The 288,358-nt window shown below is 39.7% G+C and overlaps 9 protein-coding genes and 2 long non-coding RNA genes across 18 annotated transcripts in view; 4 read left to right on the forward strand and 7 right to left on the reverse strand.

Moving 5' to 3' along the window:
- LOC103469551 (uncharacterized) overlaps positions 1–3,542 on the forward strand; it is a 4,166-nt gene extending 624 nt beyond the window's left edge. The window contains exons 1-2 of the long non-coding RNA XR_014089170.1: positions 1–1,939; positions 2,519–3,542. The exon at positions 1–1,939 is cut by the window's left edge and continues 624 nt beyond it. This is a non-coding gene — a long non-coding RNA (uncharacterized LOC103469551). The remainder of the gene's footprint in view (positions 1,940–2,518) is intronic.
- An 11,823-nt stretch (positions 3,543–15,365) lies between these two features.
- On the forward strand, positions 15,366–33,720 carry adam28 (ADAM metallopeptidase domain 28). Of its 2 annotated transcripts, XM_008417299.3 has the most exons (22): positions 15,366–15,534; positions 18,786–18,874; positions 19,005–19,081; positions 19,619–19,697; positions 19,827–19,903; positions 20,671–20,854; positions 20,999–21,061; positions 21,734–21,805; positions 21,988–22,157; positions 23,570–23,651; positions 24,908–25,041; positions 25,927–26,104; positions 27,716–27,805; positions 28,630–28,825; positions 28,915–29,020; positions 29,508–29,667; positions 29,752–29,832; positions 30,584–30,677; positions 30,753–30,858; positions 30,934–31,027; positions 31,105–31,194; positions 33,127–33,720. In XM_008417299.3, the coding sequence occupies exons 1-22, from the start codon at positions 15,477–15,479 to the stop codon at positions 33,157–33,159; spliced, it is 2,313 nt and encodes a 770-aa protein (XP_008415521.1). In that variant the 5' UTR covers positions 15,366–15,476; the 3' UTR covers positions 33,160–33,720. The 2 variants fall into 2 exon arrangements, with proteins under 2 accessions (XP_008415521.1, XP_017161955.1); XM_017306466.2 differs by lacking the exon at positions 15,366–15,534 and having other exon boundaries at positions 18,710–18,874.
- An 8,286-nt stretch (positions 33,721–42,006) lies between these two features.
- ppp3cca (protein phosphatase 3, catalytic subunit, gamma isozyme, a) lies at positions 42,007–76,590 on the reverse strand. 4 transcript variants are annotated; one of them, XM_081611286.1, is made up of 15 exons: positions 76,025–76,590; positions 75,666–75,899; positions 66,776–66,973; positions 64,718–64,842; positions 60,627–60,738; positions 58,572–58,717; positions 58,354–58,493; positions 56,295–56,372; positions 54,889–54,983; positions 54,662–54,787; positions 54,205–54,282; positions 53,549–53,633; positions 52,578–52,675; positions 48,697–48,723; positions 42,007–46,062 (listed from the first exon to the last, which is right to left on the reverse strand). In XM_081611286.1, exons 2-15 carry the CDS (start codon positions 75,727–75,729, stop codon positions 45,905–45,907), a joined length of 1,530 nt encoding a protein of 509 aa, XP_081467412.1. In that variant the 5' UTR covers positions 75,730–75,899; positions 76,025–76,590; the 3' UTR covers positions 42,007–45,904. The 4 variants fall into 4 exon arrangements, with proteins under 4 accessions (XP_081467412.1, XP_008415518.1, XP_008415519.1 ...); XM_008417296.3 differs by having other exon boundaries at positions 75,666–76,590; XM_008417297.3 differs by having other exon boundaries at positions 42,007–46,053; positions 75,666–76,583.
- A 1,541-nt stretch (positions 76,591–78,131) lies between these two features.
- On the reverse strand, positions 78,132–96,639 carry vps37ba (VPS37B subunit of ESCRT-I a). 2 transcript variants are annotated; one of them, XM_008417293.3, is made up of 4 exons: positions 96,427–96,639; positions 90,435–90,606; positions 82,297–82,379; positions 78,132–81,152 (listed from the first exon to the last, which is right to left on the reverse strand). In XM_008417293.3, exons 1-4 carry the CDS (start codon positions 96,529–96,531, stop codon positions 80,658–80,660), a joined length of 855 nt encoding a protein of 284 aa, XP_008415515.1. In that variant the 5' UTR covers positions 96,532–96,639; the 3' UTR covers positions 78,132–80,657. The 2 variants fall into 2 exon arrangements, with proteins under 2 accessions (XP_008415515.1, XP_008415516.1); XM_008417294.3 differs by lacking the exon at positions 96,427–96,639 and adding an exon at positions 95,368–95,516.
- A 1,172-nt stretch (positions 96,640–97,811) lies between these two features.
- On the reverse strand, positions 97,812–115,476 carry abcb9 (ATP-binding cassette, sub-family B (MDR/TAP), member 9). 3 transcript variants are annotated; one of them, XM_081611285.1, is made up of 12 exons: positions 114,775–115,476; positions 113,588–114,186; positions 111,772–111,886; positions 106,561–106,691; positions 105,924–106,129; positions 105,629–105,826; positions 105,419–105,547; positions 104,116–104,304; positions 101,354–101,527; positions 99,904–100,063; positions 99,355–99,491; positions 97,812–99,270 (listed from the first exon to the last, which is right to left on the reverse strand). In XM_081611285.1, exons 2-12 carry the CDS (start codon positions 113,967–113,969, stop codon positions 98,956–98,958), a joined length of 2,136 nt encoding a protein of 711 aa, XP_081467411.1. In that variant the 5' UTR covers positions 113,970–114,186; positions 114,775–115,476; the 3' UTR covers positions 97,812–98,955. The 3 variants fall into 3 exon arrangements, with proteins under 3 accessions (XP_081467411.1, XP_008415514.1, XP_008415513.1); XM_008417292.3 differs by having other exon boundaries at positions 105,924–105,995; positions 106,092–106,129; positions 113,588–115,476; XM_008417291.3 differs by having other exon boundaries at positions 113,588–115,476.
- A 136-nt stretch (positions 115,477–115,612) lies between these two features.
- LOC145552999 (gypsy retrotransposon integrase-like protein 1) lies at positions 115,613–122,305 on the reverse strand. Its single transcript, XM_081611287.1, has 9 exons — positions 122,231–122,305; positions 120,689–120,833; positions 120,346–120,539; positions 120,144–120,255; positions 119,932–120,070; positions 119,302–119,356; positions 118,954–119,211; positions 118,254–118,364; positions 115,613–116,737 (listed from the first exon to the last, which is right to left on the reverse strand). Exons 1-9 carry the CDS (start codon positions 122,276–122,278, stop codon positions 116,465–116,467), a joined length of 1,335 nt encoding a protein of 444 aa, XP_081467413.1. The 5' UTR covers positions 122,279–122,305; the 3' UTR covers positions 115,613–116,464.
- ogfod2 (2-oxoglutarate and iron-dependent oxygenase domain containing 2) lies at positions 121,812–125,453 on the forward strand. The gene is made up of 7 exons (XM_008417289.3): positions 121,812–122,066; positions 122,178–122,234; positions 122,719–122,829; positions 122,904–123,003; positions 123,214–123,338; positions 123,877–124,134; positions 124,247–125,453. The coding sequence occupies exons 1-7, from the start codon at positions 121,932–121,934 to the stop codon at positions 124,511–124,513; spliced, it is 1,053 nt and encodes a 350-aa protein (XP_008415511.1). The 5' UTR covers positions 121,812–121,931; the 3' UTR covers positions 124,514–125,453.
- Positions 125,276–161,500, reverse strand: slc4a5a (solute carrier family 4 member 5a). The gene is made up of 26 exons (XM_008417290.3): positions 161,142–161,500; positions 155,271–155,329; positions 150,167–150,379; positions 147,076–147,205; positions 145,415–145,575; positions 144,199–144,351; positions 142,934–143,068; positions 142,265–142,320; positions 140,093–140,250; positions 139,913–140,000; positions 138,305–138,459; positions 137,926–138,054; positions 137,332–137,506; positions 136,490–136,623; positions 135,988–136,259; positions 134,596–134,630; positions 134,035–134,226; positions 133,823–133,936; positions 132,662–132,823; positions 132,395–132,573; positions 131,817–131,889; positions 131,332–131,400; positions 130,789–130,962; positions 129,599–129,772; positions 129,448–129,506; positions 125,276–126,327 (listed from the first exon to the last, which is right to left on the reverse strand). The coding sequence occupies exons 2-26, from the start codon at positions 155,326–155,328 to the stop codon at positions 126,162–126,164; spliced, it is 3,414 nt and encodes a 1,137-aa protein (XP_008415512.1). The 5' UTR covers position 155,329; positions 161,142–161,500; the 3' UTR covers positions 125,276–126,161.
- LOC145553000 (uncharacterized) lies at positions 154,027–155,260 on the reverse strand. Its single transcript, XR_014089171.1, has 2 exons — positions 155,031–155,260; positions 154,027–154,453 (listed from the first exon to the last, which is right to left on the reverse strand). It is a non-coding gene; the product is annotated as an uncharacterized LOC145553000 (long non-coding RNA).
- Positions 161,501–165,900: 4,400 nt separating the features above from the next.
- LOC103469543 (tetraspanin-15) lies at positions 165,901–184,169 on the reverse strand. The gene is made up of 8 exons (XM_008417288.3): positions 183,822–184,169; positions 180,341–180,526; positions 179,004–179,078; positions 178,765–178,860; positions 175,017–175,130; positions 170,810–170,860; positions 168,353–168,469; positions 165,901–167,076 (listed from the first exon to the last, which is right to left on the reverse strand). Exons 1-8 carry the CDS (start codon positions 183,906–183,908, stop codon positions 166,741–166,743), a joined length of 1,062 nt encoding a protein of 353 aa, XP_008415510.1. The 5' UTR covers positions 183,909–184,169; the 3' UTR covers positions 165,901–166,740.
- A 17,943-nt stretch (positions 184,170–202,112) lies between these two features.
- Positions 202,113–250,376, forward strand: tacr1a (tachykinin receptor 1a). The gene is made up of 6 exons (XM_008417286.2): positions 202,113–202,258; positions 203,988–204,460; positions 228,606–228,800; positions 243,306–243,456; positions 245,242–245,438; positions 249,423–250,376. Exons 2-6 carry the CDS (start codon positions 204,060–204,062, stop codon positions 249,766–249,768), a joined length of 1,290 nt encoding a protein of 429 aa, XP_008415508.1. The 5' UTR covers positions 202,113–202,258; positions 203,988–204,059; the 3' UTR covers positions 249,769–250,376.
- Positions 250,377–288,358: the final 37,982 nt, after the last annotated feature.

Below are 288,358 nucleotides of genomic sequence, written 5' to 3' on the forward strand. Positions count from 1 at the left end.
TGAATACATGGCTTATGTAAGAACAGCATAGAAAAGGATGGACATCCGGAGCAGGTGGGAGTCTCAGAAGACTGTGTGTCGGTGTGTGTGTGTGTGTGTTTGTGTTAAAAGTCCACTGTATTTCTCCAGAGGTAAACAGTAAGTTCTAGAAGATTTCAGAAAAAGTGAAACAAATAAAGAGGTTTATCTGACTGAGTGTGAGGGCCGTGCAAAGACAAAAAAAAGTTAATATAATAAACTCAATATTCTGAGAATAAAGTCACAGTATTACTACTTTACTCAATATTATGACTGTTCTGGTAATATTACGACTATTCCCAAATTATTTTGACTTTATTCTCATAATTTTATTTTTTTTTTATTTCTTACTATGGCCCTAAGAGTTTGGTTATAGTTAAACGTAAGACAAACAAAAAGCTTAAATTAATTCCTTCCATTTCAAAGTATACTGCACAAACCAAGAGATGGAACCAACAGGACAATAAATCTTTACACCGCTGTCCTAGAAAATATTTTATTATATTCAAAATATGAAACATAAATATGCTGGTTTAAATGAACTGAGCCATATTTGCAGAAACTCTAGAAATACGTCTCCTGTTTACTCTGTGGTCTGCTTTGTTTCAACATTTCCTGCAATGAGAATATGGACCACAGCAGACAATGTGATGAAACAGTTTAACACAGAGCCCAGTTCAGATTTCCTTCCCTCCCTCTATGGGCCGCCTGCTGCTCCCAGCTCAGATTAAATGACTGAACGCTGAGTCTCTGCGGACGCCCAGCCGCTGCAGAGCACCGTCTCTTAACCGGATCAATCTAGCCGGCTCTCCTTCACGGTTGACTGCACCGCGAGGGCCTATCAGGCCAAACCGAGCGTCCATCTGTCGATACGATGCTCTCCTACCAGGACGCTGAACTGTGCCTGTCCTTGCCCCCCAACCGGATCAGTTGCATCACTCTGCAGGGCGACTGTTGAAAGACTTCCATGACTTTTTAAACTGTCAGAAAAGAATTTTTGTCCTACTCGTTCTTTTTCTAAATGTTTTTACTTTATTTCATTAACGTTTGCAGTTCATACAACCACCACAAGTCTTAGGTTGATAAGTTTACTTCTTATTTCATTGTGCATGGCCAGATTTGGAATGAATTTTATCCTTTATAATACACAAAATTGACTTTCTTGAGCTTAATATGTTATTCCGTCATCAAAAACATACCTTGAGTGTTACTTTGATTCTTTCTTGCATATTTGAGGAACCGCTGAATTTCCCATGGCAACCATTCTAGGGTGCTACATGCTTACTCGTACAAATCATCGCCTGTTTACCCAAAGGCCCTCCTTGGAGCTGCCGTCTCCAGCTGAGCTTCTGCCTGACAGAAAACCACTCCCACACTCAACTCCTCCAGACTAGCGGCAGCAGCAACCATCAAACACCTTGTGGAACCTTGCGAGTCTGAAGATGATGTTTTCTCCTGGGAAACATTCCAAACAAACTACAAGCAAAAAGAGTCTAACACAGTCAATACCTTTACAATTTATTTAGGAACTTTTCCAACACAGAATGTTGTCATTTGTTTTTCCGTTTGTTCATTTTGCTACACATCTTTCTAGCTACAGAATTCTGGACTCGTTTTAAAGCAGTCTTTTCTAAGGTTACTGCTCACATCTCTCTCTTTCTTTGCAGAGTTCCAAAACAATCTGAGCTCCAAGCTCACAAGCAAAAATACAAACCATCTACTTTTACAGATAGGTTCAAACTTGCTGGTGATCAAGCAAGTTTGAATGGTAAAAGTGGACAAACTTTAAAAACTTCTCTTTGGAGGTTTTGCCCTAACCATTTCAACACTTCCTTGTTGACATAAATATGCCGTTTTTCTTTGAGAGTTTTTCTCCGTCATTTTAAAACTTGATGACGAGCAACAGTTCATAATTACAAAGGTGAGGAAATGCTGTTGAAAGTTTTCATGATATTTGTACGGCTGTTTGATAAAATTATTATTTTTGACGATTCAAAGGTTTAGTCTCACTGACTAGACTAAAGCTACAAAATCCTCACACACTGAAGTAATTTATGTTTACTGAGAAGACTCAGCAGAGTGCAGGGTAGATGGTAAATTGCTCTTCACATCTGCATGAGGATAAAATTATGTTGGCAGCTTAGCTGTCTCCATGGCGATACAGTAGAGGATAACAGTGTGAGTGGGTGGAGTGATGGAGGACTCTGGCTGTGTCACCATAACATTGCTCCACCAAACAAGCAGGTGACTCAGGGCATTTTAGCGACTCCAGAGTTGGGATAAATTAGAGGCAGTAACTGCTTGAGAGGAAACTGGATGAGTCTCATGGTCTCACCTACAATAAACCTGGAAATAGTAGATGGATAAGCATTGAAATATTTTACATTTTGATTCCGTTCCAAAGCACCGACGGATGTAACAGAGTAAAAATATCAGGTCATTGCCCTGTAGTAAGAGAACTGAACTTCCTGTTGTAATACCTGACTGTCTTATTTTTTAGCTAACAAGAATCACCAGAGGGAGCATCCCGGGTTCAAGTACCCACCGCTTTCTATGTCAGCCTCTTCTTCAGCGCTCGGAACGGACAGCTGCGCTGACTCTGTGATATAAGTGAAGCAAACTGACCCCATGAACCTGGTCTGGTGCCAGGTAAAGGAAAGTGCTGGAACAGGTTGACAGTGGGACCCATTGTTCATTGTGGTGGGAGGCCAAGGTCACCACAGACTGCGGAAGGACAGACACTTGGCCAAAGATCTGCCGCGAGACTAATGTGAGGAAACAAGCCCTTTGATATAAAGTGGCAGGATTGTGATTTAGTAATTCTCCCGAAAAAAAATTTGTTAAGGATATCTTGCGAATGAGGACTGTGTTTAATAAATACGTGAGATACCACTTTAACTTCCACATAATTATCCTTATACTCGGTTGAATCAGGTCAGTAGCTTTGAGGAGTGGGTGACGAGCTGCATTATATAACTTTATATATATATATATATATATATATATGTGTTATTTACATATTTCTTAAAACTGTCACCATGTCATGACAGTATAAAATGAGACAGATAATTGGTGAAAAGATCAATCTCCATCTCCTTTCTGAGCCGTCTGCCATCTGAAGAAATGCATCGCTGTTGGTCTAAAACAACCAATCAGAGCCAGGGGGCGGGTCTTAGCACTGTCAATCACAGTTGTGTATGTACTGCTCAGCTAGTGCTGGAGAAACATTTTAAAGTAGCAGGAAAACCATTTATCCGCCGTTATCAATGGTCATGCTAACTAGCCTTAACATTCTCTACTCCTGCTTGTTCACAAGGGTGATTGACAGCGTTAAGACCCACCTCCTGGCTCTGATTAGTGCTAACTAGAAAGAACCAGATTTTTTCAGATTACCCGTTTCTTACCATGCTGTCACACCAAACTTTTTTTTTTTTACAAAAAATATATGTAAAAAATACATTTATAAAAGTTACATACTTTACATATTATTTGACTGTGATATTAAAGTGAGTTGTTTTACCATGTTTTGTTAATCATGACTGATTTGTAAAAGGAAAAACAGGGTAAAGCATCCAAGGTGGTTGAACACGTTTCATAGGCACTAAGCTTTTTTTCTTTTTAAAACCAACATTAGATATTTATAAGATTTGAGTACTGTTTTTTCTTAGATTATGAAAATCTAAGAAAAGAGGGTCAAATATTTTTAGTGGATGTTTTCTATTATAACAGCCAAGAGACAAAGAGGCAATATACTTTATTGCAGACTGACGGGAAATCAATCAACTGGTTTCATAGGAAACGCTATGAGCTCAGAGAGGTTTAAAAGTGCTTAGTGAGTAAAGGTTGCATGTGGAACTGAGAGCCACGGCTAGTTTCAACTTCAGACTGGTCTGAACCGGTCTGTGGGAAGATTAGTCAGCCTTACAGTGAACTTCTGTCTCTACTGAAGAGTCTCCTGTATCTGAGGCAGATAAGAGACAGGGACATTGTTTGAGAGAGAAAAAAATACAGGCTCTTTTATTGGTGTCAACTCTGAAAATCATAAAATAAATTTAAGAAATAGAAAAGAGAGAAACATGAAGAAAACTTAACAGCAGAGGGAACAGTGAAGAAACTAGGTCGAGATTAGTGCGGTTCTATATGACATGTAGACTGACTTACTCAGGAATTAATGGAGTTATCTAGGATTCAACCAAATCGCTGTTTAGTGTGTGTTGCTGCAGAAAAACAGCTGGGAGAGGATCATCCCTCAGGCTTCTTGTTTTGTTTATGATGCGGCACGTGGCATCAGTAAAACCCTTCAGCCTGTCAGCACAGCGGCTCTGCAGAACACTGGAGGAGGGAAACCACACATGCCATGTGGATGACAATAATAATAATGGCTATTGTAGCAATTTGAGAGAATGCTTGACAATATTTAAGAAAACACAGAAATTCTCAGATGTTTTAGATGCGAGAGAAACATAATGGTTTACAGAGTAATGTTTCAGAACAAGGTGAAAGGAGACAGGGTGAACCTGCATGCAGCGTTTAGTCCTGGCTCATATTATCCATGGCATGGTGGCTCTTCACCAGAGCTGGGGTTTCATTTTCAAAGGCGTGTTGTTTTGAATACGCTTTGTTTATTTCAGACTGTTTTGCAGTGGTTTGAAAATGGCTCTGGGACAATTCATCCTCATCATGTGCTGGTATCAAAATAAACACCTCTGAACAACATGTGCATCCAGTAGTCTAAAGGTAGATGTTATGAAATTTATTGGGTTCACAGTGTAAGTTCCAAGGGTCAGTAATGAAACTAGGACATATGAATCATCCCAAGGATGAAGAATTTGTTACAAAGAGACCTGTACTCTAAAAGTATAATTTGCAAAAGTCTGAAATGAGGATAAACTTTACAAAACATCCATGCCTTTTACACAGTACTTTGTTTTAATGTCTGTGCTAATTGTGCCATGCTAAAGTCCATCAACTAGCCTTTACATTTCCAATTGGAGCCAAAGGTATGCTTCATAATTTATATAAAGTTTTAGAAAGTTCCACATTTTCCACCAAAAGCTTGTTTGACCTGGCATGGTTGAGAAGAAATGGTGATTTGCTGATGTGTCCTGGTTCCCAGATGTGCTAACCCATCCCACATAGCTTGCAAGTCACAAAATCAGGGTACAACTTTGTTGTGCTGCTTTAAGTCTGCTGCTGCCCTACAGCTGGATCTTCTCATATCCACCACACACACTGGTATTTATTACCAGTGTAATGAATAATGATAAATAACGACTTAGCATCACGTTCTCACACATCCAATTCAGTATTTGCTTATGCATCACCAGCAAACCAGACTGCTGAATAAATGTGGATGTGGCAAAAATGTTATAGCATGATTGTGTTCCACTGTTAGCAAACCCCATGCAAATGTGGCAGAAATCACCTGATAAGATTACTTTATTTCATGCTACATTGTGCAGACGCTCTGTTTGCACTGGTTCAGTCACAGACCTGCTGAAATGCTTAAAGTGACTCCAACTGATAGCAGCCTAATCTACTTTCTGATTACTTCATGTAATATATTTCAACCATTCGAAGGTACGTGCGAAAATGAATATATACATGCATACATACGTGTGTGTGTGTGTGCTTAGTCAAAAATAGACTAAGTGAATAAATGACATTATTAGCGTCTTTTTCTAGTAATGCAAATTTTCTTGAGGTTCTTGAGAATTACAATAATAAATAAAAAACATAATTTCTGATGCTAGCTCTGCTCTTTTTTGAACAGGCATGTGTCTGAACAGCCAGATTATCTGTCAGATCAGAGTATTGTTTGAAACTTGTTCGTGCCTCTCTGATGAGAAATGGATCTCAGCCGGAAGGGAAATTGGAAAATGTTGTGATTGTTGCGTTCATCCTGGCAGCGGGGAAGAGAATGGCATGTTCCTGGCAGGATCCCGACCCATCAGAACACACACTGTTATCACAGTCTGGTCCATAGAGCCGCATGTGTGTTTCCACAAAGGCCTTCAATGATCAGAGTGCAGCACTGCATGCACCATCAAGATAAGTAAAAGATGGGGTGTTAGGAAGTGTAAAATCATGTTATCTGCTCTGCAAACAACAGGATTTTACACTTTTTATTCCTGCATTCAGGAAACACAGGATTCCAGAATGCAGAACATCAGTTTGTCCCATTTACATATAAGACTGACAGCGGTAGTCTAGAGCCCCCTGCTGGTAGATCCGACACATTTCAGTTCAGATGTGGAAATATGACAATCCAGAGGCTGCCCTCTGCTGTGCAAACCACCAACTAAATTTAATTTCAAACTGGTGTTTTGTAAGCATTTCATTTTCTGAGCAACTTCTTGTGTCGCATTTTGTTTCTTTAGCCGATTAATCTTACTTTCCATTGTGATGGTTCTGTAAGGATCTCTGCTGCATGAATGCTGCCAGCTGTTGTACAGCGAACAGTAACAATTCTGTTTGGGCGTGAAAATAACCTCTTTTTTTCATAAAAATCTGTTTTTATGAAACTCAAACAATGGAAGGGAGAAAAGGTGAATAAAGTAGTAAAATATGATATCAAGAATATTTTAAGACTATTCTGATTTGGGGAAAAAAATTAAAAATTGAAAAACAAGAGCCTACCAGCAAGGGCAACATGTTGCCTGTTAACAGTAAAATGCGTAATGTATTATGAATTTCAGTCATAAGAATTCGACCAGAAGACAACATTGATTCAACAACATCTTTTCTTTTTTTAATTAAAAAGCTCAAATTCAAGTCCAGATAGAGGGTGTAACTCTAGAAAGTGCGTACGTTAAGTTTCTTGTGGTAATAATAGACGACAAAATCAGTTGAAAACCTCATATTGGAGATTTACAAAATAAACTATGTGGAAGCATGTCAGTCTTGGCTAAAGCCAGACATATTCTGAATAATAAATCACTTCATATTCTATACAACTCTCTGGTTTTGCCATATTTCACATATTGTTCAGAGGTGTGGGAAATTAATTACAAAAGTTCTTTACACCCATGGAGCATCCTACAGAAACAAACCATTAGAATCGTCCATAATGTCAGTTTTCATGAGCAGACAAACCTGTTATTCTTAAGATCTAGAAGTCTTAAATTTGAAGAGCTGGTGGAATTTAAAATGGCTCAAATTATGTTTAAGGATCTAAAACTACTACCTGAGCTCATTCAGAACATGTTTTTTGAAAGAAGGGGGATATAACTTCAGGGGTTACTCAAACTTAAGGATTTGTAGTTTATGCACATCAAAAGCTTTTGTATTTCAATTCATGAGGTAAAGTTATGGAACAAGTTAAATGAGGAGTAAAAGTCAAAATTTAATACAATTTAAAAGGAAATAGAAGGAGGTCATTTTCACAAGATATAGAAATATGGGTGAGAGATAACACTAATGTGTTACATCATAACGCATATGAGTGTGTGTGGGTATGGATATATTGATGCATACATTTATACATATGTGAACTTATTTACATATGTCTAAATATATGATTGAATCCCATAAGGTGTCACTGAAAACAAACAACCTGCCAAAATTTTCAGCTAATGAAAATTAATAAACCTATGTTTCTTTTATTTTATTTTTATTTAATAATGAGGGTCCATCTCAAAATATGGTACGAGTTTATGGGGTAGGAGTTCAGAAGGTTCTTGCTTCTTCCTGTGCTGTAACATTTTTGGACCTCGCATGATAAGATTATTGTAGTACAAAAATATGCGTCTTTTTCATTCCTTGTTCATGTGTGTGATTTTATACTGATATCATATTCGAAAAAATATATATAAATAAATAAATAAAAATCATCAGTTAATTGACAAGAATTGGATGATTGACTGATGGTTGATCCACCATCAAGCGTCGACCTAAACCAAAAAAATTTACCTTTTTGGCCATAATTCAACATTGAATTAACATTTTTTGCAGTCTGAGTAATTTGTCATATCAGGCATTCAGTCAAGGTCGGTTCTTCCAAGTCTGCAAATACTGAGGCCAAGACCAAACTCAAGAAATCCTGCAACACTTCATGGGTGCAACACAACAATCTCTGTTATGATTGGGCCCCATAAGGTGTCGCTGTTCAGTAGAGTTAAGGTAATATTGAAAAACAACAACCTGCCAAAATTTGCAGGGTTTTTGTGTTTGTGGTTGTGACTTAGAAATTTCACTTGTAGTAAGAGAAGCATAACATGTACCAACATGTACCAGAGGTGTATAAACTGCACAAATAACAATAAAGAATAAACTATCTGGCAGCTTTGAAACACAGAAGCTAAAAATTCTATTCCATTTCCTCAAAATTAATAAACAGAATTTATTAAGATACAAACTTGGTTTAAACTAAATAGATTAACATTAAATTTGAATAAGACGAATTATATGATATTTAGTAAAAGAAATAAAGCTATCGATCTTCCTTTTGAAGTCGATGATGTTGAGCTCTGTAGGGTCAATGAGGTTAAGTTCTTGGGTGTTATCATTGATGAAAAGCTGACATGGAAACCCCATGTAAATTATTTAAAAACAAAAATAGCCAAATCCATAGCTGTATTGTACAAAGTAAGGGATTTATTTCATGACAAAGCTTTATTTATGTTATATAATGCAATAATTGCTCCACACCTGACTTAATGTATTGAAGTCTGGGGGAAAGCATGTAAAACAATTACAAATCCCATTTATATTTTACAGAAACGAGCAATAAGATGTATTACCAGAAAACATTATAATCACCCGTCAAATGTTTTATTTTGTCAGTTGAAATTTTTGAAATTTTATGAGTTGGTTGATTACAATATCTTGCAGGTTATGTATAAAGCTCATAAAAGCTTATTACCTCTGAATATGCAATTATACTTCGTTAAGAGAATAAGTAATTACAATCTTAAGGGTATAGAAATGTTTGTAAAACCCAAGATTCGAACAAATTTGAAGGACCGATGTACATCAGTACAAGGTATAAGATTGTGGAATAATCTGGAAAGTGATTATACAAATGCTGGCTCGATAGATATATTTAAGAGAATGATAAAAGTTAAGTTGTTGAAGACATATACAATTGTATAATGTGCGATCATAATAATTGTTGTACAAGAAGGAGCTGATGTCTTTTTTTTTTCTTCTCTTTTTTGTTATGCTTTTTTGAAAACTATCATTGTTTGCATGTGTTTATTGGAAAAAAGGGGCAGATATTAATAAGAATTTTATTCTTCTTCTGCTACCTTTCATTTTATTTGTGTTTTGTACATTCTTTTTTGTATGTATAGCATCTGTTTTGTTTTAAATGAAATGAATAAATTAAAAAAAAATAAAAATAAAAATGTTTCCTTTTACAAACACCTCTACAAAATGTGCTTTCTGTTTTTGATTACATTTGCTTGTTTTCTGTTGCAGTTTAAGAAACTGTGAAGGAGAGATTAAGGTGGAATGAAGTGATAAACGACGGAAAACCAACTGCAGATCGACCATCCGTAGGTTTCAGATTAATCCCAGTTGATTTAAATACAACTCCAATCTGTTAACGTCTCAAACAGCACAGAAAAGTGCATCACTATTCCCTCAAACATCATTCCTGTTAACAATTTAGACATTCTGAACTAGACTGAACTGGGTTGCACTCTGATATCTTTGCCAAATCTCAAGAGTAGAGGCAGGTGTGCAGAAAGCTGAAGTTTAATAAAATTAATTATTCAAACATTCTTTACAAAAAAAAACCCAAGTAAAAATGATTGAGTTCATACATGAGTGGCAAAAACTGGCATTCAATGACGTGATAGTGAAAGAGTTGGTGAGTAAAATAAGAGAACAGCATGGCAGCTGTGGGGGTGGAGCGACTCAAGACAACAAACCACACAGGGAGAGCAAGTAGAACACAAAAGGAACTAAATCGACAGGAATCTGAAGACCAACACCAAAATAAAACAGCTAAACCAAAACCGGGGAAAGAGCCGGGAGTCTCTACAGAATCGGGATCCCAGTATGATAACCACAACCAAAACAATAACCACAATAAATCAGATTACTAAGCATCGTGATACGAATTCAAGTGTTTGACTTTTCTGTGCAGTTCCCTCAGATACATTATTAATCAGCAGCTGATTTAATGGGATTTTGTGAATAAAAGTCTGTACTGGTTCAGGAAAATGGTCCAAAAACATTTTTTTTATCATGTTGACCAGAAAATGGTTAACAGAGGTCCCACATTCATATTCAGAGGAAAAGATGCTAATTAAAATGTTAAATGAATCTGAAATTACAGGTTGGAGCTGTATATGTAATGATATATTAGAAATATTAGGAAGTTGTGCTTTTTTTCAGAATTTTATGTGGTCCCATTATGATGAAGAGTTGGTTTAGAGGGGGTTCGAACCAACAACCCACCAGTTCCAGGATGGACACCTAAACCTCCTGAGACACTTTTGTTTTTTCTAAAACCCTTTTGTCCATCAACCCAACTGGTTTTCTTGATGCTGATGGTGAGGGACCGCCAGCAAGCCAAATGACGCCAGTGTCCAGAGTTTACCAACACACACTGTGATCCTGCGCAGCCTTTTATAATTATGGAGGTCAATTTTGATTGGAATCAGTAGCTTCTATGGAAATAGAATAAAACCAAAGTGTTCTTTCAACTAATTTCAATCTATTTTTTCCCCCACACAAAAAAACCTAAGTAACATCAGCGACTCACAAAATCATGACTGTAAAACCAGCAGCTTTACAGTCAACATAACCTTCATGTTAACAGATTGATTAATCCAACATTACGTCCATAAATACTGCAGTTATGTTCAATAAGTTAGAATATACATCCTGAGGCTGGTTTGTCAGATTAAAAGTAGGAGCTTTTGAAAATAACATTTAGCAGGTATGAAACATATTTGTTTTTTTAAAAACTAAGTGGAAAATTATATTTAACAAAAGTAAACGATTTCAAACTTCCATCTGCTAATGGATGTTTGAATGAATCTATATAATGTGTTTAACTTGGTGATAAAGTTCCTCAAATAATTGGACTTTCTAACATTCTGATTTCTGTAAATGGGTCAGAAAGTCTTTTATCTAGAACAGAATCAGCTGCAGTAAAATGCATCTTTCCTGCTTGTTGAGGAACATGGTGATTTTCAGCTGTTCCAGGAAATGACTAAGGCTTTAAAAGGGGAACAGAATGATTGTGATGTGTGTGTGAGCAAGGCAGAGGCAAGTGTGTGTGTGTGTGTGTGTGTGTGTGTGAGCAAGGCAGAGGCAAGTGTGTGTGTGTGTGTGCGTGTGTGTGTTGATATATGGAGCTTTTTAATGGCCTTCATGACTTTTTAATGGAGCACATGAACAAACTGATATCATATCACAACAGATATCAAGCTGATCAAGCACAATGAGTTCCTGATATGCAGCAGCACTGAGGAACAACATTGTAATGCAGGAGGAAGCTCTACATCAAGTTAAAGGTCATCTGGCTCCAAAAGACCTTCTGATTATTAAACAAAACTTTCTGTTTATCTTTGAAACTCTGCAGAGCAACATTGTTCAGATTGGTTGGAGAGCCACTGTGATCACAAGCTTCCAAGTCTTGACATTATCCAAGTCTAGGCATGGACTTTGATTAGGACATTGGTACTGTATGCTCTAGGTCTCAGAATGGAATGGAAAGTCCAACTGGTTTCCTCCAGGATCGCCCATTAACTCTCACCAGCTGTCCTCCACCTGCTGAAGAAAGAAGCCCACAGCATGATGCTTCCCCTGCCAGGAGGACAGTGTGTTCAGAAGGATGTGCAGCATTAGTCATTTTTACATGCAAGGCCAAAAAGTTCTGTTGTGGTTTCATCTGACCAGAGTTAGTTTCTCCACTCACCGGCTTCATGGTTCTCAGGCTTTTTTCTTAATATTTCTCCGTAGACAGCCGGGTTTGTGGTGCACAGCTAACAGCTAACAGCGGTCATGTCAAAGCGTCATCCCACCCGAGCTGCTCTGTCACAATTTGCTTTAAGGTAACCAATATCAGCTCCTCAAGCACTTTGACATGCTAGGAAGCATTAGCAAAGCATCACAACCACTTGAATCAGTTAGTGGATAAATTACAAATTATCACGCAACATAACTTCCACCTCGTTAGATCACTTTATAATCAGTCTTTGAAAGTATTTGATCAGAAATCCCTGCAACAACATTAACCATATACTCCGACAACAGATAGTTTTTGGAATCCAGTCTGTGTTTCGTTCAGGAACAAAGAACATTTCCTGATAGTTTGATGAAGTGCTGCTTGTAAAGGTACACTGTAAAAAAAAAAAAAAAAGTAGCAGCAATATTTTGGTTTACTTTTCCTGTTGTAAAGAACAAAATGTGGGTATTCATGTTTTCACCATGTTATTCATATATTTACAAATGTCAAAGATCCCAGCTAAATATCTATTTCACCTGAATAAATTCAATATTCAGTTAGGAAGCTAAGTTTAGTTTTCAAACTTAAAATTTAAATAAATATTTAAACACCCATTTTCTTTCTCCGACAAGCTAAATAAACCAAATTTCTGCTGTTAATTTCACATACAGAAAACGTGCGAGGAGTTCCATTTACTGCTATAAGGGAAAAACTTATTAGTGTCAATATTAGGTAAAAGAATAGATGGAAAACAATCACACAAATAAATACACATCAAATTACATATTTAAATACCTCAGAAAAAAAAGAAAAAAATGTTTTTACAGTCTGACATTAAATCTGACCAAACCTTCCTGCTGTAGGTCAGTTAGAATCATTAAGTTTTTTTATTAGCTAGCTGAATATCAAAATGATTAGATGAAAGATTTTGAGTTTTTCAAATCAAAAGTTCACATGCACTTTAACTATGAAGATGTCATAGCATTGTAATTTCCTGATTCGCTAATTTACAAACTCTCAGGTGACTGGAGCCACACCTTAAAACACACACCGTCTCTGTGTGGTAAGTCAGCCAAGATATCAGGAAGAGAATCTCAGAGCTCAGCGAACTGGGTTCATTCTGGGCTGGAGTTTCCTGGTTCTGGTTCTGTGGGTTTTAAAATCCGTTTCAGAATCTCGTGGATCCAAAACCCAGTCTGGCTTTGTAAGCAAGTAACTGTAGTTCACAGAAAAAGGCCAGGAAATGGACAAAGCCGACCTTTTTACTGTTACTGCAAAATGTTTGCCACTTTTCATGTAGCAGAAATTTAGGCATTGTTCCAAATTTTGCACAATAAATGATAAAAAACTATATTACATGTGAAAAACAAGCAATGACTAGAACCGTTGTTTATAGTTTTAAATTGGTTTATTATGTTAAGACAAAGAACACATTCCAGGGAAACATTTGCACCTTTCTCTTTCTCTGCATGGGAGGGAAGGAGGCCGGGGGGGTGAAAAAAAATTTATGATCCCTAGGAGGCGATGACGGGAAATAATTGAAGAACACAGAGTTAAACAAAAGTATTTCATGATGATACTTGACAGAATTTTAATGAGATTCTATGTGAGCCAAGCAGCCTCAGAGCAGAAGAATGCAGACGTGTTTATACCAAAACTTCACGGCCAGTGCTCCCAAAACAACTGCTTTTTATTCCACATATTAAACGTGTTGCACAAAAGCGTAGTCTGGTTCCTTCATAAAGTTATGACTTTTACTTCCTCTTCATCTTGAGTAGTTTCCTTTCCTGGATGGATTCCGTTAGATTAATCAAACACTCCCAGCTCTGTTTGTGTTGGTGGGATTTATCCTGCATTACACTCTGATTGATGTTGATCAATGGATTTCTCTGGAAAAGAGTCTACCAGCAGTTTAAAGGTGAAGAAGACAGTGCAGACATTCTCCAGATAGAGGAGAAAATCTGGTAAAACAGACACACGGTGACTTCAGAGGTGAGGATTCAGTCTTGACTACAGGTGAAAAAGGCTTTTAAAGGTAAACAACGGCCCAGTACATCTCCGTTAGCCTCGGTTGGGTTATACATTAGATAAGCCAATTTGCTCTTCTTATTTCGGAACCATGGAATCAGGCTTGATTGAAACTTTTTCTTATAAAGACAAAACGTTATGGCTAAATTTTACACCAAATCCGTTCCCTTTAAAACCTGTGGGAACGTGTGTTATGACTTGAGGAGCAAACAGCTGGACGTTTTGGACTCCACAATATATGTTTGGTACAAATATACAAAAGAGCACCAAGTACAGAAATCATGGTGGTGACAGCATCATGCTCTAGGTTGTTCCTCTAGATATAACTAAAAGACAGTATGAAAAAGGTGAAATAAAGATAAGATCCTGAAAGAAAGACAACTTAAACTCAGCATTTCGACTGTTCTGCAGTTTTCTGGAAGTTTGTTCGAGATTTGTGGTGCATAGAAGCTGAATGCTGCTTCTCCAAGTTTGGTTCTAGTTCTGGGGATGCAAAGCAGAACCAGGACCAGAACCAGGAGACCTGAGAGGTTCTGGTTGATACAACAACAGCAGATCTTTAATGTATCGGGCTGCTAAGCCGTTCAGTGATTTATAAACTGACAGAAGCATTTTAAAGTGTTTGAATGATGTTGAATGACCATCATTCAACACTTTCATCAGTGACTTGCTTAACTTGAGTGTCAATGGTCTCGTTTCCTGAACATTTACAACGGTAGGTCACCAAGCAGAGACAAGGAGGAGGAAGTTTGCTTCATATGGCTCGTTGAAGATCAGAAAGACTGACACTCTTCTGCTGTAGAGACCTTACAGTGACACACATAATACATCCTGTGTCCTGAAACGTCCCCGTCAGCAGCGAGAGAGAGAGACAGAGAGAGAGAGAGAGAGAGACACACACATTAGCTGTATTGTCTTCAGACAATTTGTCTTTGCTGTGACTCCAGGCATGTGTTCAGTGGGTGAGGGTCCGACCCAGAAAGAAGGAAGAAGCATCTAACTGCATCAGACTGAGCCCACTCCAAGTATCTGCTGCATACATCACCGATGTTCTGATGACATTGAGAAAAATAATGTGTGGAAATGACCATATTAAGTAAGTAACACGACTGAGTCACAGTCACAACATAAAGCGAGTCAGACTTTTTATTTATGACCTCAATAGAAACCAAAAATGGGAAGAAACTAAGAAAAGAAAAAAGTGATTTATGATTAACGTCAGTAAATCATACTGACTAAAATCCAAAGAGCAGTGGTGTGAAAGACAGCTGACTGGAAGTTTGAATCCGCCCGCAACGCTCGAGCCGTTTCCTTCCTGAATCCTTGCCCGGAGTCAGCGGCAGGTTCAGGCCGGTCGCTTGAGGGTGTGGGGGGTGGAGGGGCGGCGTTCTTGTCAGTAAGGAGTCTGTGACAGGTCCGGGAGGCGGGCGAAGGCGTGGCCTTGCCAGTGCAAGCAGCACAACATGCAGGTAGATCACATAAAGCCTGATCAGAGCAAAGATCAGCAACAGTTTGGACTGCAACAATGACACGGACTCTTCTGTTGCTGATCGTCTTCCTGAACGTCTCGCTCAGATCCTCGGGTAAGTGACTGGATACTGTTACCTCTATTCAGCGGCAGGGCTAATTAATAACTAAAGCCTTGCCTTCCAGAATGCAGCTTTCTGAACCTGATAAACAAGTTGTGCTGTAAAGGTCTTGAAGAGACAGATGAGCTGACAAGAATCAAAGGCAGTGATAACAATGAGTCAGTCCATATGTTTGCACTTTTAGACAAGACCCAGAGGAGTTCAGGGCATGAGATTAAGTAACAATTACTCAACCAGACAGAGAGAGACCGACTCTGTTCCCTGAGGTGATATACTGCCTACCGCATGTCGAAACTTAGCAGTTGTTGGGTTTTAAGATGAACGTAGTAAACACACAGCAATGAAACGCTGTCGGCGGCAGACTTTGTGTGACAACAAAGCCTCTGCCCTCCCAGGTGCTAGCAGGTCCTCAGGTAACAGTGACACAGAGGAAGTTAGTGACTAACTTTACAGCTGCTCCCCGCTGATGGGAAGTACGGAATCTGGACCAGGAGTTTCCCTGGTTTCTGTGGCAAACTGCGTTTCCACCGCCGGTAACACTCAAGAGTTTGCTCTGGCCTCTTGTGAATTAACATCATTGGTACGTCACAGGAACAAAACTCATTTCCTTTTCAAATTTAGAAACTAGATAGAAAAAAATTTAAATACTACATCATCTTGAAAAGTTCCTGCACATACTGCACCTGATCAAATATGGTAAGCTCTTACCAGAACAGGCTTAGAGGTCAACGGTAAATTCGATCCAAATATTATGCCTGTGTCTAAAACCAAAAGCATAACATGTGGATCCAGTGGCGCAACTACACATTATTCAGGTGGATGCGAAAACATAGATCGGCGCCCCCCCACCCGAGGGAAGGAACGTCAGGGTGAAGGAGCGACGCTCACTCGTCCCCCCCCCCCAAATTTGTGTCACCTCGGGGGCCCCCGAGGCGACGATACGTGAAGGGTAAAACTCGCTACTTTTACCTCGTTATATGCGCGAGGTGAAGGAGCGCAAGGCGCGCTGAAGTGTACGGGGAATCATCATCGGTGCGCCGCCCCCTCCAGACGGGGTTTTATATGATTGTTTCCTGGTTTAATATTTAATAACGGAACAAAAACCAATATTTATGTGTAATTTCATCCAATTTTCTATTATTTTTATGAGCGAGTTTGGCCTTCTGATCACTTACCCATGGATTGCTTTACCAGTTTCATATTTTACACACATAGTAAATTAGTAATAATTTGTCAGTGATTTTTCAAAAGAGTCAATGGAGATCCTGTAATTACAGTTCAGGTTAGTGTCAGAGCTCAAGTCAGTAAACAGAAGCATTTTGTGCTAATCTGTACAAACCCTCCATTTGATCTGTGGTGTTACTTCAGTGTTTTGGTTGTTCTGTCTGCCGTAAGAGCAGCGATAAGCGTCAGTCTTCTTTACAGGAGCTCAGTCCTGAGCTTTCAACTAATAATCGCAACATACTTACCGATTAAGGAAACGTCTACCTCTTTAATATGATAGGCACCGTGTAGGTCAATGAGACAGTTCATTCTCAATAAAATGTATCATTTCCAAAGGAACTGGAAGGAAATTTGGAATACTCAACAACACTTTGATTTACTTAATGTATTAAGTAAATACATTAAGTAAATCAAAGATACATAGATAGACTTACGACTTACTAAGAGTATCTAGACTTGCGTTGCCTTATAAAGTTAGTGTCTGTTTGCAGCTGAAAGATTTGATAGATCATCAGCCCAGACAGAAGGGATGTAGAGATTCTTGTCAATTTGCCTCTCGGGAAATTGACAGTATATCAGATTAGTAGACAGTATTTATTTTAGCTGCACATGAATCCACAGGAACGCTGTTATTACATTTTAGGCAAAAACATTTTTATATTTTCTGTTTAAAAGTGTCAATTGATCATTTGCTTACTTATGTCTCAAAGTATTTCTATCCTTAAAAAGGATTAAGGGGTTTAATGGAAAATATGCCCATTTATTTAGCCAATTTATCATTAGAATAATTGATAGAATAATCGATAAGTAAAATAATCGTTAGTTGCAGCCCTGATAATTAATGGTTCAATACAAGATGATCGTCATGGAGAACAGGCTAAATATTAATGCTATTTAACAAGCTCATTTATGGCAGTCATCTAAAATGTGTTTGAGATCAACAGACAGATTAACAAACATTAATCCACTTTCTGTAGCTGTTGGTAGTTATGGGGTGGAGGTCTGTCTGGAGAGGTCATTTCACATGAGGACACTGTGGACAAAACGCCAGCCCAGGAAAAACACAGACAGCCACGGCTCTAACAAAAATGTAATAAAGTCTTAAAGGTAGATTATCTTTAACCTAGCAAGTTTGTATTTTGACTGTGGAAGGAGACCAAAGCTGCAAGGATACCATAACACTAATCTGTTGCTATGAAGACTGCAGCTAGCTGGCTAGTTTTTTTTTCGTTTTTTTCTCATGTTCTGTTCCATCCTTGTACGTGATCCCGACAGTACAAAATGCTGTGTGCGCTCAAACAATGAGGAAAATGGACAAGCGAAAGTGAAAAAAGGAAGTGAATGCAAAAAGCTGTCTTGAGTAGATAAACAAAACATGATTTAAATATTTAAAATAAATCTAGCAAAGACCTGCCAGAAAACCAGAAAAAAATTTCTCCTTACTGCAGTTCATCGTGTACTGTAAGCCAAGTTAAGGTTACCGCTCTTTGTGAATCACTGTCTGTGATAGAAAACTGAAGTGTCAAACTGAAGTGGTTACAGCCAAACACTGGGCTAGAGTCTCTACGTCATCGAGACATCAAACCCTGGCTTACAGATATCTTTCCTGTTCAAGCTGTGCAACTTTAACAAACAGCTTACGAGAAATCCATGACAGAGTTTGTCCTCATTCAGTACCGTCGTGTGGAAATATTTACAACATAATACATTCAAACAGCTAGGACAGAGATTTATGGTGCATTTAGCTGTGTAAAGCATTAGAGGCTGTAAGGGTGGCTCAGCCAACACAATGTTAGGAATTAGTGTATCTACTCCAAGTAGTATAACCATTTCTAAATGGAGACTTCTGTTCACACTCCCAGCATGTTGGACGATGTGTATTGTTGGGGAAAATGACTCCAGCATGGAGTCATTTTGGAGTTCTTGATTTACTTTTGATGGCTTGAGGAGAACCTTAAATATGATGGGAAGAGATTTGGATATTGTATATCCATCCACTGTCTCCTTTTGTGTGTTCACAGAAAGCCACAATCCAACCTTTGAAGTGGGGACAGACTATGAGGTGGTTCGACCTGTCAGACTTCATGCAGTAAGGAAAAGAAGCACAGAGGTAGATCTTCCTACTTCAATTTCATGTAGATTGATTCTTTGGTATACTTTTACAAGTTCTGAGCGTGGCTTTGAGAATGAAAAAAAAAACTTAACAGAAAGCATAATTTTCCTTTCTCTACCCCCTTCAGTACCTCAGACCAGAGACGATTAAATATGCAATGACTGTTGGAGGAAGAGACATTCAATTACAACTTGAGAAAAATAAGTATGTTCTCACTTCCCTGGCGTAGGAGTGCAAATCTTTTTTGTGTGCGTGCATGCACGTTTGTAATATCTTGTGGGGACCATTTTCCTGACATATACTACATTGTGGGGTCCCACTGCTCCTTGTGGAGACTGAAGCCTGATCCCCAAAAAGGGGAAACGCTGTTTTTGGGTCAGGGGTTAGATTTAGGACTAAGGTGTGAATTGAGTTTTGGTTAGGTATGTAAAGGTTGGGTTAGGATAAGGGTAAGGTTTAGGCTGTAGAAATGAATGGAAGTCAATGGAAAGTCCCCCACAACGATAGCCATGCAAACATGCATGTGTGTGTCTGTCTGTCTCTTTAAAACAAACAAAAACAAAAAAAAAACACCCACACAGTTGTACAAGTTTTTCTTCATAACTTCCTTGTAATGAACATCACATATCCTCAGAATCAAGGTTGAATTTAAGAAACCATTTCTTACATTTCATAAAAGGAACCATTTCAGTTCCTAATATAGAACAAAGATTATGCATATGATTTCATTTTTCTCATCAGTGAGTTACTAACCCGAGACTACTCAGAAACCTACTACCAAGAAGATGGAACTCGGGTCACCACGAGCCCACATGATGTCGTAAGTGTTTTTAAGAGAGTTTGAATTCTGTGTGCATAATTTTAGATGTATACGTATTTGGAAAATTAAAATAAAAAAATTGCCATTGATGATTTACATTCATCCCTGTTAATATTCTGTCTTGGTCAGGATCACTGTTACTACCATGGAAAGATTGTGAATGACAGCGAGTCATCTGCTAGCATCAGTACATGTGAGGGACTAAGGTAAGAGCCTCACATATCCATTCATCATGTTAAGTGTGTGAAATGCTGATTTACTATAGATAAAGTGGAACGGTTTCAGTTGAACAGCTACACTATTGCATGTTAAATTTTATAGCTTGTATAAAGCCTTGGACACACAATGGAATTAGAATGAAATTAGTTTCATTCTAGGAAATGAGACAGTTTTATCTCGAAAGATGAAACGGTAAAATAGGAGTTTATGCTTTGAAGAGACTTTTTTTTTTTACTTGTTTTCATTAAAAAAATTTCAAAATGTCAAAGATCATTAATTCCTTTGTAATTAATTGGTGGATTTGGGTTTTCAAATAAAAACTAAAACGGTTGACAATGTTAACATTATGTTAATACAGTCACATATTTCTTCCTACTGAAGAGTTGAACACCTTCAGGTAAACAAGAACTAAAATTAAGAAAATCAAAACGCAACAAGCAAATTTCTGCCTATTTTAAGTAAAGATTATAATTTCAAAATTGAGCTAGCTTGACCTGACTAAGCCATCTTGAATGCTACATACACACAAACTAATTCATGGCATGGGAAAATTTGAAATGGATTGGGGATTTTTTTATCCCAGTCAGAAAATTGTCATTTTGTACAGAATCAGAAAATAGTTGGACACAAAAGGTAAAGATGCTAACACAGTTAGCCTGGTTAGTTATCTTATTCCTTTCATTTGCTTGGTGGTGAACTGCAGTGAGTGTTTTACTGATACCTGCTCTCAAAAGAGGATAACTTCTGGGTTTAGGGGTTACTTCAGGACGTCTGAAAAGCGATACCTGATTGAGCCTCTCATTGGTGGCGACGAGGGCGACCACGCTGTGACGACCATAAACGACAGGAACTTGACGCCTGCAGTGTGTGGCGTTACAAACACTTCCTGGGAGGACGGCATGGAACCTCCAACAAGCCAGAGCCGCTCCAGATCTGGGGTTGGTACATGTTTACGTCTTGGTCTCGCTGTCGGAGGTTAAATGTGACTTTGGGTGGCGGGGATACAGTCAGAAAACGTCAGAAAAAGCTACGGTGATGTAAAGCTCTATGGGGAAACTGAAATGTGTTTGACTTTGTTTTAGGGTCTTCCTGTTCTACTGCAGCAGAAATACATTGAACTCGTTCTTGTAGCTGATAATCGAGCGGTAAGAATTTCAATTGCATTTCATTGTGATATTGATTCAACCATTCACTCATACAATACTTGGTGTACTACATACACACACACACACATGTGTGTGTGTGTGTGTATGTAGTACACACACATACATATGCGTGTGTAAAAACGTACATGCAGTTGAAGATCCTGACACTTTCAGATAAAGTAGATAAAATACATTAAATATAAATGCATTTATGAATCATTAGCAAAAAAAAACTACACTATTAGTAATTCGTACCTCTCCTTTTATTTGTACCTCAAGTTTGTCAGTTTAAATTTTCTCAAACTAAAATGAAACTGAGTTCCAAACTTATCTGCTGACTCTGCAAAATGGCTTCACCAATTGCGTTTCCTGTACAGAATTAGGATTGTGGACTTCATATCAGGCGTTTTTTTTGTTGTTTTTTTTTTATCTCGACTCTTTTAAAAGAGCTTTACAATTCTTCCTTCACCGTTTTAAATAGCAGCTCGGTTAATTAGCGTCGTCATTCAGTGTTTCCTGTCGGGCAGAGTGCTGAAACAGTTTTTAAAGTCATATACAGTCTTATATTGGTGGTCGAAACTACGGCTGCCTCTCATAATGTGTCTCATTGCGCATCAGCTGTTGGGAAACGGGATGTAACTTTTTTTCTTATGCAACCAAATATTGTTTCAGTACGCAAAGATGAACAAAGATCTGACCAAGCTGAGACAGAGGATATTTGAAATCGTCAACTTTGTCAACATGGTGAGTCAGTGCTGCTGCTGCCTTTCCTGGGCAAATTCCACAACAAATCATTTTATGGCTCAGCAGACAGCTACATCATCCAGATTGCTGCTTTTAATAATTTGCCTTTCGTTATATTGGAAAACCTCTGTAGGGCTTTGAATGGGAAACTGAATAGTTCACTTTGTTGTAATGACCTGCAGGCATACAAACCCCTGAAGACGTTTATCGGTCTGGTGGGTCTGGAGGTCTGGTCTAATGCCGACCTGATCTCTGTGACCAACCCCGCCAACGCCAACCTGGACGCTTTCAAGACCTGGAGAAACTCCGAGCTGGTGAAACGGATAAAACACGACAACGCACACCTCATCAGGTCTGACTAACCTCTATGAGTACAAGTCATTCTGTCTCTAGTCATCTTGAATGGAGCAACATCCCTTTCCAACTGTGCATGCGTTGTGCAACAGAAAGGATGTTGCATGAAGACAGGTGTATTATCAGATCAGAATGACCAAAATGTTCAGTTATTTCAGTAACTCTTGTATTTTATAGATTCACTATGTAATTTTGCAACAATTTTGCCAGAAACCCACCTCACCCTAATGCAAAAACCTTTTGACCAAAAAATGTGAATTATTTCAAAATTGGTGTGTTGCCAATAAGTGGATTTATAATGATAATTCCACTTTGGTCAATGGAAATGCAGCAATAGATTTTTAGCTTTTATTTCTGTTCATTTTGATAGTTGAAATGTTATGTTTATGAAGTCTACATAGTGATGGGTGATACGGCTAAAAAAATGCATCATGATACGAGTGTTTCTCATCAGTTGATAGATTTTTTTTTTTTTTTCAATTTCTGAAATATTACCAAACTGGTGACATATCCACAGTTTCCTCTCCAGCTCTTCTACTCATTTTCTGCCTCCACTCCAAGCCATTATTTATTTTAAAGCAGTTATGAGGTACAGTGGTGAAACCCGAAACTGCTGCTGCGCAAACAGGTTGTTGCTAGGTAATCAAACAGCGAATCAGCTGATGCAACCAACCTTCCTTAGCTGGCCTTTCCTCTGCCTACATTCCCCAGAATGCTGCTCAGCTCTGAATCAGAGTTCAGTGAAACTATTGAACAGTCTATTGAACGTATTTTCTATTGACATTTATTATGTGTATGTCGCGTCGTTGCCTAGCCCCGGGTCCAGCATTCATGCAGGAATTGATGCAAAAAAAAAAATGTTAAAATCATCTGAGATACTGCTTTTTGGGTTTTCATTAGCTTTAAATAATATTCAAAACTAATAAAAAATATTGACTTAAATTCATGCATTGTTCATACCTGTTACACCTGAGGCAGGGAACAGAGCTACTGAAATAGCCTGAAATCTGAATGTTCTAGATGTTTTTAGTTTCCAAACGACTCTTGTGCAACATGTTTCATCAATATGCCAAGATCTGCTGCAAAACAGCAGCGGTGTCATAATCTGGGCTCCTATGTTCACATCAGAGAATTTCTGAAAAAAAACATTGAAGGTATTTCCAAGAAAAAAACTGAATCCATCATAACATATCCATTTCCGTGAAGATATGTTAGAGATATGAATAAACGATGCAATAATATGACAAACTGTAAACCAGATGGCAGCCAAACAATGAGCATGAAATTTCATAGCCAAATTGTGCATTGGTGAAACCGGTTATTTTTCCTGTAGCTCTGTAAATGTTTACATGTATTCATATGAAGAAGATGGAATGCAGCCGTGATGAAAAGCCTCACTGTGTCTTTCAGCGGGATCGACTTTGAAGGAGCCACTGTGGGTCTGGCTTACATCGGGACTCTGTGCACTGACCACTCGGTCGGGGTTATACAGGTGAGCTGGAGCTAACTGCTCCTGGAACGGTTCAAGGGACACAAGTCCAGGTCTGCCCAACGGATCATTTGGATCTAAATTCTTTCCAGATTATTGAGACTGTGCTGCTGTGACTGACGGTTGGAAAAGAATGGAATATCATGACTGGAAAAATTTGGTATTTTGATATAAAAATGTTGCCAACCCAGTAATATGAATTCTCAAATACTTCACTTCAGTCCTGACTAAATGATTCAATTGATGATTTGATTTGAAACCAAACTGCTCTATTGTGGTTTGGTTAATATTTCAGCAAAGTCTTCACATGTGGATACAAGAACCTAACTTCGCACAGATGTTTCCTGGGGTTTGCTTTTTTTCTCTAACATTAGTGACTGAAAATTTCAACATGACCACCAAAATTGTCATGGGAAAAAAATTCTCTAAAATTGCCAATTTGATGCGTTTAGTGTCAAAACACAGCCTACATGTTTTGAACCTTAGCAAATGTATATTTTCTTGATGTTGCATTTCCCTTTTCTTGAGGCCATTTATTCAAAATGGCCGCCACAGATTTGATGGAGAACAAATGTTTGCATTAAATCTGCAGTAGTTATTGCCAGATTATCAGAAATTTAGGTTGTCTAACCACTAATTTGCTAAAAAAATATTTTTTACGCTAATGCTATACTGCTACTCACATAAAAAAATAAAATAAAAATCAGGGGAAGCTAATGCTAACCATTAAGGAGACTCACATCTTTATCTCCTTGCAAAGTCTTCAGTTTCAGCACATATTTCCTTAAAGTTTTATGGATAAGATTCCCGATTACCATTGTCAAAAACATGCGAGTCATAATGTTCACACAAGTCATGAAAATGGGTAACATTTGATCTCAAAAATGGCAGCCATTCTAAAAAATTGCCATCATTCTAAAAATGGCTAAATGGAAATGTGAAGAACATACAACCTGAGGGTGAGGATGCAAATTTTTATACTTATGTACACACTTGAAAGATTTTTACAATAATGCGGGGTGTACTAGTGGTAGATACATTTCTGTTGTCCTATGCAGTACATGATACCATATTCACCATCTCCTGAGTGTTACCAAGAGAATATTAACATTTTCAAGTGGAATCCGATCAAGAAGCTATGGAGGGAGCTAAAGATTAGGATTATGTCAACGAGGCCTTCCAACCTCAAGGTCTTGGAGGTTCTTCATTGAAGCTAGACTGCAGGTTCTGGGCTCAGCTGCGCCTCTATTCGTCTTTAGGATCACAACGCCCGAGCCATTGCTGTGGGAGCGACTCTGGCCCACGAGATGGGCCACAACCTGGGCATGAGTCACGACGACTCCAGTGGCTGCTCCTGTTCTGGGGACAGCTGCATCATGGCCGCAGCTCTCAGGTAAGGAACGGTGGCCGGCTGCCTCAAAGGGCGTGTTTGTTAAAGTAGGTCAGACACTGATGCTGTCAAAGATCGCCTTGTTTACGTACAGTTCTCTCACTGTGTGTGTGTGTGTGTGTGCGTGCGTGTGTGTGTGGGGGGGGGGAGGGGGGGGGTGTTGTGATGGAAAAATAAGCAGGAGAATGAAGAACATAGGATTTGCTGATGTGTAAACTATAATAAAACTGGAGTTTGGAACTTTTTCTTTCCTGATTTAGCGACAGGACTGTAAAGAAAAGGTCAGAGTGCTGCAGCTTTAACAGGCTAACACCGCAGCACCAATTTAAAGTAGATGTGACTTTAAACACATCTACTAACCTCACAGTAGATACGTCTTGGCTGTGTAAGCACCTGGAGAGACAAGTGTCAGACCAGAAGTATAGTGCTGTTTTAATATCTTACGGCACATTATAATTATTAATTAAATAATCAGTAATGTAAAAGTAAACTACTAGTAACTGAACCAAACTTTGATAAGAGATATTTAACATCATACATCATGAGGCTGTGGGACCAGGAGACCAGGCCTAACTGCCACTGGATCCTGAATATTGTGACAGATGAAGCAGAAAGCTGTAAGGACATGTCTCCATGTCTCTGTAGCTCAGAACTGGGATTCCTCAGGGATACGTGCTAAGCTCATTATTTTGTCAAACCCTGAGCACAACTGTAAAGCCAAATTAAGTATTTTTATATTTTAATAACATTTTTAATAATTTCTGGGTTTTTTGTTTTTTTTATTTAAACCAATTCTAATTTTGTCCGGGCAATCTTGAGGTCTGTTGATAATTGTGGTGTCTTACTTGGGAGCTAAAAAAACAACAACAAACTGTTTGTTCTTGGCAGCTATAACATTCCACGCACGTTCAGTAGCTGCAGTGTTGCCAACTATGAGAGGTACCTGACAACCCGCAACCCCAGCTGCATGTTCGACAAACCAGACGTCACCAGCATCGTGGCTCCAGGAGTCTGTGGGAACGGATTTTTGGAAAAGGGAGAGCAGTGCGACTGTGGCTCTGTGGAGGTACATAAAAACAGCCCTTTATATAAAATAGAAAAAAATTTAAATGGGCTTTCTTAAAACTGCTATGCAGCTTTTCACAATAAAGAGGACATTTCGGATTTTAGTTTAGTCATAATTTCCTTGAAAGGCTGATTTCCAAATAAGTCAATGCAATTTTAAAAAATAGATTTCAATTTCATTACTGAACTTTTTTTTGAATGCATTAAGAAATATACTCAAATCCAAAACCTCTGCCAGCAGACACCCACCTGAACCAAACTAAAAATGTTTTAATGCAAATTAAATACAAATTCATTCAAAACACAGAAAAATAAGCCTCTGTTTAACGTAGACATGACTCAGTCTTTATATATATATATCAGATGCATTCATTGCTTAAGACAACAGTCCAGGATATGAAGCTTAGAAATTATCTGTAGCCTGAAGCTGCAAAAAAATTCCTGGAAGAAAACCTGCTGAAGGGAGCAGCAGCAGTACAGACATCAATTCAAATGAAAATATGTTACGAGACATGAACACTGAACACTCTGCACGTTCAGGGCTCAGACAAGCTGCACAAAAACTGCACTTTTAATGGAAACAAGGGGTTGACTACACAAATAAAATATTTAATTAATAGAAAATTAGGAGCTGCAGTGATTGACAAATTAAAGGAAAAACCTTGTGACGGAAAAATGACCAGTTCCATTGTTTAGTTTATCATCTATTTTTAAAGGAAAAAGTCTTAAATTTCATATATGTATTCCATGTGTATGTCAAAAACAGATTGGAATTCGTTTATAGATTTGACGCAGCGGCACAGATTTGTCTCCATTCAGCATTTAAAATCAACGTTGAGGCATTTATCAATCTAACAGAGGTCCCAGTTGTCATTGAAGTTTCGTGATCTGGAATCTTCCTGACAAACCAAGACATGTTTCTGTTTTAAAGCCATTAACAAGCTGGTGATTCTAGGAAACAGCCAGCAGCACTCAGCTGGGCGTCTAACTCTCATACTGCTTGTTTTTTTCTCATCACTGTTTGGTCTTTATTTCTTCTAATTAGCACTACTGACTAGACTAGACTCTTATTCATTGTTATATTTAACTCCTCAGAACTCCCCTTCAGTTATTTTAAGGCTGCTGAAAGCCTTTGACACATCATGTTAAGGTTTCCTGTAACGCCATACAGTCGATTTCACAAAGCAGAGCATTCCTTTCAGAGTTCTGTTTTTACCTGTTGTCAGCTCTGATGATATTCACTGGCTGCATGTGCAGCATACCTCAGAATTACACATGGCTCTGGTCGGTAGCCTGTCGGAGCAGCATGCAGAGCAGAAGCCAACACTGCTACCATGAAGCCAGGTTTTAAGTGACTGACTGGACTGAGAGAGATTTCAGTGAGATTTGTTTCCAGCGTTGCCTTTGTTCTGTACACGACTGGAGTGAAAAGATCAACTTCGCCACGATTGAACGTTCCCCTAATCGCTCACCATGATGTACCACAAAAAATTAGCTACAAACTTTGCAAAAATACAACATTGATCGATACAGAATCTGATGGGATTTAATGCAAAGTTTCACATGTGAGAGATTCTCTGACGCTTCAAGTTAAACACGTTGCCGTTTACAGGAGTGCACCAACCCGTGCTGCAACGCCACCAGCTGCACCCTGAGCGCAGGTTCACAATGCGCTGAAGGCGAGTGCTGCGAGAACTGCAAGGTGAGTCGACATCATTCATCACCTCTCAGACCTAACAGCCCAGTGACGGCAACGCTCCTGCGGACATCAGCAACACAATTGTTTGGCGCACTACCGCCCTCTTGTGGACTTTTTGAGTTACAACAAAAAAATTTTTATGAAAAAGTACTTTTCTTGGGGGGTATTTTGCCGCTTATTTTTGTCACGCTTAAATGTTTCAGATCACATGTCAAACTCAATCCGACTCGCCGCAACCATGTATGTGGCCCTCAACCTTCAAGATAGCCGTTGTTTTATCAATCAAATCAAGGCATTTTTATCTGTATGAACTGTAAAATGCAAGAAAAATGTTCAACATTTCATTTTATGTACTTATTGAATTTTAAGTACAGCTATTCATTAATGTTTTAGCAGGTTATTGATGGACTTCACCAATAAATTCTGCTACAACCCACCTTTCAAAGACATTCATGATCTGGATCTGGCTGAAAATAAGTTTTTGATGTTCCCGTTTCAGATCATAAAACAAATTCCAATATGAGACAAAGACAATCTGAGTAATGGAGACATAAAAAACTGCAGTCACAACTTTTTCAAATCCATATAGAAAAATTATTTCCCTGATTAGAAATGAGCCACGCACTTCAACCATCAGATCTGAAATACAGAAGGCATTTCAAGATGCTGTCTTTTAATTACTTGCTGCACCATTATTCTACATTTTGATAAGGCTTGCATCACAAAACATACAGCTCTGCATCCAGCAAACGCCTGGATGCTTTAAATCCACCATCAGCACCAGAGACGTTCGCGTCATGTCTTGTAACGGGGTTTTCTCCACGCAGATCCAGCCTCGCTCCATCGAGTGCCGCAGGAAGCAGGACGACTGCGACCTGGCCGAGTACTGCGACGGGAAGAGCGCCACCTGTCCCGAGGACGTGTTCGCTGTGAACGGTCTCCCATGTGATAAGGGCCTGGGCTACTGCTACAACGGTCAGTGTCCACAGAGGGCAGCGCAGTGCAAGAAGGTCTACGGCAACGGTAAGTGACTCGGCTTTCAGGCGACGTTCAAAAGTGAGACGAACAACGACGAGGTCGGCTGTGAAACGGTTTGATTCTTGTCTGTCCAGCTGCCGATGAGGCTCCTTCGACCTGCTACAACTACAACACCAAAGGAAATAACTATGGTTACTGCAGACGCCTCTCCAACACCGACTTTATTCCCTGCCAAAAACAGTGAGTCTCAGAACAGTCCTTATAATTACCATTATGATTATCCCCATCTCTAGTGATGCACCAAACAAACCATCAGTAACTAACAGTCAACACAGTTGATGGTTCTGGCCGGTGACCGACAGGCCTGAAACAACCTGCTGTTCAGTAAATGCAACTAAACTGATCGGTGCCAATTCTACCACTTAATAACAAAATTAAGCTTAAAGGTGGCCTATTATACTACTAGGAAAAAAAAAGTTTTTTTCTACAAAATTTCTGAATTTAATCTTAAAAGTTCTGTTTTTTTGGCAGAAACTTCCCCAAATGTTTCCCCATCTACCATGGCCCCATTACAAAATCAAAATGAAACCTCAAAGGCATCTGAAAACTGGAGTTGACTACCAAGGTGCATTGGTGCATCTCTAATTGATCGAGATATTTCCCATTCAGCTCCCTCAGGTGACGTTCAGGGACAGACGTAAACATGAGCCTCTTGTTTTCTGTGCAGAGATGTTTTGTGTGGGAAGCTCTTCTGCCAGGGCGGCAATGCAAACCCAATCTACGGCCAAATGGTCACAATTTCTGTGGTCTGCAAGGCGACGTTCTTTACCGACTACACCAAAGACTACGGGCAGGTGGATGAAGGCATCATGTGTGGGGAGGGAAAGGTACTCGTTTTTCACGTTTTCCAGGTTTTTAGATTTATCATCCTGTGTTCGCAGCAGCTTCAAAGTGTGTCTGTGTGTTTCAAGGTGTGCAGCCAGAACCAGTGTATGGATCTCGAGAGTGCGTACAGAAACACAAACTGCTCGGCAAAATGCCCCGGCAACGCTGTGAGTACACCCCAGCATGACAGCTTTCCTAAACACCAACTGTGTCTAGATTGGAGCGATAAACATTCTGCAACCGGCACCAGCTGTTCATCCGGAGCCGTCACTTTCTGTCTTCTCAGAGGTCCAATTTAGAGCAACTCCACTACATTTTCTGTTAAGTGCTTTAAACAAAAATCACTAATAAAGCTTGACATGTCAATTTTAAAGAATAAAGTAAGGTTTACTTCTCTTAATAGTAAATGGTAAATAGAGTAGGGGGACGCAACAATCCACTTTTTCACTTCCGATATCTGAGGTTTAGTACTGATCCAAAAACAGATTAATTGATTTAAAATGTCTTTTTTAACGCAAACATAAAGGTATTAAATACAAATGTGCAATTAGGAGCAGAACAGCCAATGTGAAGAATAAAGAAACCGAAACGGACAAAAACAAACTGCAATAGTTTGTTTTTGTGCCATTAGGAATTAGAAAGTGCAATTAAGAGTTCTAAACATAATGTAAAATAAATACTAAAGCCTGATGTCACTCAGAGCATGAAGCATAGAGTTAGACTGAATAGATCTGCCCTCATGGATAAGGCAGATCATCACCGATACCCCCATCTGGAATTTTTTTTAATCCGATAGTGTGTGTGTTCAGGGTCCAGTGTGTGTGTTCAGGGTCCAGTGTGTGTGTTCAGGGTCCAGTGTGTGCGTTTGCTCATGGTCTAATGTGTGTGTTCATGATCTAATGTGTGTGTTTTCTGCAGGTGTGCAATCACAGAAGTGAGTGTCAGTGCCTGCCCGGCTGGTTGCCTCCTAACTGTGGAGCAAAGGATGAGGCTTTCAGTTCTCTGTCCACCGGTACGAACCGTCTCCAGGTGTTCATCAGTGCAAGTCCTGAATTCAGATCAACTCATGTCTGATTCATTCCTGCAGGAGCAAACATCGCCATCTCCCTGGCTGTCATTCTGGTGATCCTCGGCCTGTTTTTTGGGGTTGTGGGGTTCATGTGTAGGAAGAAACGCAGTCCAACCCTGCCAGTGTAAGCAACATTCACCCCACAGATGGTTTTATTGTTCCTGTTCATTGTGATGATGACCGAATTCCTTCCCAACAGTTCACAAGCGCAGAGAAAAGCCCCAGCAGTAAGCAGCTCTGCGCCTTACGTCAACCAGGAATACACCATCAGTCAGCCCAGGCTACTCAGACAGGTAACGGCACGGCATCGTGACGCAGGACTGTACATCAGCTGCTCAATATACTTACAACTATATGGCTTAACTTTTAGGAACCGAAGCCCAAAGGAGCTCCGCCTCCTCCACCTCCAGCAGGGAACCGACCCGAACCACCGAGCCAGAACTACACCGCTGCACGCCAGGTAAACACTTCCTCTGGGACAGCTGCCATGGTGTATTAAGGCAATTGTAGATAGAAAATAAAAGTAGTAAAAAAAAATTTCAAAGAATCAGACATTTTTTGAAATTTTTTATTTTCTGAAATTTTTTTAAGAAAAAAATAGTTGAATTTCTAAGTTTGTAAAGTCAAAAATTCTAAAAGTCAAAATTTTGCAGAGCTCAAATTTTGAGATCAAAATTAAACTTGGAAAATGACAACATTTCGAAAAATGTTCAAAAATTACTGAGATCAATCTAAAAATATCAGATTTTTTGGTTGAAATTGGGCTCTTTTTAAAAACATCTACAATGGCCGTAGTACGCCACCGTACACAGACTTTGGTCGATCGTATAGTGTCTCAGTCGCTCCGCCCACGCGGAAGTATACCTCAGGTAGAGCGAACCTCCAATAAACAAATAGTGGAGATAGTGAAGCTCACTGCTACCCGAGACTTTTTTGCCTCATCAAACACTAAGGCAAAGATGGCAGGCATTAACATTTTAAAAATAAAATAAATAGAACGAGCTATACATTAGGGTTATTTGCGGAAAACTACAGAGAAATTAATGTCAAAGCCCAGGGGGGGTCTGATCGTAAAGGATTACAGATATGGAGCGACAAATTGCTTGTGAAATGAATGAATGTGAAGGAACGTTCTGGGTCGACTCAGACATAATTGATCAAGCATGTTTTACAAAGAAACTTTACGCTTGTAGCCGCAGCACACAATCGAGCTTTATGCATTAATCTAAGATTTAACCCTTCAACATATAAGATGAAATTCTAACAAAAAAAAAAAGAGGGTGATTTATAAGCAGTTACCTTTATACAGACGAATGCGTGGAAGTTAGTACGGTTGTATGGTGCTGATGGTCGGCCGCAGACTCCGTTTGGGTTTTAGAAATCGAATAAAATATTCCGTGTTCTAAATTCTCTAGATAGAGCGTGTCGTAATTGCATATCCCCCACTGACTAACGACTAACAATTTTTCCGAATTATTTTTCACCAAACCTTGATGACCGCAGCACTCAACTTCATCGAAGGTTCAGTTCCTCCAGGTGTTTCACTTTAGAACAAATTGCGACCGCCGATTGGTCAGTTGCTGACAAACCCACTGGATTGATTGACAGGTGGTGCCATGTTAAAAAGAGGGAGATAAAAAAAAAAAACTAAGACGTCAATTATAGATGTAACGTTTCACCAGTAACAAAACTAAGATGTTATCAAACAGGTTGGTTTAGAAATGAAAAACTGGGTTAAAATCAAAACTGACCACTAGAGGGCAGCACAAACAGACATAAACACAACACTGGTTCTCATTAACAGCCCAGCTCCAGTTATAGCTAGCAGGTGGTGTAAATCTCACATTTCTTGCTTTTTTTCCCCTCCCTGTCTGTGCTGTCATTAATCTGGCAACAAGTAACACATCGCAAATAAATAAATAATCAGCTAAAGCCAAAGGAAAAAAAATCTAAAGTGTAAATTGAGAGAGCTGGTAGTTGCTGAGGATGATGGCTCTTTAAAAATTACTATTTTATTCATTAACTGAGTTGGAAGTCATCTAAACTAACCCAGCCCTATGTAAGTAATGATTTATACCCGTGTAAAATAATTTTACGTTTTTTAGTTCATTGTCACCAAACCTCATTACTGCCAGACTTGTAGAATCAATAAATCACTTAAATAACAGCTACCAGACAACATGACACGACATAAAACAGGCTCAGAGTTTGAAAAATAAAAGCCACATATAATGCCCATGTAACAGTGACCCAGCAGTGGCAACTATAGGGGTCTGCTGCCCAACCCCCAGGGAATCATGTTCAGTTTATACAAAGGCATAAAGGGTCATTTTCTTCAATCAAGACATAAATATAATATATATATATATATATATTTGTTTGTTTATCCCAGGCTCTGAGACCAGTACATCCCCCAAAGGTCTGATGTGCAGCCTGGTGCCAAGTGTTAGTGAACACTGACACCTTCCCTCTGGTCTTCAACTAGAGGCAGCTGGCAGGCCACAGGGACAGAGTCCTGTTTGCATCAACCCCAACAGGAACTACACCTGAACCCCAACAGGAAGTACAAACTGAACTTGTGTGGCACCCTACTATGGACTTCACAGGGATTCACTTCTGTTTTCTTATGGCACATTTGTGTACTGTACATTAAATTGGCCCTGACTGTAATTAATGTATATTATAACATTGTTGGGACAGAGCTGCTTTTAGCTGCAGTGTTTGTTTCTCGTGACTCCTGTGGAACCGGCCCGTTTGAAAGTCACGCGTTGGACTGCAGTTACTGCATGTTTGCATTTCATGTTCCATATCAAGCCATGTCTTTGTTCATAAGAAACTGTGAAATATGTTTTTATATTTATATTTTATTTACATTGTCAATGTAATGTGCAAGCAGCGTCATTGTAAAATAGTTTCTTAGCTCGTGTTTACATCAGAGTCGACAAATCATCCAATGTTTACTGGTGGTTTAACTTCATTTCCAGGATAATAATGTCATGTCGGTTTTAAGGTTGCGAACCCACATGCAAGAACACAGTCAGACAGAGCGAGTCAGAAACAATAATGTTTATTGAAGGATCAGGGAGCTGGTGGCGAAGCCGAATCGGCGGACCGGTTCTTCTACTGCCAACGGGAAAAAGCAGGGTTAGCGAGAACTCAGCGGAGTTTCTCCAGGAAATGACTGAGGTGAGCTTACTTGGCGTGGAGGTATTAGGGGCGAAGCGGAGCGCGAGCCGAGTGTCCGTTGACGAGCGATGCTTAGCTCTGATGTCGGGCACGGCCTGGAGCCTGATCCGTCCAGGCGGTCCTCCGGGAAGTTCGGGCGTGGGCCTCCTGGCCCGTAGCGTCCCGAAGGGGAAATCCCGGGGAGGGATCGACGAGGGGAGATCACGCACACACACACAGGGAGTGGCGTCTGACCGGGAACACCGGCAGCGTCGGGAAATCACACAGGAGGGAGGTGATCCACAGCGGGGAGACAGACTTACACGAATGCGGGGGCAGCTGGTTTCCGGGAAACAACTAGAAGACGGCGGGAGAATCTGGCGAGGGAGACAACAAGGGTTAGACGAGAGTAATCACAGAAGGCCTCTTTCTGGAACGCTGGTTACCGTGGTAGGCAAACACTCAGGCGGTGAGACGGAGTGTAGCTGCTGCTTATATCGCAGGTCCACGCCCTCTAAACCAGCTGCAGGTGTGTGTCCGGGTTGAACCAGGACACTTCTCAGGGGTGGAGCATGGGTGACATCTGCTGGATGTCTTGAGAAGTGGTGGTTCCAGGGACAGGTGGAAATAAAACTAAGGAAAACAAACTAAGAAACTAGGAAAAGGGGAGGACAAACAGACCCTGACAGTACCCCCCCCTCAACGGACGCCACCTGGCGGCCGAACAGAGGACGGGGTCTGGGAGTCCCTAAAGTCTCTAATAAGGGAGGGGTCTAAAATGAATGATCCCGGAACCCAGGAACGTTCCTCAGGACCATAACCCTCCCAGTCGACAAGGAACTGGTGACCCCGACCTCGTCGCCGAGTGGCGACAATCCGGCGGACGGAGAAGGCCGGATGGCCATCGATGACCCGGGCGGGTGGAGGGGGTTCGGCCGGAGGGCAAAGTTCACTGGAGAGCACTGGCTTAATTTGGGAAACGTGGAAGGTTGGGTGGACACGCAGAGACGGGGGAAGGCGGAGGCGTACAGCTGAGGGGCTAATGACTGCCAGCACTTCAAAGGGGCCAATGAACCTTGGAGACAACTTTCTAGACATAGACTTGAGGGGAATGTTGTGTGTGGACAACCATACCTTTTGTCCCACTATATAAGCAGGTGCAGGGGTTCTACGACGGTCAGCCAGGCGTTTATTGGTAGCGGAGGTGTTGTTGAGGGCAGTGATAGTGTCCTTCCAAATCTTATGGCTTCGTCGGATGTGGTGTTGTACCGACGTGATCGAGAGGTTCTCCTCGTCAGAGGGGAGGAGTGGTGGTTGGTAACCCAGGACCACTTCAAACGGAGAGAGACCTGTGGCTGCAGAAATGTGGCTGTTATGTGCATACTCGACCCATGGGAGGTATTGGGCCCAATCGTTGGGGTTCGTGGAGGTCAGGCATCGCAGAGTCGTCTCTAGCTCTTGGTTCATACGTTCTGTCTGGCCATTGGTTTGTGGATGGTAGCCAGAAGTGAGGGATACCTTAGCCCCCAGAGCCGAGCAGAACTGACGCCAGACCTGTGATATGAACTGGGGGCCGCGATCCGAGAGGATTTCCTGCGGGATGCCATGTAGTTTAAAGACATGTTTAATTAATAACAGGGCAGTCTGGGCAGCCGTGGGCAGCTTACGTAGGGGAACAAGGTGACATGCCTTGGAGAAACGGTCGACGATGGTGAGGATGGTGGTCATACCTTTACTGGTTGGGAGTCCGGTAACGAAATCTATGGCCACGTGGGACCAAGGGCGCTTAGGTATGGGTAGTGGTTGTAGGAGTCCTGCGGGGGGTTGATTGGATGACTTGTTCCGGGCACAGATTGGGCAGGCTGAAACAAACTCCTTGACATCCTTGTGTACGGAGGCCCACCAAAACCGTCTGTTTATTAGCCCAATCGTGCGGCTAACGCCGGGGTGACCTGAGAACTTAGAATTGTGTATCCACTGGAGAAAACGGGATCGGACAGAGGACGGAACATACACCTTACCCGGTGGGCAGGACTCTGGGGCTGGTTCTGTTTGCTGAGCTTGATGGACGATGTCTTCGATCTCCCAGGTGACCATTCCCACGGTGCAACTGGGAGGCAGGATGGGAGCTGGGACCACCTCAGCGTCATCTGGGGAATAGACTCGAGATAGAGCATCGGGTTTAACATTCCTTGAACCTGGGCGAAATGTGATAGATAGGTTAAATCGAGAAAAGAACAGAGACCAACGAGACTGGCGGGGATTGGATTTCTTGGCTGCTTGCAAGCATGTCAGGTTCTTGTGATCGGTCCAGACCAGTACGGGGTGTTCGGCGCCCTCCAGCCAGTGGCGCCACTCCTCCAAGGCGAGTTTAATCGCGAGAAGCTCTCTGTCGCCCACGTCATAATTCCTCTCAGCTGGTGAGAGTCTACGGGAAAAGAAGGCGCATGGATGGAGCTTATGGTCGTGGGTAGACATCTGGGAAAGAACCGCGCCGACCCCGGTGTCGGAGGCGTCAACTTCCAGAATGAATTGCTTCTTGGGGTCAGGCTGGACCAGAATGGGAGCGTGTGCAAACCGGGACTTGAGCTCCTCGAAGGCGGCCTCCGCTTGAGGGGTCCAGACGTATTCTCTCTTGCTGGAAGTGAGAGCGGTGAGGGGTGAAGCAGTCTGACTGTAATTGCGTATGAACCTCCTGTAGAAGTTTGCAAACCCCAAAAAGCGCTGTAGTTGTTTGCGGTTTTCGGGTTTAGGCCAGTCGAGTACTGCCTTGATCTTGTCCTCGGATGCTCTAACCTGTCCCCTTTCGAGGATGTACCCTAGGAAGGTTACTGAAGGGCGGTGAAACTCACACTTTTCCGCTTTTACATACAGCTTATTCTCCAGAAGGCGTTGGAGAACCAGACGGACATGTTGTTTGTGCTCCGCGAGGGATTTGGAATATATCAGGATATCATCCAGGTAGACGAACACAAAGACATTGATGAGATCCCTCAGGACGTCGTTCACCAGGGCCTGGAAGAAAGCAGGTGCGTTAGACAACCCAAACGGCATGACCAAATATTCATAGTGGCCCATGGGGGTTTTAAACGCCGTCTTCCACTCATCACCCTCCCTTATGCGAAGGAGGTGGTAAGCGTTCCTGAGATCTAGTTTTGTGAATATGGTTGCTTCTTGGACGGGCTCAAAGGCTGAGGATAATAATGGCAACGGGTACTTATTCTTGATGGTGATCTGGTTGAGTCCACGGTAGTCAATACAGGGCCGGAGAGAGCCATCCTTTTTCCCCACGAAGAAGAACCCTGCTCCGAGGGGAGAGGATGAGGTGCGGATAATCCCTGCAGCTAGAGACTTGTTTATGTACTCCTCCATGGTTTGCCTTTCTGCTCTAGAAATGTTATATAGCTTACTGTTGGGTAATGGGGCGCCAGGCAGTAGATCGATGGCACAGTCATACGGTCTGTGGGGTGGCAGAGACAGGGCTTTGTCCTTACTGAAAACAGGAGCTAGATCATGGTACTCACGGGGAATGGAGGAGACGTCAGATGGGTCGATCTCAGCTGGCTCTGTAGGCGTAGTGACGACTGGAAAGGCGGAATGAAGGCAGGTACTGTGACACTTTGTGGACCACGACTCAATCTTGGTCTCGGCCCAGTCTATGTGCGGGTTGTGCTTGTATAACCAGTCGAAACCAAGGATGATGGAGGCACTGGCGGCAGGAAACACGAGGAAAGTAATCTCTTCTGTGTGATTACCTGAAGTGAGTAGACGCACTGGCTTGGTTTGATGGGTGATCTGTGGCAGGTTCCCTCCGTCGAGGGCTGATACCCGGAGAGGAACTGGAAGCGGCTCGATTTCAATAGACAGTTGCTCGACGATGTCTGAATTAATGAGGTTCTGTTCACACCCTGAGTCAATAAGGGCTGATAAAGAATATGGTTCGTTAATGATTATGGAGACAGGGATGATTAAGCGAGATCTTACTGCTGTAGTCTCCGGCAGTCTCCCCGTCCTTACTGCCGGACCTGCGGGTTTAAACGTATTGGACAGTTAGCGATTACATGATTGGGTTCACCACAGTAAAGGCAAAGCCGGGAGCGCATCCTCCTCTGCCGCTCCTCTGGGGTTAGCTTAGCGTGTCCCAGTTGCATGGGTTCTGGTCCTGTAGATGAGGGAAAGGTGGGTGGAGGTTGGACAGTCGACTGGTTACTGACCTGTGCGGAGCACGGAAGGGCGGTGCGGCGGGATCGCTCACTCATCCTTGACCGAATCCGGTTGTCTAATCTTATGGCCAAGTTAATAAATTCATCCAGAGACTCTGGTTCATCTAGAGTAGCCAGTTGGTCCTTTATCTGCTCATTTAACCCATGAAAGAATGCGCTTTTAAGCGCAGCAGGGTTCCAGCCTGAAGCAGCGGCCAAGATTCTAAAATCGATGGCAAAGTCTGACACAGTCTTCTGGCCTTGCTTCAATCCGTGTAGTTCACGGGAGGCTGAAGTCTTCTCAGCCTCTTGACAAAACACCTGCTGTAACTCCTTCAAAAACTCGGGGAAGGTACACCCATAGTTAGAGGCTGAAGAAAACCGGGCTTCGGCCCACTCTAGGGCTCGGCCCGTCAACAGGGATAACACGTAGGAAATCTTAGCACTGTCATGCAAAAAACTCTGCGGTGAATGATTAAAGATGATATTGCATTGGAGAATAAACCCCTTGACCTTCCGGACGTCACCTGAAAATTTCTCTGGCGCTGAGGGTCGGACGTCCGAAAACATGGAGCGGGCTGGTGGATCCGGAGCCACTGTCGGGGAAGGTTGAGAGCTGGGAGCCTGCTGAACTGAATTCCGTAGGAAAGTGGTTAATTCTGTTAGTTTATCGTTAGTCTCGGCTTGACGACTAGCTAACTCCCGTAATGCGGAGTCATGTGACTGGACTAGCGCGTGTTGTTCGGACAGCGCCCGTCTGATAGCGTCTGCTGAGGTTCCGAACTGGCCTGAGTGTTCTGTCATGTCGGTTTTAAGGTTGCGAACCCACATGCAAGAACACAGTCAGACAGAGCGAGTCAGAAACAATAATGTTTATTGAAGGATCAGGGAGCTGGTGGCGAAGCCGAATCGGCGGACCGGTTCTTCTACTGCCAACGGGAAAAAGCAGGGTTAGCGAGAACTCAGCGGAGTTTCTCCAGGAAATGACTGAGGTGAGCTTACTTGGCGTGGAGGTATTAGGGGCGAAGCGGAGCGCGAGCCGAGTGTCCGTTGACGAGCGATGCTTAGCTCTGATGTCGGGCACGGCCTGGAGCCTGATCCGTCCAGGCGGTCCTCCGGGAAGTTCGGGCGTGGGCCTCCTGGCCCGTAGCGTCCCGAAGGGGAAATCCCGGGGAGGGATCGACGAGGGGAGATCACGCACACACACACAGGGAGTGGCGTCTGACCGGGAACACCGGCAGCGTCGGGAAATCACACAGGAGGGAGGTGATCCACAGCGGGGAGACAGACTTACACGAATGCGGGGGCAGCTGGTTTCCGGGAAACAACTAGAAGACGGCGGGAGAATCTGGCGAGGGAGACAACAAGGGTTAGACGAGAGTAATCACAGAAGGCCTCTTTCTGGAACGCTGGTTACCGTGGTAGGCAAACACTCAGGCGGTGAGACGGAGTGTAGCTGCTGCTTATATCGCAGGTCCACGCCCTCTAAACCAGCTGCAGGTGTGTGTCCGGGTTGAACCAGGACACTTCTCAGGGGTGGAGCATGGGTGACATCTGCTGGATGTCTTGAGAAGTGGTGGTTCCAGGGACAGGTGGAAATAAAACTAAGGAAAACAAACTAAGAAACTAGGAAAAGGGGAGGACAAACAGACCCTGACAAATAAACCATAATGTTGGCAGATTGAACTCAGAATACCCAATGAAAGTTGTAAATTTGTAATTATTTGACTTTTGTTTCATAATCAAACTGTGTTAAAATAGCAAAAATGACACAAACAGCATTTCAGATGGATGTAATTGTTAAAACTCAACAAATACAATGAAAGACAAACCGCCATGTGATTTTTATGTTGTAGTCTTGTGCTCCATAGGTCATAACCCTGGTGGGGTGAACTAAAGAAGAGTGGGGCTCACAATACAGAATTTTCAGCACTAAAATCTAAATAGATATGAAAACTCCTTTCAAGAAAACCATTTAACGTATAACAGACGTTTTTTCTCTTGTCGACTCTCCCCAAGAGTCACTCCAAAGGAAATGGAAATGTTGAAAAACTATACAGCTACACCAAGGAACATCGGAGTGCAAACACAAAAATTTGAGAGAGCATTGAGAATAACTTTAGCAGAAGAGATTAAATTCTGCTTTCTAATTAAAAACGTACAGTAAAATTCCCCCCACACACACACATAAATGGGTGTCTGGGAAATCAAATAGTTTTTTTTTTTTTTTGGTTCTTGCATTCTTACGGAAGCGCATTGCTATCACGCAGGAAAAAAAAAATTCGAGCGCTATCACGTTATAACGTGATACGTATCTTGTTAAAACGTGATACATATCACGTTATAACGTGATACTATCTTGTTAAAACGTGATACATATCTTGTTAAAACGTGATATGTATCTTGTTAAAACGTGATAAGTATCTTGTTAAAACGTGATAAGTATCTTGTTAAAACGTGATAGTTATCTTGTTAAAACGTGATACGTATCTTGTTAAAACGTGATACATATCTTGTTAAAACGTGATATGTATCTTGTTAAAACGTGATAAGTATCTTGTTAAAACGTGATATGTATCTTGTTAAAACGTGATAAGTATCTTGTTAAAACGTGATATGTATCTTGTTAAAACGTGTTACGTATCTTGTTAAAACGTGATATGTATCTTGTTAAAACGTGATATTTATCTTGTTAAAACGTGATACGTATCTTGTTAAAACGTGATACGTATCTTGTTAAAACGTGATATGTATCTTGTTAAAACGTGATATTTATCTTGTTAAAACGTGATACGTATCTTGTTAAAACGTGATAGTTATCTTGTTAAAACGTGATACGTATCTTGTTAAAACGTGATAATTCTATGTCCAGGAAGTGGCGGTATTATGCTAGGCTGGTACAGTGGCTGACATGAATTGGTCAGGTTTCCCTTCATGTTTGGTCTACACGGATATGGATGCTGTGGTTAAAACCATTAATAGCTACTCTGAGCAGGATCCTACACAGAACGGGGCTGCACAGAAGGAAACGTCAGTTTGGTTCTCTAGCTGTGGCGGCGTTCCTGACTGTCTGGATCGAAGCTGAAGTTGGCTTCCGTTTGTAGCTTCTGATTCGGGAAATGGCTTAAGAGCGATTAGAACGGAGGCTCAGATGTATTTGCTGAACATTTTCTGTAAAACATTTTTATTGAACAGTACAATAGGTGCATAACGGCAACGGCTGTTCGTAACCAAGCAACCAAAATAAACAGAAGGCTAGATAGTGGCAAAAGACAAAAAATTAGATCCTGTTAAGCATACTTCAAAATAAAAGACTTCCTCTCTCTTCCCTTTTGTGCAAATCACAAACCTAGTTTGTGATTTGTGAAACCTTTATCTGAATTGTGAAACTTCAAACATGAGAGATTTAAAAACCTTTTTGTATCTGGAATGCATTATGGAAATTTGAGAAAACTGTAAATATGGAGATTTAGCGCCACTGTCTGCCACAAATAATGCAACAATACATCAACGTACTTCCTTTGACATGATTCCCAATAGACATGGTCTTGTAGTTTATTAACTTCATATCTAAGGCGCAATTTAAAAGTAGTTCAAGCCATATAGCCGTGTAAAATAATTTTCTGTATTAATGTTTCTTTGCTTAATTTCTAACAGAAAGTCGTGACTGTTTTGAGGCAATCTGATTGGCTGATGTAGGTTTAAGATTTCTGCTATACTGCCCCCTATGGGTTTGGCATGTTTCAAACAACGTCAGGGGCAGATTTTTTTCAGAATTGTGTGGATGAAAACTTTACTGAAACCAATCTATGGTTGGACACTTGGATACATTAGATGAGGGAGAATGAATATGATGCTACAACGGAGAGGAAAAACAGCTGTGATAACATCACCAGTCAGTCAAATCAATGTTTAGAATTTATTTTATTTCCCCCCAAAAGATACACATACATAAACAAATTCATGGCCTTGCATGACATATACGATACTGTTCTTGACCCTTTATTACAGCTAACATAAGATTCTACTTTTCTTTTTTTCAAAACATTCTTAAAGATATGTTTAAGATCTGACAGGAGTCAGTACACTGTATGGCTCATCCTGGAAAGCCTTGAAAACAATTTTCAACATCACAGATATGAATGTAAACCAAAAAAAATACTTCAATTCCTGGGAGAAGTCCAGGAATCTAACAAGCCGCACTGCAAAAGATAACATGTTCAACAAATAACTCAAGTTGGAAGTCTTGTGTGACTACAAGCTTCCTCGCATACACAGGAGTCCTACACACTTTATGTGTAGAAGAAGAAAAAATAAGTAAAAACACTTTTCTACATCCATTTCAGTTTTCTAACTGAAATAAAAACATTCCCTGTAAATTTATGGCAGGTTTTTCTAATAAAAAATAAATTATGAAACCTGCAAATACCAGAAACTGACTGACTGACAGGTAGGAAAAGGAATGAAGGACACAAGAAGGGAAGAAATTGAAGGGTTTAAAGGAGGAAGAAAGGATAGAAAGAATGACAAAAAGGCAGAAGGGTAGGAAGAACACAAGGAAAAAGGGAAAGAGTGCAAAAAAAGGACAAGGAAGAAAAGAATCAGGCCCAGAATGGTGGAAGGTAACAAGGAGTAAAAAAAAAAATAGAGCTAGAAGGGTGGAAGAAAAGAACGTGAGAAACAAGGAAACAATGAAAGACAAGGTTAGGCTTAGCAATAACAAATGAATGACAAGACAGCAAGGAAGGAAGAGTTCCTTGCTGTCTGAGGGAGAGAAACAGGAAATAAAGGAAGGAAAGGAAGTGAAAAGGGAAGGATGCAAAAAAGAAAGGCGCAAGGAAGGTCAAAGGTCAGATATGAGGACACCAGAATGGATGGAAAAAAGCTAGGTAGGAAACAAAAAGGAGAGAAGGAAGAAAGAATGGAAGGAAACTAGTAACGAAGGACACTGAGGGGCAGAAGGATAGACTGACATTTGGATAGTTTTCTTTTTCCGTACTTGTTCTGACTAAATTCCAAAAAAAAAGACTGAGTGGAAACCCTGCTTGATGCCGCCCCTCGTTTTTGTACTGGTTTAAAAAAATTTTACAGGACAATACCAAATCTTAAAGCTTATTTGCACCTACCTTGTTAAAAAAAAGACAATGCAGTTACAGCCAGGTGTGTCGGAGCACCAGTTTCTTTAGCAAAAAACGGCTTTTAAAGGGCTGGGAGTGACTGAACAGATGAATGCCTCAAGAGAGTTAGATCACTGAGAAAAAGGGGGAAAAAAAACACACACACACACACACACACACACAGGGTGTCTCAGCAGGTGTCGATGGCCCCACCGAGTTAGAGTGGACGACGAGTCTTTAAAAATACTACATCTCTGAGTCAGCCGTGCTCGAGATGAGGAAAGTACGGTTAGGCCTGGAGTGCGGAGGCGCTCCCTTTTATAGCACCGTCCCCGCTGAGCACAGTGACTCAGTCCATTGTGTCTGGGTACGGCGCAGTCAAAGCCGTTTGGCGTTTCCAATCTTCCTCTTCTTGCGCCATGTTCACGGCTATGAGTTAAAAGGAACCGGCAACCTGTATAATCAACATGAGAACAGTGGAACAAAAGCAGAGCACGCCCCAGTTCTGTTTTTAGAGTCTTCAAATGGAACCAAGAGAGTCAAACTGCGGCGACGCCGTCAAACACATTTCCAAACGAAGCAGTTCTGTGGGGGGGGAGAACGGAGCTTGCCAGTGTCCACAGCTTCCGGAAATACTCCATAAATATGTTCTTTTTGTGTGAGAAAATAAAATTATTGGCCTTTTTTCTTTTTTCATTTTTTTTTTTTAATACTTAGAAGCTGGTTGTCTTAAACAGTCTCTTGATATTCAATCCCAATCCAACAGTAGCTGCGTCTCCACTGACCATGTTATTGCGCACTTTGACGATTTGAAAAGAAATTCGCTTAATGGAAGCATAGTAATTTTGAAAAAAAAAAGTTTTTCTATTAAAAGTTTTAGTGCTAGGATGACGGGTTGTTTTTTTTTGGCTGAATCGAAAAATTTTTTATTTTACAAAACTCAAATTTAAGCACATTTTCTGCATCATGAGTCACATCATTGACAACCGGATGTCGCAGACCACAAAGAAGACAGCAGGAAGTAGTTGGAAGATCATGACACGGCATGTTTCTTAATTACTTATTGTGTTAATTAATTTACTCATATGGCATTTTAATTGCGCTTCTTATTCAATAAAAACACTACAATTGCGAAATTGCAAAACATCAACAAAGTTTTGCAATTGCTAACGGAACCGCAGCTAGGTGTGACCAGAACAGGAAGCATGTTGTACGAGAACCAATGATGCTTCCAGCTGCCATCAAGGCAGCAGTGTATGCACCCGATGGCAACCGTGATTGAACACAAAGTGTCGGTACTTTGTTTTATTTTACCGACACATCCTTCATAAAAACGTAATTCCTGAGCACCTGAACCTGCTCATATGGATACAAACAGAAAATCATCTTTGGGAAAAAGACAAGGAGGATTTCAGTCTCAGAGCATTAAACGATCATTTACATTAAAATTACATTCAAATTCTGTGGTCAGTTTCTGAAGATTCAAGTCTTTTGATCGTCACAGACTCAAATTTCTCCTAAAGAACCATGGGATAAGTTTTTTTTTCCCCACCCGACCTCCTTATGGCAGTCTTTAATTATTTATAGTAGGAGCAGGTGTGATGTTAAGAGTAATATTACTAACATTTTAAAATGATGTGGAGTTGTTGTACAGGATTTAAAACATCTTTAACATCTAGCATCCTTCTATTTTTGTTGTAATTTCCCAGAATGCCCTGCATTTTATTTTCTATTTTTGGAGCAGTCTCCTGTCCGCTTAACATTCACATATGCATTCGAACCGCACCAGAGTTCACTCAAACCGAGCTGAGATCGAGGTCTGTAGGAGGACCAGAGTTCGCTTTTCTGGTCTACATCCAAGTTCGATTACACGTCCACACCTTCCCAAACGAACCGGACTTTCTAAAAGAAACGAGTTGGAGTTTGATTAAAGATGATTAAACTGGGCTGGTGTGAACTTTGTAACAACTTCCACTTTAAATAATAACGTTACAACAACCTGGTGAGCATAGTGCATTCACTGATCAGATTAAAGATCAGAATTTTTGAATTTCTGACTGATCAATAACTAGACAGGGAAGATCAAGTTGACCATCAGTCAAGTGAATCACAACAAGTAAACACCGTCTATACGGACCAGAACCGGAGTCCAGAGAGGCTGTTCAGGACAGTATTTCTACTTTTCCCTTATTAAAAACGCAGAACAATAATTAAAAAAAGCTAACATGAAGTGGCTGAAATGCCTAGATAACAAGAGCTCTATTTGAATCCATTTGTAAGATTCTCCTTTTAAAAAAAAAATTGTTTCACATAAGTTCAGTGTCAGTTTACATTTACACAACTGTCTTCAACCATTACTCACTATTAAATAAATCTAACATATATAAACTTCAATAAATAAGATCAGACTGCCCCGGCAGCTCATCATTCAGTACATCACGGGTATTTCTTCTTCTACTTCTCCTTCCCTTTGTTGTTGGATTTGTTTTCTCAGCACTATGGCCTCCATTGGTTTTTATCCACTGAAGCTGCCGTCTCTGTGCTCCACGTGAGCAAAAGGTGGACAGTTTCAGCAGAGGATACGGACAGACAGACAGACAGAGACGCACACAGAGCTTTTTTTGGGAGCTGGGAGTGGGGCGGTATGGGTTCTGTGAGGATACGGGAGGGCCTGCGGCTCCCTCTATCAGTCGGTGCCGTTCTTGCTGGGGGCGTTGGCGTTCACGGCCGTCCCGTCTGGCTGCTGGCCATCTTTGCGCGGCGGCATCCTCTCGTTTATCCTGTCCAGACCTCGGGCCTCTTCGAAGTTCCGAATCTTCCTCGTGGGAGAGAAACCTTGAATGGCTGGAGAAGAGACAGGAGGGGGCGGGGGAATAAAAATGGAACATGAAGAGAAGTTAGAAAGCCTTTAAGCGCACCGTATCTTGCAAGGAGAGGCTCAACTAAAAGTGGATCTCAGGAAAACAAAGGATGAAACATGGTCTCTGCCTAGCACAGTACACAGGTTCTGTGAACACAACACATGCATGGCTAAGAAAAGAAGAAAAAAAAACTACTAGATTTCAAACACCAGTTGGGACAAACCACGACAAAACACTCCACGTATTGTAAACTTACGGTCGTGTCCCAAGACGGCCGAGGAAATCAGAGAACATGTGCAAATGGAAAGCAAACCAGAGAGGAAATCTTCAGACACTTTCCACATGTGAAGCTCTAAACTTTAGGAAATAAAAGCTCAACTAAGTCCTTCAAAATATTCTTGATAATATCTGTGATGGCGACCTATTTGTTCTAAGCTCATTCTTCAGACTAACATAATTCCACAGTCTCAGCCGTCTTCCTCAATTTGAGTTAACTGGCAAGACCGCTAAGGGTCAATTCTGCACCATATATGGTACTCTAGTTAACATTAATTAATATTAAGTAAATAAACAACAAATTCATTCAAGAAATATGTTCCAATAGTTTTCAATAATAGATAACATAAGGTACATTTCTATTGAAAATGTGGTGAAAGGTGAAAACAAAACGTCACTGGACAAAACACTAAATATATCAAAACACATTTTTTGATATAAAATGAATCCCAATAAAGTAACCCAAGAGTTACAAAACAAATTAAGCAATAAAAAAAATTGAGTGCATGTTTCTGTTGATTTTAAGACTGGGGTCAAAACCGAACCCAAACACCATGGATAGGAACAGAAAGCTAACTCTACAGGAAGGTTAACTCAAGCTATGTGGCTAAGCAGTTTGAAACAGGAAGCTGCGTCTCAATGCTGGAGTGTAGCTTTAGATTATGACCCCAGTGTGCTCTGATGCTACACAGAGCCATCCTAACAATGTGTGCAGCTGACTTTGGTATGTAATGTGAAGCATCCCGAGCGGCAATTCTGTTCTGAATGGATTTGATCAAAGTGTTTCTCATGCAATGGCCGTCTCTACGGAGCTAATGAGGCGGTCGGCGTAGCAACAGCCAAATGGTGTAACGGGATTAGTTTCTTAAAATATCCCAGGCGGGGATGTCCCTGATCTTATCTTAGCCCCGTCTAAGCAGGCTTTTCTCAGTGTGGGGAGCCAAACTTGACCATAAAACATTTTATTCAAACAGCAAGAGACTCCTCAGCATCAAGGGGACAGGCAGGTCCCAAACTTCAATCTACAAACACCATCAGTCTGTGTTACTGAAGACCCCTCAGTAACACAGACTGCTTCTTTAGTTGGGTGGAGAACCAGAAATTCCTTCAGCTCCACGGTTTGCCCCAGAAAACTAGCTAAGCCCGGTCGTACGGGCTTAGCTAGTCCACCAGTTGCCCCACTGTTTTTGTGTTACTTTTTTTTTTAATAAGAATTAACAGAAACATTTGAAAATAAAACAAAGAAAATATTGCATTTCTGTAGCTTTTGAATGTAGAATCGCATGCCATTATCTTTTTGTAAATAAATAATTGTTTCGTTATATGTAAACCTGGCTTAACCTGTCTTTGTTGTCACTGTTACTAGTGTATTAAAATAAATTAACAAATAATGCTTAGCCTGGTGGGGGGGGAGGGGGTCAAGTGAAGCCTGGGGGCCCGCCAGGCTTATAATATCCTGAGAGAAACCCTGGGCTCCAGTGGTGAAAATATTTAGAGATGCACCAATCGAGCCGAGAAAACCAGAGATTTTAATTGCCTATCGTTCCCCATGATTATATATGATCTGTGATTTTATTTCTATTGACAAAAATGCATCAAAGCTAGAAAATATTTAAACCTAGAAATGAGTCAACTATCAGCATGCACTGCAATGCATTTTGTTTGGATTAGAAAAATCAGGTGGATATAGAATGCTTCAAAGGGGCAGTAAGAATATACTTTCCAACCACACATTTTGCCATTTTGTAGCAAAATCAAGTAACCATGTTCCTTTCAGCTGTTATTTTAAAAAATGCTGTACATGCCAAACATGACTTAAAATAAATTTGGCTTTGCAATTTGACACCTTAAAATTGGAGCTCTGTCACTTTAAGAAGCTCCTGCTCTTTCAGAGACTCCGCCTTCAGGAAGTCATTATGACAGCATTTTTCTGTTAAGCCATTTACAAACCTTTTTCAGAGCACTGAACTGAGAAACAGTCCCAACAAAATGGAACTTATTTTGCAGATACATAATTTGATGAAAATGTGATTCATTAATTATAGACTCAACTAAATCGTTTAATGGAGTCCCACTACTAGTTTTATCAGACCATCTTGACATTGTTTTCAAATGCTGGAATTTACTAGTCTTTTCACACCATGGTCTGGGTTATTTAACAGTGGAGGGACTATATTCAGTCAAGTATTTCTTACAGCAATATGATAACTAGTAATTATATTACAAAAAAAAAAGACACAAACAAGAAAGAAAAGTCCACATTTTGGGGTTGTTTCTATCTTTAAAGGGTGGAAACCACAAACACAAGACACAGACAAGGGATGCGAGTCACACTGCATACCTTTTGCTTTAGCTGCTTCAATGGTAGCTTTGTTATTGGCAGTTTGGGAAGGAGGGGAAAAAAATTGAGTCATCAAAGGTGGGCTAAAAACAATACATTCAACAGCAAAATCAAGTATCAAGCCTTTCTGAGACGACGAGGAGGGACAAGAGAGCAACGTGAGTCGTCTTCAAAATCTCTGAATAAAAAGTGTGAGAGGTCAGAGTGAAGACAACTGGGACAGTGTTGGTGTCACGAGGACTTATGTGAGGAGAGCTGAGGGGGGATTTACCTCAGCTCTAATAGTCGGACTGGGAGGAGATGTGTCATGATGACCAAGCAGGGCGACGCAGCGAGACGCTCGTATGTTAGCTCCTGTACAACAAATCTAATCAGATTTTTTTTTTCCTTTATAATTCTTCATGTTTTACTGAAAAAAAAAAAAATTGGAAAGAGACTATCCAACCAGATGAGGCATGACTGAATAAAAAAGCTGCTCCCAAAACTACTGTACAGCTGAGGTCACACAGCAGGTCTTGATGTTCAAGTCATTACACTCCATCCCAATGAGACTTCTGTGTGAAAGGTTTATGACACCAGTAAAAATGAACAATATTAAAGTTATTCAGCAATATGGAGCTGATAGTATCGCCACTAGATCATAGCAAGATGAAGGAAGCTAATAGAAAGAAATTGTAATTAATAGCAATAACTTTTTGTTGACTGCAGCTTCTGTAGTGAAGTCTGTCTGGATGAGCAGTCAGAGCTAGGAGTGGTGGGATAGCGGTGTGTTAATGGCTTCAGTGATGCAGACATCTTTCATAAGTTCATAATTATAATTTTCAGTCATTCTTTAGATCCAACTTCTTCTGATGCAGAATTATGTCACATGTCTGTGACTTCAAACCTGGATAAAATGAGATGTGGCTGTTCAGGCTGCAGACGCTTGTAGCTGGTGGCGTTTGCCTGCTGTCTCAACCTTATTTATTCCAAAGTCTGCTTTTCTTTGGCTCACAATAGCTGCGTTTCCATTAATCATAAAATTGTGCAGATTGAAATTATGAAAATAAATGTGTTTGATGGAAACATGGGAATTTAGAAAAAACATTTTTGATAAAAAGTTTTGTATCAGGATGAAGTTTTAGGATTTCTGTTTCAATACGGTTACCAGTCGTATTGAAACAGACGTATTTTGTAAAACTACAATAGAAACACTTTTTGACATGACACGAGTCACATGATCAACAGCTGGATGTTTGTACTGGTGAAAACCAAGAAGATGACAGGAAGTAGATGGAGGGAGATGGTTTGTCTTTGTTTTCTTCAGACAATCTGCAGCTGGCTCCACCAGAGCTCTCACAGCATCACAGGTCATAAAATTGTGAGGTCATAAAATTGTGCGTCATTCTACTGTGTGGAATCCATAACTATTCTGTAAAATCACCAACTACATTTACATAGATGCTCACAAGTAGGCGGGGCATTTTGCTCCAATGCCTGAATAAGTAACATCTGTTATTGCCATGATTTCTAATGAGTTATCACGTAAACAAGTTTAGGCAAATTGTGTTTTTCAACAATAGAATATTGACAAATACTTGGGTACATTTGTAATGGAAATTCTGCTAGTGACTCCTATTCAGCTGTTCTCATTAAATGCACATTCTTAGCAGATTTAACATTTAACATGTAGGTTTTGTTTTAAATGTGGCATTAAATGTGGTCTGCATAGTTGAAGCTGGACACAGGCTCATTCAATGAAGGAGAAAATCAGAGATGAGTAAAGAAATTCTCCCTAGTATTTCACTTAAGTGCACCAAGTTAGTATAAACTAAACATTTGAAACAAGAACCTGAGTATTAAGAGAAAACTGACAAATTCTGACGCTGAAGTGTCCTGGCTGATCTGAAGGCCGTGGCGAGCCGAGCTGACACGGACCGTGGCATTCTGTAAAAGGTCACAACATGTGGTTTCTCCTTCGATCGCTCGGCAGCTTCTGTAAGCCTCCAACATGGCCGATCGTGGCTCCCAGCGTGTCCTCTGGCGGCCCGCACCGGGCGCTGGCCTTTAGATCAAAGGGTCAGGAGCCACTTCCAGGTGACAGGCTGACCGGCCCACACACACACAACTCCAAAAAACCCTCCGCTGCATGGGGCTTGAAACAAAGTTTAGCCAGTGCTTCCTGTCATTGATGTGGAGCCGTTCAAAGAGGCGAGTGGGGGAAGGAAGCTGCCCTTCAACAAACAGCACGTCAAAATAAAACCCTTTATTTTCCTTTTTTGCTTCTTTTGTTAACGGGTTGATCTGGTGTAACTGAAAATCATACCTTTCCTGTCTTTAAGTCCAACTGGGATGGAAAACATTAAGGTGTTAGCAGCACCAGTATGGTTGGTAGAAATGGTATTAAAAACGTTCTGAAGTCATTTTAAAGGAGGTCTGGAATTAATAATGTCAGAAAAGTTTGCCAAGTATTTACGCCTCTTAGGATTTTTTCCGCCTTCAATCATTTTACAAACACAAACTGGTGAAGAATAATTAAATGGCAGTTTGGTTCAAGTCTAGACTTTGTGTGGACCATCCAAAAACGTGGATATACTTTCTGAACCTCCTGGTTCTTTGTTTAAATAATTCTCTCCTTTTTGGTCTACAGGTTCAGCTGGACGGCCATGTTTTCTGCCTCAGTCCCATTCGTTTTCCACCTCTAATTAGATCAGAGGTCTGCAACTCCAAAGAGCCATTTTTGCCTTCAGTCCAGCTCAATAAAACTCCCCTAGAGCTGCAAATGTTAAGCAAAAGTTCTGCATAAAATCACTTTTTATTTCTGATAAATATTTACTATGTAAAATGTGTTATTTTTGAAAAGCCACAAGTTTAAAGTTGAATTTAAATATGTTTAAAATTGACAAGAAATTTGAAAATATCACTAAGAAATGACGTGTTATTGGAAGACTTTGACAATACCTACGCACCAACTATAAAGTCTTAAAAAAGACAAACATAAAAAACTCAAATAAATAAACAAACCATGCTTAGCCTGATGCAGGCACAAGTAAAGTCTGCTGGCCCGTCTCCCATATGATACACTGGGGAAAACCTTGATCTATATTTTTAAACATTTCTTAGTTCTTAAAGGGAGCCAAACCCAAAAACACGCAACATTTAGAATGTAATTTCCAATTCTTAATCGCGTACTAAAATGTGTTTACAAAATGACATTAAAATACATGAACGTTTGTTGTTGTAATGTGACAAGATGAGGAAGAGCAAAGTTCTTCTGCACTCAGCAGTATAAAGAACACTAATCCTTTTGGTAGGAATACTACTCACATTTTTGTATTTACACTTATTTACTAAGTGACACTGCGAGTCGCAGCCAAGAAATATTCTGCCACATCTAACAGCAAACGACACTAGCTTTATTAGCACAAGTTGCATAAACAATATCACAGCTTGAGCCGTGCTGAAGTGGGCTTTGTTAAATCTGGACAAATGCAGACTTTTCCATTTTCCCCTATCCGTTTGGCTTACAAGGTTTAAAAAGTATTCACCCTCTTGGATATTTAACTCTTTTTACTGACATCACAGAAAAAAAAAAAAGAAAACTGTTAACAGTTTGTTCGTTTTTTTCAAAATCTCTCTTTTCTTACTGTTTATTCAATGTCAAATGCTGTTTTCTTTTAATTATGTAAAGCACTTTGAAATGCCTTGCTGTTGAAATGTGCTATACAAATAAAATTTGATTGATTTGATTGATTAACGACAAAGTGTAACTGATTTCACAGGTTTTCATCCACGGGAGTGAAAACTTCTTACATGTACTTGATATGAGATTTACCAATCTACCTTGAAGGGTACGTTTCTGTAGCCCAGCAGCTAGCTAGACTGAGTTAGAGTGAACTTACCATTCTGTAAAGTCTGCTTCCCCCCTGACAGCACTCCCATTGGAAGAGTTCCAGTAGGAGTGAGGCCTTTCAGTGTTAGCACACTCTCACTCTCCTCCCTAAAACAAAGCAAACAGACACAAAAAGGTAACTTTACAGCAAAGAAGGATGCAGAAAGACAGCAAAGACAGCAGACAGTCCTGAGGTCAAAGGTTAATCATCAGGGGTTACTGACCTCCTTCTCCTGAATTCATTTTTCCAGATAAATCCTAAAGCGCACATTTACTTGACTGTTCTGTAAGCTCGGGGTGTTGATTACTGACTGCTAAGAATTCAGGTTTATGTCCATGCTCTTATTTTGAACTGGGTGAAGACCGTTTACACTGCAGTTCCGTTTCCTCTGATCAAGCTCTCCGTTTTTACCTGAATAACTTTATTTCAAATAAGAAACACACAGGAACCAAATAAAATATGGACACAGACAATATCTAAACATAAAGACAAGACAGATGGAAATTAGGTTTTTGTTTCAGATGCTTGGAAGTAGAAATATATTTACCAAAAATAATAAAGAAGTATAATGTATTATAGCAATATAATATATATAAAAAAATCAAATAAACCTGAGACCATGAGTTAAAGCCCTGTTCCAATTACTTCCTGTTGTGCAATGACAAATTTGATCCCATTGAGGGCGCTATGCTATGTTTATAACACATGTCCTGGCACATAACGGCAGAAAGACAGCAGACAGTCTTGAAGTTAGCGCATTAGCATTAGCTTCTGCTAAATACCTCAGTGGTATAGTGCATTAGCGTAACAAATGTTTATGATTAATGCGTTACGTTTAGCACAACTAACCTTTTACCTAGCACTGCCACTGTCTACAGTGTATTGTAAAGAAACCACAGGACTGATTATGATCCACATCTAGATATAGCAGTGTAAAGTTTCAAACAAACAAAAGTAAAGCACTGATCAAAGAACCAGACCTGAGAACTGAGAAAACCCGCGCCATTTTTCCCACGGCACGAATCTTGTTCCGGATCACCTCCTTGCGCATCGCCGATGTGCCACCTGGAAACAGTGCAGACGGTGCAACGGTTATTTACTTCCCCCTCTAGACGTAAATAACCGTGAGAATATCTTGTGAGATGAAAACATAGGATAAAGAGATGAGCGGACATCTTTGAAGAACTTTCAAAGATGTCAGGTAAGGTTGTACCAAGTTTTTTTTTAATTTAATCACAGTTGTTGTTGTTTTTTTACCTCATTTAGTCCTGATAGATGGTTATTATCAGGGAGAAATAGTATTCAGAATGGGACTCCTGAAAGGTTTTCCAATAAAACCATCAACTCAGTGCTGACACTTTAAATTTAACTTTAAAAGGGTCAAGAATGATTTGGCATTAATGACAGAACGGCCTTGTCAGCAGCGCTACCAACAACTAAAAGTCTGACAGAACTAAAATAAGGGTTTAATAAGTTGTGACGACACCTAAATGGCTTCTATTGGGCAAATTTACTGAAGATTAACAACTGAAATATTAATGGTTTGTTTCCATTCAGGCCAATAGGGAACAAAATGGACAAATTTAGAGGAAATTGACAGTTTGTTCTGCCGAAAGTCATTTTTTTATTAGGTTACCTTCATACAGGTCGTCTCCTTCTAACATGAGCTCACCATCGGAGCAAATGTTTAATACATTCACCAGCATCTCGGTCACTGCACGAGAGAAAAGGCAAATTCAGATTTAAATGATTAAAGATCAATTTTCCAACTCTAAAATAATTTTTTTTTTAAATCAACAATGAAGCTGGAATATTTTCAGGCACATCAGTGTCGATACCCAAAAAGTAATAAAAACTGAAATGAATGTCTCAATGTAAAAACTTTTAAACACTTAGTTTTTCGCATTTACATGCATTTCTGTGTGTGGTGCTGACCCAACCTCTCTAAAGTTGGGTCAGTGAAAACAGACATATATTGTTTGAACTTTTCCTTGAACAAATGTAAACAACAACAAAAATAAAGTTCTCTCCATGCGTCTACTAAAAAGAAAAATATATTTTGTTGAAATTTTCCTCCTCATTTACAAACTCACCTTTCTCTCCAACAAAAGGCAAACTCCACGTGAAGACGTCCATGAAGTTGGGCAACCAGTAGGGGTGGGGGGAGCAGTTGAACTGTCGGATGTTCATCACATTGTTCTCATATTTTAATACAGCAGCTAAGATGAACATAAAATACAGGAGGAGTCAATGCAATGACTGGAAATGAAAAACCCAACAATAAACACAACAGGAAAAAGACAAAAAAAAAGGTTGAAACCTTTGTTGTTGTAGACGTCTAAATAATTTGGAGCTGAAAAGATTGTGATTAATGACGGGAAGCCCGTGGTCTGGCTTTTTCTGTACATTCTGTACCTGTTGGGGAAAAAACAAGAAAGTCAGATCATCAGTTTGCCAAACCGGAACATTTCACATACATGTGAAAAGATTACAGCAGTAACAAAAACAACTCAATGTTTTAATGAGATTTTATGTGATAATAAATAAAGGTAGTGCATTTTTTCTGCTTTAATGTAAAACTTATAAAAAAATTAAATAAAACAGCTTCTCTTAAAAAAAATGACAAACATCTTGAGATATTTATCAAAAATGGTGTTTTTGATAAATAAAAACACCATTTTAAAAGTTGTTTTTTTTTAAAGGTCACGTAACATTTGTGGCCCTAAACATACAGTGTTGGTGCGATGTTAGTGGATTGTAAAGGCTGCAGACCTCTGCTGCAGAATGACCCAGGTTGGGGAAGTCTGCTATCATGATGAAAGCTCAGTCTTTGGGAACTATTTTTTATCCGTTCCCAAAAAAATTGACCCGGACGGGAAAGTTATGTCTGAGGAAGAGCCAGCATCCTCAAAGTTATTTCTGAGAGGGTTGTCAGCTACTGCTAACATGTCAGCCTTCGCTGTAATTTCAACATGATTGGTATATTAACTATGTCTTCTGAAATGTTGAATGACAAACATTTGCTGCCCAAAACAAGAAATTATATGGGATAAATGTTTGCTATTGATGTGTTTAATATGCTTTTCTTGGGTTGCTATTTACTTTGGTGGCATTACTGAGTTGCAGACATGTGACGTGAATTTTGTAAACTTTTAACATTCAGAAAATGCTAAATCATGCAAATGAAAATGATTGAGATCTTTTTCAATTTATTATGTGATTGACTGATATATTGTGACAGGCCTGCTTACTACATAAATTCAGTAGTTAAAATGTATTAAAAAAAGTTTGATAATGTCATTTTCCCTCTCCATCTCCATGGAGACAATGAAAGCAGAAGTCTGCACCTCCTTTCAGCTAAATTTGTCCATCCATTATCAGTGTTTGGAATGTAACCTTTATTAAAGAAGAGTTGCAACAATTAGTTTGGTAATTGAGTATCCTAATGAATTATTCTGATGATTGAGTAATTTGATTGAAAATAAAAACGGCGTATTCTTCAGATTTTTTGTAATTTTTAATTAATAAATTAATTAATAAAATTCCTTTTAAATGTTTGACTTGCAAACAAGCTTGAAGACCTTTTTCTTTTTTTTTACAATAAATGCAGCACTTTGAACTGCTCTACCACATATAATCCCTTGCAACACTCTGAAGCTTGAGGTTAACTTGTGACAACAGGTAAAACGGTGTGAGCGCTTTTCAAAGGCACAGCATAGTACTCACCCTGCATCCTGCGCTTCATGGGCTCTTATTACTGAGAGCAAGTTATTATTTACCAAAAAGTCACAAACTGCTGCATAGCTGCAAAGGAAGAAAAAAGAGGAAAACAATGTCATAACATTAAAAAAAGGTCAAAGCTTTTCATGAATTTAAAAGCATTACAGGAAACAACATAAGACCGCTTGAGACCAATTACCTGACTGACTCTTTGTAGCTGCTAGCTGGAAAATTTATATCCGTATCTCTTGATTATTATATTATAAAAAGAACATAAACTGTTACTTTAGAGCTTCCGATAAAACAAACATATTTTATTCACCAAGATTTTTTTGTTCAAACTGGTGATTTATATCTCTGAAAGGGGCTGGTTATGTTTTCACCTAGAAAATGCCATAACTCCAGTCTGTGACTGACTATTACTGACCCATTTTCACCAAATATACAGAACAAAGTGCATCTGTTGACCTATTTGTGAAGCTATACTGAATGTGGGTACTTCATCTGGAAAAAAACCTTCTTAATAGGGGTGTGCAAAAAAAAAAAAAACTTTCATTCACATAAGAATTGTATGGAGCTCATAGAGGGACATTGAAGGAAAAAATGGATTGTAGTGAGCACTAGATACCTTATCGTGCTGGAAAAGGTTTATTTTTTTTCTTCAATGTCCCATAGAATCACAATTCTCACTTATTGATGTCCCAAAATTGATTTTAAAACAAAGAAATAAAACAAATTTGCTGTTTGTTGGCCTCCATTTTGTAACTATGTGGGAGCTGCTGATGTCGCCACGCAGACGGTACTGGAATGTATGCATTGCGCTGAAAGCGCCACAATAAACAGGAAGCTACAAAAAAGAGAGAGAGGGATTCATCCGGACTCGTCTTCGTTGAAGGCAAACCTTTTGATTCATTTTGTTTTTTACAGAATCTCCAGAAAGGCTGAGCTAGACATGAGCTTTACCTTGTTGAAGACTCGCAAAATGAACATTGAGCCCTTTGAGAACACTGCAAATGCTACAGCTGACCTGAGCTACACCATATTCTCAGTAGTGGGATGTAACGAAGTACTTTGTTACTGTATTTAAGTAAATTTTTCATGTATCTGTACTTTCCTTAAAATTTAGATTTAATCGTGGGTACTTTCGACTTTTACTCCACTACATTTTACAGTAAGTATCTGTACTTTCTACTTCACTACATTTCTATAAGGTGTTGCGTTACATCCAAGTCCAATCGCGCTTTGATAGTAATCACTGTCCACTGAACCCCTGCAAAGCCCCAGGATTTGTCGGACATCCAGGTAGTTTTAGTCAGGCTCTCCCTGTCCGTCCCGGATGATCCGTCCCGCTGTGTTTTTTTTAATGTCAAGGTAATATTTGCTGTAAATGACGTCAAGTTTCGCAACATGGAGACTAATAAGGACAGCGCAATAAACGTGAAAACAGCCATGAACAAACGTGGCCATAAGTTTGTACAACTATTTATTGATATACGCCTTCCACTATCCGATTTTTATATCTGCTGGCAACGTGAATGTGGAGCGTTTATCCAACGCAGAGACCATTTAAGTACATATTTTTTATTCTTGTCTAAATAGCTACATAGACTTTCAAAAGGCTAAAACCCATACCGTCTCTTCGTGACACTTCATTAAAGAAAAACTGAGCATGCAGGGAGTCATTCTACTCAAGCGTGGATTAATATTTAAAACTTAATAAATGTGAACAAGATATCTTAATGTCGCTATTTGTCATTCTGCCTTTCAAAGCAGACAAGGCTAGATCATGAGGGTACTTCACACTGCAAAAGATTAAAAGCAAATATCTTTATGAATAGTCATTTTGAATCAAAAATCGATTTTGAATCAAATCGTGACAACAAAAATTTTTAGCTTCTTTTTAATCAGTAAAACCAGTCTTCAGAAAGCACCTTTTGAAAGTTCATCAAAAAATGTATCTATTACAGTTTACACCTGGTCTTTTACTAGGTTTCATTTCTTAGAAAAAAGGGGTTGTTTATTTCACAAAAAAGCAGTTTATTGTGCAGGGAAAGGACCAAAATACCTGAAAAAGTACGAGCAGCCTCGGACAGAGTTGTGATTGAAGTGTTCGGATGTCTTTTCGCTGCCGTAGTCCTCACCGGGGTCGGCCCAGATCAGGTCACACATCGGCCCAAACGCCGGTGGCTCTTTAAATCTATCTAACTGTTGAACAAGCACATGGATAGACTTGATATATTGGTGGGACTTGGACTGATTAACAATGGATGCTAGACCACTTACTTTTCTTATGTCGTCTAAGCAGTTGATTTCTGGTGAGAGTCCCCCGTGAACACACAGGAACTGCTGGTTGAGCAGGGCAGCGAGTGGCAGGCAGTCGAAGGCTTCCATGCAGGCGTCATATACCCGCTCAGAGTATTTGATTTTACCTGGCAATTAAAAACATAACGACAAATTACAGATTACAGATTAGGTCAGGAGGCAGTCGGCCTTTTAGGAAGCAGCAGAGCCACAGCATTGCGATGTACATGATTAACACTGGAAGTGAAAAAAAACAATCTGAGTTTGGAAGTTTCATTTAGTAACTGATTGTATAACTTTAGGTAAACAGACTGACCACTGCTTTAAATTGAGCTATTTTATAATTTAAATTAGGGTTGAAACGATCCCTCGAGTGATTCGAGTACCTCGATTATTATAATTCCTCGAGGAAAATGTATCTGCCTCGAAGCTTCTCTAAGCTATATTTTATTATTTAATGCACAGTGTTCTGGCTGGGTTATTACTTGCGCTGCTCCTAAGTTATTGATAAAAGTTAAGTGTTAGTAGAATAACGTTCAATTTTCAAGTTCGGCCTGGGAGGATTTTATTGATTGATGATAATGTCCTGGTCTTTGTTGTTTTTCGACAGACCAACAACCATCCTTAAAATAACTGGCGCGATGTCTGGAGTACGGCAGCTGCTGCCTGGTGGCCGGTGTTCAGAGTGGGGAAGAGCACTGAAGGTGTATTTATACAGGTGAGCGGATAAACTGAACACTGCGGGCGGCTGTGCAGTAGATGATTAACGTTAAGTGAAGCTTTACCGACGAACCAGAAAATGTATTTCATCTCAACAAATGGGTGGCGAAACGCACCATGGCGGTACAGAGCTGTTAGATGTGTTTCTGTGTGTGACGGAGGAGCCTAATCCCGTCATTAACATGAACAGAAAAGCTATAAATGTCTGAGCAAGGTGAGAGTTCATCTATTAAAACTGATTGAAGATGAATACATGAACTAAAAGCTGCAGTGTAGACATTTTTATAAGCGTATTTGTGAGCCTGCCTCTTTATTATAGTAACACTGCTATTATGTTAGATTTACCAATGTTTTATTTTATCTCTCCCCGCCCCCCGATTAATCAATAGATTACTCGAATACTAAAATATTCATTTACAACAGAGCTAATTTAAATAAATTCTTCTGAAATGTAAGTGAAGTACTTGCCTCCCCTGTCGCAAAGAGCAATAAAGCAATCACAGGGTTTGTGCCGGTCATGGAAAACCTGGAAGGTCATGGGATTCATTTTTCATTTTCAAGTCATGAAATTTCATTTCTCTGGCGTACATACGGCAACACATCAGAGGCGTCTACGTATTCATGTCTATGGCGCAAACTAGCTACTTCGTCCTGCGTGTCAGATGTCTATAGCGTTTCTCAAAATGGCAGCTTTTCAAATGCTATTAAAGAGGAGCGTCTCTTTAACCCCTGGTGTCCAAATTACATTTTTTGCACTCAGTTTAATTTATCATGCGATTAATTGTTTATTGTGACAGACTTGCACATCAGCTTTAAGTACATGCAGACAAAACACACACATTCACACACACACAGCTGCTGCAGATTGAAGTCAGTAGGCGTGCAGCTCTATTGAAAAACATCAGCGTCATGCTTCGCTGCTTTTCATTCTCCAGCTACATGAAAAGGAAAGTTGCCTCTTCCTTTGGGACGCTCATGCTGATAATCTGTCATAACTTCAAAAATGTTTATTTAGTCCTTAGTTAACCAGGTGTGTTGCTTTGGAACAAATTCTCAGCTTCAACAACAACCCGATCAGAAGAAAATAAAAATATCACACAGCAGAAAAACAGAATTCAAACATGCTAGTCCTAGTTAAAGCTCGTTAGCTGATAGGTCACCGGGTGCCACGCCTATTTGTCCGGACTGGTGTGGCACCCAGTCCAGGCTAATCAGATAGTAGCTAATCAGACTGACTAGCTACTATCAAGTGGTACGAAGTGTATAAGAGCACACTAGATTGCCTAGCCTTGACATGGAGGAAAGTGGTGCACTTACATTCCTGTTTGAAGGTGAAGTACTCAGTGAGGTGCCGGCACTCGTGGTTCCCACGCAGGAGGAAGAGAGTAGTGGGGTGGTTGATCTTAAGCGACCAGAGGTAGAGAACGCACTGCAGAGAGACGACAGCAGAGAGACATGATGGGAAAGTGGAACAGGTGTATTTTGGGCGTCAAGTTCATTATTATGCTCTAAAGACTAAATACTCAAGACAGTCTTATTTGTCAGGAACCAGTGGTGAACAAAAATAAGTTGTACAATTTCTGCCACCAATAGCTGTGATTCCACTTACCACAGAGTTGAGGAAATTGAAAATAAATGTGTTCAATGGTAACGTTTTCGAACAAGCCGACGTTTTTCAATTAAAAAAAAAAAATTGCGCTAGGATAAGGTGGTTTTTCAGTTATGCCACAACAGATGTATTTCGCAAAACTGCATAGTCGCGTGATCTATATCCGGATGTTACTACTGGCAGAAATGACAAAGAAGGCGACGATGATGGTTTGTTTCTGGTTTTCTTTGGACCAATGTGTCCGAAAAGCTGGATCCACCAGAACTCTCACAGCATCGCACAGTTCAGAAAAAGTAGTGTCATTCCAACATGTTGTAACTATAATATCCCCAAAATGCCACATATGTAGTCGCCACCAACTATAAGGAGTGTGTCGCTTCAATGTCTGAATAAGACTTCGGTGTCTCCTCTGATTGGCTGACAAGATGATGAACAATGAATTGTGAACATATCTCATGCAAGTGTTTATGTCTGCCACTGCCATGATTTTTAATGACTTGTCGTGTGAACAAGCTTATTCACGTGTGATTTTAATTTAATTTCTTATTTAATGGAGACACCGTAAATGCGAAATTGTGTTATTTTACAAAATAGCGACAAAGATCTGTGCACATTGGTAATGGGAATGCATCTAATGCCCTTAATATTTTGGCATTAGGACAGCATGTTGTCCTCTACTATAACATTTCACAAGGTTGAGCACAGAAATGATTCTTCGACCATTCAATCTTGGCCAACCAGAGTCCTGGGTTCTTGTTTATCTTTGCTTCTCTTCAGCTCAGCTTACGGGTTTTCTATAGGAATTAGGTCTGGTGACAAAGAAGACAGTTTATTTTGAAAATCTCCCCATATTTCAAAAAGTTCCCGGATCTTGTCGGTAGAAACACAAGCCTACAGTCGTTCTTTTAACAAAAATAAAGTATGAAAAAATCTATTCAATTTATTTTAAAAGGGTGACCATTACTGCCATAATTAGCCATAACTGTATGTTGTTTATAGAAATACACAATTCTTTTATTTGTATTCAAGTTAATTGCAGGTATGTAATTAATTAATTGCAAATAATCATATTTTAATCAAAAAACTGCATACAAAGTAAGCAACATTTTCAATTCAAAAAACATTTTTGCTGCTGCATTATAGAACAAACATGCATGAGCTCATCAACAAAGATATTTATTGTTTTTAATCTGTTTATTTTGGTTATTCAACCTTCAGATTGGTGCAAAGTGCTGTTATACAAACCCAGCTTTTAAGTGTTACTGTGACTTCCTTGAAAAAAATCTATCTTTAGAAATGCCATTAGCAATGGGGGCGTCTGTACTGCTGCTACATGTTTAGCATTGAGATTCTATTTCAGTCTTGAATAACTCCCTTTAGCACAACTCGAACACAACAATAGTCTTTTCCAGCGTCCCATCCAATTGTTTTATTGAAGCAAAAAAGAACCCAATGGACCAAGAGAAGCAGCTTTATTATCCATCACTGTTTTTGGTGGATATTGCTTGTGCGTCAGATTTACAGGTGTACCAGAAATGTGCAACTAGAAAGTTTCCGGTGGAAACCTTTGAATTAATTCTGTAAAAAAAAAGAAAAAATTAAATGAAGAGCGTTAAAATTGACTAAATTAATTACTTGAAATTATCGCATTAAAAATCCCATCCTTATCTTTATAAAAAAGTTTTTTTTTCCCCACGTAAGGTTGGGTTTTTCTTAATTTTTCAAATTGAGTAGCATAAAAGGTGAATTTATCTTAAGCTTTCTTCACCTACAGTGTGAGAACTGATTCTGTGTTCTAATAAAACCAATTTATCATGGAAGAAACCGAAATATAATAAAGTCTTGGCAGCCACTACTAAAATAACAAACTTTAATAAATTAATTACAAGCAGTTTGAACTACCAACATGTGGAGGCAGGTCTGACCATACAAACAATGATTTGTTGTTCTGTCACCAACTCATTTCATATTAGAAGCAATAATATGTTTCCTCTGAACACACAAGAGGTCCCAATTAAAAAAAAGAAAGAAAGAAAGAGCAAAGCAACATTTACAATCCAAATGAGGCAGCTTTCTACTCCGAGCTCAGACAAGGCGCTGTTCAGTAGCTGCCACTTGTCACTCTCAGCCCACTCCTTTAACATGCACACCAACCAGAGCCTGCTATTAAAGTCGCTGGAACAAGATGCCAAGGAAACAAGAGCCAGCAGGTGTGGACTCACGTAACTGGCGATGCTCATAAAAAGGAGAGAGAGGCCTGGGGGGGCAGGGTACAACGAGCTTTTCTTTTCATGTCCATCATAAGAAAGGGAATTGGGAGGGGAAGTTTCTAGAAACGCGTTAAGGGGGCTGTGGGCGTGGAGGCATGTGCTTTAATGTGAGATTCTCTGTGTGTGATGCACATCAGCGTTATGTGCAGAGGCAGAGCTAAAAGCTAAAAGGAACTGACAAATTCTCAGAGGTTAAAGGGGAATTTCCTCAGTTAAGATAAGAAGAAAAAGACGGAAAAAAAAACAAAGCTCAACATATTCTAAATGTTAGACTTTTGGAAAGCTGCTGGCCTTCAGCGACAATGCAATGCTTGACGAGGCAACACTGACTCCTTGTTACCAAGGTAACTGTGTCCTGTAATGCTTCCCACTATATCCATCTTATTAGTGTTCATGTGATAGTGAAGAATACAGGCTTACAGTAAGGAGAAGTTCCCATCCTTCCTCCATTTTCGACCTCTCTCCTCTCCCTCAGCAGATATCAATGTTACTGCAACGAGTCCCTAATTAGAAGTCAGCTGACCTCGTCTGATGGCAGCATTATGCTGCTAAATGTAGGCCCAAGCAACCCTGATCATAATGCCATGGCAACAAGCTTGCTCAGTGGGCCAGTGATGACCTTATCACTGGTAAATGTGACCATAGAGCATAATACTTTTTTTCCAATCCCATTTCTAAAATGTTTCAGGCAGTCCTCGTTGCTAGCTTTAGAAAAACAAAGTTTTTATAAACAGCAAAAACTAAATCCACATTACAGAAAAAATTGACACCGTCTTATTTGAATTTCAATATCAATGTTTTTTTTTAACATAATGCTTAGTCTATTCATATTAAAGGGTTTAAGCAATTAATTGGATTAATTGTGATGACTTGATTATTGAAATAACTATTTAGTAATCCATTAATTGTTAACTGAAGTGTACAGATTTAAAAGAAATCCATTTGCTGAAGAGCTGTAATTCTTCCAAAATTGCACAAAAACATATACATTTTGCATTTAGATTGTTTTTTTTTTGTTTTTTTTTTTAAAAAAAGCACCTTTGTGTGTAAATGAGTCCTAGTCAAATCTCTGCAAGTGGCAGATTTAGCTTTACCTGGTTGAAATTATGGAACAAAATCTCTTACTAAGCACATTTTGCATCCAATTATGAATCAGTTATTCAAGGAGTAATGAACAGATCAGCCCTTCAATGTACTGATGTAAAGTCAAGCAGAAACAGATGAGTTTTTCATATGATAGAAGTTTGTTTTACTTTCAGATGCATCCTTTGCAACAAATGATGACGCGTTCACTAAAGGAATGCAGACAGAAGTTTCAACCAAGGTAATGGAAGAAGGACAGCCAATAGAACAGTGTGATTGACTAAGAATCCATTTAAATTTCATGTAATTTGGCAGACAAAAACTGCTTTGATTTGACTGATAAATAATATCAAAGCACACATCTTTTACCTTGAAGGTTCAGAAAAACTTATGGAGGGTCAGATGTGCTGTGACCCCTGATGAATTGTAATGTGATTCTCGCTTACCTCGATACTGAAGTATCCTCGATCCACGTAGTCGCCGAGGAACAGGTACCGCGTGTTACTGGGAGAGCCTCCAACTTCAAACAACTTCATAAGGTCAAAGAACTGTCCGTGGACATCGCCACACACTGGAAAGACAGAGCAGGCCTTCAGAACATGCTAAAAAGCTTTTTCTTTTTAGCATGTGCTGTCTGACAGTGAAGCAATCTGAATTGTTGTCTGAGGGCCAAGGAGAAACCCAACAGATTATCTTTCACAAGTGAAGCATTACGACTTTCACCGTAATGCTTCACCTGGTGCATATATTTTAGAAACTTTAAAAAAACTTTTTTTTCCCTTTAAAAATATGCATTATGTTGCTTTTTATATATGCAAAACTCTAATTTCTTTTTAAAACCTGCCTACTTTTTATAGATGTAAGCACATTTATTCAACACAATTTGGTGCGACATGTAGGTTTTTAAATGTGCCATTACCAATATATTACTTAAAAATAGTCTCAAAACAACAATATTACCATTTATCGCAAAAACGTCTGGAACAATACATCATCCAGTAAAAGTTATCATGACAGGCCCACTGATAAATAAGCTTCACAAATAATTATGTATTCCATATGCACAATTTCAGAAATTCTAATTGGAGCACCGATAAATTAGCTTTGCCAATGCTTTCCAACGATATTCTGCAAGATACCCATCTTCCTTCACAGTACCATCAGGCTTTCTCTAATTGACTGAGATTTCTCCCAACCACAAGCTCACGTCTGCACATGCTCAGTTAATATCAGTCATTCTACTGCGGCCAGCTTGTCAAATCCAGGGGCTTTTCACACACAAAAAACGCAAAACAAACAAAATCGGAACTGGCTAGTCAGACTTTTTAAACATCGGTGGTGAAACTGCAATTGCTGTTCAAGTTCTTGATAAATTATGTCAACTATCATACAGTGCAGAATAAAAGACAACAAAATCAATAAGTTCATAAATGACTGCATGTAAAACACTCTGAAAGTGCTGCTGGACTTAGAATCTGTCAGAATCTCTACAAGCTTTTCAGAGTTCGACACCATCAAACATAAAACCTGGTATTAAATGACCTTTTTATATCATTATAAATATTTATATTTAGAACACTTTTGTTTTGAGAATGAGGCTCTGTCTCAGTGAGATTACCAATATAGAAGAAGAAATAAACAGAAATTAATTTGATGCAGATTAACTTTTTCTTTAAACCACTCATCTTTTAGTCACACTTTTTGTGTTTTCTTCAATTTCATAGTAAATGAGACAACAAATGTTCACTGACTTGATCTCAAAAGCAGTCCCAAATCTGCATTTAGCTCTTTTATTAAACTTATTTAAATAGAGTGAATAAAGACAGTGACACAAATCCTCTTCCTGTTGCTGAGAATCCATAAGAAAATAAAACATAGTCGACTCCTCCCTCCGCATCAAAAGAAAGGGAAACTTTCTTTTTATGTGGGAAAATTTTAAAACCTTTTGTATGTTGTAAATCTATGACAATTTACAGCTTTCTTTCCCTCAAAAATTTAAACTTTATTAGCTTCACTAAAATATTTCATATGTAGTTTATTGTTGATCATATAAGTAAAAATATCATTAAATTTTGGGGAAAATTTAAAAAAGAAATTTGATCGGGTTTTTTTTGTCCTGTTTTCTTTTTTGTGTGTGTGGCCCCAAAAGCATTTGGGTCACATGGCCAAAAGTTTCAACTGATTTAGGTCAACCCATGTGTATATGCCAGAAGGGCCTAGTCAAAGTTCAGGACCAATTCTAGGGGAGGTTTGTGGCTGTGCCTCTTTTCATCCATGCAAAGCTGACAGAGACATACCTCCAAAAGATCTGAAGCTGATATCTGCATACATGCCACACTTTTCAGATTTATATTGTGTATATTGTGTGTATTTCCACTTCGCACAGTCCTTCCCTTCTGTATATAAAATTCTTGAGAAAAACTTCAGAAGGTGTGAATACTTTTACGGCTTTGTGTAAAGTTTACATCAACCACATGCAGCCTCTGCTCACTGCGCCGCCGTACCCGTTATGGGCGCCTCGACCTCCAGCATGCACTTCTCCTGGCGCAGGATGTTAGCCCCGTCGTTGATGATCTTCAGGGCCACGTCCTCCTCCACTCGGCCCTCTTTCACCAGGTGGTTGCGGAGCAGCTCGGCGTTGGGCTTCCCGTTTTCAAACAGTTCTTTCGCCGTCAGCTTATGCTGTGGCGGGTACGGCACAGCTGGAGGACAAACAAAGAAAACACGTTATTATAGTGAACATGTACAAGGAGACTGCTTTGAGCTCTGAAACAATCCGCAAATGCACAGAGAAATAATGAAGAGTGCATTCTGTTAAAAAAAGGAAAAAAAAGTTTTACGCCGCCTGTTCATCACTGGTAGTATTGCAGTATTAACTCCAGGGCTGCAGCTAGTCATTACTTTAGTAATCGATTATTCTGACAATTGATGGGATTCAAAAACAACTTGCCACATTCTGAAACTTTTTCATTGAAACACTTAAAGCACGTAAGCCATTTTTAAAACAATATTAGAAATGCATTAAAAGATGCACATAAATTATTTAATTCCAAATAGGAAAATAAACTTTTTATTGCCTAATATGCAAACGATGCATCTGCAGCTAAAAGGTCAACATGTGAAAAGCTCAGATCTTTCTGCTGGAATGAATATCTATACACTGCAGAGCTGATCTCATGATTCATTTTGGATTAATCAATCAATAGTTGATCATTGTTGAAATAGTTCTATACTACTTTTGGGCTGTATTAACACTATAGTTGCAACTAACGGTTATTTTAGTAAGATTATTCTATTAATCAATAGGTGATTAAGCAAAAGGTGCTTACTAGGAGACTAAATTAGTTAAGAATTATTTCAATAATCGATTAATCATGATGAATCCGATTAATTGTTTCAGCCCTAATTAACTCTACAAAATTTAGGTTAATTACAGATCGTAATCTGAACTTGATTAAGTTTGAAACTTGAACCAACAATTCAATCCATCAAATTTGTAAAAAAATCAAAACAAAAAAAACAAAACAAAAAAACAAAAACAGGCATATTGCCATCATAACCGTCCAAAAGTGGAGAGGCAAACATCTTCATGTTCAGGCCAGGTGAGGGATGTGAAAAGCATACACACACACACACATACGCGCACGCACACGCACACACGCACACTGACCCCCTCCCCCTGTAAGGTAAGCTGCTCCGCACCACCTACACAATCCTTTTACTGCCATCACAAAGGTCAGCGCCTTCGAAGCTCAGGCCCAAGTGTTTCATGATCAAAAAGCTGTTAAGTGCACAAGTAAAACTGAACAGCCTGACGGAGAAAATTCCAGCGTTGGGATGGCGGTGCACTTACAGCGTGGCCACATCTACCACATCTCCCGCAAACACAGCAGCTCTCTACTGCAGAGAGTCACTCGGTGCCTTCTGATAAGAGCTTGTTGGCAATTAGAAGGACATCGATTACCTAATGCTCACCCTCACATGGCAGCAGATAGAGGAACAAATGCTAAGTGTGTCGTTGTTAGAAGAATCCAACTCCTGGTTATAAAATAATAGCCACTCTGTGCTTCAACAATGACAGCAGCTTTGTCTGCAGATTATTCTGGACTCGCCCAAACGAATCAGGGAGAGAAAGAGTGAGAGTGATCCAGGCTCTCTCACTCCCACCACCAGAAACAGTTAAGAGGGATTATAGCGAGAGGCTAATAACAAACCAGGCAGCAAATGCATTATGCCACAGAGTCATGGCCTGAAGTGTGGATGTGGCACCGCCTTTAAAGCAGAAATGCAGCAATCCTAGAACTACAACAGCTATCAAAAATCTTTCATTTCTCTCATTCCTGCTGAGCGCTCATTAAAACTTTATGTTACAAGCAAGGGCGATGTCACACTGTGTGTGTAACATATCTATTTAGAAACAAGCAAAAAACAATAATGACATGTTCGATGTCCCAATGTGGAGGAGGGTTGGGTTTTTCCTTCATTGACACCTCGCAGCAGTTCAGTACATACTTTAGCACTGGAAGCGAAAATCATTTTAAAAAGCTACATTTATATGTAGGATTCAAATTTTAACTACATTCTCTCCAGTTAATTATAATATGTAATAATACGTTAGGACCATTAAAACATACTGAAAAAATATGTTTGATTCAACAACAAATTTTGCTGGACGATAAATTGTTCATGATTGATAAAAATGTAAATGATCAAGCTCATTTTAAATTGTCATTGATTAATTGATTAGTTGCTTAATGCCTCAGGCTTAAATATCTAAATTTCCAATTTAATTGAAATAATCACACATATCACTGTTAGGTTTCAACGGTGCCAAGAGTGTCATTTAGAACCGGCTCTAAGCAGGAAAAATTAAAAATCCAAAGTATGGAGCAGATAGGCGCATTCATGTTTTAAATGAAATGAAATGAAATGGATGGATGGATGGATGGATGGATGGATGGATGGATGGATGGATGGATGGATGGATGGATGGATGGATGGATGGATGGATGGATGGATGGATGGATGGATGGATGGATGGATGGATGGATGGATGGATGGATGGATGGATGGATGGATGGATATTAATTCATTCCCTCCTATTTACAGAATAGTAGATGGATGGATTGGATGGATGGATGGATATTAATTCATTCCCTCCTATTTACAGAATAGTAGGTGGTGGTGGTGCCATCTGAGATCCCAAGCAAGTGCAGAGCTGTTCCTGTCTGTGTGTACCGGCCCGCTTACCATAACCTAACTAAGATCCTGAAAAGTCTGCCAACATTTCCAAATCCAGCAAGTTCCATGACACAGATTTATAAAATTCAAAAGGATAAAACAGAGCAACCGTCCTGTAAAATGTTCATCCTTTCTGGGAAGTGTTGAACTCAAATCCGGGTTAATTTGCCCCGATTCAACGGAACCTGAAACTTTCATCATGTTGTGACAGTAAGAGACAGATAATCTGTGGACAGATCGAACTCCTTCACCTCCTCTCTGTGCTGCTATTGCCATCAGAAGAAATGCACCGTTCCCGACCAAAAGCAACCAATCAGAGCCAGGAGGAGGTTTTTGTGCTAAATTAGTACATTTAACTAATACGTAGCTAAATATTAGCTAACTCACCGTTCCAGGAAAACTGTTTATCTGCCGTCATTGGTAGCTACGCTAACTAGCCTTAGCATTCATAACGGGCTCTGCTGCGGGAGTACCATACACACACGCACGATTGGCAGCACTACGACCCTTTATTATCTATTGGCAGCATAGATAGCACACTTTACTTCAGGCAGTTCATAGAGACGTAAAAAACGGACGATATTTGCCATCACTGACGGTCAGACCCAACACTCCTGATAATCAAATCAATGTGAACGTCTGCGCAGAGGCCATCCCATGCTATCAAATGTGGCACATATTCTAATATCAGCCAGTGCAGATAAGGACTGCTCATGTGATAAAAGCTGTGCCAGAGAGGCAATGAACAAGAACAGGAAGGAGAGAAAGAGACACTAAGAATGTTATCACATCCTCAGAGGGCAAATCAAAGTGCAACTTGAAAGCAGCAGTAATGATTTTTTAGTGTGGGTGTTTGTCTATAATAATCAAAGCTGTGTATAAGTGTATAGTTGGCTGGATTCAAGGTCTCCTGTTTTCATAGTAAACAAAGTACATGACACATTGTCTTTACAGATGATCTAATAGAGTCACTAAACACAGGATTGGAGGTGGTGTTTGACTGAAAGTGAAGGATTATCGGTAACTGATGTTAGCTCGGCCACAGACAGCAGCAGCAGCATGGACCAGGCTCGACTCGCCTGGAGCTGAGGACAAGCTGTCATGTGTTGACCGGTGAGGTATAAATAAACAGTAAGTGCTCCCAGACCTACAAGGCATGGCCACGAAGAGAGCTGTAAGCTGAGGTACAAGCCTTAAGAACAGATTAGGTAAAGCCTCTATTAGCGAGGGCTTCCAGATCCAAGGGATGTTTACTTAAAAGCCTCGCCACACATAAGGGGAAACCTGAGCGCACACAAAGCAGGACCTGGAAGGACATGAAGAAAGAATGGGGGAACTCATCAGGACCGTAAAAAAAAAAAAACTCCGGCGGATGTTTTCAACAAAAAGTCACAAGCGGTCACTGGAAGTCATTACGCTCGCTGGACTGTAATAATGGGTCTCAACAGCGAAGAACTGAAAACGTAGTCCAACTAAGTAGACGTGGTCTTCCTGCTGTCCAATAGTAACATTCATGACGGGGTCACCCTGGACAGGTCGCCAGTCCATCACAGGGCATCCAATAATAATAATAATATTCTTAAATTCTGGGTTTATTTGCATGCAGGATCAAGACTTGAAGACATACCTGCAAAAGTATTCAAAATAGTTTACATGATGGCCAAATAAACCTTTATGTATGTGATAATTCACATCAAAGTAGTGAAGGGAAATGAGAGAAAAAAAATCTCATTTCACGATATAATAAACGATTTAACATATGGTTTATCATTTATCTTGAAAAATTTCTAGTTGTAATAAGAATTTTGATTTATCATTGTCATGGTAAATTTCAGTTATTTAAGGTAAAAAACAAAACAAAAAAAGACGACAGTACGGGAGCATTGATAAATATCAGTAAATTTGAAAATATGATTACATTCAGTTATCAAGTACATTTTAGTGATATAAATCACTGTTTTAAGGGAGTGGTGTCCTGAAGAAACCTGTGGAAAATTGAAAAGTTTTTCCAAGAACAATATTTGTGTCTGTGGCACGATGAATGCCGTGCCATCCAGTCACAACCATAAAAATACTTAAAAATAAGTAATAGTTTTTTTTATATCACAGCACATAACTCCACAAAATATCACAATAACATTCTAAGTCCATATCACCCACCTCTACCGACCCCTGAATAAAATCCGGTGAAACCAACTGCCTTCAGAAGTTACCATAACTAGTGAACAGAGTTCACCTGCTGTGTGTCATAATATATCTGTGTAAGAAAGGCTGTCAGAGTCAAGACCTAAATCCAAATGAAAATTTATAGCAGCGCATAAACCTGTTGCAATAGGGATTTAATCAATTAATCGCAAGATCAATTCAAATGAACTCTGATAGCTTGCATTCTGATTATTAATATTTTTTAAGGCTTGTTTCCAGAGACTTCATAATCAGTTGCATTTATTGTTTCGGATGCGTGTGGTTTTGTTTCCGTTTTATTTATTGTTTTCGGTTATGTGTTTTGTTGGATATTTAAAATATCTTCGAGTTCTTCACTTTTCTTCTTCTTTTTTTTTACAAAATTAAAGTTTATTGGTCTTTGAGAAGGCGAGCTTGCATAGTTATGCCATTAATAATATATGACCTTAATAAATGTGGTTTCAAAACAAAAATGTTATTATTGTTTATTGCAATAATTTCTGGAACCATTATCATCAAGTAAAATTAGTTATGGTGACAGGCCTAACAATACTTTAAAATACAGTTAAAAGACACTCTTCATCATGTCTGACTGAGCTTGAGCTATTTTGCCAAAAATGTCTTACATTGTGTAAATCTGGTTGAGGTATTTCACAAAGCACTTGTAATTGCAGCACACAAAGTGTTGACTCAAAACAAAAGTAAGCCACACATTTTACTTTTCGTCAGCAAAAAAGGTCTACGTATCCATACTGCTACAAATTTGGTCACTTTGTGCTAAGCTGTCACAGTCTGAAGTTAAATTCAAGGGGTATGAACTGTTTTTTATGGGGGGAAAAAGAAAAATATGCAGACACAGTGAACTAAACCACAACTTTCCTCCCTAACGCATAACCCAGAAAAAGCATAGTTAGCTAAAAACTAATGAACTAACAATATAATAATCAACTACCACCACCCTGACAATGGCTTCCTATTAAATCCTGCCTAGCCTAATTAGCATGAATGTTGGATGAACTCTTGAGAAGTGCAGACGCGCGCGGTGCTGCGCCGCGCGCCACGTCAACACCCCCCCCCCCCGGTCTGGCATGACAACAAACGACACGCGGCACAAAGAAAAGACCATACGCCGCGCGCTGCCCGTCCAGGATAATGTTTTTGACAGCGATATGAGCCAGCGTCTAGAATATGTTGGCTATTGTTTCAAAAATCGACACAATAGACCGGGCTTGAATTGCAAAGATGCGGCTGGGTGGAGATGAATGGAGCGGTACCGCAGCCGGATGAATCATGAAGTCCACTTCAGATTACTCTAATTATCGGTGTATGTATTAGCCTTGAAAGCTAAATCAGCCAACCTGGGGTGTATTTGCCATAGCAAGCTGTGCATTTCACTTATTATTATTATTATTATTATTATTATTATTATCATCATTATTATTTCAGATGTAAATAAACTTATTTTAAATTCACATTAGGACAGTTATGGTGTGCAAGATCGAAAGCAGAACTGCATGACCTGGGGTTTCCCAACAGCTTACAGTGCTATCTATTCTCTTCCCCTCTCCCTTCTCCACACTATGGCTGGGCATGTTGGGAACATTGCTCGGGAGATTCTTTCCACAATTAACTCACTCTCTCCTCACTGGCTCACGCTGCAGCATTCCAGTCCTCTGGCAGGACTTTCTCCCAGTGCCCTTGCAGACAGACCGGGATGTGGGCTGCTATGGCATCAAGTAGTCGTACTGGTGAAGGAGGGAGCGTCTGCAGGGGCTGGGTTATGTCCTCTCTCTCTCTTTCTCTCTCATTAGTTGCCCCTTACTTGCCTGACCCAAAAACAACAAATGATGGCATGTCTGTCTATAGTGCAACCACAAGCTCAGTGGGAAGGAACCTGATTTTTTTCCTAACTGTGATAAGATAGCAAAGACTGTCAAGTAGTTGGTTTGCTTGCTGGACTGGAGTGAGTGCGGGTGCGGGCGCGCGCGCGCGCGGTGTGTGTGTGTGTGTGTGTGTGTGTGTGTGTGTGTGTGTGTGTGTGTGTGTGTGTGTGTGTGTGTGTGTGTGTGTGTGTGTGTGTGCGTGCGTGTGTGTGTGTGTGTGTGTGTGTGTGCGTGCTTAGAGAAAAAGTTTATTGAGGCCATTGCAGATGGAACAAGAAAACAAAAGGAGTAAATTTCTATACAAAAAAAAGAAAAAACATGAAAATTTATGAGTTTGAAAAGTAAATAAAAAATGCTAGAAAAAACTCAATTTTTTGCAAAAATTAATTTGAGAAAAAATGTGGAAATTTCTGAGTTTAAAAGTAATAAATTTGCAACAAAAACATTCTTAACCCAAAATATTCTAACTCATTAAAGTTTAGCTATTTTTTTCTGAGATTAATCTAAAATATTCTGAGTTGCCTTCTTGCAGCTTTTCAAACTCAGAAGTTTCTGAGTTTTTTCTAGAAAATTTTCTGACATTAATCCAAAAAATTTCTCCGTTTTTTTAGTGGAAATTTACTGTACGTTTCCTTTTCTATCTATAGCCATAATGTGTCGTAGTATGGTCCTGCTAAGGAGTAGCAAGTGTCTAGTCCTCTTAATAACTTTGGCAAAAAAAGTGATAAAGAACTAAGTAATGTTTTTAAGAAGATTTTAGACATTTTCACTATCCCAGGTGCCCACATCCTTGTAAATCTGGCCCTGCGTATTATCACTGGCAAACCCAAAGAAACACAACAGCCAGCAGCATAAATTTACTGGCCATCCAAGCCGGATATATGTATAATATTTGTCACTAATATGAATCTATGAGAAGAATGCACATTTATCTTTGACTCATTGCTGGTTCTGCTCAGCCCCCTCCTCTCATCCCTCTCTAAATATCACAACAGCATAAGAAAACTCATCAGATTCTATTCTGGCCCTTGGTTTGGGGGTTTTCTGCCACAAGAGTTTTAGTGGGGCCCCTGGTGAGTAAATGAGTTTGCAGCTGCTACTAGTGCACCAATATATCATTTACCATCACACAATTTAGTTTCCAGGATTCCCGACAGTAATATAAAACAAACATACGTAAAATGTGTTGCCAATTTTTTTCACTCCCGCTAAAACAGGTACGTCGTAATATTGCTAACTTTTGAATACGACAAATTCATGTTAGGTTTTCCTGAAGGTGAGATTTGTTTTTAATCAACCAAATAGTCGGTTAATAATTTATCCCTTCATTTGACATGCATGCCTAAATAGGACTGGATTCCCTTAAGAATTTTAAGTGATTCATATCTTCATTTCAAAATTTTACAATTCATTTTGGAGGATAAAAGTAATTAAAAGTATTTTCATTTCATGGCAGAATGTTTATGTCCCCGTTTCAATCTTGAAAACATATTCAGATACAAATGTAACTCTTTGAATAAAAAGGTAGTAGAAATAATTAACCATTTATTATAGTCACTGTCAGGCAAAAACATATATCAAAGAATGTTAAACGTTCCATTTCAAACTACATATAAAATATATATTTTTTTTATTTTAAGCAGCCTTTTTGTGTTGTAGGTCACAATTTCTAAGAAGTTGAGATGAAAATTAAAGGACATAAATTTCCTCAGAATGTAACAGCCTTAAATCTACATCCACGATCACTTGAAAGCCGTTTTGATGCTTTAATGTTACATTAATTTTAGAATCTTGCCAAATATATTCTAACAACCTGTCCCTACTTCACCGACTGATAGATGCAGACCTCTGAGCCTTAACTTAATATTTATACAATTAATCAAATCAATGCCTCAGTGAACCATGGTTCTGAGTGTATTTAATATGCCACAGAAAGAAAGAAAAAAGTGTATCCAAACAACAGCAAGTAGGATACACATTTTTTTCCCCCAAACAAGAACAAAAATCTCTCATTCTCATTCGAACAAAGTGTAAAGTTTGTCCAAAAGCTACAGGTGGTTTCTCTCTCCATGCAATAGTGACTCACCTTTGATAAGCCGTTCTGTGGTGGACTGCTTCTCCTTGTCTTTGTCTTTATCCTTCCCTGACATCTCTGCTTCGGCTGGGGGCTGCCTTCCTTCAGCGGGGAGAGAGCTTCAGTTCTGGATCCAGCTATCCAGCGGAGAGGCTAGCGCATAAGTCCGCCCGTCCAGACTTTCGGCTGGGTCAGCGGTGCCACTTTAATGTTCGCGGTTCCACCTCCAGCTCCCTTCGTCTGCTGCTGTAATTTACCAATAGCCAGACTAGTTTACAATATTAACGTTAGCGAATAATTAAAGCTTAAAGTAGTGGCTCTTGACACAATTCTGGAGATGGAATGACCTAAAAACAACAATGAATACGCACGAGGAACATTGGAGGTGCAGTAATTGACAAGCTCGAGCAACGAATATGTTCCCCAGAGGAAGCAGGTAATCCGATTTAGTTACTCTTTTCCAGCTAGTTAGCCAGCTAATATCTTAACGCCTTGGCAAGTCAGCGGACAAGCAGAAAGAGCAACGAAGGACCGGCGGCTCATTTTGTACCCGCCCGTCGTGATTTGCAGGGAAAAAAAATAAAAAAGCAAAGTAACAGCAGGAACTAGAGACGCCTTTATTTTAGTGTGCACACACACACACATTTAAAAAAAAAAAAAAAAAAAAAAAAAAAAAAAAAAAACCTGGCGCGGCACGACTCCCTCCTAGATGCAGGCAGCGTCTTGATAGCGCGTCCTCCTCCTCCTCGGATTAAATTCTAATCTGACAGGGAGTGAGGAGCAGCCCAGGGGCGGATTTCATCCAACATGGTGGAGGCCAGCCGATGTGACGGGACTATGGAAACGTAACACGTGGGGTTAGGGGTGCGTTCAACAAAACAAACTCTGTCTTTTTAGAAAAGAAAAACAAAAAAAGGAATCTGAATACATGAAGACTGAAGAGGTATAGCAAACATTTATATTCTACTGCAGCCGCAGTGTTTATGTTAGGGAATAAAGGGTGCGAGTATTTTTGGACATGTTGCTTAACATTCTCCACATAATCTAGAAATGTTTCCCTTTCAGAGACAGAATAGAATAGAATGTATGGGCATCAAGTTAAAACTGCACTATGTGACTTTTATTTTTATTTTTTGTGTTTTTTTTTAAACATATTTGTTAAATCTGTCAGTATCTGATGACAGTATGGGACAGATAATCTGTGAAAAATAATTGTGCTCCTCTGCCTCCTCCTTGTGGTCCTACTGCCATCTGCAGAAATACCCTGCTAGATCAGACATAACCAATCAAGAGTTAGGAGGAGGGTCTTAGCCCTGCCAATAATGCCTCTGAATGCTGCTCATACCCTTCCCCCTTCTACAGCTATTGTTTGCTACAGCAGAGCCCGTTGTGAATGCTAACTCTAGCTAACATGGCCACCGATAATGCCGACTAAACATTTTTTGTAACAGTAAATTGTTCCTCCTCTACACTGAGCAGAGTGTACAGGAGCTGATTGACAGCACTAATACATTCCTCCTGGTTCTGATTGGTTGTTTCTGACTGGGCGTTCCTCCCAGAGAAATGGTCAGTTTCACATATCTCTTTATTCTGCACACGGCCTGGAGTCATATTTGGTCCAAGTCGTTTATTTTAAAAAGCAATCCTACCAAATACTAAGACAATGTATTTATATTGATGTAAATACATTTTCTTAGAGCCTTCTTATACAATACTACACAGACTTATATTTTCTAAAGGTAGCAACAGATTAAATCACTATCAAAATATATAATTTGTTGTACATTTAGATTATTTTCTTAACTGTGTTTTCATAGTTAATTTTTAGTTTATACACATTTGTAAACATTTTAATTGTTTTGCTTGTATGCAAAGGAAAGTCTTTAATTTCTTTTCTTTTTAAGCCATCTACTTCTAAAGCTTGATTATTCAAAGTTGCTATAAAAAGCACAGACGTTTATATTCTATAAGTTTTTCAGCTTTATTGAAAAGGGACTTGTTTTTATAATGAAGTGTTGCTTAAAGGTCCCCTTTGTGCATGAAGGTGATATATTTTAAACGGAGGCGACAAACGTTCAGACAAAAATCCAAGCTTTGAAAAATACTATTTCAGAGTGCGAGGCTGTATTTTAAAATAGACCACTAGGGGGCTCCCGTTTCCATTTTAGAAACCGCCACCTTTTACAGAAAACAGATGATGGAAAACGAGATTACAGCATTCTTTTTGTTTTGATGTTTCCTGCTGCATAATGGTTCCTAAAACTCTTAAGCCTGCGTTTCTATACGCCACACAGTTGGTAGGGAGTCTTTGCAAAAAGTCGTTCGAGTCTCATTAATGAAGCTTACTTTGCTACAGAGGAGCCTGATCTGCTGCACAGGTTGGGAACTGTTGGACTGGAGCTCCTGTCACTAAAAAAAGTCATCATTAAGTCACAAGTCATCCAGAATTGCTCAAAAAAATACTGAGGGAAAAACTGATAGAAAAAAATCTGATTTATTGAACTCAAAAATAGCATTAAATTCCACTTAAACATTCATTAAAAGTAAATAACTACATTACACTGAAATTATCACCAAGCACATTTAAAACCACCCACTGATGCAAAGGACCTGTTCAAAGAAAAAGAGCAGCAAATATTTAAAAGGAGTCATCCAAACAAAAACATCCTATGCAGAAAAAAAAAAAGTTTTTTAATCCTCGTGTTTTCAAATTTCTTAATTTTTACCAAATTCAAATTTTCAAGGCCTGTTATTTTATCGATACAAGTTAAATAAATAAAAAAAGACAAAAATCACATGCAAATAAATGTGGCTTCACTTCAGACAATGGAAGACAAGTACTAGCACCGCTTGGCACTTAGCCTGGGAAGCTGTCCCTTGTCTTTTTGGCATGTTTTAAAGGAATAGTTTGGAATTTTTGAAGTTTAGTTGTGGTAGCAGTCTAACTCTTGTTTCATCTTCACTTACTGTAAATCAAACAGAAGCAAATTAACATCTGAAATGTCCTCCAGTCTAAGAAACACTGCAACTATTGGTCCTAACAGTGAAGGGGTGTCCCGATCCGATATCGATATCGGTTCCATATCAGGATCAGATTATATCAGCCTGCATCTAAAATCTCTGATATAAAACCTCTGCTCCAGCACTGCGCTCCAGCATTTAGTCCGGCCCAGCATTTCTATCTAGCACCGCTCGTATCCCTCACCCAGACCCATTGGTTAATAATAATTGTTCTTATACAGATTGTTTTTTACTTTCTCCCCACCCCCGAGTAATATCACTTTATCAAGCCTCTTCTAATATTTCACTCTACAAAATAAGTATTAAAAGTACATACAAGTCATACCAATATCGTACTGGGTAAATATCGTATTGGATAATATCTAAAGCCTCAATATCGATATCGCATCAGGAAGTGAAAAAGTTGCATCTACCCAACAGAAATGAGTGTAAAAATGAACAAGAGTTCACTTAAGTCACTATGTTTTGGCTAACCAAGATATTAGACGCCAATAACCTTTAAACCAAAACTCGCTTCCAAAATCTCAAACCATTCCTTTAAGTATTGTTTTTCTGCTACTGGGGAGGTTCTCAGACTTAAAGACTTTCCTTAAATGTACTGGTAGAGGGAGAAAAAAAAAATGAAGGTACAGTAGCAGGTGCCAATCTCAAGAGCGGGGTAGGAGGATGGTTCTAACGTTTACAGCTGAGCGTAGATACGTAAAGTAATCAGCACAATGTCACTTTCAAGTGTAGGCACTCATGGCTCGTCAACAGTGCACAGCGAACAGCAGTCGGGTTGGTGGGGAAAAAATAATAATAGTTTCAGCAGAAATGAGAATTTCTCCCAAAGCCAGGTTGCTCTTCTTAAGGTCTTCTGGCTGTTGCATGATTACAAAAAGAGTGTTAAAGCCTCACAAACAAGATATGCTGGGAACAATGGAAGATAACTACTCTAAATGCTTCACTTACAAAAAACAAAACAAAAAAAACAAAGGCAAACGGGAAGTCTTTGGTGCTCAGTGTCCAAAGAACCGTTGGCATCGTTTCCCCATTGAGTTCCTACTGACGGCAGTAAAACAAAAGCAGACATCATAGATGGAGTGTTGTAGTACAACAGGAGCCCGTAAGGTACAGCATACTCCTGCAGCGTATTGTATGGCTGTTCAGAAGTCCTTCACTTTCAGCCGCTGGTCCCCATTTGGCCCTCACCCGCCCGGAAACGGACCAGGCAGGAGGCCAGACTCTCTAGATTCATCCACAAATTGGAGAAACCCGACCTAATCCCTCCTTTACATGTTAATCAGTATATCCTGACTATTATTATCATAACTCCATTAGTCTTAACTCTACAGATGATGCTCAAATTTAAATATTCCTAGGTACCTTTTTTTCATATTTTAAAAGAAAAAGAAAAAAAATCACAGCATAGATGCAGTTTTTGCCTGAATATATTCTGGAAAATTATTATTTTCATGAAAACTGCACAGTAATCTGGGTCTCTCATGGCTTGCATATACAGGTAAATTAGCATGCTGTGATGGAGATGATGAGTTTTAAACAATTTTCTGAAAAAAAAGGTTTAGTGTTCCATAAACGGAACATGTTTGTAGGAGGGGGTGGAGCACTGGAGACACAGAGCGCTGATCATCAAGTCTCGGCTTATCGACTGCAAGGCTGATGTTGATCGGCTCCCTTTTCTCTGCAGAGAGAGACCTGAGATGGTCCCAACAGTTCTTTTTTTTTTTGTTTCTTAACTTTCGATGGGAGTGCTGCTGATGAGAGCGAGTAGTAATCCACAGAGATTATAGGAGATATGCCTTATATGAACACACCCAGACCAATCCATGTGCATCTTCCTTTCTGGTGTTGAGATTGGGGCGTAATCCGAGAAGGCAGATGAGATAAGAAACATTGTTCTCTGAAGGAGTTCCAGTTGTTAAATGTTTGTAATAAACACTAGAACCTCTAAAGGGATGTTTTTTTTTTCTTTTTAATTTGAGTTTATTGAATGATGAACCCAGGCTGCGGGGCCAAGCGAGGTGGGGGCCTCTGAGGCAGAGCAGGAGGGTACTGAGAGATATAGGGGCTGGGATATCCGGTAGAGACGCTGGGGAAGGGCTGCCCTGTTCTGGGAGGGATGGGTGGGTACTGCGACGGCGGGCAGAAGAAAGGAGACGGGGGGGCAGCAGTTGGAGTTGGGCTTAGAACAGGAGGGGGCTGGAATGGAGGGGCGGGAGGTTTCCTTCTGGGCTGGGCAACCGGAGAGGAGTTGCTGCCGTTGCCGTCGGCGAGGAGGGACGACACGGCGGGTATGTCCTGAGGTCGGGAGGAGGGCGCGGCAGCAGCCTGTGGGAGGAGGTGCTGGCCCTTCTGCACCATCTCCTGCAGCTTCTCAATCTTCACTCGTCTCAGGTGGGCCAGCTTCCTCTTGTTCTGGTAGGAATCGACAAAGGCGTCCAGGGTCATGTCACCGTCCAGGAAAGAGTCAGCCATGTTCTGCAGACACAAATGGTAAATTAACTCTACTTGTATAGAGCTTTTCCAGTCATTCTAACCACCCAAAACACTTCACACATTCACCCATTCAAAGTCACAAATGCATTTACACACCGATAAATTGGTAGGCGACTTAGGGTTAAGTGCCTAAGTGATGACCTCAAACAACACTTAAAAAACCTGGTTTTCAAAACAACCAATCTGCTAACAGTGACAACAAAAGGATAGATTTCCTTTAATGATTTAAAACAAATAAAAGCAGGATAGTTTCAGTAAGTTAAAAAACAGCCGATTTCATACATGGCAAAGCTGGAGCACTTTTTAAAAATGGTAATAATACAGTAACATCCTGCTGAAATGACAACTGAGTTAATGTACACTTACAGTTCTCTGCCACTAGGTGGCTGTTTGTTTTTATGCCCCTCAAACTGTAAACTTTTAGAAACTAGCAACCTAATTGTCAACCACACTCCAAAGACTTTAGTCCATAGCAGATGACATGCACACTGCAAAAACACAAAATCTTAAGTGTTTTGGGTCTTGTTGCTAGTCCAAATACCTTGGTAAACTTGAAAGGAGAGAAAAAGTGATTTTTCATCATGAAATAGGAGCTACTTTTAAGTCAATAATTCCATAATATTTATTAAAAAGTACTAGTTCCACTGGCAGAATATTTTGCTTGTAACATGGGAAATGTCTTGCTATAAATTAAATTATCTGATGATGGAACTAGTACTTTTTCATCTATACAAAGGAATTGACTTGAAACGTTCTTATATCTTGCTGAAATGTTACTTGCAAGTTTGTCTTATTTCAAGTGTACTATGTTTGTATTAGTAAGTATGCAAAAATTACTCGAGTAGTGGGTTGAAATTCTCAACTGTTAACGAAAGCACAATTCACATTTCCAAGTAGTCAACTTCACAGCAGCGGGGGTTTTGAAAAGGAACTGTAGAAGTGTTACTGCAGCAGACTAAAGTGTGATTCTTGAGTTAGTAAAGTTTCACTGCTGCCCATCAAGGCTCTTAGATTTGAACAATGAAAATGTTCAAGACAGAGAAAAGAGAAACGAGCAGAGAGGAATGTATATGAATCACTGACTCGGGATGGATGAGGTCATCCATGGAGGGAGCAGAATGCTTACCTCTGTCTCTTCTTCTATTTTGGCTCCCTCTGCCTGCAGCAAGGCCAGCAGAATGTCCAGGGAGGTGGCTCCTGACTTGTGGTCTGTTAAGTGAGAGAGAAAAAAAAAACACATAATTATTAGGATTATGGGGAGGAGCAAAAAGAGCAAATTACTACAATCAGTCACATGTTTAACTAACTAATACCAAAATACTTACTGCAGTCAGTATCTTTTATAAACCGTTAGGGGGTTTTTTTTGTTGCATTTTTTTTTTTTTTTTTACACATTTGTTAAAACTGTCACCATGTCCCGACAGTATGATACTATTCTGTGAGTAGGAAAAAAGCTCCTCTGCCTTCTCCCTACAGTACTATTGCCATCTGCATATACACAAGGTTGATCGACAGCGCTAAGTCCCTCCTTCCGTCTCTGATTAGTTGTTTCTGACCGAGTGGGGGGTTTCTGCAGATTGCAGTAGAACCATACGGAGAAGGTATAGGAGCTGGATTTTTTCACAGATTGTCTCCTGTTATACTGTCAGGACACAGTGATAGTTTTAACAAATGTGTAAAAAATTGTTTATTAAAGTTGCATAACAATTTTAATGAACGCTTGATGGGTTTTATTGTGATAACGTGTTTAGCGGGAGTGAAACCAAGTCATGTTTTGCAGTTTTTTTCAACCAAGTCTAAAGTGAAGTCACAATGGATCAAAGTTGAGTCAAAAGTCAAGGCATGCGAACCCTGAGTCGAGTCCAAGTCCTAAGCTTTTAGTCTGCTGTCTGAAATAAGTCTATTGACAAAATTTCACTTAATGACAAAATTATTTGGAGATTTATTAATTCTTTTTTAAAATGTGTTTGCCAGAACAATGACACAAAAGGAACAGAACTTGAGAAAAAAAAAATTATAAAAAGTTTCTATACAAAACAAATCATCTCCATGTTAATCAAGTCACTGGCGTGAAAAATCAAATAAAGTCTTTTTTTGTGTGTAATTTTAATCAAGTGTGAAGGTCATTAAATTTGTTCCTGGAATCTGACTCGATTCCAGGTCCAATAACTCTAGTCCACACCTTTAGTAAACATCCCATTTCAGTCACAGTGTTCTTATTTAGGGTTTGCACATGCCGTACAGCAATTCCACACAGTAGACCAAATATGGTACAATTCCTCATCACCAAGCTGTTTCCAAAACTAAAAAGAAGCGTGTGAATGTTTTTACTTTATAAAATGAATTGGTGTTAACTAATCATGGTCCAGAGACCAGCCAGGCATGATGCCTTCCTGTTCGCTGTGACTTAAAGTCAAGTGAATCTCTGTCGGTGTCACAGTTGTCTCATTTCTGAAAACAGGACTGCAAGTCAAAACTAGATTCAATACACACACACACACACACACACAAATGAGGCAGTAATAACTAGTGATCTCCACAGCAGAGCAGTGAACTTGCAGACATTCCAACAAGTCTTGACTGAGCCTCGCTACAGTGGATCTCTAATTACAAAGTAGGCTCTAGTCAAACCTGATATGCTATTCTGGCAGTTCAGGCCTGCAAACCGAGTCACAAAGATGTAGTCTGATCCATTTGTGCACTAGAGCCAGACTAAGCTTGATTTTGTTAATAACATTGAATATTTGTAATAAGAGCTGCATCATATATTATGCCACAAATATTGATGTGAACATTATTTTCATAAAACTGACTCAGACTTTTGAATGCAGAAGAGGACACATTTTTCAGATGAGGCTGAACTACTGTCAAATTGTAATATATTTCTTTTGCTCTCAACTAGAAAACAAAAAAGATACAACCAAGAAGACTTGGTGCTGGTAATGTTACAATGACAAAAATAAAACAAATCCAAATTACAATTATAAACCGATTTTGTGTTGATCCGTCCAATTAAATACTCTGTGGAGTTTGTGGTTGTAAATAGGCCTGTCAACTGTCCCAGAAATGACTGTTATAAATGATAAAATAGTTGTTTGGAGACCATTTTCAAGTAATATATTGATAGCGGCAAGTTTGGCCTCTCAAAGACCAATAAAATAAAATTTTTGTAAAGAACACGCCACAGAACCGGGAGACATTTTAAAAACATGCAAAAATAAAACACAATAACCAAAACAATAAATGGAAATGGAAATAAAAGCCATTTACAACCGAATCCATAAGTAAAATGTTATGTTTAGCCAGTTGGACAGAGCCTCACAGTAACAGACACAGTAACACTGGACACAAATAACGTTACCCAAAATACTAAAGGTCACAGAGTGCTGGTAATAAAGAGAGGAAAGAAGAAAATTGTCATCACAATAGATGGAAGTGGAGATGTAAGGAGCCATTTAAAAAGACCATGTATTTTCTGTGACATGTCTAGATATGAGGTTGATGGGTGGAGCAAGACAATGCAGTACTGCAAAGTTACTTTATCCTTTTCCCTTTTTAATTCTGACCTGTGTTTATTTTGACACGTTGGATTTGGAAAATGGACATAAAGAATCATTAATAAGGCAAAGATCTGGAGAATGTGCATCAAAAACTTCTGTTTTTTGGCTAGCATAAAATGTCAACTCTAAAAAGTTAGCTAAAATGTTTTGCGGTGCCTGTCCTCTCACCACAGTGTGATGTCCCCTCTGCAACCAATATAACTAATCAAATAAAGCAGGAAGACTTCTTATATCTGCCTTTTCTTGTATCTAAAACAGAAAAAAAGGCCTTTTAAGGTTGATGCTTTACAAAATGTAAAGACTAAAAATTGGCCACAAAATTCCAATTTCTGTATCACTAGTGCAAACAAAGCTAAATATTACAAATGAAGTTTTTTCAGCTTTTCAATGTCTAATTTTTGGGGATTTCTAACATTTGTGAAAGTATTTTAATGTTTTTTTTTATTTTTTACCAATAAAGCCAATCAAAATATATTCATTACAAAGTTTACATTAGATTAAAAAGTAATTAATTTATTCTAAAGTCTACCTTTCATTTTTGAATATAACAGCAGCAAGGTGAAAAACCAAAACTTAAGGATCATTTAAGGAGTATTGTAGTCATTCTGCTAAATCAACACATTCGTCTTTGGATCCATGTAAAAACTGTCAGAATCAGAATTCCTTTTAATGTCACTATGCAAAGAAGAACACCACAATTAAAAAAAAAATAGAAACTCTCAAATAGAGTGCAAATAAATAAAAACATACATCTATTTCAATAAATATAAAAATATAGTAGAAATACTAAAAAATTATGTTCAGGGTTTGGATGAATTTGCGGCATTCAGGTCAACAACATCTCTTGTAGAAATTCTTCTTTAGTCCTCTCTCCTTTTAAGTGTTTTTGCACTTTCAGGCAAACAATATAAATATGAAATTGTCCTTAATGTTTTTCCTGGTGAAATAAAAAGTTCAACTAGCCAACCAATTAAACCCTTCCCATTCAAACAGGAATTTTGTGTGTTACATAAGCTCCCAGCTGCATGCACAAAGCATGCCAAGAGGTGTCACTACAGCTTAGCAAATTTATGAATTTAAGAAAAAGGCACAAATCATAAAGTACTGATCAAGTGCTCCAAAACAAACAAACAAAAAAATGGTGGCATCCTCCTCAGACACAATCTACAGGAAGCAAGCCTGTTTTCTGAACTGAAATGACACAGTGGAGGACTGTGCGTATTCAATCTGGCTGAACCGAGTTCTGTTTATTTCTAAATATAGAAATAACATGGTGTCAAACCTGTTAAAGACAAACAATGAAGTAGCGGCATAGCTGAATGTGTCACCCGCAGGTTAATGAGCCTGCAGAACTGGCTCGCACAGTGACTTAGCAAGATCACAAGACCAGTGGTGGAAAATAGAAGAGAAGCCGAGCGTTACTCATTAACTTCACGTTAAAGCAGGAGCACAACCAGCCGTGTGCTGTGTTACGAGAAAACACAAACTGCTTACTGGTTGGCTTTCAAATATGAGGAACGAAACAGTTTTTTAAAGAAGGAATCAAGAAGCAACACAGACTTCGACTCATACCTATGAACTGTCACCGTCAAGAACTCCATGCTTTCTTCATACAGGTTGAAGCTTTTAAGAGGCAGCCATCATTCCTTTATTGTCCAGAGAACAAACCTTTGTCTGAACAAAGAAAAAAAAAAAAAAAGAAAAAAAGTCTAGCTCGGAGATTACAAAAGGGACATTTTCGACGTGACTCCACATTAAACGGAGTTTTTGGTTCAACTCAGAAGTCTCCCACTCCCTTTCTCCACTCTTTCAAGTCTCCAGCCTGGCAGTCCCTCCATCCCCCCACAAAGCCTGCCTGGGAGGACAATGATACACTTAGGGGAATGCTACAGGACACTGAAGGGTGGAAAGGTCTTTGACAGCAGGACAGAAAGAGGCGAGGCTAAATGCCCGACTGTATGCAAACAGCAACACAACCGGCTACTGTACGCTGGACGCTTTTCTGGGTCAAACAGCTACTTTCCTTCAGCTCTATCCACATCTGCTCGACAGCAAATCCACAACTAGGACGGCTATTGCCCAGCAGGCGGTGGGTGGGAGGGAGGGGGAAGGGCAGAGGGACAGTGGGTAACCTACATTTTATGAAAGCCATCACTTGCCGTCATCTGACAGAAACAGTGCTGCATTAGTCTATTAAACATGCAGACCACCAGTTTTGAGAGATAATAATAAAGAAATGCTCGAGACTTAAAATGGCCGTCACATTTAGACATGCAAACTAGAAATCATATTACAGACTTCAGTAAGGTTTCAAAAGGTGGGATGGCTTAAAGCTGAAGAATGCAACTTTTATCAAAAATATGAATGTTTTTTTACATATTTTCTGAAACTGTCACCATGTTGTGACAGTCTGGTATGAGACAGAATCTGCAAATAAAAACAACATAAAAAAAAATCAAGTTCTGCCTTCTCCCATTGCCAACTAGAAACAACCAATCAGAGCCAGGAGGCGGTTCTTAGCGCTGCCAATCATGTTCATGTGCTGCTTGCTCTCTGCAGCTCCTCCCCATCAACAGAGCCTGTTGTGAATGCTAAGGTTAGCTAGCATCGCTGCCGATGGACAGATAAATGGTTTTCATGCTACAGTGAGTTACTTCTCCACGATTAGCACATTTATCAGCACGTACACAAGGTTGATTGACAGCGCTAAAACCCTCCTCCTGGCTCTGATTGGTTGTTTTTGACTGGGAACGGTGTATTTTGTCAGAAGGCAATAAGCAGCACTGGGAGAAGACAACATGTTGAACTGACAGTGACAGTTTCAACAAATATGAAAGAAAATTAAAATAACTTATACAAGCTGCATACTGCAGCTTTAAAGGAGATGAGATCCAGACTAGCAGTGAATAACAGAGATGGTATTTAAAGACAGCTACCTGGCAACCAGACTGTAAACAAGGTCACAAGTAACATCACCGCATCTTCTTCACCTACAAGGAAGTGCTAAGATGAGATAAAAAAAAAGCTGAGTGAGTTGCAGGAGCTTGTTTTGGTGCCACTGTGGATCTCTGAATGAGATCGACCAGAACTCACTTTGAGTTATGTGGCTGCAGGAGGCTTTTATAGGAAATGAGGGAACTGGTTAAACAGGTTCTGACTTATGCGTAATGTCAACATAATAAATTCAAAGAGGTTAAAAAAAAAAAAAGAACTGAAGTGCTTCTAGGTTCACCTACAGTTTTGGAAAAGTTCCCTTTTAAAGAACAACTGAAGATGATGTCATGCCAACACGTCTTACTGAACCAGTGAACACATCGTCTTTAAATGAGTAATTAGAGAACATGGGAAAAGAATACCGATTTTAATTGGCCGATTCTTTAATCATATGTTGCCCTAGCAAGAAAAACCTGAAACTTTCATGATCAGTTTTTTAACAACTGGTTAATAACGGTGGTAATATTTTTAGCTTCATTCCTACTTCCCTGACATGTCACTGCAGTTTTAAGGTACTAACTAAATGAGTGAAGCCAACAGACATGACAGAAGTTTGCCATTCACTCTGCTGGCTTAGAGGTCTTTGTGTGTGTAAATGAATTATACCTGAAATTGAATTTAATTCTGATGTCAGTGTCTCCTAATAAATAAATATTATAAATATAAGCGAAACCAGTGGAAATTAGTCAAAAAAGTTGCCTTTGACCAGAAATATCTGGGTTTATAGCTTCATCAGCCTGTTTCCTGTTTGGTTAATGGACTGTAAGAAAACATAACATTGCCTGAAAACAGTACACTAGTGTGGAAGTAGTTATTGTGGGAAGAATCTATGGCTGCGCTTTTATTGTCCTTAAGACTGCGAAAATTAGAGGCATGAAAATGTATTTGCTTAATGGAAACACACCAATTTTTGGGGAAAAAAAAAAGTCTAATTTTTTTAAATTGAAAGTTTTTGAGGAAGGATGAGGTGGTTTTTCAGCTGCATCAAAATCCGTGTATTTCACAAAACTGCAAAGGAAACACTTTTCACAACACACAAGTCACATGATCAACAACTGGATGTTTCTACTGATGGAAATGACAAGCAAGATAACAGGAAGTGGCAGGAGGATGTTCGTATAGTGTGTTTTTTAATGACTTATCGCGTGAACAAACTTATTCACGTACAATTCTTAATTTAGTTTCTTATTTAATGGAAACACTGCAATTACAAAACTGTGGGAGTTTTTGACATTGGCGGAATACTGGCGACGTTTTGCACACATTTGTAATGAAAACACAGCTAATGCTAGCCATTTCCAGTGTCACTAAGGAGTGTAAGACGGAATACAGAGGAAGCCCATTTAAGATAAAACCGTTTCCTTCATCAACAAGTTGGGACATGTCTGTGATTCATTGGGGCTGGGATAGAGCATGAGGCATTAGAAAATAATATAACACAAAAACTAAACGGCGTACAGCAGGGTTGTTTTATTTGACCTTTTTGAAGTTCACAATATTTCTCTGAATAGAACTTGCTGGAGTTTGAAATGTTAGCCAATTTTTATAAATATCAGAGTTAAGATAAGGATAAACATTCTCTAGAATACAAACTCAAAGTCTGCAAGCCAAATCCGACACACCATAGCTATTAGAAATAGAAATATAAGCCAACAGTTAAATATTTTATCAGTTAAATCAACTCACTTTTTAGTACTTCAATTATGCATAATTACATGTTGATGTTTAGTAATGGTAGGTCCACAGACTAATAGCATAGGCTGCTATAGTTAGTTATAGTTGCTATAGTTCCTTTTTAAAAATATCAGTAAAACTCGGTTTCACAGCAACTCCTCATCGTTCCTGCTCCAAACATAAAGAAGGACCACTCAGATCAGGAAGGCCATGAAAAGGAAAAACATTTAAATGCTGTTTCATAACCTCTTATAATATTGTAGTTCTTAAACAGAAAATATGTTGCAGCTATAAAATTTATCATCAGACAACATTTTGACCAGTGCGTTTCTAAAAGCAGCCACAGCTAAACCTTTCTTCAAACGTCATCAGATAACACGCTCACACCCAGATAAAACATCTACTTTTTAATTTTAATGGTTGAGGGAAAAGGTTGGCATGCTTTAAGATAAGCACTCTGGCCGTTTTTATTAACAGTTTTCAAAAGTGGTGGAAGTGGGTCAAGTAGTAGATTAACAAAAAGCAGAAAACTTTTCACCACAGCACAAGCTTTGAGTTTTATGATTAGAAAATCCAGCTGGCAAACACTGGTTGATTTAGCTCCTGATACCATAGATTCCAATCCACATTTAAACAAATAAACATCAAACTTTACTTAAAATAACTGGTTAAGCACTTAGAAAACCAAGTGTAAATCTCTCTAAACTGCAGTTGAAGGTTATTGCTGTAAGGTAGGAAAAGTTTTTTTTCTTTCAAATGAACATTGATCTAATAGCCCCGATAAACCCTGAGGATTAGAACAGACTCCATCGTGTTTCTAAACCCAGCCCATGACACTAAATGGACAAGGGAGATGGGAATAAAAGCTAAAGCCATGCTGCTTTAATGCATCGTTAAAGTATCCGTTTCCTATGACTTCATTTGTGAGTGTTCAAATGTCTAAAGAAGAGAGTAGCTTTAAAAATTCAAGTCCCCGGTATAAAACCAATCAATAAAGAATGGTTCCCAGTATTTTCTGCGCACGCAGCTACAATACCTAGCTTGGACTTGCGGAACTGATAGGACTCAAAGCTCTCCTGAAGGCAGCTGTAGCTCTTGGTGAGCTGCTCCTTCTTGTGCTCCAGCTGGGGCTGCAGGGTCAGGTTCTGTTCGGCCAGGGTTCGGTTATTGGCCAGGGTCTTCTCCTTGTTCTGCTGGACCTCCTGCACCTGCAACAGACACCAAACACATCAGACGATTACCTGGATACACAGGTGACTGATGCCGTTTGGCATCGACTAATACTGGCCTCACACATGCTGAAACCCCCAAAACGAGAATGAATGAAGCAACCTGAACGTTTCTTTTCTTTTTCCTACTAAAGGAGAACAAGTAGGCCTGTCACAATAACAAATTTTGCTGGACAATAAATTGTCCCAGAAATGATTGTGGTAAATGATGATAGTCACTTTGAGATCATTTTCAACAAATATGAAGATAATGGCATAATAATGGAAGTTTGCCTTCTCAAAAACCAATAAACTTTAATTTTGTACAGAACACAGTCCAAAATAAAAACGCACCCAAACAAAAAGGCATTGAACGATCATACATGCACAACCAAAACCATAAATAAAACTGTTTATAAAGGCTTTAAAAATAAAATTGCCTTTCAAAAAGTATTGATAATCAGAATTTTAATTTATCATGCGATAATTGATTAGGAACAGAAAGCATTTCTTGTCAAATTAAGAGCACATCTTTAACAAATTACTGTCTTAATAAATAGTCATTGGTATCCAAAAATGATGATTGCGAAACATGCACACAAAAAAATTTCAAAATACAGTTTGCTCTTTTGAGTTAGGTTTATACTTCCATTGATCTATACTTGATTTACCGCAGAAGTCAGTTGTGTGTTTTTTTTTATTTGACTGCTTCAAGTTGAGACTAAAATCTTTTGCAGTATTTCTAATCATTTAATGCTGTATCTGTAATATCTATTACAATGCATGAAATGTACAGTTGAATTCTTTATTTCTTTTGCAATCCCCGTTCACACACATTCTGTATTTTATTTTATTTTTTTAATTAAATAAACCCTGACAGCATGTTTTACCAGTTCAAAATCTGAAAACGTTTCTTTTTTTTTTTAAGAAAGTCATGAGTGGTGCAGAAAAGTTGTTTACCCTTCAGAGAGGCAATATTCTTTCAGACAGTTCCACTTATCTTCCACAACTTCCCAGAAATTCATATCCAATAATTTCTCATGACAACCCTCAAATAGAAATCAAGTAGATGTATTTATTAGTGTGTTAAAAACAATAATTTAACATTGATAAAAATATACTAGCTCCACTAGCAGATCATCTCACCCACAATATGGGAAAATGTCTTGTTATAAGTGAAATAATTTGCCAATGGAACAAGAGATTTTTTTTTCACTTTAATAAAGTTTTTTATATTTATATTTGTGCACATTTGTAATGGAATGGCAGCTAGTGCAACACTTCCACAGGGTCAAGGGTATCAAAGACAGAACTACAATGAAAACAGTTTCAGGGTCGATGCTTTTCAACGTCTTTATTGTTATGACTCGTATGAAATTCCCAACTAAATCACAATGTATAGCACCCTGCCTCCTGAATGGCACCTACACTCTGATGAAAGTTCTCCAGAAAGTCATATTCCGTCTTAAAGTGGTGACGAATGGAGCACATTGGTTTAATGAGAATTTAAACTGAAACTATCAAGACAAATTTGGCAAAGCAACGGTAATAACAGATTTTTTTTTTTTTAAACTATCACGCTTTTTATCAAATGACTCATTTCACACATTCACTCAGCTCATCAGATGAACAAATATAACCGGGACTGAGTAGGAAATCTGTTATATAGCGACACCCCGGCCCTTGTGAAGCCTTCCGAGACCGTCATGCAGGAAAAGCAGCTCAAAATGATTTTCTAACTTTACCCCAGCACATCCTGAGGCAACCCCTTCGCTTTCTCGCTGTACAATGAGTGGCAATTAAAAAAAACAAAACAAAAAACAGATCTTTAAGCCATCTGGAGCATTGAGGTTGCTCTGTCTGATTGTTTGCAGGGGGAAATTTTCTGTAAGGTTTCTTACCGTCTATAAAGTAAAACTATTCTGAGCACTTTCCTGTATCGACCACAGAGCTCCACTTGTGAGCGGTTGTGTAAGAGTCTGTTACTGATGTTCAGTGTAACAGGGTGGCACTCAGGCAACAATATGGCAGACAGAAGGGTGGGAACGTTTAAAAACTATCAGCGGCGCAAAAGCAAAACCTCCACAACAGTAAAGTTTACATGCACGGCATTCCTTGATCATACCAAAAAAGAAAAAAATAATAACTTGAGAACAAAACAAATTCATCAGATTATTGTGTGTTTACACGCACCAGGCTTCATACGTTAGTATCGAGCACAGTCATGTCAGTTTACCACTTTCTGAATGACATGAACACAAGTGTGAACATGCCTGCTGTTCGGATAACATTATTTCCGAAAGAACTGAATCCCATCGGATATTCTGATTGGAGCACTGACGTGACATGCTCCGGCAGAAGGTGAAGTCTTAGGGATTCAGCTTCTGCCTATTGATTACACAGCTTAGCTCCATTATCGTTTATTGTGTTTCAGATTAGTCAATCCCAGGGATGTGTTATCCATTTTCAAAAAACGACCCACGCAGCCGTTCCTAGAGCATTCTGGAATAATATTTAGTTTTCAAGATCCTTATTTCCAAACGACACCCACATTTGGTTTCGTCTTCATGCCTTCTGTACGACCACACACTGCCAAATAAAAATGCTTCTGTACAAACTGAACTGAGAAACCAAAATTATGAAGTGTGAAGCCCAAACAAATCAAATTGTCTCAGAAACAAACTAGTTGCCCTAACTTTATGAAAAGTGCAGCTGACCATCTGCAATGTCTCAGAGCTAAACAATGGAATGGAAATCTGCTGTAAACAATCACTACTGAGTTTTATCAGCAGTTCATTATATAATTTAAATAAATGGAAGCGATTAGATGATGGAAAAAGAGTATTATGTTAATATTTGGAGAATATATCGCAAGACTGTGGTGTTTAAGGACAGCCTGGGTGATGTTGTAAAGATTAATACACCTACTTTAACTTGAACTAGAGCAAATAAATGAGGCTGACATTACCAGGTTTTATAGCTTAGTATGTGTCAGCCAGTCAAAGTTCACCTCCAGAAGAAGTGGCACTGTACCTGCAACTTATGCAGTAACAGCAAAGCAGAGTTGCACAAGAACATAAAAAAATAAAGCTACAGTGAAACTAAACAAATTCACAAGATGTCGATTTGCATTATTCAAAGGGGAGCAAATGCTGGAGTCCGAGGATGTTTGAGTTCAGTTTATGAACTCTACTTCCCACCGATCTCAGGTTTCTGTCGTTGCCTTTTGACACCCGGCGTCTTTGTTCTGATCCGGAATACCGGTAAGATACCATCCTGTTCCCGGACAGCTCCACCTTTGACTCAGGCACCTCGCTAATCCTCTTCCATGATCGTATAAACTAACCTGAGTCAACAGGTGATGCGTCACTGCACAGAACAGTTCCCCCCCCTCCTCTTACCCCCCCGCCCTCACCTCACCTGCAACCTGTGGGATGAGGAAAACGAAACTATGGAGACAAACATGTTGGGTGTGGATGTTAAGCAGCAGGAGCGACAGGGGAAAAAAAAATAAAAATAAAAACCGCGTTCACTGGCGTTTCTAAAAGAAGATGCACCATGCTGTGATCCTATAAACTCCATCAGATCTACAAGCAGCTAAAGGAGCGGAAGCATGTTAGCATGTTTTCTGACAGCAAGTCTCCACCCCCCCACCATCACCACCTCCCTACAAAGTAAGATCAAATTAACAGTGCCAGGGAGAAACCCCGAGCTCCATGACAACAGACGAGTCAAATTCCTGTGCCCTGACGATGTGCGTTTGGTGAAGTTTAAGGGGGAAGTGAGTGGGGGAGAGGTTTTGGGGGGCAGACATGTTTAGGCTTCACTGGTAAACCCAACAAGAATTAGAGGCATTGCTGGACTGTTTTGTGAAACACTAGCAGCCTCCCTTCAGGCTGATGGTAAAGCCCAATATGGAATCAAACCATTTAGGAAACCAGACAGAACACTCAGATGCACAAATATGACAAAATTAAACTAAAAATAAATAAACTACTCCTTTTATTACAGTAAATATTTGCCTCAGGGTAGACCTTTCCGGTGGCTCCAGCTGTTAACGGCTTTGTGGATGGAAAAAACAAGGCGAGACTGTTGATACTGGGAAGCCAGGTAGACAATGAATGAGAGCATCTGATTTCAGAGTTGAGATATGAACCAAATAGCTGTGTGTATAAAGAGCCATAATCTGGAGGTGAACGTCGCTAAATAAATACAGGTGCAGGCTCATTTAGAGACAATTAGAAACAACAACAAGGAAAGTATACAGATATTTAAAATATTAAGCCATGCCAATATCAGAAATGCTTCATTAAATAAATACAGGTTGAAATTAATGCAGTCATTATACAACATTTTTAAATATTTCAAACTTTCTTCCATTTCTGTGCAACTGTCCATTTAAATATGGGAAACATATTCATGTAGAGGTTTATGGTTTCAACACTTTTTCTGCTTATTTGGTCTAAAGTTCTTTATACGTAGCTGACAATTTATCACAAACCTCAGCTTTTTCATTTTAGGTAAGGTTTTAGGCAGTTAGGTAATGTTAGCTACTTTTCACTTTAAAATTTTTCATAAATATTGCGATATTCTCAGTTATCACACTGTAAGAATCTCATAAGGTTTTAAGCGCATTGGCTTAAAACCATTTCAGGTTTTAAGGTCATTTAAACCTGATTGGCTGATCAGCACTGCTTACTTCAGGCTAACAGAGCCTATATGAGAGTTAACTACAGACTCTGTAATCTTAACTTTACTCACCATTAGGTCTGTACAATATATTCCAAGTATCTTGTTTTATATTGTTGTATTGATTTAAATATTTAGATTTTGCATTATTTAAAAACATATCTCACTACTAAAAAGTGAGATAAGTATGGTGAACCGCAGCACATGAGCTATACATAGAATATGCGAAACATCTTAAACATAGAAATAAAAATTATTCACTGTTGATATTCATTTCCTGATAAATTCCAGATTGAATTATACATTCCACATTTTTAAACAATTACATATTTATCCAGTTACATTCAAATTATCGCTTGTTGGTATCCGTTTAGTGGATTTTGGCCCTTTGTTTTTGTGTGAACAATAAGCCCTGAGGGGAGTCGACCCTCAGGGTCTGCTTATCGAACAGCAGAAATACATTTTGAGTTTCATTTTTCTTTAAACGGCACTTTAAAGTGAAAAGAGACAGTTGTGTTGTCAGGCCGTACTACAGTTCTGAGCACGCCGCCGATACGGATTAAAGGCTGCTCAGTCGTGTTTTCCCACAGTATCGGTGTACCTGCACACACACAAACAGCCTTTGATTGGCTCATTTGTGTCCGAAGTTAATCACGACGACGTGTAGCTGACACCAATTCGAAGCCATGCTAATCTTTTACCAGTTACCTTGATAAACACGAACTGGCCTGACCATTACTAAGAGAAAAAATATTTCTCATAAACATTACGTAGCTTCTTGGGAAGCTTTGCACAGTGAGAAGAGGGTTGTTTCAGGAAAACAATGAGGCAAACTGTGAATTATCACTGTTAAAACTTAAACAATGCTTCTCTTAGTCAGCACCAAGGGTAACAAATTCGCTACCCTTATTTTTTTTTTCTTAACTCAATAGACCTTTTTACACTAGTTACATATTTATACTTGGACTCAAACTGTAATTTCAAGCTATTTCCGTCACTGTACCGAGCGTATGTTGGAAAAAGGACAACAAAGGCTCGACAGGAAGGAGGAGGAAAAAAAACAGTGACCGAGACAAAAAAAGAATGAAGAGCTAACATTTCGGACTGCAACAACGAGTGGTTTTAACTAACCTCATCCATCTCCTGAACCATTTTTAAGAGTTTTTCGTCGTCCTCTAGAAATTCATTAAGCTGAGTCATCGTGTAGCCGCCGAACTTGGTGGAAAAGCTGGACATTTTGGCTCTTGTGTTTCTTCTCGCCTGTGCTCCCTCTTCTCGCCTCTCTCAGATTGTGACAGCTGACTGCGCTTCCTTAACAGGAAGTAGAGTGTACAGGCCCCGCGATGCCTTCACGTGCGCTCAGAAAAACGAGGAACAACCGGACTGAGAGCAGAGCTTGAAATTTCCCGAGCTGGGAAGGATGAATGAATGGCATTCTGATGTTGTACTTTTAATAATACATTTGAATGTTCTTTTTTTCAGGGTGGAAGGATTACACAACATACATCTTCGATTATTTTTGAAAACCAAAGAATTCGGTAACTTTAAGCATATATTACACACTAATCAAAATAAAAATTAGGCAAACGGCACCACTGAACTCCCGACCACTTTTTGGTAGAAATTCACAAGTCTGCCATTATTTTTGGCTGGATGTTTGACCACTCCTCTTCAAGCCAATCGTCTTATATTTTAGACCGAAAATGTTTTTTAAGTCTGATGGACCTATCAGAGCACCCGTGTGTTTCTGAGTTTCAATAGTCTTTATGTTGGTTTTAGATGAAGTTAATAGATTTGCATTTGTTGGCTAATATTCCAGCCATTACCACAAGCAGTAAAGCTAGCATAATATTGTCGTTTCCAACCCCACCATACAAACAATGTTCTTGTAATTGCGACCAAATTTCTGGATTTTAACATTTTTCAAGAAGCTATGTGGCATGTCTCTGTGGACAGCAGGGAATTTTAGTCAAGTCTTAACTCGTGTGATGGCAAATTCAGTGTAGTGTGTACTTGATGTGCGCGTGAGTGTGGCCTCTACGCACTGTGTGACCTGGGACCACAAGGCGGAGGCGTTGTTTTTAAAAATGAGCCTGAGGACCAGGATCAGTATTGTGAGCTACAGCTAACGTGTAGTGCAAAAAAAATGTAAGCCCCAATTGGGCTCCCACTGACTTCTGTGGACTATGTATTATATGCAAGGCACAGGGGCGCTGGGCTAGAGGGGGCGCCTGAAACTATGGTGTAAGATTATTTCTAGTCACCATTTTCTGTATTTAGTAGCTGTTTATGCATGTGTAAATGTTCTGATTTGCAACAGTGGCACGACCATGTTGTGTCTGCATACACCTCAGAAAGTACAAAGTTGCACCCCTGTGCAGCTACTTCCAATTCATAGCAAACATGAGCCTGGTATTTCCCCAAGTTGATCCTGAACACCTTAGTCACTGTCAATGAATCTGGAGATTATAGTTTGTTTTTGGTGACACATCCCAATAACATTTACATGTTTGAACTGATTTTTGTCATCTGAATTTGTTTATTTTATCATGTGTGGATTAGAGAAAATCCACCATAAATTAAAATTTCAGTTTAAAAACCATTGTAGTTGTATACTTTAGAATACACACACGCACTTAACATGACATTCATACCACAACTTTACAGAACTGGAATTACTAACGTAGTTGCCATGACAATATTTGCTGTAAATGAGTATGGCTCTATATCTGTGTTTTACAATTAAAACTTTCTTCAAAAACAAGGGGGAGATTAAAAATTTTTTATACATACTTAACAATCACACCTTTTTACCATTGTCATTAAATAAACAGAAGTTAAAATACAGCTAGACAGCTTCAAAGGAAATAACAGTTACAGTGACATATCGATGAGGTATTGCTAAAAAAAAAGTGCATTGACAGCAACACATCCCTTTTTTTAAGATGATAAAGCATTTAGTGAACATTCATTCAAGGCTTGTGGTGCATTAAAACATTGTATGAACAGATGCTCTCAAAATGTACAGGTCCAACACAGTTGAATTAATGGCTGAATTACTTTCTCATCATATTCTATATGTTCTCATAATAAACAGTTTAGTTTTATTCTGACACTGAAACAGAGAATAATCTAAAACATGCAGCACACCAGCTCTTGAGGATACAACTGGGTTATTGCACATGGTTAGTTTAGTCCGCCCCCAGCATGTCTATCCAGCAGTGCTTGGATAGAAATGCTTTTATTACTGTGAAGTAATAAAAGTAGTCATAATTTGTGCTGTTATCATATAGAGTGAATATCGGTATCAGTCCATACTCAAAGCTGCAATATCGGTATCGTATCGGAAGTGAAAAAGTTGCATCAAGACCGACCTTGTGCAAAATATCTGTCAATTTATATAGAAAAATTGTGAAATTATCTTGCTTTTATTTTATTTTACACTGTACGCTGTTGAGAGCCTGTACTAACGTACTTTAACAAAGCCTTTAAGTAAGAAGACGTGGAATTTTGAACAGAACCTTTAAAGTGACAATCTCTTTGGTGATTCAGTGGAGTGCTTTGACTTTTAGGGTTTTGTTTCCTGTCACAGTAGCCCAGACCAGCCTGATTATCATTCACCTGTCATGTTGACAACATTTTGCACTCTGCTGCTCGATCTCAGTAGCGCATATTGTGCTCTGACTCGCTCCCGCTGCTGCCGCTGTTTTGTCTCCTCCTCCCTCTGTCAGACTTCCACCGGACAGTCTCCGACGGATTGAGGACCTCCGTCCCAGTCTCGATGCCCAGGACCTGCCTCTGCACCAGCTTGCAGTAGAGGCCGCCGGTGGCCATCAGCTGACTGTGGGTCCCCCGCTCGGCCACTTGACCCCTGTCGATCACCATGATGTTGTCGGCCTTTTCCACCGTGCTGAGCCGGTGGGCGATCACCAGCACTGTGTGTTCCTGCATGATGCTGTTCAAGGCCTGCTGAACCTGCAGTTCAAATTATTCACACACGCTTCCATAAATACAGTATTTATAGTGATGATGCCTTGCATTTCACAGCACTTCACCTACAATATGTTCACTTTCTGCGTCCAGAGCACTTGTGGCTTCGTCCAGGATGAGGACACGTGGCTGGCGGATGAGAGCTCTGGCTATAGCCACCCTTTGTTTTTGTCCCCCAGACAACTGCAAGCCTTTCTCCCCAACACCTTTAGAAAAAAAACACAAAGTTAATTTTGTGCATAGTTTTAGGAAATGATACAGGAAAGTCTGTTGTTTTGATTTTGACATATGTATAAAAAAATTCAGTCTACACCTTGTGTTCTTATCATTGACAGGAATTCAAAGATTGTTTATTTATGTGTTAGTTTTGTTTCTTACTTGTGTATGAAAAGGTTAAAAATTACTGAAATAAATAATTTAAAAAAGCCTCTTTGAACTGCATAGATCAAAGGTCTTATCTTGCAATAATGAAATGTATCATTCAAGTCCCACTTGTGCTCCAGTAGATTTCCAACATGGATTTTTCTTTCTTTTTTTTGTTGACTTCCCTGATTCACCTTCACAATTTCAATTAAAAAGGGGCGATTTATTCAGAAAAAAAATCAACATGGTAATTACTTGTATCGTAGCCTTTGGGGAGGCTGGTGATGAAGTCATGAGCATTAGCCTTGGTGGCGGCCTGCACCACCATCTCCATAGAGACGTCACTCAGTCCATAGGAGATGTTCTCCTTAATGGTCCGGGCAAACAGCACAGGCTCTTGGCTCACCAAAGCAATCTGCAGATACAAAAATAATAAACAGAAAAAGTGAACAGTGATGTAATTAAATGCTCTAAAACTTAGTTAACCTGAAAATGTACAATTATTTGCTATTTAAGGGTTTTTATGGATGTGTGCCAGAGCTGCCAATCCATGTGGCCAGCACAGTTTTTCCCAAAGTGCTTCACATAGAGGAGAATAAAATGTGTATTAATAAAGACTTATTCCAAACCTGGAAACTAATTTATTGCTACTTTTATAACAAAAAGCATGTCAGCTCCAAATAATTAAGATCAAAATTCAAAAATGTACATTTTCAAATTGTGAAAGGAGATGAATAATAACCCTCGGCATATTCGACTGTTTCATCATTTACTTGAGAAGGACAAATAACATTCAATGAGTACAGCATATCTTAATTTCCTGTTTCTGATATTCCATGTTAGGGATCGGTGTTATGTTGCATTATTGAGTTTGAGCCAAGCCGTGGTAGTCAAACAGATGGCCTCACATTTGACTCTGAAATAAGCTAATGGCTCAATAGCCTTTTGTATCGCATTACAAAAGGTCGATAGAAAGGGCAAAATTCAAAATGTCGCACTTAATTTTTCACAAAGTTTACGCGCACAGTTTTTGGCTTTTCTGAAAGAGTTCATGCGTTAAAGGGGAGATGGAAACACATTTGCCAAATAAGTTCTGGCATAGTGAACTCATCCACTGGTGGCTCTGTGCCTTACTAGAGGCACAAAACTGAAAATCTAAAAGTCCAAACCTCCAGGTGAAATGGGAGAGCTGCAGCTTAGAGTGGCTGACAAGAGGCACTCCAAGCTGGGTTGGGAATGGTGGATCGCTCCCATCCACTGGTGGAGATGGAAGGCTCGGAAACTGTTTAAGTTCAAACTTCCAAAGAGTGGAGGACTCTCCATTTTTATGAGATGTGAGGTCCATACTAGTTTGCAACCTTTACATCAGCGTCAACATCTGACAAAGTTACGCTTTGCGTTGCCTGGTTTATTTGCTCCAAACCAGTAGATAGAAGCACACCTAATGACGGCAAGGTGCCCATCCAGGACTTGTGGCTGCTAACCAAATTATCACCCCTCCACCATCGTGTTTGACAGTTAGTAAATGTGATGTTTTCCACTCTGGCCAAACATCTCTACTTTGGGTTTGTGAGTTAACAGGAGTCTGCTTGAAACCTTTACTCGTCTGAAACTGAACAACCCAAATATGTGCAGCTATGTTCTTAGTGTATTGCTAGCAACTTCACAACTTCTGTTAGTTTCTCCTTTTTTTGCAAATGCTCACCTTGGAGTGCAGATAGTCATGCTGAAACTCATTAACAGGCTTCCCATCCAGCAGCACTTGGCCTCCCTGAGGGAGGTAGAAATTTTCCAGCAGACTAACACAGGAGCTCTTTCCACTGCCTGATGGCCCCACCAAGGCAGTCACCTCTCCGGGCCGCAGAGTGAACGACACTCCCTGCAAAAAGAAATGTATCCCAGAAATAGTCTTAAAATAATATTGGATAATTTACTATATGGCTATCATTTAGCTAAACACACAACACAGCTTAGCTAAATGTATGGACTGAAAATTGAAGTGAATTGAGTCCACGTGCATTGTAAAACTATATATATATATATATATTTTTTTTTTTTTGTAACTTGCACGTTTACTGTCGTTAATGTAGTTTACTGGCACAGAGTAGCTCACAATTGTGAAAAAAAGGTAAAGTTACACATGGTAGGGCTGGGCAATAAAAAAAAAAATCTCAGATTTTTCTTCATACCAGATATTATTTCCAATTTTAGTCAAAAAATTTTTTCACTTTCTTTTCAAAATTAGAAATTATGAATGACAGAAAACAGTTGCAAAAAGCAAAAAGTTGCTTATTTCAATCATCACTTCTGGGGATTTTTATGAAAATGCTTTAGGGCTAAGCTATGAGAATTTGTGTTTAATTAAGAGAATACAGTCATAATATTAGCAGAATAAAAACACAATAGTACCAGAATAACATCCAGAAAAATCTGTTTCATTGAGAAAAAAAATGCATTGACATAGTTAGCGCCCAGTCCGTGGTTCTTTCTTCTAAGACTCAGTAGTTTCAGTCCTGCCACTGATAAATATTTGATGTTGATGTGTTATAAGCAGGGGTGGGGTAAACGGGGGAAAAGTAATGACAATTCTAGGGGCCCTGACCAACAGGGGGCCCTCCACAATTTAATTATTTATTTTTTGTTCATAGAAATAAAAAAGAAATAAAAAAATCGGGGCCCTGTCAATTACAAAATTAATCATATTGTATTTTCAAAGATTGTTTTTATCAGGAAAAATTGAATGTTCCCACTCCCAGATCATAAAACACACATCCATATTTGTCTTGAACCCCCCTATCTGCATTAAATGGTTCGTTCCTGCTTGGAGCGCTTCAGAGTGACGCTGTTAGCAGCAGACAGTGGAAGACACAAATGACTGTGGCAGTTACTATGCTGCTAAGAAAAGTTATAAAATCAGGTTTTCAAAGAGAGAGAGAGAGAGAGATTGAGAGAGAGAAAAAAAAAGGCAAGAGCGTTAATTTATAGCCCAATTTTTCTCCAGGAGAGGTGAGTAGACTGTGTGAGATTATCAACCATTTAGCATACTTAGCTTAACTACAGGCAACTGTTTGCCTCCATTTCATTAGCATGTAATGAATTAAGGAAAGAAATTACCAACATATTCATATATTTAACTTGTCCCTTGTACCTTTTACCACTTAATAATAGGTGAGTCAGTCAGCAGCAGCTCTAACCCACGTCCCTCCTGACCGGTCCTCTCCCGAGTGAAATTAAAGCTGCAAGTATGTCACTTTTATATAAATATTTCTTTTTCCACATATTTGTTAAAACTGTCATTATGTTGTGACAGTATGGTATGAGAGGTAATCTGTGAAAAATATATTTCTTCTATTTTCTCCCAGTGCTAGAAACAACCAGTCAGTGGCAGGAGAGTTTTAGTGCTGTCAATCACAATCTCATGATTGACAGCATCCTTCCTCCACCTCGATTTGTGCTATACTGCAGCTAGCATAGCACAGAGCTGTGCAGATTCAAACTGTGAATGCTCAATTTAGTTAGAATAGCTACCAATGACAGCAGATAAACAGTTTCTTGTAATGATAAGTTGTTTCTCCACCATTAGCACATTTCGCAGTGAGTGAATGAGGCTAATGACAGCGCTAAGACCCTCCTCCTGGTTCTGATTGGTTGTTTCGGTCAGAATGTTGCATTACTTTAACCAGTAATAGTAATTCAGGAAGGAGATGGAGGAGATTGATTGTTTTCACAGATTATCTGTCTCATAACAAACTGCTACGACATCGTGACAGCTTTAACAGAAACATATTTTTTATTAAAGTTATGTACTGCAGCTTGAATAAAATGCAACTACATAGCATTTTTGAGAAGTCTGGATTGCTTCATGTACGTTTTGCATGTTGCTTTTGACTGTTGCTCATGGGAAGAGACATTTCAGTATTTAATAGAAAAAATATAAGCAACCTACTTGCATATTGTATGTGGACTGTTGGATGCTAAATTCATGAGTAGTATATATTGTGCTAGTATCAGTATTGAACCAAAGAAAGCAAGGGAGATGCAAGCCTTTAAAATTGTGATGCTTTTTATGGACTTTTTTAAAGACTCAAAAAATTGTAACAGCAGCTGCGCAAGGGCCCAAACAAATTTTTTGTCAGGGGGCACAAGATTCCTAGCGGTGCCCCTGATTATAAGAATCTTAATGTATCTGTAAAAACAATGCCAAAATATAACTTCACAAGATGTTCAGTATTTGTCATTTTAATTTTTGTTAGTTTTTGTCTTGTATCCCTTTTAAAATTACAGCTCCATTCTACAAATATTAAAACTTTATTCTGGTAACATTGTGACATGCTTTTGGTCTTATTTAGACTATATTGTCGTATGACTTTGTTCCCGTAATATTATGACGGTATTCTTGTAAGATTTTGACTATTCTAACCAAAAATCTGATTAATCCATAAAATCGAGAGGATTCCTAGGACAAACCTTGAGGACGTCAGTCTCTGGTCGTGTTGGATAAGCGAAGGTGATGTCTTTAAACTCAACCAGACCAGTGCAGGAGTTTGGAGCCTCGGTGCCATCCGCTGGATGTTTGGGTTTCCTGTCCAGATACTCAAACACCTTCTCAGCTGCTCCAACCCCCTGCATGAGGCCAGTGTAGACTGACGCAATGCTCTGAAAGGCAGGCAGGACAGGTTTTATGATACGACTCCAAAAATGTTTGACTGTTTAGGGCTGAAACGATTAATCAGGTTAATAGTGACTAATCAAATAAATTGTGATTAATTCTGATTAATCATGACTAATGATTAATTGTGATTAGTTGTGATTAATCTGTTTAATCATGATTATTTGGACGATTTGGGATTCATCCAATTACTTGTGATTAATTGGATAAATTGTGATAAATCCGATTAATCGTGATTAATTCAATGAATCAAGATTAATTCATCCATCCATTTTCTTTACACCCTTGTCCCTTAGTGGGGTCGGGAGGGGTGCTGGTGCCTATCTCCAGCTAACGTTCCGGGCGAGAGGCGGGGTCACCCTGGACAGGTCACCAGTCTGTTGCAGGGCAACACAGAGACACACAGGACAAACAATCATGCACACACTCACACCTAGGGACAATTTGGAGAGGCCAATTAACCTGACAGTCATGTTTTTGGACTGTGGGAGGAAACCGGAGTACCCGGAGAAAACCCACGCATGCACAGGGAGAACATGCAAACTCCATGCAGAAAGACCGGGGCCGGGAATCGAACCCAGAACCTTCTTGCTGCAAGGCAACAGCTCTACCAACAGCGCCACTGTGCAGCCTCAAGATTAATTCAATTAATTGTAAATAATTCTGATTACATGATTATTGAAATAATTATCAACTAATTTAATAATTGATTAATCACTAACTGGAGGATAAAAATGACATTTTCCTGGAGAACAACAACCTCGGAGAAGTAATTAAGCCAAAATAAATAAATACATTTTTCATTTAAGATAAAGATAAAAAAATGATACAAATAAAAAACTTTGGTCTGTAAATACATTTTATCGAAAGCTCTACAAGTGATTTGGCTTCGCCTGGTTCAAATTCTCCAAAACAATAAACCCCTATTAAGCACCTTATGGAACTGAATTGTTTATTAGTATATTTCAGCGCATTTCTAACATTGTATAAAAAGGCTTAAATGAAAAATCAGCAAAATGTGCCCAGAATATGATAGAAAAACAAAATATCAAAATAATTGTTTGTTGCTGTCCTAGACTGATGAAATAACAGAGGAAGTACCTCAAAACATTCTCCCAGCTCCAGCATGTAAATAAAAAAGGAAATCAAGCCACCGCTGCTCAACTGGTCGGTGAGTACAAGATGGCCTCCGTAGTAGAGGACAGCCACCTCAAGAGCAAGCTCTGATATCTGGAAAACAGAGATAAAGCTCAGTGGTGCTCACACCATAAATCCCAACATTGTGCATAAAGCTGCAGCAGCACAACATACACAACTGGACCACATGTAGCAGGCATAGGCCAGGGCTTGCTTTTTGTTGAGCTGAAACATAACCAAGAGTTTGGCGTAATAGGAGTCGGCCTCCCCGCTCTCATTGGCGAAGCTCCTCACTGTCCTCATGCCTGAGATGGTCTCTTCGGCGACCTTGTTAGCTTCTGCAAGGACTGTCTGCACCTCTTTGGTCAGTTTCTGGACGGAACCGATTTCAGTTTTTAGCCACACTATGGCTGCCGTAGCATGCTAGACATTAGGTATATTGCGAAACAAAGAGGCTGAACTGCTCTACCTTGTAGTATTCGCCGTAAAGCTTGGAGACGAGAGCGATGAAAGGGAATCCCATCATGGTGACCAGCGTGAGCTTCCAGGACATCCGAAACATGAAGATGATGAAGCCGGTGCCCTTGATGACGCTCCGCAAAAACACGTTGATGTTCTGGGAGATGAGGTCGCTCACCTGGGTGGTGTCTGCTGACAGGCGTGAAAGGATGTCCCCTGTGGGCCAACAGGGACAGGTCATAATATCAGAGATAAAAAAATAAATACACAGACGGAGAAATCAGGACTGACAGAGAAGTGTGACTCAGGAAGTTCTGCTGTTTTCGTGGTTTTAGAGCTTTTAGCATCCTTTCATACGTGGACTATAACATTTTATTTTCCAGTGGCCGGTGTCAAACGTACAATTTTATCTGTACATATTACCTTTGGGTTTTATTTTTCAAAAACATAGCATCCTCTTCAATTGTTTTGCTGATATTAAAATGCATCTACCAATTAAGCAAGACAGCATAAATGCTCTTCAAACACTCTTAAAAAACTGTCTGAAAATGAATTTCTTGAATTTAAATGAAAATAAAACTGATGTCATCAGCTTTCTGAAACATAACACTTGACCATCTTGGCCCCTTGATGTGTTTCTTCATTACCAGTGTGGTTTTCATCAAAAAAGGCAATTTCCTGCGTCATTAGGGTCCTGAAGAGGCGGCTCCTCAGCCGAAGGTTTAATCTCGCAAATGTCAGGGTGAAGACTCCTCCTCGCACTCCAATGGCCATCGAGCTGAGGAGAAAGAAAAGACTAAATGGGGGTGCTACTGACATGTGGGTCAACACACATCTGCAGCTGCTCGCATAAAGAGAACAAACTAAAATGGTAAACAGAGATATATCATAAGAAAACCTAAAAGCCACAGGATTGTAGAAGGCATCAGCCACATGCTGATTTGGCCAGCGTATTTTTGATATTTAAAATGTTTTTTTCTGGTTCCAATATTACATGTTCTTTAGAAATTAAAGTTTGATGCTTGAGAGAGTGCTTTAGTATGCCTTTATTACCATTATTATTGTATTAGTTGAAAATGGTCTCCAAATGACAATATTATCATTTATCGCAATAATTTCTGGGACAATATATCAGCCAACAAAGTTTGTTATCTTTGTTAGCCTACCGTTTACAGAGGTGTTCACACATGCTGGTGGTAACAACAGTTTAATAACGCATTTAATTAGCACCACCTGGCAGCTATTTAAAGATGTAGACCAATGGTGCCCAAAGTGAGTCCTTGAGGGCCGGCATCACTGCATGTTTTAGTTCTCTCCCTGGTGGTAGTAACCTTTTCAGCATGTCAATGTTCTTCTTAGGCCTTCTAACGAGCCATCATTTGATCCAGATGCGCTAAACCATGGAGAGAACTAAAACATGCAGGATGCCGAACCTCCAGGACCGACTTTGGGTACGACCCAGGGCACAGCCAGGAATCTTGGGCCCCGTGACAAAAATTTAATTGGGCCCCTTTAAAAAACATGTCTCTCCATAAACCAACAGAGACAGTGTAACCAATGGTAACTAGTAGTTTCTGACAAGGTTGTTATAAATAAGCCCACTTTGACTCACTATACTGAATATTTGCTCTTCAGGGTTCAATGAACAGATAAACATCACAGGTCCAAACAAGGCCAATCATGATTGACACATTACATTTAAAGATCTTTATGCTAAGCTAATATGATCTGCGTAATATAATTCGCTCCAAAAATGATAATTATTACTCTTGTTTGTAAGTTTTTCCTAAATCATGAGCTGCCATCACTTATTCTAAGTTGCTTATCAGTGTGAAATGATCTGTTTGGCCGAACACAAAGCAGAAAATTCTCATCAGCTTTTATCACGCCCTCTGACACCAGCTGGATGTTTGAGAGACAACTTACTAAGCATCATTGTGCAGCCTGTCTGTCTTATAGAGCTCCCTCCACACCTATTCCCTGACTCTCTGGTAAATAGCTGATAACTAAGCTAATAAGGAGACTTGAAGACATAAATGTGCCACTATTTTAAAACTGTTCCCATATTTCTCTGACTGCAGAAATGGTAGGTAAGCAGAATTTACTGATAACTACTTGATACATGTTAGAATTAGAAAAATATTTGTATTGCTATTCATCCAATATGCATCCACAACATTTAAATGGAAATTAAATGTTGTAATATCCACCAAGTATCTTCAAAGAGTTGGTGGATGTTGTTGCTGTGGGCAGGAAGGATCATCTCCAGTATCAATCATTCTTCTAAAGACAGTGTTGCTGTCATGACATGCTAACACTTCAATATCCCTATTGCAGACACAATGTCCCACAATCACAAGTCTTGGATGACACCATAAGTTGTTGTAATGACCTGGTAAATCAATCTAATCTGCCTCTACTGTAAATATCTCTCTGGCTGTTTGGTTTGAAAGCTGGGCAGAAAGATGTTGGGTTTGGGGATATGATTCTTGCCCATTACAAACTATGGAAGACATTTTCTCTGCTCTGCATGAACAAAGTCTTCTTTTCAAGTCTCATGAGATTTGTGGTTGTAGTACAGGTGACAGTAGTTAGTTCACTATTTGAGCTTTTGAGAAAATGATTAGCGTCTCCCAGTCGTAAAAATGAACCTAAAAGAGTATTGCCATGGATACGCATCATACCAACTGCCCAAAACTAAAAGAGAAAGAGCAAAAAACCTCCAACTGTATGTCATTCAAAACCAGAGGGGACAACTGTCCTGAGACTCAACAAAAAATAACCATGAACAAAAATCTACAGAAAGAATAAATCAGAGCCACCCTAACACTATATAACCCATCCCAATTCCAATATGGGGGGTAGGAAGGTGAGGAGGAGGATGATGGTGGAGGTTGGTTGGTCAGTGTGGTAGAGTTCTCAAACACTCACATCATCATTCCAAAGATGAAGGAAAACTCTGTGATGTCACAACTAGAGTCCTGCTTATGATGTCATCAGCTCTGTATGTATGTAACAAACTTCTACATTCTTGTCATTGCTTTCTGCACTACTGACAAGTTCAGACGTCAAGATGGTTTGAGGAGAACCAAAAGCTAGTCTACGTGGAAAGAGAACTGGAGAATACAAAAGCTGAGTTACAAGGGCAGAAAAGACTCAGGGAGATGAAGAGAGAACTACTGACAGGAAAAGAGTTTTCCGATTCAGAGTCTCTCAGACGAACTATAATCACTTCCAGGGTGCACAGCGACATAAAACACAAGACGAAATGCTGCTGCAGAAGGAATTTGAGCAATTGAAGGTAGTTCATATTGTTGGTGAGGAAGCATTCAGGTCACAAATCCAGACAGAAAAAGAGAAAAGTGACGTCCTCCAACAAGAGCTGGACCAAATCAAGACTCACTACGAGGAGCTTCAATGGAAACATGAAGCTGCAGGTGAGGGGAACCTGCAGGTCGACATGCAGATGTTTTATGAAGAAAAAACCAAGCATGAGCAAAAGCTACATGAAAACCTGAGAGCTGAGAAGGACGATCTCCAAGAAAAAATGTCCAAGGAGATTGTCTGCCTGCAGGAAACAGAGAACCGTCTGCAGAGTGAGCTGGTGCTGTATAAGATTTCATACCAAGAATTAAACAGGAGGAATGAAGCAGATGTTTCTGCCCTGTGAGAGAAAGCAGAAGTTTATCAGCATGAGGTGAATTGTGAGAAAGAAGCTAATTTGGAAAGAGCCAATAATGACCATCATCTTATCAATGCACTTAGAGCTGAAAAGAACAATCTGCAGTGGCGCAACTACACATTATTCAGGTGGATGCGAAAACATAGATCGGTGCCCCCCCACTCGAGGGAAGGAACGTCAGGGTGAAGGAACGACGCTCACTCCCCCCCGGAGGCGACGATACCGCTCACTCCCCCCCGGAGGCGACGATACGTGAAGGGTAAAACTCGCTACATTTACCTCGTTATGTGTGCGAGGTGAGGGAGCGTAAGGCGCGCTGAAGAATATGGGAAATCATCACCGGCGCGCTGCCCCCTCCAAACGGGGTTTTGGCGCCCCCTCTGGTGCTGCGCCCCTATGCGTTGCATACCCTGCATCCACCCTTTTTGCGCCACTGACAATCTGCATCAGAAAATGGCACTAGAGTTCTCTTTCCTGCAGCAGCAATCCACAGAGACCATAAAACATCTCCAAAGTGAACTGGAGCAGGCTAAAGTTTCTCACCAGGAACTTAAAATTACATATGAAGGAGACGTTTCTGCTTTAAGACAGCAAGCAGAAATATTTAAGCAGGAGGTAGATAAAGAGATGAAAGCTCACTCACTGAAAATGATGAGGGACCAAAAGATTATCAGCGAATTTGGAGCCGAGAAGGACAGTCTCCAAAAGCAACTCACTGTCCTCCAACAACGGTACTGTAGCTGTGAGGTTAATTATAAAACAGAGCTGGAAAATCTGAAAACGGAGCTCCAAGACAGAGATGAACCAGGACCTCCAAGAAGAAAAGTGGCCAGGCATCAAGAACCAAACGGGCAAACTACACTATCCCTGTAAAAACCATTTATGACCCTGCGTCCATGGATCTGGAACATCTGTTAGAGAATATTGAATTTCCTGATGCATCTCCCAAGGAGATAAATGACTTTGTAAATGAGATGCTGAGAGATTCAAGCATCCTTGATCCCAAAGCCATGGAAGTGACAGACCTGTGTGTGGAAACTCTGTCAGAGAAAAGGGAAAACCAAGATCCTGAACCAGTGGAGGCGTCTCTGAAGAAACATCTTCAGTGTGGAAAACGATGCGACACACTTTGAGCCTCAAGAAGCAACAAAAACTGAAGAGAAGCAAGAAAACCTCTAAAACAAGCAATTAGCAAAAAGTGTCCAGGTAAGTTCTGAACCGTTTCCAAGACCTCAAAACACATCTCATATTTTAGACCCAAAAAAAAAATGGGCGGCATCTTCACAGGAAAGAGATCTTAGTTCTTAATCAAGTGCCTGTTTCTGTGGGAGTTTGTATGTTCTTCCAGTGTTTGTGGGGGTTTTCTCCGGGTGCTCCGGTTCCCCATAGATTTCCAAAACCATGTAAATTAGGGTGATTGATCAATGTAAATTGTCCTCAAGAAAGGTAGTATTCATTACTAGAAAATTTAATTTGCGAACGGTTCAGATCAGAAAAACAAACAAAAAAAAGTCATTTGTGGTGAGAAAAGCAAGGTGATTGTTTTAGAGGACCAGTCCTGGTTTTAGAAGAACAGTAAAGCTACATATAGTTGTATTAAAGGTGAATGAGTTGAAGCCTTTGGGGCCAACCATCTGAAGCAATGATCAGTGGACAAGAGAAAAAGAGAATGAAGAAAAGACTGAATTGTTCATGTCAGTCCTGAACCATTTCCAAAACCTCAAAATACATCTCATATCTTGGACCAACAAAAACAGCTCAGCATGGTGATGCAGTGGTTAGCGCTGCATCTTCACCTAAACGAGATCTTAGTTCTTAACCAAGCACCTCTTTCTGTGGACGTTTGTATGTTCTTCTTGTGTTAGTGGGGGGTTTTCTCCGGGTGCTCCGGTTCCCCCCAAATTTCCAAAATCATGTAAATTGGGGTTATTGACTATGGACAAAAGTCTACAGAAAGAATAAATCAGAGCCACCCTGACACTATGTAACCCATCCCAATTCCAATATTGGCGGGTATGAAGGTGAGGAGGAGGATGATGGGGAGGCTGGTTGGTTATTTTCTATTGCTATGAAGAAAAAAAAAATTTATGGGGTCTCCCCTGTCAGACAGGGGCCCTTGGAATTGTCCTAACTTTTCCCCCCTTCTACCGACTGATGTAGACTTTGACACACTCACCTGACCAAAGCCAGTGAAGCCAATGTGGCTACAGGTTTAGCAAAGTACTCCATGCTCTGGTGAACCACAATACTGTCTATGGCCTTCCCGTAGTATAATGGAATGAAGGCTTCACCTGAAAAAAAAAAGAAAGGGATGAATTGTGATATAAAAATACATTGTTCAGCATGTACTTATTACATCATTTGGAGAAGCAGTTACAATCAGAAGGACTATCAATATTTGGTCAAATAAACATAATCCTGAGTTGGAGCAGTGCCTTCTCACTAATCTTCAGATTTGGGGTTTTCAATCTGACCAGCTTTCTGCAGCACACAGCAACATAAAGCAGAAACCTTTCAAAGGACTGCATATGGGATGTTATTGACAGAACAAGAAGGGTTATGGGGATTTTTACAAAGAGTTACTAAGAATCAAGTTTTTTTGACTAATCCTGTTACTGTGGAAATTCAGATTTTCTACTTTCAGGACCACGCAAGTCTCTGTTCAGACTAGCAGATGCTATCAACTGGTTGTCTGGAAGTGATGAAAGAAAAAAAATTATTTTTTGTCCTTCCATTACAAACATTAGCATCTAGGGTTTGTTAAGCTCTACTGGAAGTCGAAACTTTGGTCATAAGGGCCAAGACGGAGATTTTCACAAACACCCTAAGGGAGTTTGACTTAAAACAAATAATGAACATGTCGAAAATCCCTTCCTACCAACAGTGGAGGATCTGTAAAAGTAAAGGCTCTGAGAACCAAATGCTTGAAAAAGCTGTTCACTCCCTCATCTGGTGGCGCTGCACCAAGAACTACTGAAGGAAATGACATGAACACCTCAGACATGACCGTAACTTCCTTCTTCAGAAAATGTACACAAAAATGGAGTAGCATCAGATTTTAGCGGTTGGAGGATTTCTCTTTTGTATTTGGAAGACATTTCTCCTTTAAGTGTGGTTATTTTGGTTGTATTTACCCAGAATGCCCTGTGCTGCAGTCCACTTCCTACTTCTGGAGCAGTCTCCAGTCCACTTGGAAATCACAAATGCATTCAAACCACACCAGAGCTCATTTCAACCGAGCAGAGACTTTGGTTTATAGGCGGACCAGAGTTCACTTTTTTAGTCCACAATCAGACTTTCCAAGCAAACAGACTGGAGTTCGATCAAAGCGGTCTTAACCTGGCTGGGGTGACTTCAAGATAATGATGAAAACAGCTATTTAAGATCAACTCAGTTCCCATGCCTACATACCATAGAGAATCTGTGAGCTGACCTACAGACAAGATAGGACTGAGGATAAACCGTCAAGAGAGAGTGTGCAAAGAGGAATGGTCAAAGCTCCTTCTTGTGTGGTGCAAAGCAGTAAAGTAAAAAGTGTTGCTTATTGCCAAAATGGGTTTCTGGGAAGTGTGTGAGATTATGCAACTGCAATTATATTCATTAGTGGTGCCAGCAAATTGAATAAGGTGTTCTGTTTAGTTTATGCAAACTAAACTCAGTCTTAAAACTTAGTTTAAAAAAATCCTTGTAACATTTTTAAAAGCTGACAAACCAAAATAAAACGCTCTTAACGTCTATTCATGAACTACAGGGCCTTAAGAATGGCCCATAAATGTATAACATCTATTACAGCCTTGAAGCTACTTATTGAATGATAAGGAGAACGCCTTTCATGTTTTTATGACAGCTGCTCATTGACCTTTGGCACTGCTGTGTGTAGTTACTCTCCATGGGGGAAGAAGGCAAAAAATGATTACAAACACCATTAGTTGAAAGATGAGTTATCACTGTGATATTACAAGCTATGGCAGCATTGTTTGACGGATACTCACACACTGCAGAGATGAGCAGGAAGAGGATGGCTAAGGAAAGCAGTCCAGCATCCTTTCTACAGTAGCTGAGCAAGCGTCCCAATGTAGCCCTAGAGCTGACCTCCTCTTTCTCCTTCCTCCCTCCAGCCTCCTCCTCTTCACCAGCTGTATCCACCAGCTTCTCTGTGTCCTCGGAGACCCTTCCTCCTCCACCACGGCTGTTCCTGACGTCCAGCCCGCTCACGGAGCTGGAAACCCTCCCGAGCTGCCTCCAGAGAAGCACGACACCCAGGGAGGAGGCGCAGGTCCATCCCATCAGGCTCAGAAACCATGGCTGCCGGCTGAGGGGCTCCACCTCGGTCAGCATCAGCAGTTTGGCCAAGGTGTAGGTGATGACAACCATGCAGAAGAGGAGAATGACGGTGGTGACCCGGGCGACCCTGGGCGGGCCGTCCTCTCTGTTCCATAAAACCCCAATGGAGGCACCCAGCAGGAGGGATGCTCGGAAAAGGACAATGCCCCACAGGTCAAGGGCGGAGCTCAGGATGTTAAAGTCCAGGACATCACGTATGAAGAGGGACAGCTCTGTCCCATTGATGTATAGGACAGTGGTGATGACACTGTCAAGGACAACGTACAGGAGAGTGCAGATGACAGGTGCACAGATACCCATGCTGATTATTGAGACGCAGTTTAGAACTCCCGAAGCTTTACTGACCGGACAAATAGCAACTTTTAAAAAATAAGACTAATTATTTAAAGCTAAACTATTGAAATTTAATTTAAAAAAAAAAAACTTTTCTGGCAACTTTCATTTACATTTTCCCATTGTAAAAAAAAAAAGACCGTGGTTTAAGTATCTCAATCTCTAACGTAAACTCTTATTTTGAAATAATTTTTGCTTCCGGTTCCTTCAAGCGTATCTTCTAAATATCAAGAACTGAAGTATTTCAATGCGCCGTAAACTATTTTCAAGGATGGCGATAAGAGCAGGTAATTCCTAGTCATTCCAGTACTACTATCTCGTGACTTGGTGTTTAATATTAGCAGCTAGCAGGTGCTGAGCTAAAGTCAAGTAACGGCTAGTACCATATTGGTTTTATACCTCACCGTCCAGCAGTCTGTATGCTACTTCTGCTTAGTAACTGCATTCTGTCCCAGTTTTGGTTAAAATACATAAGCAAACAGACGCGACACTCACGCCTCACCGAAGCAAGTTGGGCTTCTCTAAACGTATGCCCGAAATGTCAAGTTTACACCGGCATCAAAGATCGTCTATACTCCAGACCACTCACAGGAAGTGCCAATAAAGCGAACCCCTTTATACTCTGGCTTTATTTCTGTTTAATAAGTAAATTAGAACCTGTTGTATAATGATATCCAGCATGGCGGCCACACATCTAAACATGTCGAAAGTTGAAGATATGAGCTATTTATTACTAACTCAGTTTGTATCTTTTTAAAACAGTGACACGCGTTCACTGTCTCAATAAATGAACAAATGAGGGGAAAAAAAAACATTGTTTTTACCTGCATTGTTAATAAAAGTTAGGACTATAATTTTTTTTTTACAATTCAGTTTTTCTCCAATTGGCATAAAAGACTACTCAAACGTGATATAATTCCCAGAAGCGAGTTCACAAGAAACAGTTAATCAGCCCATATTAATTTCCCAGAAAGGGTGGCGCATCTCGTACATAAGTGATCTGTGAAATTCTACAGCTTGTTGTGTAGAATTTCCATCTCCTCCCACATGGCTCCTCCCAGCCACATGGCTCCTCCCAGCAGATTATTCAACTGTATGCTGAAACATTATAATCACTCATTTAAATAGTTTAACCCTTTAACTTTAAAAAGCCCTGAGAATTGTTACATTATAAAGTTGACTAACTTCCAAATGTTTCTGAGAGTCACATAATTAGAAGTCCCCGCAGGTGTAAAACATATATTCATGTTTTTCTCTCCAGGTATGAATTATTTCTGTTTTGTTACATTTTATGCGACAACACAAAGTATTGCACATTTTACAAATAATACTCTAAAAAGTATGTGTCTGTGTGTTATTTAATGGCATTAAAGGTTTGTTAGAGAACATCATGGTAGAAACAGCATCATAAAAACAAAATAAGTTATAACACAACACAGGTGATACGCTAACAGGCTGGGATTAAAACCCACAACCTTACTGTTGTAAAATAACTGTTCCAACATTTGTGTCCACAAATGATAATGGAAAATAGTAAGGAAAATGCACTGTGTGGGGATTTAACAGTGGACATCAGCCCACACACATTATCAGTGTAACATGGTGGAGGTAGCATCATGCTGTGGGCATGGGACAGGAAAGCTGGTCAGAGATGATCAGAAAAAGACGGATAGAGCCAAAAACAGGACAATCCTGGTAGAAAACGTGTTAAGAGGCCACAAAGGTTCACCTTCTAACAGGTCAGTGACCTTGAAAGTGTTTAAACCATATGTGTTAAAATGGCCCGATCATTTTAACAGTTGAAAACTGTTGAAAATAAATCCAGTTGAAAACCTGGGACAATAACTTGAAATTGGCAAATATTTTTCCCTCTGGATGTGGAAAGCTGTTTGAAACACCTGGATTTGCAACTGTTATTCATATGTGAAGAAAAAAATAAAGTCAAGTGCAAGTTTTCTTCCGCTCAACAATTCTGCACTACTCTGTGTTGGTCTAATATGTTAAAAACTGTAATCTTAAGATGTGAAGAAGTGAATTTTTTTTTTGCAAGGCACTGCAGGTGTATCTCAGCGTTCATCTTAGTCGCTTTTCCATTACTTGCTGACATCGACCTTTGACCTTCTGCCTAAGGTTCCAGGCAGCACTAGGTTTAAATGCTGCTGATGCGTCATCTTTCTGCCGAGTCGTCCTCCTCAGTGGATGTCAGGCTCAGCCAAGCGGTAAGCGAGCTCAGTCTTTACGTCCTCAGAGTTGTTCTGCTCGGTGGTCAGCACTGTCTCCACGGGAAACGACAAAAACAAGCTCTCTTTGACCTTTTTGGCCGGGGGCGAGTCCACCACGCCGAACAGGGGCTCCGTTTTAATGTAGGGGCTCAATTTTAATGTGGTGGGGGGCGTGTTCTGCATCCTGCGTTTGGCGTTCTTCTTCTTCTCCTGCTTGTAGGCTGCGTTCATGTTGGCTATTACCTGTAAATAGACAGCACACACACATACACACAAAAACAGAAAAATAAGGTTTCATTTCGTTCCGTCATCATAAACGCTACCCCGCCTCTCGCCCGGAACGTTAGCTGGAGATGGGCACCAGCAACCCTCCCGACCACACTGAGGGACAAAGGTGTAAAGAAAATGGATGGATGGATGGATGGATGGATCATAAACGCTAGTTTTTATGCATCTTTCCTTTTAAGTGGATTATATTTGTATAAACTAATTTGATAAATAAAAATGTAGTTCAATGTAAACTAGTAATTTGAATTGTAAGGTGTACATTTATTAAAGTGGCTTTATTTCAAAAGTGGCATTCTGCCAAAACAACTGAATTGTATTGAATTAAATTTGAAGTTCTCTATTATCTAACCACAGCAGACATCTTTATTTCACCATGTTTAATGAGTGAGTAACAATTACATGTGGGGTTCTTCTTGAAATCAAACAGATTTCAAGAATTTTGATGTCTTGAAATCTGTTGTCTTTAATTTTGGAAGATTTTTTGTGTATTTGTCCCTGAAACACCTGACGGTAAAGCCGCAGATTCAGGGGTTATTTCTAGTATGCATATGCATATAGAGTTCAGAACAGGGTTTGATGATGGTTGTTGCCATAATAACGGTGATGACAGACATCTTTACATTCCTGTGGCACCACATGGCCACAGCACTCAATCTACATGATGGTTTCAATAATATCAAGGGGGGGAAGAATTTTCTCCAACTTGGTCCCAACGACAGAAGGTGGACATTCGCTTTCAATTACACTCAATAATGCTTAAACCTACAGATACCTTTATAATCATGGATTTAGACCTTACTTCAGATATACACATGAAGTCTATTCTAAATCAGCCAGCACTGCAAGATGTAAGGGCTCCCAGTCCAAACAGGAGACCGAAAACTGGTGCAAGGTTTTACTTCCAGTTGGTTATAGAGTAAGACGAAGGCTGTTTTTACAAGAGCCAGTAAAAACTAAACTAAATCATTCAGAGCCCTGACCAAACACTAAAAACAATGGAACACATTACACCAGTCCTTCTACCACTTTATATGAAAGAGATTTCAGAATCTTGTTATTAATCTGTAAGGCAGTACCTGGTGACGAGGCCAGAGTTACCTCCAAGATATCCCGATCCCTGGGGTTTCAATTACTACAGATCAGCAGGGACGTGTTTACTTGGTGATAACAGGAACAGGACTTCACTAAACCAACAGACTGGAAACTAATTTAATTTCCTTTTCGTATCAATAAAATATTTTTGAATTGAACTGAAACTGTAGAACAAGCTGATAAAGCAGCTAAGTTGTAGTGAAAAAAAAATTGGTTTACCCATTTTGAGGTTCCTCTGCTGCCCCCATGAGGCCAAAATACTTAGTTTTAGTTATTTATTTATTTATTTATTTTTTTACAGAAATTGGGCCTCGCTAGGCAAAAAAATAAAAAATTTTAAAGGAGTACTTTTAGACAAAAAGAAAATACAGAATCTTACCAGCTGCTTCACAACATTCTGTTGCTCATAGATTATGTCCATATATGTAGAAGCTTTCTCTTTGCACGCGTCCTGCTCTGGGTCGTCATAACTCAGCAGGTTCTGTGTGGTCTATATGAAAGGAAAAAAAATTCAGACAAGAAATAAAAATGACAAAAAAACAAAAACAAACTGAAAACATGGTTCATCTTGTCATGGAAGAAATTACTTTAACAAGAGTCTGGATGAGAAGGAATAAGAAATGTATTAAAACCTTGCAAGGTGAGAACAGAAATACAGAGTCAAAGGGGTCTATCAAGTCTCCTCTGACCAAAAGTGGATCTGGCTTCCTTTTATAGGTTCTGGTCAGAGAAGAGAGACTTGACTGGACAACAGGCGTGAATCCCTGATTGTTATGCATCAGGGATTCTGCGAAGCCACACACAGATGGTCTGACCATTTGTCTATTGTTAAGGAAAGTGGGTTGTTCTTTGATGCTAAAGAGGGCAGATAAGTCCTAGGTTGAGGAAGTAACACTAGATAGTCTCCAGGATCAATGATGTCTCCTGATAGCACTGTAGAAGTCTATAGGAGAGCAGCTTGACCAATCTCATGCTAAGATCATGCAGACACATGATCTCGTCATCAGACACAATGTAAAGCACAAAAGGGGTGAGGAGCACATTATAAAAATTTCCATTACAATCTTCTGCAGGCTCACCTCGTTGGGAAAACTGGCTTTGCGGCTATACATGAGCGAATACGGGGTGAACTTGATGGTCGGGTTGGCCGAGGTCCGGAAGAAGAACAGGACCGGGTCCAGAAAGTCGTCCCAGTCGCCCTGCTTCTCCATCACCATCTGCACCACGGCCTCCTTCAGCACCGGCGCCGTGCAGTCATGCAGCGGGTTGAGCTGAGGTTGATCTAGAGGAGACACCCTCTGCACCAAGCTCCACTTCTCACACAGCAACTTTGATACCTAAGAAAAAAAAATGAAATAATTTCCTCAGACTTGACAGATCTGACCTTGAGTCTGGAGGCTGCAGGCGTTTGGTGCTGACAGACTCACCTCTTCGCAGAACTCTGAACTCTGCGCACACACTATTGTTTTAGGGGCTCCAAACCTGACGAAAAAGAAGACTTTAGGTTAAGAAAAGTTCAAGTTTCTCTTAAGTTACAGGAGTCTGCTAAAAGAATCATCCATTTTGTCAGATTATAACCTCAAACTGTAGTGTATTTTTATAGGAATGAGACAAGACGACCATGGTTACTATGGAGGACCTGCAGAGATCTCCAGCTCTGGACGACCTGATGACGCTGAAAAATGCATCACGATACAAGTGTTTCATATCAATTGATATCAATAATTATTGGTTAATTATTTGTTTTAAATATCTGAAATGCAGCATGGCCTTTCCTGTTTTATCCACAGTTTTCACTCCACACCGTTGTTTTTTTTAAATGTTATTTTTAAACAATTGTCTATCAGGCACGGCAGCGAAACATGAAACTGCTGCGGTGCAATTCACTCAAGGTTGTTGCTAGGTAACCAAAGAGCGGGTGAGTTAGTTGATGCCATCCACCTAGCTAGCAAAGCTGGCAAAAGGATTGATCGTGTGTTTATCGCAATATATATTGTTATTAATTTATCATCCAGCCCTACTGAAGTCGCACCGCAGATGAACCAGATTCCTCTTACCTGTACACACACTTAGAGATACACCTGGCCACTGACGGCGGGTCTGCTGTCTGCGTGGGGAAAGCCTCTGGCCATTTACTAAAATAATCTATGAGTAGTATGACACTTTTGTTGCCATGCTGGCTTTCAGTGAAGGGCCCTGTTGAGGATAGAAGAGGGAGCTTCAGCATAAAATCCTGTAAATGTAATTTCTTTGAATACTCAAAACAGACCTATGAAATCTATCCCAACTATATCCCAGGGCGCATCCACTTTAATGGGCCGAACGGTCCTGGCCAGGTTCTTGTTTCTCTCCGTTTGTTGGCAGGTCTCACACAGCTTGATCTAGAAGAGTGGCAGATGTGTGTTAGCGATGCAGGATGTGAGATGTTAATGCAGCAGCAGCAGCAGGAAGAGGAAGTAAGGCAGGCTTACCCAGTCCACTACGTCCTTGATGATGCCCAGCCAGTAGTACTTGCTCTGGATCCTGTGGACGGTCTTCTTCTGGCCCAGGTGATGGCCGATGTCATTGAAGTGGCAGTCGAGGAAAATCTGCCTCTTCCTTTCAGCCTCGATCACCACTTCCCTTTTCTCATCCTTTTTGGGTCCCACATAGTACAATTTTCCATCTTGGATACAGACAGGAATTAAAAAAAAAGCAGTGGCGTTTAAAACTGTAGGCAATTCCAGTTCTCCTGATTCATTCACTACAACTTTGTACTTGTTTATCTGAGAATCTCTGAGAAAGGATGTGGATGAGTTTTACGAGTGGCCTTACCATCAAAGATGAACTTCTGGGCGTATCTTTTGAAATTTTTCTTCTGTAAAGGATTCATCGTCTGCGGAAGGCTGCCTTTGGCCACAAAAGTGTAGATGTCAGAGAGTTTGTTGGAGCTGGACTCCACCACCTCCTCCTCGGCCACCTGTAATGAATCCACGCTCAACATGTCACTCAGCGACTGCGCACCCCAAAGAGATGAAATGAGCCGACAGCCAGGCAGCCCCGGCCGGCATACTCAGCAGCAGAAAGCTCCTCTCCGCTGGGACAGACACCACAATCACAACAGCGGCAAGATAGCAAAACAGAGTCCATGGATGTCTGGGTGCGCTCCCTAACAGTTCGCCGGAGGATGAGTACGGTAAAAGGGGACGACGAAGCGGAGTTGGAGTTTTCCTAAGTGTGCAGACAATTTAAACGACCCATTATTACATTTATAGCAAAGACTCCTTCCAGGTTATACGACAGACCAAAGTGAAGCACTTTGCAGATTCACCGACTTTATTCTTAAGTCTAGAGTGCATGTATCAAAATGAGATGTTTATGCGTATTTCAGTCACATAGTTTAAGTTAGCGTGTGCCGCTCTCACCGGTGATTCTGAACGGGGCATTGGACTTGTACGCTGTTTGACATGGAGTACCATTAACACCCTTGCCGGTTTAGAAATGATGCACACCCACTGTTTTAGTTCTTCTTCGTCTACTCAAAATCTGCTTTTTCCGCTTCGTTTTCTTGATAGTACCCCCTCTGGAGGAAAATGTAGTAAATTATTTCATGTCTCTCAAGGCAAATCCTACATCTAGGAGGCTGTAATTATTCATAGTTCACCAAATTTCATTTGAACAACTTTGTACCCCTCTAAAAAATTAATAATAAAAAAAAATCTAACATATTAAAAACTTTTAAAGTCTGGCTTTCACTTCGTATTACCCTATCTACAACACACGAACGTCTACCTCATGTTTAAGTCATACTGTGTCTAAAAGTACACAGTATGAGTGTCTAAAAGTACACAGTACTTAAAAGATAATTTTTAACACCAGTTAAAAATTATCTTGGGTATACCAGCTTTGCTCAAAGAAAGTCTCTGTGTCTTGAACAATATTTCCATTTTCCTCCTTATGCCTTTAATTTGGAAGTCGCACCGGATGTGGTAGGCAGGAAGAAATAACCTACGCTGTCATATGTCAGCTGCGTTGGGATTCAGTTTTTCAGTTGTTTTTGAATAAAACCTCTTTGAACATGACAAACGAAGGAGATAAAAAGTCTCGGTTTTATGCCTGCAGCTGCTTCACAACTGATAACATCTTCCTGGACGACTACAAGCTGCATGTTCGCTTTGTGTCCGAACATCAGTTCAGACTGGAGTACCAGCCAGTGAGTCAGTAACAATTGTTAGCCACATATACAAATAAGATATTTAAAAGGACATGCTCGCTGTTTACTTTGATATAAGTGTAATTAGTAACATTTTGTCTCCACGTACAGCTGCTAACGAGGTTCGGCTGCGTGACGGAGCAGCAGTTTGTAGATGTGCTTACCAAGGTAAAGAGGCGTGAAAGCGTGAGCGTGTGACGTATTCTGTTCATAAATTGAATTTAACACATAGAATACTACGGAGGCCGTCTGGTGACATACGAGATAAAAAAAACAACTGCTGGCCACAATTTTTTTATTTTTCCCGTGTCACCAGACAGGCTCCGTACCATAGAACAGCATGTTTGCAAAGTATCTGTAAAAATGCTTCTACCCGGGAAAGGCATATTTGAATTCAGAAAGAAATAACTAATTTTCCATTGGATTACACACTTTGAGAAAACGTTGAGGCAATGAAGTTAATTAGGTAATGTAAGTGTTATCTAGCAATAAGAGCAGTCCTGGCAGATTGCGCTCAAATTCAGTTCATATTTACACTATAAAATGTGAGTTTTAATCAAATTGATTCCTTACAGGGAAAAAAAAGCAAATCCAGTAGTTCAGGTCAACTCTTATTCAGTTCAACCCAGTTTATTCCAGCTTCCAATTCCAGGTTTCCCAGGAGGTGGACAGAAGAAGGCGCATATGTGAGACATCGGCTGAAAGAACTGCTGCCATTAAAAACACATACGAGCCTCTCCATCCTCATGTCTACCATCTGCAGGTACCCAAATGCTCACTGGCTGCTTATTGTTGTGCTTTGCTGAGACTCCACATCTCCACTCCTCCTCTCCTCAGGAGTCTTACCTGGCGCCGAAGCTCAAGCAGCTGGTTGCTTACTGCAGCAGCAGCGACGCATGTGAAGAAGGTCTTACCGAACTGCTGGAGGACGTAGGAGGTGATGGAGCTTTCGTACAAGAAGCATCAGTGGAGGAATGCGAGAAATAAGATAAATACTCCCACCTTAGGTTTCCTGTAGTTTGTATTTGTTTAATAGTCATATAGTCTGTAAGGCCAGACTATATGACCAAATAGTTTGTTGAGCTGCATTGAGAAATCTGACTATAAGGCCTGCAGGTTGCCCTGAAAACATTGTTTTTCTTTCAAGCTCAGAGAGTCTACCGTCTCCCAGTGTTTGAGAAAAGCTTCTGTGAGCAGCTGGTGGAGGAGCTGGAGCACTTTGAGCAGTCATCAGCCCCTAAAGGAAGACCCAACACCATGAACCACTATGGGGTAATGAACACTTGTTTCTGTTGGCCAACCTTTGTTAAAACTCAATAAAGAATATATATGTAATAACCTACATTTGTAGGCTGCTACTTGGGTTATATTAATCAATGAAAGTGTTGTATTAGATTAAGTAAACTGGGCTACGGAGGACCGATCTTGCCATAATTATGAATTAATACAATTTTGTCTCTGTGTATGGACTTCTTGGTATTTTTTTCATATATATTTCTTCATATGGCTTAGCTTGGCTAAGCTTCTCTGTCTGAAGAAGCACAACCTCATTTCTGTTTTTTCTTTTTGATTATGAAAGACCAAACCTGACCTAATCATTTGAGTACAGGAAGAAAAAGACATTATATTAGTTCATTAAGACAGACATGTTCATGGATCTTGGTCAGTTTTAAAAATAAAAGGCATCAATAAATAAAGACATAATTTCCCAAGACCTTCCTAAGAACCCGAGCGTGTAGCGATGGGATGTTTTGAGATGGCCGCAGCTTTTGGAAGTTGCTTTATTCGGGTACTTTTCTCGTCTCCGTAGATTCTTCTCAATGAGTTGGGCTTTGATGAGGACTTCATCACTCCTCTGAGGGAGCACTACCTGCAGCCTCTCGCCTCCCTGCTGTACCCGGACTGTGGAGGCCGCTGTCTGGACAGCCACAAAGCTTTTGTTGTCAAATACGCCTTGAACGAAGACCTGGATCTGAGCTATCACTACGACAATGCAGAGGTCACTCTTAATGTTTCCCTGGGCAAAGAGTTCAAAGATGGAAACCTTTTCTTTGGTGACATGAGACAGGTGATGCTCTCAGCTCCACATGATGAAATGAACTCCATTATTAGCATGTAATGACATTGAGACATATTTTCTAAACCTGATTTAAACGTTGCGGTCCTGTCGCTTCCTGCAGGTGTCCATAAGTGAGACGGAGTGCACGGAGGTTGAGCACAGGGTTAGCGAGGGCCTCCTGCACAGGGGCCAACACATGCATGGGGCCCTGCCCATCTTCTGCGGCCAGCGTTGGAACCTCATCATCTGGATGAGGGCCTCGCAGGAACGCAACAAGCTGTGCCCCATGTGCAACAGGAAGCCCTCTCTGATAGAAGCAGATGGCTTTGCTGATGGATTTACAAAACAGTCTGAGTCTCAACAGAACAGCTTCTGTGAATTAACGTGACAGTATCCAGCTGCTGCCCGTCTTCTGTCACCCACAGGGGCTTTAGGGACACACACACAAACACTCACATTTTCTATACCCTAGACCTGGCCACCCCTGGTCAGCCTCTCTAGGCTTTCTGCCCATCTGCAGTAGTCGGTCAGTGAGAAGCAGGGTACTTCATGAAATCTTTTTAAAGAATCATTTGAACTATTTCTAATGGATGATATTTTGTAATGTTTTTGGCTGTCAAATATCTATTAAAATGTCCAACTCTGTCAGAACTCAAACAAACAACTCTCACATTATGAAGCCATCCCAGGCTTCCTTGGCTGCTAGCAGGGCCTTTCTCTATACACAGAATCAATATTAAACACATCCAGTCAAAAACAAAACAACATCCCAAGTGCATGCAGATCAGATGATTCCACCTTTTCAGTGTCACATTTTCTTTTTGTGTTTGTAATAGAATTTTTCCAGACTGAAATGTCTGAAACGGTTAGATTTCCTTATCAAAGATCTTCTGTGATTATTTCAGGATAAGTTTTATAAGAACCTCTGTGGTTTGGTAAACATGGTCCAATAAGGTAATTAATGTTCGCCTGCAGTACAGCCTACGCAGCTGCTGAAGTTCCAGTTGATGCTTCATAAAAATCCAAACCAGTCAAAAAGAAGTAGTTTAAGAATATCTGTACACTACTTTAGTTTCAAATAGGTGAGTCATTTTCATAGGCATGCAGATTATTATTTTCTTTCTATAAATAAGGAAAATCAAAGTCAAAGTTCAGAATAATGGAAGTTTAATTCAACAACTCATGGGTTTGATGCCTGTCTCCAACGCACATTCTGTGTCCCGTTCATTGTCGGCCATATTCTCACACATTTTAAAATGGAAAAACACAAATGTCAGCCTGTCAGTGGCAGCTTTTACAGGAAGTGAGCCTATAAACACATAACATCAGCGCCTTTTGGTTGTTTCTTTTTGTTCTTGCTAAGTGTGCCAATTTGGAGTTTTGCAGTAAAGGGAAACAGGGAAAAGGCTCTGTGGGATTAGATAGACTCAGCAGACACACCTAGCACAGATATATACACTACATGCTAACAGTGCAAGGCAGAGCTATATACAGGAAAATGTACAGTTACTAACAAAAGCTGATTACACATTTCCTGCCTCATAGTTCATCTTTGTACATACAGATGGCATCATTTAGTATTTTTTGGTTAATTACAGTTAGAACTCAATTATACAGAGCTGCTTGTAAAATGATTATATTAATTACATAAAGTTACAGGATATTGTAAAGAGATACATATTTTCTCTCTTTGGCGTTCTTTACATTATAAATGTAACTAAATAAATAAATAAATTCAGTTCTTAATGTACTATCCACAGGACCACATGTCATGATGACACTCATTTAAAACCCTCCCGCGATCTTAAGAGACGGGGTCAATTGGACCCCATGAGCATTTTACTCTGTATGCGGTCCAGCAGGGTTGAAATGAACTCGCGTACGCATTTACGAGGTTTGTTGTTGTTGTGTGGTTTTGGTCCGACGAGTCAACCCCCACACTTCCTGCTGTCAGACCGTGACAGCTGACGCGCTCCTCCAGAGCATTGTGCTAAGACCGGGGGAGGGTTAAAAGTGAACACCTTTCCAACAAGTTATCATAGCGTCGTCTCGCTGCTGATATCCCGTCCCCGGTGGCGGTCCATGTCAGAGTCGTAGTCCGACTCCATCTCAATCTTGACCTGAGGCACAGGGCAGGCCATCCCTCGGCCCATAGGCATGGCCGGTGAAGACGGGCAGGAAATCTTCAAGTGGAGGGTGATGCTGAGGAAGGGCAAGCTCTAGTTACCAGACACACCCACAGCCAAGAACACCAAGGGGCTTATTGAGGATCACACAGGAAGCCCAGGCATGAGGTATCACCGCTCCAACCAAAAAGAACCCTGATGCCTCATACCACAGACCAGGAGAGGGTACGGACAGTTTGTGGTGTAGCTTTGCAAATAATTTCTCTTGTGGGGGTCAGTAGGGAGTTCTTCCAAAACTAAAAACGGAGTCTGATGTGGTTTGTCTGATAAGGTATTCTGGTTTGTCTGGTATTCTCAAGTTTCAATGTTTTTGAATTAATAAGTGATGTCTAATTACCAACACCCCACTTTCCTCCTCATGAAATGAGTTTTCTTACATAAGATAACATTTTTTCAAAACATGCTATTAATGTTCCCAAACCTGAAAAACCCAGTTTGTTTCCATCAGTCTAACTCCAAAGAGGGAATGTAAAGAAATTCAGATCAGCCAATAATCCCTGCTTTTGTTGATAGGTAACCATGCTTCTTTCAAAGCAATGCAGACATTATGGAATCTTTTTTTTTATTTTTTTTTAAATATCAAGCTTGCCACAAAGGACAAAACCAGATAGTTACAGATCATATTTAAGTCAGGAGAATCTGTGGCTCCAGTTGAGGACAGTCGGTTCACAGATTATCAAGCTGAGGTGAGGCTGAATTTGACATGCAGCTGTGACTGATGCACTACAAAAAAAACCCAGCACAGTGAGGAAAAAGAAACAACCAAAACAGAGCCTGATGCATATATGAATATAGGTAACTACAGACAATGGCCTGTATGTACAAGATAAGCACCAAACTAAAAAACAACAACAGACCATACATCATGAAATCCCAGGTTATGCTCAACTACACAGAGAAAAGGGATCTGTGGTTTCAGGAACATGACATTTCACTCGATCACCCGCTCCCTCCTCATAAAAAGCATCCAAAGTGGGAACAGACATCAGAGAAAAATGCTGTCAACTGAGCTGTGTGTGTACAGAGAGCAGTGCAGCACATGTACATGATCATCACATTCCAATCATCTGCATTGCCTTAAAGTGCATGGAGAGGAAACTGAAGTCACATTTAAAGATACAGAGAGATTTAACCAGGAGGCGACTCTGCTCTCAGGAAGGAACACGTAAAGTAAACAACTGCGTCTTTAAATGTGTTCAATGACACTGAGAGGTGAACAGAGGAGAGGGTCAAACAGCAGCAATACATTATCTGAAGCTGCAGTATGTAACTTTTATAAAAATATTTATGTTTTTTACTTGTTTGTTAAAGGAGTCAATATGTCATGACAGTATGATCTGTGAAAAAAAAAAAATCAATCTTCTCGACCTTCGTCCTGAGCTACTACTGAAGAAATTCACCGCTCTAGTCAAAAACAACTTATCAAGAGTCAGGAGGAGGGTCTTAGCGCTGTCAATCATCCTCGTGTGGCTCTGCTAAATGTGCTAACAGAGAAACAATTTACCATTACAGGAAAACCGTTTATCCGCCATCATCGGTGGACATGCTAATTAGCATTACCTTTCATGACAGACTCTGCTATCAGGAAGAAGGGTGATCGACAGCGCTAAGACCCGCCTCCTGGCTCTGATTGGTTGTTTCTAGTTAGCACTGGGAGAAGGCAGAAAAGCTTGATTTTGTTAAAGATTATCTGTCTTACATTGTCATGACTAATGACAGTTTTAACAAATATGTAAAAAAAAATTATAAAAGTTATGCAGTGCAGCTTTATGAGTCTGAACTAACAGCATGTTAATACAACAATATAACAGGACAATTTCCATTTCATGACCAGGAAGGGCAGGACTCAATGTTAATCCTGAGTTTTTTATGTATTAAGGTGAAAAGTAAAGTCAGTGAAATATATTATTTAAATTATTGAAAATTTCAATAAATAGCTTACTTAAACTGATGTTTTCAAGCATTTATTTCTGTTAATTGTTATGATTTTATGCTTACAGCTAAAGAGAACATGACTTTCATGATTAGGATATTACATTAGAGCATTAAAAAACATTGTTACAGAAAATGTGGGCTTAATGAAAGGTATGGTTCATTCCTGCTTAGAAGGTTGTTTTCCAAAAGGTGCTTTCAATCTGACAAGCGAGGCTTATCAAAAAGAGTATTTTCATTTATTGAAAATTGTTGCTTTTGCGTGGCATTTTCTCTAAATTTTGTTCGTGAAAAACTATGGCCTATGGACTACTTTCTGTTGATCTATCACATAAAATCTCAAAGAAAATACCCAAAAGTTTCTGCCTAGAATGTGACAAACTGTGAAATATGACGTTATTTTACTAAAATAACATGTTGGTTTAACCACAAGTTCCAAATAAGTACTGTTTTTTTTTTTTTTATTTTGTGATTTGCCAAAAATTCTTCGGAATCATTTATTTGTTTTGACCAGTGTTGTTTCCTTCTTTCTTTTTTCTTTTTTTTACATTAACCCAGTTGGTTAAATAGCTTTAATCATAATTTTACAACCGGATTTTGTAATTATTCAGGTTATTTCTGCTTGATATTAACACATTTAATAATCTGAAACATTTAAATGTTACAAAAAGCAAATCTGTAAGTCTGTGAATGGGGTTAATACATTTTCACAATACTGCTTCAAACAAAATGTATTGTTTTTTCTTCCCCACAGTTTATGTCTATCTTATATGTTTTTATCAACTGTGTGAAGTTGTAAGGTCTGAACGGAGCCAGTAGGGAAAACAAATGCAACAAGATAAACAGGAAATTTAAATTCAGACTATTTGAATACAGAGACTTTTCCACAGCAAGCCAGAATATTTATTCTGAAATGCTGTGGAAGCAGGAACAGGACGGAATGAGCTCAAATAAAGTGTAAAAACTTTCTGTTGTGAACTACAGAGAAATGAAGTCAATGTCTAAGGGAGAACATTGTTTAATTGTCATTTTTGTGAACTGACCCTTTACATTGTGCAGCTTTTCTGTTTGGGACGACATGCGGGGTGTGTGTTAAAATACACTACGTGTTGCGGCGCGCTGGCAGTGCGCTCCCCACTGAGACTGCGCTACGTCGGGGTACACCAGGTCTCTGTAGGGGATGTGCAGCTTTAGAACACAGTACCTGCGGTCCAGGTCCGACTCGGAGCTGGGCGAGTGGTTGGAGTAGCCGTGGTACTTCTCCTGTGAGCACCACGCAGTACAGAAAGCGGTCAGTCATTAATATCATACCCCTGGAATTCCTGCAGGGGGCAGCAGAGGTCTGAGTTTCTCACCTCCTCCTCGCTGTCGTCTGCTTTCGGCTTCTTCTTTTCCTTGTCCTTCCTCTTCTTCTTGTCGTCTTCCTTCTTCTTCTTTTCTTTCTCAGGCAACAGGTCGTCCAGCCAGGCCAAGTCATGCTGGGAGAACATCATGTCCAGCACCTTCCGGACCACCATCAAACCCAGGATCTGGTGTTTGACACGCAGAGAACATGTCTGTTTAAATACAGCTCAGTTATGCTTTAAGTATCTACTGTGTAATCCCAGTAAACACTCAGCTCCTTTATTTAGTCTTTTTCAGCCTCATCATAAACATCTTTCATTTCTTATCCATTAATATGAACTAGTGTCAAATAAAAGTTGGCTTATGGACTTTTCATTTAACTTGTTTCGTCTCCACAAAATCAAGGCTGCTTGCTGTGAAGAGAAACATCCTATTTTGATACATTACTTTGAAAAAAATCATTGTATTTCATTGACTTTCTTTTTTTTTTGCATTTTGTTGCCTTAAAAGGATGAAGTTGATCAAATATCTTTCTAGTTGATTCCGTGGGATAGATAGTGTTAAAGCAGTAACTCAACCTGAGCAAGCATGTGGGGACAGTGGAAAGAAATACTGCAAAAACACTAAATCTTACTAAGTGTTTTTGGTCTAGTTTCTAGTGTAAACATTTTAGTACCCCTGAAATAACAGAAAGCTAGCTTGTAAGTAACTTTTCATCATGAAATAGGAGTTTGTTTTAAGTCAATAATTTCTAAATATTCATTTTAAATACATTTCAAATAAGTGAAACTTGTGGGGTTCCACAAGGCTCAGTTCTTATTTCCCATTTATTTATATTAAATTATTTATATTATTCCACTTGCTGGCATTCTCCAGTCCTTTTCTGATATTTCCTGTGACATTGCGTTTAAACTGCAGTACTAGTACTAGTTCCACTGGCATTTTATTTCATTTATGAAAAAAAAATAATGTTCTACTCGTGAAATAATCTGCCAATAGAACTGATACTTTTTCATCAATATGAAGGAATTATTGTCTTAAAACAAGCTCCCACATATTTGTGAAAAGTTACCTGTAAGTTAGTTTATCTTATTTCAAGAGTACTAAGATACACTGCACTGCACTAGAAACTAGACCAGAAATACTTGATAAAATGTTGAGTTTTTGCAGTGCAGTGCAATAGGAAATGATATGAACATACCATGACAGGAAAGATGATGGCTAGGAATGTGGATTTGAGGACCCAAAGCACAGCCAGGCATATGATCTGGATAAGTGTGAAGAGATGAACCCTCCTCAGAGGAACGTGACGGAGATAGGTGAAGTCCGGCTGGTGTTTGGACGGCATCAGGTACAACTTGATCCGGTCCCAGAACTGAGAAAAAGCAACAGCATCACAGTGTCAAAACAGAATTATATGGAAATCCATTAGAATAATAATTTTTAAAAATCTATTCATTTTCTGTCTGGTTTACTGAAGCTGAGAAAAACAGAATAGAAACTTGTTTCTCCATCCTGCAAAGTTTGAACATGTTGAGCTCGTCATAAATCCTCAGCGGATTTGTCCTCAGAATCTCTCCGTTGGAGTTGATTGTATCAGTCCGCTCACAGCTTTGTTTGTCTGTCAACTTTTAATAAGTGACTTCCCATTTGCTGTCAGCTCAACAATGAGCAAGATGGCCAGACAAAAAGAAAGAAAAAAAAGCTATTTATGAAGGTAAATGAGAGCAAACAGATGGCCTACCTGGATCCCACTGAGGGAAGCTACACCCATGTAGAGGAAGACGCCGTACAGCACAGGCATGGGGATGAACTAAAGCAACAACACGTGAAATTATGTTAATCTGCTACAGATCTCACTTATGCAATATGCTAGCCTCATAAGCATAAAGAAACTCACGGGAAAACAAACATTCAGTCAGAAAACTTGCATGACATGTTTACATAGAACTTCACTAGCAACATGGCTTTAAGTTTGAGTTTGTAGATCTCATTACTTCATGAACTTAACCATGTGTGGGCGGGTGGAGAAGCTGAAGAAACTCTAAATTTCCACATTTAAAGCTTGAGTTATTGTTTTAAAAAAGTTTTTCCTTTGCTACATTGCAAAAATAATAACTTTGGATGGAGAGCATTTGTCAAAAGCAATTTTTAGATTCCATGTCTGAATACTTTTGCAAAGTACTCAATAAAAAATGTGTTACTGATGAAGTTTAGAGTATTTCCTACCTTCAGAATTGGGGCGAGAAAGATGGACACTCCCGTGAGAACAAACACCAAGATGCCCGTGACTCTCTGCTCTCTGTAGGTTTGACAGAAGACATTTGCTTCATAAAGGTTCTTCTCAAACTGCATAAAGTGTATTATTCTGTTATTTAAAGTGACAGCCTGAACTTTACATTAGTTCTGTTTCCATTGCGCAAATTGAAATTATGAAAACAAGCACATCAATTAAAAAAAATCTTTTTGATAAAAAGTTTTTGTGCTGGGATGAGGTGAAACACTTTTGGCATCACGCTGTTGATCCGCATGTTACTACTGGTGAAAACGACGAAGAAAACAACAGGAAGTGGTAGGAAGTTTATAGTTTATCTGTCATGTAAGTATTTACTTCTGTTGCCGCCATAATTTTTATGACATCACCTGAACAAGCTTATTCACGTGTGACTTTAATTTCTTATGTAATGGAAACACAATAATTGTGAAATTATGCTATTTGACATTGGCTGAAGTTAAACAAAGATTTGCTCACATCTGTTACGGAAACGCAGCTAGTGACTTTATCTGCTTGTAATTGTTTGACCAACCTGACTCCCAGGAACTGCGGCTGCTCTCCTGGAGCGCTGGATTCACTCTCCATCTTCAGGGAATCGATGTGGGCGATGGAGATGACCGTGGCAGCCACGTACCAGGGCAGCCCCAAGAATGAGCAAGCAGCCATAAGAACCCCCACCCAGAACAGGTCCAGGTGGTAGCCACAACCTTTCTGTCATGGAAACCAAACGGATTGCAGTGAAATTTGGATTTAAGACAGGACCCGTTGGTATAGCGGAAGAGAACGACTGAGAGCATACCTTAAGCTTGTTCTCCTTGCGGTTGACGATGACGGCGCTGATCTGCTGGTCCATGAAGATGAGGATTGTCACGAGGAGTGCTGGAACGAAGCTGGCCAGGTAGATCCACCAGGGGTTCTTTCCAAAAGGCATCACCAGCCAGCCACGGCCCGGCCGTGTTGGCTGCCACACAGGACAGGAAGCTTGATTAGAACAAAAATGTCTGCATTCATAGTCATGGAAGAGGCAACTGGTTAAACAAGTAACAACAGATTTGTTCAATTCAATTTATCCATGTAGTGCCAATTCAAAACATCTCAAGTCAAAAGGTCGGTCCAGTCCAATCATACATATGTTCCAATGCAGTCATGTTCTGTCTATTATTCAAGTTGGTTTAAAAGTTTCTACCAAAGCAAACCCAGCAGACTGCATGGACTTGCAGCGTTCACTCCACCTGGATGAGGATTATATTGATGACCTGCATTGTTGAGTTGCTGATTTCACAGCGATCCCATCACACAAAGTATGGCACAGGAGCTTGTTTTAAGTCAATAAGGCTGCATTCACACTGCAGCCTGAAGTGACCCATAATGTGACCTGTATATGATCTTTTCATGACAGTCTGAACAGCACAGGTCAGACTTATTTTGAATGCGACCCAGGTCACAACATTGGATTCCTCAATTCCTCAACAGTGAATAAAAGTTTTAGTTCCACTGGCCGATTGTTTCACTGACACCATGGGACAAATGCATTTTTCCAGTAAAATTCTGCCAGTGGAACAAGTATTAGTACTGTGGTTTAAACGTGAAATACAGCTGACTGTCATTGACACACAGGGCCTTAGCGGTGCCAGTCAACATTGTATATGTCTAGTTAGCATGGCCATCAATGATTAACTTTTTTCCTGGAACTGTGAGTGTTTCTCCACCATTAGCACATTTAGCAGCTTGAACATGAGGGTGATTGATAGCACTAAGACCCTCCTCTTGGTTCTTATTGGTTGTTTTTGGTTGGGAGCGGTGTATTTCTTCAAACAGCAGTAGTAGCGGAGAGATCAATCTTTTCACAGATTATCTATCTCATCTATCGACATGGTGACAGTTTTAATAATATATGCTCAAAACACATTTTTTGTAAAACTTACACACTGCACCTTTAACTAAAAGGAATGTGTTTTACCTTAAATTCAGTTGGGACTATTAGCTTAGGAGTTTTGAGTCCCACCAACATGTCGAGCCCAACAAACGTCATGATGGACATGAAGATGGAGAAGTCACTGATGAGTTTCCTCAGCTGGTAGGACAGTAAAAAAATAAATCCATCGTTATCAATAGAACGGAAAGCAACTGAAAACAATCGCTTGCAAACTGTTTTCCGAACAACTGAGCTACCTTGGTGGGGAAGTAGCGGCTAAACTTGAACTTCTTCAGAGAGACCGTCATGGAGTAGGTGCCAAAGAAGAGGATGAAGGACATGAGGGCCAGATCAGGAACGTATTTGCACGACTTTCCGACCAAAGAGCCTCCGTACTTCAGACACTCCTTCTTGCTCAGCTGACTCCAGTCCAGAGCTGTCACATTCAACTGGGATGGCGGGCGGCAGTGTTGGGCAGACAGGAGAGGGCGAAAAGTGAAGCGTTTCGGCAAAGACAGAGTAAACATTGTCAGAACGGGTTTTGAAGTTAGAAACCGCGGAGAAGAGTTAGATGGTGGCAGGACCAACGGTAAGAAACAAACAAAGGTGAAAAAGAGGAAAGCAAAGCAACTTCTCTGTCACAAAGACATGATACTGGGGTTAGCTGTGAACAAGCACTTTAGCTCTTTTCCAACTATTTTTGACTTGTTTTGTGGCTTAAAAAAATGTTGCGGATTCTGGACACATCAAGCTTACGACACAAACAACCAAAATTTAGTCCAAAAAAAAAAGAAAAAAAAGTGAAAACAAGCACTTACCCCAGAGACACTAGAGCTGTTATCTGGCATTGGAACTAAACCATTGAAGATGATTGCAGCCACTGTTAGTGAATGGTGGAGAGACACACACACACACACAAATACACAGGGTAATGAGACAGAAAATAAGAGTGGGTGAGGAGGAAAACAAAAGGGAAGCAAAAAGAAATGCAAAACATGATGAGAATTCAACTGCTGGACATTGCTGTGAGCACTCGCAGACACATGCGGACGAACAAAACGGTACTCACTTGTAAAAGGCGGCAGCCAAATTGTTGGTGCGTGGTGAAAGCAAACAAGAGACAAATCAGTTACAGAAATCAATGTCCACTTAAACTACTGCTAATCTCGGCGATTTTCAAAACACAAATTAATGGACAAGGTAGCATTTAAAAAAAAAAAAAATATTGATCTCGTCCATTTGTCTAGTTTTGGGAAACAGCACAGAACTTTAACTTAGTGATTCACCCAGAGGGAAGGTTGTAGAAACCTTAAAAAAACAGGTGCTGCTGCTGCCGTTTAGATATAGAACATCTTTACGCTTTTGTACAGTGGTGTGTTAGGGCTTTTGTAGTTTCTGACAAAAAAGTTTGAGATTAATCTAAGACATTTTCTAGAAAAATAACAAGGACATTTTTTGGTCCAAAAGTCACAAATTTGCAAGAAAAAAGTAAACATTTTTTTCCAGAAAACTTCAGAGAATAAAGCTCTGCGATTTGCACAGCTGAATGGTTGACACAGGACAGTAAAGGATTTCTCCAACTTGCATGAAAGAATCAAAGCAACACTCCCAAGTATGTTTTTGGTGAAGGAATTACATCACAGTGTACAGCAAAAAAAAGTTGATTTTACATGATACAGCCCACTTAACATTACACCTTAATGGCAGACCAAACTGACCAGGCACTGTTTGTCACAACAGCTGCTTTGTCTGCGGCGCGATCCCAGGTACCAACACGGTATCAAACTAGAACAGCAAGCAGTTATCAATGGGTTCTGAACCCCAATCTACTGCAGAGAACTGCAGGGAAGAATGGACCAAACTGCCTAAAGATACGTGAGATGAGCTGTGGGCATCAGATTGAAAATGACTTGAGGCTGGAATTACTACCAAGGTTAGGTCAACAATGTAATAAGCAAATGCTGTGAATACTAATATGATTTCTTAGTTTTCTAGTTTGAAAAAATTTTGAGTAATGCCGTAAAACTATAAAACATGGAAAAAGTGAACGACTGTGACTACTTTCCAGATGCATCTAATGTGACATTAAACTGTTGGAAGTTTGAAAATAATTCACAGTGCCATTTTTCATTTCACAAACCCCTGCCATCCCGAAAAACGTCCTAAACAACCCTCCCCGCTGATTTCCCTGGGCCAAGGGGTGAACTCACTCGGGTCTGGGGCCAAGCACTCGCACTTGTAAGTGGTGACGTAGTCCGGCTGGAAGTCGGTGTTGATGGGGTAGTACTTGAAAGAGCCCACCATCTTCTTGATGGCATCTGAGATGAAGATGAAGGAGATGAGGCTGGAGAAGCCCTCCTCGGTGAAGCGGGTCATGTACTTGATGATGTAACTGGCGTCTGATGCCACCAGGATGAAACACTGCAGGCACGAGTGGATGCCGATCCACAGCCGCAGCTCCATGTAGTCTATGCCATTATTCCTTTGGATGGGAGATGAACAAGGAGGAAAATAAGTCCAAATGAACAGAAAGGCACAAATTGGTGCACTTCTTTATATCATCAAAAGTACAGTTATTTGTCTGTTTCAAAGTAGATTAAAGCCATGGAAAAGTGGGGTTTAACAGGGGGCATCCAAAGCCACCAAAAGTACTGCTGTCACAGCATTTAGTTTTTCTGATGGATCCAAATAGTCTATAAAAAAACAACTCACTTGCTGAATTCAAACAGGAGCTTTTCAAAGATGAGAATGGGTCCTGTGGAACTGAGGATGATGAGGGGCTGACCGCCGAAGAGGCAGAAGACAGATCCAGCCAAGGCAGTGCCCAGGAAACTCTCCATCACACCCTGGTGGAGGAAATGGAGAGAGATTAAAAGGGGATAAAACCAGGTAAATGAAAAGGGTCAAAGCAAATGCTGAAAATGAAAATGCAACAGTTGGCAGCTTAAGCAAAATCTTTGCTCTGGGAGCCAAAACTGGCTAATTTAAAGGCCAGCCAGAAAAATTTATTGAATTAAATATGAAAAATGAGCATATCTGTTAGCATTCAAGCTAAACTTAGCATTTTTTTCGCAGTGAAATTTGTAACAGAATAAGTAATGATTTCTGATCAGCACTTTTTTATTGTCACTACTTACAATATCTACAGGTATAATGTACTGTATAATAGGCATGGGCAGTAGTAGGATCCTACAAGCATGTAAGAATGTTGTGATGTTGATAGTAATATGTTTTTAATGTCCTTTTATGACAGCAACCTGCTGAGGGACCAAAATAACTCTAAGACTAAAATTCACAGGAAGCTGAATAAGCCCTACAGAGTTGTTTTGAGGTTACAGATTGGATTTCTCTTTGCCAGCCACATAGAGATTAGTCATTTTGAATTGAATTGGACACATTTACATGCAAATGTTCCATAATGTATGAAAAGTAAAATATGCAGATAATAAGTTATGAGAAATATCATTTCTATGCATAAGAAGTTTTCAGCTCATAAATGAATTATGAGTAAATAAATACAAAAGTTGTTTCCATTGAGTGTGATTGTTTGGTACCTGGTAGTTGTCCGTGGCGTCTCCTAGGAGACCGCCAAAGGTGATGGCATTAGTGATGCAGCCCAGGTAGATGAAGAGCACAGCGGAGATGGATTGGATGTGGAATCCCTCGTAAAAATCGCTGGGCAGGAACGGAAGTTTCCGCTTTATGTCCAGGTACAGGCCACCACAGAAACTAAAACAGCGACACACTCGATGGTTAGGATGCTACACACTAAAGTACAAAATAAAATATTTCTGCCTTTAATTTTCTGTGAATTCACTTGAAATTCTCAGAAATTCACATAGATAATATAACATGATATCGATGTCTTCATCAATATCAGTAAAATTGTACTGATATCTACATAAACATGAGCAAAACAACACAATAAACCCTGTTTAAGATTCATGTGATTCAGCCCGCAGGTTACAGGACGATCACCAAAATGGCCACCGTTTGCTGCAGTGCCACACTGCAGCTTGACAGCGACAGCTAAAACCAACCCCTGTATCGGGGTTGAATTTATACCAAAATCATTTGTGTGACAACAATTACAATTCTGATTTTCTTGCCACATGCCAGATAGTGACTGTTTGTGTCCAACCACCTACCGACCAGTGAAGGCCAGCTCCTCTCCCAGTTCATGCGGCGCCGGCATCTCCTCATCCTCAGAGAGACCGCCCCCTTTTCCAGCCGTGCCGTTCATCTGGCCCAGCTCGTTCAAGGAAAACACAGACTTTCTGCAGAAAAAAACACACAAATTACATCTGAGAGTTGAAAGGATCTTTATGGTGATGGCAAACTTTGATTGCTGCAGACAGGAGGGTGTGATTACACCAATCATTAAGCTCTTATCTCCTGCTTTTGTGCACGGCACAATCTATTTTGCCACTAAGTCTGTATCTTGAACGACAAAGCAGCTTTGGTTGACATTGTGAGTGGTTGTAGACGCATTTCAGCATGGCTCTTTGAGCTTAGAAAAACACAAACCTTTTGTCAGCTGTGGGAACTTTCTTTGGAGGCTCAATGCGGATTTTGGGATCCCATTCTCCAGGTGGAAGCACAATCACTTCATCCAGAAACTCATCTATGCCGGCTATCAGGTCCTCCCGATCTCTGGCTTTGTAGGCAACATCACTGAAAAGCTTGATGGGGAGGAGAGAGGAAAGGAGAAGGGTTTACGGCTTCACTTTGTTTGTAAGACAAACCAAACCAAAAAAGTCACAGTAAAAGTTTTATGACACTTAAAGGCTGCTTGAACCCAGTTTATGTTAAAATTGTGACAATAAAATATTAAACCTCAAATCTTACAGATGTAGATGCAACTTATTAAAAAAATACAATCTGATACGTTTTAGTCTGCAAAACTGATTAAACGACAGAGATCTGTCTGAAAGTTGCAGAATAGCAGAGCAATCTGATGTGTGAGTTAAGAGCAGAAGCCAGGGACAAAATCCCTGTCATGTTATCCAGTAATCATACTATTATTCTCTAGTTTCAGTGTTTTTGTGGTGTCTAATTACCAACACCCCACTTTCCTCCTCATGAAATGAGTTTCCTTGCATAAAATACATTTTTTTCACAACATGCTATTTATGTTCCCAAACCTGAAAAACCCAGTTTGTTTTCATTGTGCAATCTAATGTTACAGCTTCAGTATGCAATTTTTATTTTTTTTTTCTTTACATATTTGTTAAATCTGTCACCATGTCATGAATGTATAAGGCAGCCAATCTGTGAAGAAAAAAGAAAAAAAAAAACTCCAGCTCCTCTGTCTTCTCCCAGTGCTAACTAGAAACAACCAGTCGTAGCTACGTGGATCTCCTCAACCTCTGTGAACCTTTACTGCCATCTGAAGAAACGCACCGCTCCCAACCAAAAACAACCAATCAGAGCCAGGAGGCGGGTCGTAGAGCTGTCAATCAACTTCCGTGTGGCGCAGCTCATCCCCCTTGCTGTCTGTTATTTAGTTAGCAGAGCCTATTGTGAATGCTCAGTCTAGTTAGCATAGCCATTGATTACAGCGGATAAAGGATTTTCCTGTAACAGTAAGTTGTTTCTCCGTCACTGTCACATTTAGTAGCGAGTACATGAGTGACTGGCATCATTAAGCCCCACCTCCTGGCTCTGATTGGTTGTTTTTTTCTTCAGACAGCAGTAACAGCTCAGAGAGGAGGTGTGGAGGACATCCGTCTTTTCACAGATTATATGTCTCATATTATACTAACACAATATGGTGATACTTTTGACAAATATGTAAAAAAATATATCTTTTTCATAAAAGTTGCATACAGTTTAGAAATATGAAATGGGTTTAAGATTAATGATGAATAATACCAAAGCAAAATCTCAATATTTAAAGACAACAATATTACCACTTTTGCAAGCCTCATAGTGAGGCTTCTGGTCAAACCATCTAATTGATGTCAACCAATCAGGAATAGGAACATGCTGCACATTCGGCTTTCTACAGCAGCTCACTGTCTTTTCTGAAAATAATAACAGATCTTCTCAGACAATGTCACTGTCAGCACTGTTCCACCTAACAAAGACGGGATGCCACAGAGGCATTTTTTTCAGACAGTGACAGATACTTACATCATCCACCATTAGGGTCGCTATAGCCCTGCCGATCTCATTATAAGACTTGGCCTTTCCTTGGGGACCCAACAGAATAAACAGGAATCTGCAGACAGGAAAACACATGTAAGGGATGTGCTGGCAGTTCAGACGTCCGCTGCAGAGGCTGGAGAGGAGGACGCAATGGCGCCGTCTCACCTGGTGGGAACTGGCACTTCTGTCAGCCCTCCGAGCGTCGTGGCCTGAGCCAGACGGACGAAGGCGACGAAGGGTTTGTTCAGGAAGTCCACCTCACCCACTAACACGTTGGATGCCTCGGCGTCTCTAGGGATTTTCTTCATGAATTTGTTTTTTAGCTGCAGCAAAAAAGGAAGGAAAAAGTGGGAGTGTGTTGAGATATAACTGTCAGGTGTCAGCAATGATTTGACCTGTGTCTCTAAAGTTAACATGTGTAACATGTGACACATATTTGTGACTAAATCTGCATTATAGCCTTCTTTGTTAACAGTGCCTTTCAAACGTATTCACACACCTAGTCCTGTCACAAGAGCAACATTTTCTAGGCGGTAAATTGTTCCAACAATTGTTGCGATAAATGATAATGTTGTTTTGAGAAAATTTTCAAGTGTATATTGATAAGGACATAATAATGCAAGTTCACACTTTCAAAGATCAATAAACTGTAACTGTGTAAAGAACACTTAAAATTGAAACTGGGTGATATTTTAAATATCCAAAATAAAAGACGACAACCAAAAGCAATAAACAAACAAAGTGGAAGAAGAAAACCCAAAAATATTAATAATAAAAATGTAAATTATCGAGCTCATTTTGATTCACCATCTGATTAACTGCTAATTGCGAAAGGCTTACACACGCTCTGGCATTCCTCACTTTACAGTCATTTCTCACTTTTTAGCAGGATTTTACAATATGAACCATCAAGACTTAGCGCACAGTTATGAAGTAAAAGAAAAGTGATGCATGTATATATTTTAAAAAATCTAATGAGTGGCACACATTTGTACTCCCCACTCCCCACTTAAATACATTGAGTTAATTTGTTATAAGTAGTCAAAATAGATTTATCCAAATTAACAATGTATGCCAGACTTTTCAATGTGGTAAAACTTTTTGAAAACAGTGTCGATATTATTCCACTTCGCAGAGGTTTACAGAACCGATGACAGAAAATAATTGGAGGATGATGGCGTGGCATGATTTTTAATGAATGAACAAACTTATTCATGTGTGATTTTAATTGTGTCTCTTATTTAACGGAAACATCGCAATTTCAAAATGATGAAACATCAAAGGACCTGAACATTTGTCAGCTCTGCAGGTCATGTCTTCTAGAGTTTATGATTTCTAAATATGAACTAAACAAAAAAAAAATACAAAGTTTATTTAAAATGTCATCAACTGTTGTTTTCAATGCTGCTTTTTATCAGTCGCTTATTTTCGTGGGCGTTCTCTACATTTAGCAGTGACAAACTAGCATCCTGTGTGGCTTCCTGAGAACAAATGAATGAGGTCAAACAATGATGGCTGACGCAGCTGTGACGGGGCGAGCCGTGCCAGTCCAGGCTGACTGACCTGCCTGGCCGCGCGTCAAGGTGCGGCAGGAAATCGGGCAAAGGCTCAAAGACGCTCAATGTGTGGAAGCTTTTGCCAATAATCCACAGCATCAATCTGTGACTACATGTGAGCAGTGGGCACGCGGACCGGACAATGAGATCCATGGTCCTCCCTGCTTCGGCTCGATATTGACACTGACAGTGTAGCACAGACACACAAACACACAGTAGCAGGGGAAAAAAAAAATAAAATCACTTGTCCATTGTTGCATGTCTAATGCATGGAGTTACAGTCAGACCGACTGTAAGTCCAATTTAAACACCGGTCACTGGAATCCTTGTTCCTGTGGCTGAGCTAACAAAGACCACTCATGACCCGTATTGTACTCTCTGAAACAAATCCTCATTCAGTTTTTTTTTTCCACTTCATCCCTCCCAGAGAGCGACACCTAATCGTGACCTGCCTGTTTCAAAGCTCAGCAGCCTGATCCCCACAACAACAGCACGGCCCCGCAACTGCCCCAGCGTGTGTCTCTGGGTTTAAATCGCGTTATTGAATCGGTTCCATGTGTGTTTGCACACTTTCTATCCCGCTTTTTACAACATATAGGAATGAAAGAGGAATTGTCAATGAGGTAATACAGAGCAGCAAATTGAGTATAGCTTGTAAGTTAACAAAAAATTAGACCAATTAAGAAATATAAACTCTACATGTTTTTGGTAGATATCAGGATTTAGTGACTGGATTTCTACACAATAGCGGTTGGTCTGTGAAGTCACAGTTGGAGCCCACCTGGTCTGTGCTGGGAGTGTCGGCAATGTCGTTCATACTTCTGCTCTGAGCATGACCTGGAAGGGAAAAACACTCACTGAAAAATCAAGTCTACGTCAAGTTTCCCATTGTGTTATATAGTGCTTAAGTTAACTGCTAGGTTTGCAGTAATACAGTCTATTAAGAAACACTGAGGACACACTGTGTGTCGGACAATTGTAAACTAGATGTAACAAGATGCACACATTTCAAAATGTTACCCTTTTGTCCCATCATTTAACAGAATATATATGTTTTCAGTGAGAGGTTGACCATCGTGTTCTTTTTCATCAGCAGCGTTTGCTTTTGGATCTTTTCCTGAGGAAAGTAAGGTCTGCTGTGCTTTAGCAGCTTGTTCTGCATGACATGTGTACACATTTATTAACAGTAATGGCATATTCCTGAAATGTTTTAAAGATTAATTCATAGTCCACTGGTAAGCGTGGACTGTGAATGAAAGCAAAGGAAATTAGGAAGAACAGGGCCTTACAAAAGTATTTACATTTTACAAGAATCTTCTTGTAAATTTTGTATTTTTATTGTACTTCACTTCGAGTCTAGGCGCTGTAACTGAAATTGAAAATGTTTTCATGTTTTAGGACTTAGGAAAAAAAGCCTAATAAAAGCTGATCGTAGCAAAACATCACTCACGCAGGCGTCCGTAGTTAGCAGCTTGCTGCTTAACTCGTAGATCTTCTGTGGATCGGTTAAAGTTCGGCCCTTGACCCTGACCTGGACCTGGACCTGGACCCGGACCCATTCCACCTCGGGGCGGTACGCTCCGACCTGACAGCGGCGGGGAAGCAGACACAGAGGCAAGCAGCAGCTAAATAGTTGAAGGTGATGTTGTCTGATTTACTGAGCAGCATGTGCTTTGCTCTGATGAGATGGGGAAATGTTACAGTGATAATTAACTCATCAAACATTAATGTGTCCCCTGTGGAGGATGTGAGCCCTGCTGGCTGCTGGAGAGCACGGACCCATTTAACAAACACGGTAAACATATGCATAGTGACTTTCTGCACAAAACGTCTTGCAGGGTTTATGCAGGTTTCACCAAATCAAGTTTAAGACTTTTAAAGACCTTTTTCATACCATTACGAACACAATTTAAGATGGACAAATAAAATGCAAGAGAACCAAAACTGAAACTTCTGGGGTCTTTTTGTAACACTTGGCAACAGCTTCGTGCTCCTCAATGGCATATCGCTCTCTAGCTAGCTAAATAGCCAGCTATGTGACTCAAGCAGTCAGAGTTACCAGTAGCAAGCTGCTAATACTTGCTTACTAGCTGGTAACAAGTCAGCAATATTTGGTTGCTAGCATGAAAGTTTTAGCAGCTTGTTACCGGTAGCCTGAACTGTCTTGAGCCGCAAAGTGTGACTCAAGATGAAGATGCCTGCGAACATTATGACCCAAACTTTTGCCTGATAAAAATACTTACAGAAAATATCTGAGATTGGATAGCCCTGCCACGACAAAATGTAAGACCTGTGACTAATATTAACATTTTTTAAATGAATTCAAGACATTAATTTTAGGTAAGTGAATTCAAGACCTTTTAAGGATGAGCAGACACCGTCTCTAGTTACTGCTGTTGACAGAGCTGAACACATTACTTAGGGAAAAAACATCACTATTTCAGTGTTAACTGAAAAGCTGGCATTGTGGCCAGACATTTAGTGTTGTTAATCATGATAATAAGAACAAATACACTAAAATATATTTTTGTGTATTTTAGTCATCTTGGGTAGCATATTTAGCTTATCTTTGCTTTAATAATAAGCTTAATTTTGGTGAAGATAACTGAATTATCTCATCTTATACAGGGTAGAACATTATCCTGTGTAAAGTAAAGGTTTAGTCAGGCCTTGCTGAGTCAGACTGCAGTTTGTGGTACCAGTGTGAACACTCACTTGCAGAGGAGCCGGACTTGCCCATGTCGGCCAGTGAGCGGTGAATCGGCTTCTTGGTCTGATGTCGGTGTTTCCTCAAGAGCACAAAGCTGATCTTCTCCCTGAGCTCAGGTGATAACATGCCCTCTTCTATCTGTCTCTCAATTATGTCATCTGCACAGACACATGAATTCAGTTCCCATGTGATAAATGGCTTTTACTCAGACATTCAAAGTCTTGATGGTGAAGGAATTAATCAATGATCAGAGCAGAAAAACATCAGCTGATTTCTCTCCTTGAGATTGAATGCTGCTTCAGAAAAACAGAATGCTTATGAAAGGTGACATTCCATCAAAGCCCACCGCCGCAAAAAGGTGTTTTCTCAGAAAAAAAGATTTCTAGCTCTCAGAAAAGAGAACTCAATTAAAAACTCATTACGAGTTTTGGTGGATTAAAAGAAAGGCTGGTCAAGGACAAACTGACGTCATAGAAAGAAAAACTTATAAGATAATATTAAAAACTTGATTACTAGGATTAGGTACTCTTCTATCAGCAAGTCTGCAGCTGACATTTATGCTGAAACCACTTGGTTGGTAAATGAGGTACAGAGTCTGGGCCACCCTCTCAGGAAAAGCTTCTTTTATTTGCTACTGTTACAGTTGCTAGAATTGATTAGTTTAAGCTCCACACCCTTTTACCACATTCCAAAACATCTGTACTGACAGCTGGAGGGCAGGCCCCAAATCAAGTTCTGCTTAAGCCCACAAATGACGTTGGGCCGGCCCTGTTGGAAGAGTTGAAATAGATCATTTTTATCCTACATCTTAGCAACATTTAGTTATTCTAACTTCAAATGCTCTTTTTGATAATATTTGTTTGACATATAACTTTCACAGCCATATTGTGCCATTTTATGGCACATAACTAAATTTAAAAAATACTGTTATCGCTAATAGCAAATAACCCGTTAACTGACAGGCTCCACTAGTTAGCTAGATTTGATTAGGACAGAAAATACTTCCTTTTAGGCAAGACTGAGAAAATTTTCAGACAAATTACACAAAGTACGAATAATACATATTATAAAAGAACATTTTGAATGTGTTTGGCTACAAAACAAGAAACAGCGAAACATCAACATGCCAATTCATCAACCAATAACAGACCACAAGGGATGGATATAGGTATGTACATATACTTTTGGGATTTCGTCCCGTCTTTCAGGGAGACGTCTCACCAACTATCTGAGGCAACGAGTAGCCGTCCAGGTCCAGCAGCACCGTCCCTGTTTGGAGACAAGTCCTGAGCTCAAAAAGACTGTGCAGGGACAGCGTGGACACGTGGGGTTTACTCCATCTCTCGCCTCCCTCCTCCACCTTTTCCTCAAACTTCACCCACCTGAAGATATAAAAGCATCAAAAGAAAAAGTGAATCAGGAAAGGACAAAATGTTAAAACTCACTGAGGATTTCAACAAGTGCTGTTTGGGTTCCCTCTGCTCAGCAGGCGTCGGTCCACTGAAAGGGCAGCTTGGGTGACCTCAGTTCATTCTCCAAGCTTCATTCTTCACGAATGATATTTTACTCTGCCAAAGCGGTCCTGCACGGGTGGGCATTTATTGTATCGTTTATCATTTATCATGATAAGAATTTTGATTTATCATTGTCAAGATAAATTCCAATTTATGATGTTCCCTTTTTTCCCCACTATTTGTATAAATAAATATCAATACATTTGAAAATATGATTAGATACAGTTGCTGTGTGCAGATTAGTGATATAAATCAGACGCTTTTATGTAATTGGTGTCATCAAGAGCAGCATTTTTGTTTGGGGGCTTTGATTGCTGTGTGATGCAGTCACAGATATACAGTTACCTGATAAAGGAATAATAAATAGTTCTTATTGTCACTTATCACTGTTAATACTGCCAATCAATCAAGCAAGTTTATTTGATTGGCACAGCAGTTCAAAGTGCTTTACATCATGAAAACACAAAACATCAGCAACATGTCATACAGTCAACAGTTATGATAACCAATAACAGACATTACATTTTGTCAAGTGTCCTAGTTAGAATCATCAATATGTTGGTCACTGTTCCATTGTTCAAAAGCAACTCTGAGCAAATGGGTTTTCCTTTCATGCCACATCTTTGTGTGACATCAGTGAGGATTGTTCTGTGGAGATTTTTAAAGCTAACTTAAAAATTGTTCAGTGTCTCATGCGTCTTTATCCTGTACTTACAGTTTTATTTATTTTATTGACGTTTCCTTTTTATTTTATTTGTTTTAGTATGGTTTTCATCTCCTTGCATCGGTTCAGCACTTTGTTCAAAAGCATTTTATAAATAACGTAATTTTTATTATGAGAGGAATGTCCTTTATGAACCGAAACATGCTTCCTGTTAATGAAATTGGATTCATCAGTAACTCCCTTTCCTGTCTCCTCAACATAAACAAACACTGTGCATGTGTGTGCGTGTGTGTGTGTGTGTGTGTGTGTGTGTGTGTGTGTGTGTGTGTGTGTGTGTGTGTGTGTGTGTGTGTGTGTGCGTGCGTGTGTGTGTGTGTGTGTGTGTGTGCGTGTGTGTGCGTGTGTGTGCGTGTGTGTGTGTGTGTACCAGGTTTTTATATTCTTGTGGGAACCTATTTCTGTCTACATTGTGGGGTTATGGGGACCATTGCTCCTTGTGGGGACATTTTCTTGGTCCCCATGAGGGAAATTTTTGTTTTTGGGTTAGTGGTTAAGTATGTGATGGTTAAGGATAGGGTTGGGACAAGGGTAGGAGTTAGGCTGTAGAAATTAATGGAAGTCAATGTGAAGTCCCCACAAGTGATGAAAACACGACTGTGTGTTTATGCGGGTGTGTGATGTGTGTTTTGGGCGTGGACACACACCTGGCCGACTCCTTCCACTCCAGCTCGTCACCTTCTCGCTGCAAAGTGTCCATCTCTGTGAAGAGCGTTGGCGTGGGCATGTCGTCATCTTCACTCAGGATGTAGCGTAGCCGCTCTGCTGCTGGAGACACTGCGTCGCAGAAAATAACTTATTTAAGATGTTTAAAAAAAAAAAAGCTTAATATACTTATAGAAAGCTTTAGTAGCTCAACTAGGATTGAATTGTTTGCAATAGAATTTGAATCTGTGTTCATGATTGGGTAGATTTGATTGTTTAATTCTATACGTAAATTGGACTTGCTTGCCTTGGGATGACATTTGTTGTTAATTGGTGCTTTATAAATAAACTGAATTAAGTTGAATTAAAGGGTTCCAGAAGGGCATCTGCAAGGCAGCCATGAACCAGCATGTCATACTGTTACACACACATTCTGCTGGAAATAATCTGACAGTGGAACAATGTTATCAACGCAATTGTTCTGTATCCAGTGACCGTATCGAGGATATATTTAAGCGATTACCCTTTCAAGATGCTACATAACTATAGATCTCATACTGTTAAGAAAATTTTTACATTTTACGTAGAAGAAATGTAGAATTATTTTTCTAAAATGAATTGTAGTCAGTACTTCACTTGCAGGGAAGTTTTTAATGCATCATAAACACTCCATGCCTAACTTTGTCGCATTTAAGGTCCTGCAGAAAAGAGAACACAACTGAAGGTTGTTTCGTGCTCACAGAGCCCTACATCCAACTTAAGCTAATTTTAGCAAAGATGTAATCACCTCTTCCTGTCTTTCTCACTCAGGCTTTGGAGTTCATGAACTTTTTATTTTTATTTATTTATTGAAAAATCATGCTGCAGTCATTTTTCAGGTGCATCAGATGAAATTCTCCCAGCCCTCCAAACTTCGAGGGTTTAGAAAACCTGTTAAAACTTTGCACTGACATGTAATCTGAGTGACTTGAATGTTAAACACAAGGAAACAACAACTGCTGTTTTCAACAGGCAGTTTTCAAATGATGATTTCAATTATGAAGTGAAATTATAAGGAATTTGCTTACAGATATTTCTAATATTTACCAGAAAAAAAAAACTGAGAAATTCTGAGATTAATCTCAGAAATACTCTAGGAAAAACAAGAACATTTCTGAGTTTGAAAAGTAAAAAAGAAAAAAAAAAACATTTCCAAGTTTCTTTTTTTTTATTTATGCTGCTCTGTAAACTATAATCTGGCCCTGGTAGGACTCTACATGCCTCTAATTACTTTGCAAGAATTTTAATCTTTGATGGATCAATAGCATTGAATAACTTTACACACAGCTAGAAACTGTAAATCATTTCACATGACATATTATTTAAAAATGTGAACTGAAAGTGAATAAAAAGAATCCACTGGACAAAAACTAAACATTGTTTAGTTTGTTTGCAATCACAGGTTTCATCTATTCAGAGGAAGACACATAGCTGGAGAAAGTAATAATAATTCACAATTTTTTAACGGTTGTTTTGTATATTTATGTCATTCTTGTACGGCAGGCAGAACGTTTGAAAACGCTGCCACTTGCATCGAGTTCGTCTGATCAAGTACCTCTGCTTTCTTACCACTTATTGCACCACATGCATTTTGAAAATTGCTAAATAAAACCCCTCAATTCACCAGCACTCCTACCTCCAAGTATTTGAAAGCCAAACCAACAGCGATCTGCTGCCGTGTTTATGACAAAAGAAGAAGCAATCCCCACTCAGGCTGTGTCTCAGCCTCCTGCTGCTTACTGTAAAATGCCCAGAAGGGAGTTAAATCATATCAAAAGCATGACAAAAAGCCCTTCTTTAATTAAAATGAAAACTTCACCTGCATGCTGGCTGAGTTCAGTAAACACACTGAGCTGCTGCTGCAGGTAAATAAAGGGAAGAAATACACAAGTTGGTGACAAATGAATCGCAAAAAGGGCTGCAGAAATAAATTCAACGAATCGTTGAACGAATTCAACGAATGCTGCTTGTTGGATCAGAAGTATCCTAAGTATATCTTAAGAAATACTGTCACATTCAGTAAATTCTTGTTTGTCTTGTTTGTCAGACTAAAAGTACCTTTTGAAAACAACAACCTTCAAGCAGGTATTAATCATATTTTTCATTATTAAGTCCACTCCCATCCAGAGCAAGCAAGTAGCAAGAGGGGGAAGGAATAACTGTATTTTAACAGGAAGAACCTGAGTCAGCATGACTGAGTGTCTTCCATGAGCAACTAGTAGAAGAAGAGAAGACACTGAACAGAAAAGCATAGAGGCAAGAAGCACACAATCCTAATGCCACAAATACTTTTGTGAGTGGCTTTGTCTGGGGCTGCATTCAGCTCTGTTTAGTCTGGTTTAATCAAACTCTAGTTCGGTTGGTTTGGTTTGAGGTGTGAATGCTCAATTGAACTCAAATGTGGACCAAAAAAGCAAACTCTGGTCCACTTAAAAACTTCGGCCTCAGTTCGGTCGATGTGAATTTGAGACTGCTCCAAAAGCAGGAGGCAGACTATAGCACAGGGCATTCTGGGTAAATAGAACCAAAACAAACATGCGAGTCTAGCGCTACAAGGAGAAACAGCTTGTGGTCTTTCATGTTGTATCCTTCAGTAGTTCCTGGTGCAGCACCGCCACAGGCAAGGAGGTGAACAGGATTTTCAAATAGTGTGGATCGTTTGACACAGTCTAGATTACACTCTAAAATATGGCCTTTGGTACACGTAAATTGCTTGAAGGGTCAGATGGTATAAGCAGACTTAACCCTGATATAGTCAGTTCTGCTACTTGTGTCTGAGCAGGGAACATATTATATGCACAATGTAGCTGTTTGTAGGAAGGTGAACTAATTTTTTACTAATTTTTCCAGAATTATAGACTTGAGAATAGAATTATAGACTTCCATCTTCCCTGAATGGAATTCTACAGCAAGAGTAAGTCAGCTGTGAGTCCAGTGACATTTTAAGTGTTTTGGAGATATATATTCAGCATCCTGTGGTCTGCCTTCTGGATGAACCGTCTTTGTAACTGTGATGGGCTTTGTTGTGAGGCTTGTTTGTTTGATCGCTCTTACTTGTGCGGTTGATGTCTTGGAGACTCTGCTCAGCTGAGTCCATAAGTCCTTCCTCAATGTCTATGTCTCTGTAGCGGTCATGGTCCTGGTGTCTGTTGTGGCCGTAGTGTCTGTCCCGCTCCATGTCCTGAGCCTCTCGACTCGAACGCCGTCGCCTCCGTTTGCGGCGTAACCCACGAGACACGGGGACGCCGATGTAGACGGATTGATGGTCTGTGGAGGAACGTGGTTCGTTGATTAGAATCTGACACTGTGCCAGAAAAATAAAGTAACAACTTACCAGTGTTTTCACTTGGTTAAATGTTGAAGTACAGTCATGTTTCACGTACACTGTAACTCTAAAATTGCAAACTGTTTTATAAAGCACGGCTGTTTGAAAAAAGGGTCACACTGAATAAAGGAAGTGATTTGATCACAGCTAAACATTATCAGTTAACCATATTTTACTTAAAAAAGAAAAGATATAGACAGAAACGTGAATTCTAGCTGAAAAAAAAAAAAAAGCTAGGACACACCAACGCCTTTGTAAATAGCATGATTACCACTGGGATGTTCATTCCAGGGATCCAGATCTGGACTTTGACCAGGCTCGGGATAAGTCCTTGGTTGACACACTTACAGTTGCTATCATGTACTTTTCTTGTTTCTTATTTTGAGTTCATGCCTAACATGTCCCCCAGTTCAATTAATTTTCATCTCGTCTTCACAAGGATATTATTACATAAATCCAGGCAAACTTTAGTTGTTCAGTTGTTTCATTTTTCCTTTAGAAAGTAATGTTTTTTCTCCTTTCTCTCCTCTAATGAATGTTAAACTTCTTATCTCTTTCTGATGGCACATTTAATGTCAAACATAAGAGTCAGCTGTAAGCTTAGTGACAACAGTTTAAGCCTTACTGTAGCATCCTATGGCCAGCCTGCAGGGTGAACTGCTGGAACTGGACATGTTGGTGGTTGTTTTTAGCATCCACAGCTTGCAGACTGTTTTCCATACAGTGGAAAAGGCTGATTTGAAATTAGACCCCACTTAATCTCTTGCGAGGCTCATAAAAGGCAACAATCTTCCTTCTCAAGGCTCTTTGGATCTCAACATGGTGTTCACTCTGACCTCAACAGTTAGGAGCATACCAAACTGCAAGTGTAAGGTTTAAATATAGTAAAGCTCCTTTAAAATGATGAATTATTGTGTTTTCAGTACCTGATGTGATACAGCTGTGTGTGATTCTAGCCAATTTATTGTCCCCAGGCAGCATTTTTATTATTTTACAGAAGGTTTAGATTTATTTTAAATATTCACATGTCCAAATATGTTTAAAAAACACAGACATTCGGATGTCGTAATTCTTTTGCATGTTATGTTTTGGATGATGTAACCTATATTAGGCTTTCAACATCAGTTTTAGTCTTTATTAAAACTCAACATGACTCAGTTTCATAACTCACGTAATCCCCGTCGGCGCCAAAACTGTGAATGATGTGAGTTAGATTGCCTGCTTCCAATTAAGATGTTGCTGTAACACTAATTTCCCAGAGTACTTCAGGTCGAATGGCAGAACAGCAGGGAGACGCACAGCAACTCAGGATGTTTCGACAATAAAAGGCACATAACCCTGCATAGGCAATATGAAATACATAACATGTTTCACATTATGAATCTTGCTCAGAGTCTCAGAACTAAAACTACATTGTCAAATAACCCATTTAACACAATTTTAACAGACAAATTGGAGGTTTGGACTTCATTTTGTATGTTTGCAGAAGGCCATTTATCGGGGTATATGCCACGAGAGATGGTGACGTATTTCCATTTGAATTTATGCCACATAGATTGGTTCCGGGTCCTGCTTGCTCCTATTGCTTTTAACCAAAGCTGCAAGGCCTGTACCATGAAAAATACGCAAAACTTAAAATATCTGTGAGCTACTGGTACAACAATCAAGTTTTTTGGTGTGTCATTGTGTCCAGTAATTAGCCGGTACCATCCAGTGCTTAGTTTTTTCATTTATCTGCTGATATCAAGGTGACAGCGGACTGTAGCCAAAACTTAGCCACTACAGCTAACACCAGGTTTGTAGCCGCCTGCTATTTCAAAGCTTGATGATATTGAAGATCCAGCGTCAGAAATGGGAAGACGGAGGTTAAAAGGAAGCTGTACGTGCTTCGTTCAGTGGAATAATTTGTTGGAGGAAAATAATGCCGGAGAAAATCCACTGTAACGGGAACAGGCTGAGAACAGAGGCAGCGATTCGGCACAAGGTAAGTCAATACTGTGTGTTGATGCGTTTGTGTTATACGGATTATGAAATTATTTTTAGGCAACTCCTTAGCTTTTGTTTATATGACAATTATATAAAATACATTTAACATGCAGTCGGAGCGACGAGCCCCTCCGACACCGAGCACGGAAATTTAAGAACAACCGAGAGCAGCAACGCTTCAGCCCGATCCAAACCACACAGGTAGTCAGTCAGATTAAGGCCCAAAACCTTCGCTTTACAGCCGTTTAAGTGGCACCGATCCACATAAAAACCCACAGAACAAATGGTACAAATGGTAGAAATCATGTATTTCCCGAATCCCGAAAATATGACATCTACCTTTGCTGTTTCAAAATTATAATCCACGTTAGAGTGAATTTTTCGACTTGGCTGCTATAATCTGTTCTTGACGTAATTTCTCTTTTTCCCCTCTGAGATTCTGCTTAGAAAATGAGGTTATGAAGTTACATCCTCCCGCTGCTTTTTGTTTTTAAAATAGTAAATTTAGGTTTGCCTTGACTTTTATAAACTAATGCCTTTTATAGGCATCATTTTTTGTATTACTGTTGGTACAGATATTAGGCAGACACTGTGCTTTGCCTGCTAGTAGTTTAAATTAATTTCAGCTGCACACTTTCAAAAGAGTATTCAGATTTTAACATGCATTTTCTAAGTAGTAAATATTTCAGTTCACTCTTACTCAGTAACTTCAGTGTTGTTACACCTCTGAAACATTTTTTTGTAGTTTCTTTGTGATACCAGAACTATTTCACTTAAACATTTAATTTCCTGAGATATTGTCAATTTATTTTCAAGCAAAACTCTCAAAAAGAGCTGAGGATTTATTAGTTTTGATTACGTTGTGCAGCTAAATATGGACGCTTATTAGTTTTTTTTTGTTTTTAATTTTTCAGGTTTGCATCGTAACACTTTGTGATGTGTTTCTGAGTCATGATTGAGCCTCTGTGCTGATTACCTTTCTATTGGATCCAAGCACCTGGACCAGCTGACGGCGTCCATCAGTCCATGTCTGATGGTCTGCCGGATCATCACAACGTGGACTAACTTTTTATTTACAGTACTTGGTTAAACTATGATCTTGAAACCAGAGCACCAGATATGCAAAAATCTACCTGCAGACTTTTGTTGGCTACCCTGACACTGCAGTCATCCTGGACGGGGCTGAGCCGGGCTTCCTCTCCTCCAGTGACGAGTTTTCATCACCAGTAAAGGCAAACAAGTCTGATGTCTGATTAGCTGCTAGGAAGTATATTATATATTCACTGTTCATTTTGCTATCCTGTTTGCACCTAAAATAAAATTGAATCTCATTTGTAATACTCTACATTTCACAAACCTTGTTTTCCCCATTTCTCTGTGTTTACGTTATATCAAGTATTTGCATGTAAGTGAGATGTTAAAACGCAACATTTTTAAGTAATAGCAGCAAAGAAATATGAATATTAAGCAATATGTAGTTAGTCATATAATTTAATATGCTGAATAAGGCTGAATGATATGACTTGCAAGATTTTTTTTCATACCAGATTTGATTTTAATCGATTCCTCCCGTTCTCAATTTCTATAATAAAATCACAGAAAATATTTTCAAAAAGTGCCTTTATTTCAATCATCTGTTCTGTGAGTTATATAAGGGAGCATTACAGTCAGGATACAAGAAATTTTATTTGCAAGAATGCAGTCATCATTTCAGCAGAATAAAGATGACATTTTATAACAATGTCTTAAAATTAAAATAAGTCGTTTTAATGAGAAATAAAGATTCAGATTGATATGATGCAACCAGCTCAGTCCATGTGGTTCTGACATTTTGTCAGTAATCAAGAGGATGTACATTTCCACCTCAACGACCAGGTAAGCATTAAGGTAAAAATAAAAAAAAAAATAGAGCAAATACTGTATATAAAGAAAAGCAAAAAAGTTAATAGCAGGAGAAAAGTTGTTGGCAACATTAGCTCAGCCAATCTCCCTCCAGGAAGCCATCAAACAGAACTCCTGTCCAACTCCAGCTATAATAAAGATAAAAAAGAGAAAGAAAGCGGAAAGTTAAAATAACAAATAATGCCAATTTAATAATTCAGATCTAATGTGTTCTGGAATCTATTATTGACATTTTACAAATTTCACAAATCAATTGGAAGGTTTCACAAATGTTTTATTTATTCTGCTATTAGTACAGAATAATCTAGTTAAGTTTGAAATGTCTGGGTGTTGTTTTTAAAGTACAACACATTAAAAAAGCTCAACATAGTGAAAAATTAAGAGTAATCGCCCTTTAGTTATTTTTCGAATTAGATGCTACATTCGGAAGCTAACTTCAGCTTCGACTGGGCACAATATAGACAGATCTATATATGTTAATATATATATATATAACGACTTATTTTAATAATATAATTTTAATAATATATATATATATATATATATATATATATATATATAAAGCAAAATAAAGATATGTAGATTGCACACTGCACAGATAATCAAAACACTTAACGTTTACATAGCACCTTTGTAAGCTTGTCCCTGTTACCTACGTCAGACATATGAGGTATTATGATGAATACAAACAATTTATTTACTTACCTTCAAAGTTATTGTGAAGTTTTGACACATCCATCTTAAATCCTTTGTTGTTGTTCGAGCTTTTCAGGACGTCTGAATAATTCTATAGGCATCATTAATAGTCCTGCAGCGACTGAGGAGCCACTGATAACATACTGTTGCCTGTGCACCGGAACCATTCTATATGGCAAAAAAATGCGGAAGTGCTAAAACGGAAGTCCGTGGCATATACCCCATTGACACACATGCAGACAAACTCACCGTCCTCTTCCTCATAGCGAAGGTCAGACACCCTCATCCCTCTGTCTCCATGGTCCATCCTGGAAAGTTTAAAAATACTTTTTTAGACACATGTAGATTTACCCTTAGATATAGAAGCATGGTGTGGCTGTGGTTTTTAATACCTATAATGTACACAAAGCATCATGGCTAACTGAAGAGTAGCTGCGTTTCTATTGACCATACAATTGCGCAATTTGATATTTCGAAAATGAATTTGCTTAATGGAAACCCGCCAATTCGAAGGAAACGCTCAGTTTTCAACAAAACGTGTTGGTGCTAAAATGAGGTTGTATTCCAGCCATATCGAAATTGGTTAATTTCGCAAAACTGTCATGTCACTGACGCAAACCACGAAGAAGAAGACGACGGGAAGTGACCTGTGTTTTATTGACTTGTCGCGTGAACAGACATTGTCGCGTGTGATTTCAATTGCGCTTCTTATTGAATGGAAACGCCACAATTACAAAATTGTGTTTTTCGACATTAGTAGTAGCATATCGCCAAAGTTTTGTGCACATTTGTAATGGAAATGCAGCTAGTAGTTTTCCAAGTCTCACTTAAACAAAGGACTTAAAAAAGCCTACACCTGTTTAGCTTTTTGCTTGCTTTAAGATTATTTGTTTTATCCTTTTTTTAAAGTAGAGATTTATTTTACATTAGAGTACAAAATACATGGTGCAGTACAGTACATTAATGAAAAAAAGAACACAAATCAAAACAAAGAAAAAGAAATAGAAACAAAAAATGTTGCGTTTTAATGAACATGAACTGTGTGTTAAAAAGATCCGTAATTAAACTCTATAGGAGTTTCAGAATCCAGTCTGCACTGAAAGCTGGAATGTCTTAAGAAAAACCTGTACAGGCACAAAAAAGAAGCATTAAAAAAAAAGAAATCTCACTTGGTAACAACATGTGAGAGTATTTGGGCTGATCACAGGTCATAGTAATATTAGAAAGATAATCACGTTTTAATCAAACTGTCTAGTTTCTAGAAGAGTTTAGTGGCCTTGCTCATTTAGGTCTCTATTAATCTTGCTTTCTGTTATGGTGTGTGGTCATTTTGGAATGGGATGGAGTCATCCATAAACTTGTAACTTTATAGGCATATGTTTTTTAATAATATGTGTGTGTGTGTGTGTGTTTTGGCATTTCTCACCTTGCATGACCCATTTTTCTAACAAATACTGCATTGTAAGAACCCAACACTCCTTGTTGTTTTTGGGTTAGGGGTTAGGTTTAAGAGTGAATTGAGTTTAGGCTAGGTTTAAGGTAAGGGTTAGGGTATAGAAATGAATGAAAAAAATGAATGGAAGTCAATGCAAAGTGTGCATGTGTGTGTGCATGTGTGTGTGCGTGTGTGTGCGTGTGTGTGCGTGTCAGAGCTCCATATCTGGGACATGACCTCCAGCTGCATTACCACCAGCAGCAGCTCTCGCTCACTGACCTGCTTGCTGCAGCACTGCCATGCAGATCAATGGGAAAATAATTAGGAGTGAAGGTAAGTCAATAAAAATGCACATAATTAAAACAAATGCAATGGTAACATATCGCACGTGCCACCAGTTCACACACTGAGGGCCACCAGCGACGAATAAGGCCACCATGTCCCTGCTGGTAGAGGCGTCGAGAAAATAAAATCTTTATTTTCATATAAATGTTCTCTGAACTGTTCTTTTCACTTACTATACTGAATATATTCAAATGGTTCATTTCATTTCAGAAAAAAAAATTGTGGCTCAATCAAAACAGGAGACAAAAGTATTCTCTGTTCAGTCCACTGACTGGCTCCCTGTGTGTGAACATTGCCTGTATGTGATCATTGTAACACTCTCCAGGAGAGTTCAGGTAGCAAAAACACTCCAAAAGATGGACCTGTAGCACTTTGTGAGATAACAAAAGCCACCCAGGGTTACTTCTGAGAAACTACCAGTCATTCTCTCTCACCTTGGCTGGTCTTAAGGGCTGTGAGTCAAGAGGACACTGAATGGAAGGAAAACAAAAAGCAAGATGCTGCTCTTCAAAAACAGTAAAACCTGTCTGTGGATGAGAGGCTGTTGGAAGAAAGGTTTTCAAAACTAATTTTTTCTTTTTTCAGATCAAAAGTGATGTGATGTGATCTAATGGGAAACATGGGTGTGGCGGTGTAATGATTTGAAATGATTTTACTGCAACTGAGTCTACTGACAAAATTAGCAAATATAGATGTAAAACAAAACAGTTTTTTGAGAAAATTATATACATACAGGCTCAAATTTATACATACATCTTTGTTAAGATTTTGGTAAATGTCCCTTGATACGTTGTACCTTGACCACACTTCTGACCTAATTCTGTTTGGATTTGACCACTCTTCATCATCAGCAGCATCAGAGTCAGTAATGTAAAAAGACTCAACAATCTGATAAAGAAGGCTGGTTCTGCTCTGGTACTTTTCTCTGGAGATGCTGATGCAAAAAAGAATTCTTCATAAAATCAAGAAAATTATGGCAACCCTGACCTTCGTCTTCACACTATCTTGGGAAAACAAAGTCTCTTCAGTCAGAGGGTTCTTCAGATTTGCTGTAATACAGATCGCAACAAGAGATCTTTCCTGCCAACAGCCATCTCCATCTACAGTAACTCTTTGAAGAATCTAAATTAATGAGTTACAAGAACATTTCATTTCCCTTTGGGGTTAATAAAAAAATATTTTTGAATTTGAATTTTTTTATTTTTATTTGAATTCATCACATAATTAGAAGAGTTCAGATTAAATTATGAGTGCACACCTGTTTGTAAACTCGGTCTACAGGGGCCAAGTCCAGGTCCAGGGTAAAGTAGATATTTAAGGTTAGTCTGCTTCATTTGGAATTTCTACAATCTTAGTTAAAGTTCAGTAATTTGAAGGTAGTCTCCCTGAAGCTTTTCATTCACAGCATGATGCTAACCTGACCATGCTTCACATTTGATTCAGTGTTCTTACGGTTGAAAGTGTCACTTTGATTTCTCCATAATTCTTTGTAGCCAAGCAGATCAATCTTTCTCTGAGCTTGTCATTGTGTAGAGCTGCATGATTCAGTAAGGGTTGAAATGTGATTTTAGCTTCTAGGGTGACACTTTGGAAAACAAACTGGGCTCAATGTGAAAAGAGGTAAGTTTCAACTCCATGGCAGAATTTGCCTTGATTGTTCCGGAAGAAATTGTTCTTTCCTCTCAGGAATCAGGCCTTCTAGACTTCAGCAAAGAGCTGACACATGCTTGTAGTTACATAGCCTCACTCAAACGTTTGTAATCTGCACTTGGTTAGAAATGACTCCGAAATACTTTCCTAACTTTTGTATATGTACAGACCAAAGAGAAAGCCCAAGGATCTCAGCGAAGTTATGAAAAAGGTTTTGATAACTTTCCCATTGTTCTGAGTAAAGCCGGTTCTGTGATGCTAAAACAAATCTTTTTTTTTTTGGCAACAGGTATGGACATAGATCTTGGCCTGGCTAAGTTAAATTATATGCTAGGCTCTAGAGGTACCAGCATCTCTTACTATAATTTTTTTCTGTAAATGTACGCATATGCCTGTAAGGTTTTCAGCATGTGATGATTGCAGAAAACTCCCTTTAAATGTAAACTTCCTCACACAACTCTTATGTTTAAAAGTGATTAAAGTTGTGTATTGTGCAACATTTACCCCCATGCCATTAAAGTAACACAATTAATTATTTTTATGCCCATCATGAGTATCGGTAAACTTCTAACCGTAACTGTAAAGTTCAGGCCAGAAAAATCAGAAAAGGTGAGTTAAATCAAAGATAGGAAGAAAACCATTTAAAATGCGAAAATATGTGTTTTGAATGCAAACAGTATGAAAAAATGTAAACAAAAGCCAACAACTTTAAATTTTTTTAAAAACACAACATAATATATGGATCAAACCCACATTTGTTTCTTTCCTGCTAACAGGCCCGGTTTGAATGCCGTGAGTTAGAGCTGCGTGTCTCATCGTGTTTTGGCTATGGGATGCTGGAAACGCCACCCTGGAGGGGTGAGAGGTGTGAAGCGGCTGGTGGAGGGAGGTTCTGACCCGGCAGAGCTCTGCCTGAGCTGCTGCTGTGGAGGGTTGTAGCTCTGGCTTCCTGCCTCTGTAATTAGTGCTGTCACATCAGTGTCCTTCACACCCAGTGGGCAGCTGGAGTGAGCGCTGCAGGCCAACCCCTCCCCCCCATCACAAGCTGATCGATGGGCTCGCCCTGCCTCCGAACGCCCCCCCACCACTACCTCCACCCTATGGAAATAATCCCCACTGGTGTATGAATGAGAGCACGAGACCTCGCTGTCATGTGCCCTGCCAGCATGGAAGTATTCCCAAACATCCGCACGAGGCACAACAGGTTAATTTGTCGAGTAATTGAGGCTTTTACACTTTGGAGAAATCTGTTAGAAAGAACAGCGTGGTGTTTTACACTTTTAACCTCATCTAAAAGCAGTCAGGGAAACTGAAATTACAACAAAACTTGATAATTGTTAGAGAATGCTTTCAGTGATGTAACTTCACCTAAACTTTCACAAAGTTTAATGCCTTGTACAACAATCTGTTAAAGATTATGCATGAGGATAAAAGAAATTATTGCGTTAGGTTTAATGTTAGCATTTCAAACCCCTTAGCAACATGTTTTAGCATAATTTGGAGACAAATCTTACCGAAAGATCATGAGTAGAATTTGACTAAACATATTTATTTAGTCTTACTCATCCAGTGTGGTGTCCAGCAGAGAAAGTTACGCCTGGTGTGTTTTTACATGAGTTAAATCATAAAGATATACATTATATTAGCTTAGTAAGTAAGCGTTACCCACTGAAAGTGTTAGCTGAAAGGTTAAGAAGGTTTTTGAGTTGAAACAATTATTGAATAGGATATAACTTTATATTTCAACTATTATTGAAATATAAAGTTGATTTCAATAATAGTCATCTGCAATAATAGTAAGCTGAACAATGTTGTCTTTTGAAAATGTGGTTGTAAAATACCAGCTAACATCACTTTGTATCCTATTGATGTAAATATTTTTAGTTTGAGTAGTTTCAAATTGCAGAACAAAGTTAAAACAGAGGGTGTGTCCGATGTTTGAAGGTAAGGGAAGTGAGAAGTACAATAAAAATGTTAGAAAGAAGTACAATAAAAATGTTAGAAAGAAAAACCGAACTAGTCCTTTAAATTTGTTTCCAGGTTTAACTGAGTTTGTAAAAGAGGTAGAAGTCAAGTTCTACTTCTTAACTTGCAAGCACTTTAAATCTGATCTGAGTTTATAAAACGTCTGATTAGTTATGTATGACCTCTTTCTTTTCTTATGTATAATTATAAGATACATGAATGAATGGCACATGGTTGTCTGACTTGATCCCAAAACAGTTCTTATCGGTTCATTTTATGACTGATATATTTATGTATAATTTATAGAATTTATGTATTTTTGGTTAAGAGTCTTAGCAGTTAAAGTTTTAATAGAAGTTTCACCAAATGAGTGCGTAAGCTGATTAATCATTTCTATTGGCTGAAAGGTTATTTCGTACTGTAAGGTAACTTATTTTCATTCAGAAATAACAATATCATTTGTGTGTTCCTGTGAGTGGCTGCTGTACGTCCACCACCGTAAAGAATATTATCCTCATGTGTCAATCTTAGCAGTTTACCAAAAGAAATGCCAGAAGAATTTAGATTTTCTTTAGTGGTATTCTCCAAAAGGCCTAAATCCAAACTGGAAACCCTCTCTGAATAAACAAACTAAGAAAATGAAACACTGTCACTAAGGGAAACAGAACAAACAAATAGCACTAAACAGAAAATAATAAAGTAGTTTGGAATAAGTGCCAGCCTACCTTGTTTAGTTGTTAGCCTGAGTGACAGAGAGGAGAAACGACTTTTGATGTTCATCGAGTCGCAGCAGTGAAAACATGCCAGTGGAGCTCCAGCAAACTATTGAGTGGAATAAAGTCAGCACAGAGGAGCAGCCCTTTCTGTCAGCGCGTGCCTCTGTGCCCGGCTATCGCTCTCATCATGAGGTCAATAATGGGCAAGCCGGCGCAGAGCTGAGAGCTGTAGGCAGGACGCTGTTTCAGTCGACGGCCACAGATAGGAAATCTCTCACCGTGCTGCACTAGCAGGTCGATACAAACGGGACTGTACTGCCATAATCTTTTACAGAATTAAAATATTCTCTACAAGAGAATCACTGGGACACATTCATGGTTAAAAAAAACAACAAAAAACCCACAAAAATAACAAAGGACATTTCTAAAGTTTTATGTAGCATGAAACCACAGAATGTGCTGTGTTCTTTTTTTTTTTTAGTTACAGAACCCTCGGCCAAATTTCAAGCTGTTACATCACAAAGTAAAATTTATTTTAAGTCATATTTTATACAGCATTTTTATACAAACTGAAGTAACAGTTACTTGAATGTGCTACAAAATGGAACAATAAGCATGGAAAACACTTAATACTGCCCATTATAGATCTACGGCTAACTCCACACAGCAGGCAAATCCACGTTTTTTTTGCCCATATGTGACCCATTTCAAACTTTTTCATGGCAGTCCAAATAGCACAATTCTAATCTTTTCACTCAAAATAAAACTTATTTGCCACTGCCATGTGGTTCTTAGTCAGAAATGTGTCCAATAGTTTTCTGTAGTCAGAACAGTCATGTTGCATTGTATCCCATTTTTATGTCAGCCTTCCTGTTACTCATTGCACTCAGAACCCCTGCAGTTTATTTAGCTCCTAACCAACTCATGCTAATAAATCCCAGCACTTTACTGCAGGCAAAAAACCATTTAGGATGGAGTCCGACAAGCATAAAAACCCACTTTGTAGTCCAAATAATACATTGAAGCAATGTTGGGCCTTTCAACGACTACATAGCAGTAAATGAATTGAATTTGATGTAAATGATCACCCTACCGATCTCCACTGATCTTCCACTGAGACTGGAGCAGAAAGAACCTGAGAGAAAGAACCTGTTAAGTCTGATTCCCATGGGACCAGAGATCTGAAGATGTGCTGCTATTAAAAGCTCTGAATCTGTGAGAGGTTTATCAGGGTGATGAGGCGTGGAGGCTGGATGTGACCAGAAGCTGCTGTGCAATCATCCAGCACAAGAAATTTGTATCCTTAATGTCCTGAGGGAGAAGCTTATCAAATCTTTCTTTCTTTCGTTCTTTTTTTACCCTCCAGCATACGGAGCATTTAGTGTGAAATTGACTGCAGACTGGTTGGTCCACTCCCACACACACGCACACCCCCCCCCCCCCCCACACACACACACACACACGCACACACACACACACACACACACACACGCACACGCACACCCCCACACACACACACACACACACACACACACACACACACACACACACACACACACACACACACACACACACACACACACACACACGCACTCTCACTAGAGCCAGATATGTGGGAAATTCAACCCAGGAAGCACACAGGTGTGGATGGCAGTCTGTTTTTTTCTATTGTCAACATACTGGAGTTCAAGTTTCCCTTAGAAATGTGATGCTAATAATATGAACCAGCAGCAACATTCATATTCAGGCTGTAAAACAAATTGTCTGTGTTACCTTTTGAAGTGATGACTCTAGTTACAGATCTGTAGAGATCAGTTAAATTTACAAAACTGGATACATTTTTCTGTACAAAATAAAAAAAATAAAGTGCAATTGGGTCTGAATTTAGGCAGCAGATAGCACTTTGTTTCATCCTGCCCGTGAGCACCACCTTCCAATTACTCCACCATGTGATGGAAGTTCAAGAAGCAACATGCACTGAATGTCAGATGCACTGGCCCTTTAAAGATGACGCAATGAAATATGAAATAATGATGACGGTCCAATAAAAAATGGCTGCTAAAAGTCAAAATGTTGTAAAGCTCAACTTGAAGAGCAATCAGAAATGTAACTAAATCAAAGCATAATATGCTTATTTCTGAATGGATGATTGTTTTATTGTTATTTTTGTTACATATTTAGGACTTTTTTTTAGAAGATGTGCAATCAGTCTGCACGTTATATTGTGCAGACTGAAAAAAGAGCTTCAGTACATGAAGCTCTTTTTTTACACTAATAATTAAAATATTTATAAAGAGTTATTGAAAGAGTTTTAATGTGTTCACAATGTATTGTATTTTTAATGTAAGTTCAAAGTAAAGCCATTATAAATACGCTTTAAACATCATCAAAATGTGTTTCTAACGCATAAAATAAGCACAGAAATTCAAATATATTTAAAGTAAAATAAGTACATATAGAAATGTTCCACTTCTGCGCACAATGTGCACTTTAAAAAGAGATTTCATTGTATTTAAATGCAACAAAAAATTTGCTAGGTACAAAATAAGCTGTTTCAAAACAGCACTCTTAAAATTAATTTTACTATCATTTCTGAAACATATACTATTATATTTTAGTACATTTATGCAGATTTTTCTTTTTACCTGGGTTGTCAGAGACTCTGCCACAGATTTGACTCTTAGATTTTCAGATATACAGAACAAGGTGGCCAATTTCTTTATTCCTTCCCTCAAGGATTTATTTTCACTCTCGTTTTGTCTGTAAACCAAACACAAAACCCCCGATGAAAACAGCATGTTTTGATTTTTCACAAGGTGGAAGGGATGTTTATGAAATACGACGTAATGACACGAACCAAATTAGAGATAATTTGTAGTTCATCTGCTCCCTGCAGAGCATGCTGAAGGTTGTTGACAACATGTGAGTACAGCGGAGGCCGTTTAGTGTCATTTCGGCCTTTTCCAGGGAGTATAGTGGAATTGTGCTCTATTATCTGAGCTCAACACTTGTGCAACCTGGATATAAATAGTGAGCCTGCTCCGTGACAGATAAAAGAGTAAAAAGTGTCTCTTGCTCCTCTTATGACTTATAACGGTGAAACACATGGCCGCATTATCATAATCGCAGGTTATTTTGACGTCCACATACCCTGCTCTTGAGGATTTTTTTTTGTTTTAGGCAACAGAAATATGTGTAATTATTCCATCTGCGCGCTCCGTTGATTATCTGAGAGACTGAGGGAGTGGGGAGAGAAAGATTAGAGCAGATGACCTGCAGCTGGAAAAAGAGGCGCATGTGTGTGTTCGTGTGTTGCTTGTCAATTTAATTAAAATGCAACATTTAAAACATAGGAAAGAGGAAACAAGATGGAGTTTTGGCTCCTGAAATGACTTGGACCACCTGATCCTGGCATGTCAGGATCACTGGTCAGAACCTTATACACTCATTATGAAACATCACATTCACTGGCAGCTATTTGACGTTTCTTAATGCAGTTAGAAGTAATTGTACAACAAACAACTCAATCAGGTGCAAAAGTTTGGATTTATTGTGAATTTTCCATAATTTGTACATGTTAAACAGTTGATGAAAATGAAACATTCTCAAATATATAAATAACCCTGATCTGTCCATCCGTCCTTTGTGCAGCCGCTTAACCTGGAAGGTTCTTGGGGGCGGGACTGCAGGTTATCTCAGCACTCATTGGACGAGAAGCAGGTCGCCAGTCCATCAGCTGCGTTTCCAAATGTGCGCAAAAACTTTGCTGATATTCCGCTTTTGAATTCGAAAAAATTCAACTTCGCCACACGTGATTAAGTTTGTTCGTGTGTTAAGTCATTAAAATCCTCCTCCTCCTACCACTTCCTGTCGTCTACTTCGTCTTTTCCGCCAGTAGCAACCTGCTGGTTGTTGATCACATGACGTCACATGACGTGAAAAAAGTGTTGCTATGGAATTTTTTTTGCAAAACACGCTCATTTCCATACAGTCGAAAATTAACCTCGCCTTAGAACTTATCGAAAAAACGTGAGCTTTTTCAAATTTATTATTGGAATTCCTTTTTGTGCAATTATATGATCAATGTAAACACAGCTAGTTATTTATGCGTATGTGTCACTTTGGCTTCTCGGTTCTCTGTCTTTCTCACACACTTTGTGCAGGTCTAGAAGCAGACTGCTAGCATGATATCTTGTATTCTCCTTAACTTTTCACTTTTTTTCCCCACCCATTTCTTTTGACTCTTTCCTTTTCCCTTTGTTTTCAATCTCTGTCTACTAAATTAAAAAAAACCCAAAGCAATTTCTAATATTTTTTTTTATCAGGTGGAGCATTATAAACAAAGCTGTAATGCTCCACATAGGAAAGTAAACATTTCTAATGGGAGCAGAATCAAAATCACGTTCATTGTTTGCTTGTACAAATTTTGCAAATTTAGCCGTTTCTGACGCAGCATCGTGACTGTCGGATTTATTGGCTTTCTATCTCTACTGAAAAACTCTTTGCCATGTAGAAATAAAATATCAAAAACTGTGAACTAGGCAGTGATGCTATTGATTTGAAGACAATTGGAGTTGATATGAATTAGAAAAAAATCACTATAAATTCAGATTTGTGAAATTGTCTTATTTGAACAAATAACATGTCTGTTGTGTTATGCAGCACTGAGAAAGGAACAGAATGGTTCGAATATCTATTTTTAAGACATATTCATGACCTTGAATAGTGGATGTTCAATTCTCAGTAATGAAAAAAAAACAGAATGAAATCAGTAGACAAATTCAGATTTATTGACAAGAACATTAGTGTTTATACAAGGCAGGAGCTGGGAGGAAGCTCAAAATAATGCAACTCATACAAAAAAACTGTCCGTTTTTGTTTTTTTTTTCCGGGTCAGGTGGATAATGCCTTTAGGAATTCCTTTAAAGATGGAAGGAATAAAAACATTTTTATTAAAATGGAAAAGTCTCAAGTACAGAGCTTTTTTTTCTTCTTCTTCATTAAAATGACTTCATATACAGTACAAAACATGCATCCCATGTTATTTCACAAATAGCAGTCTTACAATGTACAGTGATTGCACAAAATTAAATTAAAAATCATAAAAATAAAAAATAAAAACATTACACAAACCGTATAAATCCGTCACAGACGCTACAAGCAAGACACACCTGGCTAGTCCTATTCTCACACAATGAAAAGCAACCATTAATTTATTTATACAACCAAAACTGTTTCGTCCTCTGACTACTGGGCTATTTTCAAAATAGCCTGAGGTAAGCTTTAGCACATGAGCCGTGGCTCAGTAAAGGCTTAAAAAAATATGAAATGACTGACAAAACAAAGGAAATCTCTCTTTTAAAAGGAATTTTGTTTGAAATTTGCTGTAAACAAAGTGCGAAAAGTACTTCTGATCCCTTTAGCCGACCCACTTCCTTTTGATTCAATGGTTCGCTTTCAAACTTTGAGTAGTGCAACACAACCAAAATGAATGTCATCAATTACACCGACAAGAAAATAAAAAAAGAAAGGCATAAAAACCCCAAAAGGCAAAAAAAAATCCAACAAAAAAAAAAAAAAAAAAAACTAGGCTGGACGTGAGATGAACTCAGTGGTCCCGTTTCTGCCGCCGGCCCACGTCGACCTCGTCCAGGCCGCTGGCCGACCGGGACTGCTGCAGCTCCCTGAGCTGGGCGTGGGTCCGGGGCGGCTGCTTCTTCAGCTTCTCCAGGTGAATGTCAATGGGGTCGAGGTCGGGCTCGGAGGCCGGCACAGGCAGGTAGCCGCCATCCCTGGGCAGGCACAGGCACCAGCCAGCGCCCGCCAGGTCCAGCTCGCTGTACTCGAACTCGGACTTCTTCAGCTTGAAGTCCACCATGTCGGCCGACTCGCTCATGTCCACCAGCAGGTTCCAGAAGACGCAGCTCAGGATGATGCCCAGCAGCTGCGGGTGGGGGGAGGCGAGGGGACCCAAACACAAACACTCATCAGCTGTGTCTCAATTACAAATGTGAGCAAATCTTTGTCTATATTCCGCGAATGTCGAAAAAACACATTTGGCGATTGTGGTGTTTTCCTGTCAGTGAACCTTTGGCTCATTTGCACTTAAGAATCAGTACATTCTTAAAATGTACATCAACAAAGTGTAACATAAATATTTATATTACTTAAAATACTACTTGTTATAAAATGACCTATTTTCATAGACAATGTCATCATTTTCTTAATGAATAATTGTCATCATTTAGTTAAAAGACAAGTAGAAATAGCGTAGCAAGTTATTGTTTACATCTGGAAATGTCGTTCATGTGCGCATTTGCTGGAGGGCCAAAAAGCTATTAATGTATATGTGATCCAGAGCCGCAGTGGAGCAATCCTGTTAGTTAAATAAAACCTGGAGATGTGGGTATCATTAACCTAGTGCAGTGCGCCAGAGCAAAGGGGAAAATAACGCAGCCAAACCGTTGAAGAACAACGGTTCAGAATAACACTCCCACATATCAAACTAACATCAACAGCTGCCTCGTTTGGCTCGGCACTTCTCTCTTCACAGTGGAGGACGGCCGTCTACAGCGCAGGCAAATGTCCCGTAAGCTTCATACCGTCTGGGTTGTGACGCAAACATTAACGATCGGGTGAAATTTATAACCTCAACAGATGATTTATTCAGTGAATTTAGCAGAAGCCGATCTCGTACGAGTCAGCTGTCTATTCTGAAATCATTTGTAAGCACACTCTTTTCATACAGATTACATAAAATAATTTTTTAAACATACTCTAACTGCAACAAGATGCTGCAAATTATTCCCACCGCTTGACTCAGAGGAACTATTTATACGTGTGTGCAAAATTAAAAATAGGAGCAAAAAATAAACGGCAACTTACCAAATCAACAAGTTAAGCTATCTATTTTCAATGCTTTTTGTCTTTTGTTACTTTCTAACAGAAATGTTAATAGTAACAGGCCTAAAATCTGACGTCCCCTACAGAAAAAATTGTGACAAAATGAGGTGTGTCAAAATAAATGAATTAGGTGAAGTATGAGAGCGGTCACCGAGGGAGACCAGTGGACACTTCAGACTAAATCATATTTCAAAGACAAACAATCGGAGAGATATACATCTATTAGAAAGTTTCAGAGGAAATAAAGAGGCAGTTTGGTTTCCAGGTGCCTCCAAGCCGTTTAGTTTCGGGAGTTGCGGCTCTGAGTTTTCAATTACCTGTGGCAGCCCGATGGCGCAGCAGAGGGCGACGGTTATTCCAATGTTGTCGCTCATCCAGAGGTTGACTGCATGGATGCAGCCGCGCACATGGATCGCCTCCTGCAGGGTTTCACGCTGATGGCCAGAGCGCAGAGCGGGAGAAAATGAGAAGAAAGTTGAATTTCTAAAGTGAAACTCCAGCCCCTCATCCTCCAGTTAGAAGGAAAGCAGAAGTTCTGAAAAACCCAAAGCTGCTGTAGAAATTACAAAGAGTTTCAGTCTAGCTTCGTTTGGTGTCTAGGAAGTGCAGAAAACACGATAGCCACAATTTTTTAGTTTTTTTTAAAAAGGACATTATCTGATAGAACAAATTGTGAAGTGTGAAATACGAGGTTATTTTTTTTTTTTTAAGTTTCATTGGCTCTAATGGCTTTTATTTGATAGTGAATTGACAGGAAAGTGGGTAATGAAAGAAGGGGCAAACATGCGGCCAAAGTCGCGGGGCCAGGAAGCGAACCTGTGACAGCCACGTTGAGGACCAAGGCCTCCATATGTGGGTTGTACTTAACCCCTGCACCACCACAACACACACAGAAATATGAACTGCTTTTTATGTGTTTTGTTTTGTTTTTAGCAGATAAACAGAAAAGGCGTGGTTCCACAAAATATTCACAACAGTGTTATTTATTCAAATACACACCAATTTCCTGAAATAAACTTCAGCTCATTTGGAGCATGACTCAACCAGCTTGGAAATTCTAACAACTAAATTACTTTGCAGAGTAGCTCACGCTCAGTGAAATTGGACCAAGACTCAGATTGTCGGCTGGATTTAGTTCTGAACTTTGACCTGATGCCACAGTTTTCTCCAGGTTACATGAACCTTCAGGAGAATCAAAGGCTCTGTGTCTCACTGCGCTGATTCAGTAATTCATGCAAAAGGAACAGCAAATAATCAGGTGTCAGGAATTATTGTACATGTTTTCAGTTTTTCTTTTTAAAATATATTTTAATGGCTCTTACATAATATTCTAATTTTCTGACACAATGCATTTTGGTTTTTCATTATCTGTAGGCCTCAAAGGGACGCCATATAGTTCTATTTTATAGCGCAAACAAACAACTGTTATCTTCAGTTGCTATAAAAATGCTGAATAACAAATATGACTTAGATCAAATTTTACTTAGTAATTTAATGTAGTGAAATTGGGCCTCTGTCTCTTTAAAAATTCCTGCTCTTCTTGAAACTCTGCCTTCAGGAAGTCATCATAACATGGCTCCTCTATTAACCCTTTAACAAAGTTTCTACCATGTTGCACTGAGCAGTAGCTCCTATAATGAGTTTAGCAGACGTCCAGTTCCACCAGGTGTTTGCTAATTGCTGCTGGCTAGTCTGAAGGAGCAGAGTGGGGGAGGAGAGCTCAGAGAGATGGAATCTTGGAAACCGCGGCCCCGAGGAGGAGCTGTGTCTTGAAGGCGGGGCTAGGTCCCCCCAAGCATTTTGCACAGCTGAATGGTTGCCAGGAGAGATGAAAGGATTTGTCAAACATGCATGACGGAATGAAGGGAACACTCCAGGAATGTTTTTGATGAGGGAATAACTTTATAACAAGTAAGCCTTAAAACGTTTTGCATTTTACATGAGACTGCCCCTTTAATCACAAAAACTACAAGAAATTAAAGCTTTACGTATTTCACTCTGTGTAATGAATCTACATAAGTTTCATATTCTGTATTGAGAAACAAGAAATGTTTTATTTTTCCCACAACATTCCATTATTTTTTAAGCTGTGTCTGTAAATTTACTGTTGACAGCAGGTACCGGTCAGTCGCTGGGTCCAGATTCCCCCAGAAACCTTCACCTCTTCATTTTGCATTTCAAAATTCATCACTTTTTCAGACTCAAAATGCTCCAATATTTCATCTGATTTTCAGCTGCCTTTTGAAATCAAAGTGCAAGCATTGAAATCAAGTTCATTTTATTATTAGATTTTTAGCAGTGTTTAGAATTTAGTATCTGTATTTTTCAAACACCATGACATTTTCATCATCTATGGTGCAGCCACCGTATAAAGCTGTTTGAGCACAAAAGTGTGCGTGTATGTGTGTGTGTGTGTAAGTGGTTTTTAGTTAATAACCTGAAGCCAAGATAATGAAAGCTATGACTGTTTAATTGCAGACTGAGCTAAAAGGTGACGCCATGGTAACCGCGTCGATCTTTAATTATCAGTCGGGAATCTCTTTTGAGCACTTTGTTCTGGGAGATAGAGCAAACAGAGCTTGGAGAGAAAAAGTTATTTTTACACAGCATTATTTTCTTTGGCTCATACTTCTCTAGATGAGGAACATACTAACTGCAGATTCTATAGTTGCCAGTAGTAAGGGGCAGGAGCTGTGATACATTGTGAAGAATCTGTGCAAAACCAACAATATAAAGAAAAAAAAAGCAGATAAAATATGTTCTCACACACATACCTGTTCATTCAGAGTGTTGTAGCCACAAAGGGTGTTGATAACTTCTCCCAGCTGTGAAGAGACAGAATACGCAGCAGTCAGACACAAAGTTTGACCTGAGATGAGACAGTCACAGTGTGGACAACATCTACTGGAAACTCTGGTCAAGATCACTTTAAATATATTCCTTCTATGTAATAAAAAAAGTATCAACCGAAAAATGTTGATGAACCTAGTTTTTTTACTTGACTAGGAATTAGAGATGTGCCGATCAGGTTTTTTCCTGCCAATTCCGATTCCGATCACCCACGAGGGCCGATCACCGATATTGATCACCGATACCGATCACCAATACCGATCACATAATTATTATTTTTTTAATCATAAGCACTACGGTTACATTATGTGGAAAAAGGAACCATTAATTCACCTTAATTTAGATAAAAGTTTTAAATAGCTTTTTCCAAGGAAACAAAACTAAACAGGCATTGTGCAAATTGTACTGCTATCAGTAATACTATCTTTAACAGACTGATAACATATGGAGGCTCTGAAGAGGCTAAATAATGTAAAGAGTCAAAATAAAACCTCTCAACATTGCCAAAAGATTCAAGTATAAAACTTAACATTCAAAGGCAAATACAGGATCCATTACAATAAACAATCCTGAGTTACTGAATGAAAACTTCCTGATAGCATGGCGGCTAGCTGATTACTGCTAGTTCTGATTGGCTGTTTCTGACTGAGCGGAGTAATTATGCAGAACAGGGAAGAGATCGATTATTTTTTCAGAGATTATCTGTCTCATATTAACAAAAGTTTTAATACGTATTAAAAAATGTATTTTTTTAAGTTAGATGCTGCAGCTTTAAGCAGAGGTTTGGTGTGAGAGTCACTACCAGGTGGAGCAGAAGCGGCGCTCCGTCTGTGAAATATTACTACCTGTAGCGTAGCAGCGGGTCAACAGCGAGAGCAGAACCAGCTTCTTACATCGCAGCTCGAAGACTTAAATAATTTTGCGGGTTGTTTGTTTAGCTGTTGTTTCTGACCGTCATGTTAATCATGACAGTCATGAGTGTTTGTAGCTGTACGCTGCTTTACCTGCTATCTGATCCTCCATATGTCTTTTTTACTGCAGTGAGCCTCGATGTAGCCAAACTCCGTCAAGAATGGCATTGTTTTTATGCCATATTAGATTCGTCGTGTTGATGCATTTTGACCTACTTCCCCATTCACTCAGTGCATTATAGTTCCACATGGCTTAGGATTTGTTGCTGCGCGTTTGCGCAGTGTGAAGGAAAGAGGAGACCAGCTGCACATGCAGGCTGGGAAATGAGAAGCAGGTGATCGGTTTGTGTGATCGGCAACAAGAGACCGTGATCGGCGATCACCGATCATACACTTTTTCACGGAAATCGGCCGATTATGATCGGTGGCCGATCGATCGGCACACCTCTATTAGGAATATTTAGGGAATAAAGAAAACTAACTGTGACTCAAACTTTTATCTGATAGAAAAGTCCCACAAGAAAAAAAAAACCCAACTAAATATATGAAATAGTCCTGAAATGACAAAATTTAAGATCAGTAATTAATATATTAAAGGCCAAGTTACTTTATTAAATTAATTAAAAACATTTTAGGGCCACAAAGACAATTTTATGCGTGTCTGCAGTTGTTTTTAAGTTTTGCGTCCACACATTTCTGTTGATTTGGGAGACCAGAAATGATAATTTTTTAAACCGGGTTCCAGAGTGGATACATGTCAAAAGTCCAGTTCCATATTGCGGCCATCTAGGCGTGTCTTCTTTTAAACAATGACGTCATAGCTCCAAAAATTCTGTGTTTTTTGTGTCATTCTCTGGCAGCGTTACAGCGCCACCGACTGGCCTGGAAGACCAGCTATCGTGTTTTCACCGCAGCCTGTTGTGGGTGTGCACACTTTTTCTTACTCGTTTATGAAAGTTGTCCTATTGGCAAAAGAGGATTGTATATGGTACAAACATTTCTGATACTGTAATAAAAAAGTGATTTATTTTTAGACTGAGCACAGATGTGGCATGTTTCCGTCTTTAAAAAATCCTCTAACACGCCGACTATTTGGAGCGTAAACCTGACTGCAGCCGTGACAGGTATCAACTGATAACATCAGACATGTCTTTTTAATCGGTGTGCAAAAAAAGAGGACTGCAGGACTCTATCATAATTTATCTGTCCTCAGCTTCCAGGCACATTATCAGTCCTTAAAGCTCAGGGACCGGAGTGGCTGTGGGCCTGTGGAGGGGCCCAGAGGGGGGCTAACATTTTATTTAAACTGAAAAATCTCCCAAAGGCCACAGAGCTTTAAATAGCAGCATGTCTCCTGCTAGACAGGCAATACGTTTTCATTGTGGAGTCAATTACAGTTCTATTGTGCAGATAACAAGAGCCTCTCCTTCATTTGATAAAACCACCAGACATTTCTGTCCCGGCCTGGATGCTCTCTGGATGCGTGTCTATCAGCAGGATATGAGATAAGCAAACAAGATGGCTGTGAGTGAGCTGCAGCTCCACATCAATTTGATAATAGTTGATGGGCATGTGGTATCAGTGTTTGGCTATTATCTGGCAGAAACAGGCTCAGCGGTGGTCCTGGTTTTAGCCACGTAGTGATAAAAATGAAGTAGGTCTCCTCTTGCTTTGGGGATGCACAATTCATACCAAGTCAATTAGCTTTCGGTCAACACGTGATGCAGCAACATATACCTTGTGTAGTGATTTAAATGGAAGCACACGGTGATCTCAGAACGACAAACAAAATTCTTTTATCTTGTTTAATCTTTTAGGCAGCCTGACTTGATCCTGTCGGTCTGATCTAACAAACATGATCATAGCTGATGATCAATTGATGACAGAAGATTAACAAATGACGAAAAGAGCTAGTGATGCGTTCCAGTTGAATCTGGGCTTGGGAATTTCCGACATCCCAGAAAAATCAACTAGAACTAGGGCTGGCCTGATCCACTTTTTCACTTCTGATACAGGTATCTGATCAGTCGATACCGATCTGAGAAAAGGTGCTGAATCGACTCATGTACAGACAGAAATGTACTGAATTACTAATGTATTGGATAACTCTGCACCAGTACAGAACACTGAAATACACCAACAGCTTCATAAGGTGGTCAAACATGGAAAAACAATTTTAATTTGTTCAGTCAGTGCAACTAGGAGAACAGCCAATGTAAAATAAATAATTTTAAAAACTGATAAAACAATTGGTTCACTACTTCAGTCAAATATGTAAAAAATGAACTGCAACAAATCTTTCAAATGGTTCAAAAAGTGGAATTAAGAATTCTTTTTTTAAGGTTTTGCTGGCTCTAGTGGCCTTTATTTGAAGGTAGTTTGACAGGAAACAGGGTAATCAGAAAGGGGAAGACATGCGGCAAATGTCGGAAGGCTGGGAATTGAACCTGCAACCACTGCCACAAGGACTCAATGCGTGGGTCGTGCTTTGCCCCTGCGCCACCACAGCACCCAAGAATTAAGAATTCTAAATTAAAATAAAGTATGATAAAAAAGAATCCGATTGAATAGATATGCACTTATGTAACTGATACATGATGTAATTTTTTTTTCAATATCATAACCAATATAGATAGTAATATCAGATCAGTGCATCTCTAACTGGAACGACCTCCGAAGTTGGATTTCTCGCTGGGAAACTAGCAGCAAATCCAACTCCAACTATAATACAACAACTTCATGCTGTCAGCGAGGCTCTGTTGAAGTGATTTTTTTGATTCAGTCATCATGCAGAAAGGGACACTTAGTTGAAAAAGTGGCTCATCACACTTTGGGTGTAAAAGGTGGTTAATATACTGTAACATAAACCCAGGTTGCTTTGGATAGCTTTTTCCATTTCACAAATGCAATTATTTGAAAACAGATTTTTGTATTTGCAGTTCATCTTTGTCCAACATTTGAATTAGTTTTATTGATCTGAATATTTATGAGTGGCAAAAAAAGGAAAAACAAACAAACTTTGGAGTCATCAAAATGGGAGCAAACACTTTTCTCAGAACTGTAGACTGGCCAAACCCGACAGCATACTGCAAATATACCATCACTGCAGGATGACTGTGTGCAATAAACAACATCCAGCTGAGTTCTGAGATCTAACAATACAAACACAAAAGCCTGGGCGATGTTTGGAGCCCCTGATCAGAGGCGTTGGCACGCTCACCTTGCGAACACAGCAGGTGTACGGAACCCCGCAGGCCAGTGGACCGGTACCGTTGCAGAAATGGTACTGGTTGACTCCCCAGTCCTTATATTCATCCCCTCCACAACAGGAAAACTGGAAAATGAAAGAGATGTGGAACCAGAACAGAAATTCAATTATTATTATAAAATTCTCTGAAAAAAAATCTACAAACATCTCAACACACCTGAGACACACGACTGATAAGACGTTATTAGTTCTAAAATTTGAACTAATTTTATTACATTAAAATGAGTTCTAATCGATCGAACCTCCGCTTCAACATTCTTTTAGTGGTGTAGTTTGACCGCCATCCAGTAGAGGGCGCTGCTGGTAATCTTCCAGCAGAGTCAGACACAGACTTAAAAATGGCGGACTATCCCAGAACAGCAGGAAGGTGGAATGGTCCAAACAAAGTCCGATGTGGAAGGAAAAATGCATTTTATCCGTTGAAGAAAGAACACTGGACAAGCTCCTTGAGTTTCACCTTAATAGCGCTCATTCAGTTATGCTGCACGGCGAAGCAGCGTCAACTTTTCACCCAAAATTAATTATTGATGTGATATGAAGGCGATAAAGTCTGCACTCCTCTTCACTTACAGTACTATGTATTAACATCTCTGTTCATAGGGGATTTAGTGTGTTACATATTTTATTTTATTGATTGGCTTATTTATTTTTTTGACTCAGCAGCCTAGTGGGTTTTTGTTTTGCTATAAAAATACGCCTAAGTTTAATGTGACTTTTTTTTTTTTAAATGTTGCCCTTTCTGTTTTGGAAAGACAGTCAGCCCCTTTCCCCCTCTGAGAAAACTCAGGTTTCTAAGAAAATGCCCGCTCTTTAACTAATCGTTAGTCAGTCGATAAGATCATTCCACGTTGCATTTTTAATCAATAACTTTTCACCCCCCATAAATGGTTCCTGCTTTCAGCATAAAAAGATGAAATGGCCAGTTAAGATTAGCACTAATGGCTGTGTAATAATTAACAGATTTTAATGTATTCCATTAGGATTTCATGTGATATCAACATGAAGAAGAGTTTATCTACACAGACCACCAAATACAGATGAACCCAGAAGCTTCTGAATAAAGAAGAAAAAAAACGCATACAGCCTTTTCCGTCACTGTTAGAAGTTAAATCAGACCAATTTTCTCGTTTTATGTTCTAAATTACCTAAATTATTTATATTTCCTAAAGGCCACAATAATGAGAGAAAGAATGTCAGATGTTTTTTTTTATTATTGTAAATAGCAAACAACTATTTGCTATTCATGCATGCTAAATTTGGTAAATCACTCAATTTTAAGTGCCATGCACGCAAACAAACAAACCATTTGCACAGTTAGACTGCAACTGCCCTTAATGGCCAGATATATCACTGGGCATTAAGTTGAGAGAATTCATTGAAGAATTTTCAATTATTCTGAGTGAAAACAACATTTAATTGCACTTTGGGAGCAATAAAGTATTTTTGAATTTGTATCAAATTGAATTTGAATAAAGACTACAAACACTGTTTAAAAGAAAAAGAAGAAAAAGAAGAAAATGGTGAGTGTCGCAAAAAAAATTGTAATCTTCTCAATACTCAGCAAACGTATTACAACTGCATCTGGTTAGGAAAATGTCAAACCTAAAGACACATAAAGCTCTATAACACATTTAGTGGGATTTAAAATGATTTACTAATTAACATTCAATGTTTTTCAAAAAAATGTTTGCTAAAAATTGCCAGGCTGTCTTTAACAGAAACAGAAAAAAAGCCCTTTTAGTTGCAGAACCACATCTGAACCCGAAGAAGTGACGTTAACATGAATCCAGACAGCCGTCCTGTTTGGCTTTCTTTGCTCGTAGAGCCCCGTCCCCCAGCTGCTCCAGCCTCTGCCTACCTCTGGGCTTCAGGAGCTGATTAGACACTTGTCCCCGTCCTCTCTGCCTGAGACAGTCTGCCCACTCTTCCATTGAGAAATTGCCATTCAAAGTGACAACAGGTTCTGTGCAGCTGTCTCCTCTCCCAGTTAAACATGACAAAGTGCTGCACTTCTGCTGTGAGCCTCTACCTTTCAGTGACAAATCCACACTGGGCTCTCTCCAACCCTGCAGACAGAGCAGCACTGGGGGATGAAATGGCCTCGGTGGTGAGGCAGGGAGGAATAATGGCACTCCCACAGAGGCGCCCTGTTTGTTCTAATCCATAGCACTATACCATTACAACAGGATGATGTCACAATATCAGGACCAGTGGGCTGTGTGCAAGAAAGTGCACAAACAACAAGCCTTTAAAGCCTCTGGGTGATATTCTGATCAATAGTTTGCCCTGTTGGTAATAAAAATGTTTCCTTCATGCAGTCCCACGCAGTGATGTCAGCCCTCCTCAAATTAGCTGTCTGCTGGGAAAAGTTTCTCAGAAATTCTCTTTGAATTGTGGCTTAAAAGCAAACACTCCTGATGTGATGAACTGAAAATAAAACCAAACATGTTTGGCTTTAAAAATAAAGCCAAATATGTTTGGCTTTATTTATAGTGCCATTTTATAGTACAATCAAGTAATTTGTTAGAAAAATGCCATTATTGTCAAGAAATTTGACTTCGCAATTTAACACCATAAAATTGGGCCTCTATCTCTTCAAAAACTCCAGCTCTTTCTGAAACTCCACCTTCAGGAAGTCACCACAACATGGCTCCTCTATTAACCCTTTAACTGCGTTTTTACCAGAGTTGAACAGAGAAGTAGATCGTATAATGAGCTCAGCTAATTGCTGCTGTCTAGTCTGAAGGAGCAGAAAGATGGAGTGGCTCCTCCAAGGAGGATCTTTGTCCTCGAAGGCGGAGCTATGTCCACATGCGCTTTGCTAATTAAGATTAAAGGAGAGCTGCAGCTATGAACACACTTTCTCTTTAAAAGTGAATATTATGGTACAATGTCAGAAAGAGTTATATTTGGTTGTTACAGAAAGCCAAAAATTATTAAATTAACAAAAAACTTATGTGATTTTCAAAAATGTGTGGCGCAAAATTATCTGCGCATAGGCCTGTCACAATAAGCGATAAATCAATCGCACGATAAATTAAACCTATCGATCGGAGCAGCCACGACGAACTAAATCACACTGCAGGATGATCGGTTACAAAATCACCAACGACAATCTTAGATCGCCCATCGATCTAAGATTATCTTAAGGGGACAATTGGGCCAAGAAATGGTGTAGAGTGAACTACTGCATTAGATAGTTGGATGTGCCCGTCTTCTCTATTTAAATCTAGTGATTACTGAAGGGCAATACAGACTTCATAATCTGCACTCTTTTGGTTGAATGCAGCATTTATTTACACTTTGGCTTTATGTTGTTGAGTTTTTATTCAAGTACGTTTTTTGTTAATGGAGACTGAGAATCCATTTTATTTTTGTTGTTTTGTTTATTTAGTTTATCAGTTCCAGTGTTATGTGTTCTTTTGAAAATAAAGTGTACCTATCTATGGCAGGAAATAGCATGCATTATTAGTCATTTCCATTGAATCAGTGTCAAAAGGTATTGAAACAATATTATCGTTTATCGCAATAATTCTTTAGACAATTAATTGCTCAGCAAAATTTGTTATTGTGACAGGCCTATCTGTGCAATTACCTTAGGGTGTAGCTGACATAAAATCACAAACCAATAAGTTTCATGTAACTTAGAAAGACCATATGTCCCAACTGTTGACAGAAGTGAAGCCAAGTATAATCCTACCTTTTGCTGGACATAGTCCAAGATATTTTTGAAGTCCAGATCGTCGTAGTAGTGTTTAATTCCTTCCCGTATGGTGCTCTGAAACAACGCAACTGTCTGGAAAGAACACAAGCAGAAACACACAGATGGCGGTGAGGAAGAAAAAAATCAACAAAGCAGCCCTGACTGGCCTGCCTGCAAGCAATCAAATCGCTAGATAACAACATCAAGAGCCACACACAATATGAAACAACTTTTACCTTCTTTTCAAAGATGAGAGCCATGGCGAGTGTCATTGCCTGGAGGAGGAGCAGCACACACAGAACACAGAGGAACTGTGGAGAGAAAAGGGACATTTAGCAGATTAAAAGTGTTTTTGTTTTGTTTTTTACTTGGCTTATGAAAAGTTTAGACTGCTGATCGTAGAATGATTTACAGTCTTCTTAAAATAGTGATCTGCTACAAAAACAGATGAATCCCAGGCTCCTTTGACGTCTCCTCCTGTTTCTGGTTTTCTTTCTGGGGATTAAAACTAATCTAAATTGTTTTGTGCAGACTCTGGTTCAATGTAAGAATTCATTGTTGTTGACTCAATAATCAAACTACCGTTTTTCATTCTGCTGCGCTATTAAGGTGAAACTCATCCAACACATGTGCAGTATGCTACTAACAACTTTACAATTGTATCTGTAAAAATCATGAAAGTAAAAAAAATGCTGCAGATTGCTTGACAGAGGTAGTAGTTTTCCCACAAAGAATGACAAAATAATTACTTGTTGGAGAAGATCATAATTTATGCATCAAAGCATCTGTTTTTTGCCTTTATCTTACTGAAACTGAACCAGAATACATGATGGTGCATCTGTAAAAATAAAAAAATAGATGTTTTCTCATTCTGTATTAATAATTCTAACCAATAACAGAGGCTTGAGACCTCCAAAAAGAAATAAGAAAGGAAGAAAAAAAGACCCTCCTGAGATAAAAACAGTAATTATTCATGGTCTATTGTTTGAGTCAAACACAATAATAGACATTCTTTAAAAAAAAAATGTTGCTGTCATTGGTTTATTGACTTTCTAATCTTCTCCTCAAAAACACAGACATCACTGACTTCTCTGTTTCTAACTTCATTTTGCACTTTATTACTGATTATTTAGCTATAGCTAATTACATGGTTGCATAGCAACCGCAATAATGCAGCCCTACTCCTTTTGAGCTTTTCCTCTGTTACTGACAAAACCAACAGCTGCGTCTTTGCATGCAGGGAGGAAAAAGGTCATCAAACTGTTTGTTGGTATTAATGTTTTAAGAACCGAACTGTTTTGTTTTGTGGCAATATATGTAATTAGACACAAATATTCTAAAATGAACACGTGTGTTTGGTTTGAATTTGCAGCCGAATAGATAATCTAATCAGAATCAAAGTGTAAAGTTTCAGTCACAGAACACGAATCAAAAAGATCCAAGCAGTTTAATCAAAGAGACGCATCAGGTACCGTTTAATTTCACTATCCAGCTTTAAAAAACAAAAAACAAAAAAAAAACCAAGGTATTGTTAAAGCAGCTAACTCTGCAGACGTTCGTCCAGCGTCCCTACCATGTGCAGCAGGGTCTTATTGTCCCTGAGGGAGCCGACCATTCCCACCACGGACACGGTGAACATCACCAGGCCCAGCAGGATGAGCACAACGGCGGGAGCCAGGAAGAGACCCTCCAGGGTCCGATTCTTCTGCCTCTCCACTTCCGCATACACTCCCACACACAACACACACAGGCCCATGAGCTGTGGAGAGAAGAGGCGGTTCATGACACGGAGACCTGAGGTCGAGTCTGGAACGGCAGCCAAGCCACATATTTACATACACTGGACTTCACCGTCTGAAGTCCACTCAGACCAAACCTCTCTTGTTTTAGCTTAGGTAGAATTAACAAAATTAGTTCTACTTGCTAAATGCCAGAAAACTTGGAGAGAACATATTTTTTTAGAAAATTCTTTGCAATTTTCCTTGAATTCAAAAGTTTACGTAGATTTGGTCAGTATCAGGGATAACTGTCTTTGACAGTGTTTGACTTGGGCCAAACCTTTTGGGATTTCTTCCACAAGTTGCTTTATATAGTTTATTTATTTACTATTTGATGCTGTCTTGAACCCTTTAGCTTGTAGCTATGCTTAAAATCAAACATAGCAAATAACTGCTGTTTCTTTAAATGTCCTTCTCCAGTCTTAATGGAGTGTGAACCAGTCAAATCAGTTAATACAAGCACAACATCCAGCAGAAGAGCAGCAGCCTCTCTCCGGTTACAGATGGGATTTTTTTTAGAAGAACTTTAAACTTACCAATAGCAGTTTTGGGGGGGTGGGTGGGGGGGGGGGAGGTTAGAGAGAAATGAACAGGGACCTAAAACTGAGCCAGGCAGAACTCCAGAAAAAAAGCTGGGATTATATCCACAATATTTCAATCATAGTGGCAGCTTCTAAACCAGCCTGAAACAAAAGTTCTCAAAGCAGCATCACTGAAATTAAAAGTGGGTATGTGATTTCCATCAACAATAAGTTTACACCTAAAGAACATTTTTATGCCTTTCCAGATAATTTCGCACTTAAACATGAATCTGAATCTAATTTATGAAACCTTTATTACCATTTGCAACAGCACAAATACAAACAAATGAAATGTTAGCCTTTATTACATACATAAACGTATAAATCCATAGAAAATGGTATTTATTAACCTTAAATGAATGATTATTCTGTTGTACATGAACAGCTGCCAGCTCAGCTGCTGCATGGTGTGAGAAACCAACTTAGTTCAAATTGAATCACTAGCACTACTTTCATTTGGTTAATGGAAAGTGCTAGAATACATGAAGTATGAAGTAGCCGTCTTTGCTTTCAGTGCTTTTGATTTTCATTTGGACACAGAGGCAATCTACTCCGACTCCATTTAACAGCTGAGAACCCCGTACAAAACCTTGTTAAGTAATCCAGGCTGGCTTCCCACATCCCGCATCAGCACTAACCTTCCTTTTAGCTACAACATCTTTATATCTCCCCTAAATCAGTCTATTGATGGCAGAAAAGTGACACAGCAAAGAGCTGATCAATGTCAACTTTTGAAACCACGCTTTAATTCTCTGAATGTACAATCATCAGTCAGAAAAAGCAAACACTAGGTGAGTGTGGGTCAATCTCACTGGACACCTGCCGCTTTCCTTCCGTCATTAGAATCAGACTTTACAGACATTAGCTAAATCCAACACTCCCACTGCGACGATAGCTCTAATTAAGTCTACATGGCTAGCTTGGGGCCAAAGGAGCCTTTGTCGGCGGAGGAAGTCCACAGCGGCCTAAATCACAGCAGCAGAAAGGAGAGCCAGAGGAAGAGGCAAATCGCATTAGAGGCATTCTGGAGCGCTAACAGGATCAAGCTACGAATGGTTTACAACCACATTCAACACAAAGTTCCAGGACAGATGTTTCTGTAGAAAACGGAGGAGGGCAAAAGTGGAAATGCACCGATCTGATCTGATATTGAAAATAATTCTGGATCTGCTATTGGTGACAATGTGCCAGATTAGGGCAGATCTATTCAGACTAATTCTACGCTTTGTTTTCTGAATGAATAGCACTCCTGGATTGGCTGCTCTGCAAAGGAAAGCCAATACCATATCAATAGAATGAGGTACATTTTCATTTGAATATTTTACATATTTTCTACAAAAAAAAAAATCGAAGTTTGAGAGAGTTCCTGATTCCAAATTGCTCAAATTCTACTTCATACGCCCGCTACGGTTTGAGGTTCTTGTAACAGGATACCACAGATCATTCTGCCATAAGTGGAGTTTCTGAATGGAGAACAGAGCTAACCAATACTGGCCCCCTCTCCCACTTGTTTCTGCACACAGCCAGTTAGCTTGAAGAAGATTCAATTGCAAAGAAAAACAAATTTGGCCATCTCACAACATTTCTGACCACAAAGTGGACAAATGTCGGCTTGTTGCACTTTTTTCCCCCCATAATAGACAAAGAACCAAAGAAAAGAGCAAAAAATAGTCATCAGTACAACTACAAACTTTTTAAAAACAGCCCATTTAGCAACTTTTTTGTTAATTTGCCCCTATATTTAAATTTTTTCTACATTTTTATGCATTCCCAAAAATTGAAGGCTATAAGAGCTGTAATAACTCAATTTGTTACATTATGTTTGTTATAGAAATCAAACTTTGCTGAAATATATTTTTGTTGACATTAAGCTAAATATATTAAAACGTCCTAACGCCGTAATGACAGAAATAATAATCTCTGAGCAAGAAAACAGCAGCAAGGTTGATGTAGATGTATTTTGCTTCTGTACTTCACACTTGCTCGTGTTTTGTGTCGGCAGAATCAATTCCATTATCATTCCATCCCTTTAAGAGCACCCAACGCCCTGCACCACCGTGCTGTTTGTTGGCCACTGACTGATGGCTTTGTGTTGTCTAAGAGACAAATGGAACCGCGAATATAACGGAAAATTATGTTAAAATACTGTCCATCTCCTGGCGCAATGTAAACGTATTACACTCTAAAATGTTACGGTGTTTTGAATATTTTCCACCGGTATGAATCATTCATCTATTAGCTTGTATCCACAGAGCTCTAAGCCATCACAATAACATATACCGTTTATTATTAACCAAATTGCGTTTATTATAAAAACGGCATGTGTGCGATTCAATAAAGGGACAATGATTTTAATGAAATATCAGAAAAGCCCAGCTATATGTGATGATTTAAAGGTAGAAGTGCTCTGTGGTTAAGGGCGAGTTACTGATTTCGATTGAAATTACTATCAGAGAGGCCATAAATGTATTTGTAGTGTATGCCGAATTGTTGGGAGGATAGCATACATTTATAATCTATATGAGTTTATATTTTCTTAAACATCTATGGGCCTGGAGCAAGCGGTACATTTAAAAAGAAGTGTTATGTAAATCAAGACTGGCAAGATGCTTCGAAAGTTGATCTCTAGCTCGGCATTTAGACTCAAACAAACTCCAAGCGGACACAGACATAATAAAATGCATCTCGCACTTACCGAGAAAAGCATTGAGTAGACATTTAGTGTGAACTTGATGAAATAGTAGAAGTGGTTGCTTTTTCTCACTTCTGAGTAGGACGGCATGGCTGCTTGCTTTTATCAAGCTAGCTAACAGTCTAGCTAACGCTCCTTCGTGTAGCTCGTTTAATGTAAGTATATGTATGATATATTAATGAAATATAAAATACTCCCTTTGAGACATGAGAAACAGTTATTAGAGGTAACTGGATATTAAATATGCAGGCGCTATCATTTCTCAAACAGGTGCTGTTGTAAAGCCGCCGAGACGAAACCACTTCCGTGCGGCTAGCCGCCCCATGCTTTGTTTTGACTCCATTCTTAAAGGAGCAGTCACACCAATTCACCAGCATCACAGGTAGAGTAAACATCAAATTTGTGTCTCATCTAAACTTTTTTTACATGCCGAATCTACGCATATAAGCACATCATATATACATTGTGTTTATTGTAATTGACGACCTGAAACCACATGACATTGCAAACCAGGTGCTAACACCAAAAGTCGACTTCTTAAAACAACTCCAATCTCAAAAACGTGACAGAGCCTCATGCAGTTATTTATGGAGGATCTCAATATTGACTTTATAGGAAACTGATGGCAGTGGGCCAAAAATAATCTCTGTTGGTAATGCATACTTGTAAAGCGTTTTTGGTAAGAGCAATGTAATTGGCAAACATGTCCCTTGTCATGAGATTATTCAGACTGCCTTACTCCTATGCTATGATCAGCGCACACCTAATCCCAGCTCTTGCTTCAAATTGCATCATTGGTGGCTTTGACTCATTTGTTGCCACCCTGATGGCAATACTGATGTGTTCACAAATGGGATTAAAAACATGCAAAGCTGCTTAGATCAGATCACCCTGGTGATTATCTGACAACTTCCTTCTTAAAGGATGGCCAAAGAGGGTTTGCTTGCTGAGTCCTTTTATTCTCTAGATCAGTGGTTCTTAACCTTTTTTGAGGTACCGAACCCACCAGTTTCATATGTGCCTTCACTGAACCCTTCTGTAGTGATAAATAAAATATGATTTCCCAGCTAGAGTCTAGTTGGGTCACCCCAAGATAACTAAGTCTTCTTAAGAGGTAGAGTCTCTGACAACAGTTCTTCAAAATATAGTCAGTGTTTTCAGTAAAGTTGAGCTGACTGTCCAGGAACGACCCAAGGTATTTAAAATTTGCCACAGTTTCAACAGGTTGGCCTTCGAGAGAAACTGGAACCACTTTAAGGTCTTGTTTAGATAATTTAATTAGCTCTACATTCTTAAGAGAATGAAAAATGTATAATAAATAAAGACTTTGCGGTATTCTGATTTAGTAATGTAATTATATTAGTTGTGTTACCACCCCCACGCCACTAGAGGCAGTACCAACCCCGAAAAGATGCGACTAAGGAGCAGATATAGAAGTTCACATAAAGCTACAGTATTTGGTAAAAACTGTGAGTTTTGCTGAAGTAAATAAAGACACAAGTTCAAATCCATGCTGAGAGTGAAACTCCTTCCATCAGGGCTCCTCCGCAGCTCTGATTGGCTAAGCAATGTAACGTGATCCTCTGCAGCAAGTGATGGCAAAGCGGGGCGTCATCACGACTTCACACAAATGTGTCTTTATCTCCGCGGCAGAGGCTCCGCCGAACCCCTGAGACCGACTCACCGAACCCCTGGGGTTCAACCGAACCCAGGTTAAGAACCACTGCTCTAGATCCAGCATCGCTGTTTCTGTGTCAGTGTAATGGTACAGTAATGATGGACATAGGTCACAGTCATCAGTTTATATTGAATCTCCTTGTATAATTCACACTCTGTGCAAGCATCAGCAATAATCTGTTTTGCACCACTGATGGAAAGCAGATTAATAAATTGGGGTGCTTTTCTCAGAATGAGCTCTTCCAGCTTTTCAATATTTAAGTTAAGTTTTCTGTTGACTCTTAAGAGAGAAATTCATGTTAAGCTCCTTATGAAGCAATCAGTTGAAAATGTCGCAAGTAACACTTAAAGTCCAGAAACGCTTTCGTGTTTGCAATTGCCTTGGGATTATTGGTCTGTCTGAGAGCCAGTCTCCAGGGTCAGAATTAAGATTCAGTTCAGAACTTTTTACCCATTTGAGGAGTTAAGTCATCTGAATCCAGGTGATTCTCTGGCAGCCTGCCGGTTCTCCCGGACTGGGGTTTGTGCGGACACACACGCAAACGCACAACCACGCACACCGTGCTGCAGCTTTCTGTGGAGACCACAACCTGTGAAGGACGTTCACATGTATTTTTCAAAGATCGGATTTTTCTTTCACAACTATATTTGGAATAAACATCAGTGGAGTAGCTGGATGACGTTTATTGAACTTAGATGCACCGAAAGTATTCATGCTCCTCTTATTTATTTTTTATTTTTTTATTATTATTTATTTTTTACATTTTGTTAGGTTACTACCAAAAATGTTTATGCATTTCATGGCCATTCATCGCTGTAGCATAGCTCAAGCTCAGTCTGATTGGATGGAAAGTGTCTGTGAATATCAAATTTGAAGTCTTCCTCAGGTTCTGGATTTGATTTATAATATAACATACCTATAGATATAGAAATAAATCAAAAACAGTATTACAAATCATTCACAGAAGACTTAAACTAACCATGAAAAACTGAGCTTCTTGCAGAAATTTCACAGCACCTGCAAACCTGAGAGTACATTGCAAAACTCCAGTTTTAAAATAAACGATTCTAACAGATAACTTACCATATTATGAAAACTAATTTTTCACAACATGACCCAAAATAACCTTTTTTTTTTTTTTAAAGCACTTTGGAAATCAAAAGCAGCAATCTTACGGCAGTAATTTGGCAGTTTGCAATAGCCCTGCTTGTTATTTTAGAGAAACCAATCATTCTGTTAACAAACCTTAGACTCCCCTTTTCATGTGTTTATGGATATGAGTATGCAACATTATGTACCCACACACAATGGAGTGTATTTTTTCATAGTATGATTGAGGTCATACAAAACGGTCACGTTGGTTAATGGAGCTTTTTGAAGGGCTGAACCAGCTGCCGTTTTGGGAGCAGGCGGCCTTCTGCTGCAGCGTCAGGTTGTCTGCTTGTCTTGGCAATAAAAGCGTTTATCAGAAGGAACAGGAAGCATTTTAATACTAATCCAGTGATGTAACGTAGTTCTATTTATTATGTTTTGTACAAGTGTGGTGACGTTATCACTGAGAAGTACATGTACTGGCATGTGCTGTACTGATACTGTACAAATGTACATGCAGTGTTACAGAAGGTTGCCGGTTCCATCTGATAACATCTGTCCAAGTTTTTCTAAAGTCGCCCAGAGTTGATGGACCGGTCTGTCAATCTAAGAACTTTATTTTTTACAACTGCTTGATAATTACAGCCCATCGCAAAAGTGTTTATACCTCTAAAACTTTTTCACATGTTGTCTATGTATTTCACGTGTCAAACTCAAGCTAAATCCGGCCTGCCATAGATATTTATGTGGCCCTCAAGACTCCAGAGGGCCACTTAAGCAGAACATCAAGATATTACTATGTTATCGGTCAGATCAAATCGGCTTTCATCTGCATAGCGCCAAATTACGTCAATTTGAAAAGACGGTAATATTATTTGATTTTGAAGGAGCAGTATTATGGAAAATCAACTTTTTGGAGCTTTGCATCACATTATGATGTTTTTCCCCCCATCAAAAACATCCATGGAGTGTTGCGCTGATTATTTTGTGAATGTTTGGAAAATCCTTTAATCTCTCGTGGCAACCATTCAAGCTGTGGAAAAAGCCTGGTTGTACCTAGCTCCGCCTTTGAAGCAAAGCTCCTCCTCCTTGCTGTTTCCAAACTTCCATCTCAAAGAGCAGCCCTCCTCACTCAGCTCCTCCAGACTAGCCAAGCAGTGCAGCGTTGTTAAAGGGTTAATACAGGAGCCATGTTGTGATGACTTCCTGAAGGTGGAGTTTCAGAAAGAGAAGGAGTTTGTGAAGAAGAGACAATACCCCTCCTTTGAGACTTTGATTATGCATAATTATGCATTACTTTATGTTGGTAGATGCTTTATTTATGAAGATACTGTGTATTTGTACCAGTCTTGTCAGCTGACTGACAGTACAGTGGTAATAAGGGCATGACAGCAAACAGAGAGACTGTCACACATTGAGGAAGGGTGAACTGATGTGCGTCCAATCAGCTCACATTTGAGATGTTAAATTGACTAAAAGGAAATGCATGTCTGTCTACTTTACTTTGCGTGCACATTTTAGTGTAAAGCACATGAATAATGCTTTTTCATTCTTTGCTGTACTTTTATCTCTCCATCCCTCCCATTGGTCTGTTTTCTCTTTGATCTTTCACTCTTTCTTTTCTTTCATTCATGACCAGGCCTCCCTCAGCAGTTGATAGATATATTTTTTATATAACTTTGGAAATAGCCTACCCCTTTAACGTTGAACATAATAACAATTTACATGACAAAAATAAATAAATAAATTCATCAACCCAGAGTAAAAGTTTTCATAATGCAGAAACACAGAAAATACTTCAACTCCTGGATTTTATTAATGAAGTTCAGCTGAAATCACATGCAAAATTTGAGGCCAATTCAAATTATATTCCCACTAATAAAAAGAAGTTCTATATTAGAAAATATGCTGGGATTTTAGACTCCCTAAAGAGAACCGTAACAACTCTGAACTTGAAGCTTATTGAAAAACTGTTGATAGAAATGCAAAAACTAAAGAGTGTGGATTTCAAAGTATGACACCAACTGTCCCAGACGTACAGCCAAGGAAAGTGTTGGTTGGCTTCAGAGAGAGAAAGTAAAACTAAAACCCTTTGGAAAGAACTGAAGATCAGAGTGAACAGAGAGAACCCTTTGAACCTTTGAGATTTCACAACAGTTTGTGTAAAAAAAAAGGGGTCAAAATTCCACCTGATAAAACATGAGACGAGTTTATAGATTCAGGAGACACCTTGAAGATTCTATTACAAAGCGAAGCTTTTCCACAAAGTATCGAGTACAGGTGTTCTGGTGCCTTCAATGCTTATTCCCTTTGCCATTCCATTTTTTCCCTATTTGATAGATTTGCTTTGATTTATTTGTATGTGTTTATTATCTGGGTTGTGAATTCTGTAGTCTATACAGGGTTTGTATGGTCGCTTGAAATCTTTATGGCTGGAAACCATAATATTGCCCTGTTAATAGATGGCAGACATTTAAGGAGGAAAAGTAACTGTGGGCAATTGTAAAAAAAAAATAAAATGAAGCATGTGTTCCATGTTTCACTGCTCCTTTATTCTGAGATGCCGCTGTCGATTTTAATTACGTCAGTTTCAACATCCTCCTCTATCACTACTGCTGGGTGGAAGATGGTGCCAGCTGTGATGGGCTTGTGCTCTGGGAAACAAAAGTAATTTTTTAGGTACTGTTTAATAACAATGTGTGGATATATATATAAAAAAAGCTTCTATTTCCAGAAAGATGAGCCCATGCTGATAAAACTGCATCATGTCACTGAGAGGGGTAAACAACTTATTTCCAAAATCATTTGCATTTGCATCATCCCAGACTATTACTATTATTATTCTCTCTGTGGTTTTATCAAACCAACCCCTAAGATTTCAAAGAATGACTTATTTTTAATCAGCGGAAATAAAGGGATTTATCCTCCTGCTTATTTTAGATTCAACCATTAATCAGACTTCATGACTGTTAAGACTTGACTGTGACTCACCTGAAATTATAGACTAGATCATTTCAGTCTGTTATAATTCCAGTCTTTATTTGTTTTATTCCTAAATGTGTAGGTAAATATGCCTTTAAATGATAAATGTATTTATTTATTTTTGACTAATGAGGATTTAGATTTTCACATGTATCGCGATACATTGGGACTTACCTATTTTTACAACGCCACTGTAAGAACTCATCATGGGGAATAAAAGTGATTATGTTTGGGATTCAGAATAGAATAGAAATATATTTTATCTTCTCAAAGATGGGAAAATTCAACAGCAGAAAAATGTGGCTGGGAATCAAAGCATACAGGTTAATACAAAGATGAAAGTATGAAAATATGCATTAAACAACTAAATGCAGACTAATATTTTATAAAATAAGGGCAAAATTATGACATAAAATGGTGAGCAGCAGTTAGCAAAACAACATTCTCTGATACAAAAAATGTGAGTGGGATTCAGAGACAGACTTTAGATTATTTGAGTATTCCAGGGCAGAATATCAGTTCAACAACCAACTTTAATGGATTGAAGAAACAAACAATGGATTCACAAATTTGATTTATAAACTATATACATAATCAAATCGTACATATAAGCTCAAGAATGCATATAAAGACCCTGTAATATCTAATGAGTTATTGGGTGAATATGACTTTATTGTAAAGCACTTTGAGAAGTAAATCTGCTTCAAAAACCACCAAGCTTCTGGCTGATGGTCATCTAGCCCTGTCCAGTCTGAAAAAATATCTTGTTCAGATATTTCTATCTTGTCCTTTATATTGTTCTGACAGTTCTTTTGTATTAAAGGGGCAAAATTATGTACAAATAATGACCTTTTTTATTTACATCAATGTTATTCCTTTGTCATAAACTCACCTGGAGTGTTGCTTTGATTCTTTCATGCATGCTTGAGAAATCATTTAATCTCCATGGCAACCATTCAGCTGTGCAAAGCATCTGGTTGGACCTAGCCCCGCCTACGAGATGCAGCTCCTCCTCTGAACTGTGGTTTCCAGAGCAGCCCTAATCACCCTAATTTACATGGTTTTGGAAATCTAGGGGGAACCGGACCACCCGGAGAAAACCCCCACTAACACTGGGAGAACATACAAACTCTCACAGAAAGAGACGCTTGTAAGAACTAAGATCTCTTTTCTGTGAAAATGCCATCCATTTTTTTTTGTCTAAAATATGAGATGTTTTTTGAGGTCTTGGAAACAGTTCAGAACTTACCTGGACACTTTTTGCTAGTTGCTTGTTTTAGAGGTTTTCTTGCTTCTCTTCAGTTTTTGTTGCTTCTTGAGACTCAAAGTGTGTCGCATCGTTTTCCACACTGAAGATGTTTCTTCAGAGACGCCTCCACTTGTCATGATCTGTGTTTCTGTGTATTTATTTTAAGTTTTTTTTGTGTTCAGTTTCTGTTCTCTGTTGTCTCTGCATCTTGTGTGAAAATCTGTCAAATGCTTTTTATCATTTTTATGCAGATGATTTAGTGATTTACTGCTACTCTTCATCACTTGTACAGGCAATTCAGTATGTGCATTCTGCTTTTACTGTAGATCAAACCCGCTTACAAACTCTGAAATTGGTTTTGAATGTGGATAAGACAAAAGCAATGTTTTTTTTCACACTCTATGAAACTATCAGACATCCCTCCATTGCTTACCACTGCTTTAGGGACACAAATTGAGTTTCTCAATAATTATAAATATCTTGGCTTTATTTTAGATAAAGAGCTTTCTTTTAAAAATCACATATCATATTTGCTACGAACACTGAAAATGAAGATTGGATTTTATTACCGAAATGGTTCTTGTTTTACTCTTAAAGCTAGAAGTAAATTGGTAGCTGCAACATTCCTGCCACTCCTGGATTATGGAGATGTTTTATATGAATGCTTTGACCAAATGCCTTCAATCATTAAATACTGTTTATCATTGTGCTTTAAGGTTTGTAACCGGTAGCAGACCGGTTAAGGAATGGCCTCCTTTGTTTCTCCGTACTTTAAAAATACGGAGAAACTATCACCTGATGATCCTGATTTATAAATCTCTACTCGGTTTGGCTCCAGCATATTTAAACTCTCTTTTACATAGATCTATTAATTCCCATTCTTTACCCTCCAACAACATTTTTCTTTTGCATGTTCCACGTTGCCAAACTGAAAAAGGAGCTAGAGTTTTCAAACTTTTATACAAAATACCCACATTTGTTTACTACAAATGGTACCAATTCAAACCTCTGCTAGAATATCACAGACCTCATGAGGTCATGTCAAATACATGGTGTTCCTTTGTTACAACCTACCCCGCTACCGGGGTAGGTTGTAACACCTGCTGGGGTAAGTTGTAACAATTACACAAAAGAAACAAAAACAGAGGCCACACCATGTGATATGTTTATGAGGAATAAAAAATCAGAGTACATAGACACAAAATGTTTTTCAATTTGTCTAGCACCTACGCTGGTATTCAATTCTTCTCTCGTCTCCAGTGATTAACCTGTCATATGCTTACCTCACATGGAGTAAGTGCATAATACAGGTCTGCTGCCTGAGTCAAATAGTCAGCCAACACTTCCTCCTGCACCTCAGAGAAGACTTTGTTGCTGCTCCAATAACCTATACTGGGAAGATCATTGGACCCCTGTTCTCTCAGCTTCTGCAGTGATTTGCAGTATCTGCTCAGTGTTACATGGCAGATCCCATGCGCCTTCGCAACTGATCTGACTGACTTGCTCTTCTTTGTGACCTCATCAGATGCCTTTCTTAAAACATCTGCAGGCACACCTCTATCAGTCTTTTGTATCCACTGCCTAGGCATTCTGTAAAATTATTAAAATCAAAATGTTCTTAGTTGTATGTAAGGGGATGGTTGTAACACTTTTTAAAGATGTGTTACAACCCACCCCAACCCTGTCAGCCATGTTTAGCTAGCTGTAGTAGCATAGCGGTTTGAAATTAGCACAGGAAAATGCATCACATTTTGCCTGAGAAATTACACTTTCATCTAATGTAAGTCATATAGTTTTATATGCAACTGTATAAGTACTAAACAAATATAGTCATGATCAAAAAATTTACTTTCTTATCTCAAAATCATTTTTTCTCCTTAGTATCTGCATGTGCCTGTTTCCAGCCTTGACAATCACAATATGGGATTGGGAAGGAAGCGGGTAAACACTGAAATGATCATGTGACTCCTATCTTATCCCTGATTGGTGGAACTGGTGGTGTTACAACTCTCCCCGTGTTACAACCATACCCGGTCTCCCGTACTTCGTTACTGTACTTAAGTACAATTTTCGTGTATCTGTACTTTACTTAAGTAGATTTAATAATGGGTACTTTCTACTTTTACTCCACTACATTTTACAGTAAGTATCTGTACTTTCTACTTCACTACATTTCTACTAAAGTGTCTCGTTACGTTATATCCAAGTCACATTGCTCCGTTAAAATGTGAAGTTCAGGGACTTAAGGTGGCGCCGTAAAATCCGAGCAATAACGTGACTTACGTGTCTGTTGTCACCCATCACCTCCTCCTTTACTCGCACGAAGCTCCAAGACATGCGCAGTGGTTTCCTCTGAGCGGGAGGCGATGTCTGTCTAATCAGTTATATAATAGCGCTGCATAACTTGATATGGCGACATGTAAAATCAGCAGCGCTTCGCTTTCACTGATGGTGGGGACTTCGTCCAACTTTTAGCGTCACTTGGAAGGAAAGCTTAAAGAAAGGTAAGCTATGTGGACGTGATGCTAGCAAAGCTAGCTGTACAGAGACACATGTTGCATCTGCAATGAAGAAAGTTGTCACTCATGCGCTGAATTATTGTGTGGAGGTGTTGACTGAGGTGTCCAAATATGGGACAACGCTGTGACCAAAGTCTGCATTGATATGACATTCAGGAACGATCCGATTCTTCTGGACGGATCTTTACTGATTAAATTCATTTCAGCTCTAAGAATTTAATATCTAGTTTTTTTGTGGGAATGTGGATCTTTCAGATCAATTTGAGAAGCAATTTTGATAGGTAAAAGTACACTTTTTTGTGTCACGTAGCACGGGGTGTTGGTCTTGACTTGGTCTTGGGTAGGTGGTCTTGACTACAACTCTGCTACGTGGCTCCTTGGTTGCCTGTCCTCTCCCACCCACCTTCTTTCCATCCCCTTTCTGTTGGATTTCTTTAAAAATAAATGCCACTAGTGGCAAAAAAAGTGAAGTTCATGCTATGTTAGGACAGGAGATGAGATGTTTCCATCCCTGAAATTATGATGCATAGAATCACATATCTAAGTCTAAACTATGTTACAGAGTAAACATAATATAAACATGCTTTATCTGTGGCATTGTTAATTAAAATTGCACATTTCTAATGTATTAAAATTAAATACAATCGGTACACTTAATGATATTAGGTAATCCATTCAGCAAGTACTTTTACTTTTAATGCTTAAGTATTTTTAAAAGCCAGTACTTTTTTACTTTTACTTAAGTACAAATGTTAATGTGGTAGTTTTACTTTTACGTGAGTACATTTTTGTCTGTGTATTTGTACTTCTACTTAAGTAAATTTTTTGAGTACTTTCTCCACCACTGTATATATATATATAGGTGTGTCGATCAAGCCACCGTGAAAAAGTGTATGATCAGTGATCACGGTCTCTTGTTGCCGATCACACAAACCGATCACCTGCTTCTCATTTCGTAGCCTGCCTGTGCAGCTGGTCTCCTCTTTCCTTCACACTACGCAAAACGCATAGCAACAAATCCTAAGCGATGTGGAACTATAGCTCACTGAGTGAATGGGGAAGTCTGCGTGTTGCAGCAGAAAATTGAAGCACGTGGGGTGAAGCACGTCAAAGTGCATCTACAAGACGAATCTAATATGGCATAAAAACAATGCCATACTTGACGGAGTTTGGCTACATCGAGGAGTAAAAATGACATAAGGAGCGATCAGATAGCAGGTAAAGCAGCGCAGAGCTACAAACACTCACCCGGATTAACATGACGGTCAGAAAGCTAAACAAACAACCCACAAAATTATTTAAGTCTTCGAGCTGCGATGTAAGACGCTGGTTCTGCTCTCGTTGTTGACCCGCCGCTACGCGCTACAGGTAGTAATATTTCACAGACGGACGCTTCTGCTCCACCTGGTAGTGACTCTCACACCAAAACTCTGTTTAAAGCTGCAGCATCTAACCTAAAAAATAAATTTTAAATACATAATAAAACTTCCACTGTCCTAACATGAGACAGATAATCTCTGAAAAAATATTTGATCTCCTCCCTGTTCTGCATAATTACTCCGCTCAGTCAGAAACAGCCACTCAAAGCTGGTAGCTCTTGCATTGTTGCAGAATGGAGCTGTATTTCCCTCAACCCGCTACAATGTTGACACCTTGAGATGCCATGAGACCTAAATTCTGAACATCATGTTTAATTTAACATCATTATCATCTTCATCTGGGTCCCCCCGTTCTTTCTCACCACCACCAACCACACCTCCTGACACCACTGGTTCAGGATCTTGGCTTTCCCTTTTCTCTGACAGAGTTTCCACACACAGGTCTGTCACTTCCATGGCTTTGCGATCAATGATGCTTGAATCTCTCAGCATCTCGTTTACAAAGTCATTTATCTCCTTGGGAGATGCATCAGGAAATTCAATATTCTCTAACAGATGTTCCAGATCCATGGACGCAGGGTCATAAATGGTTTTTACAGGGATAGTGTAGTTTTCCCCGTTTGGTTCTTGATGCCTGGCCACTTTTCTTCTTGGAGGTCCTGGTTCATCTCTGTCTTGGAGCTCCGTTTTCAGATTTTACAGCTCTGTTTTATAATTAACCTCACAGCTACAGTACCGTTGTTGGAGGACAGTGAGTTGCTTTTGGAGACTGTCCTTCTCGGCTCCAAGTTTGCTGATTATCTTTTGGTCCCTCATCATTTTCTGTGAGTGAGCTTTCATCTCTTTATCTCCTGCTTAAATATTTCTGCTTGCTGTAACCCTCCTGTTGTCCTCGGGTCAAAATGACAGAGATTTGTATGTGTTTTCCCTATACACAGAAAATGAGGACAAGCAGAAACATCTCCTTCATATGTAATTTTAAGCTCCTGGTAAGAAACTTTAGCCTGCTCCAGTTCACTTTGGAGATGTTTTATGGTCTCTGTGGATTGCTGCTGCAGGAAAGAGAACTCTAGTGCCATTTTCTGATGCAGATTGTTCTTTTCAGCTCTAAGTGCATTGATAAGATGATCATTCTTGGCTCTTTCCAAATTAGCTTCTTTCTCACAATTCACCTCATGCTGATAAACTTCTGCTTTCTCTCACAGGGCAGAAACATCTGCTTCATTCCTCCTGTTTAATTCTTGGTATGAAATCTTATACAGCACCAGCTCACTCTGCAGACGGTTCTCTGTTTCCTGCAGGCAGACTCATGTTAGATTTTTTCTTCATAAAACATCTGCATGTCGACCTGCAGGTTCCCTTCACCTGCAGCTTCATGTTTCCATTGAAGCTCCTCGTAGTGAGTCTTGATTTGGTCCAGCTCTCGTTGGAGGACGTCACTTTTCTCTTTTTCTGCCTGGATTTGTGACCTGAATGCTTCCTCACCAACAATATGAACTACCTTCAATTGCTCTAATTCCTTCTGCAGCAGCCTTTTTGTCTTGTGTTTTATGTCGCTGTGCACCCTGGAAGTGATTATAGCTCGTCTGAGAGACTGTGAATCGGAAAACTCTTCTCCTGTCAGTAGTTCTCACTTCATCTCCCTGAGTCTTTTCTGCCCTTGTAACTCAGCTTTTGTATTCTCCAGTTCTCTTTGCACGTAGACTAGCTTTTGGTTCTCCTCAAACCATCTTGCTCTCTCCTTTTCCAAAAGAGAGCCAAGTCTCTGGTTCTCTCTCTGTAACTCAATGGGAGGCTTTCTGTTCTCAGTCCAGCCTTGCAGATTCTGTCCAGCTCTTCATGCTCCATGCTGGGGTCTCATCTCACCGTTGGAGGAATGTGGCCTTTGGTTCGACATGTTGGACAAAACAATGTTTGTTAAAATCCTTTTTGATCTGCAAACGATCTCAATGTTCAACTTTGAAAGTGCTTTGCGAACGACTGAACTTGTCAGTAGTGCAGCCAGCAATGACAAGAATGTAGAAGTTTGTTACATACATACAGAGCTGATGACATCACAAGCAGGACTCTAGTTGTGACATCACAGAGTTTCCCTTCATCTTTGGAATGATGATGTGAGTGTTTGAGAACTCTACCACACTGACCAACCAACCTCCACCATCATCCTCCTCCTCACCTTCCTACCCCCCATATTGGAATTTTGATTGGTTATATAGTGTTAGGGTGGCTCTGATTTATTCTTTCTGTAGATTTTTGTTCATGGTTATTTTTTGTTGAGGCATTGCATCTTAGGACAGTTGTCCCCTCTGGTTTTGGATGACATACAGTTGGAGGTTTTTTGCTCTTTCTCTTTTAGTTTTGGGCAGTTGGTATGATGCGTATCCATGGCAACACTCTTTTAGGTTCATTTTTACGACCGGGAGACATTAATCATTATGTCAAAAGCTGAAATAGTGAACTAACTACTGCCACCTGTACTACAACCACAAATCTCATGAGACTTGAACAGAAAACTTTGTTCATGCAGAGCAGAGAAAATGTCTTCCATAGTTTGTAATGGGCAAGAATCATATCCCCAAACCCAACATCTTTCTGCCCAGCTTTCAAACCAAACAGCCAGAGAGATATTTACAGTAGAGGCAGATGAGATTCATTTACCAGGTCATTACAACAACTTATGGTGTCATCCAAGACTTGTGATTGTGTGATATTGTGTCTGCAATAGGGATATTGAAGTGTTAGCATGTCATGACAGCAACACTGTCTTTAGAAGAATGATTGATACTGGAGATGATCCTTCCTGCCCACAGCAACAACATCCACCAACTCTTTGAAGATACTTGGTGGATATTACAACATTTAATTTCCATTTAAATGTTGCGGATGCATTTTGGATGAATAGCAATACAAATATTTTTCTAATTCTGACATGTATCAAGTAGTTATCAGTAAATTCTGCTACACATTTCTGCAGTCACAGGAATATGGGAAAAGTTTTAAAATAGTGGCACATTTATGTCTTCAAGTCTCCTTATTAGCTCAGTTATCAGTTATTTAGCAGAAAGTTAGGGAATAGGTGTGGAGGGAGCTCTATAAGACAGACAGGCTGCACAATGATGCTTAGTAAGTTGTCTCTCAAACATCCAGTTGGTGTCAGAGGGCGTGATAAAAGCTGATGAGAATTTTCATGATCATTTTACACTGATAAGCAACTTAGAATAAGTGATGGCAGCTCATAATTTAGGAAAACCTTACAAAGAGTAATAATAATACTTTTTGGAGCGTATTATATTACGCAGCTCATATTAGCTTAGCATAAAGATCTTGAAATGTAATGTGTCAATCATGATTGGCCTTGATTGGACCTGTGATGTTTATCTGTTCATTGAACCCTGAAGAGCAAATACTCAGTACAGTGAGTCAAAGTGGGCTTATTTATAACAACCTCGTCAGAAACTACTAGTTACCATTGGTTACTCCGTCTCTGATGGTTTATGGAGAGACATGTTTTTAAATTTTATTTTTTTATCATGGGGCCCAAGATTCCTGGCGGCGCCCTTGCTGGGTGGTAAATAAATCAAATATGCCTGTTAATCATAATATATTGCACTCTTTAGGACACTCACAGATCATTTAAAAGAGTCAAAATTGGAGTGAAATAAACTTTTACTCCATGTCATGCAAATCACTTTTTTATGTGTTGTATGATTAGCTTTTCAAGGCTTCGTGGTTCTCTCTCATGTCGTTAATTTCTGTGTAAGAGGGAAAATTCGTAAAATCAGCATTCCTGCATTTTAACCTCTTCGTTTATCACATTCTCCTCTCACAGAGTCATGAAGGCCAGAAAAAAAGAGAAGTTAACAGGTTTAGAATATTGGCTAACCTAAGATCAAGTCAACAATTTGACCATAAAACAAAATATGGGGAAAAAAATCCACATCAAAAGCTCATTTTAAAAACATGCGTAAGGCTACCATCTATTGACATTTCTAATATATCGACATGCGCAGACTTGCTTGCTCTTTTTACCCTGCCAAGAATTATTTAATCACCAAGGAGAGCTATGAATCTGAAGATCAAATCTTATTAATGACTTGATGCTATCGTCAAAGCCTTGATCAGGTCACCCTCTGGGAATAAAAACACTCTAGAAATGTCAGGAAAAATTGGCTTTTAGAACTTTAATAGACCACAGAGTCTGCCAAGGGGACATTCTCACTAAATACCTATAAAATGTTAAATAAATGTCATTGCAATCCGGCGAGTGGTAAAAACTGACATCTTGACCTATAGACTAGAGTATGTTGGGCAAACAGAGATGGGGTAGTGATAGATCACCACACGAGACAGGAGTTTAGAGCTGCCATCTTTCCCTCAATTTGAGCCTTAGTAAGGACAGCGGAGCACAAAGTGGTCCAGCAGGTGTAAGTGGAGCCGGGTTGTTGTTTTCATTGCCGCACAGACCGAGCCTGGATGAAAGCAGCAGGACGCAGAGCAGTCAATGAGAGCCACAGACAGAGAGACAGCAATCAGCAGCGTATCAGAGATGTGAAATGGAGGATTTTCTGCTCTCTGTGACAAAGTAAATTATGGCCTTAGTGAGCAACACAAAAAAACTCCTGTGTTTCCGACTGCAGTGTCATCTCGAAAGACCCGTCCGCTGTGTGGGATTCTGTAACTGTGTACCATGATTATGTCGTAGCTTTATTCATTCACATGAAGGGTTTATTGTTCTATTAGAAAAATGATTTTTTTTTTCAAATCTTTGAAATAAAATGTGCCTGAACATCTAATTAATCACTCTGTGTGATGTGATCTTCTATTTGTAACTCCTCCAACTTCTAAGCATCTAAATCACTAAACTGAGAAGAAAACATTTTATTTATTTATTTTTTTAATGTGACCATCTGTCATTTTGACAGATTACAGTGACGCACCTGACCACTTGGTGCAGAAATGCAGGCATTTTCAACTTTATGCACAGAGTATATTGCAGAGGCAACGAAGTCAATCAACTAAAAAGAAATCCTATTTGTATTTCCTCTGACTTGGACACTGAACTCCCTCCGTAGCCCTCACTCCTGAAGCCTTTGGTCAGGAAACCTCTCGTTCAGAGAGTCTTGCTGACTTCTGATCGCTTCAATTTGAGAAATGTTCCCCGATTTAAAAACCGTGGTTGAAATGGCTCACCTCCTTGGATGTTTAAATCTTTTTATTTTTGGTACATATCAAACACGGTCAATAAAATTTGGCTTTGATGATAAAAAAAGAACAAAATCCTTTAATGCCAACCTTTTTTGTTGTTTTTTTTGTACAAAACAATGACAGTTAAATAAAAATAGCTAACATAAAATAAAGGATTGCATAAATATTCACCCGCTTTAAGTCAGTGTTTAGTAGAAAACTGCAGTTTTCCTCCATCCTTCCTGTTCTAGCTCTTCCAGGTTGGTAGGGAACAGCCCTTTTCAAGTCAGGCCATGCACAACATATATTGGACTTTGACTAAGCCACTCCAGAACCTCCACCTTGTTGTCTTCAAACCGTTTCAGCTTCAGCTGGATGCGTCAGGTCGTCGTCATGCTGGAAAGGAAATGTTCTCTGAAGCCACAGTTCTCCTGCTGATGGAAACAAATTGCTCTCTGTGCCATTTATGCAATCACTCATTTTATATTAAATACTTTTACTTATTTGTCATTATTTTGTAAAAAGAAGTTTTCACTTTGACATTAAATGATTTCTTTGGTACTTTTCTTGTTGGTCAGAAAAGCTAACATTCATTTAACAAAATTTACATGAATCATGACTGATTTATGAAATCAATAAAAAGGGTAAAATAACTAGGTGTGAGTGAATACCTTTTATAGGCATTGAACTATAATACAGGTCCTTCTCAAAAAATTAGCATATTGTGATAAAGTTCATTATTTTCCATAATGTAATGATAAAAATTAAACTGTCATATTTTAGATTCATTGCACACCAACTGAAATATTTCAGGTCTTTTATTGTTTTAATACTGATGATTTTGGCATACAGCTCATGAAAACCCAAAATTACTATCTCCAAAAATTAGCATATTTCATCCGACCAATAAAGGAAAAGTGTTTTAATACCAAAAAAGTCAACCTTCAAATAATTATGTTCAGTTATGCACTCAATACTTGGTCAGGAATCCTTTTGCAGCCTTCAATGTGTGGTGGCATGGAGGCCATCAGCCTGTGGCTCTGCTGAGGTGTTATGGAGCCCAGGATGCTTTGATAGCCTTAAGCTCATCCAGAGTTTTGGGTCTTGCGTCTCTCAACTTTCTCTTCACAATATCCCACAGATTCTCTATGGGGTTCAGGTCAGGAGAGTTGGCAGGTCAATTGAGCATAGTAACACCATGGTCAGTAATACCAGTGGTTTTGGCACTGTGAGCAGGTGCCAGGTTGTGTTGAAAAATGAAATCTTCATCTCCGTAAAGCTTTTCAGCAGATTGAAGCATGAAGGGCTCCAAAATCTCCTGATAGCTGCTGCATTGACCCTGCCCTTGATAAAACACAGTGGACCAACACCAGCAGCTGACATGGCTCCCCAGACCATCACTGACTGTGGCTACTTGACACTGGACTTTTGGCCTTTTGGCATTTCCTTCTCCCCAGTCTTCCTCCAGACTCTGGCACCTTGATTTCCGAATGACATGCTTCTCTGTAGCCCAGGTCAGGCACTTCTGCCGCTGTTTCTGGTTCAAAAGTGTCTTGACCTTTGACCTGGGGAATGCAGCACCTGTAGCCCATTTCCTGCACACGCCTGTGGACAGTGGCTCTGGTTGTTTCTACTCCAGACTCAGTCCACTGCTTCCGCAGGTCCCCCAAGGTCTGGAATCGGCCCTTCTCCACAATCTTCCTCAGGGTCCGTTGATACAACACTCTGGGAACAGCCTATTCGTTCAGAAATTTCTTTCTGTGTCTTACCCTCTTGCTTGAGGGTGTCAGTGATGGCCTTCTGGACAGCAGTCAGGTCAGCAGTCTGACCCATGATTGCGGTTTTGAGTAATGAACCAGGCTGGGAGTTTTTAAAAGCCTCAGGAATCTTTTGCAGGTGTTTAGAGTTACTTTGTTGATTCAGATGATCAGGTTAACTGCTCGTTCAGAGAACCTTTTCATGATATGCTAATTTTTTGAGACAGGGATTTTGGGTTTTTATGAGCTGTATGGCAGAATCATCAGTATTAAAACAATAAAAGACCTGAAATATTTCAGTTGGTGTGCAATGAATCTAAAATATATGACAGTTTAATTTTTATCATTAAATTATGGAAAATAATGAACTTTATCACAATATGCAAATTTTTTTAGAAGGACCTGTATATGTGTGACAAAGTGGACATTAGAGATGATTGCACCCCCTCCCTTTTCTTACTTTGTTTGAAGATGTTGACTACTCTTTAGCAACTCTTTAGCAGTTGCAGCAGTTCGCCACCAGTGGGCGCTCCTGACTCAGCGGGCCAACGGCAAATTTAGCAGAGTAACGGCTGGGAGCTCGCTATTGTCTATCAACAGGTAAATATCAATTAACGCTGCTATTTATATTGACGGTCTCTTGCGGGAGAAGTCAGCTGGAGTAAAGTGACGAGATGTTTGTGTGGGAGGTTTTGAATGAGCAGTTTTTTGACTTAAATTGTAAATATTTGTAAGGAGGGCCGACGGCAAATTTAGCACAGTAAAGGCTAGTCAGCGGAGGCGCTCACTGCCGCTAGCTATTGTCTATCAACAGTGTTCAACAATGAAAGAACCTGCGAAAACTACGCTGACTTAATCATTAAGATGTCATTATCAAGATGTCAGAATTGGTTTCACTGGACTTATTTCGAGCGATTTTTAAAAATAGGCAATGAGAGGCTTCTACACAGTGTCGCTGTATTTAAACTGTTTTCTACTATTTTACACTTGTCCATATGTATTAGTCAATTTTATTTTGTAACCATGTTGCTGTGTATTGCAGATTTCTGCCCAGGTCCCTCTCGAAAATGAGATCTAGATCTCAACGGGGTTTACCTGGTTAAATAAAGGAAATAAATAACTAAAAAAATTAAGTGTGCAACATATGAATGGGTTAAAAAGCAAAACCTTGTGTCACAACAGGCAACAAAAGTCTGCAGCTCTGCACAGCCGATTGAGGTTGGTTACAGGCTGAAAACAGGACGGTGCAAATGCACACTACACTTTTCAGATTTACATTTGCACGCAAGAAACTGTGCACGCATCCTTTTCAATGAATTTAATAATTGTGCTCTGCTTAGTCGGTCTGTCACCTAAAATCCCTATGACTATATTGAAGTTTATGTTTGTATCAACATGTATCAAATTCGACGGCCATGAACCCAGAATGAAGGAGAATCCGTGTCAGAGCCGTTTGTTGTCAGAGAAAAGCTTTTTTCCCGTGAAATGTGTCCCAGTCCTCACAGACATCATTGCGCTCGTTTTCTCCCCAGGCTCGTTGATTTCCAAACACGGTTCATGCTGTGAGACCACAAGAGGGGGCAGTGAGTGGGAACACCGGGGTGTTGGTGCTGCTTCTTCTCCTCATCCCATTACAGGGAACACCCTGGAGTTCGAATTTTATTCAAACTGCAAAATCACTGCTGCCAACATCTTCTTTTTTTCTTCTTCACTTTTTATTATTAATGATAATATTATTAATGTTCTCATATAATTTATTTTTTTTCCGTCTTTGCCCTGTTTGTTGTCGCCAGCAGCTGAATACTTCTACTACTAATAATAATAATGCCAAATCAAATCAGATAAGAGGTATTTAGGCATGGTAATCCCTCCGGGCTCTCCGCGCGCGGTTTGAGTCGGATGAGATGAATAACTCACCTGAGCTCATCCATAATCATGGCCGCAAAGCCAGCCCCTCGGCGCAACGCGCGTCAGCTCGATCCATAAGTGGCTCGCCGCGTCTCAGTTGGAGCAGAGGAGCAGGAGGACAGCAGCGGCAGACAGAGCAGCGCTTTCTCTGACGCGCTACCGAGTTAAGAGAGCGCGCACTCCTTCTGCTCCTGGCACCGCGCGCAAAAGTCGCGTCTTTGTTTTTACGCACGGCGCGGAGTGGAGAGTTTTCAGAAACTCTCCCGCACCTGTAGTCAGTCCGTTATAGTGGGATTTTATGCGGACTGGTTGTGTAATTTTGTGTTCAATTGGAAAGTGCACGTGGCGGGAAACTATCCACTACTGTCTTTTTTTAAAAATTTTATTTATTATTATTATGTGTGTTTGTTTGTTCTGACAGTGGACTTCATTCCGTTGTAGCCATTCTGTTGACGTGCGCGGTGAAGCGATCTTTGCGCTCTAAACATAAAGTATGGATCCTTTATTCAACACCACCGAGGTGCCAAACGGGACGGTCGGCTCCAACGGCACCAACGGAACCGTGTACCGGAACCAGTTCGTGCAGCCGGTGTGGAGGATCGTCCTGTGGGCGATCGCGTACAGCTGCATAGTCGTGGTGTCGGTGGTGGGCAATGTGACCGTGATCTGGATCATCATGGCGCACAAACGCATGAGGACCGTCACCAACTATTTCCTCCTCAACCTGGCGTTCGCCGAAGTCTCCATGTCCGCCTTCAACACGGTGATCAACTTCGCCTACGCCGTGCACAACGAGTGGTACTTCGGACTGATCTACTGCCGCTTCCACAACTTCTTCCCCATCGCGGCTGTGTTCGCCAGCATCTACTCGATGACCGCCATCGCCCTGGACAGGTAACGCTGCGGGTCATGGCGCACAGCTACTGTGGTGACAAACCCCATAAAGCAGGTCACTTTACAGTAGGCTGGTGTGTTTAAGGCTCCTGAAAGTATCAATATGTATTAAAAAGCTCTTAAACAGCAGAGGAATGTTGTAAAAATGTAGCAGTACAGCATGCGGAACAGCTTAATCAACTCAAAGTGGGGAAAAAGAAAAACTCGAGAAGAGTCGAGCAGTTAGAGACGTTTTGGACTGTCTGGTTGTCTCCAACATGTAGATAAAATTACATATAAATAACACACGGGATGAAGATATCACAGTTATTCATCAAATTTACAAGTTTGAAAACAAGTGAGGTAAAGCGTACACTCATTTAATCCTTTAATATTCATAAAAGCTACAAAGTTATAATCTATCAAATACGAGGTCGCACACAAAAAACAATACACAGCCCAAACCAAGGAAACAAATAGCATCATTGCAGTATTTCAGTGTGTAGGTGTGTGATGGGAATATTTCATTTCTAAATTTGCTGGATTTTTTGTGTGTTTAAGAAAACCTTTGTATAAAACGGTTGCTTGTTTTTATCATTTATCGCTATGTGATAAAAAAAATAAACTTAGATTGAATTGAACTGAATAAGTCTGACCTCGCTATGAAAACCTTTTCCAGATTTTGTTTATTAAGAGTTGTGTTGGACATCATTTTAATTTCACTTTTAAGCTGTTCCACAAGCTTACGTCGCTATTATTTGTATATATTATACTCCTTCTGACCATATGTATGAAAGTTGGGCATCTTTAGGTTAAGTGTATCATATCATCACCTTTTTTTGTTTTTTGTGGCTTATGGTCAACATTTTTTTGTCCGTTACATCAAACAGAGCTGTTTTGAGTTACATTCAAAGTTTTTGACTATAAAAATGCATAAGTGTGTTCACAAAATCTGGCAGCCTGTATAATCGGTCGGTTTCTCTGCTAGCTATTTCAACCCTTTGCCTCCTATGAGCCCCAGCCAGGTGTGTTACACTCACAGACAAATTAGCTTGACTCAAGGTAAACAGGCAAAAACAATTTGGGAAAACAAAGGGCAAATAGGGAACAGGTTTTCATTCAAAGTTCTCATTCCCCCCATTAACCGCCATAGTACCTGTCCCCTGTTAGCTCTTTCCTTGCTGCTGTGCTTCTCAGGCAATACTGTGAATCTGATTGCATCACAGCTCTGCAGCTAAGATATAATAAAAGGTCATGCAGGTCAAAACAAAGACATGAAACATGTTGATCCACTGGGAAGCCCTCACTTCCAGTTGTCTCTCCCACTGCTTTAGAGCTTCAAGTTTATATTTCAACAACTTCTTGACTTGTGTGAGTTTAAGCCTTCCCACAATCCCCTCCCACTTGTGACATTTTTCTGCCGAACAGAGAGCGAGTCTGTGGGAACTCATCCCAGCTACCTGGTGAGACACAGTTTTGTCATCTCCGCTGCGATCGTGCCTGCGGTGCTTCACGCTCAGCACAGTTCAGAGCTCAGCAGCGGAGCCGAGCGCTGACACCGATGTGCTGGCTGTAACGAAACAACCCGCCTGAGATGCATTCAGCCTCATGATGGGTGGTGGCTGCGGTGAGGGAGGGGGTTGGTGAGGTGTAGAGAGCTTAAGCGGGGAAAAAACAATCAGAGTGTGACTCTGTTTAAAAGAGAATAGACGATGACAAGGTTTCAGCAAGATGGATTACTGAATGAAATTAGCATGCTCTTTAAATTACTTTGATAATGTTGTTTTTTTCATGGAGGTGACTTCTGTAAAATGAAAAAAAAAAACTGACAGAATAAATAACACATCCATCATTGAATATATTAAAGAAATCTTGCTGTGCCATTGGTTTTCTACGTAATTCCACTCGATTCTCATCTCCCTTCAGAGTTTTGTCTGGGATTTCTCCCGTTCAAATGGATTCTTCTGGTAGAATTTCAACCTGGTCAATCAGCAAACAGAAGGAGACATTGTGGAGGATGATGTTGATTTTCTGCACTGTTTTAGGATATTAGTCTTCCTGTAGTTTTAACAATGGCAGCGGAGGAAGTGAACGAAGCCGCTCAGTCTGTGTTGGCCGCTCTTTCAAATACCGAGCAATTAAAAGTGAGGGCGAGAGGAATGCTTAAGGTGGGGAAAATGGTGGCAATCAATAATATTTCAGAAAAACAAAATTATCACATACTGACTCTCGTTACAGGACAAGAAAATTTATAGACTCATAATAATAATACTAGTAATAATGACAACTGTAAAAAACAACCGGACATACAGCATTAGAATAATTACCAACTGCTTACTATGTGCACCATATAATATACTTAGATACTCTGAGTTTTGTGGCAAACAAATAGCATCTATAAAAGCGAATGATGATAATGATGATAATAAAATAATTAACACAACATTTTAAAGAAAGAACATCACATTGAGTGAAGGTCTGGGACTGCTCTGCTACTTCAGACCCTGAGAAACTTACTGTAATTCATGTAGTTTAGCAGTTTGTAGTTTGTTTCCTGGAGAAGGTAGAACCTTACAGAAATATCAGCCATTGTGGCGCGGAACTCGTCCGATCAAATGGGCCAAACAGACGGCCTTCATCTGCCACCCTGCGGAGAACATACCAGAAAGTGCCAGAGCGACTCGCCGTCTGCGTGTGAGAAAGCTAAATGTGCAAACTTGTGAAACAAACACTTGAATATCTTACTACAGCATCTGTGGAGAAAAGCAGCGACTGACCTTTGCGCCAGTGCTGTGCCGTCTTTTCAAACATCATCAAGCTGTGGGAATCTATTTCTGGAAGGGAGGCATTGGCTCAAGGTCCCAGAGTCATGCAGCGACTCAGCCAGAGTCTGGACTTGAACCGGGTGGAGGCATGAAAATAGCTGCGCATGCTTCCACGCGGCCAGCTTGACCTTAGGCAAGTTTCCAGCAATAATAAGAGAAGGAAAATAATGCTGGACCACACATGTTGAGTCCAGAGAGAGGCTTAGTAACTGATGTTACAGCCCAATGTGCAAAGTGGATTGATTTATTTTTATTTTTAATTAACCTTTTCATTGTATAATTGTGTGCTGACTTCTTTATGTAAAAGGAAGCACTTCATTTTATAGGGGCAGTATTATGTAAAATCGACTTTTTTGAGCTATACATCATGTTATGATGTTAAAAACAAACCTGGAGTGTTGCCTTGATTTTTTCCTTCATGTTTGAGAAATACTTGAATCTCCCTGTGCAAAACGCCTGGGTGGACCTTTCCACTATTATGGGATTAATAGTTTTACAGTGCCTCGCAAAAGTACTCATACCCCATTAATCTTTCTCCTTTTTTAAATTACAACAAACATATTATTTCAATTGCATTTTATTTGAAAAAAAAATTTAATACATATTTATCTGGTAATAAAAAAAGAATACAAAGTTTGAGAAGTTTGGTTTGCATTTGTATTAAGCCCCCAATCAGGTGGCTTCAAAAATTACCTGATTTAGTAGCAAAAAGAAAATTAGGGGAAAGCTTAAAACTGAAGTTTTTAGTATTTTGTGTTGTTTTAAGGTTTATTTATGCTCTGTTTCTTAGTTTCTTTTTATTAGATCAGTCTTGTTTCTGTTTTACTTTGGATCCATCCTTCCTGAGTGATTCTAGTTCATTATGTTTATTTTTTGTGTCTAGTTATTCTTTGCTACGCTAGCTTAATTATGTTTCACAGGTCTAGTTATTCTGCAGTTAGATTTATTTCCTAGTCTCCTGTGTACTCTCCCACACCCCCTGCACCGGTCTCTCTCTCGCTCTCCTCAGCCTGCGTTTTGCCCTCTACCCTCACATGTGCAACCCGTTCCAAATCAGCCATTTGTTCCTTGTTCAGTAATCAACCTCCCCAGAATATGTGCAACTCATTCTCAGTCAGTCCTTGCTAGTTTATCCTGTTAAATCCCGTTACTTCCCTTGTGTGCCTGGTTCCTGTTGTTTTTGTTCTGCTCTGGCTACCTGCATTCTCTGTGACTTTTTGGTTTCATCATTAAAGAACATTTAATATGATCCATGCTCCCAGCTCCTGTCTGCATTTTGGGTCCATCAACAGACACAAACATGGTAGAAATATGGTATAAAAAAACAACCCAAGCTTTGGACATCTTACACATATCCAGATAAGAGTTGACTGAAATGACAACTCGCACCCGTCATCATCCATAGGTAGAACGGGTATCATAATGTAAATTCAGCAAGATGCTTTGAGATGAGATGGAAATTAAACATTTTAGCCTACATATGATGAACTCTATGATAGAAAATGAAACGGACAATTCCCATTGGGAATCATAGTAGAGGCAGCATCTTGCTGTGAGGATTCTTTTTATAAGAGACATCTGAAGGGACTTCAGACTGAAGAATTGAAGGGACAGGGGGTTAACCTTCCAGCAGGACATCTGCCTTAATATTCTATTCTATTCTATTCTAAACTTGTAGAGATTCACTTGAATTTCTACAAAATGTAGTTACACAGCCGTTTTAAATTTAGCATGCCTTCACTTGCTTCGTGGCTGTATATATATATATATATATATATATATATAGAGAGAGAGAGAGAGAGAGAATTGGTGTATGTGTATATATATATATATATATATATATATATATATATTGGTTTCTGTTGATAAAAACTTGATGGGGCTGTAGAAAACCACCCTTGAAGCCAACTGCAAACCACTTGCACAAGTGTCCATCAAATGTGGCATATACCAAGGCGATGCTCTGTCCCCACTGCTGTTCTGCATAGGCCTGAACCCCTTCAGCCAAATCATCAACAAGACTGGCTACAGATACCGACTCAAGAATGGAGCCACGATCAGTCACCTCCTCTACATGGATGACATCAAGCTGTACGCCAAGAGCGAGCGAGACATCGACTCACTGATCCACACAACCAGGATCTACAGCACTGACATTGGGATGTCATTCGGACTAGAGAAGTGTGGTCGGATGGTTACAATGAGAGGGAAGGTCATCCACACAGAAGGGGTCTCACTCCCAGAAGGAACAATAGCAGACATAGAGCACAGTTACAAGTACCGGGGAATACCACAAGCAAATGGCAACCTCGATGAGGTCACAAGGAAAGGAGCCACAGCTAAATACCTCTAACGAATAAGGCAAGTCCTGAGAAGCCAGCTCAATGGCAAGAACAAGATCCATGCAATAAACAGCTATGCCTTACCAGTAATCAGATACCCCGCAGGAATAATTAGATGGCCAATGGAAGAGATAAAGGCCACGGATGTTAAGACTCGGAAGCTACTAACCATGCATGGAGGGTTCCACCCCAAATCCAGCACCCTGAGACTGTACACGAGCCGTAAGGAAGGAGGCAGAGGACTAGTGAATGTGAGAGCCACTGTCCAGGATGAAACATCCAAGATCCATAAATACATCAAGGACAAAGCCTCAAAGGATGATGTGCTCAGTGAATGTCTCAGACAATGGGGAATAGAGGATGAGGTGCTGGAGGTACCATCATGGGAGGACAAGCCCCTACATGGGATGTACCACCCACAAATAACTGAAGTGGCTGATATCAGGAAATCCTACCAATGGCTGGAGAAAGCTGGACTCAAGGACAGCACAGAGGCTCTCATCCTGGCTGCACAGCAAAAGAGGCTCAGATCTATCACACCAGACAAGAACCAAGGTGTAGGTGGTGCAAGGAGGCCCCTGATACAGTCCAGCACATAACAGCAGGATGCAAGATCCTGGCAGGGAAAACTTACATGGAACGACATAACCAAGTGGCGGGCATAGTGTACAGAAACATCTGTGCAGAATATGGACTGGAAGCCCCGAGATCAAAGTGGGGAATACCCCCAAAAGTGGTGGAGAATGACCGAGCTAAGATCCTGTGGGACTTCCAGATCCAGACAGACAAGATGGTAATGGCGAACCAACCGGACATTGTGGTGGTGAATAAACAACAGAGGAAAGTCGTTGTGGTGGATGTAGCAATACCAAGTGACTACAACATCAGGAAAAAGGAGCATGAGAAACTGGATAAATACCAGGGCCTCAGAGAGGAACTGGAAAAGACCTGGAAGGTGAAGACCACAGTGGTGCCTGTGGTCATCGGGGCCCTCGGGGCAGTCACCCCCAAACTGCAGCAGTGGCTAAAACAGATCCCAGGAACAACATCTGACATCTCAGTCCAGAAATGTGCAATAATGGGCACAGCCAAGATACTGCGCAGAACCCTCAAGCTCCCAGGCCTCTGGTAGAGGACCTGAGCTCAGAGGATGAAACAGACCACCCGCAGAGTTTGAGAAGAGAATTAATTTTAAATTATTTATATATATATATTACTGTTACTGTTTGTCAGGTCCGGTTTTATAGAGTGTTCAAATCCAGAGTGTATAAATTTATCCCCCATGATGAGCTCCAGAATTGCAGCATGGAACAACATGTTGCTCCTGGAGAATAACAGAAGAGGTGTGTATGTGTGGTCTGTGTGGGGGGAGTATGATCCTGTGTCTGCTTCATCATGGCATCAAAGGTGAGCTATTATACGTCTTTGAACAGGTAAGGGTTCCTGTGGGCTTAACAAAATATATTCATTACATTTTATGCACAAAATCTTTCTTAACATTTACACCCTCTTGTGAAAATGACTGCAAACAGATGCAAAAATATACAACCATTCATCTTTGAAAAGCAGAAGTAGAGCAAGAATGGAGCAGGTGGTCTCTAGATGATAAGTCAATGACAAAACACTTGTTTTTTCCAGCAGCCATTGTACAGCACATACAGCGGAAAAAAGCAGCAGACCAAACATACTGGAGTTCTGTTTGGGTTGCTAGGTGACGGGCGGCGTACTGCTGGGGTCGCTAGGTGAGAGGCTGGGCCTGCTGATTTGTGGCGTTACATCTTGGAAGTTTTTTGAAACGACTCATTTTCCACACACCAAAAAAGATTAACTTCTTGTCAAAAACCAGCTGGGTGTTTTTTTGTTTTGTTTTGTTTTTTTTAGTGCTTGGCCTATTTTTAGAAGCAGCAGAAACCCAAATGGAATTATAACAACATGGAAATTCTCTTTTAAATAAGAGATTTGTTGATCACTTAGGAGGTTTTCTCTTACTACTCACAGAAGGACTTTGTATGAAGGGGGCCGGTTTAGTCAAATCAAGCAGTTCATCTAAATGTGTGACTGTCTCTGCATATTTCATGGTATAGGCTCCAGTGAGCGGCAATGAAAGAATGCAGACAGTGAGCTGATGGATAATGTTTGAGAGTTTGGATCTGTCAATGTGCTCAGTGCTGTGCGGAGGCTGTTCTTCTTCTGTGATTAATTTCAGTCCTGCGGACAGTCGCCTCTGATTGCTGCTCTTGAAGCGTTAGTTTGAATTGCTGATGAGTTTCTTCTGTGCGTACTTTAAATATCAAACAAATCAGTTCATACTTCACCCAAGTCAAACGTCTGAGCAATAATCATCTGAATGAGTCAGTTGGGAGCAATAAGGAGGGATTTTTCAAGTGCCTGTTGGTTAAAGAAAGCTCTCTGACAGATTGGTTAGGTTAGGAGAATTATATCCTAAATACGTCTATGTTGCGCTAGATATGCGCAAATTACACTGTACTATCATATTTACTCAAACTGTTTGCAGCAACTGAAGGTCATGTTTGGAATAAAAGCTGCTCAGCTCAGCCAAGACTCTGCCGTCTGAACAATGTGCTGACAGTCTGCTGTTCTGCTGCTGCCAGGATGGGGAGCTCTGGATCAGTTTCCCATAGTTCAGTCGGTCCTTTAGTAAAACACTGTGTAAGGATTTTATCAAATGGTCAGCAGCATTCCTGGGCACCATGCAGGCTACATACAGGCCAAAAATATTCAGCCCCTCTAACACAAGGTTCTGTGGTGCCGAGAAATCAGAAGCTTTGCTTTCAGAAGCAGCTATGAAATGGAGTAAACAAACATGTGCTCAATTAACAAATTAATTCATGAACACACCTGTTTTTAAACATTTCAGTCATTCCAAAAACAGCTGTGATGTGTTTTTTTTGGGATCATTTTCTGATCTGAAACCTCCAATGGTAGGACATTGTTTAGGATGTGTAGGAACCATCGAGACTCAAGTGTACTATAAACTGGAAAATCGAAGAGATGTCAAAAGTAAGAGAAGTTTAAAGTAAGAGAATGTCAACATGGACTGAGAGGGCGCTGATCGAAAAACTTTCAATGGCTCTAAAATTGATACCTTCAATCCTGGCTGTAATTTTCAGATGCTCATATGGACAAGCAAGTTCCTCAGATAAATAATCTCCCATCTCTGCTTATTTTTAAAGAAAGAAGTGTCTACTTTTCTTGTTACATCATGTGACAAAAACTGAGGAAATTTACTATCTACATCTGATTAATGTTTTTCTATCACTTTTGATGTGTTTATTGTATGAGGCTGAAGTATTTCCATCGGACTCGTCTCACTCTGATCCAGTTTTTCTCCCAGCATAAAGGCTGGGGAAAAAAACTAGTCTTTACTAGCACAAAGGCTGCTTGAACAAACTCAGACGAGCTTGTCGTTTCACATTTCAGTTTGTTCTGTACTTCTGAGTTAATTTGATTCAGTGCTTGTTGAGTTAAATAACCCTGATCCGAGTGATGTATCCGCGTGTTTCGGTGAGTTTTGGTGCTTTGTAGTTTGTCATAGTTGCTGCTGGACATTTTCACGCCAGGTCAAAGTCATGAAGCATTCATTTTTGTACATGCAGAGGTCAGTGTAAAATATTGTGTTGCAGGTTTTTTGTGGGTACACACACTACCTACTCAGATCTGATTAGGATTATGTATACTGTGTGTGTGTGTCTGTGTAAATGTTTTGTGATATAAAACTGTGATATTGTGTATGTGAAGTTTATTCATGGGATCTTACAGCTAGCTTGAAATGTTATCTTTGTCTCGTCTTTTTAAATTTTTTTTATTTTGTTTGCTTGTTTTGTTTTGTACCTTATTAGCGACAGGTCATCTGTCTGGCAGTGGGACAAACGATGGAAATCAGCCTCGGCTGCTTGCATTCGTGCTGCTCAAAATGTTCTTTAATGTATGCTGTCCCACTTAGGCAAATAAATAAATACAAAGTACATGAGATCCATTGACAACTGTTCCACGCTCTCTTGCAAGAATAGTCCTAACACTAGAGGTCAGTTTGATAGTAACGGACACTAGTAAACAGGAAGCACCCGCCCACCCGTCGGGAAACCTCCTCAACCTCCCGATGGCCAACCAGATGATCAGTTTGCTGGTTGTATTGATAGTGATCTAAAATCACTGCCTGCATGTGGTTGTTTTTGTTGTCCCTTGTTATGCTGACAAGCTGTCCAGGATGTGCCATTCCACCTGATGGTAGGTTGGATGGGGTCCAACCCCTGTCACCCAGACCGCAGGCTGGGAATAGAAAATAGATGGATTTTATTTTAATCTCTTCTATTTTTAGAGTTTCAGAATCAGGCCCAGCGTGGCTCAGGTGTCTCACATGCCAGTCTGACCCAGACGGGTCGACCGACATCACCTCCAGCTTCCTTGTTTTCTATGATGTTAACGTCTCCAGTGAACTGACAGCAGTTCAAGCCTCCTGAGCGTCTTTAAAGAAGTTTATTTATAACTAATATGGCTTTGATATGAGGCAAACAAAGTAACTGATCAATAAGCAGATATTTGCAGAATTGAAGAACACTTGTCATAGTGCTGTGGTTGATTGATGCTTGTAAATAAAGGTCATAATCAATTTGTGAATCCTTTTTTAATTGTATCTGTACAAATGTGTAATTTAGCGCTAAATGATTTTGTAGAAAGCTTTTAAGTTACCACATAAAAAAAATGCTTGCTAATCATGTATATTTTAAATTATCAGCTTTTCTGTACAGATGTACTGAAAGTTTCTGTAGTTTTTTCGGTTATGGATCGTTTTGAAAGCTTCGCATTTTCTTGATTAGTTGAAAGAGAGAGCTGCGCCATATTCAGTTTATTGCTGTTACCGAGTCATTTGTGCATTTTGTTAGACGGCGAATATTTACTTTCTGCAAAACCATTATCAAAAAGTCAGGGGTCACTCATTAAGACAATGAATACGTCTGACTCTGTTGGCCATAATAAATATGGATAGGCCATTATAGGCCTGTGCAGTTTCACCTAAAATTGATTGGGGTCAAAGGCTTGAGATTTTCTTCCAGTAGACCAGAACTTAAACCACCGTCTGAACAGCTGCCAGGAATGAAAGGGCCCTGAAACTTTTTCACTGAGCTCAGCTCTTTGTGATGTAAAATGACTCGTAACCATATTTCTTGACAGTAAAAGATACGTTGTTTAGCAAAAGCAGGTTCAAGTACATATGACCTTCAGCAACATCTTTTTTTTTTTTAAGTTGCAGGGGTTAATATGATAATTAGGTATTTTGTCCACTGGAGCTCCCGTACCTGTTTTTACCTGGATTTTGTTGAGCCATGGCAAAAAAAAAGAAAAATCCCTCAGTAAAACACCAAAACAAATCCAAAATAAAAATGTAAAGATTAATGCAATTTGTGTTAAATTATTGTCTACATTTTGTTAGCACAAATTGGGACGATGCATAAGGATACGACTAGTTACAGTGAAGAGCCACATTAGAAACACAAAGGAGCTGGTTAGCTACTCACGCCTGATAAGTCTTGAATATTTAATTAAATTAGCAGAAGCAAGGAAAGAGTTTATTGAAGGTTTATTGCTATGTGTGCAGAATCAGATACTCATTTAAGAAGAAAAAAAACAAAATCACTTTTGGATAAGCGCCGCCAAAACGGGAGTCTAAACAAACAGACTGACAGCCATGCTCTTCAGCAGAGACGTTTGTGACAGATGGAAAAAACATCTGTCACAGGCTGTTATTGTTTGAGTTTTACTCAACATTTTGACTGTTGAGTAAAACTCGAGAGCATTTTTAAAGAGAAAATTTTCTTTTTCACATGTGAAGGACAAAATATTCTTTGTTTTGGGCATAATGTCTTAGTTGTTTTTAAAAAAAAATCAAGTATATACTTTTAAATACTTTGTAAAAACATTCATTTTTTTAAAAGTTAAATGTGAAACTCTTGATTTGGTCGCTTATTTTCATTTACCCCATTATAACACTAGGGTTAATAAATATGGATAAAACAGAAAAGCTCGAATTCACAAAAATAAAAATGGAAAAAGGAGAATTTTGGGGGAAAAAAGTCTTCACCGACCTTACTTTGTGCACAGGTTGGAACAAACTGTTCAAATCAGGAAACACAAAATTGTTTCAGCATGGCGCTGCACAAATGGTTAATGTTTAACATTATAAAAGTGAGTATTAAAATATGTCTTCACTTGCTTCAGAAATGCAGCGATTTGAACATAATAAAATTGAGTTTCAGCACCTGACTTTCCTCCTCAACTACTGAATGAGACAGAGAACAGGCACAAGGGACGGGTGCAGTAGAGTATATGTAGTGCTGGTTTAATATCCAAACACTGCATTAGATGTTTGGATTGGTACCAAGAAGCTTCAGGTGGATTCTTGGCACTTATTGGACAATGGAACAGTGATTGGTTGACAGTCGAAAAAAACAAAACTATCAGTTTGAGCCAATGAGAGCCAGCAGCGTCTAAATGCACTTTTCTGCTGACTAAACGGTAAAACAAAGTATATTTCCCAGAAAAAAACATCTCATCTGACCTTAAATGCTAATTCTGATCAAAGTCTTTCCCAATCTTCCTTTAAAGTGATAAAATAAATCACTCCAGGCCAGGCTGCTTTAGAAAGAAAAAATAAATACCTAAGTTAAAGTAAGCTAATCTTTTAAAGGTTTATTTCATTATTATTTTTTATGAGGAACAAGTTCACAACATTCGGATTTCTTCAAACATTTGTAAATCCCATCCCTCCTGGGGTGAACTGTGAGCCTTTGAACATCCAGCTAGGTCATATGACAGACAGTCTAACTATTAAGTTAATCTGAATTCGCCCGCAGATTAGAGTACATTAGATTAGATTGATTAGATTAGATCATATTAATTAGATTACATTAGTTTAGATTTAGATTATCAGATTAATTAGATTAGATTAGGTAAGGTCAAGTTAAATCAAACAAATAACACTCGTGGTCTGAAAAAAAGCTTGCAAGTTGTGCAAATTTGAAAATAGGATTGTTTTCTAAAAATCCTCCAGGAATAACGTGGAGGAACGGCTCGATGGAGGCGAGTTGGACATGAAATCACAGAAAAAAGAGGTTTTGGGAGTTGAGCTTCTTCAATGCCTCTGAGCAGCTGTTAACGTCAAAGTATTAGTTCTCTGTGTTCACATATTGTTTGCAGTCACCCTCTGCCAATTTCAATTTGACACAGACCAAATGCTAACTCATAGCCACACTGAAAATAAATCTATCTTTAATAACAATAGCATATTTCTGTTGACAGATGGGACAGCAGACAAAACCTCCACGTTTTTACCTTGACCTCAGTTTCGTTCGAAACATAAACAAGGACTGTAGAAGAAGCTGGCTGGGAGTAAGGTGTGTGTGTGTGTGTATGTCAGGCATTGTTCCTTTGTCTACTCTCTCCAGTCCCTGCATTGTGCTGAATGTCATAAGGCTGCTCATAGAATAATTCATTCACCACGGGGATTAAAACCTGACAGCTCTGCACGCGCTTGCATAGCTCTCTGACCTCTGAGCCACTACTTGGGAGAGAACTTTCCAGCAGATGAAACATTGATAGCTTAAGTTTAGAAATCAGGCAGCCTATGCGGTCTGACGGAGACACTGTGCAGCAAGAAAAGGGATGGTTTATGGCGAGCTGTTTTCATTCTCGTTTTCACTTCTTCTTTTCCTCCCTGCTGCTCCCAGAGGGGCGATCAGAGGACGCTAATCTGGTCTCGTCCTTCGGCTTGTCCGTGATCTATACCCTGAGAATGAAAAGAAAGAAGGAAGTGTTTTCCCCCCGCCTTCCCTCTTTCCCTCCCCACTACAACGAGATTACGCGATGACTGAAAAGGAGCCATGACGACGGTAAAAATGAGAACAGATTCATAAATTCACCTCCTGTCAGGTTCTCTTTGATTTGGAAATCGGGGCAGGAGAACTTCTTCACTCTTTCAAGTTTTTTTTTATTTTTTCCACCAAGTGCTGAATAAAGCTTTTCCTCTTCTTTTTAGTCATGCAGTTATGGTTTGACATAGTTTATGCGCATCGAGTTTGACATTCAATTAAGCTCAGACATAAAAGTCAGCGTACATGACATGATCAGCTCTCTCAAAGCTTCTCGAATGAAAGCCAACTGGCTCATCGCTTCGGCCGGCATCAATAACAAGAAACATCAGAGCTAATTTGCATGCAGTGTGCTGATGAAGATAATGCTTTGAGTCGTCAGGAGTCATGAAAAAGCCCTTCCACCAGTTCGCACAATAATTTTTAATAGAGAGTTAAGGATTTTCCCAAACATTGCATTTTGTCGAAATGTGTTTGCTTAACATGTTAATTAAAAAAACAAAAAAAAAACACGTTTTTTTGATAAAAAGTTTACATGCTAGGATGAGGTGATTTTTCGGTCGAATTGAAATAGGTGTATTTTGTAAAACTGGATGTTACTACTGGCGAAAATCACAAAGAAGACAACAGGAAGTGGTAGGAGGAGGATGTTTTTTTTTTGTTTTGTTTCAGAGCTCTCACACAGATCATAAAAGGTTGTTAATCAACTCCATCGCTCTTCTGTAAAATCACCAACTACAATTTCCTCAAAACACAACACAGACATAGCCACTCCCAAGTAGGCGGGGCTTATCTTTCCAACACAAACGTCTCCTCTGATTGGCTGAATCATCAATATATTTCATGTAGATGTTCACATCCATTGTTTCCATGATTTTTAATGACTTATAATGTAAACATGCTTATTCTCATGTGATTCTATCTTAATTTCTTGCTTAATGGAAACACTGCATTTGTGAAATTGTATTTTTTCGACATTTGCAGAATATAGACACAGATTTGCGCACGTTTATAATGGAAACATAGCTACTGTGTCAGATTATAAAGTGAAAAGTAGATGACAATTACAACCGACTTCTCCTTGTTGTGGTCATTAATCACTGTGCTCAGCTCTTTCCTCACCTTCAGCTCATTTTTAGCTGTAAGTCAGCAATTTCTGCTTTCTGCTCTCTCAGGAAGCACGTTCACTGGAATTTGGCAGCCATCTTCTGCAGATACATGAGAAATAACAACAATCACAACAAAAACACTAAAAATATACATCTTACAATATTCAAGCCAGTTGAATAACAGTGCATAAATCAGTTTTTTTTTTTCTTGTATCCACAGTGGGGGTTTGGATAATTTCAGATGCAACACTAAACCTGGACATTGTCCTATGTAGAATTCCAGATTTATGAAAAACAATATCACGTAGTTTAATAAGATGCAACCTAAGCAGATACTCAAAAGTAAGAAGGGAGATTTAGAAAAAAATAAGTCAGGAAATTGAATCATTAAGCAACGACTGAACCTTTTTGTCTAAAGTTGAAGAACTTTTTGTTCTTCAATCTAACCCAGCTGTTCTGTCTTCAGCAGTTTGACTTTAAATGTAATTGTCTTTGTGGAAACCGCTGATCAGGTCAACACTTGCACAAAAGGTGTTCGGCGTATTGCTTTGAACTTTCTCACTATAACGAGAAGCACATCCTGGAATGACATAGCTTTGTCTTTATAACGAAGCTCCTTCACGTCACTGCGCATCTCTCTTAATGTGCGGTGGAGCATGGAGAGACTGAATTAGTTGTGACTGGATCTGGTGTAACAAGTAATGGCAGACAGGCACAAACACAGAGAAGAGGGAGTTTTTTCTTCTCGTGCTCCAGAGGAGCTGATGGCTGCAACAGCTTTACCTGCAAAATGCTGGTAATCAAAATCTGTTAGCACGCTAACAGAACCACAGCAGTGATGTTTCAAGTGGCTCTCACTGCCTTTTTCTCAGTGATGTGAATATTAAAGTCCATGTTTGTCACACACACGAATAAGTTTGTTCACGCGGCAAGTCATTAAAAAATATCGGCTTCCAGCTACTTCCTGTTTTCTTCTTCATGGTTTGTGCCAGTAGCAACATTTGGTTGTTGATTGTGTGACGTAACAAGTGTTTCCATTGCAGTTTTGCAAAATAAATCAATATTTAGACGCTCCCCCCCAAAAAAAACCTCAACTCAGCCTGGTGCCAAAACTTTTGATCAAAAAATTAGTTTTCAAAATTTCTGTGTTTCCATTAAGCAAATTTATCTTCGAAATATCAAATTGCGCAATTATGCGGTAAACAGAAATGCAGCTCATGTAGGTCACATTGCATGAAGTGTGGAATTTTTGATAATATCACAATTATTTAAATTTGTTATTTTTTGCCACAAGCATTGGTGTACCTCTGCATCAATCTGACCTGACATGAGCTTATGAGGTGGGCATGCTGGTCACACAAACACACACATAGAATGTATTTCTATCCGCACATGAACTATGGATCCACTTCCACTATTTTTTCATTCACAATATGAGAACAGAAAGTTTTGCACAGGAGGGTTTGCGGGTTGTTAACTTTAGGAGCAGAATCCCGCCTACAATCTATCACCCAGCTCAAACACCTCACACACACACAGATCATGTGCACCTCCACATGCCCTATCTCTTTCCAAATGTTGATGATAATTTCACCTAACCTTCTGCAAAACAACAACAGCATACCCTTGTGAGAACAATAAACCAGAGGAAACAAATTCCTGATTAAATTACTCCATCTTAGCATCAAATGCAATTTGAAAAAAAAAAAAAAAAGCCGGCAACCTCGAAGGCAAGCAGTCCTAGCTGTCACTTCTGCTTCTTCATTCTTAATCGCTGACATCTAGGGAAAAACAGTGAAGCAGCCTCACGGTGTTTATATATCGAGCCGCTGCAGTTTGGATGTTATTTGTGGGTAATTGGAGGTGCATGTCACCCACAAAACCTGGCAGCCCCCCTCCCCCCGCTCCCCCCCCGCCCCCCCCATGCTGCTTACATCTGTACATCTGGTAAGGAGCAATCCCCCCTGAGCGGAATCAGATATTGAACACAGACACGTTTGAAGCAGGAGGTTCATTGGAGACCTTTCTAACACGAGGAATCGAAAGATTAAAACAATAGGCTGCGCGCGGTGCATGCTGGGATAGTTGTCAGAACGCTGGTTTGTTAATAAAGTTTGACTGACCTATCTACCTACCGACCATCTAGAATCAGGTCGTCTGCAGGTCATTTAGCACCACGTTCTCCACGAACATGCTGTGCGCGAATGGAGAAGGGTGACCATCGTCCGGCCACGCCCCGGCCCAGTCACGGAAGGCTTTCCTCGCCACCGGCGTCGGACTGTTTTGTTGACATTCCGTTTAGTCCATCTAGTGGATGCATAACGCAACTCCAGCCTCTAATGTAGCGTCTATTCTGTGCGCCTTATAATGCGGTGCGCCTTATATATGAAAAAAAAGTTTTAAAATAGGCCATTCATTGAAGGTGCGCCTTATAATCCGGTGCGCCTTATAGTGCGGAAAATACGGTATACTACTTTGTGTTGGTCGGTCATTAATATAAAATTCTTTTCAGTTTATGGTGTAAAGCGAGAAAATGTGAAATGCTGAAGGGGTGTAAGTACGGTAGTAAGGTATTGCACATTCTCATATGATTATATAACTGATGTCTAAATACATATTAAAACAATTTTTCATAAAAACAGATTCATTTTAATGCAAACCTGGCATGTGTTAGCGAGTCCTCTTAGTTCTTTAACTTTACTTTCCCCACATGTTTGCGCAACAACTCAAAGTGATGTCAATGACAAAATTCTAACTAATTCTTGCCAGTAGTTAATCTTATAATTGGGTGTACAAGTGTAACAAAGCAAAATAAATGAGGTCTGAAGACTTTGACTTTTCTGTGCAGAGTCTACTAAAAGCAATTCTTGATGCTAGATTTTTGTAGACTTTAGTCTTGGATGAAGCTAAAATACTCCAAGAAAGTTGGACATATAATAATCAAATTTAATAAAATGCACAGAGTTCAGTGAAGAATTTGGTTGAATGAACGAGCAGAAAAGGAGTTTTGTGAAGGTGCGGTCCAAAATATATAAATATTTTATGTGTATATGGACACAAAACTATCTGACTTGAATGACACAGGTATGTGATCTGTGTATCGGTGTGTGAATGCATCAGCGTATGTGAGTGTGAATGGGTGAATGTGACTCTAGCATAAAAAGCTTGGAGTGGTCAAGCTTTAAAAGTTCAGTCCATTTACCATTTACCGTGTGTTTTTTTTATTCTCACCTTTCACAAGATGAAATTTCTCCAGCATATTGTATGAATGCAGCAGGTTTAAGTCCGCTACCAAACTTCAGTCTCTGTGAGGAAGGAGTGGAGAGGACCCAAATGTGGACTCTTGGGCAGGAAGCAGATGGATGAGAAAATTACAAACTTTATTAGCTAAAACATTTGGGGTGGAAACAGAGCTGGAGAGAAGAATAAAGCAGAAAAAAAAATCCTTGATTTGGCAAGCGCAAATACCAAGAGATGCAACGACTAATGTTGCAAAGATGTGTGCCAACTGGCAAACAAAACTTAGTATAGGCTGTGCCAAACAAAGTGTCAACTCAGGAGCTTGGATTCGAGGTTTAGAAAACTATAAAGGGAAACAAGAACCAAACAGAAAATGATAAATTCTGTTTTTTAAAGAATTGCGGTTCCTACAGCAATAATTGATTTTCACAAGCACCACTATTGACACGTTGCATCTTACATCTTACATGGATATTTTGCACGTGGGTACAATACTGGGGGGCAAAAAAAACCACTATTATTTCACACACCATTCATAACCACGGTAGAACAATTCCATTAACTAAATGTAACCTGGAGATGTAGGTATTATTAATTTACTGCAGTGTGCCACAGCAAAGGGGAAATAACACAGAAAAAGTGTTGAACAACTCAAAACCGCTTGTATTCTTTTTTCTCTCTCTGTGTGTCAGTTACGCTACATGCAGACTTATTGCTATAGCAACTGACAACAAACCTGCTAATATGTTAGGACCAACACCAAAAAGCAGGCAAATATGTCCCACACAAAGAGCAGAACACTCAGTTCACTAAAGTGCTATATTGTTAGACTTAATGTTTATTTTGCGATTATTAATGAGGGATTGCTGTGGTAGATTAGCTACCGCTGCTATTAGCTAAGCTAACACAGTTGTGGCTGATTAGTTAACTTAAACTCCTGCCCTACTGATGATCTGTCAGAAACTTTGTGCTTAGGTCGCCGTTTTTAAAATTTTCTAACTGAACAGAAACACACCAAATTCTGCAGCTCATCCACATTACATTTTCCAAAGTCAAACTAGCATAATTGACCTACATTGACCTACGTTCCCTCGCTGCTTTTTTTCTTTAAAACATTTTCCTGACCTAAAGTTGATGCCAGTAAAGCACCGTGAAACTTTGTCTCTTACATCGCTGGCGTACATTTAAAATTTAGCAAGTTATGTTGACATCTTGATAGCTAAAACCAATACTAGGCATCGTTGGTGAGCAGCTTCTTGCTCTCCGTCAAGTAGCTGGGGGAAAGGATTTGCACGTATGAAGTCACGATGCCACATTTCTGTATAGTAAAACCTCTAAAAAATAGCAGATTATTTTACTAAATCACTTTAATGCACAACCCACTTATGTTCAGAGTGGCAGAAACAGAGTCATGTTATCATAGTAACTCATCAAACTCCTGCTGTGCTCAGCAAAGCATCAGAACAGCAAAGATAAGGCTGTGCTGCCTCCCATTAAACTTTATCTGTTTGCTGTCAGCGTCCTCTCATTATGTGACAAAATCTGAATATAAACAGTGGCATGAAATCATGCCAGAGGTTAGCGCAGTGTAAGTTTGATCTCTGTGAGAGCGTTGGCAGCATTTTTTACGGCCAACTTAACATTTGAATAGCCTCTAATTTTGCTCCAGTTTACAGAGCGGCAGAGCAGTTATGTTGCTACTTTTTTTTATTGTTTGATAATGATTCTATGGGCTTTATTTTTAATTGAACATGATAGGAATTTGTGTTCTAATATTTTAACTACTGTGGTACGTTCAGATGAGAGCTTTGTATGTTTATTGGTTGAGGCAAATGATTCCTTTTTGGATTCAGGCTCTGCCTGACAATGAATTAAACTAACTAGTATCAGATTTTAGAGGAATAAGCCTATTTTTAAATTGTTAAGTATTAGAAAATCGAATTTCCTTTAATTCATCTTTTATATATAGAGAGCTTTTTTTATAACAACTGAAGGTAACAGATATTTGACTGTGCCATAAAATGGCCCAACGTTCCTGGAAAACACACAATCCTGCCCCTTTCAGTAAAACGCAGCTCATTGTGGAACTGAATGTTTACTTCTGTTGCTCCAATGATTTGGTAAAACCAAAATCAAAGTGATTGCATAGCAGCAGGAGTGTTAATGATCTGAGCTGTCCACTGCAGGCGTGGGTTTGGTTCAAACAACACCAGCTTGCTTACATGACTCACCTGTGCAACAGCAAAGCAACATGGCCGCCCGCTCTGTTTGAAGTCAAAGCAGAGTAAAGCCAACGATGCGCTCTCCAAGTTTCAGATGACTGCGGGAAGCTTTTGATTCCAAGCAGCTCCACGTGTGACGGATGTAATTAGAATGTCCGCATAGCGGATTCATTCGTGCTTTTGGTGGGCTCCGGACTTTAATTATAGACCTGTTTGGCTCACAGCGGTGTTTGACTGACAAACTTGGTTAAAATGCATCCAAAAATATTATATCTTTGATAAACGATGCTCTGTTCCAAGAAGATAATATGCTGCACTTAGCTTTTGGATTTGCGCAGTTATGGTGCCTACTTTTAATGCCTGTTAATCAAAACACATTACTGGTAAAAATAAATAAAAAAAAATGGAATATAAAAAACATCATGCAGCGTTGTTGAACTGTTTTGATTAACACATTTCTCTCCCTTTAATAAGCGATGCATTCATAATTTCCTTATTTTCTCCTGAAGAAAGTGCAGAAGCAATCAGCTACCTGAAAGTAACAGGGTTTTATTGAAATTTTTCAGTGAGACTCACTGATAATGATGTAACAGGTCAGTCATAAGTTATTCATGCTCCCCATTGTCTGTCTGATTAGAAGCATAGTTATGAATATGTGAAATGATTGCTCTGGCCCATTTGGGACTGATTTGATGAGAATTCTTACAGTCTGTTATATGCCAGATACATTTTCCTTTTCTTTTCTTTTTTTTTTTTTAACTCTGGTGTTGGTTTCTCTCCAGGGAGGACGATGTTTGATCCTTTACGGAGAGAGAAAAAAAGTTATTTTCTTCAGAGTGAAAATTAAATTTCATATTTGTAAAACAGTTGTTATTTTTTAACTGAAACAGCAGTCTAAGAGCCAGACGGTGGAAATGCCATCATCCTGCAAGTCTTTATCCACCATGTTAAGTCTGCATCACAGAAACAATCAGATTTATGATTTTTAGTAACGCAAGGACGCTTGGGTTACTATCAGATTTTTTATCTGATAAAATATGTTGTAAAATGTAAAAAGTTCAGTGGGTATGGAGGCCTTAGCCAGATACTGGATGGTTCAATTCCAAACACAGAACTGTAGCTCTTGGTCCTCAATGTGAAATATTTTACACTCCACATTCATGGCTCTTGAACTTTTCCACATTTTGTCCCATTCAACCACAAACAGAGAAACATTTTTGTTGGAATTTAATGTGACAGAGTAACAAAAAGCGGCATACAGTTGGGAAGTTTAAGTCACTAGCAGGCGACGTCTGAGGGCAATCAGTTGCACTCAGAGAGAGAAGTTGGCTGGATATTTTTGCACACAGCAATTTTCACAGTTTTTCATTTGCAAAAAATCTTTTGAATCATGTATAATTTTCTTTCCACTTCACAACTGTATATCACTTTGTGTTGGTCTCTCACATTAAAATCCAGTGGAATTTGTTGATGTTTGCGGTTGTAATGTGACAAAATACATAAGTTTGCAAGCCACTGCATGTATACAGTCATATGAAAAAGTTTGGGCACCCCTACTAATCTTAATTATTTGGGTGTTTGCAACAGCTACTTCAGTTTGATATATCTAATAACTGATGGACGCAGTAATATTTCTGTATTGAAATTAGATTTATTGGACTAACAGAAAATGTGCAATATACATTAAAACAAAATTTGACAGGTGCAAAAATTTGGGTCCCCTCATTATTTTATTGATTTGAATAGTCCTAACTACTTTTCACTGACTTACTAAAACGCAAAATTGGTTTGGTAACCTCATTAAGCTTTGAACTTCATAGCCAGGTGTAGCCTATCATGAAAAAAGGTATTTAATGTGGCCAAATCCAAGTTGTTCTCCTATTTGAATCTCCTCTGAAGAGTGACATCATGGGCACCTCAAAACAACTCTCAAATGATCTGAAAACTAAGATTGTTTAACATAGTTGTTTAGGGGAAGGATACAAAAAGTTGTCTGAGATTTCAGCTGTCAGTTTCCGCTGTGAGGAACATAGTAAGGAAATGGAAGACCACTGGGACAGTTCTTGTTAAGCCCAGAAGTGGCAGGCCAAGAAAAATTTCAGAGAGGCAGAGAAGAAGAATGGTGAGAACTGTCAAGGACGACCCACAGACCACCTCCAAAGACCTGCAGCATCATCTTGCTGCAGATGGTGTCACTGTCCATCGTTCAACAATTCAGCGCACTTTGCACAAGGAGAAGCTGTATGGGAGAGTGATGCGAAAGAAGACGTTTCTGCAAGCACACCACAAACAGAGCCGCTTGAGGTATGCAAAAGCACATTTGGACAAGCCAGCTTCATTTTGGAATAAGGTCCTGTGGACTGATGAAACAAAGATTGAGTTGTTTGGTCATAAAAAAAAGCCGTTATGGATGGCGGCAAAAAAACACAGCTTTCTAAGAAAAACACTTGCTACCCACTGTAAAATTTGGTGGAGGTTCCATCATGCTTTGGGGCTGTGTAGCCAGTGCCGGCACTGGGAATCTTGTTAAAGTTGAAGGTCGCATGGATTCCTCTCAATATCAACAGATTCTTGAGAATAATGTTCAAGAATCAGTTGCAAAGTTGAAGTTACGCCGGGGATGGATATTTCAGCAAGACAATGATCCAAAACACCGCTCCAAATCTACTCAGGCATTCATGCAGAGGAGCAATTACAATGTTCTGGAATGGCCATCCCAGTCCCCAGACCTGAATATCATTGAACATCTGTGGGATGATTTGAAGCGGGCTGTCCATGCTCGGCGACCATCAAACTTAACTGAACTGGAATTGTTTTGTAAAGAGGAATGGTCAAAAATACCTTCATCCAGGATCCAGGAACTCATTAAAAGCTACAGGAAGCGACTAGAGGCTGTTATTTTTGCAAAAGGAGGATCTACTAAATATTAATGTCACTTTTCTGTTGAGGTGCCCATACTTTTGCACCTGTCAAATTTTGTGTTAATGCGTACTGCACTTTTTCCGTTAGTCCAATAAACCTCATTTCAATACTGAAATATTACTGTGTATATCAGTTATTAGATATATCAAACTGAAATAGCTGTTGCAAACATCCAAATATTTAGAAATAAAAATAATTAAGATTGATAGGGGTGCCCAAACTTTTTTCATATGACTGTATATATATATATATATATATATTTTTACATTTTTACAGACTGCACTCTAATTCGAAAGCTGAGGGATTTTCTGTGTGAAAACATTCATTGAGTCGGTCTTCTATGAGCCATGTGTTGGTGCAGATAACATTGTCTTACAGTGAGTAAAGGTTGTGTCCCAGGTGAGCGAGGCAGACGGATGCTCCGTGCTTCTGGAAGACATTGTTTGGCTTTCAAGCAGGCGATGACGGTCGGGCCTTTGAACATTTTTCATGACAATTTAGAGAGCATGTTGTGTCCACAGTGGGTTTCATGACTGGAAGGTACAGCTTGGATTGTGAGAGCACAAATGAAAATTGGGTCATTCTGTGTCCACCTAAAATTGCTTCATATTTTAACAACAAACTAATGTATTTTATTAGAATTGTATGTGGAGCAACACTAACTAGGGCATAATTCTAAAGCAGAAAAAAAAGACTTTTAAAACACAATATGACATATGTGATGTGTGTTTCTGTTGCATGCAGGCAGCAACTTATACAACTTGTACTTTTTAATCAGTGTACAAATACATGTTCTGTTGATCTGTCAGAGTTTGTTAGAGAATATTGCGGGGGGGAAAAACACCTTTTAACCACATTTGGACATCGGCAGATTTCTTGTTTTTTAGGTTGCACGGTTTTATGTTGTTTAGCCAGAGGGAAACTTGCTCTTTATTACATTACATTGCTGAAAGTATTTGCTGCCTTCACACAAAAAATGAACTGAGTGGTATCCCATTATTAATCAGCGAAGTTTGATTTGAGGATCCACTCTCAGTTGAAGCAGCTTCAGCTCTCCTGGTGATGGTTTATGACAATATTTGGTTGTTCATCTATTTGTGAGGTCAGACACTGGTGTTGGATTACATGGATTAGTTGGGTTTAGGTGAAAACTTTGTGTTGACTAATCAAGGACTTCCCCATCAAACACACTTTGCATGTTTTTACGGATCTGGCTTTGTGACGTGCAGCTGCGTCAGAACAGGAATGGGGCCCCCCTGAACTGTTCCCATTAAGTTGAGAGTGTTACACTGTCCGAAATAAGTTTCTCTTAGCAGTGAGAACATTTCTCAACTTATTGCGCGGGTCTCCTTCTGTCACAGGACCAGAAGTAAATCCACCGAGTTCTTAAGAACGACCCATTGTTTCACCAGTGTTTGTAGAAATGGCCTACGTGGCCATAGGGGATGAAATTTGGCCATGGTGGCGACTGGAACTCACATTACGTTGGTGTGACTGCAAATGGGCGCAACATCAAAAAAACCTGCTCCTCTAAACAAAATATTGCCCAACAAGTCACTCCTGTAAATGGGCAAATGTTACAATGCCAACAGCCATTGTAATTTGTCTTTGCTTCCGCAGGTACATGGCCATCATCCACCCTCTGCAGCAGCGCATGTCGTCCACGGAGACCAAGGTGGTGGTTGGTGTGACCTGGGTTCTGGCTCTGCTCCTGGCCTTTCCCCAGTACTACTACTCCAACACGTACCAGCTGCCCGACCGCGTGGTGTGCTACATCGAGTGGCCCAATTATACCACGTTCGACTTCCAAAAGATGTGAGTTCCTCCGCGTGGGAGTTTTTCTGACACTCAAGAGAGCATTAATAACTTTTTCAGCTGACAGCCAGCGCGGGAGCTGCTTGTTTGTATTCAGGTGCAGGGAGTGTGTTGCGCTTTGTGCTTGATAAACGAAGGCATCTCGCAGCTGTTTTACGTTTTTCCCCACAGTGAAAAAGGAAAAAGCAATCAGTTTGAACCCGACAAAGAAGTAGAAACTGACTGAGGCTACACCATTTATTTTAATTGCAATTCTCCTTCTGCAGCTTTCAAGGTGCTGAACGTTTCCTGAGAGAAGTTCTTTTACGGGAGCAAAAACTCAGCAACTCAGAAGACAGGAGCAAAGAAATTTACAGATTAAATGACTAGTGATAGGAAAAATTAAGCACATCCTTTGAATGAGAGAAAAATCTAAGACTCATTAAGCTCTTCTTTTTTGATCCTTGGGTAGTCAGTGGGGCAAAAATAACAGCTTTTCATGTCAGCACTTAAAACGATGAGCCCCACCTTGCTTATCTTTTGATTCTTATTTTAGCTCGTAACGCCTTTCTAAGTTAGCAATCTGAAATATTCATAATTCTGACTGCTTCCCATTTAAACATGATTGTCTGAGAAGCTTAGTGTAAACATAAATTTGTACGGCTCCCTTCAGCCGTTTATCACAGAGCGGCAGATTGATTCAGTTTGTTTTTGAAGGAACAGCTCGTGTTTATTGGTGCAATTGATTCCAAGTTCTCAAAAAGCCAGCTGTCCGCCTTTGCAATTCTGCTTTAATTGTGTGAATGAGAAAGAGCCCTTTCAATCATCCCTTTTAGGAGCCATACGCAGGCCTGATTTTTATATTTGCCGCTCTAAATTGCGAGGGATTTTGACAGAACTGCCAAGGGGCTAGCTGCTCAGAATGCTAATGTGTAAACTCCAACCAGAGTTCAGCATACTCCTCAGGCATGCTTTGTGTTTTTCTGATGAAAGTCATGCAGGGTCAAACTGCCGACTCTACTGCAGCTCATTTCCTCTGTCGGTTCGTAGCAAAACGCTTGTTGATTTAGTTGGAAATGTTTATTTTTCTTACTCTGTGCCGACTTTAATTGGATAAATCCTGCTGTGGAGATCTTATTAAACATAAGCAACAAGACCATGGAAGTTTTCTAAGTGCCATTTCAGTAATGTACGTACAAAAACAAGAGGTGATATTCATGATAAAATAATATATTTTATATTTTGTCCCTAAAACAAATATGATAAAATATTTGTTTTAAAATAACAACTGAAACATTTTGGACTGAGAACAAAAAAAAGAAGAAGCAAAGGTCAGAGAAATCCGTGACAGTTTTTTTCCACAACACTTAAAGGAAACAGTTTCTCTCTCAGGTTTTTATTTATCTGCCAGATTTAATTTAGGATTGAGAAAGACGGTTCAACAAACGCAAAGAATGTTTCACAAGCTCTAAGCAACCTTGGTCAGACTGCAGAGCTGGAGGCGACGAGTCGTCTCTCCTCCAAGTGTAATGTTTCTCTTGGATGCTAAAATAAATCCAAAGCATCATACCAGCCATTTATCAATGACAGAGATCATTCGGACAGTTTATTCATGCATTTCTCGAATAGGATAAAGTGCAGGATAACTTTGTCTCCCCAGAGTCGATAAAAAAAATTCACAGAAGCCGTGGCAGACAGACTGTAGAAGCTTCCGTAGGAAAAAAAAAAACAGTTTGTCTCTGTTGAAATATTGAGCTTGCTCTTTACTCTAGCTTGGTAGTGTCTTCTATTTGTCTTTTTGAAATCCCAGACTGGCGCACACTTGAAAGCAGACACACAGGTGCACCTCCACCAATAGCAGGAAGAGTAGCAGCAGAGAAACGCCGCTACGCTGACGCACGTGCAGACCAACAGACACAGTGACGGTGCGCTCCCCCGCCGACCTCTGACGTCTTCATCATCTTCCGCGTCTGTCGCGTTCCTTCGTGGAAACACGGCTTGTTAGAAAAGCCGCCTCACCATTCTGCGAGGTGACGGCATCGGCTCTTATTTCTCATTTTAATAAAAGCGTAATTGCGGCCGCTTCAGAGGTGAGTGAAAACATAAGGCAGTTGTTCAAACTCAGCTGCCCGTGCTGTAAATGGCACGTCTGATATGAGCTGACCCTGGGTCAGGTCCCACCTGTTGTCCCATCGCAGGCGTTGTCTTGCTGCTGCCACCGCCGTCGGCGTCTACAGCCATCCTGGGGGTTTGTGTGCAGGCGGTGGGAGCTGGTAAGCCGGCTGGGTCTCAGAGGAGGGGTATTAATAGATGTTGTTTGTGAACGCATGCTAGCGCAGACAACTGCTCAACCCTGAACCACCTCTGAAATGTTTTCACATAAAGACACATGAAGACACAATAAACCAGAAAGCTAGTCTCTATATTATTTTTACATGATGCGTTTCCCTTTTAGGCAAAGACAATGTGATGATAATTTTTTTATTTTTTTTTTACTCTGGTTATTTTTGTTATTTATAACAACTATAATTGCAAGCAGGTTTATAAGTTGCTAAATTTTAGCCTGACTCACAGTTCCAGTGCTTTAATCCCAAAATAACTTAAAGAGACGGTATTATATTTACCAGCCACAGAGAATAATTTTGTAGCATAATATGTTACTTATCTTACCATTAATTGTTATAAAAATGCTGTATACGTCAAATATAACTTAAAAGAAATTTTACTTTGAAATGTAATCCCCTGAAATTAGGCCTCTCTCTCTTTAAAAACTCTTGCCCTTTTTGACATTCCACCTTCAGGAAGTCATCACAACATGCCAAAGCTAGCATGGAAAATTCTTAACCTCTTTAAGATACTTTTTGTAAGTATGCAAACCCTTTATTTGAAGAAAAAGTGGACATTTTTAGTTTAACAATAATTAATACAATTTTGTCGCATCCTCATCAACCCAAAATCATGCAAGTGTGATATACTGCAACGGCCCAGCTAAGTCCTCCCTACTGCTGTACCTCATGGGTTTGAAAAAGGTGGAATACCTTTTAAGCTTTCCTTTCAGTAATAAAAAAAAGGTCTGTACAAGGTCATATAGGAACAAATTAGCTGTCAACCTTAAGACCAGAAGAGACAAACACAAGAAGGTTATAGACTCCTTCTGTGCCACAGTCTTCAAGTAGCCAGTTCTGCAAATATATAGAATATGCAAGACTGGCTACAGCAGATACAGCCATGTTTCTGCTGCAGTGTTACGTTCCCTGTTTAGCTGTAGAGGGAGATGTGGGTCAAGTGTTCAGAAAACAGTGTCAGGTGAGACTTTACGGCGCAGCTGTGACTTTTTTGTAACAAGCCCGTTTGTCTTCGTCAGCCGCTGTGTGCCCAGGCATAGGGACACGCGCCGCGCACACGGAGCGCCAATGATGGAGGAGCTGATGTCCGGTTTACACAAGCAAGGGCTAAACACAATGAGTCACTTCACTGCTGATCTCCTGTGAGAGCGTCTGATGACTGAACCCTAGAAGTAGCGGAGCCTACTTCTACCGCTTGGTAACCCAGTGACCCCATAACCCCCTGGACATTACAGCAGTGGGAATGACAAAATCAGGTCATGTCAAAAATGTGTTTCATGAGGAAAAAATACAAAGACAGATAATGAAGATATACATAGGAAGAAATGCACCCAAAAGGTGTTCTGACCGAAAACACGTTTTAAACACTAACTCAGTGTAAATAATGCACTGAGCCGCCCGGTTCTGGGGGAAGTTCCTAAACTAGCCTGTGAATCATATGAACCTGCCAAAGTCTCAGAAAACAACAGAGATGCAAGGTTTCCTGTTATGTCAGGTATTATTTTGGCTGTCATTTGTAGTGACGGGCCAGTACCAGACTTGTATCACCATGGTAACCTCAGGTAAAAATACTATACTGTAACCGCATAGCTTTTGGAAAGCTGTACAATGTAAGTTCTCCCCAAGACACAATTTTACATGAAATGGAAGTCAGTTTTAAAAGTTCTTTATTATTGTGTTTTGGTACAAAAAAAGACCATTTGTGGGATTACCATCCATCCATCCATGTTCTTTACACCCTTGTCCCTAAGTGGGGTCGGGAGGGTTGCTGGTGCCTATCTCCAGCTAACGTTCCGGGCGAGAGACGGGGGTCACCCTGGACAGGTCGCCAGTCTGTCGCAGCATTTGTGGGTTTACTTTAAATGTAACATTGTTTTGGGTGAAAATGTACTTAAAACTTAGTCACGCTTAAAGTAAAATGTTATGAAATGTCAAAATACAGCTGATTTTTGTCTCACTTTCAGGTGACATTTAGCTTTAGTGTGCATATGAATTTGTCGCCAGGGAGGAAATTTTAGGCTGCCGTCTTTGGACCGACTTTGATTACACAGTTAAATTCATATTTCCCAGCTGCTGGCTGCTGCTTTTTAAGCATGACCAAGGAAGGAAAACATTAGCAGCGTCCAAAATTAAAGAACCTGATAAATCAAAGTTGCGGTGCAAAATGCGTCTACGTGTCTGTGACCTCTGCAGGGGAAAATTGTATTGATTCTGCTTGTATGACAACAAAGTGAAGAAGTACAGCGTCTGCTCCCCAAAGTGTCGTTTATCTTTGGCTGCCGAGTGCCTGCTTGGGCCCTCTGGGGAGCCTGGCTCTGCCTGCAGGTCTCTCTGCTTTCACAGAGCCATACTTCACCTCCAGATGGCTCATTGTGAATGATGAAACTTGGGTCACCATTCCATTTAAATGCATTCCGTGATTCGATTTGATTTTAAGCCAGTTGAACGTTTGAAAAAGTATTTTTTTAAGTGTCGGGGGACACTTTTCATAGGCAAATACATTCACCAAGACGTCTCAGAGGTAGAGGAACAACACACAGGTAGCCAATAACACACTGGCGTGTAAAAATAGATAAACACACACACACAGGTTTTAACACCATAATTTAACAACAATTTACTACTAGATTTGTTTTTATTAAAATGAGCATGAGAAATTATTAATGCTGTTTCCAATACACAATTTTTTTTTTTCCAAATTCAAAAATACTTTATTCATCTTAAAATATTTGGGATGAATAAAGGTCAATATTGTTGTAACCGATATTATCTAAAGCTCCAAAGAGTGGTAGATCCTGATGGCTGTGAGTTGAAGTGATCTCCTGTCTGCATCAAAGCGAATCTTAAACCTCTGCTGTGCAATATTTATATAGCACTTAAACCTTAGTAAAACTGAATTATTGATGATAAAACTGTGGATGTGTACAAATATATAATTGTGAACACAACCTTTGAAATATGTCTAGTCAACTAGCAGTAGGATGTTACTTGTCCTGTTTTTTATTTTTCAATGAAAATCCGAATCCATGTCAAAATCTGTTAATTTACTTAAACTGTTTATTTAAGAAGCCAATGAAATACCTAAAGTTCAGCACCTATCAGTCATAGAATTTTACTACTATTCTTTCAAACCCCTCTGACATTAAGGGCCCAGATTGTCCTTATGCATAACATGTAGGATATTTTATTGTACTTTTCAACAACTTTTTTTAGATATATACATTCATACTAGTTATTTAAACTGAACTGTATTTCTAACCATAGTTTTAGCATGTCTTTTTTATTATTTATTCTACTGCAGTAATATTTACATAAAGAAAATCACAGACTAAGGGGGGAAAAACCTGCTATTAAGCTGTACACTAAATGTAGGAGAAGAGAAGCTGAGTGTTTTAGCCACCTTTGTCTGAACACATTTGGAAAGTGGAGCTCTTCTTTATTTAAAGCATTAAATGGATCTGAAAAGCTTTTATATTTTTAAATCTCTCTAGGAATCTTAAAAGCTCATGCGTTGTTGGAGCATTATGTGCTCCGGCTGCTGAGGACCGGTGGCTCCACGCAGATGGCTACTGGATAGAAACAACATTAAAACATTACTGTACCATATGCGTCATGGATTGTAACACACAATATATGTTCAAATGTCTTTTACACTTTTACATTTCCATGTGACAAAAAAACTCCTTCACACACATTTCCACCTGTAACTCAGCCAACAATGGCAACATAAAAGAAAAGAAAAAAAAAAGATGTTTTTCTTAACATAGAAAGCTCTGCTGTTTCTCTTTTTCTTCTCTGTTCTTATGAGTCACTAGTCAGATATTAATGACTGTACTGGTTCTGGTATTGAAACACATTCTAGATCTGTGCTCTGAGCGTCTTTATTTATTTTACATTATATTTAAAATTCCCAAATCTTTTTTCCTGTGAAATAATGTTAATTTGTACATGTTTGGCCTATTGTTTTAGTCATCCATCCATTTTCTTACACCCTTGTCCCTTTGTGCGGTCGAGAGGGTTGCTGGTGCCCATCTCCAGCTAACGTTCCGGGCGAGAGGTGGGGTCACCCTGGAAAGGTCGCCAGTCTGTTGCAGGTCAACACAGAGACAAACAGAACACACAACCATGCACACACACACACACCAAGGGGCAATTTGGAGAGGCTAATTAACCTGACAGTCATGTTTTTGAACTGTGGGAGGAAACCGGAGTACCCAGAGAAAACCCACGCATGCACAGGGAGAACATGCAAACTCCATGCAGAAAGGCCGCGGCCGGGAATCGAACCCAGAACCTTCTTGCTGCAAGGCAACAGCTCTACTAACTGCGCCACTGTGCAGCCCTTGTTTTGTTTTAGTCAGTTTCAGTTTATTTATTTATTGGCTGTTCTACTCCTAATCACACTGACTGAACAAACCAAAGTCCTGTTGTTTTTACATGATTGTCCAAGCCTGTGAAGTTTCCGGTGTATTTCAGTGTGTGTTCTGGTGCAGAGTTATCAAATACATTTGTAATTCACTACATTTATGTCTGCGTTCTAAAAGAGAGACATTTTAAGTCAGTTCAACTGTTTTTCTGTATCGTATCAAATCATTCTGTATTGAACCTCAGATTACTATCGGAATTGAAGAAAGTGAATCGGTGCGTCCCTCGTTAACGGGGAGTTTTTCCTCTCCACTGTCATGCTCAGTGCAATATTTAACTAGAATCAATTGGAATGAATGTAGGTGTGAAACAGCTTTTTTTGTAACGTGTATCCAGACTGAATTGATTTGAATCATTGGCAGCGGACGCACCTTTTAGAATTACAAACAATACAATAGTGACTGTGTGAAGAAGTCCATTTATTCTGTTTGTCAGATAAACAGCTGTGATCATTTTAACATGGACCTTTCAGCTGTGGAAGTTTTTGCTTGATTTAGAGCTGGGATTTCATTTCCACAACCATCATTGGGAAAAGAACAAAGGTGTTCTGAAACCTGAAGGTCTGTCCTTTTTAAGTTAGAAATGAGTCTCGGAAGTATCAAATTATATTAAAAGATTTAGAGAAAGAAGGTATTGAGATAAACAGACATAACTAAATTTTCTACTCAATCTTCTCTTCCTCTTTTATTTTCATCAATTCTACCCTGGGGTCTTTTTTTATCTGCACATTTTCAAGCTAGAATTTAAAGTATCTTGTGCACTTCAGTGACTGTGTGTCTGTGTGTTGGTGTGTTAGATGGCGGACGTGATACCAGTCCTCAAACTGTCCCCAAAGTCACTTCAATCATGCAAATCGGTGTTATCTGAAAATGAATGCACCAACTATCTGCTTGATCTACACCTCCGCTCTTGATTCACTTTGTGGAGGAGTTAGCAGCTACAGTAGGAGCTTTCCTGAACGAGAGCGTGTGTTACTTCATCGGGGGTGATCTGCATGTCCTTGGCAACACGCCTTTGGTACCAAGAAAACATATTTCAAATTGGGAAGATCTGGCATCTAAACTGGCAAAAATAATAACTTGTCTGCTTTGTAAATGTTTTTATTGGTAAATAAATACATTTTAATTTGTGTGATTCCTTACTTAATTTGGAAAGGGAGAATATCTACCAACAATCCAGAGAAATATTTCAAAAAGCATTTGTTTACATTCCATCAAATGTCCATGTGTTTAATCCCTTGTAATCCATTAATAATTTTGAATGGATGAATGAATGAATGAATGAATGAACCTACCATCAAAACAATTAGTTAATAGTATATAATGTGTACATTATGTTTTATGTGTCGATTTCCCTCATTTCTTCCTATACTGAAAAATATGCACACCCAAAAATCTGCTAGATTTCTTTCAGAATCAGAAAAGTCAAACAGTGAAATCACAGAAGTATCTAAACACCAATTAAATCTCCCAAGAGGACTCATCCATATTTCTCCTTTTCAACTTTTCGTTATCCTACAGTTTTATGAGTTGTTGGCAAACAACAGATTAGTGCATTATTGCCCCCTAGTACTCCTCTGGTTTATATGCTTTGAATTTTCACCCTCATGAGAGTTTTTGCAACAGTTGAATGCATTCAGTCTTTGGTTAAAGACGGGGTCATTTAGACCCAACTAACGTTTTACTCTGTGTGCGGTACAGCGGGGTCACACTGACCCCATGTGCGCTTTTAAGAGGTTTTTTGGTAACACTTTATTTGAAGGGGGGTGAATAAGACTATCATGATACTTTCATGTCCATGACATAACACATGTCATGAACATGAATAAGCCTTCATGAATATTTATGACTGTTGTCATAAAGCGTCATTCGGTAAATTATGACACTTTTAATACAAAGTTGACATTATTCAAAATGTCTTTGTTATGACAACTTGACATTAACCAAGAAATCATTACTGTTTAAACTTTACCTTTAATGACATGAAGTTACCTAATTTTTAAAGTGCAATCAGTAATACTTTTAACAAATTTTTATCAGAAATCATAAGGACCAAGATTCGTTATCAGGATCAGTTGTTCAGTGTGTGATCCTCAGACTTTCAGCCGTCGTTCAAAAATACTCTGTAATGAAGTGAACGGAGTGTAGAGTGTTCCCTATTTTAACCAACTTTTACTTTGAAGTAGTTTAGTGTCCACAAAGATGATTACTTACTCAAAGTCAGCTCAGTCTTCTCAGTCTGTATGTATCCGCTAATGGAAACTAGTTTTTCATTGCATTCGGTAGACAAGAGATACTGCCTGATTTGAGTGAGCAGATGAAAAAAGCTCATCAGCAACATTAATAAATTATGAATGAAGCTGTCACTTCTGATTGGACATTTTAATGAATTAATGCAGAGCATGTGTTGTCCGTTAGTGAGACATAAGAATTTCAGCATTGATACTCTGATCCCAATGCTGTAAGATGCTCTCTACTCTAATGAGGAATGACTCACTTTAAATGTCTAGCATGTTTTTTTTTTTGTGGTGTTCTGCTGCTGTAGCTCCACTACTTGAAGGATCAACACTTTGTGTGTTATGAGATTCGTTCTGCACTGTCTTGTTTCAACCACTGGTTATTTAAGGCACTGTTGCCTTTCTACTGTCTCAAAGCAATCTACATGTAGTTCTCTAAAAGCGACAAGATATTTCATTCACCCAACTGCTTTGAGTGCCCTAACTAGTTAGAATCCTAGCTATGCTAACAAGCAATCAAACAAGTGCATTTAACAAAGGGATTGGTGAATGTAAGTAACTTTCTGCATTTCCATTGACCACAGAATTGTGCAAATTGGAAGTACAAAAATAAGTTTGCTTAATAGGAACATGTCGATTTCAAAAAAGGTTTTTTTGAAAAAAGTCTGCAGTAGGACGCGGTTGTTTTTTGACCGGATCAAAATAAATGTATTTCACAAAACTGCAATGGAAACACTTTTTTGTATCACACAAGTCAAGTGATCAACAGCTTGCTGTTACTACAGGCAGAAATGACAAGTAAGACGACAGGAAGTTGTAGAAGTTTGATGGTTTGCTTTTGTTTTGTTTTGTTATGTGTTTTGTTTGTTTTGTTGTTTTTTGTTTTTGTTTTTTTGCTCCACCAGGGCTGTCACAGTAACACACGGGTCATAAAAAGTTGTCATTCAAATGTGATGAGTCCATAACTCTTCTGTAAAACCACAGACTACAATTTCTCCAAAACGCTGCATACGTAGCCGCTCCCATGTTGTTGCCCCAACGCCTGAATAAGACGCCGACGTCTCCTCTGATTGGCTGATAGATCATGAGTGCTGTATTATGAATATGTCTCATTTAGTGTTCACATCTGTCATTGACATGATTCTTGATGAGTTATCATGTGAACAAACTTATTCACGTGTGATTTTTATTGTATTTCTTCAGATGTAAAGGCCACAATTGCATTTTTTTTGCATTAGCGGAGTATACACAAAGATTTGTGCACATTTGTAATGGAAAAGCAGATACTATGTGCAGAGACAGATATTTACCAACACATGGCATGTTTACCTGGACTTTGGTTCTGGAAATCCACTCTGACATGGATGAGTTTTACATAGGAAGTCAGAAGGCTGAGATTGTTTTGCTCTTCATTCTCTTTTCTCATTTGCTCTAATCAGCCTCCATCAGTTGCGTCTGTGTGGCTCCTATCCGCCTTAGGCAAATGTGACAAAAGTACTGACTTTGTGTGTTCAAGCCACGTAGAAACTTCACACCTTTTTAGAAAGCAGATTTGAACAACTTTTGCAGAATTTAGACGATGTTGTGTTGCTTTCAAGCAAGAAAATACATACGAGACTCGGACTGAATAATATACATATTTCAAGAAAACAAAAATTAACTCATGAAGACATATTTATTGAAGTCTTCTCCTTTTAGCTCATTTGTCTCTTGCATGCATACAAATCACACTGGGGCAGCTAAGTGGATTTTCAGCAGCTTCTGCTTTCTCTGAAATTGATTTTTGTCAGCCTTGCGGAGAACGCTTGTAGAACCTTTAATCACAGTGGTCTGGCAGGATGATTGGCTGTTTGCTTCACAATTACAGAAAGATTAGCTGCTCTTTTCTCGAACCATGTCAGTGGCCAGCCCCAAAAATCACAATAAACACAACACAATTGCATTCATTGAAAGGTAAATTTGTCCTAGGAACGGAGATCCGAATAGATTTTTTAAATTAAAGTTGTAAGCGGCATTGAAATGACTTTTACCTTGGTTGTGCTCCCACCTCGCCTTTAGGAGTTGCTACAGCTTCCTGTTTGATATTGAGGGATTGGACAACTTCTTATAAAATGTGAATTATTTGACTTCAGCTTGATAACTTTTATCTGACACCCTTTGAAGCCAATCAATGCTTTAAAAAAATTAAAAGCTTGGAAACTGCAGCTCTGAGGAGGAGCTTTGACCTCAATGGCAGAGCTAGGCCCACTCGGGCATTGTACACAGCCAAATGGTTGTCATGGAGATTAAAGGATTTCTCAAACTTGCTAGAAATAATCAAGGCAGCATATGTGCTTGATGAGGGAATCACATAACATGATATAAAGCAAAAACAATACTGCCCCGTTAATGACATAAAATATAAGACTTGAAAAATTTGGTTAAACATTTCACTTAATCACCTGATAGAAGTATTTTTTTTCTATTTTACATGCATGTAAAATTTAAGCAAAAAATAATAATAATTCTAATTTTCCAAAAACAAGTTTCAAAAATTTCAAAACGTATACAAACGTGCATACAAAGAATAATTTGGTAAGTTTTCTTCTTAGCAAATATCGGTCACTATCCTTTAGTCGTCTGAGTTTGCTGTAGGAAACTGTTGTTGAAACCCGTACAGGTCAGTTACACCTGTAAGGCAACATCACGGATGTTTCCATCTTACATGTTTACAGAGAGACTGAGAAGCCTCTAGCTGAAGAGTGGACACTGTTTTTGTTGCATTTCCCATGGGCTGAGCACGTTTTATATCGTCTGTGTGTGTGCGCACCTCAGCATGTTGTAATTTGTGCTTTGATTTCTCTTGTGCCTCTGCGTATTTAGCGGGAATTAACATAACTGTGGTTAATTACCACAAAACTGGCTGATGGGCTTATCTTTACATTGAGGACAGCATGGAGAAATGGACCGATTCCCTGTGGATCGCAGAGTCTGGCACTGTTCTCCTTCTGAACACAGTTAATCACAACATACTTACTTGTTTGAAGCCCAGAAAGATAGGATACAATTTTGTGCATTTTAACAGCCATTTTAGTGGACATTTCGACATGCACATGCTCAGTAGAAAGCAAATACTTTCCACTTAGTGAGCAGGATCAGGCAGTGTGTCCATGACAGATAAGCAAGTCATTAGCTCCGTGCTTAAACTGTCATATTAAATTATCCCATAAAGGATTTTAATTCACTGGACAATCATTGTTGAGAAGCTGTGCCCGACGCCACGTACCAAAGTACTAAATAGAATTAAAAAAGACCAACTGTGTTTTTAACACGTCAATAAGAACTTATTCTAATGAAGAGCTTTGTCTCTGGAGTTTTGGCTCAAGAAAAACGATTTCAGAAGGTTTTAATTAACTGAGGAGAGACTCTGATACTCCCCTGACCTCAAAACAAATCTGGTGTTTGTTATCAAGTACATCAGATTTTCTGGGCAGGGAGGTCACTCCAGCTGTCTATGACTTAAGTTCAGGACCCTAAATGCCTTATATATTTGGGCTCATTTTCATTGTTTTTAGTTGTGTCGCCTAACAGAAAGCAGTTTTTGAGTTAACAAATATAAAGTATTTGTGGTGGGTCACCAATACCTGTTCAGCAAATACATTATCTCTGTAATGAAGCATTTCGTCCTGTAGGCAAAATGGTAATTCTCCTGGTCATGGAGTCTAAACTGCATGCAAGGAATGAGAGGAATATGGTGAAAATATATTTATTCACAGAATCACAACATCATCTCAATTGTAAATTGAATAATTATATAGTATGTAGTCACAAATAAACATTATTTTGATTAACTATTGTTTAAGGAAGTAAACCAACATGGAAGCTAAGGGCTTTAAAGTTGTGGTATGTAACTTTTATGAAAAATATTTTTTATATATTTGTTGAATCTGTGGTGACATTATGGTTTGAAACAATCTGTGAAAAAAAAATTGTGCTTCTCTGCCTTCTCCCAGTGCTAACTAAAAACAACCAATCACAGCCAAGAGGAAGGGTTTTTTAGTGCTGTCAATCACCCTCCGATTTTCTCCCCATTAGCAGAGCCCGTTGTGTTAGCTCAGGTTCGTTAGCATGGCCGATGATGAGGGAGGATCATTTGTTTTCTATAATGGTGATTTGTTTCTCCGTTAGTAGCACATTGGGCAGTGCGTACATAAGGATTGATCGACATCGCTAAGTCCCTCCTCTTGGGTCTGATTGGTTGTTTTTGGTCGGGAGTAGTGCGTTTCAGGAGGTGGCAGAGCTTGAGCATTTCACAGATTATCTGTCTCCTAACATAATGTCAGGGCATGGCAACAGTTTTAACAAATGTGTAAAGAACTCATCACTTCTTTGCACACAGCATAACTAACTCAGCTCTCAGAAAGACAAAAAGAAAACAGCTTTTTTGTCTTCCTATTTTCTAAAAAATAGAAGGATAATAGATTTTAAAGCTTTTATCTTAACATCTTCTTAATCATTGGCTTGTGATCATCTTAAGGGTGTCAGTCTCTTTTCAGAACAGTAAATTTTTTTAGACCTTTGCATGAATAGTTACATCAAGGTCCGTTATTGCGAATTCCTGAAGTCTACATTGTTGCTTTTACACAATTTTTCTGTTTCTTTTAGTAGAAATGAAGGTTTTTGTTCAGCTTGTTCAGATTTTCCAATGTTCACCTGAACTTGAACTTGTTTGTCTTGAATGGAGGTTTCATCATACATTTGCACGCCATCACTGCTGTTGTTCTTCTTCTCCTTATTTTACACTACAGTGTGAGGATACAGAGAGAAGTTTGTTTTAGACACAGAAACAGAAAGATTAGGAATCAAACACAGACTTAAACAAGAACAACAGGCATCTGTATTACCAGGGAAGGCTGTGTAATGATCACACATCAGACACAGAAGTAGTGGCGAGTAAATCGATCCAAAATATTGATACCAAGTCAGTATCGGATCGATACTAGTGTGGAAAGTTTGCTACTTTAGCTATATTCCCTCTTGAAATGTTATTTTATTTTTGTGTTGAAGTTTCTCAAGGATACCTAAATGCTTTAGATTTCCTCTCAAATTATATTACTTTTGTGCTTTGTCTTAGGCAAAATGCACAGATTTTTTTTTCTTTTTCTATTGTTTCTGTTTATCAAGTTAATATATCATTGCAGACACCTTTACACTTTGTACAAATTTTGCCCTAGGTTTTAACAAAATAATTCAAAGGGGAAAAAAAACAAAAATACAAACACCGGGAAGTCAGAAGTTAGATACAGCAAACCCAAATAATAAAAAGTATCTGTATGATACTGGCCCCATATTCACTTGTTATCGGATCGATACCAATATGCATTATAAGTATCGATACTGGCCCGGTATTCTTATCAGATCGATACCAATATGCAGTATCGCACGCCTCGACACAGAAGATAATCATCCCTTCATCTAACCACAGCTTTGCTTCTGCAGTTCCAGTTTGATCAGAGATGTGTGTGCGTGTGTGTGTTGCAGGTACCATGTGTCTGTGGCCATCCTGATCTACTTCCTGCCGCTGCTGGTGATGGGCTGTGCTTACCTCGTGGTGGGCCTGAACCTCTGGGCCAGTGAGATCCCAGGAGACTCCTCCGACCGCTACAAGGAGCAGCTCACTGCCAAGCGCAAGGTACCCTCCACCCCCCCGCATTTCTGACTCCTAACTACGTTCATGTTATCTGAATGTTTTTTTTTTCCTTATTCATGTCTTTTACTTTCCATCCTTCAGCAGCAGTGGCTGTAAGTCGTGCTGTGTTTGTATTGTTTTGAGATAAAATAATGATGCTTGTACCACAGAACTGAAGCCAGCGCTCGTTGCTTTCATGTCGTGCTGCTGGTGCTTTTCCAGCCCACTTGTTGTCCGTTCCTTTCAACTAACTACAGCCACTTTACCCACTACTTTGCTTCAGCCATTTTCACCAACATACCTGGTACTTTCTTTGCAGTCATTTTCACAGCCCTTTCTTTTCCCAGTGTCTTTAAAATTCTGGATGATGGCCTTGCATAGACATGTAGAGATTAGTGGACATTTAGAGTCTTATCTTGAAGCGCTGCCATTGCTACACTTTTCAAATGGTTTTTAGTCAAGTTTAGTCGTCTTTGAATGCACATATTTTTCCAGTCAGTAAAACACTGATCCACCCTCTGCTCTAATGAGCCAGCCTCTCACATCTGTTTCATATCTCAGTATTATTCTCAGGTCATTGACAGTCAGCAGAGTCAGTTATTGTCTGCTCTCACTAATGATGCGCCTACGGATGTAACATTTTCATTTTGCCAGTGGAGAGTTCAAACCAACAGAGATTTTCTCTCTCTCTTTTTCTTGACAGCAAGTTTTGTTGCAACCTGTTAGGCAAACTGAGAGGTTTGTCTTTGGAAACGGAGTGAGATCTCAGTCCTCAACGGAGATAAATCAATGAACCACAGCTTTCTCTGTACAGAGGCAATTAAAACATTAATAGAAAACTGACAACACCAGCAGTAACATTGTTGATAGTAATGTCTCTCTTCTTTAATCCTAGATCTAAAACAGTAGGAAGCAAAGATTTGGGTTCCTGTTGTCCGCACACTAACGTCCCGTTTACGTGTAGCAGCTCTTCATTTAGCCTGCAAGGTTTTTTGTTGCGATCCAGCCTTTTGTTTACACACCAGTGACAGGAGTCACTCACCCCTTTGAAACCAGGTCAGAGTGGAACTCCACATGTGTGAAAACACACATGCGCAGAACAGGGTTTATTCTACGCATTCACAATCAGAAAACAGCAAACAGAATGGCGGCTACTTAACCTGTTTAAGGAACATGAACATAAACACTTAGTTCATTGGAGACGGGTTTAAAATGAAGTGGAAGTCAGAAGTGCATGTGCGTTCCATGACATGCTAAAATGACAGTGCAATCTAGTGGCCTGGCATGACAACTACAGCTGACCCCAGTCTTAGTGGTTGCCATCTAAACATGGAGCCTTTTCCTAATCAGCATCCAAAAATACCACCAGATTCCAGGCAGTGGTGTCATATAAACGTAGACTACCTCTCTGAAAGATTCATTTCCATAAGGTAAACAGAGGTGTTGGGACAGTTCTCCATTTATTGTTCCCTAGATGTTTTCAATGTTTCCAGAACTTCTGGACATAAAGTCCTTTACAACATCAAGGACCTTAGTGTCATCACCCAGTCATTTGGGTGATAATTTGGTTGCATGAAATAATTTTCCATCCAAGCCTACACAGGATGTAATGGGTGTGTATAATTCGAGGCTTAACTGTACATGCAAACTTCTCCTAAAAAGGCATCTGAAAGTTATCAGTAAAAGCAACCAGACTATTCAGATCAAGGGTTCCAACATTTTCAGATCGTATCCTGCTGCAGAAAAATGTTTCCTGATCGCACTCTCATGCTGTCTTTTGTCCAACAGGTGGTGAAGATGATGATTGTGGTGGTGTGTACATTTGCCATCTGCTGGCTGCCCTTCCATGTCTACTTCCTGCTGCACCAGTTCTTCCCTGAGCTGTTTGAAGAAACATACATCCAGCAGTTTTATCTGGCCATCATGTGGCTGGCCATGAGCTCCACCATGTACAACCCCATCATTTACTGCTGCCTCAACGACAGGTTAGTCAGCACCTCCGTGCATGAAATCTGTTATTCACACCTCATTTTCGTAAAGCCTCGTATCTTTACCATGTTGTCTCAGCGAATACTGATTTGAAAACAGCCGAACAGATTCCCTCACGTAGGTTTGTATGTTTGTGGTGGTTCTGATTTGGTCTGTGCGTTTCTTTGAAGAACTTTGAAGGATGCTCTTCAACTTATTCATAATGAGTTTTTCTATACAGAAGTAGTGGAATCTCATCTCAGGGCGGAAGCAAAAATTATAGAGTATGCATTCATTTCTTTTGACAGGAAAATATCAGAGTAGCTCTTTCAAAGCAACCAGCTGATCTGAAATGTTGAAGCAAAATGCTGATTTCCAAACGTTGAACTCATGATGTTTCAGCTACGAATCAGAAACAAGTGAGAGTTGCTAAATGACCCGAGTGGCCAGTCTAACTACTTTTAGCTTATTCGACAAATGTGATTCCATCTCTTGGTCAATTAACTCTCCTTCATAAAAGCCAAAACCTGCGTCAAGCGAATGTAAAAAAGTTTTTTTTTGCAAAATTGAAAAAGTATTTTCCAACTTTATCATTTCCACCAAACTTTACTAATGAGATCCATCAAAAATACCTATATAAAACATTGATGTAAACACAGTTTATAGAATCCTGTGAACAGCGCAAGTAAATAGAAATCACTATTTATATTTGTCTTTGATTGCAGTTGATAAATTACCCATATGCCACTATTAAATATATGTCTTTTATTTGAATGTCATGAGGAGATACCCCAGGTAATTAGGATTACATGTCTATATAACTGGTGCTGTACAGTTTGATCACCAGGTTTTTCATTATCAGATGTTTTTGAACAAGTTGAAAAATGGCGTGGCTCTGCACTCATGTACAACGGCTTCGTTTAAACCGGATCGGAACACTGAGTTCATCCCAATGCACACTCACTGTACACAGACGGCTCTATATTCGCTTCAAAGACCTTAAAAGTCAGAACTTGTTCTACAGATTGCGACTGCTCACGTGTAGACCCATGTCACCCACAACACACACAATTTATGATACACCAACATACACTCCAAGACATGAAACACTTCAGCTTCAGCGACAAGTTGCTGTAAATTCAGCACAGCAGAGAGAGAGACTGCTCATGCTCACTTCGGAATCACTCGTTCAGGAATCTGTCAGCAGCCAGAAAGCTTCCAAAAACAGAGAGGGGATAGGATAAACATCAAACTCTCTAAATGATCTCAGGAGTTGGTTAAACGTGAGGAGTGGGCGTCGGGAATGTAGCGCACGTAGCATCCAACTTCTGAAATATCAATCCAAAGTCTTGATTTTCTCACAAAACGGAGACAGATGGTCGGCTCTGTTTGTTGTCTTTAATCGTCTCCCGTTGTTCTCTCCTCCAGCCACTCGTCTTTGTGCAACTGGTGAAATGAGATTTCACACTTAGTTGTGTTCTCCAAGGAAATTCATTCCGTCCTAATAAGGCAGACATGTGGGGTTGGATCAGCCGAGGCTGAGTCACTGTTTCTGTTCAGGTTACCAGCAGGTTTCAGCTAATTTCAGATAAAACCCATGATCCATCAGCATCCCCCCTTTCTCTGTCATAGGTTGTTTTTTTCATCTTGTCATCCTTCTTTACAAAAAATAACCCTCCCTTTATTTGTTCACATCCTTTCTCACTGTAAAAACCTTTGAACAGAAGATCATCCTTGCATATCCTCTGATTCAGTGAAATGTCTAAGTTATTTTTGTTTCTTTTCTAACAGCTTTACAAGTGTTAACAGACGCAGGGACACAGGGACGTTTGGGTTAGTTCTCCAACCGTCTGACAGTTGGAGAACTGCTATTGCCATTTATTATTATTTTTTACTCATCTACTGAACTCTGTACAGTAGTAATTCATCAAGATGGAGCTGATGTAAACACCGTGTCCAAATCGCCTGCTTGTGTGAGTTGACATTTTAAAGCTTCCTTTCTAAGCCAAGCTCTCTGAATCATCCACTGGATCCAACCCAACAAACCACACAGAGGTAGTGGATACAGAATCTATAAATTACTGTTTCATTCATTTAAAAAAAACTAAGAATCAATTTGACCTCAAAAACGAGAACAGAGATCTGAAAGGACACAACTGTGTTTTAACATAACACAATTTTGATGAATCAAGCATGTCACATATTTCCTTTTAGTCCAGAGACTACACTAATCTGTTTGAATGTATTATTAACCATAATATAGAGCTTAGACTTTGTAATGAGCAAGTGTAACATTAATTTATTAATCTGAGATTAACAAAGTGAAACCAAATCTGAAGGTGTTTGCTGTAAGTTATGTAAACGGTCGATTCCAGGCATGAAAATGTCGGTGTTTTAAAGCTTCCTTACAAGCTCTTTGAATAATCACTCACTGAATACGCCGCATCAGGCCACCCATGCTTCCATTTTATGGTGTTATTGTGATTATTATCTTACCAAAAAAGTGTCCCTTATCACAGCCAGAAAAGCACAGCGTAATGGTAATTTAGAGCCATTGTCCACTGGGGACATTCAATTTCATCCATTAAATTAAATATCTGGATCTTTAGCAACTAATTGGTCTATTATGCTCCCTTGCTGCAGCAGAAGCATTTAAATTAGGCTGTACAATTTGAAAGAAGCAGAATCTGACGGTAATCTCATTTGTGTTTTTCGACTTTAGGTAATGTGTTTCCCTCCTGTACACACTTGTAATTGGTTATTTATCTATGAACTGACAAAGAACTTGGACAAAGGCTACATTTAAATGTAGTCTTGAGAAGCCAAGGGCACCACTTTTAAGATCACATGTGACGTTATTGTATATGATCAACATTTGATAACATCAGTCAATTTAAAGTGCATTTACCTCAGGAGGTGTTGCAGCCAGTCACACGCTCACACCCAACGTCGACTCTTCCAAGCTTCACAGACATTTTAAAATCTCGACTTGGATATTTTCAGTTTGATGGAAGTTCTCAAAAAGTGGAAAATCTAAATGGGAACTCCAAAGGGTTTCTCACCAGCCGGTCTTCTTTTCAAAATTTGACATGGCTGCCTGTAAGTAAAAGATAAAGATAAAAAAAAAATCTGGTTTAAAAAAATTGTGTCTCTAAAAACCTCCTTTAGAGAACATGTAGCCAATTGCTTAATAGAGCAAAAACAGATAAACGGTTACTAGCTTGTATTGCTAATAATTGCTAGCCTGGTAATGGTGAATGTCAGTTCACAAATCCCACCAGTTTTCAATAGCCAAAAGTGAAACTTTTCCGTGATAGCAGACAGCAACAAAAGTTGAAAATGTTTTTCACTTTCTTGTGTTCCGTCGCCAGCCCACATGTCCATATCTCAAATTTTCACATATGAATTACACCAGCTGGATGAGGACACACTGTCACCTCACTGCACAAGTTCCACAGGAAATGAATGGAGAGGGACATTTCTAAATTAACATTTAAAGCAAAATCACTTACTGGATCTAAATATCTGGAACGTTTGGTTTGAAACACTAAAATATTTTCTGAAACATTTTTTTAAAACGTACGTACATATGGGCAGGTGCCCAGGGTGGCTTCACAAGTGGATGGAGCACCCAAGAACTATAAAATAAAATATATCTCATCTGTCAGTTGTTCCCTGAACAAGTTTGCCACTACTTGCATAAATGAGTAGGAGAGTAAGTTTCCCTTAGTTGCTGTTGGGTATTGTGAGACTAGACTATTTGCTTTCTGCTACAAAAAAAAAATCTGATAATGTCTTGCATTTGAATTGGTTGGGGCTTCCCCAGGGCACCATCTCTGCAAGAATCACAATTGCGTGCATATTTGTATTTCCAGCTTTGCTTGATTAGTCTGAAAGTTTTTAATTGATTGACAGCACTGCTTCAAAAGGACTACAGTGGCAAGCTGTAATATTTTGCAGCTTAACTAACTAATTGTGTTCTCTCTGTTTTTCTGCATCAGGTTCCGTGCTGGTTTCAAACAAGCCTTCCGCTGCTGCCCCTGTGTCCCTCCAGGCTCCTATGAAGGCCTGGAGCTGAAGTCTACTCGGTACCTGCAGACCCAAACCAGCGTTTACAAGGGAAGCCGGATGGAGACGACCGTTTCCACCGTCCTTCATGCCGGGGAGGACGCAGAGCATCCCAAGGTCAAAGCCAGAGGAGGTCTCGGACCGGGAGGGGCTGCCGTTGGCGTGCAGCCACACAGTTCCACCCTGGACCTGACTTCCAACGGCTCGTTATCAAGGAGCGTCTCCAAAACTGTATCTGAGATGTCCAGTTTCTTCTCCAGTAACAACCTGCAGGAATAGTCCTGCTTTTCTCCAAACAGCAGTCAGAGTTCGTGAGTTTGACTGTTCACATGGTTGCTTTTGTCGTTTGAAGGATTCGGGTGAAGTATAGAAAGAGTGTGTGACTTTACCTGCTTGCGCCTGTCAGTTTCTGAGTGTGTTTTGAAGGAACGTTGTCCTACAGAACTGAGCACTGCCATCACCCACAGCCCAAATGAAGAAAAAAAACTAATTCATAAGGATTCATGTTTATCGTACACTAGAGCCAAACGGCAGCAAATCAAGATAAGCACATTCCAGCTTGAAGGCCAAGCAGAAGCTGAAGCTGAAGCTGTCATCTCCTTTCTTCACAGCTTCTGACTGTCAACGCCGCTTCCTCTCAGTGCAGAAAAGAGAGGGTGGGCTCACACATTCTCAATCACACAAGCCATGTGACTTCACACAGTCTATTTTGGACCGGAGCCACCGTACAGCATGAGACGAACGTGATGCAGGCAGGGCCTGGCTTTAACCGAGGAACTTCTCTGAAAGACGAGAAATTCTTCATACGTTTAGCTGAGAGACGCCGCTGACAATGGGAACGCTCTGACATTTCAACCATGAGAAACAAAGTATCAATTCTGAACTTCGCCCGTTGTTGTTCGTGAGTGTGTGTGTGTGTGTGTGCGTGTGTGCGTGCCACTTGATCCAAATGCTAATTCTTATCAGCCCGAGCAGGACTGCATTGGGAATCCACCGTGCAGAATGTGAGTGCATCTCCCAGAAAGAGCGCTCTAAAGATCCCCTGTGGGTTTTTCCGAGAAGTTCTGGCAATCAGCGCAAACACCAGCAGTGACTGGCTCATCTTTCATCTGTCAAAACATTGACTTCAACAGCTAGCAGCACCATTTCTGAAAACACAAAGGTATTTTTTTTTCTTTTGACACTGGAAAAGTAACAGCAGGATGGATTTAACCTGAATTCAAAAACGCAGATCAAAGAAAACCATATTTCAGAATCGAACAGATCTAAACAACGTGTGGAGCCCAGCGAGTAACTCAACGGTTCAGAGTTCTTGGCACCCTGCTCAGTGTTTATCGAACACTTAATTACAGGGATTAGAGTAGAGCGATCTTACAGACTGTGAAGGATTTACAGTGAGTAGCTGCTGTGTCTTTATGTGTTTTGGCAGGATTTCGTCTACACCTCACACTCTGTGTCTGGAGGGAATGTCTCCTTGCTTCTGACATCCTGTGTTTGAGGTGTAGATGATGATGACTTCTGCCATGTAGCCATGTTTATAAAGTGTAATCTAGCCACCCGGGAAGGAATATCAGGGCCGAAAGTCTTTGAGAATCTTTTGGCCTGGGATGTTAAACGTTTGTGGTGTGCAGCTCTTTAACATGCAGCCGTGTGCCTTGCTGCTTAGCATAACGTCTGTGAGAGGCTGACAGGATCACAGCAGCAGCTCAGGCTGCTGTTGTCCAGAGAAACCAGGCTGTGAGGCGAGGAGCCGCAGACACCCACCGGGACAGTCTGTTACGTCCTACCAGTGGCGCAAAAAGTGGGTATGCAGGGTATGCAACGCATAGGGGCGCAGCATTAGAGGGGGCGCCAAAACCCCGTCTGGAGGGGGCGCCGTGCCGATGATGTTTTCCCATACACTTCAGCGCACCTTACGCTCCTTTACCTCGCGCACATAACGAGGTAAATGTAGCGAATCTTACTCTTCACGTATCGTCGCCTCGGGGGGGGTTAGGGGAGGCGATCTATGTTTTCGCATCCACCTGAATAATGTGTAGTTGCGCCACTGCATCCTACAGCATTAACACCCCCCACATTCATTAATATACACAAAGTAATATGACCGGTGGGTTTAGAGTTTATGCTTTGTTGCACTGTTCTTACTCAAACTCTTAAAAAAGGACTTTAAGGTCTAATGTAATATAGTATTAATTGTCTAAATGTGATATCTATGGAAAAGGTTACTACGTTGTGTTCTTTGATTGTTTCATTTCTCATAAACGGTCGGTTTGATTAATTGATGCCTGAATGTTGTACAGATTTCCTGCAGTGTGCTTACTGACTAAATCCACAAGAGTTACATATTTACTTTGTATAAAAAATTAAGATAGACATTAGCTAGGCATTAGCTCACATAATGCAGTGCCTCCAAGAAGTCTCAGCAAGGTGTTGATGTCTCAAATCTAGTTTTGTTCACATAAGGGATTTCCCTTATGTGGCTTTATGTTTGCATTTTTTTATATAAATTATATTTTACAGATATAGTCGGTGTACATCCTGTTTTTAAAATGGGCACTGCTGGCAAAATCTGAAAATGTCACGTAAACATCCACACACAAACACCAGTCACGACAGACTATACAGATAATTATTTTAAACAAGAATGTCCCGATCGGGATTTTTGTCAGATGGTTTGAGAATAGGTGTATGCTAATGCCGACTTAAATTTGTCCTTAAAGTTACTAGGATCCAGTTCATGTTTGTGCCTAAAACAAATTACACTCCACATTTATTCAGTGTAAGAATATGCCAATTATAAGCACCATAAAATGCTCTTTCATTGATGAAATGTACCATAGCACTTCAGATGTGCATCTTCTACAGCAGTCTACAATGAACTCTTCTCTTAAACCTGCTAGCTTCATGCTACATAGCTCGCTAGGCTAAAGTTTGCAATGCTAACTTTGTGAGTTAACTTTAGCATGCTAACTCACTGTTTTGGGTATGACTTGGTGATCATTCTGCTCCTTACACAGTTCACTGTCACTCTCGTTGAACGTGTGAGCACAAAACATACAGAAAAGCAAAGTTCTTCAACGTTCTAAAACTCAACAGTAAGAAGACAGAGAAGGTGACGTGACACAGAAAGTAGAAAAAACTTCAGAATCTAAGCAGAAAACTCAACAACATAACGTTCCAGGAACTCCCAAAGTTCCTGGAACTGAAATGATTCAAAACTGCCATGATTGGGTCATTCTTTATTTCTGTCTCAACTGTTGTGAAACGGTTAAAAACCAACTTTGTTGAAATCACAGTAAAGTTAACCTGTCGATGGGGATTTAAAACTACATGGAGGTGACTTGAGAATATGCAGAAACCCTGGGGGAATAACCTGCTTTCATAAGAGTCAGCTTCCAATTGAAGGTGTGAGTGAAAGCATCGATTTTAGGAGATTTTTGGAATACAGTTGAACTTTGCACTTTGGGTGATGAAGACTTAACGGTTGGCCTTTTTTCTAATAGATGATTCTGTTCGTCATTCTCATGGTAGCAATTGCATTTGCGATCCGATTACAAAGTTATAAATGCCTTACACTAACAAAAAGAACATACAGGGCTGTGTGCTACAATCGATTGAGCAGATATCTTGGTTCACCCGTTCAGGCACACATTCATACACTGTGGGGCGATGGTGGCAACGGTGGTAGGAGTTCGTCCTGCAATCGGTGGGTGGAGTGAGGATCAAACCAGCAACCAACTGGTTGAGGCGGGTTTATTCCCTCTCCACCCGCCTCTGTTGTGTCCTTGGGCAAGACACTTCACCCACCTTGCCTGCTGGTGGTGGCGCCAGGGCATGGTGGCCTGGCTTAATGTGTATACATGAATGGGTGAATGACTGATACTAAAGTCATTCATTGAAGCACTTTGAGGTCCTCTGGCTACTGAATACCAGCCGCAGCTGGCAAGGCTGCCATTCACTGGCACCACCAGGTCCTCTCAGCACCATCAGCAGGCAAGGTAGGTGAAGTGTCTTGCCGAGAGGCAGACAGAGCGATTTCGGGACGAACTCCTACAATTGTTGTTGTAGGAGTACCTAGAGGTGATAATAGAGAGGTTGTATTTGGGATATTGCAGCACATCCACAGCTGTCTTGTGAGTCTGGAGAAAGTTTGTTACTTTGACTCCTGTGGTATTGTGTAAGGTTTTGGTGATTTTAGGTCCAGTTAGTCCTTGTATAACTGAAGCAAGTGCAGTGTCCGATTCTCACACAAAGTCAACCTTATTCCTTGTGTGGGTTGGACTTGGCCAGGGTAGTTTCTTGTCACAAACCCTGTTTGGTGCTGTTGATGGCACAGTCATTGAGACGAGGTGTCTGATTTGGAAATTTCAGGGTCTAAGAGTTTTGCAGATAAGATGTGATTCTGTTGGTGTCCTCAGACCCTGTCCTTCAGCATTGGAAGTTCACAGACAAGTGCAAAGTCATAAGCCTGGGGTCCTCTAAATCAGAGGTTTTGGAGCAGAAAAAGGTTTATTGGTTTATTGCCATCTCCATATCAGGGGGTTGATCTTTGTTCCAAGCAGCGGAGCTTAGATTTATGAGTGATGAGGGGATAGACAGATTGAGGCCACTTCTAAATAAATGTGAAACGTCCTTGTTCTATCTGTCATGGTAAAGAAAGAGCTGAGTTGTAAGGCAAAGCTCTTTGATCCATCACCTATAGTCATGCTACATGGATGATGACTGAAGGAGCGAGGTGCTGAAATAAATGTCCTGAGTGGCCAAGTGACATTTGTCCTACGTTTGGAGTACAGACGCTACTTCTAAGTACTGAGATGAGGTGGTTTGGATATTCTAACTTTTGAAGACTTTTACAGCCACCTCACTGGCATGATCTGGACAATCTACAGTCATTTTGCCTGCAACAGTCTTTGGTGCAGATAAAGTTTTTGATACGAGTCTGACGTTTTCTGCCAGTGAAACACACAGACAAGTCAACATTGGAAGTGTTTTCACCGAGAAAAGACAAAATAAGACCCTGCTGATCTTTTTGACAAGATGTGATTCACACATTATTAGACTCTATTGTCATCCACTTTTTCGCCAAAAGGTTTGATAAAAGTATGACTTAAGTGCAATCATGTTCCCAAGACATGCCATTTCTCTGCCTTGAATGAAGTCTCTAGCAGACTAGAGACTGCAAGGGAAGTATATATTGTTTTGTTAGTAAACTAAAATGAAAAAGGATTCCTCATCTCCTATAGATTTTGATGAATGGTCTTGATGATCCATTCTGTCATCTCTATTATGCGGAAAGCTCAATTATGTTTGCAGAAGCTCTGCCAAGGACTCCACTTGTTTCCACTGACTAGAGTTCTTGAAAATATCTTTACCATATGTCTGTGGAGTGGGTTTGACATCATTACGTGTTGTAGTACAGCTCATCATGAAAAGCTGCTACAGTCAAATATAATCTTCTTAAGCTTACTTTGTTCATAAAAAAACATTTGAAAACCTGTCTCCATCCTCGGCTTGAATAAGAAAAACACTTTTGTTTAAAATAACTGTAGTGAAAGAAAATATTGTGTAATTTTAAATCTGACCTTAGAGATACAACATGGCTCGTTAGACCATCTGCTAGACTTGTTAAAAGCTCAGCATTATTTAGGGAATAGAACTGGCTTTCTGAGGTGTTTATTTTCTAAACCAGACCGGCGGTCCTGATGCTGCCGGCGCTGTCATGCTGCTCTAAGAGTCAGAGAACTGAACGGGGAAATATATCATCCTTCAGTGTAATTATTTCAGTGGGTTTGCTACAGTGGTTGTGCAGAGGGCTGCTTGTCAGCATAAGTTGTGGCAAAAAAACACATTATAAATAAAAATGAAACTGATCAAAAAGCATAAAAAATTAAGTGGTTTGTTTTAAATGCGTATAAAAAAGTATGTTATTTTAGTGGTTATTAGCATTTACAAATAAAATGGTATTTCTAAGCCATTAATAATCATGTTTAGGTTAAATTATGAAGTTTAAAAATAGTATCTAATACCTATAAAGTACAACTAACAAACCTCAGAAATACTGACACAAGTTTAATACTCTGACTTAAAGCTGGAGTATGTACCTTTTATTTTTAAATAATCAATTTTTTACATATTTGTTAAAATGGAAAATATGTGGGAAAAAAGCTCCACAGTCTTCTCCCAGTGCTCCCAGTTTGAACTGCAGAAATACACCACTCAGTCAAAACAACCAATCAGAGCCAGGAGGAGGGTGTTAACGCTGTCAATCACTCTTGTGCTCACATACTCCCACTTGCTCTTTGCTAAGCTATAGCTGGTTTACCACAACATAGCCTGCCACCAATGCTAAGGCTGGTTAGCATAGCCAATGACGACGGCAGATAAATGGTTTTCCTGCAACAGTAAGTTGTTTCCCTGCCACTAGCACATTGAGCAGTGCGTACATGTGTTTGATTGACAGCGCTAAGACCCTCCTGACTGATTGAGTGATTTTGGTCAGAAGTGGATCTCTGCTCTTTACACTGATTATCTGTCATAATAGTTTTAATAAATATGTAAAAATCATGTTCTTTGTAACAGTTACATACCGCAGCTTTAACCTTCTTAGCACTTCCTACTATTGTCTGTTTATTCCTGTCCATGGATTCACTATAAGTGACTTTTATCCCACAGAAAAACTTCAGGAAAAGAAACCCTCCATTCTACAAGCTGAGAGAGACTTAACCACACAGTCATTTTTCTTAGGTTGTTTTGTTGTCGTTTTTTTGTCAAAGAAGAGACGCTAAACAGAAAGGAGCCATCAAATTGGAAATTCAGCGATAGGCCTGCCATGATGTAACACACTCCTAGTATCAGCATAGTGCAGCTGTCTGAGCCAGAGAGGAGTGTAGGAGTTGAATGAACACTGTAAACGTTCCCTCCAGAAAGCAACCCCATCACCTGATTCTAACCTCATCATGACCAGAGAGCCAGGACAGGCTCTGAGTCTGCCTACTGACTGACTGACTGCACACTGCGCTGCTGCGCTGCGGACGGGTCGAGTGGAGTGGGTGAACAAGGGACTGGGGGCTTTAATGAATGTGTAATCAACTTTGTTCCAAGGAGTGCTTCTTAAACGAGCGTCCTTTTCAGCCTCTCGAGCACACAAACACGCGCTCTCACCCAGCCGCCGCTTGATGAGAGAAACGGAGATGGAGAGTACTGCAGATTGTTGCCGAGGAGCGGCGCCAGGCGGGCTCCACAGCGGGGTGAATAGTCTCATCAGCACCATCTCTTCCTGGGCTGCTACCCATCCCTCGCTCTCCAATCACGCTAATTACAGCTGAGGAGGGAAGAAGGCAACTGGCCAGGCAGCCGCGAGAGCACCACACACACACACACGCACGCACGCACACACACAGAGATACCGGATGACGCATGTGCCGACAGATCCCATCGTTAAGGCGTATAGATGACACAGGAGCACACTGAAGTGTGTGTGTTAAGATCTACCAGTTGTGTAAGTAGAGTGTCACACGAGTTCACCTTAATTACTTCATCAGTCATGGTGCAAGGAGGAAATTGCTGTTTATAAAAACAGAGATTTTTTTTTTTCCAGCAGAGGAAAATCATGCTGCCAGATCCCCAAACAGACAGTTTTCAGGGCTTTGAGCCACAACTCACAAATCAGGTCACGCTAACAGTAACACTTCTTAACGTAGAAATTGTTACTGTTGAGAGAAGACTCTTGGCTAGCCATTTTCAGGATCAGCAAGGAGAGAAAAAGTAAATACTGTGGTTAGATATTTAAAAGGACGGTGTATATTCTGAAGTCGAAGCTTTATTCATTAAATCTTTGACTTTTAACCAGGGCAGCAGACAACAGGCTGAATGTATTAAAGGACTGTTTGGAGAATTATATCCTCTGCTATTGTTATTGCATCATTGAAAACATACCTGAGTGTTGCCTTGGTTCTTTCATGCATGTTTGAGAAATCCTTTAATCTCCTCAACCATTCCGATGTGTAAAACGCCTGGGTGGACTGAGCCCCACCTTTGAGGTGCAGCTCCTCCTCCCTTTCCATAGCCCCACTCAGCTCCTTCAAACTAGCCAGCAGTAATTAGCAAACACCTGGTAGAACTGCACATCTACTGAGCTCATGCTAGAAACTGCATCTTAGTACAAAGCTGGTAAAAATGTTAATGGATTAATAGAGGAGCCATGTTGTGATTACTTCCTGAAGGCAGAGTTTCAAAAAGTTTTTAAAGAGACAAAAGACAAGTTATCTGGAACTATGCATCAGGAACACACAATACTTGAAAGCAAACTTGCTTTGTTTTATTCTTTCAAGCATTCAGCCTTTAGCAGTTTTCGCACAGGCTGGATTTGGAAATGCTGGCAATCTTTTCAAATTATCGCAGCTAAAAATGTGCATTCTCAAGGCCACATGTAGACAGAGGCTGATGTTTACAACTGATAACGCTAATCTAAAATCACTGTGCTAATCACTGAAATGCTAAAGCATTTGAAACAGTTCTAGGCATTTTACCACCTTCATGCCACATGCAGACATCTAGATATATGTATCAAGCATAACAAGTTAATCGTTTTGTAGGCATAAATATGTCGCTTTTCAGGGTGAAGTCAGTTCATGGCAAAAATCCATAAGTTGAACATGAATTTTGAGGCTAAATATAGTGAGATAAGGGACCTTTCTTCAATTGTTTATGTAAAACAAAATTATTTAAGTTCAACAAATATAAAAATCCCGTAGTCAGTGTGGTGTGTCACATTTTATAGGTAAAATGTATTGTCTACTGTTGCCAGATGAAGAGAAAAAATATACATTTTAACAGTTTATTATCAATTCCTTGCTTGGAAATGTACTGTTCAGCTATTGGTCCAGCCCTCAAAAACAGACACAGCTGCTTTGGTTTTACTTCACTGACATTTCACATGAATACACAAAACATTAATCAAATGTACAGTTGCTAATTGTTCCTGGTGGAAAATTAACGGCAGAACCCCAGTTTCAAAATGTCAACTCCAAATCATTTCTTCTTTGCTTTAAATGAGTAAAATGCATGTAGACATTACACTGACATTATCCCCTAACATATATAGTGAAGGCTGTTTGATATCAGCGAGGCTAAAAAAGCATTTTTGAATGCTGCTAATTATAGTTCTTTAAGAGAAATTGAAGTCGGCTTATAGTGGAATGGGTAAGTCAGAGCTTAAGAAAACGTGTAGATCGGAAATCGGCTAGAAATATGCTAAAAGTTAAAAGTGAGGAAGTCGTTCTACAGGATACCAAAACATATCTTTTCATCAGGAATGTCAAAAGATCACAGCAGCTTAGCCTGTATGTATGCAGTATGTAATCAGTGTTGCCTCCAGATTTTTGCTTCTGTAAAGAGACTTTAACAACCTGCAGCCATTTTCCTTTTTCTCTATAGAAGCCAACCTCTCCCGTGAATCCTTTCGTAAAGTTGCTGCTGAATGTAAAGTTTTCTATTCCTGGCTGAGAACCCGACCAGACCTGTGACTCAGACACGCGAGTTGTGTTGTACAACTTATTCAGAATCAGATGTATAGCACAAGCTCAACAGCAGCTGGGGTTTGGACTGCGTCATTCAAGTAAAAGTGTTTATATTGCTGAGTGAGGTGTCGACTCTGTGTCACGCAGCGACATCTTCTTGGTGCATTAGTGCCTCTTTCTACTGTGTGGGTCATATACCTCTCCCATGGCATGCTGTGTCTGAAACGTAAAGATCACTGCATCTGCTGCACAAAGCCTTTAATCACTTCTGAGTTCTTCTGCATCCACATGCTCTATCGTTACTTCAGCTTAGTTGCACTCACCACGTCTTGCTTTGCAGGTTCCTATATTAGTCAAACAGGGTCAACATCATTTACCCAGGCTCTACTCTGCAAAAATACAATATTTTTGGTCTAGTTTCTAGTGTGCATTTATTAGTACACTTTAAATAAGACAAAACTAACTCACAAGTAACATTTCAGTAGGAAATAGGAGCTTGTTTTAAGTCTATAATTCCTTTAAATTGATCAAAAAGTGCTAGCTACGCTGGCAGATTATTTCACTTAAAACATTTCTCACTTTATAAAAGAACTTGTCTGCACATTTTTATCAAGATTAAGGGATTGCTGACTTATATCTTGGTGGAAAGTAACTAGCAACTTAGTTTTATCGTATTTCTAATGTACTAAGATATTCGCACTAGAAATCGTCCAAAACGTCAACAGAGTTCACGTCTCCATCAAGCAATCTCTCAATAGCCACGGGTCCACAGCTTCTGTCTGAAGTCAATCGTAGAATAAGATGCATTTTGAATTACCATCAATCATTTGCCTTTTGTTGCTGGAAAAACATTTACAAAAAAATATTTTTATGTCCATTTGTAAAAGCTGTCCCTTAAAAACATTAATAGATTTACGGGAAAGGAGCACACAAAAAATGTGTTTCTTATTTATAGTGAGCCAGACAAATTGTTCTCCTGTTCTGGTAAACTGCATCAGTGATTACCTTTTTTAACTCACTCCCGTAAGTTGTTTGATCAGCTGGAACAAATAGGGTGAATGATTAAGAGAGCTTCCAACACAGGCTATTTGGGAGCCTAAAGCTGTGACAAAGAGGATTAACATGTTGTTGTGTTTTATTACGTTCTCTTCAATACTAACAAATAAACGCTGCCATTGTATATTCCTTAAAAAAAAAGTCATTACAGCCTTAAAACGGAGGACTATTACAGCCACATTCTTGTTGATCTTGGTGCTCCTCATTGAGTTTAACACACACACTCCTAATAACATCATATGCTGCTGCTAGAGGGTCAGATTCCAATCTTTCCATGTAAGACTAAACACATTTACTTTGACACTTTGCATTGAAAGGTAAATGAGCCGCAATGCTGGAAAAACAGTTACTACGTAGTGAGTGAACAGATCCTCTCATATGAAATATTTTAAAAACCTGAAATCAATTTTAAGATTTTTCACAGTGCTGATATGACACTGTTCAGACACAGCAATGCAAGCCCCATCACAGTTTTGTGCAATTCTGTTGTTTCTGTCTTGGCTCAGAATTTCCATATTTTTCCTCCCAGTGTGAAATCACAGTGTTTTCATTTGAAGAGGAAAGCTACTGTTTATCGGCTGTGTGTATGTTTTCCAGTGCCAGTATTGTTCTGAAGTGACTGTACTGTGACTGACTTCCTGCTGTTCCTGCTTTTTGTAGAATTGCATTTTCTGCTCATTTTATGTTTCAACTGTTCTCTCCTGGAAAACTTTACAGTGTACACCTGTGTATTAAAGAAAAAAAAGTTTTGTCCAAGAACTGGCTAACAACAACAAGTGTGTGGCTCGTGTTTGGTTCATGGAAAGACAAAAGAAGTGTATTGAGTGTGAGGGTTCCTGCTTTCTGTAGATCAAACAATAGCAGCTGGCATGGAAATGGAAACCAACATCTGGTGAAGAAAGCACTGGGCTCAAAGTTCAGAGACACACACACATATGTATGAACACACAGAATTTACTCTGTTTTAAGTGTGCCACCACTGAAACTCTGACTTTGTACCTCCTGACCTCCTCTACATTTGCTCAGAGATGAGAGACAGAAGGAGAGAAAAGGTGCAACCACTACTAGTAGTAGTTGTGCGTGTGTGTGTGTGCGCGTGGGTGTGTGTGTTCTTGTATTTCATACATTGTAGGACCATTTGTCTAACAACATTGTGGGGACCCCTACTCCTCACAGGACCAAGTAAAAATAAGTGCATAATTGAGTTTAGGTTAAGTTTAAGGTTATGCAAGTACTGCTTATGGTTAGATTTAGGTTAAACAGTAAGGGTTAGACTATAGAAATGAGTAAAAAATGAATGGAAGTTGACGCAAAGACTCTGAAAGACATGCTATGTGTGTATGTACTTTCACAGTTGTCACCATATTCGCCAACAAAGGGAGGTCATTTATGGACATTGTTCTGGTCCTCACTTTGTTTTTGCAGTTTTGTTCAAGATTTACGTTAGGTTTAAAGGTATAGAGTAGTATAACCCTTGTGTCTAGAAATGGGGTCCAACCGACCCCACACAAGTAAAACCTGTATCATTTGCCACAGTCCTCTACGTTTGCCTCAGTCCTCACACACACAAGGGTTAAGTTTGGGTAACAGTTAGGGTTAGAAATAAACTAGTGATGTTAGGGGTGTGGAAAAGGTCAATTCAAAGTCTTTAAGACTGAAAGAGATACGTGTGTAAACTTGTTCAACTATCCTAATTAGGACAATTTCAGACATATTTACTAACCTTCTGAAAACCAATGGGCCTTATGGGGACCATTGCCCGGTTCTAATATGGTGGACCCATTTGTTTAGGGTTAGGGTTAGAGGTAAGGTGTGAATTAGTTTTAGTTTAGGTTAGTATTAGCAATAGACTATTACTAGTTAGGGTTAGGGAAAATCTCTGGCTTAGGCATAAATGCAGTTACTAAAATTAATGGAAGTTCTCAGTTTGTATAGAAGTACAAGAATGTGTGTGTGTATTCTTGCACATTCAGCTAATAAACAGCAACAAACAGCACAGGTGTGTGGCGACTGTCAGCAGAAAACATTTTATGCTTAGCAGGGTACCTTCTGCCAGGCCTTACTTCACACATAATGAAGCCAGGCTTCAAACACCTCCCTGTGATTCACTGTGGAAATTAGACATGTTATCCATTCTTCTGCAGTGCATTAAAGAAGACTGTTATAAGAACTAGTAGATCTTTATTACTCTCCTCTTGGCCACTGATCAGTGTTCTTATGTTACTTTAACAGTGTCATGCATTATTTATTTTTGCCATGAAAAATTTATATTCATCAGACCACAAACCATGTTGATATATTTTGGAACTCAACTCTACCAAACTCTACTCAGATGTGAACGAAATTAGAATGAGTGTGTTGAACCACAATCTAAAAGCAATGTCTGCTGGGTAATTTTCAGTATTTCTTTTATTCATTATTGCTTTTGTTTTCAGGTTATTTCAGTGATCACTGTGGGCCTTTTGGTCATCAACAGAGGAGTACCAACGATTTTCTTCATGTGTATATGTGAAAGTAGACAGCAATAAAAAGTGGAATATAGTGGTTATGTGGCATTCTTATGTCTATACTTAATAGCAATTTTTCCAATGTTTTTCGTGCCAGGGCCCCCAAAGAGCATTGACCTCTGAACAGTAACCCCCTTTGAAAACCCACAGACTGTCATAAAGAGTGGTGGTTGGTGGTGAAGAGAGACGCAGAGACCCAGGTTGTGATGAAAATAATGAGTTTAATGATGAAGATGCTCGCACAGTCCAAACCAGGCAGCACAGCAGATAACTTAACACACAGCTAAATACCAGCACTGACAACCAGTGGCGGAGCTAGACTTTTAAAGTTGGAGGGGCCAAGGGGGGGCCGGGACTACGTCTGGGGGGGCAAAATTTAAAATGTGTGTGTGCGCACATATTATATATATATATATATATATATATATATATATATATATATATATATACCTAACCAAACTGAACCAAATATTCAGTTTGGTTATTTAAAAAAATAACCAAACTGAATATTTGGTTATTTTTTTAAGCCCCTATGTCATTTGGCAGGTTATAATTAACACCTTTGACTGGCCCACATGGAGACATGATAGACTTTACGCTAAGAGTTCATCACAGAGGAAGCTAAAATCAATCAATAAAAAGATCCTTTCTGAATATCATCTCATGGACACTGAACTAAATGTGTCTTTCTGACCGGGAGCTGACAGCGTGTTGAAGAGTTATGGACACCTTGGTTAGGAAGCTCTGATTGGACAGGTAATTTGACAGGTAACAATATTTCGGGTCAAACCAGAATTATTTGCCTGATGGTGGTTCGGGCTTCTAATGACTTTACATTTAATGAGTTTGGAGCAAACAGAGAAAACCTAAAGAGAATGTGATCTACTTATTGTAGTTTAAGTAGAGGAATAACAGCTGACTGTTGAGAGAGGAAAGAAATTAAAGTGCAGATCCGTTAGGCAGAAACAAGCGCAGAGCGCTGGGCGATAAATGCGCATAAATGCTCGTTACGCTCAAATTAATCACACATGAGATGACAAACGAAAAATATACAATATATAGTTACACTGCTTACGTTAATGTTTTAAAAACAAAACCACTAAAAACTTAACTGAGTTAATATGTCAGATTCCCTCCTCACCTTGTCTTGATAAGAACAGAGAGCAGTTCGCTGGTTTCTGTCCAGAATGTGATCAAGCGCATGCTGACCACTTGGTGCGCAGACAGTTGGTCCACTGTGCGCAGAGAACATCGTGGAGCTCATTATTAATCATTATAAGAACAATATATGTCAGAGAATCATCTCTGATCTGGACGCTTTAACGGACCAGAGACTTTGGAGCGTCTAGCGCAGCTGATCTGCTTCTGGAGGAAGTGAAGCGGGATCAGGAAACGATCGGAGTTCTGTCGTCTTCTAATCACGTCATTTTGTGAAATGTTACCTGATTTCAAAAACGTTCTCGCAGAGAAATAATAAATGTTTCGTTTGATGACTACAAATTGGAAATAAAATGATTTTTTTCTTTGACGGACAACGAAAAAACTCCAGCGCCACCTCTGCTCCAAACTAGAACATTGTCGGCCCCTCTTCGGTTTTTTCTCTTTTTTTGCGGAGGATCAATAAATAACTTATTGGTGTTTTACCATCACCACCAGGTATGAAGCGCTTTAGCCTTTGAGTTGCATCACAGCGCAGCATAACTGAAACATCCAGGAGAAGAATATCAGCTTGTTGTTATGACAAAGGAGGCTGGTATCGCGCCTGATCTAAATCTATTTATTTGTCACATGGACTTATATAAAGTTTTATACATTTTCTTTTCATATATTTATTATTGTTTTTCTTCTTTAGATATTAGGTTGACTATGATTCCAAATAATGTACAGGAATAACCTGGTGCTGTTACGTCAATCATCTGGGGGGGCCAATCAGATGACAGGGGGGGCACTGGCCCCCCTGGCTCCCCCTCTGGCTCCGCCACTGCTGACAACAAGACTGAAAAGAGAGCTAAGCTAACCAGGACTTCTCAGTTCTACTGGAGAGCTACTGACGCCATACGACTACTGACGAGCAACGTTAGACGTTTGTTGACAAGGACCCGACGAGGAACACAGACAACAGGTGGGACTAAATACATGCGGGGTAATCAAGGGAACGAGACACACCTGGGAAGCAATCAACGGGGAAGACGCAGAGACACACAGGAAGGAAACTGAACACAAAAAACTCCCACAGCCTCAAAGAGTGAATCACCAACCTAAAAATAAATACACAGAAACACGGATCATGACACAGAAAATGCTATAAAACACGTAAAAAATGTAAACTTTTAGAATGTTCTTTATTCGCGATTCATTTAGCATAAAAGCTGCTTCATATACCTTAATACCAAATAGCCATGAGTTCCTCGAAGAAAAACGTCATTATTGGATAATAATACAACTTTTAATAAGAAAATATGTGATATTTTCTATTAATCACATTCTTTTGGGTTTTTGCAGCATTGTGCTGCTGGATGGTTCTTTCTGTCTTTTTCTTGTCAAACTTTTCCTTTTCTTGCTTGTTACGCTGGTTTGAGGAGCAACTCCTACACAATCAGAAAATGAGCTTCAGAAATAATATGACAATGGAACAAATTAATTTTCATCAATATTAAAGTTACTTTTGAGTTAGTATCGTCTTATTTCCAGTGTACTAAGATATTTGTACTAGAACCTACATCAATACGACACAACTGCAACTATCTTAATAACAAAATCAACTTTATGTTTTTGCAGTGAGGCAGGTCTGACTGAAAGTACAATATACTTGAAATGCATTTTTTATGAATACATATGGGCCTCTGAAGTCAAAAATCCCATTATTTATTAAAGAGTTTGTTACTTTTAGAGTTTTTATGTTAATAAAACATGAAACATTTTATGAAAATTTTGAGTTTTACATCTATCAAAAGTATTTCACGTGTACCAAAATTCAGTCTTTTTAATTAACAGTTTAAAAAAAAGGCTATAGATGACTGCTGTACGATTTGTAAGGTAGTGTAATATCATTTTGTGAATTTTGTAGTAGGGTGGTTCCACATTGTCATTAGGTGGTAAGGTTCTATAAAAGCACTCAGAAAACAAAACAGCAACGTATCGACAATGAATGTAATTCTGACTTTTAAGTACTTCAGTGTTTTCAAAAGTAAACACTTCAGTACTTTAACTTGAGTAAGCTTTTGACCAAGATTTGACCATGAGTATCAATACTTTTATTCCAGTACTAGAATTGAGGGTTAATTTAGAAAAGCAAAGTTGTTTGCTACTATAAAAATTCTATTGCATGTAAAAACAAAAAAATAAAGAATAGCTGGATCAGAATATATCCTGTCCTTAGATATCCTTTCCCTTGGAGATTTGCTGCCGGATATGGGAACCAATCATTCTGATGAAACACAACGCCATGAAAACTGTGCTGGATGTAATAAAAAATAAAAAAAGGAAATACAATTTGATGCAGGAAGTTTCCGTGTTTCATTACTTTTACACATTTCTCCATGGGATCCAACTGGTTAGTTAGTGACTGTGCTTTCCATCTGGCCCACAGTGTATTAATGCAGAGTGTGTGTTAGAGCTGAGACAGGTGGATATGAGGGCTGATTAGAGACTGCTATCAGGGGAGCCGTCTCTCCAGAGAAACCTGATGGACTATCATTTCTCTCCACTGTCAGCAGTGCTGACTCACATGCTGCGGATATAATTACATACCAGCCAGGAAACACACACATACATTTTCTCCTGTGTCTGGTGGGATTAAACAATATGTCTTGAGATTTTCTGATTTCTCAGGCCAAAGCTGACAATTTGATTATATGTCAGCCGTCAGCCAACGAGTTCTGTCCACCTCCGACGTGATGGAGACTCCACCCAGGATAAGGAGCAGATTCCCCAGTTGTGAAGTGGTGGGTTGACAAAGTGTATAATCTGTCACATTGTTAATATTGTTTAAGCCTTCAAAACCATTTTACTGCACTTAGAGAAAGAGATGAAACCAGCTACTGTGACTGCAGATAGAAGTCTGCACACACCACTGTTTGAACTGTCAGGTATTGGGGATAATAATATTACATTATGTTAGACACTCAATGTGCTTCCTTTTGCTTCATTTCAAGGTTTATTCCTAAATTATTGTTAATTTAAATGAAAACAACTATGCTATGATCTGCGGTTCGTCATGTCCTGAGCAGAGTTGGTTAGTAACTCGTTACATTTACTCAGTTTCATTTACTTTTTTGAAAATATTTACGTTTAGTATTATTTTTTACCACACTGTACTTTTTACTTTTACTTGAGTAATTTTATTACGAAGTATCACTGCTATTACTAGAGTAAAATTTCTGGATTCTCTACCCACTGAATGATAAACAAATATGTTTTCACCAAAAAATCACCAAATACACAAACCTGCTGTTTTTGTTAGAGTTTCACAAGTTTCATATTGAAAGTAACTGATTTGGAAAAATGATTTTAAAAAATTATTGTCATTTTGGGCCTTAAAATACCAAACTTTCCACATAACTTTATATTTTGGTTTATCTGATTATGTAATTTTTAAACGTTGAATTATTGATAATTTGATCAATTACTGAGTACCTGAGTATACTTTGTAAGAATTTTTTTTTTCTCATGTATGAGTAAATTCTTGGACGGCTACTTTTTACTTTTACTTGAGTAAAACTGTATTGAAGTAGAGCTACTGTTATGGAGTAAAGTGTTTGGGTACTCTACCCACCTCTGGTCTTTGATACAAACTGAAGAGATTCAGGTGGATTTATTTACACTGATTTTTCCTTGTTTAATTTAAAATCATAGAGCCAACCGCATCAGTCCTGAAACTCTGAGCTGAGAATTCTGCATGAATAAGATTTATCTCTGCTGCTGCTTGTGCATACGATCATTTCACACAGGATTTTTTTTTTTTATTTAATAGAGTTTGCAGCTATGTGAGGCTAAGGTCTCTACTTTCCTCCTGCTCGCTCAAATGCAAACCAAATCCACGCAGAGACACAAAAAGATGTGACCAACAAATGGAAGCTGAGTGCAGCTAAGCCAGACACAGAATGCAAACTGAATTCAGTATCAGGTGTAATGGAGATCACTTCCTCTGTAGACAAAGCAACACATTTGTCCAAAAACCCAATGCTAGTCATATGCATGCTCGTTGATTCTGAAAGAAAGAAAAAATACTTCTTACATTTTAAAATGATTTTTTTTTTTTTGGACACAAGATTACACAAAAATTATATCATTGTATAAAGTCCTTTTCATTTTTTAAATAGTTTTATTCATATTCAGCCATGGTAACGATACAAAGCAAGAAGGAAAAAGTCTAATTTCTTTATGAAATCGAAGATGTTTTGTGAGATTGGAAAAACTTGGTGCATTTTTATTCCTTGAGCTGCCGCTAGAACAGCTGCCCGGGGGCCTGTGCTGGGTTGGACAGGTTTTAACGCAAATGTAATTTTCTAGCAAATAGAGGACTAAATTGCGCTGTGTCTCCCCGTGCCACCTCAGCATTTGGTGTCAGGAAATTACCAAAAGGTGCTCAGCAAATAAAATGGCTTTGTGCCTGTTGGAAAAAGAAAATATAGAGCCATTCGTCTTGTTTTATGCAGCAGTCTGTTTTTCTTTTTTCTCTGAAAAACGTTTCTGATGGTGCTGCAGAGAAATTGTACTGTTTTCTCTGTTTGCCTTCCAGCAAGTCAAAAGCAGAACATTCCAATAAGATTTCATCAAAACTGGCTTTAGCAAGATTTTCGGTTTGTTTCTGTACAAATCTGTTCAACGCAATGTCAGCATCCAGAATACAACCAATGGTCCAGAGCTCATCAAATGTCTTTTACTTCTGTCATATTAGCAGTTTTCTAGAGGATAATTATTTAATAAATATGTTGGTGTTTTGTATGTGGGGAAAAATAGTAGGTAAATTTTTTTTTTTTTTACACAAATCAATCTAGATTGTTAGTATTAGAAGTTATAATGTCGGCTGCTTGGTGTTTTTCTTGTTCGCTCACTGAAATACCTTTCTCTGTCCCAGCTGACAAACAGAACGTTCTCAGTGTATCCAGGATTCATGAAGACATTTGCAGATTTAATTCATTTGGGATTTTCTTATCTTCCTCTGTATCTAAAATATTTTTGTAAGTGCTCGGTATTTATATTTTTTATGAAAATGTGAATAATTGGGGTCTGTTTTAACATAAAAACATTTAAAGCCATGTTTTCTACACAAATTGAGCACTGTAGCCCACTGTGTTTCTTCCTAAGTCCTAACCACAACCAGCTTTCATTTGCAAACATTTCATGCAATCTGGATGTAGCAATAGTGGTGGAATCAGATAATCCAGTCTTTTTGCTCTGTCTGTACTTTACATAAGAAGGTTTACCCTCCACATTTAAATGTAAGCCTATAGAATCTGTAAAGCCGGACACTCTTTGCTTAGCAGCAAAGTTTGACATGCTAATCTCCTTCAGTGTGGCCTTTGTGAATTGGAAAGTTATGAATACTTTAGTTTGATAATGTTTTAATCATCCATAAACTGTGTAATCCTTTTACAAAGAGGTGAGTTAAGCAGAATTGTTTCACGCATTGCTATGCATTATATGGTAGTTGAAGAGAGACACATAAATGCCATTTAATGCATCTTAGCTCTACAGTCCATATCCTCCTTGGAATATGAGATTTATAAATAACTGCACATAGCTACTATGGTTGGCTGTGTACCTCAAAGTTAACTTTTTTGTTGAGTTTTATGCTAAGAGTGGCATGCTGATGCTGTTCATGGATTTTAAGGGGAAAACATACAACCTTTTTCTGTCTGCAGGTCTTGATGTTAATTCAAATTATTACTCTTTCATATTTGAAGTAATATTATGTGCAAGAATGACCTATAATGACCTCTTCATTCCTGCTGCCACTGCTGAGCTTTATCTCCCTGGTATGGACTAGACCACTTTTCAGGTGTTTGATATATATTTTATATAATTGTTATTTTGGGAGCACAATGCACTTTAATGCACCATGAGCAATGACTTGGGTCATGATGTAGCAGCATCATAGCACATCATGAGTAGCAATAGTAGGACATTGTTTTATTCAGTTATTTCTCCTTATATTTGGAGTTGTACTGTAAAACAGAATGCATGTGATGTCTTTTGTGGATGTTTTCTCTTGTTTTTGTCTTTATGGTGCCTCCCACATATCAATTTCCCTTTTGAATATCAATATCTAAGCATTCTCCCTTCTTCACAGAACATTTTGTTTTTAAAATCCAAACTAACCCCTAAACCATGGTACAGTCGAAATGACCACAAGTTCTCCCAGGAGGAAGTCATGCTGATCGAGAGAAGTTAAATCAGTTGAAGACAGACAGCCACCGGCTCAGAGAACCACTGAGGTGTCTTTAATTAACACCGTCACATTACTAAAGGTGCTAACTTCAAATAAGTTTCCTGCCATTAAAAATGTCTTCTCTCCTCACTTGCCTTCAGATCCTAAGACTTTGATTTAAATTGGGTTTTTGAAACATATACCTACAGATTTGATCAAGCACGTGTATTTTATGGCACATTTTTTCTTTTGCACCAGCTTTTGACTTTTGACCCACAAAAATTCCTTGTTTTGAAAACAGATTTTGAGAAACCTTCTTTAAAAGGGTCAGGCTTACCTTCAAAGCCAGCAGGTGAAGAGACGGCATTGGTCAGCCGTCCGTCAGAGTGTTTGGCTGTTAATGTGAAGTATTCAGAGGCTGAAATGGTGTGTTTGGTGTATTGGGGATGTGCTACTGTGCATTATGACAAAATATTTCCAATTTGGAGTGTTCTGGTTTGGCACGCCAGTCTGGAAGTCTTCCGGTTTGTTCTGTCTTGCTCTAATTGCAACATATTGACAAAAGAAAAGGTCATGGATCAATTTGGGGCACAGAAGTAAAAAAGAAAACTATTTTTAATAAAACTGCAGAGAGGAAATCACTCTCATGCAATCGACTAAAAAAAATTATGTGAAAACAAGTCAACAAGTTCTCAACGGCTTTGTGCATGTGGATGAGGAGAACTGCTCCTTCTTTCTGTTGCAGAGACGTAATTGTCAATATAAGAAGAACTCTGGTGAAGTGTTTTATAAACCCTCCTGCAGCACATTTCTGAACCTCATGTATTACAAAAAATCCTAGCAATATTTGATGTTGCACAGATTTTTCAAAATGTAGCTGCACCCCACCTGCACTGCACTACCCAGCTAAACAGAGAAGAGGATAACTATTTCAGCAGGAGGCGGTTGAATGTTGTCGTCTTCAGGTACCAGGTAGTGAGAAGTGTTTTTTTTTGGTTTTTTTAACTAAAATCAGTCTCACACAACTCACATCTGCATCCAAAGTCTTGCCAGTAAAACTGCCGTCTGGCATCCACATGGTGGAGACGCTACGAATCCAGTAGAACCCTGTTGTACCTCAAGGCATAAGGAGTAATGAAACTGCAGAACAAGCCAGGTATAACAGAAAATAACTTGCTTGAATTACTTAAGAAAGCTGCCTCATAGCTCAAACTGGTATGAAAAGATCAATGGAGTTTTGATAAAAACCGGCGTTGGGTAAATGTTGGAATGGCTGGAATTCCAGCATACAGTATATGATGCACTAATGTGATTACCCACATTTCTCTTTTCATCGTAATTTATGAAAACTTTATTTATGACCCACATGACTGTGTAACTGATTTGCAATTTAATTTGCATTGTTTTTATTAAAAATGGCCTTGACTTTAGAGTTTTAGGGTCGAAACTTGAAAGGGTAGAAGCAGAAATGCTTACTTGAAGGGTGAGATCTAATTTGATCTGACATGATATCAAAAAGCTCCAAAGTGGCCGTTTTGTTTAACACTGAATGCTTTATGTAATTATTCAGAGATTACATGTCCATTATAGGTCGGTTCAAGTCAGTCAAATCTGTTCAGAACTTTATTATTAGTGGGCTTTGAGACTCACCAGAACCAAGCAAACAGTTGTCAGAATGCACCCTGTCAAAATAAGAGCATTCCTGTATCCTGTTTTTTATTCTTTCCATTACTATGAATTTCTGGTCCTCAGCCAATCAAACTCCGGCTCCTATCAGCTCACTTCCTATAAAAGAGCTGGGTTCGAGGTGGTGCTCTCTTTAGTTGGAAGACAAGATGGCCGCCACAGAGGACACGCCCACATTGTAAGAAGCATTTCAGCAGTACCTTCACACACAGAATGTTCACACTTACACACTATGGAGATAAAATAAAAAGATTAGAGAGGAGCTTAGAGATTCTTAACATTTGAGAAGAAGAAGAAAAAATAAATAAAAAGTCTCAAACTTGGAGACACACAAATGTCCTAAAACATGAAACTTCAGCATCACTTGATTTACAAAGTACTGACCAGATGGGGCAAAAATTTTTAAACTTCTCCAGTTTTTTTTTATTTGTTGTAAAAAAAATTTTTACAATTGTGGAGTTCTTTGCAGTGTTCTGGTACATTAACTCCCAATAAACCACACTGAGGTTTGTAGTTATAACTTGAGAAACGGTGGCATTGTTTAAGGAGAATGAAGGCAGATGGCAGGACGGATCTGTTTAACGACACAGTTTCAATGATTGGGGAGGATCACCCAATCAGTCGTCATGAGCATCAGGAAATTAATGAAATGATCACGTATTGTAGGAGCTATATCTCAATTTTCAGTTAAATCTTCGAATTTAAATCGTTTAGTTTATTCTTATTTTTTGTTTATTTTCTAGTTGATTTATCATTAGAATTTTTGTTTAATTTGTTATTTAGAATAAGTTTTTTGGTTAGTAATTCACTTAATTAGTTAATTAATTTCAGGTTTGGACATGGGTATTTCAAGGTATAAATAGGTGGGTCTTAGGTAGTTTATTATGCACATGGGTGGTCACAAGGTTTTTTACCAGTCATTTCAGTCATCAGTCAGTTCAGTCACCAGTCATTAATCATTAGTCATTAGTCGTCAGTCAGAAAACAGGTGCAGGAGTCAGAGCAGGAGAATCCTGTGAAGCCTGTAACCTTTTTGCCTGAACTACGAAATAAAACAACCAAAAAACTGCATTTTGACTTTTTGATCCTTTTGGGCTGCGTAAACCAGAATCCACGGTGCATCAGGTGACTATTTGAGTTAGATTCACCTTTTGTTTTGAGTCACTTTTGAGTTTTTTGATTTTTGAATTTAAGTTTTGGGGACAAATAGTCATTACACGTATGCTCATGTCCTGCTCGGTGTTTGTAACCAGGGAAACGAGGCTGACCCTGACGTGTTGCTGTGGAGGATGATCCGTGTCTTACTGAGGAGAGATGGAAACTACTGAAGTGTGCAGACACAATCTAGGCATCTCAAACACACATCACTTATTTATTGTTTCCAGGACATTAGACTCTTTCATGTGTTTATTCATGTACCATTTTGTCAGCATTTCATTCATTTTTACTAAAGGAATTTTGAAGAGCACACCATTAAATGTAAAATAACTGTAGTGTAATTTTCTTTAGTTACACTTAAATGAGAATGTACACTCAAAGTATTGTGAAATATAAACACTCTATTGCTCTTTGCCACTGACTTTATTGATTTATTTCATCTTATTTTTGTGTGTATGTGAATGAAATTTACAAGGGGACAACTACTTTTTGTCCAGCGACTTTTGTGTTTTTAAGACAAACTCAGACACATATGTCAAAAGAGCGGCGACATCTGATTTCTCCTCCGACTGGTTGGTGAAGGAATGGGGCAAACAGCTGCTCCCCTCCGATACAATAAAGCATTAATAAAAGTGCAGTGACTGGAGCGGGGCAAATTAGGTTAATCAAAAGCTTTCAGGGGATTTATGAAAATGCATCAAGCCCGCAGACAGTTTCCACCGTGTCTAATGCAGCGCAGCACTTAGCTGGCTGAATGGAGGCCGTCTCTGCTGGCTGCCGTCACACAGGGCCGGCAGGTCGCATCCTGGAGTCATTCTTTTCTTCATTTGCATTGCAATTTTTCAAGAATTACATAGCATCTAATGGAAAATGGAGAACCGGAACGTACACAGGCCTGCTCTGATGAAACTAATTGTAGATATTAAGTGCTCAGCAGAAGCTCCTCTTAAAGAAGCAGGGTTTGTGGTCTTATTGCTTTCTGGAAATCAAAGCAGTTGGGTAAATTTAGAAATTATGGGAAACTTGTGAGCAGCCTCAGCAGGATGGTAAGTGTCACATCTGCCAAGCTAAGTTTGTGGAAATAAATCCAAATGGTTTCCAGCAGCAGAAATAAAGGTAATTATTTACAGGTGTTAAAGGGGCAGCATTAGGTAAAATTGACTTTTTTTTTTAGATTTACATCATGTTGTTGTCAGGTTCTGTGTCTTCCCCAGTTATTTTGTTAGTCTTTTCTTTATTTTTGTTTGATTGGGGTTTTTTATTATGGATGGAACCGTTGTTACGCCTGGTTTCCACCAGATGGCACATGCACACACAACCCCTGAGAAGCTGCCAGGTTCAACCCCTATTCACACCTGCGACTCGTTTAGGAGGCGTGGACTACGGATATAAGCAGCAGCACCTCTTCGTCTCATCGCCTGAGTGTTTACTTACATTGGTAACATTCGTTCCAGAAATAGGCCTTCTGTGATCTGCTCCAGTCTAACCCCTTGTTGTCTTCCTCGTCAGATTATCCTGCCGCCTCCTCGTTGCTCTGGTGTGATTCATCGTCGCTGGGTTCTGAGTGAGTGTGCCATTTCCCCTTCGTGGATCATCAGCCTCCTGTGTGTTATCCCGACGCTGTCGTGTGAGCCTACCTCCTGTGTCCTCCCTCGACGCTGTCGGTGTTACCGGTCAGACGCCACTCCTCGTGTGTGTGCATATTTTTCCCCCTCGTTGATCCATCTCCGGTGGATTCCCCTTCGGGACGCCACGGGTCTGGAGACCCACGCCCGAACCCCCGGAGAACAAACTCTGACGGACCTAGTTCCAGGCTGTCCTCTCAGGTGAAGCTACCTGACCGCTCTCATACGAGCTCACTGCCTTCGGTCACCTACCTTCCAAGTAAACACTCACCAGTTATTTCCCTGAGGATCTCCGCTGATCTTCTCCTAACTCTGTGTCTCCTGTTGACAGTTAGACGACCCGGTCCGCTGATCCAGTATTCACCATCTACTTCCTGTTCTTTCAATAAACCATCATTGTACTTTACTTGCCTGTCTGATTGTGTTCTTGCATGTGGGTTCGAAAACTAATCCCACCATGACAGAACACTCAGGCCAATTCACGACCTCCGCAGACGCTATCAGACGGGCTATATCCGATCAACACGCCCTCATCCAGTCCCACGACGCAGCTCTAAGAGAGCTAGGTAATCGCCAAGCTGAAAATAACCACCAACTAACTGAACTCTCTAACTTCCTACAGAATTCCGCCCAACAGAGCTCTAACCGCTCCTCTGCTTCCTCTTCGACTCAACCAGCAGCCCCGGATCCACCCGGCCGTTCCGGGTTTTCGGAGATCCGCCCGGCTACCCCTGAAAGATTTACAGGTGAAATAAAGAAAATTCAAGGATTCATTCTCCAATGCACTATAGTATTCAACCATTCACCTCACAGCTTCCCCCATGATGATGCCAAGATATCATACTTGTTATCCCTGTTGACGGGCCGAGCCCTAGAGTGGGCGGAAACCAGGTTTTCCACGGCATCTAATTATGGGTGCACATACCCAGAATTCTTAGTTGAGTTTAAACAAGTGTTTTGTCAAGAGACTGAAGAAACGGCAGCTTCTAGAGAATTACATGGGCTAAAGCGGGGTAAAGGGAGTGTCTCTGACTTTGCCATTGATTTCCGGATCAAAGCTGCCGCTTCAGGTTGGAACCCCGTGGCTCTAAAGAGTGCCTTTTTTCATGGGCTTAACGAACAGATCAAGGACGAACTGGCCACTTTGGATGAGCCACAGTCTCTAGATGATTTAATTAATTTGACCATAAGACTAGATAACCGAATCCGAGCCAGAACCAGGGAACGAACTCACCAAGGCTCACCTTCACGTTTGGCTCGAGCTAGTGCTCGCTCTGCCGTCCAGCAGTCACCATCGCCTCCTCCCGCTCATGAACCCGAGCCCATGCAACTGGGACACACCAGACTCTCGCCCGAGGAACGTCAACGGAGGATGCGCTCTCGACTCTGCCTCTACTGCGGTGAGCCCAGCCACATTATTATTAACTGTCCCGTCAGTTTAAATCCCCCAGGTCTGGCAGTAAAAGCGGGGAAATTGCCAGAACAACCTACGACCAAACCCCGCCTCAACATACCGGTTACACTCTTCCACAATCATGATTCACTTTCCCTATCTGCACTCATTGATTCTGGCTGTGAACAGAACCTCATTAGCTCCGAAATGGTTCACCAATTCACCATTGAAACCGAATCCTTACCGGTTCCTCTTCGGGTCTCTGCCCTGGACGGTAGGAGCCTGCCACAGGTCACCCACCGGACCAAGCCTCTGCGCCTACTGATCTCAGGTAATCACAAGGAAGAAATAGTTTTCTTTGTCTTCCCCTCGTCCAGTTCCCCCATAGTCCTTGGTTTCGACTGGCTGACTACACATAACCCCCATATTGATTGGGTGGAGGCCAGGATTTGTTCCTGGTCTTCAAGGTGTCACTCTACCTGCCTCCGGTCTGCTGTTCCCTCGCCGACCACTTGTCGGGTTCCGGCAGATGTGGATCCACCCGACGTCTCCAGCGTCCCCAGTGAGTACCATGATCTTGTGACTGTGTTTAGTAAGGACAAGGCTCTCTCTCTGCCGCCTCACAGACCCTATGACTGCGCCATCGACCTCCTGCCGGGGGCGCCTCTACCTAATAGTAGGCTGTTTAACATCTCCAGATCTGAAAGACAGTCTATGGAGGACTACATCAACAAGTCCCTCGCGGCTGGCATCATCCGAACCTCGTCATCTCCTCTGGGGGCAGGGTTCTTCTTCGTTGGGAAGAAAGACGGATCCCTGAGACCCTGCATCGATTATAGAGGGCTAAATCAAATCACAGTTAAGAATAAGTATCCGTTGCCCTTGCTCTCCTCCGCTTTCGAGCCCGTCCAGGGGGCTACTGTCTTCACAAAATTAGATCTTCGGAACGCTTATCACCTCCTCCGTATCAGAGAAGGAGATGAATGGAAGACTGCGTTCAAGACCCCCATGGGCCACTATGAATACCTAGTCATGCCCTTCGGCTTGTCCAACGCCCCATCCTTTTTTCAAGCGTTGGTGAATGATGTCCTCCGGGACTTTATCAACGTTTTTGTGTTCGTCTATCTTGACGACATATTAATCTATTCCAAGTCCATCGTTGAGCACCAGAAGCATGTCCGCCTGGTGCTACAAAGACTGCTTGAGAACAAGCTCTATGTGAAAGCCGAAAAGTGTGAATTCCACCGGCCGTCTGTAACCTTCCTCGGCTACGTCCTTCAGAGCGGTCAGGTAAAAGCAGCCGACGATAAGATCAAGGCAGTCCTGGACTGGCCCCAACCTGAATCACGAAAACAGTTACAACGCTTCCTAGGTTTCGCCAACTTCTACAGACGGTTTATTCGGAATTACAGTCAAACTGCTTCCCCCCTGACAGCTCTCACATCCACAAAGAAAACGTTCAGTTGGACTCCACAAGCTGAGGCAGCCTTCGCGGAGCTCAAGTCCCGGTTTGCCAGGGCCCCTGTACTCATCCAGCCTGGCCCCAGTAAACAATTTGTAGTGGAGGTTGATGCCTCAGATACTGGGGTCGGGGCTGTACTCTCTCAAGCCACAGAGACTGACCACAAACTGCATCCTTGTGCCTTCTTCTCCCGCAGGCTCTCCCCCGCGGAGAGAAATTACAATGTGGGGGATAGAGAACTACTGGCCATAAAGTTAGCCTTGGAGGAGTGGCGTCACTGGTTGGAGGGAGCTGAGCATCCCGTAGTGGTCTGGACCGACCATAAGAACCTGTCGTACCTCCAGGCTGCTAAAAGATCCAACCCACGCCAATCACGCTGGTCTCTGTTTTTCTCTCGCTTCAACCTCTCCATTTCTTACCGCCCAGGTTCCAAGAATGTAAAACCCGACGCACTATCCAGAATATATTCCCCCGATGACGCTGACGAGGTCCCGGCTCCCATCCTACCTCCTAGCTGTACCGTAGGAGTGGTCACCTGGGAGATCGAGGACCTAATTCGCCAAGCACAACAAACCGAACCTCCACCAGAATCCTGCCCGCCAGGTAAAATTTATGTTCCTCCTGCTGTTCGTTCCCGTTTCCTCCAGTGGGTCCACGCTTCCAAGTTCTCGGCCCACCCTGGCATCAGTCGCACCATCGGCCTAGTTAATCGCAGGTTTTGGTGGGAGTCAGTCCACAAGGACGTCAAGGAGTATGTTTCCGCCTGCGCCATCTGCGCGCGAAACAAAACCTCTAATCGACCCCCAGCAGGCCTCTTACAGCCACTGCCCATACCCAAACGTCCTTGGTCCCACATCGCCGTCGATTTTGTCACCGGGCTCCCCACGTCTAAAGGTATGACCACCATCTTCACTATCATTGACCGTTTTTCTAAGGCCTGCCATCTCATCCCACTCAAGAAATTACCCACCGCAGCTCAGACCGCCATGTTGCTCTTAAAGCATGTTTTTAGACTCCACGGAATACCCCAAGAAATCCTATCTGATCGTGGGCCTCAGTTTGTTTCTCAGGTCTGGCGTCAGTTCTGCTCCGCTCTGGGGGCCAAAGTGGCCCTCAGCTCCAGCTACCACCCTCAAACTAACGGCCAAAGAGAAAGGATGAACCAGGAGTTGGAGGCCACCTTACGATGCCTCACCTCCACCAACCCCGATGACTGGGCCCAACACCTTCACTGGGTTGAGTATGCACACAATAGCCACATTTCCGCTGCCACTGGTCTTTCGCCGTTCGAAATAGTCCTGGGATATCAACCACCACTCCTACCCTCCGACGAAGCCAGTACCTCCGTCACTTCTGTTCAGCACCACATCCGCAAAACCCATAAAATCTGGAATGACGCCATCACCGCTCTCAACAATACGTCCGCCGTTAACAAACGGCTAGCCGACCGACGGCGGACCCCTGCCCCGACATACTCCGTTGGACAGAAGGTATGGCTATCTACTCGTGATATCCCTCTTAAATCCATGTCTAAGAAATTATCCCCCAGATTTATTGGTCCCTTCGAGATCCAGGCGCTCGTGGGACCCTCGGCGGTGCGGCTCCGACTTCCCCGTTCCCTACGAGTCCATCCTACCTTCCACGTGTCCCAGATTAAACCTGCCCTCTCCAGCGAACACTTTTCTTCTTGGAGGTCTTAGTTCATCTTTGTCTTGGAGCTCCGTTTTCAGATTTTCCATCTTTTGGTCCCTCATCATTTTCAGTTAGTGAGCTTTCATCTCTTTATCTACCTTTTTGTCTTGTGTTTTATGTCGCTGTGCACCCTGGAAGTGATTATAGCTCGTCTGAGAGACTCTGAATCGGAAAACTCTTCTTCTGTCAGTAGTTCTCTCTTCATCTCCTTGAGTCTTTTCTGCCCTTGTAACTCAGCTTTTGTATTCTCCAGTTCTCTTTGCACGTAGACTAGCTTTTGGTTCTCCTCAAACCATCTTGCTCTCTCCTTTTCCAAAAGAGAGCCAAGTCTCTGGATCTCTCTCTGTAACTCAATGGGAGGCTTTCTGTTCTCAGTCCAGCCTTGCAGATTCTGTCCAGCTCTCCATGCTCCATGCTGGGGTCTCATCTCACCGTTGGAGGAATGTGGCCTTTGATTCGACATGTTTGGAAAAAACAATGTTTGTTAAAATCCGTTTTGATCTGCAAACGATCTCAATGTTCAACTTTGAAAGCGCTTTGCGAACGTCTGAACTTGTCAGTAGTGCAGCCAGCAATGACAAGAATGTAGAAGTTTGTTACATACATACAGAGCTGATGACATCACAAGCATGACTTTAGTTGTGACATCACAGAGTCTCCCTTCATCTTTGGAATGATGATGTGAGTGTTTGAGAACTCTACCACACTGACCAACCAACCTCCACCATCATCCTCCTCCTCACCTTCCTACCCCCCATATTGGAATTGGGATGGGTTATATAGTGTTAGGGTGGCTCTGATTTATTCTTTCTGTAGATTTTTGTTCATGGTTATTTTTTGTTGAGTCTCAGGACAGTTGTCCCCTCTGGTTTTGGATGACATACAGTTGGAGGTTTTTTGGTCTTTCTCTTTTAGTTTAGGGCAGTTGGTATGATGCGTATCCATGGCAATACTTTTTTAGGTTTATTTTTATGACGGGGAGATGCTAATCATTTTCTCAAAAGCTCAAATAGTGAACTAACTACTGCCACCTGTACTACAACCACAAATCTCATGAAACTTGAAAAGAAGACTTTGTTCATGCAGAGCAGAGAAAATGTCTTCCATAGTTTGTAATGGGCAAGAATCATATCCCCAAACCCAACATCTTTCTGCCCAGCTTTAAAACCAAACAGCCAGAGAGATATTTACAGTAGAGGTAGATGAGATTGAGTTATCAGCTATTTACCAGAGAGTCAGGGAATAGGTGTGGAGGGAGCTCTATAAGACAGACAGGCTGCACAATGATGCTTAGTAAGTTGTCTCTCAAACATCCAGCTGGTGTCAGAGGGCGTGATAAAAGCTGATGAGAATTTCTGCTTTGTGTTCGGCTAAAGAGATCATTTCACACTGATAAGCAACTTAGAATAAGTGATGGCAGCTCATGATTTAGGAAAAACTTACAAACAAGAGTAATAATGATCATTTTTGGAGTGTATTATATTACGCAGATCGTATTAGCTTAGCATAAAGATCCATCCATCCATCCATCCATTTTCCTTACACCCTTGTCCCTCAGTGGGGTTGGGAGGTACTGGTGCCTATCTCCAGCGAACGTTCCGGGCGATAGGCGGGGTCACCCTGGACAGGTCGCCAGTCTGTCACAGGGCAACACAGAGACACACAGGACAAACAACCATGCACAGACACACTTCCTAGGGGCAATTTGGAGAGGCCAATTAACCTGACAGTCATGTTTTTGGACTGTGGGAGGAAACCGGAGTACCCGGAGAAAACCCACGCATGCACAGGGAGAACATGCAAACTCCATGCAGAAAGACCGGGGCCGGGAATCGAACCCAGAACCTTCTTGCTGCAAGGCTACAGCTCTAGCATAAAGATCTTGAAATGTAATGTGTCAATCATGATTGGCCTTGTTTGGACCTGGGATGTTTATCTGTTCATTGAACCCTGAAGAGCAAATATTCAGTATAGTGAGTCAAAGTGGGCTTATTTATAACAACCTCGTCAGAAACTACTAGTTACCGTTGGTTACACTGTCTCTGTTGGTTTATGAAGAGACATGTTTAAATTTTAAATTTTTGTCATGGTGCCCATGACCACCTTTGTCTCTGATCCTGATTCACATCTGGTTTATTGCTCCATTCTACATCCCGGTTCTCCTGTTTCAGAGTTTTGAGCAATTTGCGCTTCTTTTTTTCTGCTCTATGTTTTTATTTTTTTGGTTTGTTTTTTTACCCTCTGTGGTGCGGGGCAGTTGAGAATCATATTGATGGAGACAAGCAGACTGACATAAACCTTTTAAAACAACTGAAACAATTCCGGTATTGTGATAATTAAAATTCAAAAGTGCTGTAGTGCTACCGTTTCATACCTGACCACTTACAGCACTAATGTTAACTGTATAAAATGAACGCTCTCTATCATGGAATCACCCATGGAGAGATTTCTTTATTTAAATTGGTTCATTTTTCTGAGGGATACACACTGAGGGTTTCATGAGTTTAGTCATTCCCCATTTATAAGAGCGATATTCCGTTGTCCTTGCATGGAAGAGTGCACCATCAGTAATTGAACATTACGTCTTCTTTGTGTAAAATTCCCCATCTCTTTCTCAGGGTTGGTTTCCTGAGAATAGCATTCTCAGGAGCTCCATCAACATGGTGCACTATTTTGATGCTCCATCAAAATAGAGCATCTTCAATTTTGACGCTAATGTTGCATCTATAGTTCAGAAAGTGGATGTGATTGAGCCAAACCAATGTGATTTCAAATCAAAATTACCCTAAAACATTTGAAAAACCCCAGACAGTTTTTTGGCTGTTGATCAGCGTTATTGTTCATGCACCGCTGAACAAAGTAAATGAGGATTTTTCTGATTAATTTACAGTCCAGTTCAGTCTGAAGAGCATCATTGACTACATCGATTCTTCAGACTTTAAGATAAGCATCCAACAAAATAAAATTCTAATTCTATTTTCCGGTCCACTTAAAAGTGATAAGTGACCAGGACTATAGTGAGTACTTATCCTTTTGTTCTGTAAGTTCTTCTTCTTCTCTTGCTGAATACAGCAGAAAGAATGCCTTGAAAAAGAAAGACTTTCTGAAAGCCTAATGAGGCAGGAAAAATGAAGAACGTCTACTTCTTTTATTCTCACATGGCTGTCATGGTATTGTGCTCAATATGTGAAGCAGGTATAATTTTCTGGGTGCGCTGGACTATAATTAATCCCCATTTGTCCGTCAAGTGGACATAAAGACGGCAAATCATTGCAGCCTGTCCCGCCTGGCAGCTGCAGTGGGACGGACTGCATCCAATATTTTGAGTTGTGGAAGAAGTTCGCTCATCAGAGACGAGACTGATAAGATGGACAAGGTCATCATTGTTCTAACAGAATATTTGTAGACATCTGATCTAAGATCTGCTTTTTCCCAGAACAAAACATAATGTTTAATATCAAATCTATCAAACCCTGCCCTGTTTGCAAACTTGCTTACACCCTTAAAATAACAATTTTGAAGCATGTTTTGATTTATTTTATCATTATATATATATCAATTTGAAAACTTGTTAGCTAGAAATAAAATACCTGGAAAATACATACTGCCCCTCATCATAGGACTTAATTGTATTGAGGTATCAGCCTGGAGAAGGGAACAAAAGACCCACAGCATTACATACAACACGGCACAGAAAAGACAGAAATCGATCATTTGATGAGGTTTCTCCAAAATGGATAATAAGAGAAAATCTGAAAAGGTCAGTGAGGCTGTGAAGGGACCGACAGCACTGGGCGTCTTCTACTAGCGACCAAAATCTCCTTTATTCTCAGAAGCTGAGTTTCCATTACAAATCTATTCAAATCTTTGTTGATTTTCCTCTGAAGTGGGAAAAACACAACTTTGCAATGTCCATTAAAAAAGAAATGCAACATGAAAGAATTTGTTCACATAAGTCAATAAAAAACATGCAGCGCCAGATCCTCCAATCACTTCCTGTTGGCTTCTTTGTTTTTTCCTCCAGTAGTAATATCTGGCTGTTGGTCATGTGACTCGTTTTATGCTAAAATAAGTGTTTCAATTGCAACTTTGCCAAACACACCGATTTCGATGCAGCCTATTTTTCCGCCTCATTCTAGAGGAAAATTGTTTTTTTTTTAAGTGTTTTGTTTTTGTTGTTTTGTTTGTTTTTTGTTTCAGTCAGTGTGTTTCCATTGAGCAAATTTGTTTTTGTAATTCCAATTTGTACAATTCGAAGATCTATGTTAACACAGCTAGTGAAAAAAATCTGTCTATCCAAAGAAAACATCCAGGAAAAATCTTCTGAAACACTGAAATACTTTATTTTTCCGGGTTTATTTTCACATTAGATGTTTCATATATGACCCATCTTTGTTACATAAGTCAGTTAAATCCATCCTCAACACTCATATGCAATTATTTTACATTTAAATAAATTATTTTATTCTAAAAAACTGAGTGCTCGCTGTTTATTTCAAGTTCATTGATCTACAAGTTCATTGGTCAGAGAAAGTAACAGAATTTATGGGACTGTCTGTCCTGTAAATGTTGTGCTATTGTCAATCAAGCTTGTTTGAGTTCCCACTGCTGCATTTTTCCTTTCAGTTTTTTAAGGTTACAAACCGTAGTTCACTTTGAAACATGACAAAGTTACCAAATAGTTAACACAACTCACTGTTGTAATTTTATCTTTCGCAAACTCAGACATCCAAGTTCAAAATCTAAAACTTGGAAGATTTCTTTGACATAAAAAGTGAAAGTTAGTAGACACAACTAAATGTGACTTGAATGTTTGGATCTATCTGTAGACAGACCAACCAAGAGATACTTTAACATTTATAAACCCGTACACTTGTAAATGACTTCCTCTGTTCCTCTGGCCTTGATCCACTGTATCAAGTAGCATTTTGTCTTTGTGAGATTTACAAACTGAGAAAAAAAAAGTCCACAAAGAGAAAAAAATATTTTATCTCACAAAAAATGACTTAATTCCTCTATGAGAGCAACACTCACGTGAAGCGCTTGGTGGGGGATGAGGACACAGGACAGATGGAGATAATGTAACCAAGACTTTGATTAAGCTTTGAGAACTAAAAGCCATTCAAGTAGCAGATCTAAACAAAACCGAACATCTAAATGTGTGTGTTTGGTGTAATAAATGAGAGAGTCACCACAGCAGAAATAAAGAACCATTCAGGTTGAGTGAACCGAGACGGGATAAACAGGCAGCATAAACAGAGATGATGACTCTAGTCCCACATTTAGACTCCACTTTAACTTAAATTGCAAACTTGAAACTTGACTTGTTGGTGCTTAAAGAAGAGACTCTTGGTTTGAGTTTTATGAACAATCTGAGTCTCGTACAATCAGAGTTGCAGGTTTTCTTCGAAAAAATGTTTAAAGGTAACAACCTGTTCATGTTAGATGCAGCTTAATAAGGAAAACCGCTTCATTGAACACAACTACCAGTTTAATGGGTTAATATGGGGAGAAAATAGTCTCAAAATACCTGTGTGCATAATACTGGATTTGTAATCCATGTAAGCATCTTTGTGTGTAACTTCAGATAGTTGTATTTGTAAAATATGATTTGTAAACCATAAAAATAAAAATTGTGCGTAACTCCGGGTACTTAGAAATATGTGGTCAAATGCACACACAAATATTAAGAAATTACGAATACAAAATAAAAGTAAACACACACAGTTACAATTTCTACAAACATTACATTTCTAAACACAGATTTCTTTAACTTCAACCTCACAAATCTGACAATTCCCAATTCAAACCTTCTCCTATGTCTACAAATGTTAAATAAGTAGTCACCTGATACACACAGACAAAACTGCGTTTACGCACAGATCCGGTTACGAATGCATCAGGATTTTTGAGACTCCTTTCTGAAGCGTTTCAGACAGCCTCAGGTTTGTGCGTAAGCGTTGAGTTTAGATGCTGTTGTTTTAATGCTGGTGGAATTTTTGTTTGGAGTTAAATATTACACTTCATGAAGGCACCCAACTAAAAATCACAATATGATCTGAATTCATTACCTAACACAACGCAGCAAGAGCCACACATTCACCAAACCACAGGAGCTGAGGGAAGTAAGTGAAAGTAGCACTACTTCAATATATTTTTACTGAAGTAGAAGTAAAACATAATCTCACAAAAACCACTCTAGTAGGAGTAAAAAAGGAACTTAAGTGATTTTTGTACAAAATGATGTATTCTGACAGAAAATATTCAATTCTATGCAAATTCTGGTGCTTTTAAGATTAACATAAAGAATGAGTGCAAAAAAAGTAACAAAACAAAAAGAAACTCAGGCAATAGAAACTCACAATTCAGAGTATAATTTGCATTACAGCATAAACATTTTTAAAATACTTACAAAAAGTTGTGTTTTATAAACAGGCAACATAAACAGTACTGTTTAATAATTTAGTCTCCAAATCTCACAGTAAATTCAGCAGCAGCAATAACGACTGTACACACAGAAGAAGCTCCTTCATTTTTAACATAACTAATTGTGTCTGAACAAACCACAAGGTGGACAATATGCATAATAATAACACTAATAAAAGTTCAGACAGATGGATGTGGTAGCACCAAACTCATGAAGATGACTGGATGTTCCCAAACCCTTGTGAGTGTTTAGCAACAGCTCCATGTCTAATCCTGCTGGCTCCTCACCTGCTGGTCCAGTGTAAACAGGAGGCAGCTTTGCAGAGGAGAATTCCCCGTAAATATTATGGTTACATAATCAGAGCTGAAAGTTCAATATTTGGAGAGAGTAGCAGCACAATGTGCAGGACTGAACATCCTTCCATTCATAAACAGCAGCAAAGCAGCTCTTTAGCTGTAAGACACCAGTACTCAGTGGGAGGAAAAGTCAGTTTCTCCTCCATCAGCGGCTAAAACGTGTTTGTGGAGCCGAACCAATCAGAGCCACACTGGCTGTACGGGCAGCATCCACCGGACGGCTCAGCTGCTACGTTTAACCATCAACATTTTTATTAAGACTTCATCAAAGCCTATTCTAAAATATGGCGCAGTACTAGGGCCACACTGAGAAAGAAATAATAAAAAATAAAAATATGAGAATAAAGTCATGCAAGACAAAAGTAAAACAAACAAACAAAAAAATGATATATAATGATAAAGTCATAATATTAAAACATTCTGGCAATATAACTTTATGCTGGTAACATTATGACTTTGTTCTCATTATTTTGATTAGTCTCAAAATATTACAACTTTATTCTCGTAATATTATGACTTTATTCTTATATTATTTCAACTTTATTTATGTAATATGACTTTATTGTCATGTTAATGTGATTTAATTTCCATGATTTATTTTTTCTTGCTCATTATTTTGGCCCTAATTCTTCATCATGCTAAAACACATCTTGTCAGTATTCATTCAGCAACTAAATTTCTCCTCAACTACAAATAACTACCAACATTTCTGTGTTTGTGTGTGTCCCTTTTGTCTTCTGAAAATCACAATGTGCAGCTGAAACGTGACTCTCTTCTTTAGATGAAAGGAAATCAGCTCAGTTTTGTAACCGTCCTTCAGCTGCGACGTCTCCTACCTTAACTCCATTACGCAGTCGTCAAGCAGGGGGATGAAGACAGAGACGTGGGAGTGATTAGGAGACGGCATAACCTTGAGGAGGCTTCATCATTCGCTTTGCAGAGCGCTGCTTTTAAAAACTTGTTGCTTGTTGCTCACAAATTATAGTGCCAGACCAGACAATTTGTCAGACAACCTTAGAAAGTCAAACAAACAGAACTCCACTAATGTCCTCCTATAAATATTTTTATGCTGGCTTTGGTGCGGTCATCTGGCCATGCAGCCCGGAACGCTGGACTGAGAGCAGGAAATAAGGCAGAATTAAACATTCAGGAATAGGAGGAACATTGATGGAGGATGATTTTACCTTCAGCTACAGCTAAAAATCCATGTTTCTCATTTGCTCAAGTGCGACCAGCTAACAGAAGTTACAGCCATATTAAAAATGACCTTGAAATTTTACAGGTTTTTATGTTAATCAAAGTAAGTGCGTAACCCTGGAGGTTAAATAAAAAATGACAGATGGCTGTGTTGTAAATCAGGGTTTGAGTCAGGTCAACGTTTTTCGTTTTGTTCACAGGGAGAAAATGAAACTGGAAAGAGAAGAAACAGCAGACTGTGGTTATGAGACGGGAGTGAAGCAGCAACTTGACCCAGTGACCAGGAGAAAAGTACTGAAAAAGTTCTAAAACTTTTACTTTAAAGCCACTGGGTTTGGCTTAAAGGGGCAGTGTTATCCATCCATCCATCCATTTTCTTACACCCTTTTCCCCCAGTGGGGTCGGGAGGGTTGCTGGTGCCTATCTCCAGCTAACGTTCCGGGCGAGAGACGGGATACACCCTGGACAGGTCGCCAGTCTGTCGCAGGGCGGGGCAGTGTTATGTAAAATGTAATATTTTTTTAGCTTTACATCATTTATAATGTTACACGCTCATCAAAAATAAACCTGGAGTGCTGCCTTGATTCTTTCATGCATGTTTGAGAAATCCTCTAGTCTCCTGTGGCAACCATTCAGTTGTAAAAAACACCTGGGTGGACCTAGCTCCGCCCTCAAGGTTTCAGCTCCTGCCCAGACCTGCAGTTTCCAAGCGACTGAGTTTCCACCTTACAGACCACAAATGTCTCCCTGAATCCCATTCAGCTCCTTCAGACTAGCCAGCAGCAATTAGCAAACACCTTGTGGAACTGAGCATCAGCTGAGCTCGTTATGCTTCTCAGAGCAGCCCTGGTAAAAACATTAAGGGGTTAATGGAAGAGCGATGCTGTGATGACTTCCTGAAGGCGGTGTTTTAGTAAGAGCAAGTTTCTTAAAGAGGCAACAGCCCAATTTCAATGGGTTAAATTACAAACTCAATTTTCTTTTAAGTCATATTTGATATATACAAAATTGAAGGTGTTATAGTTACTCGATTGTGTTATAAAAGGCAACTATGTACCTTTAAAATCCACACTGTCCCTTTAAGCTAGTTGAGGATTGGTAATAGCAGATGATTGCTAAATTCTGGGTCTTCTCTTTCAGGTTCCTTAGTTTGCTTTAAATGGAAGATATTTAAAATGTTTTACTCAGTCTGGAGGATGTTAACAGGCGCAAAGCCAAGCAGTCAGCCTGCACATAGGAAATGACAGAATGAAGAAAAAGAGAGAGAGGAACCTGACTTTTACGCATCAAATATTCACCTTTTTTATTCCTCTTTTTCTTGCCTTCCCTCATTTGTTTTCTTTCCTTCTGTCTTACTTTCTTTCATCAACAGCCTGTTGGAATAAGTGACTGCTCTGGTATTCCGCCTGGTTTTCTTTGA

This window comes from Poecilia reticulata, chromosome 9, assembly GCF_904066995.2.
Source record: "Poecilia reticulata chromosome 9, P_reticulata-male-v2, whole genome shotgun sequence".
In the NCBI taxonomy this organism is placed as follows: Eukaryota; Metazoa; Chordata; class Actinopteri; order Cyprinodontiformes; family Poeciliidae; genus Poecilia; species Poecilia reticulata.

What these genes read in the sequence shown, in the direction of transcription:
- LOC145552999 (XM_081611287.1), bottom strand. Translation starts at nt 122,278, where the DNA reads ATGAACAGAATACGTCACACGCTCACGCTTTCACGCCTCTTTACCTTG. An exon ending in AGTTGGGATAGATTTCATAG is followed by an intron (nt 120,071 to 120,143) that starts GTCTGTTTTGAG and finishes TATCCTCAACAG; the next exon opens with GGCCCTTCACTGAAAGCCAG. An exon ending in ATCTCTAAGTGTGTGTACAG is followed by an intron (nt 119,357 to 119,931) that starts GTAAGAGGAATC and finishes CTTTTTCGTCAG; the next exon opens with GTTTGGAGCCCCTAAAACAA.
- ogfod2 (XM_008417289.3), top strand. Translation starts at nt 121,932, where the DNA reads ATGACAAACGAAGGAGATAAAAAGTCTCGGTTTTATGCCTGCAGCTGC. An exon ending in TCAGACTGGAGTACCAGCCA is followed by an intron (nt 122,067 to 122,177) that starts GTGAGTCAGTAA and finishes CTCCACGTACAG; the next exon opens with CTGCTAACGAGGTTCGGCTG. An exon ending in CTCATGTCTACCATCTGCAG is followed by an intron (nt 122,830 to 122,903) that starts GTACCCAAATGC and finishes TCCTCTCCTCAG; the next exon opens with GAGTCTTACCTGGCGCCGAA.
- tacr1a (XM_008417286.2), top strand. Translation starts at nt 204,060, where the DNA reads ATGGATCCTTTATTCAACACCACCGAGGTGCCAAACGGGACGGTCGGC. An exon ending in ACCGCCATCGCCCTGGACAG is followed by an intron (nt 204,461 to 228,605) that starts GTAACGCTGCGG and finishes TTGCTTCCGCAG; the next exon opens with GTACATGGCCATCATCCACC. An exon ending in ACGTTCGACTTCCAAAAGAT is followed by an intron (nt 228,801 to 243,305) that starts GTGAGTTCCTCC and finishes TGTGTGTTGCAG; the next exon opens with GTACCATGTGTCTGTGGCCA.
- ppp3cca (XM_081611286.1), bottom strand. Translation starts at nt 75,729, where the DNA reads ATGTCAGGGAAGGATAAAGACAAAGACAAGGAGAAGCAGTCCACCACA. An exon ending in GAGGATACTTCAGTATCGAG is followed by an intron (nt 60,739 to 64,717) that starts GTAAGCGAGAAT and finishes GTCTCTCTGCAG; the next exon opens with TGCGTTCTCTACCTCTGGTC. An exon ending in TGAAGCAGCTAAAGCAAAAG is followed by an intron (nt 46,063 to 48,696) that starts GTATGCAGTGTG and finishes TCTCTTCTCCAG; the next exon opens with CCATTCAAGGTTTCTCTCCC.
- LOC103469543 (XM_008417288.3), bottom strand. Translation starts at nt 183,908, where the DNA reads ATGCCGTCCTACTCAGAAGTGAGAAAAAGCAACCACTTCTACTATTTC. An exon ending in CTCTCATCTTTGAAAAGAAG is followed by an intron (nt 178,861 to 179,003) that starts GTAAAAGTTGTT and finishes TGTTCTTTCCAG; the next exon opens with ACAGTTGCGTTGTTTCAGAG. An exon ending in ACAACACTCTGAATGAACAG is followed by an intron (nt 168,470 to 170,809) that starts GTATGTGTGTGA and finishes TCTGGCCATCAG; the next exon opens with CGTGAAACCCTGCAGGAGGC.
- abcb9 (XM_008417291.3), bottom strand. Translation starts at nt 114,239, where the DNA reads ATGGGTATCTGTGCACCTGTCATCTGCACTCTCCTGTACGTTGTCCTT. An exon ending in GCTTCACTGGCTTTGGTCAG is followed by an intron (nt 106,692 to 111,771) that starts GTGAGTGTGTCA and finishes CTTTCTCCTCAG; the next exon opens with CTCGATGGCCATTGGAGTGC. An exon ending in ACGCAGAAAGTGAACATATT is followed by an intron (nt 99,271 to 99,354) that starts GTAGGTGAAGTG and finishes TTTGAACTGCAG; the next exon opens with GTTCAGCAGGCCTTGAACAG.
- adam28 (XM_017306466.2), top strand. Translation starts at nt 18,725, where the DNA reads ATGATGGGAAGAGATTTGGATATTGTATATCCATCCACTGTCTCCTTT. An exon ending in AGAGCCGCTCCAGATCTGGG is followed by an intron (nt 20,855 to 20,998) that starts GTTGGTACATGT and finishes ACTTTGTTTTAG; the next exon opens with GGTCTTCCTGTTCTACTGCA. An exon ending in ATCATGGCCGCAGCTCTCAG is followed by an intron (nt 25,042 to 25,926) that starts GTAAGGAACGGT and finishes TGTTCTTGGCAG; the next exon opens with CTATAACATTCCACGCACGT.
- vps37ba (XM_008417293.3), bottom strand. Translation starts at nt 96,531, where the DNA reads ATGTCCAGCTTTTCCACCAAGTTCGGCGGCTACACGATGACTCAGCTT. An exon ending in TGGTTCAGGAGATGGATGAG is followed by an intron (nt 90,607 to 96,426) that starts GTTAGTTAAAAC and finishes TGTCTGTTGCAG; the next exon opens with GTGCAGGAGGTCCAGCAGAA. An exon ending in AAATAGAAGAAGAGACAGAG is followed by an intron (nt 81,153 to 82,296) that starts GTAAGCATTCTG and finishes TTGTGTCTGCAG; the next exon opens with AACATGGCTGACTCTTTCCT.
- slc4a5a (XM_008417290.3), bottom strand. Translation starts at nt 155,328, where the DNA reads ATGGACCATGGAGACAGAGGGATGAGGGTGTCTGACCTTCGCTATGAG. An exon ending in GAGTGGAAGGAGTCGGCCAG is followed by an intron (nt 145,576 to 147,075) that starts GTGTGTGTCCAC and finishes TTATATCTTCAG; the next exon opens with GTGGGTGAAGTTTGAGGAAA. An exon ending in CCATCATCTTTCCTGTCATG is followed by an intron (nt 129,773 to 130,788) that starts GTATGTTCATAT and finishes GTCAAACACCAG; the next exon opens with ATCCTGGGTTTGATGGTGGT.